At 38.7% G+C, this 243,793-nt stretch overlaps 1 protein-coding gene and 1 long non-coding RNA gene across 3 annotated transcripts; one reads left to right on the top strand and one right to left on the bottom strand.

The window, feature by feature from the left end:
• Positions 1-742: 742 nt before the first annotated feature.
• Positions 743-138,806, bottom strand: MAN1A1 (mannosidase alpha class 1A member 1). Its single transcript, XM_068677591.1, has 12 exons — positions 137,952-138,806; positions 102,846-102,942; positions 92,046-92,161; positions 81,185-81,265; positions 56,318-56,412; positions 28,361-28,484; positions 26,851-26,944; positions 22,580-22,695; positions 11,251-11,470; positions 10,298-10,470; positions 5,420-5,535; positions 743-4,279 (listed from the first exon to the last, which is right to left on the bottom strand). Exons 1-12 carry the CDS (start codon positions 138,537-138,539, stop codon positions 4,153-4,155), a joined length of 1,947 nt encoding a protein of 648 aa, XP_068533692.1. The 5' UTR covers positions 138,540-138,806; the 3' UTR covers positions 743-4,152.
• Positions 138,807-139,011: 205 nt separating this feature from the next.
• LOC137854314 (uncharacterized) lies at positions 139,012-141,147 on the top strand. Of its 2 annotated transcripts, none has more exons than XR_011095089.1 (2): positions 139,012-139,112; positions 139,620-141,147. It is a non-coding gene; the product is annotated as an uncharacterized lncRNA (long non-coding RNA). The 2 variants fall into 2 exon arrangements; XR_011095090.1 differs by having other exon boundaries at positions 139,034-139,112; positions 139,624-141,147.
• The last annotated feature ends 102,646 nt before the right edge of the window (positions 141,148-243,793 follow it).

Here is a 243,793-nt window from a genome sequence, read left to right as displayed (position 1 = left end):
ACCAGACCTAATAGCTACCCTCAAAAATTACTTAAGCAGGTCTAATGAGTGAGTCCTTTGACAGAAATTGATGCTTCTGAGACTGTTCTGTGAAATCAGCAGTTTATTTTACTATCATATTTGGGTAATGCTTTGTACTAGACGGAAAAAACAAATAAGCTTATCTGTGAGGCGTGGCTGGTATTCCAAGGTTTAGATCAGAGATCTTAACGACACAGCCTTCTGACACAAAATGTAGTTACAGTTCCTATGACAACTATTCCTCTCTCCTCTGGAGCATGGGCTAACGATAGTATTTCATTACATGATCTTGTAGCACTGGGCCCTGTGACAGCCTTGTCATCTCATCTCCGGTGTTTGTTCCTAAAGGGCATTTAGCTGAAGCCAGCTTGTGCTGTGCAGAACGTGAATTTGAGTGACTTCATCTTCAATTTGCTTACTGCCTGTCACTTCTGACTTCCAAGCTTCCTGATTTTCCTTAGAAAGCTTCCATTATGCTAAAATACATTTGGGAGAATAAGTTTCTACTAACAACAATTTCTAGGAATTGATTTTTTTGTGATAGCAATTCCGTGCACTAACATTAATTGAGTATTAACAAAAGTATCTTAACAACTACAAAGTACTACTGTGCATCAAACCAATCTCCTGACAAAAAATCATGAGTATAGCAGCCAAAGCAGCAGATTACTGTAGTTACTTCTGTGGCGCACTTAAGAAAAATTATAACAAGTTGAACAGATATATTAAAAGACTTTATTCACAATAGAGAAATTTTTACAAATATAAGTTCTTAAAAATTAAGCATCTTGATCTATTATGTATTCCATAATTTCAGTATTTATATAAAGATGAAAAGACTAAATGGAGTATGTACAAATCAAAAACTATTTAAATGCCTCATAGAAATGGAGAATATGTATGATGAAGTCACCATAGAAACCGTGAGCCATTGGGCATTGCAAAAATCTGTGTACAACCAACACATATGCAATACGTATTTCACAAACTATCAAAACAATTTTTTTTTCCATGAAACAGCATGGGTGCCTTTTAAAATGATTTATTTCTTATGACTTAACATATGCAGATTTAAATGCGTTATTTTGCTACAAAGAAATGGAAAAAGTATAGGCAAGTGTGTTTAGGCAAAGATAATACCCCCCCATAAAGCAATTTCTTTTGCTCTTATGAATGACTGGGAACATGAAATGACCATCGGTAGCCACTCCATACAGCTGGTTAAGTGAATGGGAAATAAAATGAATGTTATCTTAGTAATCTAACAACCGCTGGTAAGTACTGGCTGTTTCAAAATGATTGCTCTAGCTTTGGTGTTTTGGGGTTATTTAAAAAAAAAAAAAATCAATATATTCTCAGTTTATGAAAAGTTTTTTCTTACATTTGGCAGATCTACACATTGTACAATCTTCTCGTCTACTTACATTTGTTTACAATAAGTACAGTATAGTGCAGTTTGTACATACAACCTGAATACCAATACCAGTCACATCAAATTTGTGCTCTTTCAAATCATCCTAACTCCCAAACAACAAAAAAAATAAAATTCATACTGAATGTCTGTATTACAAGTGAACAGTCATGATGCACATATTTAAGTACATAGGACCCAGTGCATACAAGAGGTTTGTATGCCTGCTTTTTGAAACAAGGAGAAGAGCTATTTGGTTCCCCATTGTTTCCCTTAAGCTCGTTAAATAAACATAAGATCACTAGACACATCTGGGGGAAGCATACTGTGGTTAAGAAAAACATGTAAAAAGAGGCTTACAAAACACATTTCTCAAAGACTTTTGTCTGAGCTATTGCAGTTATTTTACTGATATGAGGCCTATAGTAGCACATGCATAACCATGTGGTGGGCAGCAGCAGGTGACCTAATAAAGATAACTAAGACAAAAATAATTACTATTAGTTGTTAAAGAGGGAAGGACATTTTTTTTTCTTGATAGTTATAATTTTCCTGTGGTAACTGGAGGAAGAAAAAAAAAGTCCATTATAAATATAATTTCTGAAGAAATACAATGAAATACTGTAGTACTTCAAAGATACAAATTCTGGATTATCACAGTAAATGGGAATTCTGTGTTTCAGCATAGGAGAGCCACAGATTCATCCTCACTTGTTCTGAAGCTGTTACTGTGACATGAGAGAATCCATGCTTAAAAAAAAAAAAAAAAAGAAAAAAAAATGCACTAAAACAAAAAGTCTCAAGCCAAGTTGCTGATTCCATCTAAGCAGGCTTCATATTAGGCAGATGTTATTTGTGTCCATTCTCCCTGCTCTGGGATGCACAGGCTTAGCAGGGTCCTTCTATTAACTTTCATGTATGACTGCAGAGCTCTGCCAGACCTTTGATGGAAGGCTGAGCATTGCTGGATCCTTGCCCCCCACAGAAAGGTTTTTGGCAGCTCACGTGGCAGACGCTGTCTTCTGTCTGTGGTGGAACCAGATAGGCAGTGCTGTCTTTACACACTCCAGAGGGTAAAGTTTATAGGTCAGCCTCCAGCTTCTATATATATAAAAAGGTTATCAGGTATCTTTGCTCTTGGCTTCCACGTAAGTAAAGCCAACACTGCAGACCTCTATCAGTGTAGAAAAAGGTAGTGAAATGTACTCTGTAATGCCTCAGCAGATGTGCTTCCTCAGCTCCGATCAGCTATGCTGGACATGTGAGATAGCTTACTACGTTTAAAGATGACGACTGTTCAGAACCATATTTGTTTTGCTGCAGTCGATAATGTGCTTTCTCAGAATGGGAAGCCAGGTGTTATACCCTACTCAAAACGTACAAAAGTCATCCTGTCACCGAATGAGAACACTTGTGGACTTAAAAATGATGTAAACCACTCCAAGCTACATTTAAGTAGAAAAAGGAATTAATTGTGCCTGATTTTTTTTCCCTTTGGTGATACCACAAAGTAAAACATTTTTGGCAAAGCTGTTACTTTTCTTAGTAAACTAGGTTTCTAATCTAAGGAATATTTTTCAATACATTGCATTTCTGCCACTTAGGGAAGAGAAACTAGGTGCTTTCAGAAAGTTTTAGTTCTATGCTGGATAATTTCCTCACTGAAGGAGACAAGTTTTCTTCAAGGCATCTGAACGTCTGACTTTCTTCATGCAGGTACGTTAAATTGCTTTGTGACAATAAACTACCAAGGCTGGTGTCAGGTCTGAACCAATCTGAGTATTTGAGAAAGTCAAAGAAAACCAAACAAATTGCCTCTTGTATAATTCTCAGCTCAGCTTCAAGGAGAAATTCACTGAGCAGTTTTATTTTGTCTCTTTACTATCCAACCAAACGAAAGCTACTGGACTAAATATATAAAGATGGTAGGACTCCCTTTCTTAATAAGTAATTATCTTATTTTGCTCCAAATTAGCCTGACTAAAGACATGAGAATAATTCTACTTTGAAAAGGGAAGGAACAATTTATTCTTTCACAATATTCTAAATCAGAAGCTGAAAAACTAAGGTCTGATAACTAATGTGCTAAACCCATAAAAACTAGTTTAGACTAACTTCAACATATATTGCAGTTTCAGAGTTGTGTCTGCATGAGATGAAAATATTCCTATGTAGACTTCATTGACAATGAAATACATCAGATACTTTACCAACTAATGATAGACCCGCATAAGAAGAGGCTGTCACAGTCACAAGATTTGTCTTGGATGACACACAAAACAAATTAACATAGAACAAAATAATAGGAAAAAAAAAAAAGCTCTTCATACTTAATTCAATATGGCTTTTTGCAACATGGCAAAATATTACAGCTTAAAGCAGACATCTCCTCATAGAGGAGAAAAGAATTTTGCAGTCAAATTAAAAGCATAACAGGAAACAAGTAACATGCAGACCCTCTGCTCTTTTTGGCCAAGATGACACGGCAGCTTAACAAAGTCTGGAGAGATGTTGTATTTCTCTTCTAAGAAGTGGTTCAGCTGGATAAGAGGACTGACGTTTTAAGAGTTTGGATCCATTCATAAATATTTACTGTTAAAGAAAACAGACTGCAAAACACTTGATTTAAAAATCTAACTCAAGAACTTTAAATCAAATCACGTGCCCAAGTCCTGGAAAAAAACATTGAGGAATGAAACAAAGTAAAACTTTATCTTGATCTACTTCTGTTTTTCTTCTTTACTTCCATCCTCTTTATGAAGAATAGGGAGGGGATGAGCCTCTGTGTTGAAGACCCAGTGTTCGAATGGAAGAATATCGTCGTCAGAAAATAACAAATATAAGTACCTGGCAAGATTAAAAAAAGCAGGAAATGTGACTACATTGAAAACGATTGTAGTTTCATTTCCCCAGTCAAACAAATACCTGATTTCTGTAGGTGAATCTATTAACAGAAACAGCTGACCAAAACCAAAAACATTATGTCCTAACATAATAATGGTTAGCACAAAGCCACGGGGCTACTCATTTCAAGTTGGACTCATAGGCAATATCAACTGGAGACCAGTGGAACAACAACTCTATCCTGATAGGAGACAAATAAGTTTAGGTTACCAAGGTTAAGTATCAGTTCGTCTTCCACTTCATCCTTGGTAATTTTATTACATACTGTTTTGATCATTTTTCCTCCTGAATGTCAACATATATCAAGGTGTAGGAATGAAAATACTTTAGTCCAATCCTGTTTTACTTCTGAGAGCAACATCTGGCTGTCAGTATTTTTAAAGAATAAAACTATTGCGTCTATTAAACTCAACAGTAAAAAATTAAAAAATTCATCATTTTATTTAGTGTCACTGTACATGGTATTAGCTACTGTAGCGTGATTACTGAAGACAGCTTAGGGAGGAAAGTCTACTTAGCAAATGAAAGTTTATTCTCAATCACCGTCCTTCCCAACTTCCCTTTGCAACTTACTCTTGTACAGAAAAAAAAGTGAAGAGACCAGGACAGCACTTCCTTTATTTAATTAAAACCTTAGGAGATGGTGCTAGAGAATGAAGGCTTTTGTTTTTTCCTCTTAACATGCTGTGTGAGCTTACCATTCACTTCTTTTTTCTTGGTCTGTAGTTTTAAAATTAAAAGCATGCAATACAAGCCTGAGAAGTCTGCTGCCTACATTTTATTTGTTTCCCTAGTGTTGGCATATATAATTAGATCCTATCAAAACTAGGAGATGTAATATCTCACCAAAGACTATCAAGTAACTTTAACAGAAGTAAAGATAATTTCCAAAAGTTGGAGAATTTACTTTATTGATATAGGAAAAAAAAAAGCACTTTAGCTTCCTGTCACCTAGGAAAAGCTGTACTATTTCAGTCAGATTTTTGTTACGTGAATGTCAAGGGTACTACTGATAAATACTTATCTGTAAAGATGATACATAGTACTACTTCATATTAATGCAAATTAACTTTCTTTACTTACTTGAGTGTCTCTGAAAGGAAGAAACTTTGCTGCACGTCATCATGGCTTTCATGATTATTGTAAACATCTCTAATGCCAGAATAGCCACCATCTACTCTGCAGTGTTTTTCCAGTGCCTAAAGAGGGGTGAGGAAGGAAAAAAAAGAAGACTGAGATTAACAAAAGTAATCCTGTCAGGTTTTTCTTTGTTTGATAATAACACTGTAGCTACAACAGATTTCTTACTTTTTTTTTTTTTTCTTTTTTTCAGATAGTTGAAACTGAGATAGAAGTCTCTTTAAAAACATAAGCACACACAATCTAGTTTCACATTTAGGAAGGGAATGAAAATGACAAATTAATAAAAGAGGTGAACACAAAACAGTTTTCAGAAGGAAAGATAAAGGGATGTAAGGATGTAAAGATAAAGACTTTAACTTATTTTCTTTTTCCTGTTTTTGATATGGTACCCTCTCTATCACAGGCTTATACAGGCTTCAGAGATCCTGTCACATACACCTTCCTTGGCCATATCTCTGTGCTTAAAAGTTATTGTGATTGAATTGGATGCTATGATTAAGATCAGTCTTTTCCTTCTGTCTGGAGTTTCAAAAAAGGGAAGCCATTTTCTGTGTAAGTGACTGAGTTTTTCTTTGCAACCATTTAAATTTTAGTTGGAAAACCTCTGATACTGGGCTGTGACTGGATTTCTTTTCTTCAGTAGGTCTTTTTTTTGATACCTTTCTGAAAAATCTTTGCTACACAGACGTAGACAGAAAGCTAGTACCTGGCTCGATTTAGTGCTGTGTTTTTGAAGAATGTGTTTTCCTTTAAACTAGTTTCCAAACTGTGTATTCAGCTAAAAGGTGTAAAACAATGACCGATTCCTATTTTACAATAACAAAGAGCACACAGATCATTTAAACATCTTTCTCTCTCTATTTTTTTTTCCTACCAACATAAATGTTCTATATGACCAGCTAATTTTGAAAGAGGAAAAAGATCAGTGGAAGAGTGTGTACAGAAGGGCAAAGCCACATATACTTGGTGATGGAAGCATAGAAAGGTATCCTGTTTAACAAACTTTGCTGCTTTTCTTTATTTTCAACAGGTGTTTGCATTAGAAAGGTCACGGCTATACCTATATAGGAGCTGTAAATTTTTAAGTAGACAGCTATATAATACTTTATTTGAATATTAGTTTTCTTATCACTGCTCTTTTTTTAAAAATAGTAATTTCTTTTTATTTCTAATTGACCTGTTAAACGAGGTCAAAATATTTTTAGCCTCTTCATTTTTCTTACACTGTGCATCTCTGGTATGATGCAGTAAAATAAAGGAGTGAAGAAAATCTTGAAGGAACCTATGATGATTTTATTTAAAACACAACTCATTATTCAAAAATAAATCCAGAAAATTGTCTGTAGCCCTAAATAACGTCTCACAAGGCAAATGACAGTAAGCACAATGGATTACTATGCATTCTCACACTATTATAAAATGGTGCTCACTCTGGAAATAGGTATTGGAGCAACAACCTTCAGGCAGAAATACCTGAAGCTTTATCAAACCCCTGATGGGAAGATGAAAGGTTCTAACTCCATCCGACAGCTAGTTCCTCTATTTCTGAAGTTATTACAAATATCACTGAAGTGACTACCAGACATATAGATTTTCTGTAGAGAAAGATGCTGCATTTCAAATGGCGTGTGGCAGAAACCTATGAAAAGGCAGAAGATATGTCCAAAAACAAGCAAACAGGCAGAATAAGTGTTTTCTGATGAAAGATGGGACTAAAAGTCACTAATGATTACAGAGGTATCTATCACCTCCACCTGCTCTAAACGCTGTTAAAGATCTGTGTCTTGCTGTGAGTAGATATCCTCTATTTCCTTGTTTTTGTTGGAGTCCTGGTTAGCTATCTGCATATATTTAGCTTGCATGTCAGGTTCTCCATAGCTTTCACTGGAGAGTAAGCTGCCTATTGTATATTTAAAACAAATTTTTCTCCAGAAGAGATCCTTTAAAAATATAACAGGCCTATTTGTCTTTTCTTGTGTGTGTTTAGGTTCTTTAATTTTCCTGGACAGTTTTACTAAGTGACAAATATACTTAAGTTTAAACAAGTAATTTCCCCTGGCTGGTAGTCCTTTTCTCTCATCTATCTGAATCTGCAATGAATTCAAAATGCTGAATCTGTGTCTGGATTTTCAATGTCAAACACAAGATTATGTTTTCCGAGGCACAACAGAAGGAGAACTTGAATTTGAAGGATAAAGCTATTATTCAAGGAAACATCTGCATTCTAACCAGGACGAGGTAAAATAAAGCAAATTATTTTTTTTTCTTTCTCTAATGTAGTTAAGAGCTTTCTTCATGAAGATCAACAGAGTTAGTTGTAAGGAGATACCATACGGGCACTGCTGTGATGTAAGCTAAGAGGTTAACTTGCACCATGTTAGCTCTCTGGTGGTATCTACTTGGTGAAGTATCTTGCCCCTCAAAACTACTTTGCACTAAACTAAAGGAACAGAACATTGACATCTCTCATTAGCACTATAAAAAGTCTATTGGTTGTAACCACCCGTTATCTGGCAGTCCTGTCCTTTTGTGCCCACACCTTCACCTTCAGAATACAGCAACATTCACACTTACTGTGGAGTAGCAATGGGTGGGGAGATACAACGAAACACATTTTAAATTAGTAGTCCTTGGAAAATGAGGGTGGCTAAGATCATTTATGCTAGTAATGGAAAACATCAAGTGAAGTGAACACTGGCTGTCAGTCTCGGAGTATCATAAAGGAAAAAAACAAAGGAAGTGCTGTGAATTCAAAATATGTGCCACATTTATAATGCAGAAGGGGAGACTTTCATGAGCTAAGCTGATAAAATCGTTCTGACTCAGTAACGGTGGATGTTGCTGTTTGTCATAATTGCATTTTCTCCAGATGCTGAAGTACGTACAGAATGATATTGGACTCAAACTGCGGCAGTAAAGCAAACTCCAGAGCAGAAATGGACAGAATAGAGATACAAAAAATATAGCATCAGGTGGAGCTGTAGGGGCTATAAATATCAAGGAAGAAGAGAGAAAAAACAAGAAAATATTTGAAACCTGCAACCGACTGTATGACTTCTGTGAAGTTGCAAGATTTGTTTTTGAGAAACACTCAGCTGCACATTAGGACAGTGGAGGGATGGGTCTGTACCGAACAGGGCCAGCTGCATCTGCCACGGATGGGCTCTAACCCATTACGTTAGAGCCAAACAAGAGCAACCACAAGAATGTTAAACAAGGAACACATGGAGAGCACTGAGAAGGTAAATGAGCATACAAACTTGAAATAAACACAAGCAAACCGTACCAACAGGGCAAAGAGCAATAACAAGGAAAGCATTTCAATTGTTTATAACAATGTTATCAGTGTGGGCAGCAACAGTGAGTCAGGAAAATCATCTCCTAGAGAAGGAACATCCTACACTTGGCACTGCGGAAGCCTGGTGGGATGACTTCCATAAAGAGTCATTTTAAACATTCCTACTGTAATCTGCCTGGGAAGAGTCCAGTAGCAAAATGTGTGCTTATGGGTGATGTTAGCAAAGAAGGAAGTAAGGGAGCAGCACTCTAAATTAGAGTTTTTTATAAAGAAATTTCATTTGAATCAGTAACTCAAACATATTATTTGAAGACATATACAGCCAACACCTGAGGAAGGCAAATAAATTCTCCTAAATAACCACAGTCTACCAAGCTGAATGCGGTGTTAATGCAGATATGGAATTGCACAGCAAATGCAAACAATGAGGAGTTGGAGAGCAGAAGTACAGTTAGTGCTACTGCATATTCTTTTATGGAAAGCAGATTTTATCATAAATTTATTTCTTCAAGAATATCTAATTACCAAACCATTTGCACAATATTTGAGATACATTCAGTATCTCAGAGGGTGAATACGGAGTACAATTATAGATTTTTGTTGCTGTAGAGGGATCCAGGTAGCTGGATATAGAGCAACAAAAATAATGTTCTTCAGCCTCCTCTATTTTTCTTGTAAGGGCTCAGTCTGCTTAGAAATCCCCAAGGAAGGCTGAAAGGCAGATAATTTAACAAGTGCAACATCACTGTGAGGAGAAAATAAGTGAACTCTAGAAGCATAATATGAACCCATGCCTGGAGGACAAAACAAGGTAAATCCAATGGCATTCATATCTAACAGTAAGAGTGATTAAAGACTGCAAGAAGGGAAATGATGGATTTGGCAAGACAATTCTTGCAGTATAGACTAGTTGCCCAATTGGAAGGTTCATGTTAGACAAATACAAATAGATTCAGCATAACTGGTTGAAGCTCAAAGGTTGTGGGACACAGAAATTTAAACCTTGATGAAATTGTTATCATTAATGGAGCTCAATCCAGATTACCTATGCTTTTTGGAAATGAAGCAATTTTAAAATGCTTGGTACTATCTAGACACTTATACTTAACCTTAATCACCCTAATTAAAGTCACCTAAGTACATTTACTATAGAAAATACATTTCATAGAATTTATTTTCATGTCCTATGCTAAAATCTGACACATTTGCACTTTCTATTCAGGTGGAGCAATACTCAGCATCTTGAACAGTACATCCAAATGTGATGCTGATCTGAGAAGTATTTAGAAAAGAGAAATCCCAAGGTATTTTTCTGATATACAATACCAACAGGATTTGGTTTAGTCAAAACTGTCTTATTTAACTTATTCAGTAAATGAATCTCTGGAAATTTGGGTTGGTATTACTGATTTAAAGTGCATATTTACCCTCCAACTCCTAAACAAAATCCAGATATTGTGCAATAGCTCACTTAACAAGGTACTAGGATTTAATAAGAAAAAACTACCGTAGAACATTACCTCTACAGCTTCCCATGCCCACTGCCTGTACTTTGGGTCGTGGGTGAGCCGCCACATGTACATGTAGGTCTCTATGACTTCAGGTCGCAGGATGTAGTATTTTTCATTTTGTCTTGTAGCAATGGCCTCAACACCACCATCAAATCTGAAGGCTTCTGGTCCCAGTTTCATGCCTAGCCAGTATAAAAGTAGATACATTAAAAAAGGTTTCAAGTCACATAACCTGCCAAATCAACTATTCTTTGATATAACACAAGGCATACCCAAAAGGTATATAACTTCTGAAAGATACTAAATATTAACAGGAGGTGCTGCAATAAATAATTCATAATACTGAAGAACTATTCTTCATCAATACCTTAAACAGCAGTTCCAGTCTGAAGAGTGATGCTAACATTTGCATTCGGGAAGGCTTCATGTAACTAACAACATAACAGATTTTGCTTAAAAGATGAGGGTACTTACTTTTCTATGTCAAACTTGAAATTAGACTCTGTGACCTGACATGCTGCCAGGGTTATTTTTGTAAGAAGATGAAGGAACCCAGAGAAAATTCCTGCACAAAAATCCACTTTCTTTGTGCAATTCTTTGTTTGCAGCATTGTACCAACAGCATTGAAAATAAAATATTTTTTGGAGCATAAAGCATAATTAATAGCTATATTGATGCATAGATGATCACCGAAATTGACAAAGTGGAAAAGAAAAAAAAAGCTGTCATTTTAATCACTACAGCGAGCACAGTGAGTAGGCTATGATTCAGATGCACAGCAATTATTTATAAAACAGAGCAGCCATTCTTGGAGTTACTCATGGAGTAAACCAGCATTTAGTCAGAAAAGATTAAGAGTTTTCACCACGACTCAACTTTCATTCACCACTATGCATATAATACCGATGTCTGTCTTCACAAAGCCAAACTGTGAAAATGAACTCTGTGATACCGTACTTACTTGTACGATCATAGGATTCGTGGCAAGTCCTAGCAATTTCAGCACCAAGCTCTATGTGATGGCCTGTCTTGTCACTAGGTGCTCCATCTGCTCCTAGAGCAAACATGCCTCCAGCAAAACAAGTGAGATGTCCCATCTTGTGTTCCAGCAGTCCACCCTTCCACTCAGCGATGTATGTCAGTCCCCCGCTTGATTTTCGTATGAGGTGGGTCTCTATGGCCTGCAGGAAGACATTATTTTATTTTTTTTTAACCAAAAGTTAGCAAATTGCATATTGTGAAGGGCAAAGACAAAAACAGAGCCCCCTGAAAAGTGTCTTGTATGTCAGTTGGCTTTTCTCAGTGTTGCCTTTGCTTATAGAGTAAAATCAATAATACGAGCTAGTATAACCTAAAAGTATAGCCAACCAACACAGATCAGCATACACCAGTAATGATGATTAATTCTGCTACAACTTTCAGCAATTTACACAGCACACTTTACAAAAATATTGGAAAAAAAAGAAATTCCATTTTAAAAATCTTTTATTTCTTTCCTCTCCTACTTTGAATGATTTCAGATAATTTCAATTTAATGGTGATTAGCCACCACTTCAGTTCCATACTTCCCATTTGAACTCTGACAAATAATTTGGTTATTTGTATAAACTCATGTTTACATCAATATAAACAGTTGCAGGCAGAATTCATGTTCACAACATCTGACTCAGTGTACTGAATGATGCTAGGCTTTTGGGTCTGTATAGCACACCCAAGACTGACGAGTTTATCCCCAGGGATGAATTCCTCTGTAGTCATCAATCAAGAATGGAGTCTCTTAGAGACTTCCGGAAAAAAATGAGCAGAATAAAAATAGACAAATCTGCTAGAGAGAATTAGAAGTGTGTGCCGTTAGCAATGTGTGGTCACTGATTACAGAATCCAGTAAAACAGCCATCCATTATCAGAGGAAGAGAATTAAAACAATGGACCTGATGCACATTAATTAGAAACACATACAGAAAGTAAGTTATTACTCTTTAAAGGGTTGCGGAGACTGAATGCTATCATATATTGAATTAACCACCAGTGTTCAGGTTTATTCTATTGAAATCATACAATCCAGAAACACTACTGACCTTGCCTTGTACAAGAGAAAAAAAATAATGAAATATCAATACAAAGAAATATTAACAAAAAAGCCAGGATTAAAAAAAATATATATATATTGTTTTATAAGAGAAAGTATTGATGGTAGTTATTTGTTTCCATTTAGACATCTTTAAAGGGTGTTTTTATAAGCAAGAAAAACTCTTCTGTAAACTAGGAACATCAGCAGAATAATTCTATAAGGTTTACTTACCAAGTAGGTTTTTGTGCCAAGAATGTCACATTGAAAAATACATTTTATTTTCCACTAATATTAGTGCAAAGCACTTAGTGAGCATGTTTTCTGCCCACCTCCAGGCCCATTATTGGCTCAGAAAGCTCTTCAATCCTTTTGTTTCGTCCTCAATTATATATTTTTAGCAGCAGGTACCAACTGAAAAACTTACCTAAATCTTAAATCAGCAGTAAAAAATGAAGGCTTCTTTATTTTAAACAAATACTGCATAATTTAACCTATAAAAAGGGAATTACATATGAAGGGCAAAAGGGTGGGGAAAAAAAAGGTTCCTTAAGCAGCCAAACCACAGACCCTGCTGTGGAAGAGGAAAGCATTACAGAAGCTGAGTTGGTGTTGAGCTCATTTGGTCATGTATTCCAAGCCCATTATCAAAAAGCTTGTCTGTCAGGTTGGGAAGCTGATAGTGGAATACCTAGGTACTGCTTTTGAAAATAATGTTCTTTAAGTAGGTCTCTAAATATTTTTTCAGCTAGCTAATTTGGGTATAAAATATTTTAATTTATAATTAATGAGTTGACAGAACAGGGTTCATAGAACCTGCTACAAAATGTATTGCTGCATAGACAGGTGAAATTTATGAGAAAATAGAAATAATTGGAAAACTTCCAGACTCTTTCATCATTGTTTGCATTTTTATTAAGCAGTTCATATACTGTAATGAGATACCTTATTATTAAAAACACACAGTAATTTTGTGGAAAATACCTTTCAGACTACTTAGGCATTCTTCTCAGAAATGAACTACCTAAAACCAAGTTCAGAAATTAAAAACTTTGGTACTAGAGTACCAAAGGCCTCTATTATCCACCTATTGGATATTGACAAAACTTCAACTCAAATTTTTATTATTTTTGCTGGTTATCCTATAATAGTATGCACTTAGTAGCAGCACAAGAAAATACTTTTCAGTGAGAATTTCACAAAGGTTTTAAGTGCCATCAGGCTGGACTGAACTTTTTTTTTTTTTAATAAGCTTGTGGTCCAGAACAAGATAAAATTCACTAGCTGGAATATATAGACAACTATTTTAAGTGTAAAAATACTTCAACACAAAGTTAAGAAAGTTGTAGGATGAGGAAGAAATACTATCATTTTAAACAAAAATACAGTAACTGTCTGAACTTGAGGAGTAGGATGAAAAGTTAGTTTCACAATCCCACAGTGAAATGCTAATTGCTATCTGCAGTGCTGTGGGGGAAGCTTTGGCAGTGAAATCAAGTTACTAAAACAAATTATTATAAAAGAAGATTGGGTAGCATGGTGATAAAGATCCACGAAGTGAAAAGTTCTGTTTGGCAGAATTAATTCTGAATTTAATACTTAGAATCAATTTACTTTTATTTTGACATAATAATTATCTACACACTTTAAAAAGGCACCCATTTACTTTAATTGCTACTCTAGTATAACCTGTTCCCTACCTACAAATAATTCCTTCTGAGTCCTTGCAGATCAGGTGGTGTCGTATTTATCACTATAGGGAATATTATTTAATTTTACTGTAATGAATATGCTCGCTGTAAACCAACATACAACATCTGCAAGGAATCCAAAACGCTAGAAGAATGTGGTCTTTGATTAACTGAAAATACATTATTGATGGATAATTGTTTGGAGCTGGTACAGTTTTCCTTTTAAGTAAATGGAAATTTCATTTTTACCATTTTACAGAATGCATTTCTGCAATTCAATTAGTGACTTTTTTTCTATCAAGGTAATGCAGAGAGAATGTGCAACATAAAAGATTGCAAAGAAGTGGCTGCAAATGGATCCCAAAGGGAGCAATAGCAGATGCTTCTACCTGTCAGTACTAAAAAAAAAGTTTAGACAACAGACTTTCGTTGACAAAAAAGGAGAGGAAGGAAGGGAGACTGAAGACAAATAAACAACATTTGCCAGATATTCAAGCAAATAAATTTACTGCATGTAAAAGCAGAACAATACATGGTTTGGAGTGTACCTGTAAGCTTGTTTAGCCAGCCTAACTTTTATGGCTGATACACTGCCTGGAAATAGTTTTTGTGTGTGTACATGCTGTTATGTAAGGCTCTGCTTACAGTCCTCACTTCAATAAAGCTTTTAGCTACATTACTTTTTTTTTTTTTTTTTTTTTTTTTAAATCTTGTGGGAAATTATCCTTTCTATACCACTGTAAAAATGCCTGAGCACTCAATTAGAAACACTAACAGTCCCTTTTACTTTTTGAATTGTGACGCAAGTGTACCTTGCATTATTTGCAGCATCTTTCTCAAGAGTTCACCTTAATATTATGCCCTTGCCTATCTGTAACATTGGCAGAGTTGTTGTGAATGAAAAACTAGAATTGTTTTTTTTGGTTATAGGATTCCAAATTGCTCCCTATTAACTCACAGCACAGAAGAGAAACTAACTGTTTTTTCCCAAGCTGATTTCTTTCCCCTCCTGCACTTTTTAAGGGGATATGTTTTGTGTTCTCCACTTATCATGTTTCTTGGGCTTGACATTATATTGTAAAATTAAACAGAACTGGTTCCTCCTAACGAACATCCATTTTTCTCCATTCAGTTATTCACTCAGTTGGTATCAGCCCAGGGATCTCCAGCAGAATATGTGTTTCAGGGAGATAGGACCCTCTTAAGCTAGTCAGCTTTTCCTAACCTCCAGGGACTGCAGAGGACAAAGTGAAGCTTAAATACACCTCTCTCTTTCCTCAGCCCCTGACTTGATCCTGTGATTGCAACTTATCCTTTGAGTTATTTAGGACAACCAAGTTGAGGAAACAGAACTCAAATCATCTCAGTGTTGAAATGAATTCAGACAAACAAACAAGCAAACAATCAAGAAGCTTATTTTTAGTAGAGGGCATTCTCTTGGTGGATTATGCCACCAAAGAATAAAAATATTAACAAAGGTGCTTACAGAGAACAGATGTAGGCTTCTCAGTAAAAGTTCTGCACCTCAGAAAGTTGATCTATTCAAAATAAATGTATGCCATGAAAAAGTTAATTCTGCTAAAGGACTGGGGATAACCAACTACAAAGCTCAAAATACAATGAAAACCGCAGCTCTACATCCTCTGGCATGTATGCATTTTAACTCTCCTTTTACAATAACTGTTTAATTACAATTGATTAATTTCAATGACTTCTTCTGTCTTAAGAATAAAAAGCAGGCATTTCCTTTCCTACCTCAAGGTGTCACTGTAGCTGGAGATAAAACTTTCTTGCAAACCAGTTACACGCTTCCCTACTGTAATAAATTTGGAACTTCAAAAATATGATCTTAGTTCTAAATTTTCAGGGTTTGTAATGGTTGTTTTGGGGATAATTACAACTCTGCATGCTTCTTTACAATAAAGTACAATAAATGATCTCAGTCCACACCACACTTAATGTGTGTTGCTTCCCCTATGGATCGTCTTCATAAACAGTATTTTGACAATTTGAAGCAACGAACGTGAAAGAGTTCTGCTATGTGATATTTCCAATAATTCAAAAATGTCAGTTGCTTACTTTTTTATTTTAATATTTATGGCTTGCACCAATTCAGTTTATTGCTTTGAATCATCACAAAGCAGGCAGTTCAGGATTACTGTGGTTTTGCATACTTTGAGTTTGTAAACCAATTGCCTGTTCTGTTGACTTTGAACTCCTTTCCTCATCTTTCTCTATTACGTTGATCTAATGTAGTAGGTACTTTTCTTCAGCACTCTTCACAATTCATCAAATTTATCCTTTGTCCAAAATTCCAGTGTGTTTATTATGGAAAGTTTAAAATTTGCATTTTTCCATTGTTGCAGCTATTTCGGAGATTGCAGAAAAAAACATTGCACAAGTTTTTCCCTAACCTTATATGAATTTATACTTGTAAGCTAATTCTGTTTTTTAAACATCCTTAGGTGTTTAAACCATAGTGGTTTTAAATACATATTACAAGACATGAAATCCTGTGAAAGCATTGTATCTGAGAAGCTAGGATGAAACAGGAAGTTCAAGCCTTTGCCACAATTTATTCAAATACTTCTGCTGAGGAGAGGTGGTATCATCTCCCCTTGAAACTGTAACTCCTTATCAAACTCCGCTTTTCAAAGATCAGAACTGGAACACAAACTTTAATTTCTTTAAACACAATATATAAGAAACATTTTGATATAATAAACATTGTAAGGCACTTACTGCTTTTGGACTTACCAGCTTGTTATAAAGACAAGCTTACGTGTGTAATGAAACATAAACGCTTGTAATGGAGATGGCTAAGATTTTAAAATGGAAATATTGGCAAGCATTTAACTACTATGATACCTATCCATCTGATCACTAAAAGATGATTAAGTTCCAAAGGAAAGCTGATAATTTACTTTTGCCTGAAAATCTACTTATGTATTTTTGTCTGTATAGACCTATTAGTGTCTCTAAGAGCACCAATGCTCTTACACTAAATGTAGTTAAGGCTGTCTGCTACCAGAAGGTTAGATTTATTCATATTCTTAGTAGAGTATTAATGGAATAGTATGAATCAAAGCAAGCCTATTAGAAAGTTACATTATGTATTTTCTGAATGTTCTAGAATAAATATAGACCCCTTCTGCAAGCTGTTTGCTGTATTAGTAGGGATATGGCTGCTCAGACAAGATATTTCTGACGACAAGAGCAAAGCCCCACACTGAATGGTGACAATTTCTCTTACAAGATTTTTCTTGTTTAAATCCTTCATAAAGCATTCAAACAACTTCACAGCTTGCTGGTTCTCATGACAGTCCATAAACAAGCAAACATTTTATTGAGTCCTTTGTATAGTCCAAAACATTGAGATTGCATACTTGTAAGTAAACCATTAACTTAAGAATCTGCAAAAGCCTTTCTTTAGTCTTGATGCTTTCTCTTGGAGAGAGCCTCAAAACTCCTCTCTTACTTCTGACAACAGAGGAAACCTAGCCAGAAGAAAAAGGAGCAGCAAGTCCTCTGGGTGTTCTTGTCTCTTAAGCATAATGAATCTTGTGTTTCTACATAATACAGCTATACTATCAGGATGTGCAGAACACTAGTGCAGCAGTGTGATAAATATTTTAAACACAACAGCTGACAAACGATGTAAATAAACCACATGTTTATTCATTATTATATGTTTAAGTCATAGACAATACCCAAAATGTATTCAGTGCGAATGCTGAGTCCGCTGCACCAACTGCTTCACTGGGAAGGCCAGCTCCTATCACACCGCACTGCCTGCCATGCAGGCTCACCCAGTTCCTTGAATGTCAAGAAGTAAAGTTAAAGTAGTGAGCGTCCAATTCATTAACATACTTTTGGCTTTACACAGCATGACAAACTATTCTAATTGAGTTGTTGCCGTTCTGTCATTATTCACATCAGTTACTTAGTTTCTAGGATCACTATAATCACAAAGCAAATCACTTTAAGCAACTTAGTGGAAACTGCAGGCAATCCAGACCCACCACCAGCCTGTCACCACAGTTAAATATACCCTCACGAAACCTTGAAGATGGCCAATAACCTGTTTTCATTTTCCTAACACTTTGCTCTCCCCCTCATTTCAATGAGAAAGGAGTCTGCGTGGATCTGTTTTATTTATCTGAAAGGCTGAAACCTTGACAGCTCTGAAAAATGTTCACTACTTAATGCTGACACTTTAATATACCAAAAAATGCCCCAAAACAAAGAATGTCCCACATAGCTTCCCTCAGCCAAGTACAAAGCAAGCATATCAAGGCTACTCTCAACTGTTAGCAATGCGACAAAACAAAGCACCAGCACCACCAAGAGATCCAATGTATTTTGTCTGAATACTCAGAATTCTGAGGCAAAAAGTGACATTTTTGCCGTTTAATACCCAGAAAGGTTTACCACATTCCTTAATGATGCAACCCAGCCTAGCAGTAGGCTGAGTTTCAGCAGTGCTGTTGAAATCTGACAGAGAATGGCTGTGATGTTGCACACCACCTAGTTTTTTTGCTATTTCCATCATTTCTACTTCCACATACTAAGTTGTCTGGAGATTACTAGCCCCTATGTTACAATCTTCCAAGCAGTTGTTTCCCAGTGAGAAAAATTAGCAAATCTAAATGTCTAAAAGTAAACTACCACTTCTGCAGAACGCAGCAGCTTTACCACTCTGATATCACTGTTGGATGAAGCGAACCAAACCACTTGGGAACTGCTGGTGAGGGATTCCCCCTTTTCCTGTAAAGTTCTGCTGGGATGAGGTACTTCCCTCTTTAGATACCTCAGATACTCCATTTCTCTAGAAATACATTCGGGGGGGGGGTGGTGGTGGATGGAAGCAGTGTCAGAGAGAAGGGATATTTAAGATGTAGAAAGTTGGCAGCAATGGCCATGTATGAATGTAATGTGAAAATTAGGAAAAGATATGGGAATGACCTATTAACAGAAGTAGTGGGAAAACTGCCTTTCAACTTTTAAGATGAGGGCTGACACATTCAAGAGGGGAGGATTCAGTGCAATTGCTTGTGACACTGCTGTTGCCAGACTGAAGTAAACCCATAAGGTCCATTTTTGCTCTGAATTACCATATTCTTTTACTAAACCTGTTCAGTTGTCCCTCAGAGATTAACTGAAAAGAGCGCAATACTTCCTGTACTGGAAGCTGGCAAAGACTGATGGTTTATTCTATAGCCAGTTAAATCCTCCAGATCGGTAACATGACTGAAAGCTCAATACGCATTTGTTCTGTAACTAAATGTTTCATGATATCCATTTAAACTAGTTTAGAAGATTTTTTTACTTCCTGAATTATGCGAAGCAGGACATGATATAAAATACTGCATTGCTTTTCAGAAGAAAAAAATAACTTACATTAAAAATACATTCACTTGTCTTTGCGCAAATTCTAGAATTTATGGATCCCTCTGATGGCCTTATTAAGATTATGCTCTGGTATTCAAAACAAGAATATCTCTGTCCCTTTTCCCATTAGAAATAAACTCTTCTCTAAAATAGCATCAGCCAAATATACATCTCATTCATGGTAAACAAAAAGTTTTTAAATATAGTTTGGCATCTTTGTTATTGCTTTTCACTTGAGCCATAAAACAAACTATAGATGCTACAAAAATTCTAATACAAAGAACTTTTTGTTTTTAATATAAGTTACTGAGCAGTGTAAGAAATGACCCTGAAGCTTTACCTAAACAAATTTCAGCTTTACAGAGTGAAGTATAACTCACCATATATTTTCATTTGTGGTTTCTGGATAGTGAAAGACATTGAATTAGGCATCAAACCTTCATGTTGTACTTTCAGAATTTGGTGGGCATATGCAGGACTGAACGGCTAGGAATAATTGCACCGTTCCCTTTGGAGTAGTCTTAAAGAGAGTCTGAAAGCACTGAGGGAAATTTATCTAAGAAAATATGAAGCAGACTCAGAATGCCCAAAACGTGTTGGCTTAGTCATAAAGAAAGACTGCAGCTTGTGCAGACACTTAAATTAGCTTTAATTTAGATAAGTAAGGGATCAATAGCAATAAAGTCAATAACAGGATGGATTTCAAAACAGGCTTGTCACTTGGGTGAAGAACCTAGCATGTCAGCGGGCCCCAAACAGTCTGCAATTTCTGTGATACTGCAACTTCCCTGCTGCTGTTATCTGAACAAGCTACGTTACAACATCAAGCTATGCTGTGTGTATGCTTTCAGTTTGATACAGATGAACCGCAGGACAGAAAATGGAGAATAGGAACATTGCTCAGAAAATAGTAGAAAACATTCAACCATCAGCATAGCTAAATCTAGCACATATTTTGGGATCATTTGACCCTCTCATACACTGATATTTTGGACTAATTTGATGGTTGGACTGCCTAAGAGCTGTTATTACTGCAAAATATTAAGATAATGAGTACTTTAAATCTAGCCATACAGCAGAGCCCAAACCCTGTCAGTGATACTGTTGTGTTCAGTGACTGCTGCCGATACTAAACCCTGGCCAGGAAGTTTGCTTCTGCTGAATGATGCCAATGATGGCTTCTGCTCCCTGCTGAGACCTCAGGACACCTGCAGACATGGTGGCTACAACTTTTGTACACAAGGAGTTTGTTATCGCAGTGTGGGTTTCAGCTGGATGTACACTCCTGCCCCTTTCCCTCGTTGGCCAGGTAAGAGCACACAGCCCCTGCCCCAGCCATACCGCCTTGCTCAGGAGTGACCCAGGCACACATCCGTGGTGCAGCTGAGTCCTTACCACCTGCCCAAAAGCTGTGCTGGAGTCAGGAGAAGGCAGACCTTCAGCCTTTGGAGAACCATCCAAGACCATCGAGGTGCTTGGCTAACTCTAGTGGTCCCTGGCAGGATGGGGCGCGACACCCTCACGGTCCTGCCAAGGGCCATGACTGCACCACGTTAGGGATGCTCAGCCTGCAGCGGTTTCCAGAAGAGATGTATGAGCAAACCACGTTTTTTACTGCACATGTCTACACACTAGCACTTTCCCTGTGTGAGAATGTATTTAATAGAAAGAAATGGCATTATTAAACCAGTGAAAGTTGAAGACTAGAAGCAGCTTTGAGGTGGTTCAAAATGCCTTCCATGATAAGATGAATTGATATCGTATTACCAGATGCTTTGTTCTGTCTTTTTGGCTGCCAACCTAGCGGCTGAACTATTACAATATCACTGTTCTTATGTTATATCCTCAAATTTACTCAAACCTAATTTAAAATCCACCTTTTGCTCTGAAGCTGAAACCATGTTATCGGTGCAAATGGGGCTGACCACATCCAAATCTGCACTTACAAAATTAAAGGCAGGATTTTCTTAGCAGAGGATGCTTGGTTGTCAAATGTACAACCAGCAGAGATCACACCCTCCCTCAAATCCTCACATATGACTTTTCTCTCTAATGCAAAAAGAAAATTTCCAGTGAGTCAGGGTTGCATTTTCTAATGCCAGAACTTTTGGCTGTGTGGGAAGTAAAAAGAGACTTATATTTCTTCTCTAAGGACCATGCATTTCCAAATGTATGAAAGAATAAGGAGATATTGCTTAGCATCTCGAAGCCTTGTCTACAGAGGCACTGAACATACATACAGTTAATAAGAGATAAAAGTCCCAGCCCTAGAGAGCTTACAGTCAAAATAGATGAAAGGATGGAAAAAAGTAGCCGTATTATCCTCTTTTATATATATATATGAAAGCAAAGAACAGAGGAAATAGGTCATTTGCCCAGACTGCAAGGAAAGCCTGTAAATACGAATTTAAACTTAGTACTTCACAAGTCTCAATCCAGTGTCACAAAGCCATTAGTTCTCCCCAAACTGTACATTAAGGAAACACCACCAATAACAAAGAAAATTGCGAACCAGAAGGATCATAAATAAAACAAAACATAAAAATATAAATTGGAACAATTCTGATTTTTGAAAACTTACTCTTGTGTCTAATTTGAATAATTGGCTGTTTCAGAGTCTGACAAATGTATGCCTCTTGTAACAAAGAGTCCCTGTGTAACAAATAATTTTTTGGGGGGTAAATTATCTGCCATAATGTATTGATTCCTGTTTTGACCACAGTCAAAACACTGCAATGGATGAAATACTAGGTTGAAATACAAGAGAGTAACTGCCTTCTGATTATAAGAAAGAAGGCAAAAAGAGTTGATATAGAGAAAACTGAGGGCAAAATTGAGCTTTCATATGAGAGCTACTTGTAAATGCATTTTTGTGCATATTTTATGCACTTTCCCTCCAGTATTAGAGAAGATTGACTGTATTTCAGTTGAAAAAAATTAACTGTAATTCAAGACTCTCCCCCTTCTCACAGTATCTGTATTCATTTAGCATTTATATTTGATGAAGGCTTTTAAAAATACAACTAATTCTTTAAAAACAAAAAAGCACTCTGTGGTGGCAAACACATAAATCCCTCATATTGTTAGAATTATTAGAGATTAGATTATTATGGCAAGGAAGATTTAAATATCTCATTTACCTGAACAGCATCATAATACATTTTCTTGCCTTCTTCATCTGTCTTGTCCGACATCAGCCATGCCTTGAGCAAATATTCATAAAAGCTATCCCCAAGCCCTCCAATGGAGACGTGATCTAAAAAAGGAATAAAGAAGTTCAACAGCAATTTCATCTCCAGCATGGACAATAAAATACAATTACAGTATGACACAGTGGTAGATTTAATACATTTAAACATCTCTCCCTGTAGCAGTCTTGTAATAAGTGTAAGCCTGCAACCTCAAAAACACTCCAGCTGGTATATAAAGAAAATTATTTCTTTAATTGCTGGCTTTTTCATCAGGCTAATACACCATACTTATTTAACATCCACACAGTGTCTCAGGAGTTCACAGAAAAGAAACAAGAACTTGTATGTTTAATATCTAATTCATGTTTATAGTCAATGTCATACAAAAACACATTAACCTAAGTTATTTTTTATCTTAAAAACAAGAAAAAAGTAGAAAGTACTCTGTAATTAGATAAATGCTTTCCCCTTTTAATATGCAGGTATCGTTTTTATTTGTTCTTTATTCACTAGTGCTCCATTTAAGTAAACTCATAGAAAAATCAAAATGTTTTAAGCTCACTACTACAAAGATGAATTTACTTTATTGTTAATTTTATAGTATTTTTTGAACATCCAGCTGGTCTCAGAAGTCAGCAATAGTTCTAGAGGCAAAAAAAAAAAAAAAAAAGACTTTGATAGATCTACAGAAGATTATTTGCTGTTGCATTGATTTATTCTGTCCCGTGCTTACTATATGAAAAAATGTGGTACTACAAATGCTGTGATTATTCAGTTGCACACATCTAGGACTTGGCACTGCAATCAAGTCAATGTCATTGCACCATTCAATGTCATTCAATGTCATTGCACCAGCCATGCAGGAATTACCGATGGTCTTAGCTACCTGCACAAGGTGGCACCAACTTGCTGTCCAGGAGCTGAGAAGATACTTGGCCAAATTCTAATGGGTTATCGTATGATTTCAGCATTTTATCTCCTAAATGTGTAAAACACTACAACCTCTAAGCTCCGTTAAACTAAGAACTCCAGGTTTTCTTCTTGAAGTTGATCCTGCCTGGTAACATTAAGGGACTTGGCATATATTGAGTCTTCAGTGAAAGGATTTCAAAATGCTTTACCAGGCCTATTCATTTATATCTGTCAATTTTACAGCATGGAAGGGGTTTGACAATACCATCCAAGACATCCAGGATGGAGATGTGCATACATATATTGCGCAGCAAGATGTTGAGTCATACCACAAAGTTCTGGGCATGAGAAAAGCAGAACTCATTTGGGGTAATCCAGGCTTACAAAGCAAGCAGCAGGAAGGTTAGTGGTGCCAACCTCAAGTTTCTCATCAACTCACTGATCTTAACTTCAGTTATGCCTCTGTTGGTGGAATTCAGAACACAGAGAATCTATTTATTTTTAAACTCCTTAGTATCTTCTCTTCATGGAATGCTTCCTTTTGCCTACTGAATCGGAAAGCCATGCATCTGCAGAAGATAGACCTTTTTCCATTTCAAACTTTATTAACAGTGTTTTTTCCTCCTCGAGCCGGTGACATACAAAAAATAATTTCTTTTTCCAAATGTATCCCATCCTTTTGCCTAACAGATACATTGTGCCATCAAACCTGGATTATCAACAGTTTTTTTCCCCTTATTCTTTTGAATGAGATATATTAAATTTCTGCAAAGAATATACCATTTATTTAATTAAATGTTCATGATCCAAAAGGAAAAGAGGCTTCTTAAAAAAATGAGAACATTTTCTATGATGGAGGGCTGATCTTTGAACAGCAGCATTTAAATGACCTTTACGGTTTCCTAAATAAATTACCATAGAAACCTCTGACATTTGCAAACTAAATAGCAGAAGCACAGTTTCATCAATAATAAGCCCTGTTATTATATACATTATTGCAGTAGACAAATCCAATTGACGCATGCTGCAGCAAATCACTGTCAGTTTACTGTCAAAATAACAAGGGCTAAATGAATTTACAGGAACAGTGGCAGTGATCCAGCAGTGTCCTTCATAGTTACAGCATTGCTAAAGAAGAAATGTTCAGAAACTACTTCCCCTTCCCCACTTGACGCTTGAATGGGAATACTTCTGTCTTGAACTAGTTATGGGGCTAGGCTTTCTTTTCCTGGTGTAATCAACTGAAAACAGACTAGAAAAGCAATCTTGAATAAAACACCATTCAACTTTTATGTTCTGATCTCCTACTATGGAAAAAAAAAATCAATGTCTTCAAACAGAGACAATTGAATTGGAAGAGATGCAACAAGTAAAGATTAAATTTGCTTTTACTGTTCAGCATGCTAGGGACTGACCCACATCAACAATTGTGTTCATGATTTGCACGTGCAGAAAGCTAATTTCTACATCAATACTACACAGAAAACAAAGGCAGTATACACTGTAATCTTTACTGTTCAAACTAACAGAAACTGGCATTTAGTGTGAAAGATAAGTACATAAGACACAATTACTTTAAAAATACGGAAATGTCAAAGGCCACAAGGAAGCATCAGTATTTGACTGCCTTAAAATAAACAAGGCAGAGCCACTAATGGTGTCAGCTACTAGCAAGATCTACTATCATTCAGCCCACCACAAGAGTAACTGTGTGACTGTGTAACTAAGCTGAATGCCAGGCGCAGGATGTCCCAGTTCAGCCTCACTTATTTGAGCTCTCAGTACTATTGCACTAAAAAAGGGAATTGGATACAAGTTAGGAAAGTTGTTGTCTAGGCTACCACCAAAAAGCTGAGTTTCTGAGGCTGACTGAAGCCAAGGAAGGAAGCCAAGGTAGCTAAAGCTGGCTGAACGCAGGCTCACAAACACTGAGGTGGCCTTCTAACCAAACCTGGTACCTACTGCTTTAGGATCAATGGGAAGCTTTAGTGTTCTACAAAGCCATGCTAAACCAGCATGTGCAACAAGTGGGCACAGACACCAGAGAGTTTGTACAAACGTGCCAGCTGGAGTCAGGCACTTACACACACTGAGCTGCCACAGGCCAGTGGCAGAATGACCTCAAACAAGCCTCACAGAGTAGCAAACTATGAGGCTTTCCAAAACAAAGGGAATATTTCTAATGCACAAAGGGAAATGGCCTTTGTCTTGATGGAACAATACAAATGAGCATCACAACCTTTCTGTACATCTTTTTAGTTCACAGAGTGACACAAAAACATTCAAAAATATATTTTGTTCAATTAAAAAGCTTGTTCTTTGCCTATGCAAAAATTATCTTTATACAGACAGCAGCCAGTCCCATGAAGAATTCAGAACCTCACTTCATCTTAGCTGCATACCAGACAAATTGTTATATTAAAGAATTTCTCCAGTCCTTTCCCTGTCTTCTGTGGTCCCACCACCTCTAATACTGATAATCAAAGAAACCATCTCATCTACCTCTTTCTTGTAAGATTAAGCCAGCTTATCTTGCTTGTTTTCTTAAGAGAACATTGAAACATTGAAAGTGGAAACATGAATGGGATGGTTGTGGACTGCAAGTAAATGGGAAGAGTGGAGAAAGAAGTATGGTCTCCAGACATGTTTTTGCACACTGCTTAGGCTTTGAACCTGGAATAAAAATCAGAGAAGGCAATGTATAACAAGAACAGGCTCGGTCTTGAGCTTGAGCCTGAGTTTCTGAGCTGAGAAGTTCAAATACTTCAAGCATTTTTTTATATACTTTGCCTTCTAATTTTGGTGTCTCCAATAGTGGTTCCAAGAGTATTAATACCATGACAGTTCTGTCTAGTTTGCTTTCTTAGTTGTTAGTATTAAACTTCAACAGAAATCACAGTTGGTATTAACTGGAAAAAGTTTTTTAATCTTCAGTGGAGCTGTACCAGGCTGAAAACATGGAATTTGATTCAGATGAGCTAATAATGTTTCCTTAAGCACCTACTTTTGAGGGCATTTTAGACTTTTCAATAAAAGGCTTTTATAATCTACAAATTCCATTCCAAAGCTACATTGTTTGATGTTTCCCCACTTGCATAAGCCATATTGAAAGACCTGAAAAAAGAACATTTCAAAATAATAACTCTACTTACTGCATTTTAATGTGCATTATTTTTTTTGCATTGTATAAGAACTTGGATATAATATGAGGAATGAATAAAACATGTAACAATGACTGAAAGAAGCTAACAACTGCAAACGGCATACTGATAAGACAGTTCATAGTACCGAAGAAGTGATCTACTTACGTTGGCCCCATTGGCCGCTGCTGGGATTCAAATAGTTGGGGTAAAGGCCTTCTGGTTTATCCAGTCGATTTAGAACTTTTCGAATATTCATTACCTATTGGAAGGATACAAAACACTGAGCACTCATGCATTTTTCCCCCAAAATAAAACAGCATCAGTAGAAGAGTTTCAAAGTGCAAGCGTCCTGATAAAATAAAAAATAGTATTTTTCAGCACATGTACTATGTATCTGAATGCATCTGTGCAATTATGTTATTATTAAAAAGATCCTCTAGACTGACATCATCATGTACATAAGCTACAAAAAGACTGGAGTTTCTGTGACAAGTGTTGGTAATGAAACAACACAATAGAAGCAAGCTCTAAAGTTAAGGTCTTGCCATACAGAATATTTTGTCCCTCCACAGTATTCTGAAATTTGCAGATGCTAATTGCCTTAACTAAACTCACCTACTCCAACATTTTATTTCTCATACACCCAAATCAGTAACTTTATTACCATACTAAACCCATCACCCAGTTGAGAAGCGTAAGTGAATTGTAAGGTTGTTTTGCCTAGAAAGGAGAACACTGCTGGAACCGAGCTTCATACAACCAACTTGCCCAGCAGGAACCAATTCAGCCCTGAGCTTTCCACCAGTGTGATTAAGGAGCTTGCCACAAATGAGAGGCCCAGGGAAACGATTACAGTACAGATGCTCTGCAGATGGGGTCATTCAGTAGCACGATTCACTGCAGAGCACATGAAATAATTTAAACTGAAATTTAATTTTCACAAAAAAGCAAAGGTAGCAACTTGGGAGAATGAAGATCATGACAAACACAGACCAGAAGCAGTAAAAAAAAAAAAAAAAAAGGTACTGACAGCTTTATTTTAAACATCTTGTATGCTTAGAGATCAACTGAACTAGCTGCTGGGACACAAGAGAAATAAGCTTACATCAAGCAGTAAAAGAATTTCTGTTGTGGTACACAAACTGCCTTCTGCATCTTGGTGCTACATTACTAGCAGTTACTGTCTAAATACAGACTGAAAAGAGTCCTACACCTAACTTAATTAATAGTTCTGAGTACCTCCATGCAAAGCTTATTCCAGTTTCTTCTTCTTTATCAAGTGTACCAGACCTTGAACAGCTTGTCTTGGGAGACTGTGGAATCAATGTCTCTAAAGGCTTTTAGGAGCAGCTTACATAAACATATTTCCAGCTCCTTGCAGCTACAGCTTGATTCCACTTCGAAAGAGAAGCATAGGCTAGGATTTTTAACATGTACACGTTCATCTCGCTTTAGTTGTCTCTCAATAGAAGAAATTTTAATCATCAAATTTTCATAAATTTCAAAAGATAATTAATTTGCTCAGTAAGTTTGTTTCTGGATGTTTCCGGCCCATGCCTCCTCCAAAAATCCAATTGGAAAAATACAATTTTGAAAATCCATCTCTCTTTAGAGATATTAGTCTCCTAAAATGTGATTTATCTTTTAGAACATGATTTTAACTGAACAATCTAACCTTTTCAGCAAATACAGGGTTTCCAGACAGGTGGCTCAAGTGTACGAACTCCAGATGCAAAGTTCCAAATTCTGCCAAAATGCTGCTGCCACCAGATGCCCATGGCCAATTTCGACCGATTCCACTAGGCAGGGGTAGGGGAGAGAAAAACAGAAAACATAAGTATCTTATGCAATACTAATAAAATACAATGTTTAATAGATATACTATTATTAAAAGAAGATAATGATTTTAAAATATATTGAATATCTGTGTGAGAAACCATGCTTTCAGCAATCTTCTGACTTTACCACGGGATCTCAAAATACTTCAACCCAGGCTCTGCCTAGGCTTGTCAGGTCACTTCTGGGAGCATGCCAGTCTTTTAGCTCAAGTATAGCTACATTACACGTCACTGCATCATTATTTCACAGTATGATATCACATTTAAATAAATCGTAATGAAAACAATCTCAGACTTCACCTGCTTTCTCTGTATTTAGCACAACAAGTTCCTGTCCTAACTGCTCTCATCCTTCTACAGTGCAAGTGTTTACTGCCTTAAAATACTGCATGTATGAAAGACAAGTTTTAAATTGAAAGTATATGCAGTATATCTTTCTTAATACCCAAAAAATTAACTGGAGAAGGATATTTAGGCATTGTCTGTCAGGGCAGTCTGAGCAGGATGAGTAACTTCATTTTTAATTAAGACCTAAAGACACTTCACAGTAAAATTAATCTTAGGTTTTGTGCTGAGAGTAGATAAAAGCACATTTATTGCTAAATCCCCACTAGAACTAATGCTGGTTGAAATTCAGGAGAAAAAGTTTGTTGAAGTTTCATTATAAAAAAGTTGTTTGTTTTTTTTTTTTTCCTCTTGAAATTTCCAGCAGCAATATTCAGAATGTTAAGAACCCCCCTGATATTAAAAAAAAAAAAAAAAGAAAAAAAAAAGACTAAAGCAGCTTTCCTGAGCATCTGGACGAATAATGACATATAAGAGAAGCACATTATTAGCACAAATGTTAGGTACAAATACACTTAGTAGGTGCTGAGTCTCTTCCTTATTTTCAAGGCTGTAAACAGCATTACAGACACTGACATACACACACATATAATTTAATTTTACTTTTGCACATAAGCAGTCACAAGAATCATGTTAGCTCTTACAGAACAATGAAAACTGGGTATTCCTCCAGAGTTAAATTGTTACTTATATTGCCCCTCCCCAATAAACAAAACTAAGAAATCCTACCCTTAGTTCATTATGATGGAAGCCCTCAGCGATACTCAAATATCTTTTTCAGAAAGTCAAACATCTCTAATGAAAGTTTTACCAATATAAAGAAATGACAACTCCAGTCATTTCCCACTAGCTATATTAACACTGTTTTGAAATTTCTGTCGCACACACACACACAAATGAAAACAAGTCATGAAACTAAAAACAGAATAAAGATGCCAAAAAAAAGAACACGTTTGTGTTCTACTTAAATGCTGTGGCTGTAGACTGTCCAACACCTTTTTGCTGCCTGGCCTTGAGCTGAAGGCACCTTTGAAACTCACTGAGGTCCCACTAAAATGATTCTCTGCATATTACCTCCTGCATTGTCCCTTTTCTGAACTACCCAAGTGTCTGCCAAATATTCCCCTGCAGGTATGCTGCCTATTTTCTTTTTCCCAGAGCACAAAGAGCATCAAAGTGACTAAGCTTACTTGAGCACTGCACTGAGGGAGAACTTGGCTAAACAAAAGGAAAGCAGTCAGGTGGGGCTTCCCTCACTGACCCTAAAGGTACAAGAGGCTGGGACACACGGAAGTCCCCTGACGCAAATGGCTGCCCAAAACTCCAAAGGAGAACAATGCTCCTAATCTGCAGACAAAAGCAATGAGATAATGAAATCAGGGTTCTGCAGACACACACAATCCAACTTTTACACAACAGAAACAGAACACAAGTTTCGTGGGACTTGAATGTCTTGTTTTAGGAGCAATCTTACAATGAATAGAGTGTGTTTTACATTTGATGAAAATAGAAGCAAAGAAAACATAACCCACTGGCTTGGAAGTTGTCTGTGCTTCAATCTGCTGTGGGTCAAAAGTTTTTCAGATGGTGGCATGGAAGTATCAAAATATTACAGAAAATAAGATCAAGGGGAGTACCGCAGACAAACAGTATAGAAACCTTATCTACAGACTGAAGAGCTTACATCTGCAGGCGTATTCACCCAAGAAGCAGGCACCATTTCTGGGCCATGATGGCCCAAATTCTGCCTAACTGATGAGTTCTGGAAGACAATATTTTAGCTTGTTCCCAAATTACTCAGATTAAAAGATATGGCATAACACACTACTGGTACACAAAGTTGACCAGAAAAAAAGGCGAACTATTTCAAGGTCTTGAAAAGTTACCATGTCCTGGTGCAACTTGCAAAAACCCATTTTTTTTTTTTCTATTAAATTCCTCAATAAATCTCGAAGTGGAAATGTTGAGTTGCTCCTGCAGCAATGCATCAACTAAACGTGGCAGAAAATGTATTAAGTTCCTACCTGTGCTCCACAAGAACTTCTGCTGATATCAACACCTTCAGTCAGAACATTTTGATGGACTGTGTTTTGTTAATCAGAAAAAGTTCCAAACACAGCTATTGAGACATTTTATGCATGCAACACTCTGTTCTTAAGCATCACTGCAAGCTTTACTGTGTGTGGAAGATTCTTCTTGCTTAAGATGGTTTGAGAAAGTAAGCTTACATTCTTTATGTTTCATACAAAAGAAGTAGAAAGCTTGATGTTGCACTCATGTCAATTTTAATGTAGCTTTTATTGGTTTCATTTGGGAGAGCTGGTTAGAAAAAAAAGCATTAATATATTTCTGGGAAATCTGTAAAATAATGATATCTGCTTGATCTGTCTCAGATGGGCATTCTAAGTCAAAACTGACAAGTTTTCTTCAAGAATGGTAGAACCCAAGGATTCAAATGCAGTGTTTTCAGCTAATTTTCATGTACCCCTCAGCTGTGGATATCAAATATTCTCTCATATATTTAATCTTTGCAAGGAACAAAGCAGATAAGCGAATAGGTGAACACAGCAGCCACAGTATTGCTTCTGGCTCCATTTAACTTTATCATCACTTTAAAGCGAGATTCCAGCACGCACGGCTCTGCAGATAATGAGCTCCTGAAAAGACATTACTAGAACCTGGGAGATGCTCAACTAAGCTCTCAGCATACAGACTGAGGGACATTTTGTACTCTCTGATCCGAGAAAGTAGATTGTTTTTTGTTTAAGACTCTTGGCTTTAAAAAAGGAAACAGAAGAGGGCGTTTGTTTCTGTTATTTATTTATTTTTTTTAAATTGCTCAGGGATTTTCCTAAATTTTGTATATTTTTAAAACAAAACAGACCTTGAGCAATAGGGAAGCTGTTGAGGAAGGCATATGCTGAAATGAAAAAAGACTTCTGTGTCAAAAATTATACAGAATGAGTACATTTATAAAGGACAGGCAAATGACACAAGGTATCCTGCAGAATAAAATGCAGAAAATATGTGGAATAGCTCAGTAAATCTTTATAACTGGGCATATTAAAGTACTGACTTCTGCCCATGCATGAGACAACAAATCCTGTGCTTCTGCTAAGACATTTTTCAAGGTCTTCACCAATATTGGGGTGACCAAAAAATTCTCCAAAAGTCAAAAAAGTCAAGACTAGGTATCTATTTACTCTTCAGCCATAAAGTCCATGCTGGTTATTTATTTACTCTTCAGTTATGAATGTACAGGCAGTCTTACTGAAGTCATAGGCTGTCTTCCTGAAGTCTTAAGATGTAAGCTTGGAGCTATGGTGAAAGATTTTACTTCCGCTCCAAATTTTAGCAAAAACATGTATAACATCACAAGTACCTACAGTTTTTCTTCCAATGTCACCCATTACTCATGTCAGGAAACTACAGTAGGAAGGAGCCTGAATGATCAGGACATTTGGGGGATTTTCAGACAGCTGCTTAAGGATCTGGGTCTAAGTTACACAAATTTATGTGGAGATCACTGGACTCAACCAAAGCAGTATCTGTTAAAAAGTTATTTTTTTCAGCTTCTTTTCACTCTAGAATGGTTGAATGTCCCAGTATTTTTCATTTTTCTTCTGCTGATATTCACTACAACCTTTACTAAGTATCAGTCATATACTGACATTGGAGACAGAAACAAAATTCCTTCTATACCTCAGGAAGGAAGACGGAGAAGCCACATTGATGAACCTTGTGGTTTAAAGTTTTAGAGCAGTGCTAAAATAGAATCAGTTTGCAGGACACTATTTTAATGTACTTCAATCCATTGTGTCTAGAACCAAATTGTTTATAATACTTAAAACTCATAAAATGCAAATTTATCTTTTTCTTTAAAATATTAAAGACATATTTAAGGACTTATTTCTACATTATTATAACTAGTATTATGCAGTTAAGTGAAATGTAAAGTGAGAATCTGGACCAGAACAGCATATTAAAGTAGGACCATCACTATTTTATGGTATTTCCCATTTAGTTTATGAACTTTGTTACTGAACACTGAGTGCCATAGAATCTAAAACACAGTGTTTGTAATTCTATTGTGATTCCCTCTGTGGAAATACAAGCCTGATTGACCTGGGCTGCTGGTAACTCAACTTGGTATTTTTTCAGTAGACCACTGTTGTTCCTTTTGTATGCAGGAACAGAAAGTATGAGAACAGCAGCTCTTCTAAACATTCAAGTCGTCCAAGGAGAGGGAATCACAGAGGAAATAAAAATATCATGAACTTTTTTTTAATTTATCAAAAGTCAGAGGCACGAGAATATTTACAAGATTTCTTTTAATGTTACATTATATCCCCAATATATAAAAAGCAGCAGCTAATTCTCACCTGAAAGGAGCAGCAAATCCTCAGGGAAACCACACAAAAAATTCAACAGGTCAAAACACATGAAATTCTGGTCATTAGTGAGCACCCCTCTGCAGAAAATTTTTCATCCTCCACCCTTTCCTGAAGGGTGTCAGGACTAGTCCACAAGTTGGAGACACAGTAAGACCTCACAATTTCAATATTTAATGCAGGATTCAAAAGCACAATCTAAGAGTCAACATCCTTTTGCAGAACCGGCCAATAGAAAAGGTGAAAGGCCAGAATAAGAGAAACCCAGCAATGACAATCTGAAGTGTTGAGAATCGCTGTAGTTAAAAGTTCTAATATTAAATACGAAAATAACTCCCTATAGTTCCTTCAGGCTTCTTACTAATGCTGATCTTTTCTTTGCATAAAAGCTATTCAAATTATGATAGTGGGTGAAAGTGCAAAACTCTAGGACAGAGAAATTGGAACATGGCACTAAGGAGACTCGATTTAAATTCCCTAGAGTCATGGGACTTAACATGGAGAAAATGTGTTGTGCCTGGTACCTCCAGAAGTGTAAGAGAATCCACCTGGAGAATACAACTGGAATTGGTTGGACCTAATCTTCTCCTAGAGCTTTTGCATCTCTTTTTTCCTTTTTCCCCTCAGAGTTCCCTTAGGAACTCTGCTTTCATGCTTCTCCTGGAGATTCAACCCGAAGAATACACACCTTAGAAATACTAATGAAGTAAAATTATTGGCTGTTTTGGGAACGAAAAAAATTTCCCCTGCTTTTCCTCCGTGAAGGAAGTTGGAATTGCCATTTGGTCATATAGCCATTAAGTAGAAATTTCTCTGACAATTTTGCATACATAATATGATTGCTTTTCTATGTTTTAGCCTTAAAATTATAATAACATGAGATTCTGCTGTATGGGTCATATCCAAGACGGCGTAATTTAGCTTACTGACATTGTATGTCGACCAAAGAACTGACCGTAACTGAGGACCTGGAAATGGGAGACCAATACAAGCTCAAGGAGGGTATTTGCAGAAATAAATATCTTCAGGGCTCCCCTGATAACCAGTACAGGGAGATAACAGAATTAAATCACTTCACAGAGGAGATTACTCTAAGGATGGAGTCTCTCCGTTTACAGAGTAAGCCCAGAGAGACCAACCTCACCTACAGTTAGCCCTTGCCAGATGCCCACATCTCCCCAGGATTTCAAATACTTTCTCAGGTATCAGAAGAATTTTATAACTCTCTCCACCTTTATATATATAGCAAGAAGTAGGGCTGGAGGTTAAGAGTTGGTAATGTTATATTTTTAATTCTTTAATTCTAAAATAAGATTTTCCTAGCTCACGACTTATTTTTAATGGTCCTTTTTTTGGACAGACCACATTTGCAATGACATTTTAATAAAATATTGCAAGATAATTACTGAGCAGACTAAAATGAAAAAAAAAAAGAAAAAGTTAACCCTTCTGCAGTACTGTGACACGAAAAGGAGATCCCTCAAAGTCCATGAATCTTCTATCCCCAGCTAAAGCCATAGAAATGACGCCACATGTTGTGAATTAGTAAAAAATAAGCAAGTTTACACAATGCATTATGAATATGTCTGACATTTCTATCTTAGATATAATGTATGTCAATTTTATTATATTCTCTCCAGTGAGAAAAATCTTCAAGGGCACATCCTATTTTGCCAAATTATTATTATTTTGATGTAAGGCTCTTTTTTTTTTTTCCCCTGTGCAAATAAATGCCTTCCTTATATAAAAAGTCATTATAGCTACAAAATGTCTCATCATGGTATTGCTAATAAATTGTTTATACATTGTAAAAGCCTTCAGTCAATTTCTTATCTGCCACTACCAGTCCTTCAGAATAATATTTTGATTTAATTAAGTCAACTAAGCCTCCTTGGAACAAATGAAAAGGGGTCAGTAAAGAGTCAGGTTTTCATTTACATGCTCAATATTTATTTCTCATTTTAAACAAAATATATTTAAGAGATTAACTTGAAACAGAGCCAAAGATGGCACAAAATATGTCAAAATGCTAAATAAAACTTAATTGCTTTCAGCATTTACTAGGCAGAGGGATGGCCTCATAACCAAACAATTAATATGTTCTAAATATACTTTGTGACACATGCACCTCAACATAAAAATAAGTTAATATTTTAATAAAAGAAAAAAAATCCTCCCAATTTCCTTCACCCCTCTCCCCAAAGGTATAAAGTATGGCACCTTGGTGTAAGGGCTTGCCTTTACCAGCAGTGAAATTGATTATTTATTTTCTATCACCTTGAAGATATTAAATATATTTCTGTTTTCCCCATACCATGAATCAGCTGCACCTCTATTTTACAGAAGGAAGACAGGAACAACAAAATCCCGGGTTTGCCTAAGCCACTGGTACTGAACTTGCCCACCCCAGCCCAGTGGCCAGAGCTGCCAGGACAGCACCCTGCCTGCAAAGGTGAAGGGAGAGCCCTGTGACAGAGAGAGCTCTCTAGCTGTGCACTGCAATCCCAGAAGCAAGCAGGAAATACCTTCCAGTACAACTTCCAAAAAATTGCAATTAACTTTTTGCACTCCTCTGTGGTCCCTATCTCCCCCCAAGCAACGTAACCCAGGCAGGCAGAATGGCTGGAGCCCTGACTCTTCCACAACAAGAAAGGAAAATTACAATCATCTGGTTAAGCATCTCTCACACACTGTCTCAACAGCTGGAGGTAGCACAAAAAGGATCTTAAATCAGCTAGCTGGGCTATGCAGTAGTTTTTGATGTCTGTTTTATTCCTCGGTGTCAGGAGAATCTTCTAGGCAAGTGCTAACAGCTGGCGAGTTTTTCAGCTGTGACAATGAATGTGTAACCACTGCCCTTGCCTAATCATTGCCCAGCTGGTTGCTTTCTGCTCAGCTGAGCTGCCCTCTCCAAAGACTGACCGATACCAGCAATTACCTGGCGAGGTGATTTCTAGGGATGCTGACTTAGCAGGAGGTGGCAGACAGTGAATTCATACCATCAGCAACTGCAGCGCGTAAACTAACAACAAAAGTGGTTACTCAATTTTACAGTACTACAGGGAATATAAAAATTTCTATGCTGTAATGTCAGACAGAACACAAATGGTTTGTATACTGTAACAAGAGAGATAATGAAGAGTTATAGACCCGAGAGCTATTAGTCTGAGAACATTAATTTTGTCTATTTGCCTAGTCATACGCGGTGTCAGCGTTAACGTACACTGATCTCCTGGCTACTTCGCTGCTGCCAGTACAGGAGATGCATCCATTTATACGGGAGGCACATACACATCATCATCTGGCTGAAGACTGTTCAATACCACCATAAAATCTAATGTCATGACAACAGGACCAGCCCCCTGGTGAAAGCTCATCATTAGGTCAGAGTTGTGATGGCTTCTGGAGAAATGGTGAAGTGAGAGGACACCAAGATTAATGGAAACAACGGCAGCAAGAAAAGCCAAAAGGTAGGTGGAGACCAAAATGCAGAGAGAACCAAGATGAAGAGGAGACAGCCTCATCTGGCTCTGGAGAGCAGCAGAGAATAAGCAGAGGCCAGTGAAATCGCCCATGGGAAGACCATGCTTTACAGTATGCACTGATGTCTGACAGCTGCTGTGAATGAAAAACAGGGCACACCTTCAGACACTTTATTCATGATCTGAAACACAGTTTTTAAACATCTGGACCTAGTGATACTGGGCCTACCGATGTTTAAAATAATCAAAATGAATGGACTGGTGAGACTAAGATACTCTGATTCTTTGTCTGCTCTGTTTATATCAGATTCCTGTAGCATTGCTCCATGGAAATACACTGAATTTCTTCAGGACTTTACTGGCAGGGTTTTTACAACCCTTCTCTCACGGCTGTCTGCCCTGTGGCACTTACATTAATGGTACTCCAAAGGGGAATCAAAGCTTGCGGAACTGGCACTGTGAAGCAGAGCAATGGGGTTTATGAACAGTAAGCTTATGTGTATGCACCCACAACAAGAGGGGTCTGCAAGAGGGAAAGGCAAGTATTAAAATGGCCATGCACAGTTTCGAATATTGATATTAGACATGGCAAGTGTTCAAAGGTAATTTCCAGTGTCACTGTTTAAGACTGTACTTGCTAATGTGATCATTTCTGATAAAAGTTATCTATCCGAACACAGCGCAGACCTACATGTCTCTGACGATACAGCAATGAATAAACTAAACAAATCACGTTTCCTATTACTTTATGCACTAAAGGTTTAATTAATCAATTTCCAGGGGCTACGAAAGCAAGAGGGAACACAGCACAACAGACCAGGGCAAGTGATAAGTACCAGCACAGAGTAGTTTTAATCAAGGCCCCGAAGAAAAGTGAAAATAACAGGAAATGAAAAGTTATGAATAGAAGCCTACGGTTCTGCCATCCGTGCAAAAATAAGGTGTTAGAATAAAATTTCCTACTACGACTTGTATAATTCAGTATTAGTGGCAGTCAACCTGCTCCAAACCCAAACAAACAAAAATCCCCCATCCCTCAAGAAAAACTCCAAAAGCTGGCTCTGAGAAGCCACCTGAAAACACCTTTTCTAGCATCTTCACTGGGGGAGAGGATTTTGGAAGAGTTTAGCACAAACACTTTACTTTTAATAGTAAAAGACAAACTACCCTTGTTCAGATTTAAAGCTTATTTCAGAACTTCACATTTCATATTAAAAATGAGTGCTTCCTGCCTTAAACTGCCATGGCAATCAGGATTCTTGATCTACTTTGCTCAGTACATCTCTTTATAAGGGCTCTGCTCCCAGTTTTATATCACTTTTCCAGCATTCAACATTTAGGCTATTTTTCTTTTCTGCTGCAGATTTGCTATAAATTTCTGTTCCTCCCCTCCCAACTAATTCATTAACTTTTCATTTCTCTTCATTCAGCTTCTAACCCACATCAGAATTCCTTTCCTGAAAGCTGACACTCTAGCTTTGCTGAATTGTTCATGTCTCATCATTTGCATTGTTCAAGTACAAATAAACGTTAATCATTTCTTTTGTCCATAAAATAATTTGTTATGAGGATGACTATTGAGTGTTTTGCATTTGGAAGTGACTAGATAACATAGAAATACTATGGAAAATTGCTGTTAGAAACCCGTCTTCTCTTGCTCTCCCAATTGCTTCACATCTTGCTATGATGGAGAGCCCACAACAGTGGTCACCTCTAGCTCAGCTTGAAAACACTGACAATCCAATCAAGAATAACAATGGCTTTTCTATCAGAAGAACACAAACCATTTCTTCACTGAAAGCCATTAATGATCTTCTGGACAGGACAAAATCTGTGTATTCATATTTTTCAGTTTGATGGGGACTTTTCAGAGAAGGTAAATATACAGAGCATCAGAGCAATGGATGGCAACTGACAGACTACATGAAACTTCCCAGCCATGAATTCCTAATTTCCCATTCCTAACTAAGCTTAATACTCTAGATCATCCTAATCTCAATCTTGATCATTTTAAATATAGATGTCACATATATATATATATCATATATATATATATAAACAACTTTGTTTATCCAGATTACATTCACTGCTCAATACCAGATGGTAGCCTTAGAAAGTGTTTTTAATCTTCTAATTTTCTGAACCTAATTAGCTTTCATTAGCTTCATCTTCCAGAAAATATTTTAAGTGTACTCAGAGCCCTTTCAGTTCCAGTCAGACTTCTGTCTTTCGAGACATTTATTCACATTTATTATTCTTGATTTTGTATGTGGCACCATTAAACGTTGCAACGGAGAATCACAATCACTACGCTAACTGCATGGCCTCATTATTACAAATAATTGGCTGACAAGTTGCTAAGGTCTGTTTTAAGTAGTTTTGTAGCTACTGTTCATGTGAAGGATTCTTTGCCAAAGACAATCTGTCTGACAAGCCAATATTACTCCTTTTAATACAGCTATTGTAGCTACAGCAGTTTCAGATGCCAGACAGCAAAACTTGCAGCTGTGATATTCATATGATAAAACATTAACTTCCAAATGCCATAGATCACACTTGCACATGCACTTACAGATATACATTGGTCTCAGCATGCATAACACAGAGACACCACTGCTGTCGGGGGATAGCTCTCTCTTCAGTGTCTGCTTTCACAGATTCTGTGACAGGGGTATGAAACACTACAGAAATGCCATTCTGGTTCACTGAGAGGGACAGCTTTTCTGGATAAAAAACCTGAAGTAGTCTTTTTCAGACTCCGGTTGCTAAGATGTAATCTGTTTTGACAAATGCTTTAAGAAAAGGATAAATGTCCCTTTCTTCCAGTCCGCTTCAATCTTCTCCTTCCTTCTTACCCACACATTGCCGTGTCACATAAATCTATTTGTTCTGGGATCAGATAAACATTTGTTTCTCCTGATGTCAGTCACTAGGGGCTTGATCCTTACTCACAGCCAACAGAAAAACTCTTGGTGGTTGCAACAGACAACGGTCAAACATTAAAATCCTATAACTGCCGTTAAAATAGGCTGAGAAAACAGGTAACACAAATATACAGGGAATGGAAAGCAGGGGTTGAGAGGGATACAAGAGGATAACAAAATGGATTTCAATAGGAACATTAAACATGGAAATTATTTATCCTATTAGAGAGGTAACCAAGCTAAATACACAGTCCAGACTAAACAGTCTTTAAAAGTAACAAGATGTTTCAGATTGACTGGGCAAAAAAAGCAGTAAATTTTATAGTTAAGTAGGAATAGCAAACAAGTGCAAACGTTACAGTCCTGCACTGTGAGTTCATGCAGTCTGAAACACTGCTATCACTATATAAATCATTTTCACTAACACCATTCAGATTCTAGAAACCAGAATACAAAGCAAAAAACCTGACTGTCCTGGATCCCCTTTCCAGCACTTAGAATCACAGAAAAACAGAATTGTCTAGGTTGGAAGAGACCTCAAGGTCATTGAGTCCCACCTCTGACCTAACACTATCAAGTCCTCCACTAAACCATATCGCCAACTTCAACATCTAAACGTCTTTTAAAGACCTCCAGGGATGGTGACTCCACCACTTCCCTGGGCAGCCCATTCCAATGTGTCACAACCCTCTCAGTAAAGAAGTTCTTCCTAATATGCAACCTAAAACACCCCTGGAGCAACTTTAGCCTGTGAAAGCAGAAAAATGGGAAGTACCAACCATTTCTTCTGAAAGTACTGCTTTAAAATATAATCACAATCCATGCATTAATACTCATGACCACACTTAAAATATTTCCTGGAGGATTTTGTAAATGAGATTATCTGATAATAAAGGGGTTGGCATCAAGTAGTGAAATAAGCTTTGCTTAAGAGTAATGGGATTTTAATCAGTACAATGAAAATAAGATAATACAGGATGAAGTGAAATCAGCATGAAAAGATTACTATTTAAAAGCTTAGAAAACAGATTTCTGGAATCCTGCTAGAGATAGTATGTGTATTTTTTTGTTCTTACACACAATGTCATTACCCATGTTGAAAATGTTGCTATAGCTTTATAAACCATTTAAGAAAATCAGGTTTCAGTCCCATTTCCAGCAAAACATTTGGTAAAAGGTTTTAAATGTTGTTTGTCATCTCTCACTGCTTTTAATAGCTTCAGTGCAAATATCTCTATTTTTAAGGATTTTTGTTTTGCTTTTTTTGCTTTCCATCTTTGAAAGGAAATATTATAGCATGTAGCATCTTGCAACAATTATCTTGCAAGAGGTACTACACTTATTCCTCAAACTGAAATGAAGACCTTAGCAGGAACGGAATATATTTTGCTCAGATATGTCATACTGATGAGTCTTTGTGATGCTGTTGAAAGATAATTTCAGACAAAATAAATATTTTGGAAAAGTGCAATATTGTCTTTTTGGGTAACAGAGAACATTTGAGCTTATAAGCCATCAAAAGCAACTATTTTCCTATGAGTACCTTAAAATACAGCCTTTCTCATCTATCAAAGCAATTTATTTATTGACTTTTATTGCATGACAAATTTGGAAGTATGAGAGCAACATCCTGCCCAAATGATCGAAGTAAACTCAGAAAGAGGAGATGGCTCCCCTTTCTCATCTTTGTCTCTTTCCAAAGGGCATGTTTAAGGGCCAGCAACCAGAGTCTGAATTGTCTTTGATGTGTGGATGAATGCAAGGATGGAATATAAAAGGCCAACCTCTTGTCCCTTCTGGAACAAGTGAGCTCAAAGAAATGACCTCTGCTACAGCTTCTGTCTCTGAGGACAGCAATAGATCTTTGTAATCCTCTGAAGTAGGTAAGGCATGTTTACTCAATATATGACTGATTAATGACAAACCAATTTGCCTCCCCCCCTCAAAAAAAAACCAAAAAAGACATTATACAATTACAAAGGATTGTTAAAGGAGAAGAGGAAAAAGTAAAGTGGTTGTTTACTTCAAAGAGGCTCAAAAGATACTGAAATACAAAGACTCCCATATCAGAAGATCAGATATTGACATGGTGCAGAATAGCACCAACTTTATATTTAAAAGATAGCGACACTTTCTGCTGGTCTTGAGTGAGGGAAACAAACCTCAGTGATGCTGAGCCTATACCAGTGGGCTGAATCATCAGTCGCTCTGTGAAGACAAGAACAACTTGTTTGCTGACTCAAAAAAATGTGTATGAAAAAGAGGTCTGAACAATTCATGAAACTACTGAGGACTTTGCTGCAGAAGCATCCCCAGAAGCTTGGAGTGGCAGGTGTGGAGAAGGAGGTTTTAGAGAAGACTGTTAAGTAGAAACGCAAACAAGACATGTTGTGGGGCAAATGAAGTAGCTTATATATGAACTGAGGAAAGAGGGTTCTGAAGGGCCTGTTTTACTCACCCCAGGAAAGGTCTTTCTTGAACTACATCCAATAGTGGACACCATCCACATTTCAAGAAAGACAGGGACAGATTTTATAAGACAGAGAAGACACAGAAGCACTGGAATAAGCATCCTTGGAAAAGCATGGAATTTCCATGATGGAGATCTTGAAGTAACAGTTAGATAAATATCCAAATGGAAAAACTTGGGTGTAGCTTATGTGTTTGACATCAGAACATAGAAAGTAATTACATGATTCTGCCTTACCTTCTGTGATTATTTCATTCCTGAAACCCCTCAAAAAACATGTAATAAAGAACTAGAAATCTAAACTACAAATTCTCAATGATTTAAATTTGTTTAAAAATGGTAGTAAAAAATGCTTAGAGAACCCCATCCCTGTGCATTGGAAGAGGGAAAGAAGTAAAGCCCATACAGAGTCCTCTTCTAAATTTTAAGGTATGCATTATCAAAGCAGGTGGTGTGTCATTCAGAAGAACTGTTTAGTCTTCATTAAGTGGAGAAAAAGAAGCAATATTGAAGCACTGTCCAAAGTCTCAAAAGCAAGCTTGTAAACTTTTACCACTCATGAAAACCTCGGAGGCTAGCAAACCAGATTTAATCCTTCAAAAGCACGTCAAAAGCTTTCAAAACAATTCTGACTAAAATGCAGTTATGCAAATTCAATTAATTTACAAAATGATTTCTATATAGAAAACAGAGAAAATGGTTTATATACAACCTCAGTAGAATATCATGAAGTGATGTGAAACAACATTGCTGAACAACAACGCATTCTACTCTCTCTTAGAAAATATTAATTTGAAAATAATTAAAACCCAAATGAAACACTTAAAATCTTCTTTGCCCCAACAGATTTCATTATCTATACAGCATGCAGTATGACATGAAATGGACAATCTGAAAGGTCAACCAGAAAGACTGTTGTCAGATTTGCAGCAGCAACTGCAACTTGCTGGGATATATTTAAAACACACAAGCCTCACCGAGGCTAAGTATTGAATCAAGACATTTACATTAATGGGCCTTTGACAGACATACTCATTTTTTTTTATACTACACAGAAACCACACAACACGAGCACCATTACAAGATATATAGCATATGGCTACCATTAAAGCTCGATTATAATGAATACTTGCTCATTTATTTCTCTAAGCACTACTGCAAGGAATGTAGCAGCAGTTTCACAGATGTCAGCTGGAAATAGTAGCCTTTCATTTAATTTGCTGAAAGATTGTTCCCTCCTATTAACTTCCTCGTAAAGATGTGTCAGTGTTGTAACAATAAAAATGTAATTTTAACGTGAAATTTAAACCAATGAAAGCAAATTTCTGGAACAAACTGCTTAGCTGGCTCACTAGCCTCTCTTAATTTCCTTCTCAATAGCTCTCAAACTAATCCACAGTTGTACAAGTCTTATTTTGTCTTTACCCTCTGCTATCTTGATTCTTACAATAGCATTCATGTGTCTTTCACATTTACTGCTAGGATTTTATTACAGTTTGTTGGTGGGCAGTGGATTGTTTAATATAGAGCAAACCAACTATTCTGGTACGTCTTTAAAAATGACATTCAATTATACCATTTCTCCAAGTCAGGTCAACTCAGGTCATGGTCTACAAAAGTGAGGAAGGTCTGGTCATCAAAAAGCAGTAAACACAAAGCTGCTCTATTTTTAATGTGAGATTACAGTGAGAACACAGGAGATACCACATATTTTGGATGTCAGCTAGGTTCAGATACCTAAACCAATGCCTTGATGGTACTCCTCACCAGCCCACTGAAATAAAGAGTAGTCTGGTACTCCTGGGCTGGAGTAAAAAGTAAGACTGTTAGTTATCCGCAACACAAAGAAACAGTTTTGAGTTCCACAAGTCAGCCCATGCTGAGTTACAGGTCAGAGAAGAACATGAGATGGGAAGTCTTGCTTGTTGGACCACTCATTCTTATGGTTGACTAATGCCAGGCATTAGCTCCCTACTACAGTGATTCCAAATTATATGGCAACATTAGAGAAATAAATAGCACAGATTCAGCCTACACAGTACTTGATGATCATCCTAACAGAGGAAGGCTCCTTGCAGCAAGAGGCATGCTCACAAGAGTCTGTCTCACCTACCCACAACACTGATGTGATAATGCCATACGATTAGTATGAATGTGCACAAGATATTTCTAGTAACAACTCAATGTAAAATAGAAGAGAATATCCAGAACAATCTCAGCAGATACAGGTTCTTTAATAATCCTTATTTCTCCTTGCAGAAGAATTCAGCATGTCTTACAGTATCTTTCTCAATATGAGTATCATGATGGTCATCATGTCAGAAACTCAGACATAGAAGAGTATCAACTTTCAAAGTTATTTGTAGGTGAAACTGATCAATAATCAGGAGAAAAAGGAAAAAAGGAAAAAGACAATAAAGGCCAATCTACTGAAATAGAACAGAAAGATTCATGTATCAGGGTTAACACTACATACCTTTATTATGAGGAAAAAAAAAGCACATAGTTACAAAAAGCCTGGAGGCATTTATATAGGACTGAATTTTCTTCTGGAGGATCTCCTGGACTTCACTACTAAAGATAAACATTATTGGCAAGATTACAATATTTTGCTCTGCAGTGTATTTTAGGAGATCAAATCTGATAATGCCAAAACCAGTCAGACTGCTCTTAAGCATTTGCTCTTAACATTTTCTCTTATCAGTTCCACTGCTCGGGTCCTAGTTCTAATTTTTGTTCAGTAGCACTTGATTTCCTAATAGAGAAGAGGCACTGAGCACGGGGTGATTCACGACAACCTTCATACCTCATAAGGAAGGCAAGAAGGGCACAAACACTCCCCCACTCAAGTCACCTTGTCATGCTACTACAATACAGCGAGGTAATTTCTGTTTTCCTTTTGTGTTTTTGAAAAACATGTATGGATAGGTTATGAAAAATGCAAACTAATATAACCATTACAGTAATTGCATCGGTTAGGTTTATTAATTTGTCACAATTAAGTCAATAAGAGTTTCAGTAACATCGTTATATTACTTGATTAGTTTTGAAAGTGATTATCCTAAGAACTCTATTTAATTGGAAGCTTCTCAATTTACAAGGTACATTAAATTCTCGGTAGCTTTTTAAGATTATTCAACATATGCAGGTCAATTACCAGTAATCGCTGTCTCATACAACGACTTCACAAGAAACTTCAGTGCAACACTGGAAATGAATAAAAGAGTGTTCTAAAAAATACTGCTCAACTTCACTTCACATTATTATAGTGAAAAGCCATATCTAACATCTAAATTGTGAAAACCATTCTGAAATGGAAAAAAAAAAATTGAGCAAAGATTAAAAAACAGTTGTCTACCTTAAAACAGATTATGATAATTTGTCAGGACTGCCAAATCACTGAATTCCACTAACTGCACTCATGCCCAGCTGCACATTAATTACCAGATTAGAAAGTTATAATTAATTTTCTTAATATCACTGTACTGCTTTTCTTCCTTGAGTTAATAAAAACAGATTGCAATCAATCTTTGTTAAATCACGCTGCAGAACAGAACTGCTATAGCTATTTCCATATGTGAAAAGCTCCGCTTGCACAGCTTTTGGTGTAGTACCCCAGCTAGAAGCTGTATCTTCTGACATTTTAATGAAGTGTTGTAATAAGGCAAATAAATTATAAATTATAATTTGACTTAATATAGTAAAGTAAAAAAAAACCCTACAGAGCCTTAAAAAATCTTTTAAAGAATTTTCTAATGACAAAATTCAGATGTATTTTCAATTATAAAAGAGGTTTTGTTTGTAGCTGCATTGCTTGAAATAACTCACTGCTGAGACTTTTAATGATTAAAACATAGTTGTAAATAAGACATTTTTTTATCAGTTAACTTTGTCATTAGAAACCATTAAAAGTTCTCCATACCTGTCTGGCCTTCACAGAGCACAAGCTGCAACGTTTATAAGAACTATGTAGCGAAAGCGACTTTATAGAGATATAGACTATAGTTTTGATCAAGAGCGTTCAGTTAAAAATAACACAAAGCTAATTAATGCAGAGTTCAAACAGCAGACATTTTCCTGTGCCTGTATCCATATTAGTATCAAAAGCTGTTTTTACAAAACATAAAGAGAATTCAAGTGTTCTCTTCTGAAAAAAAGGAAGAGTAAAATGGATGTGACTTTTTTCATGTTCCATTTATGCCTTAAAGTTTTTTATTTCTCCAACCTCATTGCTGCTTAAAAAATATTTCTTTTCTCTTCCTTTCTGCTCAACTTTCTAAAAGACAAGAATAGATGCAGCATTACTGGAATTATAACATCATGGCTGCCCAGGAACATTTGAGGGAACGTGGAGATAAGAAAAGACATTTTTAAGCCTACACAAACTTCAGCAGCAAAGCCAAGTACAAACCTTTTTTTTTTTCTTTAAAAAATCTTCTTTCTCCCAAATTTTCATAATATATATACAAATACATGACTATATTATATATATATATTATATAGGATTGGACAACTGCAGAATCACAGTTCAGTAGAAGAAACAGTTGGAGCAGAAAATCACCACTGGTGTGCTTCTCCTCCAAAATAACAAGGGCTTGGATTAGAAGAAAGCAGCAAGCATGGAAGAGGAACAGCAGGGTTAGAGAATCCATAAATTAGAACGGGATTAACAATGGATTGAATTAGTTATTGATTTACTGAAAACATACAACTAAAAGGCATTGGATGATCTCAGAAACTTATAAAAAACTCATGCTACAAACAGCCACTTGCAACTCAGATTCAGGATTCAAAGAAGTTCAGGATGCTAAAGAAGCATTGTAAGTAGCAAACAAGAATGGCACCATTACACTGACGAACACTGAGACAACTGAAAGAAGCACATCATTGCAGTTATCTGTATTTCACAGAATCACAGAATGGCTGAGGTTGGAAGGGACCTCCAGAGATGGACCTCTAGTCAAGGAGGGTCACCTAGAGCATGTTACACGGGATGGCATCCAGGTGGGTTTTGAGTGTCTCCAAAGAAGGGGACTCCACAGCCTGTCTAGGCAACCTGTTCCAGTCACCTGAACTGTAAAAAAGTTCTTCCTCATACACTGATGAAACCTCCTGTGGTTCAATTTATACCCATTACCCTTTGTCCTATCACTGGCCATTACTGAGAAGAGTTTGGCCCCATCCTCTAATTTAAAGCTCATGTTATTATTTAAGAGCTAGGACATGTTCTGTACTCAGCTGGATATATGAAGCTAGTCACAAAACCTGAAGAAATCCAACTAACAAGCACATAGCCGGAATCACTGGAATTGGAAGCAAAGAAGCCAATAATCCTTCAATCATTGTAAGATTCCTGAAAAGAAAGGAAACTCCCTAAACCTCCTCAAATGCTACACCTAAAAAATAACAAATAATAAACTTTAGTTTCTGTAAATAAAATAAAATTCTAAAGCTCTAAAAATTCTAAAATCTGTCTGCATGAACGTTCTCATTACTGATGCAATTGATTGATTTCTAGAAGAAAAGATATCCTACAGTATACTGATTTGTTATTGTAAGTTCACTTTAACGTATTAAATGGAAAACTGAGCTGAAAGAACATCTGATGTATCCATGAAAACAGATATGCCATGAATTTCAGAAGAACAAAAGATATCATAAGCAGTTATGACTAGTCAGCTTAGAAGTAAACATGTTTATAAAAGCGGCATACAAAACACCACATGGGTATAATAAAACTGAAATGATAAAGTCAGCATTGGTATAATAAAACCGAAAAACACAAAATTCAAGTTTTGGAGTGTTAATAGGATTACAAAGTACTAGAAAGAGAAGTTTGAATTTAAGATAAAGATAAGTGAAATAGTTCTGAACTACATCAGTTACATAGACCTGCATCAGTAAAAGGTAGGTTTAAGCCATCCACCTGGGAGGTAATAGCTTGGGAGGAGGTCGAGGAGAGATCCTCTTGTATCAGCAGGACTGAGGAACCATATAATCATGAATAAAGATTTAGCTTTATGTATACATGTGCATGTATGTACATATGTATGCATTAAAGATATTTTAAAGGATAATGTAAGAAGTATTGAAGTGACTAATATCTTTATAATGAGAAAAATAATGTAGCCTTCTGTAAAGAGGGTAGCAGAATCTCTTCTCAGTAATGTTTTCTGAAAAAATGTTGTTAGCAACTCGTCTTCACACTCACCGTTTTAGGACAATTAGAATATTGTAGAGTAACTATAAACATTAGTCACCTATTTAAATTAGTGCTTGTTTTAGCATCTAAAACAGTCCTTGCATTTGATGCTAGGAAAAAATCTTGTTCCTCCAGTCTTGTAGTGCTGAATAGGTATTATACTCTTATGCATAGTATTGCCAACAATTTAGTCAGACTGTCTAAGTATAAGGCTTGGTAACTCTCAGCTCTCATTATCCACCACATCACAAAGATGCTTAAACCAGAGGAGGAAAAAAAAAGAGCACGCCAAACACACAAAAAGAACACACAAAAGAACACACACACAAAAATATATGAACAACAACAAAAAAACACAAGACCTTTTCCATTTTGAAATTAATATTTTTAAGAATGACCTGCTCAATTTGAGAATTTGTCCAGGTAGTCGTATTAAAGCAATTCCGGCTAAAAATACAAAATGTACTTCAGCTGGGTCTTGTACTCTGCATTTTCATGTTCAGCTGCAACTTTCAAATACATCTGGCAACTCAGAACTACCACAGAGACTCGAGGACTCCCTTGTTTCTCCTAGACAGCGCAGAAGTACCTCATGCAGGTGACTTCCAATTATCTCCACAGTATCAAGGAGACAGCAGCAGTTATTCAGCTAAAGCAAAAACACAACTAACACCAACATCTTTGTACTGATTTATAAAACCCTATTTTCAATAAATGCCGTTTCAAAGACTTGCAAGCAGATTTCTTTGGGGAGCAAAAGTGGTTTTAACTATCAGGAAACAAACTGAGGATCTGATAAATCTTTATCATGTTCTGCACCAATACATCCTTAAGCCCTCACATGTTTCAACCAGGGCCTGGTTAATTTACAGCTAGACGAGTAGAAAACTTAATGTACCTGGCTGGTACATGACACGACACCCCCTGGTACATGCCCTAAGTGCTCAGGGTGAACTTCTGACTTCTGATTTCTTCTAAAGCAAAACATAAAACAGTGCAACCTGCTTGTCCTGACTCACATCCCTCTCCCTTTCCAGCACAGAAAACTTCCCTACCCTTTCCACAAATAATAAACAAAAAACCAGTTTCCCACTCCCAAAGCACCATGAAGGTAAAAAATTGTGATAGCTGTGTAAGGTTTCGATACCATGAAGGGAGTGTCTGCTGTGGAGGGGGCAAAAACCATCAAGTGAAGACCAATATCCTCCTGTAATGCGCTGGCTTCTGTGGGACTGTCACAAGCTTAGTTCTGTTTTATAAAAATCAACATTATCTCTTATTATCACCACAGAGATCTCTGAAGTGTTTGCAATCACACATTCAGTGCTGAGGAATCACATTACTAGTACTTGCATAGGGTTTTACACAGATCAGTAGTATGATAATTACAAACCTGTTACTATCCATACTTATTTCACAGTGCCCTAGTAAACTGTAGGGAAAGAGTTAGTGTTTAAACCTAGATTCTGGATGAGACTCTCTTTCCTTTGGCTATAAGAAAGCACTGGAACTGAAAAAGATACTTTGCTGTAGCAACAATAGGTCCCAAATCCTTCCTGTGCTATTGCCAGAGGGCAGCCTCCCACATAAATTCAGCGTTACAATATTGAATTGGAACTGCTGTTTGAATAATACAGCTTAACCTTACAGGATATCACCAAAAAGTGTTTTTCTTGGTTCTTTTTTTCCCCTCACAGCTAAGTTGCTTGAAGTCTCATGAATATTTTTATAACTTCATATTCTTGCGCTGCTCAGTGGCAAATCAGACACCATCACACGTCCAAAATATCTACCCCCAAAACTGTACTGAGATTTATAAATAATGCAAATTTTAATAACACTCGCAGACCAACTTACTTATTTTCATGTATGATTATGAAAGAATTATCATGGAAACTCAAAGGAAAACGGGATTTATTTATTTATTTTTTTCCCCAGTTAATTATGATTTTAGAATAGTTCATTTGATTTTTGCTGAATATAAGGCACAAGTGATTTAATGCAGAACTGGCTACTTATTTCAAATAAGACAAAGACAAGGCAAGCAATTTCCTTACCGTGGTATTCCAAGATGTTCTAAAACAATGAAATTGCTAATGAGATGGCTTGTAACATGGTGATACCAGAACAGCCCAAATGCAAAACTATCTTTCAGGTTTATAATGCATCCAGAACTGACTCAAGAACTCTAAAGTTGTTTATGAATCAGTAGGTTAACCAGCACTTAAAACAGTAGTGCTGAAAAGATGTAGACTTTGCTGAAGTCATCTTTTCAGTGGTTACTTATGAAATAGAACGGATTTTTTTCCCTTAACTCAAAAAATTATTTTTTAATTATTTGTCTGAAGTCTTCTGTAGCCAATGGAGATTTTAGAGATCAGTATCTCTAGGTAAATCATTCAATCCCCAAACATATTTTTAATGCCACACAAATATTTTTACATAGGTGAAGTTCAGCTAGGATTTATCTTTTTACATTCAGTGCTAATACAAATCCACACTGTGATCCAAATGCCTGAAGGAAAAAGCCTGGTTTCAATCGGTGGGTGTTAACACAGTGGAAATCTCAGTGTTTAACCCAATATCCAAATCATATTTATTACTGTTACCACTTTAACTTATGACATCAGTGGAACATTTGCCAAAACCACACACACAAAGTCTTTGTTAAGCATGCAGACTACTACAAGACTACTTTTAGTTTTCTTTTCTAAGACAGCACAGATTCCTTCCTCTAAAATTATGCCCAGGGCAGAAAGAAGAGAGAAAATTAAAGATTCTACCTAAATAGTCCCTCTACATAGCCCGGCAATGACAAACTGTGCAGATAATGTAAACCTTTCCTAATTACAAACCCTTTAAAACACAGATTTATTTTTTGCCAATGATAGTCAAATTTGAAGAATAACCTTCATTTAGCTCTGTAGCCCCCCTTTTTTAATAATTTAGACACTAGACTTAATAGTGCATGGCAGAAAATTTAAATCAGCCATTCTGACTGAATCTCCTCTCCTCTCCCCTCAACAAGCTTGTTGAGTCACTATGACAAGTGAAAGCATGAGTCACTAACTCTGTTAAAGAATATAGTATAATATGGACAACTTGATGTTTAGGAAAATTTTGCAATATCATGCAAGAGTCACATTTTAGGCATTTCTGATAAAGTAAGTGGGGGAATTAAGCTTTCCAAAAAATTTACTGAATTTACATGTTTGGATCCTTTCTTCGTATTTCAAGCTTTCTCAACGCATTAAGATTCCTTTATAAATACAAGGAATCTAACGCTAAGTGCATTGATTATGACATTTTGGAGGTCCCAGAACTCTAAGAGAACCATTCTGTTACACACTAAATCTGCATCTTCTCTTAAGGAAATTTAAGAGTTTTCCTAATGGGACAGGACACTAAAGAGATTTTGAAGGGCAATTTCTATTCCTGAACTGATTTAGTGTATTGGGTTTATGTGGCAAGGTTTTGGTAGCAGGGGGCTGCAAGGGTGGCCTCTAAAACAAGAATCCAGCAGCTGCCCTGTGGATCCAAAGGGACCCGCCACTGCCCACCCAGAACCAAGCCAATAAGTGATGTTGTTTGCACCCTGTGAGAGCAAATTTAAGCATGGGGAAAAAAAACAACAAAAACACAAAACAAAACAAACAACAACAACAACAAAAACTGCTGTGCAACAGCAGCTGGGAATGGGGAGTGAGAAAGTGTGGGAGAACCAGCCCTGCAGATTCCGAGGTCAGTGCAGAAGGAGTTGCTTTAGAAACATAAACTGATACAAAAAACAAAGGGGGTATTTTCTTTTTCTTTAAACAAGGTGGAAGGAAAAACGAGGATCGTTTGTGAAGCTGTGCCATGGGTACATCTTGCTCAGAACCCAGGAGGAGGCTCCCAGGGGTGTCTGTAGCTTTGTGAAACTTTCATTCAGCCATGGAGGCTTGGCCAGGTCTGTGGCTTAACTTAATGTTCTGTACAAAATGTGGTTAAACAAACAAACAAACCTAAAAAAAATCTAGAGCAGCTTGTTTTAAAAACATGAAACATACTGGCCACATCCCAATAGCATAAATACTGTAGTTTTCTCTCTTCCATCCTTGATTACCTGCAACTGAGTTAACTAACTACTTCGTTCGAACAATTTAGCAAGTCCTCTGCTACCTCACTTTGCAAAATATGTAATATTGAATGCAGCTCAGGTCCACTGTTGATGTATAATCAGTGCTAAAGTGTAAAAGGCAAAGAATCCCTGGCTGACATCAGACACAGTAAGCATTTTATGTTTATGTCAAGTACATCTTATCACTTCCTGAGGTTTGACTTCAATACACATTAATGAAATCTGTTTCAAACTCCTCCCTTTTGATTTCCATTAAGCATCCCTGCTCTGTACTACTCTATCCATACCTCATGGTGTTTCCTTCTGGACAGGACTTCTGACAGTCCCTGTACCCATTAGTGCTGAAATCAATCACTGAGTGAGAAGCACAGTATTCCCGCAGCCACAACAACACTTGCAAGCAAGCTGGAGGTCCAAAGATGCAATTCCAGAAGTAATAAATAAATAAGAAATAAAAAAAATAGCCCAGTCAAAAACTTTTTTTTCACAAAGGGAAAGCATATCTATTTTTCAAAGTTTCAGATGCACTGGAAGGTTATATAACAGATTAATTCTACATAAAAAGCAAGTCAACCCAGTGACTAACAGTACTGCTGCATAGTGGCTCATGAGGGACAGACAATTGATAACCTTAAAACAATGATTCAGGTGGTATGCATGGAGAACAAACATTATATGGAAACAATGTTCTTTCATATAAGAATGCTCCTTGGTTGTTTATTATAAAGCAGTAATAGGATCTTATTGGAATTAACAGGGACTGCAAAAAAGATACAGGTTTACTTTCAAAAGGAAAAGAAAAAAGTGATATAGAGAGACAATTTCCATCCAAAAGAGACAAAATATTGTACAGAATCTTATTCTGATAATTTTTTTTTCTTGACTGATCCAATAGTCTAACAATAAACCCAAGTCCCAGTTTCCTTTTTGATAATTTTAGGGGTAAAAATAGGTAGACCTATTAAAAAGGTTACCTAACACCGAGAACATGATGCAAGCTGGGTATTTCTTAAGATTACTTAACTCACTATCTAAGGGAGTTTTAATTCAAGACTTTTATTTCTATAAATCTCAGAGGCATGTGAGAGAAATACCTAAGCAATCTGATTGCTCAGTCATAAATTACTTGAAGCTTAAGAAAAAGAGAAATGAAAATTTTAGCATGAAGAAGCCAGTTTGTCATGGCTCACTGAGAACAAAAATAAAGGACTAAGAAGTAATTGTATTTTAAAAAGCTGTTACAGCTGCTGTTTTAGAAGCTCTGAAGACAAAATAGCTAAATAAATTATTCAGGTGAGGGGAATAAATAAATAAATAAATTTTAAAAACTCTCTTTGCCAGCTTGTCCTCCCAATCCCAAGAAGCACTTATCTATATATTAAGAAAATATAAGAATCCATGTAATAAGAACTGAGATCCCTCCATCAAGCCACCACAGATTTGTATTCATTCTCCCTCTGCAGCCTCTGTTTGTACCAGTGCTCTCAGCTCAGAATCATCAAGTATGATGTAACACTAGTTACTGAAAGTAGCATGTGAGCCAAAAAGGGAACTTTAAATTTAGCAGTATTAGCAGAAGTGAAAATCAGATGCTGAAGATACAGAGCAATATCAAGAACATTAAAAACATGGAAATGCAGCTGAAATATATAGAAAGAAAGAAAAGGAAATCCCACTACAAACTACCAACCTCATTACTTAAAATGTACTTCATAGACAAAAGGAAGTTTTATATAGAAACACACTCAAGAAATTGACTAATAATTTTAGCTGTAGAATAAGTACAATAAACATTTTAATATGTTTGAAAATTCAGGTTCCACAAATAAAAAGCAAATGTCCCATGGCTTTTAAGTCATGAGGAAAGGAGAAGGATGAAGAAAAACAATTGAAAAGAGAAAGATGGTAAGACTTCGGGTAGATGCCTTTAGTATATGCTAGGACACACACGACAAAAACACATATGTATGTTTACACAGAGGCAGTCAAGGAGAGAGCAGGTCTGTCTCTGATACTACAGGATGAGTGGAGAAAATAAACTATTTTGTGAAGAACATTTGCATAGTGAAACAAATAGCCAGCTCATCTGCTAATCCAAAAATAGTCATTTAAAAATAACCACTGACACCCACAATCTATTGTCAGTGTTCTCCAATTTGAAGCATAAATCAAAATAAAATCAAATAAAATACTAATCAGAAATGAGGCATATTAGATCCATAATATATTCATGCTTCAATGGCTTAGCACTTCCTAAGCTTGGATGCCAGCATATTTGTTTACGCGTGGTATTATGGAAGAGTCATCTATTGAAGGTCAAATCGAGACAGATGCTCAGAATTCAGGATTCAGAATGAATAACCAAGAACACAGTACTGAATGTAACACTTGCTGCCATATCACAGGGAAGTTATCTTGGCACACATCCCCTTCCACTTTGGTTACAGATAAGTGAAGAATCCCCCATTATTTTTTAATTTTATTTTTATCACCACCTCACATTGCTTGTGGTCAGCTTTTACAATGTGCCACAGCTTTTGTTGTGAGAAGCTAGGAACAAACCCATAAAGACCCTACAAAATTGGAACTGTTTGAGAAAAAGAAAAAAAAAAAAAAAAGAGAGATATTTAGTAGATAAGGGCTACATTTAAGACAAATTTTTAGCCTGAAAACTTTACTATTTAAATACGCCATGTAGTGTACGGTACTGTTGTGCTGCAGTTAGAAATATATGCAGGATTTTGTACTCAGAATCTTTTGTAACAGCTTAACAAATAAACACAAAACCTCAAGCCATTGTACAATTAACTTCTACAGAACTCATTAAAAGCTTTTGAGAATAAATCATTAACATGCATGTAAGTAACTACTCGAAGCAGAAGGACCATTACCAGGCACCAGTCAATCAGTCCCTTCAGCGATTTGAAAGTCTGCAAGGAACTAACTCCCTACTGCACCCCGCACACACACATGATGTTTGTCCACTGCCTCTCGCCTCATTTCTGTTTGAAGGGAGAGTGGAAGATAAGCCTGTCCAAACTCAGATGCCAGGGACTTCTGTAGGACTGTCTCTCAGCAGCTTAATGGGAATCCTCAAACATGCACAGCCAACCAAGCAAGCATGCCAACACACATCCCAGACTGGGAAAAAGGCATATCCATGAATACGTATTGAGCAGAGAACGGGGGAAGATGCTGATTGTCAAGGTGAGAATAGCACAGCCAACCACCACCAACAAAAAAGATGACTCCCACACATGCAGAGTGAAATTATCCTTGATTCTCCCCGACAAGCAGTACTTCTCATTCTTGTGATGGGTGATACTGGGGTTTATTTGCAGTATTATGAAAGCTGATGTGTCCTTATGAATATGCAAAAACATGAATATGCACTCCTTAGGAGAGGATGCAAACCAATATGTCACTTGTAGCAGATATTACTCTTGCTTCTTGATATCCTGCCGAAGGACACACTGACACTGCATTTGGGTTTAGAGTGGAAGTAGCTGGACACCGTACCCTTTCAGAGTAGTGTGTGTCGTTTTGCAACTACTGTACATATAACAACACTAAAACAAATGGAGGACTTTGAGAAAAGTGATGAGCAACATACATGTACTGACTGACAAGTAAGTAGTTAGTTCTGAGGTGAATAAATGTTATTTCTACATGCATTCTTGTGTGCGCAATATATACCTACTTATATTTCTTCATTTAAGCTATAGAAGAAAGGATTTTACATCAGCTTTTACCTAGTTGGAAAGACTAAAACTGTGAGGAAATTGTAATAGTTCTGTGGCAAAGGACTTTTCACCACAACTATTTTATATGTTGTAGTCACCAAAAATAAGTTGTTTTACCTCTTAATATTAAGCAATGCCCACGGTATCCCAGTGGGAGTGTTGAAAGCAGGTAGCAATTTCTCTCCAAGCTCCACTGCCTTCTTTCGGAAAATCTGGAAGTTAAGAAGAAACAAAGTGTTGGAAAACGCATTGCAATTCCCACTAAATGACATATCAGCACAACAAAGCATTTCTGGTGTTTCTTTAGTGCTGTAAAAAGAAACAAATCAGCACAAGCAGTTTTCCATTGCACAAAGTTACAGTGGGTAGGGGGTGCCACGGACTACTGAAGGAAGATGACACAGTGAAGACGGCCACAGAACCTGCGCCTGGCATGAGCAGGAGACGTAAGTCAGAGACACTGGTGAGGTTGGACCTGCTCTGGTTTGCACAGGAATGCTGTGCGCTGGAGAAGGGCTTCAATAGCCAGATGCGGTGCTGGGTCCATGCTGGGTGACACTTGTTAAGACACTTGCCTGCCCAGGGACACACATCCTCCCCAAGCTGGATGGCCACATACCTGCCATATGGTGGATGTGCACTGCACAGACAATCTGACACAATGCAACACTCCCCCAGAACAAGAGAAATGTCAGCATAGTGGGCATCAATTAACTCAGAAATCAAAATTTATTCCTACAAATGAACGAGAGTTAATTGATCTTTAGCACCTAAAGAGTCTAAACTTCCATCTTTTAAACAAGAAGGAGAAAGACCTTGAATGTTTAACATTTGCCCACAAGAACTACAAACAATTTAACATCAGGAACTTTTATGTTCAGAGTAACTGTTATAACACTACAACAAAGAGGATTTTTTGCTCTCCTTGGACTGCCAGCTCAGCTCAGGTTACACTAGCCTGACTTCTGGAGCACTGAGTGCTTTAGTAAAAGAGTTTCTAATTAGAAGCAAAAGTGTTCCAACTTAAATATAGCAACCTATTTAGTGATCTCAGTATTTGGATGTGCAAGGCCTGCTTGCTTGGAATTATGCTGAAATCCCATGCAAAACTGAAAGGCATTATCCCAGGTGTAATAGCCAGAATAGCAAAGTCACCTTCATCATCCTGACTTTCTAATAATGTCTCCCTTTGGTTCATTTTTCCTCCCTCAAATATATTGATGATGAATTTGTATTTATTTATTTTTAGAAATCAATTTGTACACTTGATGCATCTCACAGTGTAGCCAAGTACAGTACAAAATATTTTCAGAGAAGGAAAACAATGCACAGGAACCCTCTCTATATGATTAAGTGAATGCATAAATAAAGACATTTACTGGTCAAGACAAGGTAACAGAAGAAATTTATTTCTACAAAAATGAAATACAACTTATAAAATCCCACTTTCTAAAAGCTGTTAATGTGTGATCAGGAGAGAATTTAAAGCTCTGTGACAATCACGTTACCAGAAAGAACCTCCAGAATACCCCACGGTCTCTATATGACAGAGGTTTCTGTGAAAGTGGTCTCAGATTTAGAATTACAATGTAGGAAATTTTGAGGGAAGTTACAGAATTTGAAGCTAAACTCAGGCTGTAGTCAGAAAACATTTTTGAGTAAAGTGCATGTGAGTGCTGGAATAAACCTGAAGAGAGGCAACAGGGAAAATAATTTGCTGGGAAATCCCTTCATAATCCATGTTATTTCTGACTTCCCACATCACTGACTGTAGATTCTGCCAAGAATTAATTATGCATTTGGGATCATCAGGCAGCATATAATTCAGTCTCCCCAAGGGTTAAAACCTTGAGGGACATTCAGAAAGAACAGCTGGTGCAGAAGAAATCTACTAATTCCTTAGTGGATTTACTGGAGAGGAGCAAGTGACCCCACAAGGAGCACACAAGTTTTCCCTTCATTACACTACACAGTTGCATTTGTTCACTTGCTCTATTAAAAACTGAATCTATGTTTCGCTCTTTCAGCATGAGAGGCTTCCTGGCATTTTCACAGTATATGAATCACAGAATCACAGAATGGCTGAGGTTGGAAGGGACCTCTGGAGATCATCTGGTCCAACCCCAACCCCACCAATCAGGCCAACCTAGAGCATGCTGCACAGGACAGCATCCAGGTGGGTTTTGAATACCTCCAGAGAAGGAGACTCCACAACCCCTCCAGGCAACTGTGCCAGGGCTCTGTCACCCTCTCAGCAAAGAAGTGCCCCCTCACATTCAGCCAAACTTCCTGTGTTTCAGTTTGTGACCCTTGCCTCTTGTACTATTGTCAGGCACCACTGAAAAGAGTCTGGCCCCATCCTCTTGACACCCTTCCTTCAGATATTTATCTTAGCATCTCTACTCTGAAACACTGAAGCACTCACAGGAGAGTGGTCATGACAAACCTGAGCAATGGGCACACAGCATGCCTGAATGCTTGTAGAAGCATCTGTCTGCTGTGCAACATAAAGCCAGCCCTACATGTAAAGCAGGTAAATATTTTATTTTATGGTATGTGATTGAAGGTGAATATTGTCAATGTGCCATACACGCTCTTTTTGGACTTGTATTTAAAAACAAGAGGAGCTCTCTCTTTCAAAGGCACATACGTATTTAGCCCTAGCAGTGGCCGCAAGGACAGTAGCTGACCAGGGCTCCGTAACTGCTCCATCACAGGTTGCATTAATCCTTCACCATTAAAAAAAATCACACGCAAACAAGAAGTTTGTTATAACAACTTCTTCTGGACAAAAATGTAACATTCTAGTTTCTCAATTAAATATTTGATATATAGCAATAGTGCTTTAATTTCAAATAGTTCTACCAACTTTCACACATTTTTTTCTATTCTATGTTATAAATTAACAACCTGATTTCGTTCAAAAGAAAATTGCCTGCTCCAGATAAATGTCAAAAATAACAGTTATCCAAAAATAAACACATCCGATGTGAAGCAGTAAGGAAATACTGTTCCACATACAGATAAGCAAGGAAAGTCAAAGCCACTCGTGATAAGGACAGAGCACTGAACAAACTGTTAGTGCTTTGAACAGACAGTGAGGTTGGGCATTCCAACTTCTTTCTTTTCCCAAATGTCTGTCTTCCAGTGTAGTAAGCAACCTGAGAAACAGAAACCAAAAAAGAAAAGCAGATAGAGAAACAGACTAAAAAAATGATTTTTAGACCTTCTTACAATTTTGGAACAAGTCCTGAAGTGAAAATACACTTCTTGTTTGTAAGACAATTTCAACAAGTTATTACTGTTGCAGGGTAGTGATTTTCCTTCCGTTTCCAAAGTTAAAATAAGTCAACTGCAGACACTATCCAATTTTATCTCTAGGGCTAATTTAACATGGCTGAACAACTGACTGCCAAATCACTATCTATCAAGTACAACAGTATAGGCAAGAACGACAAGAACACAACACTTTGTGAATGACCGAACACACTATATGGCAACTTCACACAGCAAAATTACACTCTTTCAGTAAGGGTAAGAGGGTGAAGACTAATAAAGGAACCATGTTGTTTTTCAATTTGAGGCTTTAACAGCTGAAAAATAATAGTAGGGAAAACTAGTGTTCGTTTTAATTAATCCAGACCAAAAACTTCTAATATTAGACAAGAAATAGATGTTGTACGGGTCAAGATTTTATTTTTTTTTTCAGTTTATAAAAATGAATAAACAACAGAGAAACCTCTTAACATTTCTGCTGCTGACACGAATTTTAAATTTTTGCCAAGCCCTAAACTCTCCCTATTCCTACTGAGTAAAGTAATTTTTTGGTAAGCAAAAAGTATGATACCCATTACAGGGATGTACAGAAAGGCAGAAATGACAGAGCACAGAAAAAGATAGGACAATTTATATAATAAAGGAAAAGTCTACTGCAAAATTTCCCATCATAGTGGTTATCTTGAGAGGCTCAGGGACTTTTTCTGGCCTCTCCTCATGGATGCTGAGCCAGCAGAAATGAAGGCTTACTTAGACAAAGTAGGCTGTCTAGATCAGACCTGGTGGATGTTGTCACAGTCCTATGCCTGCACCAACCCTTCATCCACACCCTCTTATAAAAAACAAACCAAACCAAAACAAAACAAGAGTAATTCTTATAAAAGTCTACAAATCAATTCCAAGACCAACTTGACTTACTTCACTGCTCTATCATATCTGGAGTGCACACTTTTTGATTAAATGAGACTGTGGTGTTATTTACCTGATGTACCTCTGTCACTTCATCAAGTAATAAAAAGAGTAACCTGCACTGACAAACCCTTTCTTTTAAGTAGAGGAGTGAGAGGAAAGTTCTGTGGCTAACGTTAAAAAGGAACCAAACCACTAAAAATTGTACTTATATTGAAGTTGACTACATTCTATACCCTCGTAAAGAAAATCATTCTTCAAATCAGTGAAGCACTGTGATTTAGGGAAAAATAATAACTGAAAAGGGTCAGAAATAGATGACCAGTATGTAACACTGTTAGGATATTAAATGCTTTCTCAAACATTTCTCTCTAACCTCATTTTTTTTTTTTGTCAGAAGACAGCTATGGGACACAAGATGATCCCTCTTTTTAAACTCAATGTCTTAGTAATATATTTTAAAAGTTCATGTAAGATCTCTGGCATGCTTATATAACACTGATACTCACTGTATGAAGGTCCTGTGTGAGAATATCTCCTCTGTAGAGTGCACAGACTCCTTCACACTCAGCAATCCTACTCAAAATCAGCACTAAAGCAAATTAGATACTTACTGCAGTCATATGATAGATTATACAGAAAATCAAGTTGCTATATTTTCCTGTGAGACCTGTTTATATTATGAATTATTGGTTAAAACAAGCTCAGTGCCCTATAAAGCAGCGTCTCTGTCTTTGAATTACCGATCTCAAGTGCCTTACACAACCCAAACCCACTCCAAACCCTGCCACCATTTCTCCAAGCCAGCATTTATTTTAACAACATTTTAGCATTCAGTAATACACAAAGAAGAAATCCATGTCACTGCTCTGCACGCTCTGCTTTCCTGTTCTTGTCTGCTCATTCTACAGCTAACACACACATCAAGTCATTGAGCCCACTTATCCAGTAAACAAAAGATTTTCTCACTCCATGAATCATTCTTAATTGTTTTTAAATATATATAAATATTTTTGGCCCTCATTAGAGACAAGAAACTAACATGTTTGGAGCTGAAGCCCTTCTCTGAGCACACTACCACTACACAAGCTGCCAGGAGGTATGCTTTTGCACAGCATCATACTTAGGTGTGTCATGATTCCCAGTGCCAAGTCATGCACTTCCTCAGTAGCTCTCATCCACACCTTTCATTTTAGTAGGACTGCTAGCATGATTACTGAAAAATGTAAGGAAAGTAACCACATTTGCATATACAGTACTTACACCAGCAGTTTTCCTACAGCAATTCTTTTTCTAATAACAATTTCCTTATTTCTCTCAAATATGACCTTAATTATGTGAGGCACTCTTGCTTAGAAAAGCAGTTTGGGCATGGGATTGTTTTGTTCTGCTTTCTTTTTGTCACTGATGCAAATACTAAGGTTTTGGGTGTAAATCAGGACATAAACTTTAGATGAAACAAAGTTGTGAATTTAATGAACTACATTTTCCAAGTAACCAGTTAATTTAAATCAGTTATTCACATTCTTTACACAATCTTGTGGCATGCAGATATCAAAAGTATGTTTTCTGAATTTTTTTAAAAGGCTTTAGAGAAAAATGCCTTCTCTTTTAAAAGAAGTCAAACATTCACAGCTGCATTGCTCATGTTAGAAGACCCAATCCCACAATCAATGAGATTTTGCAGATTGTTGTGTCCATTACAAAATCTTATTAGGGAAAACTGTTCCCACAGAGAAATAAGGATCTGCCTGCAAAGGTGCAACTGTAGGACTAAGACCAGAGCTGTCATTCGGTGCAATATTGACTTTCATTATAGTGCAGGAAGGTTATCTTCCCTGGATAAACAAAAACATTTCCTCCAGCTAGAATGACAAACTCCTTTGAAAATGTTAGATTACCTCATCATAGATTTAATTGCAGTTGCTAATCAGGAAGAAAAGAAAACACAGGAAACAAAGCAATATCTCAGAATTGTATGATGCACATGAAATTTAAAAAGAGCATTATAAGTTCCATACCAGTGAAGCCAGAAGTTAATTTTTAACTGCAATCAGAGGAAATGATCCTAATTATTATTTTTCTAATTGACAAAGACATTTTCTCTTCATCTCTAATTCTGTCACGTTAAGCATTTTTCATTTTTGTTTTATATTTACAGATAAAAACTGACAAACCACTAAGTAAGATTTATTGCTTTCTTTCTTGTACCTGACTGCCTCTCCCAGTGGGGTAAGGAATGAATATTTCAGTGCAAAAGCAGCAAACAAGAGCAGAAAAATGAACACGGACAGGCTGCTTTGCTTCTCATCAGAACACTGAATAGAAATCCTTTCAGTCTAACAAATGTTGATTTAGGTTTAAAGTGATCTGCTAACAAAGGAGAGCTCTTTTAGAAGAACTTGCTGTAATACATTGTTCACCGAAAGACAATCCAGGAATTTTGCTATGTTTGTATTTTATTTTTACAATGAAAGATTGGAAATGCTACAAAATTGTTCTGCTCCACCTGAAATACCCCAATAGTATAGATTAATAATATAAGATGTATTATTCTACTATCTTCAAGTGATATGACACTTGTCATATTATGTGAAACAATTTCCTGTAAAATATTTTCAGCGTTTATGACACCTTGATAAGATACCCGGTTGCTTACATTAACTCTGCAGCAATTATCTGTTTTACAGCTGCTGACATCTTGACAGTAACAGGTGGTTTGGGGCTTAATTTCAGTCAGCCCTCACTTACTCCTGAGCCAAGTCAGTTATGAATGATCTGTGCTGCAAGTTAACAACATTTCTGGACCCAAGCGCTGTAATGAGTCACATCGGCGTGGAAACCAGTATTGACAGAAGGAGACCAAGAGACCATCATCTAGGACCTATGCAGTTGCAATTGTATTTATTACGCACCCAGATCTGGAAGTGCTGGAGAGCCTGTCTTGAGTGGTTTCCCCTGTAGCAGCCTGGTTTTGGAAGGCTGCTTGGATGCTGCAGTCTGCTGGCAAATGCACAGGGCCTAGACATGACACCCTCCAGCACTCATGGTACCTGCATCTCCTGCATCACATCTAACGCAGGGGTGCCCGTGGCCTACTGAGCCTGGGCAGGGAAGAGCTGACTTTGTGCTGGAAACCTAAATCACCACCATTTCCTTAAAAGCACAAAGAAAGAAGGAAACAAAGTGTGCCTCAACTTCCTTTCAAATTGTGGCTCGCCACATGCACAAATAAGAACATTGACTGGAGGGAGCAGGGTTTTACTTCAGCAAGAATTTCCACGAGCAAGCTGCCCCCTCCCTGGCCATGAGGCAGGTTTCTCATCCCGCAGGGATGCCGGCAGAGGGAGCACACGTGAAGCACAAGCACAGCACAGCTGAGGGGCTTCTTGGGGACTGGGGACATCAGAAAAAAGCCCAGGAAAGGGCTATACTGAAAAGCCTCAGTTTGGTAAATAGTCTCAGCCGCTCCCTTCTCATTAAAATTCTCAAAGCAGTGCTAGTTTTCATCCAAATCTCTCTCACACATATAAGAACAATATCAGCTGTATAAAGTAGGAGGAATATTATGTTTAAAAATAATTACACTCTGCAGCCATTCCCAGAATCTTGTTAAGCATCTGCTGTCACACAGTGCTGGGCTGTAACATCGCAACAGATAATGTGTATACTGGTTTCCAGATAAGAGAACCTGAAAAATGCAGACCCTGCAGTAAAAGGAGAATTCCTATCTCAATTGAGGGCTGAATCAGCCTCAGGGTAGTGTTTTTAACAAGATCTTCCATACGGAAGTCCAAAGTGTATATTTAACACATATATGAGAGCAACAGCTATTAGAGCACTCAAACCTGAAAGCTTCTGGCACCTGAGGTGACGTGTCAGCTCAGGAAGGGGCACAGCAGCTTCCAGCTTTCATAAATCTCAAAGTATTTAAAGAACCTTCCTAGACCCTGCAGTCGTGGGAGATTCAGACAGCTTGTGGTTTCAGTGAGCCACAACTCCTTCTCACTTGCAGATATCAGAGCAGCACGTGTCTTTTTCACAACTTGTGGAAGTAATGAACCCAGCTATGCTTTTACACTTGTACAGCGTACCCCAGTATGCTGGTCCCCAGCTTGCAGAGACCATACCATACAATAAACAGTACACTGTAATATCCATGAATATTATTTGTCAATGAAGAGCATGAAAAGCATCTGTTATCCTACAAAGAAAGCTAAAACATACACCAAGCTAATATATATATTTTTTTTTTTTCTGAAGGAAATCTATTTAAAAGATGCTTATTACTAAAATTTGATTACAGTTTCGAAAAACAAACAAATCTATCTTTTATTCAATTATTATTATTATTTTGTTATGGCTTTACTGACGGCAAGAAAATTAATTTCCTCTTTGAGCTGATTATTGTACCAAAGAAATCATGTAGCACCATGAAGAATCCCCCCCGTAGAAAAGACTGTAGAGAACTTAATCAAATGGAAGTAACTGGATTAGGGAGAGATTTCCAGATTTAATCCAAATGTACATAGCAACAAGCACAACACAAAACCCTCAAGTTATCAGCAATAGCTACCACACGTAATTACTTCAGGTTTTTTAACTAAAGAATTTCTAAGTAGATACTTTGTGTTCAAAAATCATATTTTAGGAAAGTCAGTAATAAATGGTAAAAAGTAGCAGAAAGAAGGCAAAACACAAAACAAATATTACTGTACAGTAATATATATGTCTGACTGGTACTTTAAAATTTGAATGAAAGAATTGCTAAATAAGCAAAGAATTAAAAAATTATAAAGGAAGAGATTGTTCCAGTTATATTTAGTTATTTCCTTTTGTGCTATTTATGTGTATTTAAGATTGCTTATGCAGCTATAAAGAACAATTTAACAGGAAGAACTCTCAGGCCACAAGTAACTGCTAGTTTATCTACTAATGTCAAGAAACCATTAACTTTTTTAAAGCTTATGCATACTTGCACAATTAAAAGTTAAACTACATCCTATTAGTACCTGTAAAACTCACAAGCTTTCATTAATATTATTTATCTTGTGATAATTCAAGACAAGGTGGCGATGAATAAATTAAAGAAACTTTAACAACTGTCTGCAATAAAATAAATTATTTCTATATGAGAGCCTTTTAGAATTCCTCCCCCCAAATTCAGGGCGGCTTTAACTTTCCAAAAGGTGTGGTATGCAGCATGACAATGAGTAATGAACAGGATGTGCTGCATATGTGCAGATCAACCGCATTGCATGCCGGCAGCTGGCTCCAGAGACTCAAACCACAGGTAGCAAGACTCATGCCTAAAAAAGCTGCTCTGAAAGTTTAAGATTCTGAACTCCCACACAATCCCCAATAAATAAATTATAACATAGCTCAGCGTAGGTAAATCTATGTCAAAGATTTGGGATGCCATCCTTATATCCTGCCAGAAATAGAAATGAATTACTGAAAAGGCTGGAATCCCAGATTCCCCATCAAATGATGAATGAGCTTCTAGCAAGCGCAGACAGCAAGCTAGCAGACATTAAAACTATTAGCAGCCCATGAGTGAGGACTAAGCCCAAACATAAGAGCTAGTTTGAGTTTTTAGCTGATTCCCGGATAACTGGAACAGGGTTGATACCTAGAGACCCACCTCCCCTCAATCCCAACAAAAGAAAACTGCCAGCAACCTGAGAAATCTGATGTTCAAATGCTTGGATGCTGGTGAGAGACACAAGCACCATCAGCCCTAGGAGCAACCAATGGACTAACACAAGGCACGTGTGTTGAGAGGACAAAATATTGTGTGTTTAGTGCTCAGGTCTTCTCCAGTTAAGGAAGATGATATATGTATTTGAAAATACATCGGACATAAGTAAACATGAATGGAACTAGAAATAAGGCACATACAATGGAAACTCATTATATTATGAAGCAATACAGAAAACATCTGGATGCCATCTTTGAGGTTTGTGTTTTTCCTGATTAAGGAAACAGCTGCCTTAGTAAAATTACTCATATCCACCAGTAATGAGGAGTATCTTTTAGCACAATACGTCTGTTAAGCCACAAGCATCTGCTTCCTAATTTTCTTTTTATTTAATCTTGTGTACCCAGCCCAAGTGCTGTAACAACAAATTTAAATAGCTGCCTCATTTTACATCTTGCAAGCCATGGTATCTAAACAAAGAACAGCACTTTGCATACGCAACTCTCCTTTCAAGCAGGTGACCGCTGGGAGGTGATTTGCAGCACCATCTGCGTGAAGGGGGGAGCGGGTGGAGAAGCCTGGTAAACATTGCATGGTGAATCAATAATTACATCCTTAACGTAGCATAAAGCGCTACCAGAAGATTCATTCCTGGCTTTGTTAATGTGACTGTATCTTTTAATTCCAGTACCGATGAGTGATTCAGAGCAATGCCTTTACTGTGCACCTAGACCATGGTGGCAGGCACGTAAGAGGCTAACATCGCTCCGGCTAGGTAAAGGAAGTCTGTTTGCTTTTTAATGTTAACTTAATAGCAAATGGAGAACTGCTTGTTTCAGCCAGTGTTCTGTGATACTTGCAGGCTTGTTGCAGTTGCTAATGGAAAAAGTTTTAAATGATGTTTATTAAATATACTAGTGTTAACAACATGAACAGGATATCAAGTATTCCAAATTTTATTGTTATTCAACTCATTTTATTTTTTTCCTAACTTCATTTAGTTCATTTCAATGTTTTACTCCAGCATCAGCATAATAGCTTAATGAACTGATTCTCAAGTAGCAGACCTGAGCAGTGAGAAAGCAGCAAGAGTGCAATTTCCTTGCGTGCTTCACTAGATCTGATAGTGGGTTACCTACAAAAGAGTCCAAAGCTCAAGGTCCCCTGTATTCTGCCATCCTCCTTGAGCTGGTTTATAGCAAATGGTACTTGCACAGAAAAAATCCATCCAGCCTGCTGAGCCAATGGAAAAAAGAAACTACGCCTCTTTGCTCTTCTGCCTCAGCAAGGGAGAATCTTTCTGAATCACCCCATAGTCTGACACCATTACATGTATTTTGAGTAAGTAAGTAAGGTGTTGGTATCACTCAAAGGCCAGTCCTCAAATGGTTAAAACTTACTCTGACTATCTCTGTATTGTCTTCTTCATCTATTTTCTCATACCACTAATCAGGTAGCACAGACTAGATCTTCACCTATCTCAGGGCTTATTCCCTTGAGAGAGTTATGCTTATTGCTGCAGAGCAATTGTTCTGTTTCTCCAGCTGTAGTTCCATGGTCTCATGGTCTCAAGAAATAAAACTTTTCCTTTTTCTCTCTCCCTCCCCCCCTTTTTTTTTCTCACTCAAAGTGCTCCAGATAGCCAAAGGACTTCCAGGACAAAGGATTTCCAGGAAGTTGTGGGTAAAAGTTATATATAGCTTGCAGCACGGCATAACAGCACGTACAGGACAATGCCACAGGACAGTCCTAAGTGAGTTTTGTTCAAGCTACAGCTTTGCTAGACACAGGAATGAGCTATTTACCAACTGTGTCCAGAGCCTCCTCTCATGTATGGTAAATATAGTAGCTAGCTCTAGAAAGAAACAAGCTGGAAACTAACACACATGCAAAGCTGCTGATAAAAGGATTGGGGCCCAGGAACCAAGCAGGATGAGAGTCCGAACCAACAAGCTTGAATACTGAAGTTTAAAAACAAGTCATGATGTTGGGCACAGAATTATAGGGTTGCAGACTTTTCACAGTCTTCATTAAACAGAACAAAGCTTAAGTACTTTCATTTGCACCAAAGTTTTCTCTAATATCACTTAGACATCCTCTGTTTCTGTTCATGAATTGGCAATTCCACTATTAACTGGATGTGTTTGTGGATGCAAGAATAAATTAAGCAACTCTTTTCGAGTATTTCTTCTACTGTTTAAACATATATTAAGTATAATGAGTATTTAACTTTGTATATTAAGGCTATGCCAAGCTGAAACAATACAGAGGTTCTTTTAATCCTTATACTACGGCTAAAGCTGATCCAGAAATGTCCAGATTTTTTGATCTCAGATACTCGCAACATCATAAAAAAGTGAAATGACTGCAAGTACAAAGTGCCTACTGTTAGTCTGTTAGATTTACATCACAGATGACATAGGAGCAAGCCATTTGACATAAAACTCTCCAATTGACCCTCCTCTGTGACAAACAGCTACAGCCTGTTTCTCTTTCAGTTTTATATGTATGGAAAAGGAATAAAAAGTTTTTATTTGCTCCAGCCGTAATGTTTCAGTAGCTGAGTAAATTCAACCTGTATTTGAAGCTCTGTGCCAACAATTTTGCTTTATTCTGTGACAAGTGAGCTCTGTAACCCTAGCAGTTGCATCGATTATGCATTTCTGAGAATCTGTTTTTCAGGAGAGAGGAACATGTTACAATTTAGCATCCTTAACATCATTCTTAGATCCTTTCTCCACAAGACCTCTGACACACCATCTTGCAGGCTTTTTATATAAGTAATATAACTTGAAAAAATTCTCTTTTATAGTAAGAAAGGAGGATGGTGCTTTCTTAACTCAGTGCTTTCTTATTGTTGAGATTTCTCTGAAAGATAATAGTCTTTGAAGTATCTGATGAATAATGTGCACATCCAAAACAAGCCCAAATAGAGCGCTTGTGTATTTTCCTTAAATATAAGAAATGTGAATTTTCTTGTAGTTCTTTTAATGTAAACCAAAGAAAAGGTTTCAGGAGAGGAGAACTGTAATTTAAGAAGCTGCTTTTATGTTGTAAGTTAAATCATCAAGCAGACTAATTCAATTCCTTTGTGTTTACTGTAAGACTATTTCTCTTACTGGACAAGCTATAAAACTAAACAACTAAAATATAAGAAGGCAAGCAGACATTTCCAATTCGTAATGGTCAGAAACAAATGAAACAAATGCATTTCTGACTGCAAAGCAGTGCTGCCAGCAAGTAGTAAATTTATGAGCAAATCAATCGTTTCTCTGAATTCCCTGCAATTTTTAAGTTTTTTTATTTTTTAACAGTTAAACCTTGAGGTCATTCCTATAATTAAATAGTCAGAAGATGTTCCCTCCAAAGGTAAACATTATATTGTTTTGAATGCAGCGTATATTTGGAGGAAGTGATGCTTAGAAGTATTCATAAAGATTTGAAGTACCCATATTGGTATCACTATGTTGCTTCCCTTCCCTGACTCAACGGAAGGTTAAAAAGAACAAATAAACAAAAGGCATAGCAATCCTGTAAGTTCTTTCTGTTTTTACCAAAACTCATCACATTCCTCTATTGTTTTATTTTACTGTATGACTGAAGACTTCACATGGCAGTTCCTAGACAGAATACTCAGCAGGTTTCACTTATTTATTTTTCTTCCTGATAGCATGCAATTAAAACATTACAGTAACTTAACTGCATTTCAAGTTAGAATTACATATATATATATATATATATATATATATATATACACACACACACACACACAAACACATCTTGAAAATATCATCTGAAAAGAGGCATCTTAGAACCACCTACACTCATTTCTTCTATCACCAACTGTCATAGACTGTTAAGGAAGAACTGGTTGAGCAAGGAGTTCTTCTCACTCCTATCTTTTAGCTTTTACTTCTGGCGTTGGGCCAGTTAATAAGCATATTAACACACAACTTTCAAGCAAATCAGAATGTCTGTTGGCATTTAACAACAGAGTGAGTCCGCCCAGATGTACTGACTACCATCCCCTTCGTCTCCTGTAGCAGTCTGGCAATGTTTGCCTACAGCATCTCAGCAGTTATTGATCTTGCCTGGAATCAAGAAGATTATTTGTTCTTCCCTCTTGAATATAAATGGAAATAAAAGCAACTATGGAGAGAAAAGACTGAGCACAGTCTGACTGATGTTTGTAAGAGATACCCTACAAGCAGCAAAAGCTGATGAGAAGGTTTGAGTTATTCACTAGTTTTGCATGATAAAAGGAAAAAGATTGAAATTGTCTGTATACTATGAATAGTGTTTTTAAGAACAAGTTGGGGAAAATAACATTCTTTAAGAAATGTCATTGTGAGCTGCTGACTTTGTTCTGCAGCTGTTGGTCTGAAGAAAACAAAAAGTTTTTTTTTTTTTTTTTTTGTTTTTTTTTTTTAAGAAAAATGGAAGAGAATGAACTTCACAGCATATCCTTTTTACAAGAAGATCCTGAGGATCTACTGGACTGTAAAATTATCTAGCAATGCTTGCAAAAAAATTAAGGACAACATGCCCCCCAAGGATACAACACAGCTTTAAATCACTAACAGGATTGAACTAGCTTCCAAAAACAACTAGTGTGGTTATTTCGCTTAGCCTGCAAAAGCAGATGACAGCCTAAAGGCTGAAGAAAACAAAGAAACCAGACACATCCAGTTCTTCAGATTAACAGTTAGAGAGCCTTTTTGGTGATTTGATGCATCTGAATTTTAAGAAAAAATGGAACTGGCCCATGATGCCAGAAGGAAGATTGGTTTTTGTTAATTGAAGGTTGACTTTACTCCAGCAACACTACTGCTGAAATGATCTTCCTTGTTTACTTTAGAGTTTTGTCAGTTTACATAGGGTTGGGGTTTTTTTGGTTGTTAAAACAAGCTTTTGAGCCTTCTTGTAAACTGAATGAGAGAATCCCCACATTGTACTGTACCAAGCACTATCAAAAGAGTTATCAAACTCAGGTGGTTTAACAAGCAATCAAAGGTGTTTGGAGATGTACACAAACATAAAAGGCAAGTCCTTCAGAATATCTACCACCCCTTACCCTCTCTTATATCTTATGCATTACTAGAAAATTAAATGGCAAGATAACTGACCAGATAACACCTGTGGAAATACAAAAGTAAAATACTTATTGACAAAAGACTTGCAAGATAAACAGTGAGCTAAGACATTGAATCTGCTGTATAAATATATCCTATGCTATATTTCTTTGAGGAAAGCAAGTTAGATTTACATGAAACTCTGGTACTACATATTACTCCTGTTTTTCATCCTTTAAGTCTTTACAGAAGTTATTTTGTTCACCCTCCTCTCAGTCTTTGGCTTGAGAAAGGTTTCCCCTTTTCTGTGCGTTTTGTCCTATACAAACTGAGCGCTTATTTATTTATTGACTTGAGGAAAAAGAGAGATTTGTCTTTCAAATGCTTCATGACAGCTCTGCTTAGGGGCAATCATCTGCCAAATAACCAAATTCCCCTCTGGCATCAGTTGCGCTGGAAGTGGCTCAGGATGTTTCATGTGAACATCTTTTCTAAATTCCTCCTCAATCATTTGCACATAGGGCACAAATACAGTCTGTGTATGGCAGAGACAAGCTTTTGGCACAGAAGAGACAGGAACTGTACTCACTTATCAACCACAACATTTATCAACATTATTCAACTGTTGCATTTTTACCAGCAAATGGCACACAAATAGCACGCGGATTCCTGCAATTTCCTGAAAGTCTTTGGTAAAAATTGCCCTTCTTATTTTTTTTCAGGTTTCTGTTTGAAAAGTATGGTCCTGCTAATAATAATAATAATAATAATAATAACAACAACAACAACAACAATAAAAACAACAACAACAATAATACAGGCCACATAGCACTGTCCATGCTAAATTAAAGCCAGTGAGCCTTGTTTGTGTCTGTTTCAGATTTGATCTACTGGACAAGATGTATTGCTAAATCCAAAGGAGGCTAAAAGAATATCTGTCTCTTGTGTAGCAAAGATACTATTATCTGTACTTATTGCTGGAGGCATGAAGGGCATGCAAAACCAGCAATGATGTCTGCTTTTGATTTGATACATTCAATTTTCTCAATGATCTTCAGTTAGCTTGTAGCAGCAGGACTTGTATGTGGCACAGAATGTGGTATTTTGTAATGAATCTCTAATCTGTTCCTTCAAACAGCAAATTTGATGAGGTTTAACCTCTTCCTCGAGTTACAGAAAATGAATATCTGTTGCACACCAGCACCTTTTCCTGACATCTCTCAATGATCACCATAACATCCAAGGGAAAGGGTAAGTCTCCTGGTGCAAAAAACTATCTATTTTCTTAAAGCCCAGCAACAATAGGCTGGGCAATAGTATGACAGGAGTTTCTCCCCAAGACACTCTGAAGGATAGTGGTATTTTTTGCTAACACTCCTCATGGGCAATATTGTCAGACAAACGAAGGAAGCATATTCTCTCAGAATATGCTTCTCTCCATATTCTCTCCAATGTATATCTATATCCCATGGTCCAAATCCCATGCTCTCATGTAAAAAGAGTGAGGCCGTAACTGAAACACTATTCCATTAAAAAAAAACCTCCTTAATCTTCATGCAGATTGTCTTCCTGTTTTACATTCACATTAAATTGTTTATTATATTGTTATTATTGATTGCTTTTATTGAGGAGCATTCCCAATTTTATTGTATACTTCTATTCACTTCCATGAAGTAAATTCTATTCCATGAAGTGAATAGAAGTATATTTAAGATACTTAGAATTAATTAATGCTTACATATTCTTTAACAGAAATAATTTAACTTTTCACAAAAAGATACAGAAGTAGAAGGATTTATTGAGAAAGTTAGATTTGGAAATCTGATGGAACACCTAAGTATTTTCCTACAGAATGAAAACCACAGAAATCTTGTGTTTTTATCTTCTTTAAGCTAATAAGGAAAGGAGCCTATCATCTACTTATCTTCCAACTTAATAAAAAATACCCTCTGAATCAGACTCAATCTATGGAGACAAAGCACAGAATGTGATCCTACAAAAATAGTTAAACATTTTAAAAGATTTAGATAAAGAAATTAAGAGTTAATCCATGTCCAGAGTTAACTGCAGGTACAAAGTATTTTTACCTGTACTTTTTAAAGGGAAAAAAAACAGTACAATTATTCAATACAATTTATTACTTTTGAGCCACCTAAGTAAACTTTGTAATACTTCCACAGAGAGAAGAAAATTTTCCAAATATTTCTTATAGCTTAGATTAAAGGAGGGTAAACTAATGTCCCTCTATTCCCCCCATTAGCACCAGTTGATATATTTTGATGTTGCTTTCATTTGCAGAAATAAGTCAGATGTTTGGTTGTAAAATTATATACAGGCATAATTCTTTAGACATTCAAGAGTATATTTGCAGCTATCTCAATGCTGCTTGCAAATGGCTTCACAGAGACAGAAATAGTGTATGTATGTTGTACATTTTCTTATAAATTTGCAGCACAGGACAATCTCACTAACTCTTCATGTAATCTGGTTTTACTTTTCTTTTACTCAGCTTTTGAAAATGTATTTGATGCTGCAAAATGAAAGAACTGAATACTGAGATAAATGAAAGAGACAAATGCCTTGGAGATTGAATTTCTATGCAGATGCATGGTATGTCTGGACAGACTGCTAATAGCATACCATGCAATGAGGTCTTCTTTTGGGACTAGCTAGAACTGCTGCTCAAAAGAAAAGCACCCACACTATTACTACTTACAGATATGGCCCCTCCAACTGTTCTGTAGAACCACAAACAAGTGAAACTGCAGGAGCTGGTTGAGAGCCAAATCCTCAGAACAAACAAACCAGCTCCCTCTCAGCTGCTTGAATTCTACTTAATAATATAGCTCAGGAGTTCATGTCAAACACACCAGCTGTTACAATCACCATCAGTATTACTTAGCTCTCATTATTTAGCTCATCCATTCTCCCTTCTAACAGTTTACCAGCTATAGCATCAAACTATATTAAGTCTAGAGGTGATCAGGAATTTTTGCTTACATCAATGTAATGAGTAATAAAGCATTTGTTTAGTTATTTCTGAAGTCAATGCATGAATGCGAAGACATGTCAAATAAACGTGCCATGGGACTAACCAAGTGTTTTTTTGTTTTGTTTTTGAAAGAATTCCCGAAGAACACCACTTCCTTTTAGTTATGAAGAAGCAAAACCATTAAAAGTGTAGAATGTGGTTATGTACAGGTCAGTTCTAAACTCATATTTTTCAGACCAAGATCAGGGCTGTGGCTCCTGGTTTCTTAGTAGGGTAGTAGACATTCAAATTAATGAAAGCTCAAAGAAAAAATACTCACTGTTGAACTTCAACAGCTTCCAATTCACTGAATTAATGTGCATGGCCACTATTTTCACCTTACATTAGCACAGTAGCCCGAGGGTCTTTAATATGAGGTACAAAAACAGTTGGTGATGGCAGTAGATGTTGTTTGCTGGGTATGTAGGTGGCAAAGCCTCCACAATGTCTTAGGTAATTAGAGCTGGGTAGAAGTTTCCAGTCACGGAATGTGTACGTGGTATCAGTAACTCCAAAGCAGGGAAGGAAGAGAAGAAAGACTGAGTAGCAAAATTTGAATTAAGTATGAGACTGAAAAATGAACACTTCTGTTATCATTCTTTGAAATGTCCTCAGCATTTTGTGTGCAGCCTGCTTGAGAGGCAGCATTTCACAAAGCAGCTGAGCAAGTGGCATTGAGAGAAATGGGGAAGAATTAGTAGGAATGAGGAAGCTTTTAGAGTGTAGGGAACCTATTCAACAGAGATGGGTTTAATCAGTGGTGACGGTTGTTGACTGCACTGCAGGAACTTGAGACAGAAACAGAAAAGTGAGGGGCAGTCTGCTTGCAACAGCAGAAGAGTAGTTTGAGAGGAGAAAAAATCGTAGGAGTCAAGGTTGTCTGCAGAATGTGAATCCACAGGGATTCTGTAGTAGGTTTTGATGCAGCTAGCACAGAAAGGGAACAGCATTAGGTCTATTACTGTAGTGGTGGTGAAGAGATGGAAATGCTAATAGAGATTGTAGACTGACTGTGGGAAACAGTGGAGTTTAGTATAAATCCTAAAACAAAGTCACTGCAGAAAAGCTTAGTTTGCACCAGTGTTCAGCCTTGAAGAGCCAATGCAAAGCTTCCTGTGCAAAGAGATTTTTAAAAGAATAACCATAATGCACTGTTGACATTGAACTAGATGACATTTTGAGATCCCTTCCAAGCTGGATGACTCCAGAATTATATGAAGTATGCAAGTTAAAAATTAAAACAAAACAAAACCATAAATCAATAAAAATAAAACAAATCATCAAGATCATTTCAGAGCTCTAAAGGAATTAAAACATGACACCCTGAAGTACTGATGCATCACTTACACTGGTGGCAGATGGATGGGAGGTGGCAAACATGACCTAAATCTTCAAACAGAGCTGTAGAAAATTACAGACAATAGCTGTCTTCTAGTTTCTACTAAGCAGGGAATTCTACTGCCAGTCTGTGAAGATGCTTAAGGAGGAGTAGTGGCATTCATACAGAAGTGATCTAGCTGATAAAGTATGCTTAAAGTTTCAAACAGCATCAGAAATTACACTTCGGAGACATAAAAGGAAAAGTCCTCTTGTTAATTAGTGTCAAGTTAAGTGAAAGGAAGCAGAAGATAAAATGTGGTCAATTCTCACACTAGTGAGACAAGATCCCCAAAGGATCTATACTGAAACTTACATTCTCTGATTGGCAGAAACAGGCCAATACCTTTGTTCAGGTGGACATTCTCCTACTATCACGATTGCTAAATAATTAATTATATGCTTTTGTATTTATGGAATTTAAACTTTTGTCATGAAGTTATACATCTACATGAGAAGGAGAGCCACATATAAACAGTTACAGTTAATTGTGGAGAGTGACTAAGTACTGTACCAAGTCAGCAATGTCTTGTGGCCAGCCTGGCAAAAGCAGCTCTAAATCATTAGAATCTGTATCACTATTTCATGTCTACCCCTCATTAATAAGAAAGCACTACAGTCACTGATGGATGGTTGTTTTAAGTGGGCAATGATTAGGTCTGAAGTCAGACAGGAGGCCAACATCATCAAGTGAGGTTGAATAGTGGCACTGTAACTCCTATTCTATGCATAAATGTTCCTCAGTTCCATCTACTGCTATACCTATTTAGGAAGTCCAACACTCATCATCACAAAGTATTTTTTTCCCTTCATCCTGATCAGGATAAAATTGTGTTCCTTCAAACAGAATATACTGCCAGAGTAAAAAAAAAAGTCTGTCACATTTCTACTTCATTCCATGAAAAGAAATGACAATATGAACATCAAGTTGATTGTTATCAGCTTTATCTTCCTCCTGTGACAATTGTCTTTTAATCCTAGAAAAGTAAAGGTCATATTATGCAGGAAGAACAGCTGCTGAATCCAAAATATTTTAATTAAAAAATAAAACAAACAATTAGTCGTCCCTTTCAGAAAACACAAAAGCTTTGAAGGAATCTGGGATCTTACCAATGGGATCTAAAACTCACAGGCTTCTTATTCACTTCAATGTATGGTGGATTTAAGTTTTGTACTGCTCATATAACATGGAATTATCATTAAAAGTTACTTTTATTTCTGCCTATGCAGTGCATTCCCTGACTGTAGAACCAACCTTCAAGTAAAATAGTCTCTTTTTTACATAACAAAAGCAATTTTAACAGCATCCATAAGAACCAGCTACCAATCAAGCTAAAGAGCCAGTCAGATCATAGCCAACATAGCTTCACCAAGGGCAAATTGTGCAAAATGACGTTAGTGGCCTTCTACAATGGAGCGACTGCATCAGCAGACAAGGGAAAAGCAACTGATGTTATCTCCCTGGACTTCTGTAAAGCCTTTGGTATGTTTCTCCACAGCACTCTTGTCTCTAAATTGGAGAGAGATGGATTTGATAGATGGACTGTTGGATATAGAATCAGCTGGGTGGCTGCATACAAAGAGTTACAGTCAATGGCTCAATGTCTGTCTCAATGTCAAAATTTCCATTTCCAAATGTAAACCAATAACAAGTGGTGTCCCTCAACAGTCCATACTGGGACCAATACTATTTAATATCTTCATTAAGGACATGGACAGTGGGATTGAGTGCACCCTCAGCAAGTTAGCAGATGACACCAAACATGAGTGGTGCAGTTGACATGTTAGTGGGAAGGGATGCCATCCAGAAGGAGACTAGACTTGGGAGTGGGCCCATGTGAACCTCATGAAGTTCAACAAGGCCTAATGCAAGGCCCTGTACCTGGGCAATCACCAGTATCAGTCCAGAGTAGGCAATGAATTGATACTTGTGGATACTGGTGGATGAAAAATTGGACATGAGCCAGCAATGTGCAGTTGCAGCCCAGAAAGCCAATTGTATCCTGGGCTGCAACTGGGACCAACAAGTCAAGGGAAGCGATTCTCCCCCTCTACTCTGCTCTCATGAAACCTCACCTGCAGCACCACATTCATCTCTGGGGTCTCCACTACAAGAAGGATATGGACCTGTTGGAGCAAGTCCTAAGGACAGCCACAAAAATGATCAGAGGGCTGGAGTATCTCTCCCATGAAGAAAGGCTGAGAGAGCTGAAGTTGTTTACCCTGGATAAGGCTCCAGGAAGACCTTATTACAGAATTCTATACTTAAAGGGGCTTATAAGAAAGATGGAGAGACTTTTACAAGGGTAGTGAGAGGACAAGAGGTAATGGTTTTAACCTGAAACAGTGTAGATTTAGATTAGATATTAGGATGAAATTCTTCACTGTTTGGGTGGTGAGGCACTGGAACACTTTTCCCAGAGAAGCTGTGGATGCCCCATCCCTGGAGGTGTTCAAGGCCAGGCTGAATGGAGCTTTGGGCAACCTGGTCTGGTGGGAGGTGTCCCTGTCCAAGGCAGGGGAGGGTTGGAACTGGATGGTCTTTAAAGCCCCTTCCAACCCAACCCCAATTTTTCTGGTATTTGTAGCTGTTCACAAATGAAGTTTGGTAATTGACTGGAATTCTTTCTAGCTTAACAATCACAAAATACAAAAGCTGTGACTTAAAGCGTATGACAGTTCTAGCACTTTTAGACATGTCAGATTAATTCTAGCAAGGAAGAAATTCTAGAAAGTTTAATATAATGCATCTTACAGCTCTATTCACAAGTGAGCACCACACAGTTATCAAGAGGCAAAGTATTCCATTTGTTCATTTTTAAAATTATCCACATTGGTGCTTTTATCTAAATGAACAATTATGTGAGCAGGATGTTTTTAGGAACTACTCAGTATGATAGAATATTCTTTAATCATGATTAGTTAGGCTTACAAATGATTATGAAACATACAATATGTTTCAGCTTTGGATCATTACCCATGGGAATGTAATTCAGAAGTACAAACAATAACTATTTGTGACTCCTTTTACTGAAACATAGACTTCTTTAATTTGGATATTGATAAGTGAGTTTTAAATAGTTAATCTGACAAAGAACAAAATGAGCTTTTAACCGAGAGTGTTTCATCCTCCAAGCAACCTGTATACAGGTTGTTCCACCTCCTTAGGAATGTCCATTTACATAATACACCAAAGGATGATGTGGGAGCAGCCAGGGTCTGGCAACATCAGTCCTTGCCATACCTGTCAGCAGCACCAGTGGAGGATACACACACGCAACATGGGAAACATCACACTGCTGGACAGCTGCTCTGTCATAGGAATGGATGCATCCAGCTCTTCCCATATGCAGCAGCTAGTTATTGCTTCAGTATCTTAGACTTAGGAGGCAAATCAAGATATTTCCCCACAACTGATGAAGGCAGAGCACTTTTAAGAGATCCACGAGGAAGCATGCTGAGTTAGAGTCTCTAAGACACTGACAACTCTTAGTTTAGGAACATCATCCTACCTCAGACAGGAGATACCTATCAGAGTAATGAAAACCACTGACTAGTTTGGGCAGTGTCTTTCCCAGCCTGCAGGAATTCAGGACTCTCCTTAATCATTCATGTCACCCTTGTATTTAGGAGCCCATTCTACTTTTGTTAATTAGTCCAATCATTTTTAGAATAGACATCATCATCCAGAATCACTTTTCCATCACAAAACATTCCACTTAATAATGCTTTATGTGAAATACCTTCATTTTTAAAAAAATGTTTTCTCATTTCATTTGCACAATAGAGTTTTATTTGAATATCAGTACTACTGTAAATCCAGTCCAAGAGGTGGTGATAAAACTGCCTCTCTAAAGGTGAAGGAATGGTTGAGAAGCAATGACTAGGTGCTATTTGGGAGAAACAATATGCATTGATTGAAGTGAGACTGTGTATTAACAGACACATGATATAAACCATCAACATATAAATGAAATCAACAGCACTGATGATAAATGGCTCAGGCATTCCTTGGCAGACAATTGCTATTTTATTTGACGGTTCACACACAGTCCTCCACCATCTCTTGTTTGCCAAGAAGTATCTTCTGTTTCTGTCACAACCAGTTAATTAAAATATAGGAATAGGTTATGCTGGAAAATCTCAATATATTTTATGAGAGGGAGATCTACAGGGAAAGATACAACTATTTAATCACACAGGGAAGAGTTTTTAATTCTAAAGACACCCTTAGGTATGCTTATTTCTGGTTCCTGAGTTACTGGATGAGGACAAGTGATTTCCTTCAAGAGTCAGAGATGAAACATTAGGTAAAGCATTATTTAGTACAGGTGAAGAAGCCAGCTACTAAACACCCCTCAATTTTTTCATTTATATTGAGTGAATACAAAATGTGTCTAAGTATGTTTTTTGTTTGTTTGTTTCTGTTGTTGTTTGTTTGTTTGTTGTTGTTGTTAGTTGTTTTTTTTTTTCCCCAGAAAATTATAAGAGCTAGAACATGAACAACTGTATATTTTAGAACATCAATGCCTTTTCAATGCCATCTACACTCAGAACAGGATTGTGAGGAACAAGCAAGTCTACTTAACATGTAAAACTGTCAGCAAAACACTTTCTCCTCATAACTGCTTTGTCTTAACGACATAATGCAATAGAACCTGCTTGGACAACTTTACCATATTAAGTTTTAGCAAAAAACAAGATATGCATGATAAAATTTAAGATAATTTAAAGGAAAAGTTTCAAAATAGTTTTAGCTTTCTAATAGTTTAGAAATCTACAGATGAAAGAAAGATTTAAAGAAATCCAAAGATAAATTCAATTGATGGTTAAAGAGTTTTAACTTGTGTTGATCCCACAGTAAAACATAACTATAACCCATAGACAGGAACAAGAATCTAAACTAGTAAGATTAAAGCCTTTTTATGTGCCAAACAAAAAATTTAAAATATCATAGTACCTGTGACTTAGCATAGCCTTCTCTAAATATATTACAGAAATAATTGCGTTTGATAAAGTTCTTACACAAAATCATTTCTTTATTCTTTCCAGAAACCATGACAGGTGTTGTCACAGTACCTTTAAAAGTCATTAAGAAGGCAATAGAGATTAATGAGATATTAATGCTTTAACATGTAAACATACATGTACATAAACATACAGTTGTTCTTTCTTTTTTAACTTTTTTGCCCATGTGAGCTTAAGGTTTAGAAAGGCCCACAGCTTTGTCAGAGGTGTGGTTCATATAAGTTAAAGGATATACTCCTGAATTATTTGTGAAGCAGATACCAAATGTTCCAAATCTACAAATTCCACAGCCCAGTGGCATAGAGGCTCTGCAACTACACACTCCAACGTGAAGCCCAGTAAGAATATCCTGGGTATGGTTTCAACTGAGGAAAAAAGTTCACTGAACACTTACATGAAGTAATAGCTTAAAAACTTTCATACAAATTAACACTAATAGAAGCAATAAGAGCCATTAGACATCTATGCTGTACAGGCCACGTTTTCAAAGCCCTATATAAATTAAATTCTGATAAATAAAATGGGTTGCTAATCTAAATTAACTACTTCTGTAGATGATATTTCAAATAAACCATGTGAAAACATCTTACCTCTTCTCCTGAAAGATAGTAAGCTGAAAGTAGTCCACCAACAAAACGGATGTTCACTTCAAATACTGAAATTTCTGCATTCTGTTGAAATAAAAAACCACAGCGTTATTCTCTGACACTTTTCTGTAAGAAGAATACTCTCTACTGCAATTATAGGTTCTCATTATATTTACATAGAGTGATAATTCCAGCTAATGTAGGAAAACATTGGTTTTATTTTTTAAATACACATCCATGCATTAAACTACAACAGCTGTATGTGGCAAAGCACAAAAGATGTAGGGAAAGCCAACATTAAGTGATCTTAGAAACATTTTACAGTTCTGTTTCTCTTTCTCATTTTAACAAAACATCCCCTTCATTATTCACATACTATTTAACTATTCACCTCTTTCGCTTGGACAGGAAGCACTCTATAAATCCATGTACCTGAACACTTCCCTGCAGGTGATTCAGAGCTCAAATGCACAGGTCATATGCCTCACGCTACCTCACCTCACACCATCTTGACTCAGACACCTTATGAGAAGTTCTAGGTCAGAATGTCATATCAAGAACATTTCTACACCAGTCTAAATGCAGGTTATTCTAAAGTTGGACATGTAGGTAACATGAGCCAACTAAATGTTAATGATAAAGTTGTAATCACGGCATGTATTCACTAGTAAGGAGATGATCTTTCACTATCACAATGACAGACCTTCCCAAGCTGGCCTGTTCTTTACCAATGATGTAGACTGGCTTTGTTGCACTTATCAGTAGAGAGACAGCCACTACCTAACTCAAAGCACATGCTTCACTGCCTTTTTAAATTCAGATCTAAATGAAGAAGCTCATCTTATGATCACTACTTTCCCCTGTTCTGGAGGATCATTTCTGGTTTTATCCCCAAACACAATCCACTGAAAAGGCATTTAGTTGAAAAGCTGGTCTAGTGATGTTTCTTAATTTCAGCTTTTGAATGTAGCACCACTTTTTATATTTTTGCATCTCTGTAGAAAACTGGCACTGAGCAGTCAATCTTCTAAACTTTCGTGTACATAAATAAGGTGTTTGACTTTCATGTGTTCTAAGTTGCTTTTGCTTCTATTGAGTTGTTTTTCCTGCTTTCTATTTCCTGACATACACTACAGCTATATTCAATATAAATCAACACATAGTGGGGCAGAAGGATTTTCTTCCAAAGGGCTTGCAGACTTTTTCTCATTCAGCTAGTTAACGTACTTTTCTCCAGTTTAAAGGTTCAGACATCAATTCACAGAGGAGGGAAGAAGTTGCTCCCTGTTTTCTATGGATTTCAAATTCTAGTAAACTACCTGTGCAGACGAGAATAGCACTTGGTTACTTCATGGTTTCCAGGTTTGCAAGGCACTCTCATTAAAGAAGGGTGTCTCAACACATTGCAGAGGGTTGTTCAGTATTTCATCAGTTGTAAAAGGCAGAGACTTCAAAAAACACTCACAGATTTGCTACAATGCTTGTTCATTTACCCATAAGTGTTTAACTTTTCTCCTTTAAAATCAACTGTGCAGCTCCACCTCTAAAAATTGAGGATATAATTTAATCCACAGAATTGCTCTGGTTAATCTGTAATTCATATACTATATATGTATGCCAATGTAGGTGTTTTTTGTTGTTGTTGTTGTTGTTTATTTGTTTGGTTGGTTGGTTATTTTGGTTTTTTTTTGAATACACAAGCTAAACCTGATAGATCAAAGTCACATACTTACGCCTATAGAAAGCTCATACCTGGTATCAAATGTTAAGAATGTCAAATTAAAAAGCTTTGGTAGTGTGCAGCACTGCTCAGAGCATGTTTTTTTCCTAGTTCATCTGAAGAGTGCTAAAACTCCACTGTATCTCCTTATTTACTCCTTTCCCAATACTTGTCTAGTCTCATTTTTCCTGAAAGAAACTACAGAGGAAATGAAATAAGACTTAATTTCTGGTTCCAAAATTAATCGGATATTTCTGTTTCCAAGCTTCCAGTCCTTATGTCAGTGAATCCAGCAAGATGTAGAATGAAATAACTGGAAACAAATATTCAGTTCAGCTTTAACTAGTGCCTTTTCCATGCATTTATTTTATTTTATCAAGGTACATGGTTAACCTGAGGAGATGGATACAAAAATAGTTCAGATTTCTAGAGGATTTAAATATCTAGCCAGCACAGCTGTTCACCTACTAAGCAAGCTACCTATGTAAAAACACTGAATTAACTAAAGAAGTCTACATTAACTAAATCCAGAGGAGAAAACAGCTTGCAGAGAACTGATCTGACTTAAAGGCTGATCTGAAGAAAGAATGATTAAAGGCATGATTAGGGATGGCTTCTCTTCCCTGGAAGTTGAGCTAGCCAATATATAACCCTTTAAGGAACTCCTATAATTTGGACTTTACCTGAGAACCGTCTTCAGAAGTTAAGATTCTTTCCACTACAATCCTGAGCCTCCTCACAGGCTAAATAACTTTTCTTTGATGTAGGAAAGTTGAAGTTGTGAAGAGGTAGGGATTGACAAGGGAATTAGTTCATCAGATATCTCAGACACTCATGTTTCCTATATGGATTGAATGAAATTACTTTTCGATTTGAATTGTTCAAAGTAAATCGAGTGATATATGAGCCGAATATTTTGTTTTCAGAACCTTACATTCTACCTTTCTGGATTCGATATGGCCATTTAAATCACAACCCTTGCTATCTTTCAAGGAATGTAAAAACCCGTTAAGAAAAGCTCAGTATATATGCACTGACATCTATTTCTAGAATTCATATATAGACAAAAAGAACACTTTGAAGTAATCACAGAATATCCTGACTACCCAAAAATGAGACCATATGTCTGATGGCATTGTCCAAATGCTTCTTGAACTCTGGCAGGCCTGGTGCCAGTGCCTGACTACCCTCTTGGTGAAGAATTTCTTCCTAATATCCAACATGAACCTCCATTGACACAGCATTGTGCATAAAGATTTTACTATTGAACCACAAAGATTAATTGCACTGTAATCTCGAATGTTTTCTGAACTTGTGATCTTTCAGGACATTTCTTGAAGCTAACCATTGTTTTGATGTTATCAGCTTTCCAATACTTCACTTGCACGTGTCTCTGACCCTTTGTTCAAAAGCCTCACTTCTTTCTAAAATTTTTACGCAAGCCACTGAAGCTGACAGTGAATGAAATGGACAGACATTTCATTAATGGTAAATTTGAAAGCTGCATGCTTCATAGCGTAGCTATTCTCAAACTCATCATAACAGGCTAGTAGTATAGTAGTATTCTCAGAAATCACAGGGATTATAGCAATTTGCAAAACAGTTAAAGAGTTTTTATAATTTCATGTCAAAGAAACATTCATCTCTACGTGGAAAGCTCATGTGAAGAAGTAGTCAGAGAAAAAGGAACTTGTCTGAAGAGCAGTAGATTACTACTACATCAACTTTGCCCTTCTTTTTGGTTTGATTTTTGCATTACATATTATAAATGCTTACCTCTTAACCAGTACCCTCTTTTCATATTTTTAATCACCCACATACAATTTGCACAAATAAATCAGTATGTTCCTAATCAGAAGTCAAATCTCAAGCACGGAATGCTCTTTGTATTTTCGTACCAGCTGTATAAAAATGCCTTATGAATTGCTTAACAGAGTACCACAATATATATATGAAAAAAACTTTATCATCATCTCCCAAAGATTTTACTTCTATTCACCAGTTGAACTGGACAAAATTTATTTTGTTTTAATTTCAAATTTAGCCTTCTCTTTCAAACCATTCTTGTATTATAGCATAGCAGGTCTGAGAAATGGTTGAATTAATTCTATTGTTTCAAATAGAACTTCTGTAAGGAGAATTTACGTAGTCAGTTTAAAATGACTATGATGTTTCTTTTGTTAGTTCCCAGGTGTGTAAGATAGCTCTTACCAACCGGATGGATATAATTTGTAATTTCACAGTCTTTCCATTAGAACCCTAATTTAGATTGCATGAGTGTGCATTGTATACAAAAATATCTGAAAGACCTTTGTTAGTACATCTGCTAATCTTTTACTGTTACTATGCAGTATCATCTTGCTCTAACTGTTAATTTTGGGGGCCCCCTTTTATAAAGGATTCTGAAAATATGTAAATTGAGAGTGATATGCATATTGGGAACAACGTATTTGTTTTACTTCCAAGGTTTTTATTTTAATTGAAGTATGTGAATACTTTGGTCTTTCATCTTACATTTGATCAATAATTTATCATTCACTATATTCTCTTCTGATAAGTAAATCATAAATGGGATAGTCCAAGTACTATTTGAAATTGAGAGAAATTGTGACTACTACTCACTGTATTTAGAGAAATATAAAACCAAAAGCAATATATGTATCCATATGTATCCATTAAGAGGTACAAGAGCAAAAAGATGACAACTTTATGGAATTTCATCTGTTTTTCTTCATTAGCTTCTAAAAACAACATTTTTTCTTGACAAAGATGCAACATCTTTTACATTGCTGGCTAAAATGAAAGCTAACATATTTACATATGGTGGAGACTGCTCTCTCAAACTCAGGCTAAGCAAGTAACAAGCCTCCATAGTCAAAGAATGAAAAAGCCAAACATACCATATTTTGTCTTGACAAGGAGAAATGTTGAAGTTTTTTAAGCAAGAGAATAACTGCAGTTCAACGTTCAGAAACACTACAAGAAGCTGCAGAATCCAACAGTTTTAAGTAATAAGCCTATTAGACTATTAAACTAACTCATTTTAAAGAAAGGGAAACTGGCTGCACCCAGGAAGCTTCAGAAAACAACAAAAATTACCAAATGGGGAAAAAAATGCAAAGTGCTACATTAGCTAGTTTGTGTTACTTTGCCTTTGCATTTTATCTGCAAAGCTATGACAGGCCAATCTGATCTCCACTGTACCTCACTACTTCACTTCCATCACTTATGTAAACTGGAAGGTTAAGTCCACAACTGTGAAACTGCTGAAGTTTCAGCCAGCTGTGTTTCAGTTTAATGTTGAAATCACTGTGCATATAAAAAAAGCTACTATCAGCTGTGCTCTCCTGAAGCCCTTCTTCTGTCAAACTTGTCCAACTTCCTAAAAATTAGTATTTTTATCCTCTGGACCATTCCCTTAGCACAGCTCTTTCCTCAAAATCTTTCTCTCCACAAATTCATAAATCAAGACCAAAACAATTTTTGTCTGTTTTCTCATGGGAAATCACCCTCACTTATAAACACAACATTTGAAGCAAGACATAATTTTATTTATCTAATAACTTCCACCCAGCGCTCAGCAGCACTGGTAGTTGCTCTGTCACTCATAATTCCATTGGAGAAAATACCATGTGCTTGTTATGTGGATGAATAAGTATTCACAATAAGCAGGTCAGCTGAATTTATACTTGATAGACTTTACTCTTGTTTTTTGTAAAGATCCAAATGAGGCTTCGGTCCTACCATATAATTTAGTCTTTGTTATTGGGCAGATTCATTTCCAACCTTTTTTCCTTCAGTTCTCCCGTTCCTGTCTCATCAAGAGTGTAATAAAGTCCCAGTCACCTCACCCACATTTCCATCCTATGTACACGGAATGCAGCTACACGTGCACACACGCATACCTCACTGATCCATCACAAACAGCCCGTGTCCTGCAGGCTGTATCCAGCTGTGTGAGGTAACTCCAGGGATCCTACACTGAACAATACTGAATAATGTACATAATTCTAGACTAACAAATGGGCACAAAGAGCCACATTTCAAGTGAAATGAGTTGTACTTGTAATTAACAATAATAACATTCTTGTCTTTAAACACAAAGGTTGGGAACAACAACAAACCTTAGCACTTTCAAGTAGTCCAGAAAGTACGAAAGAGACATGAAGAGTATTACAATAGCTTACTCTAATCTCCTGTAATTAAATAACATTTCAACTACTTGCAACTGTAGAAAAAAAGTTTCATTCACAGTCCACAAATTAAATTTAATGGCAGTTTGTTAAAACACTTAGTTCCCATTGACAAGGGAAACAATTTTAGCAACCTTTGTTGCAAGTATCAAAGCTTGGTTACTGCACAGCATGCTGTTTAAGCTTACTGATGTCCCCATTTAGCAAACTGTAAGACCTTAAACAGGAACAAAAATAATGTCACTAAAGGCATTAACTAATCCCCAGCAGAAAAATTTGCATTTAATAATAAATTTGCCAAGACCTCCTTTTAGCCCATCAAAATAATGTCTTATTCATAATCGAAACAAAATAAGTCACTCTGAAGTCTGGTATTTAGAGTGTACGAATAAGTTATTTGGCAAACTTGTAAACGAGTAGTCCCACAAATTGAACCATTTTCAACTGCTGGCTTTCTTAAGCTTCCTCACAGACCCATTATACTTGAAGTCCATTGACTCTCATTTTTTTATTATTATTATTTTAAATAGGAAAGCTATCTTGTTGCAAATTGTTATATCAGGGAACTTTCCAGTTTTCTCACTTAAACCCTCCCCCATCCCCATGAACAGTTTGGTTTAAGAGTGCTGGAGGACACAAGCCTCAACTTATCCTTGCTGTCTTATGCATCCCCTTCTCTTTTTGCAGTCCCCAACTCATTTTGTACCTATCTTCAGCAGCAAACAATGGAAAGCCTTTCATCCTTTCCCCAAAGCACAGCATCCACTCTTTTCTGAGTAGATGCATCCTGTGCAGCTAACACGGAAAGATATCTGTGATGAGACATAATGCACAATGAGTCAGTGCTCACACGAAATGTTAATTAAAGTCAATTAAATTATATCCACACAGCTAGAACTACCGCACAGGCTGCTACCACTTTCATCTGACTTCGTAATCATAACTTCCTGCCATCCTCCATTTTAGGCCAAAATGGAGAGTGGCGAGGCAAACAAAGCAAAATCTGCTAAAAAAAAAAAATCAGCAGGAAAGTTATTTTAGTCTGAATTCAAATTCAGCTTTGAGAAATCTTCTACTAGATGAAACCGTTTCCCCAGCAAGCTTATTGCTTTCTGCTCCATACCTTGCCTCCCTTCTGGTCCTGCCTGATGACACCTGCATCAGAAGGCTAAGCAGGTCACAGCGTGAATCCAAGCACTGTCCCACATATCCTTTAATTGGCAGCACTTTCTGCTCTGGTTTTGGTCCCTGCTGTTCCAGCCAATGCCCAGGCACACTTTAGGACATAGGTCAAGGACTATGTGCTAAGGGCAAGTTTGTCTTTCTTCAGGGGAAGAAGTTCAGCAGGGCTAGAAAAGAGGCCTTTAAGCATTTAATTTAGGAGAGTAGACTCCCTTCCTCAACTTCCTAGACTAATTCCACCTTCTGCTGCAGCTCTGTTCTTTCTACCCCAAAACAGAAAAGGAACAAAAGCAAGCCTCCAGCTAGCCCCAAGCCTTCCCTACATCACCCCCTGCCCTTTCCTCTGTCTTGCCATAGCCTGCAATTCCTGCTCTGCTCAGGGCAGGGGGACAGATCAACTAGCCTCTCATCCTAAAGAAGTTGGGGTGTCCAGGTATAGAAGTGAAGCACCATCACTTCCAGTACTTAACAACTCCGAGTCCTTCACTGCTGTGCCAAATGGCCCCGCTCCTCCACCACTACTTGCTGACTCCTAACACCTCCATGTGTTTCCTTGAGATCCCTCTTCCAATCTGTCTTCCTGAGGATGAACTCATTTTGGTTCACCCTCTTACACTGCAGTCTGATAGCCTTCCTTCTCTGGCATGAAGAAGAATTTGGGTGGTGGTACAGAAACTCTTTCAGAAAGCTATGAATGCTGTGTGTGTGTGTACATGCCCTAAAGCAAATAAGGAAAAAAATAAAAATAGAGAAGCACACAGTGGTGTGTGGTTATAGGTAGGAAACAGCCAAGTTCCCTAGTGATCCCATAAAATACAGCCTCCTTTTTCCTCAGTTGTAATGCATGCTGAGGTCAGAGCTAATCCTCAGTTATATTAATTGAAGATCAAAGATACACCTCCACGCACATGAAGCTATTTAAAGAAAAACAGAGCAGACACCCATGATGCAAAGACCATGGACTCTGCCACTGCTAAGCATCAACTCTTTCCAGAGCTTGAAGTACATTTAAATTTCTCCAAATATCAGCAGAACAAGAAAATGCAACTTACTTCCTGAAGAATCACTTAGTTTCCTGAAATTTCAGCAGTTAGAAGAGAACAGATACTGAACACCACAATGTGGATATCTCAGCTTCAAAACCAAAGGGCTACCAGGCTCAGTTATAATGAAAGTAGCCAAAGCAAGTTATTCTCCAAAAGAGGAAGCTTTCAAACATGTCCACTCACAAGTTTACCAAGAAGGGTGGCACTTACTTATCTAGAATTTTCTTCCTAAGTCAAAACTTATTTGCCTTTCTGAAGAAAGCAAACTGAAGAACCAGACAATTAATTTGTTGAATGGCAGGACTGAAATTTATCAAGTGAAACAATGATTGCATTTCCCACTCCAGCATCTTTATTCTGTAAATCCTTTTATGTTGATAAACCAGTGGCTACTTTACAAAGTGAAATTTGGAAACTTTTATGATCACATGATGAAAATAATCTGCTGCTAGCATAGAGTACGTTTCACACACTCTATGTGAAACATTATGAGTTTTTAGAGAAGATAACTTGCGTTGTCCAGCTGCATTACAGTAGAAAATAAACAGAAAAGACTGCCACAGATCGCACTGTTATTTTTGTAAAGAACATCTTAAAGAAACTTCCAGATTTAGAAGGCATAGTTCTAAGATTAAATGTATACAAAAAATAATCCTATTTATACAAACGATGGCCAACTGTGTTTCCTCAAAAGCTGATTAAGCAGTCACTGCTCAGGAAATGACCCGAAACATCAACAAGAAACATGCTTTATACTACTTGCAAGAAGGAGCATTTAAGGATATGGCTGTGTATCACTTATTAAAACCTAAATCACTTCCATGGGAAAAGTGTTTCTGAAACATGAGAAGGTAACAACTTACAAAATATTAATTCAGAAAATGTTCCATAATGCTTGATACATGGCTATGTTTTGTGTTTAAGCATTTAAGCATTAAGTCTCAGTTGTACTTTCTGTTAAGTAATTTCCAGCTTTAAACTGTAAGACAGCAGCATTTAAACTTCATTTTTAAAGTGGAAAACTAAACAAGTTGATTATTTTCAAACAATTCACTCATTAAATAGACTGTTTATTTAACCAATATAAAGTTAATAATCATAACAAATTACTAAAGTTGGTGTTGTAGTTATTTGTTTTAATTCCCTCATTCTAGTTTGGGAAAATAAATTTAGTCATTACTGATGCCAATGTAAAGTTCAGCTCTATATTACTATAAAGTATTATAAAAATAGTCATGTGAGGTGTTGAACTCAGGACAGCTATTTCAGATATTGTTTTTTTCATACATTATCTGTAAAGTAGTTTTGGTAAATCTGTTGGATTACTGCACTGAGCAACTAATGTGAAACAAAATTTAAGATATTTTGACAGATGTTTAATGTTTAGATCAACAGGTAGAGCTGAAATTGTAGTCAACACCATCTATTAGCAGAAGTACAGCAAGACTTATGTAACAATAAAGATTTTAACTTTAGCAACGTAAATCACTTAACAGGCTTTAAAAGATTCCTCCAAGTAGAGCTCTGTTCTTTCTTTAAATAAGTTTGCTATTTTCTATGGTATTTTGTTCTTACTTTAAGCTTCCTAATGCTAAGCTAGCAAGACAGGACTTTCATATTACAAACACTTCTCCATAAAAAAATTCTTATGCTCAAGATAAAGTTAGCATGTTGTTCAGACATCCGACACTACTCAGAAGCACAGTTTAATATTCTGTATTTACATTACTAATATAAACATAAATGCACTTTAAATTGCTGCTTATATAAACTATATAATATCCACTCATTAACTCCTCCTTCTTAAAATGATAATTAATTCTCAAGTATGCAAGAGAAGCTAATTAATCCTGACTTTTTGCATAACATATTAGAAAGAGTACTTTGTTTGCAGAAAGTGTTTCTACCGCGACGCACCTAAACTACAAGAGGTTTAAAGTGTTTGGTGTACAGTGCCTACAATGCTTTACTACATTACTGGGACTTCTCTGGTCAACAGAGGTACTACATTAGCTCTCTGTACCCAGCAATTACACTATATATGCTTGACCATTAAAATAAAAAATAAAGACCAAAACCAGGACTTCTCGATTTAACCTAAGTTTTACAGATGTTCGAGCTGTTCAGGGCTGGAACAGTTCTAGAATAAAAGTTTCATAAATTCACTTTGTTCTCAACTGCATATTTATCAGTTAATAGTATGATTTGTACATGCAGGTGTGATGCCTCCTATGACTAAAGCAGATCAGTCTGTGCTGAGCTGAGTTCAGTCTAACACACGGGATTCAACTTCACTGGAATACACAAAGGAACTTAAATGATTACATATGGCATGTGCCTTCTGTAAGTGCAAGTCTGACTTATGGAAGATTTAGAAAGCAAAATTGTGAAGCATTTACAAAACAAAAAATGAATGCTTGCACTGAAGTCCTGATTCTTCCATCCAAAAAGGCTGTAAAGTTTGTTGCTTATTTTATAACGACAAATGTTCTGTTCCTTTCTCTTTGCTTCAGTTCAGGTGGTTGCCTCCTAAAGCTCTCAGACCGAAAAACTGCTCATAAGCAGCACAGTAAGTTCACTACATTTCTGCTTGCTGCCTTGTTTATCCATCAATAATCTCAGTGTTGTAGTCTTGTACCATGCTTGCAATATTAGAATCCAGTCCTCAGTTGAACCCTGGATGCTAAACAGACCATTAAGTGTTAATCATTAACACTACTTACCACATTGAAATCTAAGTTTTTTTCAACCCAGTCCTTGGCTTCCTTGAATTCTTCTTTCATTTCCATGATGTACAGCGTATCAAGGGCATCCACTATTGTTGCTCCTTGAATGTTACCTGAAATAAATGAAGAACCAGTGATTTACTTTCCAACAGAAGGCTTTTCAGTTAATTTAAATTAACTCTATTTTCAAAATCCAGTTTTAATTAATCCAATTAAAAATACAACATATAAGCATTCAAGTGGACAAACAGTATTTCACAGCCTTAATTTTGATTCCCATGCCACAACACAACATCATAATATTTAAGTATTTCTTCCACTAATGCTGTTTTGAAGAGCAGGTCTAATGCACTGCATTTGCAGCCATGGTATTGTATTTTTGAATACTGATGAAACAATTCACTGTAAAATACAATTCACAGAAGACAATAAATCTCATTGAGAAATTACTAATTCTTCCAGTTCGGAGTGAAAAAAAAATAATCAGTTGCTTTTTTGTTTTTACATTCTATATTTAGTAACATATGCAAAGCTTTAAGAAGCTAATAAGCAGGGATCACATTTCAGTTAAAACAGCCCTTTAATGAGTAACCTCTGATAAATATTTTTTTCTGATAGTGCACATCACACCATGTAGCCTGCACAAGATACCATTATGGGGAACAAAGGCAAACTTGCATGCATAGGAATTTCTCAGCCAGAGATATTCACCAGACACTGGTTTTCAAAGCAAGTTCCAGCTGTTTGGAAAAGTGGTGTCCTTCAACATCTTTTAAGGGGATGGATAGGAGTCAGCTTACCAGCATTCAACTGAAATTACAAGATGAAGCATTGCCCATATGTTCACTTTGACATGGATGATGATCCTGCACTAAAAGGCTGTGGAGGGTGGGGGAGAAAAAACAGCCACCCAAGTGATGATCCCATGTTTCCCTGAATTCTACGATGACTTCTCAAAAGAGCATTTTAGTCCAGGAAGAGTTTCTATTTTGTTAAGAGTTTCTGTTTCTGTTCTACTTACTGAGGAGTGTCAAAAATTCAGTTTTAGCCAATTTATTTGATTTTGTATTTATGAACTTGGCTCCAGCAATCTTCATTATTAATGCAAACTACTGTTGAAATATTCTTTAGAGACAACTCTAGATACAGAAGTAACTGTGTAGAATTGCGGAATTATTTAGGTTGCAAGGAACAGAGGAAGTCATTAGATGCAATCCCTCTCTCCCCAGCAGGGCTAATGACTTGGGTAGATAACTGACTACGCATTCAGGAATGGATTTCACTGGGTAAATAGCAAGACAACAGCTACAAACAACTTTACAGAACTTAACTATAATCCTGAGATGCTTCAGAAAAAAGTACGCCTTGTAGACTTTTATCACATATCATAATTAAATTATTCATATTTAATTACGAAATCCATTGCTTCAGTGAACTCAGTGTTCACTGTCATCATGACATTATTCTGCTTCTTTATGAAATGGAGGAGTGATTAGAGACCTCCATATAGCAGGACTGACATCACTTTCTCAAACCTGAGCTTCCAGATAGAAAATATTTTCCCATTTTTATCATCCTAAAAAAACTAACAACTTGAGATTATTATCACCATTACTTCATATATTTATTTGAATCAGACACTTTCTCCTTTTTAGCAACTGCTAATTGCTTATACCATCCTTTTTGGAATGTCCCTTTCCTACTGTAAAGGAGGTCATCTACGTTTTCTCCCAGATATTCCAGTAACAAAACTACAGCATACTTTGGTAACAAGTACATATTGTCTTCCCAGAGCTTACTTAGAGCTTGGCTGCCCTTATGGCATATTGAAGGAAGAGTCTCTCTCTAAACCTGGCCAGGTAATATGTATTTTTCCTGAGCTCACAGGAGAGTGACAATGACCGTAGAAAACTGATAGAGGAACCTTACTCAAGAACCTTACTACAATGGCACTACAAATATTTAGTAACTCTGTACAGAAAAAGCAGCTTGTAGTGAACTTTTCAACTGAGCTCTACTTAAAGAAAAATTATCTATAACCTGATTTGCTTCAGCAGATTTTGATAGGCTCAGTGCAATGACAGTCTTTGTGATAATCCTCTTGTAATACAGCTAACACCACCTCTAAACAGTTGAGCTTTCAATTTTAAGGATTAGTACTTGAGTTGCAACTCACTACTGAGTCAGAAGTAAAAGAGAAGCACTCAGCCTTATTCACAAACCACGCCTGGGCCCTCACACATCCTGTGAACCTTTTTTTCCCTGAATCTTTCCCACACAGAACAGAACATGGCCTGCTTTGAGCATAAACTTCACCCTGCAAGGCAGAGAGAAAAAAATGGGAAAAACTCTAGGGCTTGAGACAATGTTAGCCATTAACTCTGAAGGCTCCAGAAGACAGTTGATGTGAGAATTAAATAGTCAAGCTCGTCTCAAACAGTTAGACTTCAAAATTCTTGACAAAAGATAAAACAAAACAGAGCGTGTTCTTAAAGTGTCAGTCTAGAGGCCAGAGTTATGGCTTGTGACCAACCATAGTTTACAGTAAGTTAGCCAACAGGATAATCCAAAGTTAAGAGCATTAACGAAATCATGCAGCTGAGCAGTTCATCTGCAACCAGTCACACAAACATGGGGAGGTGGAGGGAAAAAAAAAAAAAAAAAAGGAATGTAATGAAGTTAAATGAACATTTCTCATTATGGAATAACAGCAAATATTTCACAAGCATATGCTATGCTTCTCAGAGTACACCAGATAAAGTATGAAATACAGCTATCATTCCTGTTAGCTTCTGTGCAACGTTCTCACGAAGTTACACAGAAATCAAGGTCTGCAACAGGCAAAAATTATTGCTAGGCATTTAAAATACATGCTCATTTTCATATGACAGAACACTTGGGCAGGAGAATTGTTCTGTTATATGCCTAAAAAGCAGCTATAAATATGATTAACATCTTGTTTTACAAAAAAGTGCCAGCAAAGCTGTAATCTCCAAGTCAGAGTTTCACAGTTCTCCTAGGCAGGAGGAAGCTATCACAAGTAATAGCCTGAGCAAATTCATACCCCTGCAGTAGTTACGGATTTATTCCATAACTATATAAATATAAATTATTCCATAAACTATATAAATTTATATAATTATGTAATAAATTCCATAAATTCCATATTTATGGAATATATTATGGAATAAATTCCATAATTATATAAAATTATAAATTGTATACTCAAAGTACAGAAAATGGACCGAAATTCATCAAATTTGAAGTGAATAATTGATAAGTGATAATCAGCTGTGCAAGCCTACCAAATAGAAACATATTAGTTTCTACCAAAACCTCCAAACCAAGTACTCCTATGTGCTCCATATTACTTCCTATGGTAAATCTGCTTCTGTTTTTATCTCTCCTCTTTACTAACAGCATCACTGGCTCCATGTAAGTGACTAACAGAGAACATGTAAAATAGCCTACAGGCTGGTTAACTGAAGAGAAAGCAAAGGAAATCAGTCAACATGAATCTTGACACTGACTATCTAGCAGCAGCTAAAGAACATCCCCTCTCAAGTTTAACAATGTGATATCTTTAACAGTGATCTGGAAGAAAAATAAAAGATTCTACTGCTGACAAGATCTGCGGATGATGAAAAAAGATGACTGATTATCCAGTGTTTCAGAATTGTTTTAGCAGTTTTAGCAGTTTTGTGTAACAGGTTGACTTAACGACATCCTTTTTATTATCTAACAATGCAAAACTATCCACGCAGAAATGGGAAAATTAGATTACATTAGAGAATGTAATGAAAGCCCCTCAGGGTTAGGTGGGCGAAAAGTAATAATAAAAAAACGTGGTCAGAGGATGAGTAACTTTATATGAGTTTCCAGGGTGACAATGCAGGGAGAACTGCTGTCCTTGGATGACAAGCTTATTAGCAAAGCTCTGTGACTGAGCTTATGTGGCCATATGGTTTAAGAACCACAAATGGATCATAGCCAAACTGCTTGCAGGGTGGGCCAAGAATCATTTTTTTTTTTTTAATTTGTCTGTCCCAGGCTTTTAAACATGGCTTATACTTTTGCCAAGAGAGTCTGAAATAGAATACAGTCAGGATGCCAGAATCAATGCATGTTGGTGCATTTAATAGTTTGTTTACAACTTCCCTCCCATCCCTTGTATACCAAGTTTGTGTTTTCGTTTTCCAGAATATCCGCGCTCCTTGCCATCACATATATTTGGATATACACACACATGCACATGTGTACATATATATGAATCAGATAAAGATTTGTGATCTGCAGGCAAATCAAATAGAACACTACTGGGAGAAGTTTCAGAAAACTGTATTAGTGCATTGCCTATAACAGGATGGAGGCCAGGCCTTATTGCTTTCCACTTATCCTTGAAATCAACTGCTTTTCTTTTTCTGACTCAGTGTCATACTCTGAATGGAAGAAAACTGTGGCAAAGTATGCGACAAAATTAGGAAGCATGGAATGAATTATGAAGTGGCCCCAGGTCATGCTCATGGCCCCAGGATCAGCTCTCCCACCTGTAATAATTCAACCAGCAAGCATCATACACCAGGATTTCTTGTTCTTGAATGAACATAAAAGAGGAGTAGAATGTTGCTAGATATTTTAGAAAAACTTATATTTTTGTGTTTCTGAGATGAAGTACGAAAATTAGTATGTGACATTTATATTAGCATTTTTTTAATATGATGGAAATTCAGCATATACTAATAAAGTATATCCCCTAAAAAATGTTCAAGTGTTCAAAATATTTTTTCTCAATTACTGTCAGAAGAACTGCTTTAATGGCTACTTTGTACTTCCACTATTGTGGGAAAAAAAAAATATGCATAGTTGTATTGAAATTGCACTCAGCCCCACCCTGATCTTCCAGACCTTTCATTATCTTCACAGCCACCAAGGCAAACTTCTGTTTTGTTACCTTCCAGTTATTGTAAGTTGAAGAAACTCAGACAAAGCAGATATTTTCAGTGAAAGCTTCCTTCAATTTGTCATAACAGACCCAAAATTCCAGTCAAAAATGCAGAAATATAATGTCACGTTTGTTTGTTAATCTACCCATTAAGAGCTGTTCAGATTTTCTTAACATGAGAAATAACATATATACTTTGTTATATATAGATACTTTTGATATAGATACTGTTGCATAGATACTTTGTAATATTAAATGAGGGGAAAATATAATCAATAAAACATGTTTTTTTTTTTCAGCTGTATACACATACACATTGTACAACAATAACTTTAAACTACATTATTCTCAGTATATTCATAAATAAAAAATACATATAGGTTTGAAAAAATTAACTTTTTGACTACAGCTGTAGGTTTCTTAGAGCACTGTTTCAAAAGCTGACTCAAATTTTTAAACAGTACTTTCTTTTATTTAAAGTTGACTGTAAAGGCTCCTATCCAATATCATTAGCAATTTAAAGTGTCAAGAGTGATTAATTATTAAAATGTACCACGCCAAAACACAAAACTTGCTTAAATACTGGCAATCCCCCAGCAACACTTTCAATTTCAGTCACTGTTACCAGCTGGTAAGAGTGGGGGAAAAACAAAACAAAACTATATACTTTTTTTTTTAAAACAGATCTAGCTTCTCATTTGTGTAACACAAAACACTGCAGTGGTATTTCTAGAATACTCTTCTAATTTTCAGTATTTTGGAGATCTGTGCATTCTAGTGCCCAGCTCTGGTGCCTTTGTATTTAATAGTCCTTGATGAATTTTTCCTCCATTACCTTGTCTACTTGCTTTCCATGGAAATCATTAGCATCCACCATGACTTTGGCACTTGTACAGCTCAGCTACACATTTTGTAATGAACCACCTTCTTTTGCTTGTTTTGAACATGCTTCTTCTATAGATCTGATATTTCAACCCTATCCAGAGGGTATTGTCCCCAACAAGGGACCATAAATCCTTATTCACACGATCTATGCCACTATTTATGGACATCCATATATTACACCAAAAAGTTTTCAATCTTTACTACCTATTTTGAGTTTCACTAGATTCATATCTCCCATGCCACTATGTGCCAGTTTAAATTTAGGTATATTAGAACCCATTTGCTATTTTAAAGTGCAATTATCATCTATCAGGGAAATCCCTCTAGGTTCACAGAATTGCTTGCAGTTTCCTATTGCTTTAACTGCCTTGGGTAACTTGTTATCCTTGCCAAGCTGTCACTCTGTTCATTTGATTTTCCGGCGCTGTGATAAGTAACTTGAGAGCATGGACTCAGCATTACTGGAAGAGTACTGGAAGAGGCCATTATTAATAACCCTGAAAAACGCTTTTGGAAATCTTAAAAGGCAATAAACTTCCTTGCCTTCATATTGACCTGCTTAGTTGAAAAAACAGTAGTTTTGAAGCAGAACCTCCTTCCACAAACACTGTAGTGAGCCATTCATCCACATATCTGCTGATGCTATTCTTCTGACAAGTTTCTATTAATTTATTTGGGAAAGAATTCAGGCTCACTTCCAAAATGAAGACTGCATACTGAAATCCGTAATTCCAGGGACTTAAGCAGCAACAGTGAAAATAAACAAGGGTGGGGATGGAAAATATTGAAACTTTTTAATTTTAATTCATATGTTATTTAAATACATGTAAAATTAATTTTTGTGAACTATGTTAATAAACTACCAGTTTAAAAATCACACATTGGTGATCAATGGAAGACAGTTTTGAGTATGAATATTAGCAGCCTTTAAAACTCTTCACACACCTCAATACTCTATTCAATAAACTTCAAAAATCAGTTCCAAGTGGGAAGAGCAGGATCTTGCTAAACCATAACACTTTAGCCTTGCAGCTTGTGAGTATTAAAAGCCTCCCCTTATCCCTCTGGAAAAGGTCCCTTTTCACTGGCAGAGACTAATTATACTATACCCACAAGTTACATTATTATTAAACTTGCAACGCTGTACATGAAATACAGTTACAGAAAATTACACAAGCCCTTTAGTAACACTTGCTTAAGCGCAGAAATCACTTCTAGAGAAAGCTCTCCACCAGCAGTGCTCATTAGTTTTAAGATCAGTACAGAAGGCTTAGAGAAGAATAGCTCCAGGGCCAGGATGAGGGTGGGGGAGATGAATGGGAGATTAAAAAATAATAATAATAAATTAGAGTTACAAAATTGTGATTTTACCATTCTACCTTTCTTCTATGCCTTTTTTTTTTTTTTTTAAATAAACTTAACACTTACACAGGGGCTATATTCTACCAGGCAGGAACAATTAGGACTTATAAAGAAGAATGAGTACACAGCAAAAGTCGTACCATTATAGACGACACACACAGGTAGGATGAAAAAAAAAAAAAAAGTTTAGCAATTCCGAATTACTAGATTAGGCTAGAAGCAGTTGTACACTTAACCTCGTGGAACTAAAATATTAAGAATACTACCAAGACAACAACTGATGTATTTTAAGTTCTGCCTTTTCAAATAGTTGTTACTGTAACTGAATTACTTGCATTTGTTGTAAACAGTTAAAAAATAAATAAAATAATAATGTTAGTTACCTGCTAAGGTAACATGGTAAAATCTGAAGTGACAAAAGAAAAATCTAAACATTACATGGATATGCTGACAAGACTTAGCAATGGTCACAGCCAAGTATTAGGCTTTGGCTTCATCCTGAAACAAAAATATTTCAGCTCACTATATGTTTAAGCCTTTCCCTAAAAGATCACAGAGTGTGCACACATGAGAGGAAGTAAGTTCTGCAAAAAACAGAGCAGGATGTCTAGTCACATACATCTACAGTCCACCTTTCTAAAGATTTCCTCAAGCTTATCAATACACCTCCCATTGCTCACATATGCTGCTCACAGAATATCTGCAAGACCAAGGTAGGTCCTTGTCTTCAAAAGTCTGCTTTACAGGCTTAAGAAAAATAAAATGGCACTTCAAAGCTCCTCAAGAAGTCCTCATCTCCAGAAGAGCTCTACTACTCTTAATTTGTGTGAGTTGCTAGATCAGGATGCTTTTCCTCCCCAAAGATCAGAACCATCTGGGCTTCTAAGCTGCTTTCTCCTGTCATCATCCTGCTGGCAATATTCCTCTTCCCCCTAGCCTAACAACAGTATCACGTTGCATTAAATGCGTTGTCAAATCCACAATGGTATTGCCGAAGTCACATCAATGTGTAATTGAGCTTGTTAAATGCCTGCGTTATTTTTGTGTCTCAGAGCCTTCAAGACAACAATCATGATAATCTACCTACAAAATGCCTCACCATTCCAGTAAGGAGTGAAGCATTTATACTTCCAAAATTAAGCTTAGAAGCAATATAATTTGAAAACTCTCCTCCTATGCCCGAAGAACTATACTGTCTATAACCCATACAACATTAAGCACCAGTGAGCCACAGTATTGGAACCTGCTAATCCCCACAGTGAGATTCTCAGAGTCTCCAACCAAGCCTTAACAGACATTCCCAATATATTTCAAGTACTGCAGAGGCACCAATTAATTAACAGGAGGGGACGAGTTCAAAATTAACCACCTAGCTAATGAAGTGCGCTATATATTACTGCTGTTAAAACCAGAAACGTTTGAAAAATTTTTTTTTGAAGTTTTTGAAAAATGAGACCTAAAAGCAAGAAGAAAAGACAACCATGGCAAATTAGAGATTGTTACAATGGCTGTCGGCAAACTGAAGGTCTTACTTGACTTCTGAGGGTTGCGAGGAAATTCAAGGCATTGAGAGCTGGAGGTAACCTATTGTCAATAATTTAATTCAGAAAAGAAACCTTGTTTGGCATTCCGTAAGTTAAAAGAAGTTCAACTGTTTTTTTTCTTTTTGGTCAAAAAAGTCAAAACCAGTTCATCCTTTCATTCCTTTACGAAAAAGAAAAAAGCATTTGAGGAATTCAAACATGAAGGTACTGACCAGATCTGGTGATCTGAGGACGCTATCACAGAAACAATGATTTGTTTCTAAAAAACAAGAGGAGATTAAAGATTCAGGAAAGGGTAGTTCATGAGACAGCATGGCTGGTAGATATGCTGCTCTTCAGTATTTTGTAAAGAATTACAGTTGAAGAGAAACAATATTTATTTTGATTTGCCACCAAGATCAACAAGAGTGGAGATGTTTCTAATCTCCTCAGCAATAAGATCATATGCTAGATACCACAATGATGAAATGGTCTGCATTTAAACTGACTCTGGCTCTTATTCTTTGAAATGCAGTTTTATTTTCAAATTCAAGACTTTTCCTGTTGCACACTAAACAGTACCTTCAGTGACTTATTCTTATGCTGTATCTGCAGTGTTTCTACTTAAGAATTTCACAAGTCAATACACCTACTGCTTTTTCTGCAAATCCATGCAGTACCATTAGGAACTCAAATCACTTAAATTTTTATACCACTTCGGATGCCAATGAAACTAGATTAAGCATTTTAATTTTCAAGACATCATGCAACATTTTGTTGTCCTCTAAGAAAACAAAACGGGATTGCATTAAACAGTTACTTATATCTGATATTAAACTGCAAAACTATCAGTAATCTGAAAGATAATAATCAAACAATTTTAGTTTTACACATGAAAACAGAAGCCCAAGTTAACCCTGAAGTTCACCCAAACTGCTTTGGTTTCAAACACCCAATTCATATTTTAAAGTCCAATATCTAACTCTATAATTATCTAGTAAAACCTTTTTTTATGTCACCTTAGCAGTGCTGCAACATCAATGTAGATGTTGTATTTTCACAATTATTTTTGTAATCACAACTGCTGTCTCTTAGCAACTTCCAAATATAGTTGAGAATTTGATAAGTGCTCTATTTAAGCTGTTTTAGGAACTGTTCCCACTTGAAAATCTCTTTTCCACATAGTCAACAAAATAAGTTCCCGTTAAAACCAAAATAATATATTGACTTTTTCCCCAGCTATAGAAATTAGTTAATTTTTTCAGCTTTCTGTTTGGAAAACAGAATTTATTTGAATACAAAGATTGCTGTTAAACTGCTTAATTGATCATTTCTCTGCAAAACTGAAGATGACGACTCAGGACTGCTTTCTCACACTTTGGAATTCTGGTGCCCTTCAGCTGCTGTTTATCTAAGCTCTGTCCCACTTGCACATTAAAAAGTCTTGCCTCATTACACTGGATTTCTGCAGTGTGCCTCTCCTACTGGAGCTTTTCAGCTCCATATTTGTCCTAAACTGATAACAACTTGGGTGTTATTTAAACATCTCCTGTGTAACATTTAGAGGTGCAAATAATGTTTATATTCATGAAAGAAAAAGCCTGTTAAGGGAGCCTGAGTGATAGGGATTAACAAGTTTCTTCAAGGAATGGGCATAAATTGCAGACAGCTTCAGCTGCCTTCATGGCAGTAGAGATTACCAAGTAACGATGCTTGTTTCTTGTACCGGACTTTTCTGGAGCGCCTTCCACCTCCCCCCTTACAGATTTTGTTTCATGCTTACTGAATCTGGTGTCAAAAAGTTCCACTTTATATGAAAAATTTTAAGGTAGGGCAGTGTTTAATGCAACAAAACTATTTCTTTATCATGCAGCAATGACATTTCATTTATTCTCATTCAGAAAGGAATCTATAAGAGTCGTATACAGCATGACCTTCATTAACTGTTATTTTCAATACATAAGTAAGAAACACCACACTGCATCACAAAGTCTAGGAAGAACACGTGTTTATCACCTATAATCTTTTCAGCTGATTTACTGTTTTATGCTAACGTCACTAAGCACAAAAATACACTCTACTCACCAAACAAATTGCTTGAATGTCCTTGCTTAGATATGGGTTTCAGTTCATTTAATCCCCATGCGTAACGCTTATAATTATCCCAGGCATGTTTCATCATCTGCGGGGAAACAAAAGCAGGATTAAAATGTTTATTTTGAAAGAAGCCACAGCAAATACTGTCTTAAGAACACTCTCAATATTAAATATATTTAATACAATGCTTAATTATATTCGTGTTCTGTGCATCAGAACTATGAAATATTTTACACAAGAATAGCAGTAGCACTGTTTTCCGGATGGTAGCAGCATGGTTACCCTAAGAGCTCTACATCTGTCAGATCCACCTCTACTGCTATCTGTACACATGTGATCAACATAGAAACAAAAATGAAATTTATTAAATGACTTTGTCGTGTTATACATTAATTCAAATATTGTTTTCTTTCCCTTAAGAATACACCTCTTAAACTAATGAAAGCAAACTTTTTTTTTTTTAAAAAAAAAAAAAAGTTTTTGTTTATCCTAGAGCAGGAAGTTTTGTAATCACAATTAAGAGCAGCTTACAGGAATTTTCAGTCTGGCAGAGATTTTCTTGCATAAAACTAAGGTGGTTCAAACTCAATACAGCTAATAGAAAAATGAAGTTAGAATGGACAGGCAAGGCATCTAGGAAAGGTTTTGAGTTTGTTATGATATAATCTTGTGTGACTATAAGTGCTACTGCATGCCTCTGTAGCTATTCTGCATATAATTTTGCACAAACAGCAAAGAACTTTTTCAACTAACTAAGCTTGATTATGAAGATGCTTCTTCCATACAGAGATGCACCACAAATAAATACTGCTCTGGCAAACACCCTTGGGGAACCCAGCACAGCAGCTCTGCAATACGAGCAGAGGGCATTCTCGTCAGAAGCAGGCAGCAGACTCACCAAGGACACTTCACACCCTCTCCCTACCACAATCAGCCAAGAGCACCAAAGGGTGCCTTTTGGCAGTGTTTTGGGTGAACCTGTCCCTCCCAGGCATGCAGCTAGGACAACAGCACAGCCCTCTGGGCCTGGTGGAGAACCACTGCCACTCCAGCAGGACCAACATCTCCCTTTTCCAGCAGCATCTTTAACATGAAGAGCCTTCTCCAAGGACCACTACCAGCAGCCTGGCTTTACGTAAGAGGAAGAGAGGCTTTGCCTCCTGTTGTCTCCCCTCCCTCCTTCCACAAAGCAGAGCAGAGCTAGGAATGCCAGAGGTCATCTGTCAGACAAGAAGTGATGGTTTCAGACCTTTTCAAAGACACTGCTTCAGGCTGTCAGGTGACACCACTGCACTGCCCTTGCTTTCAGACCTCTTCTTCAGGCCACGTGTGTCGAGGATAATTCTGTTAAATAGCGGTTATAATCCTACGTTTAAAAGCAACGGCCCTAGGACATGTTGATAACAGTAATCCTAAACTTTCTTCCTTCCTCTCCTTTGCTCAAATTACATAGAGAAATTATGTCAATTAAAAATCTGCATTAAACCAGACTATAATAAACGACAACAGATTTTCTAGAGTACTGCTGTGCCCCTGAGAAAAAATGTTTCTTCTTCATTTATAGAAGCATAAATGCGCATCAATCCTGCAGGAATATTCAGGAATGTTAATTTACTCTACAGTCCTTAGAGGGCCAACTTCACAAGTTTTAAAAAAAAAAAATAATAATAAAAATAAAAGTATTTAAAATACAAGCACTTTCAACCAGGAAGTTAGTTAGCATGGTGTTAGATCTCAGCTGAAAGGCAGCAAGAGGCTGTGTGGAAACATCCTCCAGCCACGGGTGGCACTGATACATTGCCTGGCAGGAGCCAAATCCCTAGCTCAGCTTCACTCAGGGATGGCTTAGGAGCTCTCCAGGGATGGGGGCATCTTGTCCCAGTGCAGACCTGGCAGCAGGCAGCCAAGCAGCAGCCTTTATCTCTATGTGACATTCCCAACCCCTGGCAAGAGGGATCAGGATCATATGAAACTGATCATTTAGCCACAGCATAAGGCTATTTTCTAATTTACCAATTAAGTTCTCCAGTAATTTTGCATATTATACAAGAAAGATTTATTTTGCCCTGCAGTCATGTGCCAGATCTGCAAGCTCAGCTTTAGGTATTAGAATGCAAATTCTCTGAGATTTCAGCAGGCTAAATCCTGACCTGCACTGAACCTGACATTTTCTCTGCTTTATCAAAGCACAGAAAAACATGCTTATTTTCTTATAAAATCACATCAGAATTCTTTTAATTTGTTTAATCTTAATCTAGGAACACCACAAGGAAGGGGTTATTTATTTATTTAAATCAAGGCTGTAATTAAGTGATCTGAATCAAAGTGTCTAAAGAAGCCATATTATAACAAAATTAACTGGTCAAGCCAGTACTGACATGGTTGCAACTGGAACTTTGGTTTTGAGGATCATTTCTGTCCTGTTTCATTCTCCAAAATCAGTTTGCCAGGATTATCAGAGTTACCAAGCAGAAAAGACAGGAACAGCTCCAAAAACAGTTCAGTTCAGCCAAAACAGTCCCAATGTACATGACACTACAAGACATCTCCTCAGTTGCTTTTATTTTTTTCCAGCTGATGTACATTTTGATTGTATTGCATTGTAAATGCAGATGTGTGCTCCTAACAGGAGCCACCCTGATTACCTTTTAATCAGCCAACTCACAGAGAGTAAGGCAGGAAGGTAACCCACACAAAAGACCCTAAAAGACTTCTAACAACAATTATTATTAGACATTAATGAACACCAACTTTTATTTCTCAAAATGTCCTCCTATTTTGCTGGGTATTAACTACTTGGCAAACTAGACAAGTGTAACTACTAGCAACCAAATACAAATGTCAAATGTGTCTATGCAGCAAAGAGTGACTAGGACTCAGTGTTACTCTACTTACTGTGCAAATAACCCATAGATAAGTATCCTTAAAAACACACCAACTTTACCTTGCCAGACAACAGTTCATGGTTTGTGCTTCTAACTTACTAGAAAATCTCAGTTTCTAGAGTTCAGTGCATCTGCAGTGTTCTATATGCTTTTCCCCCTGTAGGGATTTAAGTTTCCTACTAAAAGAATTTCCTACCTGTTAACGGCTTTATTTTTTTACACATGAATGAAAAAGTTCTAAAATAGTGAGTAGCAACCTGAATAGACTCAAGACAAAGATAATTACTCCTTTGCTTAAGCCAAACTCCTAGCACTGGAAGTTCAGCACTGAAATTTAAGAATCGCTTGCAGAAATCCATCTATCCTTACAGTTTTCACCTGTTTGCATGGGACATCTCTTTTAATTCATTAAGCCTTTTGATCACCTCTCTGACCCCTTGCACAAGTATCATTGATCACTTGACATTTCTAAATAAATCTCACTTTCACTGAGAACATCCAGGTAACAACAAGTTCCTAATGATGAAGAATCTGACAGCTTTTGGTCAGATGATTCCAGATACTCTCAAGCTTCTCTACAGTGTAACTAATGAAATGATTTCACCTGAGTGCTTTCAAATAATTCCTTATTATTCCTCCAGGATGTCAGTAGGCAGAAGTACATTTGCAAAGATGCATTCCTCAGTTCTTCTACTTTTGCTAAGATATGTTCATTGAACCTGAAAATCCAGAAGAGCCTGACAGCTCACTGAGAGGCCCTGCACCTACATCAGCCAAGTCCATTTCTGATCAAGCTCTACCACAGGGCATTCAGAATTAAAAGCCACAGCCAAATGCTTGACTATCTAGCACTTTTTCACTAGTAAGCTGGCTGCTTTTACACCTTCAGAAAAGAAACAAAACAATGATTTTGACTTATAAATTCAGAAAATATCAAAATGCCACCCCACCTTTGTTGGGGAATAACTAAGTGTGCTGTTATAATCAGCATCAGCAAAGACTGAAGAAAAAATTGAGGGTCTGATGCTATTCATGGAAGAACCTCTGATTACTTTTTTTTTTTGCTTCCTTTATAGCAAGAGAAAGATAATTTTATCAACCAATTCAATATAATAATAAATAAAAATAATTAAAACCAAAAAGGTTTGTTCTCCAGAAGCAGAAATAAAGACCTTTACTAGAGCTACAATGCTGACCAACCAAAGGATGATGACCACACGTTCCCATTTGTTGGTATTACAGCTACTGCCATCTTCTAAGCACTCTAACACAATGTCTGCAAAGGACACATAAACCACTTGAAATGTGCAAAATACAGTTTTATTCAAACAGGAGTACCCAAGAGTTCAGGCGTGAAACGTTGCCAGAAAACGAGTGATGCTGAATCAGCTCAGTAATGGTATTTAGATGCAAACTACTGCGGTACCAGGTGAAGTGAAAATAAGAACTTAATAAGATCTATTTTCAGCTGTTAAGATGTAAGCTGGGGAGATGTCAGAAAGGATGTCAGGAAAAGAATTCAAGCACCTTTTAGAACTGCGATATTAAAGAAAAAAAATCTCACAGCATGAAATAGTACCATCTTGACCTTCAACAGAGTCTTTTAAACCATGTCAAGATGAGAGGGAAGCAGAAGACTAAAATGGTACTGGACACCCAAGGGAGGAAGACCCTTGAGAAACTCTAACAGGAAAAAAAATAAGAAAACATAACACTTTGCTTGTCTGTTCTATTAAACTCTAATTGCTAGATTAAAGAGATTTTCTCAGTCTATGCTGAGCCTTTTACATGTTTTTCTCACCTTTTAAATTGTTCCTTAACAGAGAGAGCTACATGTTCACTCATCCTAGTCTGCCTGAATCTTTTCTCCTTCCTATTGCTGTAACTAAAGCTTCTCCATTCGTTTAGAGTATCAGTTAAGGGTAATGAAGGAAATCCCTCCTAACATTACTAAGAAATTTCTAAACATGTTCCACTTAAGCTTTCTTCTTGTTCAAATGGATTCGCATGGTTGATACCTCCATTGGGTCAGAATCACAGAATCATCTAGGTTGGAAGAGACCTCAAAGATCACCTAGTCCAACTTTTGACCTAACACTAACATGTCCTCCACTAAACCACATCACTAAGCTCCACATCTGTCTGGTGTTAGCATTCTTCATAGCAGGCTGTGTGGTGCTGTGTTTTGAATTTGTGGCTATAATAGATTGAGAGCACACCAATGTTTTGGCTATTGATGATCAGTGCTTATGTAACATCAAGGCTTTCTCATTTTCTCCCACTCTCGTCCTTCTTCCCTCCCCACCAGACATAGGCTGGGGTGGGTGAGGGATTGGGAGGGGACACAGCTGACCCAGGCTAGCCAAAGGCATGTTCCACACCAGGTAAGATCACACTCATGTCTGCAATACAGGTAGTGGCCTTTGTATCTCTCATCTCTGCCTTACCTCCCTTCCTTCACCTAATAAACCTCCTTGATCTTGACCCATCAGTTTTCTCACTGGGTGAGCAAGCAACTGCGTGGTGCTTGGCTGGTAACAGTGAACCTACCACCAGGCCTCCAGTGAATGACGTTTGTGACCATAACACAACCTGCAGAGCAAAGCTGATTGCTTTGCTCTGCAGGCAGTATTATATTAACCACTAGCAAAAACTCAAGCTTCAGGAAGCCTTACTTTCTTATTTTCCACTCCCATTACTGTTAGGCAACTGCATCTAAATAAGGCAGATGTATTCTCAGCTGTTTTCACTGTCCTCAAGTACTTGCAATACAGCTGAAAAACTTCAGTCATTCTGGAAATTTTATTATTAGTAAGCATAACGGTACCTTTGAAGGTATTACAAGGTCACTAATCAGGATTTCTCTGTGAAAAAAATGGTATGATCTTAAGCTGATTCACCATCAGCTTTCATAAAATGATGCAGCATATATGAGCTCCTTTTCATATGCTTTTACAGAATTTGCTGTTTATCACAGTGAGTAATTTTTGGCAACACATAGCCTGTGTTTTTGGAAGTTACTGGAAGCACTACATCTGTGTTTCACCATCTTCATAATGGTCTTTAGTGTACTATTAAGACTTCTAAAGAAACACAAGTTATTTGCTGAGTTTATTGACCTTGTCTTGAATGATCTACATCTTGGAAACACGAAGTAATAGGATTTTTCTGAAGATCTCAGTACAGAATGCTTTTTTTTTTCTTCCCTAGGATAAGGAAGCACAACTACATTGTGAAATCACTTGGCAGTTACTTTTGTTTCAGAGCATGATCTTTGTTACTTTTGTCATTATTCACTATTATTACTTTGAAATAAAAGGTTTGAATTACTACCAATCTTTTCTTGCAGTTCTGCAGGTAATCGTAACACATTGTCTTTTCCATCTGGAAGTGTTTCAGTTACTAATAACTGTCTTGAATTTCCTCAGGAAAAAAAAATGGATTTTGAAGTATTTTATATCTGTATTTTCAGCTTTTTACCCTGCTCATACTTGCTCCAGAGTGGATACTCTAGAATGTAGGGTGCTCAGCTGTAGTTAATTCTTTGCTAAGTGGTTCATAACCTAATCTCAGAAGACATGTAGGTATGACTAAGAAGTGATATGTTGTTTGTTTTTTTTTTGTTGTTGTTTTTTTTTTTTTTTAAGTTACACTATGTCTACCTTTATGCTAAACTGCTAAGAATGTTACTTAATAAGCAGCTCTTCACAAAACATAATCTCAGAGTTAGCTTCCTGACTGAAGGCCAAGATTCATTAGAAAACTAGACAGAGAAATCAACTAATCAGTTAGTATTCAGATCTTGTTTTCTGTAGGTAGAATCATTTCCAGTTTGATTTGAAATTTAAAAATAGCACTCACAGTCGACAGAATTTTATTCTAAGCTCTTCATTTTCAGTTACTATTTCTTATTCCAGAAACTAAGCTGCAAAAAAAATCTCACATATCCAAAGAAAAGTAATCTCACTGGATATTGTTTACATTTTTCTTTGAATCTGACAAAACAAGACACACATGACAATATACTCCCTTTCTCCACTAGCAACAGGAATTTGTTTTTCTCCTTCAAGACATGTAAAGTAAATCCTGTCTCTATGAAACTTTACATATATATATTTATATATATATCACCACTTCTTATCTGTCAGCAGGAAGATTATTGCAAATCAGGAGCTTGACAGGTTCCTGGTGTTTATAACCTCATTACCTAATGGCATCATCCCAAGTTAAAAGCAAGCTACACACTGTCACCGCGCGTTTAACAGTCCCTGCAAAGTGTGCCTGCTCCTCATTTAGCAGGTGGATGACAAGCATGCTCTGAAGTGCATTCAGGCTGGAGCTCCTACTAGTACTTCGTGACAGGACTCTCACTCCAGCCAAGTAAACCCCAAAGGAGATTTCTCTGTTAGCTAATGGGCCAGTAACAACAATTCCAGGCTCCCGTTTTCCAAAAAGAAGCAGCTAGAGATTTTGGGAACATTTAGGTGAAGGCTGTTTAACTCATGTCTTCATTTGCCTTGTCACAGGAGCGAGGGACTGAGAACTCTGAAGTACTTCTGAAACCACTCAAAGTCTCCAAAGTACTTCTGAAACCACTACCCACAGCACAGGGCATGCAGCACAGTCCCCGGGTGGAAACACCTAGAGCTCTTACAGCGCCAACAGGATAAGGCTAGCCAAACTGATTTACAGGATTCTCTGTTAATATTAAATATGCACATCATATCATGAAATATTTTATAGGCTTCTGTACTTACTGCTCTGCATTAAAAGGATACGTGAGCAAACTGCTGCTATGCCTCAGCATTTCAGGATCTTACAAATAATTCATTTCTTGCCCACACACAAAAAATTTGAAACAAAAATCTAGGTTCTGCATATGAAAGAGAACTAAGAGGGAAAATAAAAACATTAAGGACTATTCTGAGGATTAATTCGTCATTTGTATTGCAAAGCACTTCAAAATCCTCAAATGGAAAGTTTGACAGAAATGCTAAGTATTATTCCCACATGGGTTATGTTAAGTTACAGATAAGCTTCTATCCTTCTACTTTCTACACCTCACAGTAGCTTGTAAGCCTCTTTAGTAGTGTATTAAACTACTCAACTAATATTCATCATATGCTGCTGTGGGCATCATTTGTTAACCAGGGACAGACACCGCACAGTGCTTCATTATGTTACACACTTTAAAAGGAATAAATTATTCTATTAATTCCGTAACAAGAATTCTAATTAAAAGCTAACTAAAGAGAACAGGAAATCTGCAGGTAAGGTTATTTTCTACACTTATTTTTATTACTGCATATTTTATTTAATGCACAAGCATGCAGAAAAACTAGACTATTTTGTACAAGAAATAATTAATAAGAACAGCAGCCCTGATGCTTTGGTGTCTTAATTAAAAAAAAAAAGAAAAAAAAGAGTTCATTTGAAAATTATTGTATGACTTACCACATTACTCAGTGGTAATCATTTTACTCATTTGCCAGGCACATCTTTCCTTACTGAACAGTAAAGCACATCTAAAAGTATGAATTTCCTGAAGAAATGGATGCAATAACAAACCACAGTGCTTTACAGTTAGGTTACAAGTCAGAGCTGGGCTATGTTGCTTTAACTATTGCACAGTTCATTTCAGCAAAAGTCACAGGGTGAGGGTGATAAGGCAGAAAAAGTTGAAGGAAGATGAAAGTTTGCCTCCATACTCCAAATACTAGTATCATTCAGAACAAGCTGATATCTATGGTCTGCTTCTTCCCTAGCCATCCCAACACCAGAGATAAGAAAAAAACAAACTATTTGGTCCAGCACAGAACATAGCTGAGACCCCGTGTTTGACTAAACAAAAACTAGGAAGCCATGAACAATGCACAGCCCTCTCCATGAAGAACTGTCCTTGCATTTTCTGAAGCCTAACATCTGGCTAATTTCAGCCAAATGAAGCTATAAATTTCAGAGAAAGAAAAGAAATGTGGTTCATATAGTTAACCAAGTCTTTTATGACAGCATTCATCCTACCTTGAACCATCCAAAGCTGGTCATGCTCTAGCTCAATTTTAGATAAATTCACTCAACTTCAGCTTTCTCTTGCCTGATACATAGCAAGCAAAATAGATATAAAAAACAAACAAACAAAAACAGAATGGCTTGGGTTGGAAGGGACCTTAAAGATCATCTAACTCCAACCCCCTGCCACAGACAGGGGTGCCACCCACTAGATCAGGTTGGCCAAGGCCCCATCCAGCCTGTCCTTAAAATCACTGTTTCTCTTTAAAACTGAGGGATTTGTATGATATATTTGCTTGTCTCTTCCCCAAGTAAGCTATGACTTGAGTGTGTTCTGTAGGCATTTTAAGAGTTTTTTCTGAAAATATCTGCCTTGACAGCAGATACATGATGAAAGCATCAAGGCAGATGCTGCCAAACTGCTTTGGTGTCCAACACTGAATTACTAGTGGAGGAGCCAATAGCATGTTCTTAGTAACTAAACTAGTGAAGAAAGAAATGCAGATGTAGTATTGAAGTGTAGCATTATGAAACTGAACACAGCTGACATTAATGTTGAAGATGCTCTATTTTCAGATCAATTCATCTTCCATTGACATCTGTGTACATATACAGGACGGAAATCAACATAACAGCATTCTAAGTCATATGGAAACGGATCCCATACAGCCCCTATCTTACAATTCAGCAACTGTTACCAAGATCTGCATTTCAGAACAAAAAAATAAAGCCTAAAGCTTGCCAGTCAAGATGTCTATGTTTCTCCAAAGGTACATCTTCTTCAGACACCTAACAAAGAATTCAGATGGACTCTAGTAGATAGACTGAAAAATTATTTCCTTATTGCTAGCATGAAAAATATATGTTGTTTCTTCAGACAATCTGTGATACTAGGTGATATTAGCAGTTTGGATTTAATCTCCATGAGGGACAAATCAGTGATGCTCCAATGTGTTTTTCTAAGGAGAGTCACTAATTGCTACTTCTTAAAGAAAATAATCACATATGTTTTGTGTTAGTGAAATATCCCTTTAAGACGAAACATGTTACATCACAAGGTAATGTGGAAGAATTCAAGAAAGATGTGGATCTGTTAGAGCAGGTCCAGTGGAGGGCCACGAGGATGATCAGAGGGCTAGAGCACCTCTCCTATGAAGAAAGGCTGAGAGAGCCAGGGATGTTCAGCCTGAGGAAGAAAAAGCACAGGGGTGACCTTATTGTAGCTTTTCAATACTTAAAGGGGACTTATAAAAAAAGATGGAGAGCAACATTTTACTTGGGCAGGTAATGATAGGACAAGGGGTACAGTTTTAAACTAATAGAGGGGAGATTTAGATTAGAGGTTAGGAGGAAATTTATTCAGAGGGCAGTGAGGCACATGAACAGGCTGCCCAGAGAAGCTGTGGATGTCCCATCCCTGGAAGTGTTCAAGGCCAGGTTGGATGGGGCTTTGGGCAACCTGGTCTAGCGGAGGGGTTGGAAATGGAAGGTCTTTAATATCCCTTTCAACCCAAACCGTCCTGTGATTGTTCATTACTGACAATAGCCAGAAAGAAAGGTGAAGTATTTGCACTTAGAAAAGCATTGCAGAGCTGTACCAAAAAATATAATGTATTTCTTTGATCTTATGCAGAATTAGTAGCAGCTTCTGAAGTTCATGCATAATTTGACTAATGTCATAAAAGGGAAAGGAAAAAAAAAAGAAAGCAATTTGTGGAAATACTACTCTTACAAAGAATACTGTTATATAGCAACTCATCCCACTCAGTGTCAATTTTTTTCTTCCTAGTCTACTTATTACTTGTTACAGCTTCCAAGAACTCCTAAGCCAAACAGGGCGAACAACGAGGCTCCTGCAACTGCATGATACAATCACGCTTTTGTTCTCCACTTCTTCCTGCGGTTCTTTAAACAGCTATTTGATAAGGTTTGCTTCTAATTAGATTATAAATTATTCATGGTAAGGACTGTGTCTCCTACATGTTTGTTACGTACCTGGCACTACTTAGTGCTGCTGCCACTGAAGTTCCCAATCTCAGCAGGAGTAATGCAAATAAAGAATAAGCACAGTGCTATGCAGCACAGCACATCCATATGAAGTGATTAATATCAAGGTGACTCAAGTCACTGTTTCAACACGATTTCTTCTCCCTTCTTTAATACAAACAACTTTATGAAGTATATTATTGCATATCAGAAGACACTAAGCTTGCTGGGGCTCCTACACATCTCCAGGCACACATTTGTTTACAAAACCGTCTGTGATGTCTCTTAGCATGTCACTTGAGACCGACCTGTGCAGCTGGCATGCACCATGCTGACACTCCTATCCCAACTAACTGGGGCTGGATTTCTTCCTTGTACCTCTTTACAATCTTCCCTTTACTCAAGGCTGCAAGATTTCAGCCCACTTCTGCCTCTCACACTAGCCATCCATTGGAAGAAGATCTGGAAAACTCAGCTGACACAGGCTGAGATGACAATAGAGATGGCTCTGTGACTGCAACCTGATTTCTCACGTTTCTAGGGCAGGGTCCTCATTAAACTACCTAGAAGAACATGGTACGAGGTACAGCCAGTAAGTACGTCATTTTATTTTTATTTTTTCCCCACATTTTGGACTTGCAATCTCCACTCCAATTCTTTTAAGTTTTATTCTGCAGTTGAAGTCAGTAAGGACCAAACATTTGTCCACACCACCACAAGTGTTGAGGTATTTAGTTCTGACCAAGCAGGCAGACTTATCCAGGATGTTTTTCAACAAGCAAAGAAACAAATCAAACAAACAAAAAATGACAGCAATACAACAGCAGTTTTTCCCCTCTGCAGAATGATTCTACATTCATTCCACAATGCTGCATCCTTACTAGAGCACATTTCAGAAATTAGGAGACAAAGGGGAATATATCCTTACTGGTAAGAAGTTTTAGTTGCAATAGGAATACAGGATGGCACTGAAAAGTGGAATATCAGAAGTATTTTCAAAGTGCATTGCTTGCCTTAATTGCATTTTCTTTTCTTTAACTGCATTCTTTTGAAGCAATTTTTTTTTAATTCCCCTCCCCCGGTATTTTTTTTTTTAAGAAAAAACAAGACAGTGAGGTACGGAGGTACGCAGTATCAGTGGATTTGTGACCATTACTGATCTGGTTAAGTAGGTGGTAACTGAAGCTCGAAACTAGTCACAGCATGCAAAACCACAAAATAAATCAATTATAAAAACTACCGATATCAGTCGATGAGAGACTTAGTAAGCTAGAAGTTGTAACAATTCATGAAGTGCAGGGCACTGAGCTTTCCAAAATACTGGGCACTGCCAATAAATGCCTTTCCCATCCCCTCAAGCCATCAGCTCTTGACAAAAGGTCAGACCAGAGAAGTCCATAACAAATCCTCATCCATGTGCCACTAACTCTCAGCTGTAACCTTCTCCTCTTCCCCTGCCCCAAATTAGACCTTCCCCCCTTTTGTTCCTCTCTTGTCTCTCCAGCATTTAGTTAAATAAACTGCAGTGCTCTCCTGTTTTAGGCTATTATTGTGACTGTGGTGAAACCGCACTACCAGAAGTCAGAGCACCGACTCACTGAAGAGTATTTACATAGATTAATCCAGTACACAGTTGCTGCATGGATCAAGGGCTAAGTCTGCATCATTATCATGACGCACAGAAAAGTATCTGCAGCCTAATAGCCTGAAATTAGAGCAAAAGGATTGGACTGTTTCCCAACAGCTGAAAAACAGTTACATGGAAGTCAAAAGCAGACAATAGTAATTCATTTCAATTTTTTTTTTAAACAAACAAACAAACAAAAAGCCCTTTATCAATAATTTGGAGGATGTGATGCAGTGCAACCTCACCAGGCTTGCAGGTGACACTAAGAGTGTGTGTGTGTGGTGGATGGACATCCCATCTGGGAGTGTCAGGGCTGCCACTCTGAGACCAAGACAGGCTGAAGGAACAGGCCAACAGGAGTTTTGTGACAAGCTGCGGGGACAAATGCAAAGTCCATAACCCCTTGCAACAGTAGCCAGCATGGCCAGGCTGGGGAGCAGCTCATGGGAGCCTGGTGCACAGGGAGCCATGCATGAACCAGCAGCTGGGCTGCAGGAACACAGCCTGGAAGATGGGATTATCTCCCAAAACACAGCACTCATGAGACCATGTCTAGATGCCATGACTTTTTTTGGGCCTCCCAGTATAGCAAAGACATAGATAAACTGGGGCGAGCTCAGTGTGAGCTCAGATCCCCCACCATGATGGGGGATGGAGCAGTTGCCCTGCAAGGAGAGGCTGGAGACTGGGACTGGCCCAGACGGCTCCAGGGGTGACAGCACCCTGGTACCTGTGGGACATGGTGGAGAGGAGGGAGTCAGAGACATGAGGAGGCTCAGCTGTACTAAAGGAGGTTCAGAGTGGATATGGGAGAAACTTTCTCCCCAGGGGCCTTTGGGGCAGTGGGGATAGTTGCCTGGTGAGGCCATGCTGGCCCCATCCTTGGGACTTCCAGCCTCAGACCCACACAGTCTTGCCTGGCCTCAGTGCCCAGCCAGGCCCTGCTGTCCTGGGATGTCATCAACTCCAGTACAGACCTCACATATTTACCTAAATTTTGCAAATTTTACAGAACAGGTACACCAACCTGCTTGTCAGCAATGAGGGTACAACTCTTTATCCAGCCCAAGATTTTGGCTGAGTTTAAAATATTCAAGATGAGAATTACGAGTTGTTACCAGCTTTCAGAAACATTTCTAGTGTGTTTTTTTTTTGTTTTTTTTTTTCTATATTGCATAAACCGTTTCAGCTATGTGAAACAGCGTCAGCTTATTTCAGAGAGTAATTTAAGAGCTATATACTTACTGCCTTAGTACAGAAAGATTCAAGAACAATTAAGATAATCAGACCTTATCAAAACATGATGAATATAATGTCACATATGAATTCATGACTTCTGCCTGTTTCATATTTGTATCTACCTATCTTGGTTAAGACACATGAAACGGTTTACCTACAGCTGCATTTGATATATAGAGAAATATTGTTATAAAGATTTATTTATTTAGCACTCAAACTATCTCTGGGGAACACGGGCTGTATTGTAACAATTTTTCTGAGGTGAAAATTAGTTGTTGTAAATTAGTCATCACTCTCTGTACGACCACTGAAAGAGCCACCACAACAAAAAAATGTATATCACTTGTTCTCAGTATTACCTTAGCACTTGAAATCGATATTGCAAACATAGACATTATCACTTTTAGTGTAGCATTTATTTTCCTCTTGAAACATTCATCTAATTATCTGGCCTGTGGATCCTTACACAAGCAGACCTAGTGAAGTTCCCAAAATACATGACACTCAGACCTTAGGCTTTTTATGTAATTTCACTGCCATGGTACCCACATTACACAACCATCACCAAACTTGTAAATTAACTTAGCGTTCCAGTTCACACATGCTCATCCACAAAAAAAAGTAATAAGGCACTTGCTCCTCATGCACAAAAGATGAAATGTACCTACTGGTACCTGTAATTCCCTTCATTCAAACTGGAGTTAAGAAATAGCTTGAAAATGACATGTTTATACTGAAAGGTATACATGTATATATGCAGTGAAGCCTTTTGTAGAGCACTGCAATTTAAAAACAACCTTAAAATGCATACAGATCTGCACTTAAGTACTATAAGCAAATTTAACCCTTAGGTAGCATCTCTCCCAGTGCTACAACTAGCATATTATTGCTTCACATAACATTTTCCTTATACATCCAAATGTTCCTCTGCGAGAAGCCTTTCCAATGCAGATAACAAATTATGGGACTGTTAATATTTCATCAGATGTACATGGAATAAGAGATAATTTGATAAGACCTGCCACAGTCTTGTGGAGAATGTCTATGCTCATGCTTTCAAGACAAGCAGAAGAAATCAGATGCTCAGTTATGCAAGGAAATGAATAGAAAAACGTAAAACTGATACATAATTAACACCAAACAAGATGAATACCAACATTCTGTTTGAGTCATCTCCTGGAAGCAAAGAATACAGAGAAAATAGAGAAAATCCTATTAAGAGGCATGGAGAGATTTTCCTCAATGGAAAGGCTGAAAAATTAACTGCTTATTTGTAAGTGGATAGAAATGAGAATAAGAACAAAGTAAAGGCATGCAGAAAGCAGAGGCTGCTCCTGAACATCTTCGTACAAAAGGAAACAAGAAAATGAAACGTTAAGTTCATTACTGAAAAGACAAACACTCAGGAATCATTGCTGTAAGACAGAGGAGAATGACAACTTACTGGGATGCTGAAGGAAGGGTATGAGAGCAGACTTCATATTGCAGTTCCTAGGTTCTAAACAAAAAATTACTTCAAATGCTTTTTAGCATTCAAAGCACATATGAATCACAATTCCAGTCTGGACTATCTGTAACACAACTAATACCATGATTATCTGCTGCACAGCTAGTACCGTGACATGTTCTGACACACTCTCATGTTACTATGGGGAAACAGCTTCTACCCCACCTGGTAGAGACTTACTCCCTTAATGGGCAAATGTTAGCTCTGTAATGCTGTCTGAACTGACCAGTTTCTCAGCCTATAAGGTACCTTACACAAATATATAAGGTACCATAGAAAATACAGAAGGCAGGCTACTCCTCCATCATACAAGCCATTCAACCAACCTTCTGAAAGTTCTGCTTCTTGATAAGCAGAAGGGGAAAAGGGGAAACAAGCAGTTAATAGATCCATGATACTGGGAAAAGAGAGGCATGGATAGAATTTGTCTTCCAGTACACATTATTCCTTTCCTCTTAATTCCCTTGCTTTTTTTCAGGCAGGCGTGTAAAACCATGAAAGTTCCCCTGATCAGTTCTGTTGTCTCCATGTTTTATTTCAAGTTGCTCAAAGGAGATCAAAGTATTTATTCTATTTATAAGCACAATACAGAGCAGTCTTTTCCCTTACTCAAACTTTTTTTTGGATAGTTTGGGCCAAGACAAGCCCACTTACATAGCAAAAGTGAAAACAAAGCATCTAAATTGTCATGGTAATTTCCTAAAATGAGCTATGTCAAGTCACTGAGCTACAACATGTCTGGTAGACTAGAATTTGAGAAGTCTACTTCTCAAGCCCAACTGTTCACGCCTAAAAAACAGCTGCCTCTTGACCCTTACCAAAACAAAAACAGCAACAAAAGACCCCCAGATGCATTAATTTCACTTGCTTCTTTTGTGGATGGAAAGCTGAATTTGACAGGTCCCTTCCAGGAAGGCTAAAGGGAGAGGAACAGAGCAGACACAGAGCTGAGCTTCCTTAGCAGCCTGCTTGACAGGCTCTGTCAATTCTAATTTCTGGTTTACTTGCTGCCTGTGAGCAAATTTTGTAAATTCTGGAGATTCTGCTTTGGGTGAAGCAATTTTGGAAAATACTTTTTTGTTTGTTTCACATTTGTTCCCTAAAACTACATCGCCCCCCCCCAGCAAGTCTACCCTGTTCCAGCTACCAAGTCACTTTACCTCCAAAGCAAACATCTGGGGTTATTCTGAAACGAAGACTAAGAACTCTCTAGCAATATTTATAGTTATGTAAACATTGAAGTATACATAAACTATATTATTCTAGAACCTTTTCTGGGGCCGCAACACAAACAGCTATAAACTAAAAGACTTTCTGTATGTTAGGCTGGTGAGCAGGGGGCCCACCCAGGCTCGTGGTGCCTCTAACAAGATAGCAGAAACAAGTGCAAGATGCTACAGATAACACAGGAGGAGTAGCACATACACAGATGGCTCTCCCTGTCCTGTGGCACCGCTAAGAAGATAGCAACACAAGAAAGGGCAGGCACTATAGATAACAGACAGAGAACAGCACTTTAACAGAATTTACCAGGGCAACTCTATCACTGACATCAAATAAAGGTATAAAGTCAACAGAACCAAGGTCAGTTGGGAAAGGGAAACAAGACTGGGCTGTTTATTGGGAAGAGATTAGGACAGTAGATAGAAAGAACTTGGAAAGGGAAAAATAGGAGAAGGAAATACAAGGCAAAGCAAACCATGTGTCTGGGGCTGCTTGGGCTCTCCCCCCTGCCAGCAAGAGAACTTCCTGATGTCCTAACCCTGTATAGGACAGAACAGACCTTACCCCATGTTTACAGCTCAGTATCTGAGCTTTTGGGTAACACTAATGTAATTACACTTATGACAGTTAGCAATTCTCTTTGTGCCATTATGAAATAGTCCCAGCATCTATCTTCAGGGTCTGTTGCCGTTCCTCTCTCAAAAATAGATTTCTCAGAGTAAAAGCCAGGTAACAACTCCTACAGTTCTCAGAACAAATTCCCAGCACAGAAAGATGACTGCTGGATGACTAACCGGCTTATCCACCACATTTTCCTGTCCCTAACAGGAGTTTAGAACAGTAAAAGTTTAATAACAGGACAAGCAAACAGAAATACTTCCTATTAGTAATGTAGAGTTTGAGCCAGATGGGATGTCTGTATGATTAATAAACCCCAGGAGAGTCTTCTTTCATGAAATTACCAACTGTTTTCTAACTCATGTAAATTCTTGACATTCGCACAGCCTGGAGAAAGGGCTCGACAGCTCAACAACATAATGTGTTAAAAACAGGTTTGTTCAGGTTTTGTCGCCTAGTAGTTGTATTTGATGTGCCTGGTATTGGACAGACAGGAATATTTCTCAGTATAGGCTTAAACAACACCACTACATCCAACATAAAAACTGATTTCTTATTATTACCTCCTCTTACCTTCAATTACATTACATATCCTGGAGGATCCTAAATCTATTTAGTCTGAGAATTTTGAAACAAAATGTTTTTGTCTTTTGGTAATGATTTTTGTACTGGAGAACAGGCTGTCAGAGATGTGTGAATTAGGTTCCTTCTGATTATCTATTTATGTATAGGAGCTAGAGTGCTTTAAATCTGCCTCAGCTCCTGCATTCTGAACTCTGCAATGCTTCGTAAGATCCATCATTAAAGGCCCTACATAAAATAGCTGTGTGTTATCATAGCATGCAGTCCCACACCACATGGATGACCAGCACCCCTTTGGTCATACTGACACGCAGGTTAGCTGCCTATGATCTCACCATCCCCATGCACTTACTGATATCAGAATCAAATCATAGAAAGCCAGAGCTTTTAGCTTTTAAGGATACAAATACAACACTTAGCACATTAAACTAATATGCCTCAGAATGACAGTTTAGGACAATAGAGGTTTCAGTCCTTCTAAGGATATTACATTTCTCCACTAAGAGCCTGTTTTGTTTTTTTTTGAACAGACAGAAGGTGAACCTACAAGCTATTTCGACAGCTTCTAATGGACTTCTCAAAACTGCAATATGTTTAATTTCCAGAACTTACTCTTTCATAACTTCTCCCTTCAGAAATGAAAAAGGAAGACGCAGTTATTTTAATACAACATTTTCATTAAAAAGTGAAATGTTCCACTCTGATATCAAAAAATTTTAATGTTTCATTTCTTCCAAATACTCCTTGATGTTGTGCTTGATACTGAAGTAGAAAAGCTACATTGGTTTCTAATTCCATAAACTAAGATTTCCATTTCAAAATGGCCACTTGAAACAAACACGCACACAACTCCTAACACATCCACACATCTATCTTGTCTGCCTATTTTCATGAAATGCTAAAGTATATTTTCCACACGCACAGAAGATGATTGTCTGCACATACAAAGTTCAACTGCACGTGACTTGAATCTGTGATAGTTATTATTTGTTTTTAAAACAGGATGCTTTGGAAGGTCCCGGCATCACTGCTCCTAATTTTGGACAGTGCACTATTGCCTGGACATAAAGACGTGTCCTATTTTAGAGAAGTAGAATGAAGCATTTTTTTTAAAAAGGTGAGGTAGTAATTTTGAACCCAATCAGACTACTATCTGCTATGGACAGACAGTAGAAGACTGTCTGTCAGTCCACTGACTTGTTTTTCTACCTTTTTCATACACTTACCTGATAATTATCTCGTGAAATAGCAAACCTGTATGCATTTGAAATATGAACTGAGGATTAGTACAAAGAAATGTGTGTCAAAAAATCAAATTTAGACTTCTATACACAATTAAGATGCCACTCTGTAAGAGGGAAGTGGAACTTGTTCTAACAAGTAAATTACCTTCCAAAATAGTAATCAAAACACAGGATGTTGCGTGGCCAGGAGATTCAGACTTGATAAGAGTTAGCTTGTCACTTGAATAAAAAGATACTGGTCTGAAGCTACACTTAAATTAAAAGATCAGCTCTCTGAGGTTTATCTTAATGCATCTATCATTAAACACGTGAACTCTTTGTTAAGCTGTACCATAGAACAGGAAGATTTGTTAAACAGCTTTTAACTTTGTTAAACAGCTGCAGAACTCCATAACCCAAACCTCAACACTATGTCCACACCAGTGATTTTGCTGCCACAGTAACAGCTAAGCCCCAAACTACTTATATGTAGTTACAACCAGGCCAGGATAAGCCTATTTACAAACTTTTAGGTGACAAGGTTAACTGGAAGTTAAAAATTTACCTTCAGTAGATAAGGAAGGTAATGACCTGCTGATCTAGATATGTACAGCAAACTCTTACTGTCTCACCTATCTGTTATAAAAACAAACAAGCCAACTCTGCCACTGCCCTACCCTGCTGAGCAAAACGGACTCATTTCTGTGTATTCTGCCTGTACCCATCCACAGAATATATTCTTTTAAGACCGTCATCCCATTGAAGAGAAATCTGCTTTTAGTCTAGTCCTTTTACATGACCTAGCACAGCAGATTTGACTAAAGGTGCTAGGCAGCGTGTTCACCTGCTTCTGACTTTGAAACAGGTCACTAATGATTGCCCCAGCTACACTGAAGTGCATTTCTCTAGAAGCATCGCATTAGTCAGAGCCCACAGCTGAAGTGCTAAAGCCTGGAGCTGTTCTCATCCCACCCAAGGGCAGGGAGACGCAACAGGGAAGACTTTGGGTGGTGCAGTACAGGAGGACAGATGTCCTCTGGTGCTTAGTGCTTCTGCAGCCTGTCTCCCTCATATTAGGCCAATGACTGAAAGCCAGAAACACATCAGTTCAATTAAAACATACAGCAGATTAGGCTTTGAATTCCTCTGACTCCATGCCTACCTTATCTATGATGCTACTGCTACTTCCTAAGTAGTACTTAATAATAGGCAATAATTAGAATCCACAGCATGAATCTATCAAAGTTAAAACACTGAGCAAGTACATTCTACACCTTCAAAGGAAGTTTCAAAGTCAACATCAAATATACACAGTGACTACTAAAAGTCAATACAGGCTGCTAGTGCAAGGCAGTGCTGAAATGGGACTGTGAACTGAACTCAAGGGGTGTCAAGCGGAATAGACAAAGAATGGCCTGCAAATGGCGACCCACCAGAAATACATCTGCATCTTTAGTTTCCTGACAGCACTAACTAAACTCAAGTTCAAGAATTACAGTCATTCAAAACACACACACTGAAAAACTTCAATATTTGCAGTCTGGTGTTTTTTTCATTGATTTTAACTGACAGTGCTTACTGCTTTCCTCTTCTAGAAAAAAAATGGCAGTCCCCAGGGAGTATCATTTGCCTTGTTTGAAACTGACAGATACGACCATAAAGAAAAGAAGCACTCATCCATTGCAATGCCCAAATTTTCATCTCTTTCCATTCTCAGTATGGAGAAAGGGATATCGGAATGCTTTAAGAAAACAAGTGAAAAGCCAGTTATTCTATCAGCAACACGTATTTTCAAAAGAAAGGCATTGGAAAATTTAATCCCCTGCCTCAGTTGGAAGGATCTACTGGTGATCCCACACGTGCACACCAGTATTCTAGGGAGCAGACTACTGCAATCAATTTGCTCTACAAAGCACCATTTTTACACATCACTCAAAGTGCACCACTGTTTAGTCAGCCTGGATTTTGTTCAAGTTATAAAGCAAATAAATGAACATACGTACAGCACATGACCAAAGCTTCATGAAAAAGTACAGGTATTCCACAACTTGCACTTCTTTCCAGTTACACTGCCACATGCAGTCTAAAAGGCTCAGCACCAAATGCACATCTCTTCAATGATCAACGGTACCACATGCACTCTGGCTACAGCACAGACAAAATTTTCACTTTGCTAAATAAAACTTCATTGTTGTTGTTGTTGGTTAATTTGTCTTCTGCTTTTATCTGGCAGAACTCAAACTAGTTAGATTTAAAATTGTACTGCTGAAGCCCAAAGGAAGAAAAAGGAATATGGGTCTGTGCTGATCTGGGGAAAGTGGCTAACAGAAAAGGTCTTAGAAGTTTATGAAGATTTAAAATTTATGTTTTTCCTCATGGTATGTATTTTCAGTGTTTGTCAGTAAAAAATCAATCAAGTACATTTAGGGATAGATGCTAAAAGACACACAAAAAAGCTTTACTAGAAAGCACAATTATTTCTAAATTAAGCCAGAGGTATTACTGAGATCATAGCTACTTCAAAAACACCAATGATATCACAAAAGCTGAAGAGCATGAATCAAACTGAGTGAAGTCCCCAAATGGGAGGGATTAACTATGTGGATTAACTGTACAAATTAATTGTTATCAAATTCCCTCTATGAAAAGCTGATTGAGAACTGCTGATTAGGATTTTCATCAAACGATCAAATACTGAATAAAATATAGACATTTTAAATCTTCCTCTACTTCACTCCAAACAGTCTTTTATATGCTGGTTCTTTGGTAAAACTGGGTACATCTGCAACATTCCCAGTCATTAGCTTTCAAACGAAGGACTACAAAGTTTTCCTTCACATACTTCTGCTGTTCCGTGCCCCATCACAAAACCCGCTACGTTTCTGTCCTCCTCCTATATGACATCTTTGGAGTATTGAGATAATTTATACAATTTTTGACTATTTTAAGGAAGTTGAAATTTGGATGTTGTAATTTTTTTGTTGTTTTTGAGGGAGGTTAGGGTTAGTGGTAGAAAAGGCAACTTAAATTTCCAGTTGTTTTGATTACAACATTTCCAATGCCTCCCAGGACATGTCCTATAAGCAGTATATTTGAAACTGTACAGCAATAATAGTCAAGAGAAATTATGACTTTTTCCCCAATTATTGCACATTCACAGCTTATTTTACTGCCTGCAGAAGCTCCCCACATAGCACAGGACTAATAGCAACACAAAGTTTTAAGTACAAGAGAATCATTGTTGGTGTGGCTGCAGCAAAACCAGCCACCAAGTTATTAGGAAAATTTCTGCCTGTGTGCAGAGGAGGTGTGGCCAGTCAAACAGACACTAGGTATGTTTGACTTCAAGGTAACAGATCACATCCCCATTTATTTGCACTGAGCGTTCATGCAAACACATGGACTTTTCATCTCTTTTTGAGATGTGTCCTTGGCATCAGCTGCTGGGCTTGTTCCTTCCTTCCTCAGGAAAAAAAAAAAAAAAAAAAGAAAGGTATATATAAAAGGTATATATGCATTTTTCAAACTGCATGAAATGGAAAAGGTTCCCTGTAGCAAACAAAGAATAAAATAGGCATCACAAAAATACAGTCTTCAAGCAAAATGGAATAAAAAGCTCTACAGAATGCTCACACCACATAATGTGGTAATAGGTAATTAGCACATGAAGAAGATATTATAAAGTCACTTTGAAATGAACACGTGCCATCTTACAGTGCACTCCTAAGCGTTTAAAACAACTTAGTAATATCTGTGCCCCTCTAAGTTCCCATGATCAAGACTACATCAAGACTACAGCTAACAAAAAGTCTTTTTTTTTTTTTGAATGCCCAGAACGTACAGATCAGAAGACTGTACATCTAAAGTTTCTTTTCACATGCAAGAAACCCAAGTGATATGACTTCATTAGCTTATCCCAGAGGACCTGATTTGCATAGGAAAATCAAATGCTGAACTTTTACTTCAAACCACAGACAAAAAATAGAGAAGTGGAGACACAGCCACTGGTCAAGCTTTGGATTGCTAAAAAGATTCAAAGTAATTTTATTGATGAAATGAAACCTTCATACACAGACATTGTAGAAAAATTCACCAAAAAATGCCTGATCAAAGATAAAAACAAGCTCAACTGCTTTCCAAAACTCAGAGGCCTTTTCCTTAAACTTAATTAGTTCCTACCATAAGTACTTGTGCGGGTTTTACAAATGCTTTTTCACACTTTTAAGTAGCAGATAAAAAATATGGGCAAACATTGTTCTCCTAACAAAGGATCACAACGTTAGGGCACAAGTGAGGTTACATAGTCCCTGCTATAGCTGGAAAGAACTTTGCTTCCCATACCACTAAATCATAACATTCGCGTCAAATTGAAGGGATGCTCATGCACCACTATGATGCTGGCAGCCTACACCTTTAGAAATGACCAGTGAATTTGGACACTGAACTCAACAAAGTATAAAGGAAGACTTCATTTTCAAAACCAAGCTTCTGGAAAGCAAGACCACTTCATGATGTCAAAAGTGACAGGGCATTTAATGCTATATGGTTGGACTTGCATGAATTGGTAGTGTAGTGCAATAGTTGACCCTACTGTAAAAAATAAGCACAATGTCTGCTGTAAACCACACAGTAAGTCATGTGAAATAGATTAAAATGTAATTAAAATCAAGTTTGTAAGCTAGTGATAAGTATTTGCTAATTCTAAGTGCTTACAAAGAAATCAAAACAGAACTGTGCTTTACATCTAATTCAATGGTATCGACTTCAGTCACAATACAAACTTCAAACTTATCAACTTTGAACTTATGTTATATTAGCTTTCACATCCCTAGTTTCATAGGTGTAATGTACAAACATCAGATGACTTATATTTTAATCACAGGTACCCAGAGAAAAGAAGCTTCAGAACACCACCCAGTTCTTTGATGGAGTTTCTCCCAGGCTATGTCAGTATGCTAGTAACCCATTCACACCCACACAAGTGCCCAGAGCTGCAACTAAGAGTTTTGTTTTCTATCCACAGCTCTTATTTCAAAAATTCAAATTGGAATTCCCTGTTAACCATATTTGTTTGGCCAGTAAACATTTCCTCATTTTTAAGATTTCAAAATACCAACGAAGCCAACACACAGCACCTACGCTTACCTAACAAAACCGAGAAAGGCAGCACAAATGAAAATTAGTTGGAAAAGGCCACGTCATTTCCCTACAGCGCCCCACCTCTCCTAATAACAGCTCACTTCAAAACAATTTATGCATGAAAGAGAAGTGTCTAAACCATAAGCCAATGTAAATGCTATAAAGGAGAATTTAAGATCATGAAGGAACTGAGGAAGACAAATAAAACAGAGTCCAGAGTTCAGGGAAACAAGCTCGTTGTTCACAGACCTGACCAGCAGGATCCCATGGGAGAGATCCCTGTAGGCTGGAGGTGCCCAGGAGACCTCGCCAACCTCCAAGCACAAGAATGGCCCACGCAGGAGATCACCAGAGTTGAACATGGAGTGCCTGGCTGAGACCAAACCCCCAGGGATGCCCATGGAGGGGGATCGCACAGGGGTTGCCCCACAGCAGTGCAAAAGGCCAAAGCTCAGTTGGAAAACTGCCATGGTTTTCATGGCATGGCAGGCAGAAGGTGCCTCTACAAGTACATCGTCAGCAAAAGAAGGACCAAGGAAAACAGGGACATGCTACTAAACAGGCTGGGAAAAATAGTGATAAAGGACATGGAAAGGCTCAAGCAATTCATGCCCTTTTGGCTCTGTCTTATTGGCAACACGTACTCCTGGGGCTTAGTGGCAAGAGCTTATCAGGGAGAGACGTTAGTTAAATGAAGATGAAATTAGGGACAGAACACTTAAGCAAAATGGACACTCTAAGTGGGTATGATAAAAAGGGTCTTCAGACACCGGAATACATTTGTCCATGGTAGCTGCAGAATCTCCCTCCTCAGAGATTTTCCAAATTTGGCTGCAACAAGACTGAGTAATCTGATTTAATTTTGAAGACAGCCCTGAAGATTGACCACATGCTTCCAGCGGTGCAGTGGCAAGTCTGAATCTCTCTCTCTCTCTCTTTCTGAATGAGAAAATTATATGGTAAGCAGAAGGCTTGGAAAAGTAACAAAAACTAAAGCACACATAAATGCAGATCAGCCACGCCTCCAGGACACTTTCAGATGACCAGACTGCATAAAATAACAGTTTCCAATAAGTTTGAAAATTTTCTCACCATGTATCTACTGTCTGCAAGGTTTAGATTTACACAATGACTTGTCCAAAGCTGGTTACTGAAATTCAGGAAATTCTTTGCTCCATTCCAATGTTCTGGATTTGCTTGGACCATGTGTAGAATTATTTTTTCAATGTAGCTATTTGTAAAAAATCTGTCTTGTGCTTTATTAAAGGTGTTTATTCAAATCAGAGCTTGCCCCTAACAAACTGCATCCTCAGTTACAAATGAGAATTTATCATTTACCAACTGCCCAGAGTATTTGGCTGTACTGTAAAACGTACGTATGGAGATAGATCCGAATATATCTTTGTCTCTCTCTAAATATGAATACAGTGATTTTTTAGAGTAACTGCATGAAGAGGCTTAAGGGCTTTTCTTCAAAAAGGTCATTTTTTGAAATGCCCTTTTTGATCTGTGATGTCACTTTAGCCCTTGACAGGATCGCACACACTTCTACGAAGAGTCGGTTCAGGTTCAGTGCCACACATACCCTAGAGCTTTACAGAATAAGACATAAAAATATCAGTCAGCTTGCAGTTTATCGTTACATAGCACAGTTGTTTTTTTTTTTCCTGTGGCAGTTCCTCAGACAATCTCACCAGAACAAAAAAAGCAACACACAGCTTTGAAGTAGCACGATTTTTTAAATGCATAACAAGTCCAACTCTCCCACTCTCTAAATGGCGATTAGGTTTTCCGTTGCATGATTGGGTGGGAGATGAGGGGGGTGACTCCACCACTGAAAGTTATTAACATCTTTTTCTCTTCTTTAAGCTTCAGTTTAAAAAATTTACTATTACTGTCTAGGTCCAACACAAAATTTGAAGTGCAATTCTCAGAATCACAGATGGGTGGAGAACTATAACCACAGTAACAAGCAGCACATTTCCCTGCAGACAGCAGTATGGGCAAAGCTTTATCATTAGTATCGCCATTCAGTGCAACAACAGATGTCAGTGCTCAAAGGCAGTGAGAAAACTGACAGTGAAGTTAAAGACTGGGTCTGCATCTGTGTGTGTCTATCAGGGAATAGTAAAATTACTACCTCCTTGAGTGCTACACTTTGAAAGCAAAATGTTTTGTTGTTTTTTTTAAGCTTGGGATTCTTTTACACGAGCTACTTTCTATTTCCTTGGAAGAAAGCAGTCCCTGAACAAAAGAAATTTCAAAAGGCACAAAGATGTTTATTATGCAGTGAACCAAGCGAAAAAATATGCAGATACTTTTTAAAAAAAAATAGCCTCGCAGTGGTTGGAATACTAATTAAAGAAGCAATCCACACTGATCGAATGCAATTTTATTGCAATGTTTTAAAAGCACAGACTGGCTTTGAATAAATAATGGAAAAAAGAGCTTTTATGTTGCCAAGCAATAAGATTACCTCTACACAAGTCAGATGATGCAAAATCCTGGAAGAAAGTATCAGATGTTCTTTCCTTCCAACTTTATTCTTATAGATGATACACAGAACTGCCTCTAACCTAAGTGGAAGCAATATATACCTTAACACGAGAACTGCAAAGCTGCATGCTTTTACACTGAAATTGTAGCTCCTGTTTCTGCCCAGCATCAGAGAAAAGAGTTGATTCTTCTGAAAGAATTTTTGAAGAGCACACAGGAAGTCTTGTAACAGCCAGATGCTCCACAGCTACTAGCTCTTTCCTCGCACTGCATCATTTTGGTCCTTTGCTCAAAACTGCCTACTGTCTCTTTCCATCTTCATGTTTTTTCTTACCTTACTAGATATCTGCATTAAAAAGGGTCCAAGTTTCTTAGAAGTCAGACTTACGATCCACTTTATTTCTAAGCCAAGGTACATATAGGTTCCAAGAGAGAGCAGGAGGACAAATGAAATTAGATTTTACACTTGCAGTTACCTTTGTGTAAGAAACTACACACCTCAGTGTTTCTACAAAGGCTTGCAATGTTTACCAGTTTTAAGAATGTAACAGCAGGTTATATGCTCATCCAATCTGTTTGAAAAGCCTTTAAAATTAGAGGCATCAGAATGAGCAATACCTCTATGTTCATAAACACCAGCTACAAAATCCAATCAGCTTACTGCGTGAAGTTACAGCCAATCGTCACGGTATTTCATGCAAGCATTTCTAGGTTACTACAGAGTTCAAACTGACGATTTCAAGATGCAAGAGAGGCAAACCTGGAGTTTTACAGCCCTACCTGCCTTCCGTTAAAAAAAAAAAAAAAAGGACCCCTCCCACCCCTGCAGAGCAAGCTCCTCTCTCACAGTGGTGGAGGCTCCTGGACTCTGGCGGCGAGGCTGCCAAGCCTTCTGTTGCAAGAGGGATTAACCACAGTTCTGAAAAAGGTTTCACTTAATCTGTTTTGGGCAAGCATGCGCTTTATTACTTGCCAATTATGTTTTCATGACAGGCTTGATTATAGAAAGTGATGGAAAATAGGAAGATGCTTCTTATGAGTCTGCACACATTCTTTTATCACATGCTTAAAAAAAAAAGAAATTTCTTGGATAAAGGAGGTTTTCACACAAAAGAAAGAACAGTACATTGACTATCTGGTACACTGCCCATATTGCTTAATTCCTAGGCCCATCTAAACAATTATTTTCTCCATTTTATAAGCTTAGTTTTAGAAATAAATTAAAAATAGACTACTAAATTCTTCAAACCTCAGTGTCTAAAGCATACTTTATATATAGATGCTTCTGAAAAGAGGAGTTTGTTACCAGAAAAGCACACAAACAGAATGTTTTAGCATCACTGTACCATTTCAGACTGCAGTTTATTGCCAGAGAAGTGCTGTACTCTTAGATAGCAGCAAACACTGAATCCTTTCCTGAAGTAGTAGACCCTTATTCTGCCAAATAAGTTAGGAAGACAAATTTATTGTTTAATGGGTAAATAAAGGAACTACTTGTTAAGGCATTCTATTTGAGAATAAAACCACAGGACTTCACACCTACTCTGGCTCCCTAAACTAGGAAAAAAAAAAAATAAAACAGAAAAAGTGACCACACTAAAGAATTGTTACAGCAGTACATTTCAGACAGCTTTAACAAAAAGGTGTCTGTCCAACAGTCATACAAGTGCCTACAAAATGCAGTTAATTGCAAGAAGTGCTGTCTTCTGTCTGTCCATGATTCTCTTTTCATAGATCTGTGCTTTAATTAACATCCAAGGAAGCTATCAAAGCCTGACTGTCTACTACCCTTAGAATTTTTTTTCTGCTTGAATGAGATAGACATTTTTCAGCCTTAATAGTCGATTTTAATAAACAGGTGGAGTTTTTCTGCTTCATTTTGCCCACAGCACAGAATTACAGCCTTAAGCAATTGTACTCACCAACATTATGATTTACTTCATTTCTCTATGCTAAATGGCTGCCATAGGTTTTCTGTACTAATGTAAAATACGAAATTATCACCAGGAGAATATAACTTCTGCCAAAATGCAGGAGACATTCCATTTTAAGCTTTACCTCACCCCTTTTCATCACCTTATTTAGCTTTCATAAAAGGAGTCCTGTGCATCTGGAATTCAGGTTTTGCCTTTGCATAAAACGTGCACATGGTTTTCAGTTAAAGAATTAATCATGTGGTTGATTTTTTTTTTGAAAGCCAGATGTTTTCCACTGCATGTTTAAAGCCTTTTCATTTTCCCAGAATTCTAAGAATCCACTCTAAGGATACATGGAACAACCAGTGAGCTTTGTTAAATTTACCTGCTGAGAACGTAGACCAAGGCTGAACAGGAAAGCTTAATATTCCTCTTGGTTAGTTGACATAAAGCATGTATGGGTAAGGCTGAAAAACATGAACTGCCCATGGAGACACACCCTACCCTGGACAAGTGTGCACACTGTCATGCACCAGAATACCCCTCTATCTCATAACTGATAAAAAAAGCAGCCAAAAACGACTCACCTGAAACAACATCCCCTAAAAAGACCTTAAGGGCTCCCAACAGAAAGGATGTTAATTTGGCAAAGGCATACCTTATTTCACGTCTTGTAAACAAAAAGATGCCTCTACAGCCTCCACTTTGTTCCCCACCTCTTCCCAGTTTCAAACTCATTGCCTTAGCAGTGGTCCACTGCTTCTCTCCTCCATGCTCAGACCACTGATAGGCCATTTCAGTTCCCTATCCCCTCTAGCAACAAACTCAACAAATGCGTGGGTAGATTTCTGCCTGGTTGGCAGGTCCAACTAGCTCTGCACAGGGTGTGAAGAAATTGCTGAAGAGTCACTGAATCATGCCCTCAGTGATTCAGATGAAGCTTCTTCTTTGTCTACAGTGAGTCCAAAGAAGGGACCCAAAGATGATAATCAAGGAGCTGGAGCACCTCTCTTATGAAGAGGGGCTGAGGGAGTTGGGGTTGTTCAGCCTGGAGAAGATACAGCTCCAGGGAGCCCTTACAACAGCCTTACAGTGCCTAAAGGAAAGCTGGGGAGGGACTCATTTTCAGGGAGTGTAGCATTAGAAGGAGTAGTGGTTTTAAACTAAGATAGAGGAGATTTAGATTAGATATAAGGAAAAAAATCATTACTGTGATGGTGGTGAGGCACTGGTTGCTCAGAAAAGCTGTGGATGCCCCATCCCTGGAGGTGTTCAAGGCCAGGCTAGATGGGGCTTTGGGAAGCCTGGTCTGGTGGGAGGTGTCCCTGCCTATGACAGGGGTTGGGACTGGGTGGTCTTTAAGGTCCCTTCCAACCCAAGCCATTCTGTGATCTTGTAGTGTCATTACATCCCTAAGTAAGCTGCTTAGCTTACCATTTTGTGATGTTATATGCCCTAAAATAATCCCTGCCCCTTCACAAGAGCATAGATCTCCCAACAAACCGAGGGAGAATACCCTTAACTTAGGGAGTAAGACGCCTACACACCATATTGGACTCCCTGCATTTAGGTAGTTAACTCACCTCCTCAGTGTCTTTTATAAAACCATTACAAAAAAAACAAAAAGCAATATTTGTTAGTAAGGAAGGCACTGTAAAACATGGAAAAAGAACTAACAGATATAAAACTACTGAAATATTAAAGGTAAGTAAATAAATTAATTTTAAACTCCTTTGAGAAACTGAATGACAGCTGCAAGATGTCAGCATTGAGGTCAAAATTTAAGAAAGCTTCTTTAGAAATACATTGCATCATCGGCATGTTGCCAGAAATCACCACTTTGCTTACTCACTATATGCCAAGGCCCCTTGCTCATACTGCATCTTATTCTTAAGAAACTGTACCATCAGGAAATGTGGCTTTTTGTGTTTGAAACCCAAACCATTCCATACTCAAACAGCACCAGTTTACTTCTTCCCCACCCACGCCCTAGGAAGGCCCCCACAACCTTCTTTTCCTAGTACAAGCACCTGGAATTTCAGCCTGCAGGAGTTAGAGGGCTCAGTAATTACTGCTCTTGTATTTCTTTTCCTTTTTTCTGTTCTGAGAAAAGAGGTCGAGAGGCAACACCCTACTGAAGTGCAGCACTTCCGCCTGCTACAGGAGGTTGAACCTCTGCTCTGCAAATGTCATGTTACAGATTCACATTTAACGGAGAAGCCAGTCCCTTAAGACAACTGAAAGGAGAAGTTTCATACCTCCTTCATCCACCTAGCACTGTTCCCTTACCACAGTCCAAGCTACCATTGAGTGGACCCCTCCCTGATTGCCTTCAACTCAGCAACTTGGCATAAAACTTATCCAACTTTTTTTCCTCTGTCACTTTTCTGCCAGCTTAGTGAGCTGAAGCTGTTTTCAGAGGGCTCCAGAGGAGTCAGGCATGAATAAGCAGCAAGAAGGGATTTCCCCTCTTCTTTTGACAGCCAGAAGTATTAGTGAACTCTCCTTACCTCACAGAAGTCAGTAAAAAGTAAAAACCTCTCAAGACATTCACCAGCCCCCCAGAGCAGCAGCAGAACAGCAGCCAGCAAGAAAGCTGCAAGTGTGCAGGAGGGAGCACGGGGCTGAGCACCCCTCATCAGCAACAAGATACTCCCTGGCATTTCACCACCAGTCCTCCTTGTTACTGGAGAGTTACGAGTTACAATTATACCCAAGTGCTGCTATGACAAGTGCATATTAGACCTCTGATTATTTCCATGCTCACAAGTATCCTTTCCTCCAGATATTTCTGAACTTCCTTGCAATGCCACTGAGACTTCTTGCCTAATATGATGAAGCTACCACAAAATTAATATTTACGACTTAGGAAGCTCCAGAATCACACTGTCAACACAACTTTAAAGGAGTTCTTTCTATAAAAACAGCATGAAGTAATCTCCAGCTGCCGAGTCTGTTTTGCTGCCTTGTGACAACATCTAGCACAAAGGACTGATGCTCAGGAATGACCATAGGCCCAGTGAATAAAACTCCCCTCTTCAGCACTTCTACTCAATGACTGCAACAGCTGAGAGCTGTGCAAGCATTGGGAATACTGTGAGGAACAGATAACATGACCATGGATTACAGACATCAGGTCCCAGTTTTCCAAGAAGGCTTTTACCCTGAAGACATGTCTGAACAGCACCATACAATAATGTGTGCAGGCTCCAAGCTAGCTGCCTTGTGCAGGAACAGCACAGCTGCATTAGTATGGTGCGCTACCAACACCAATAGCTTGCTGCTCAGCAGGATTAATTAGCTCTAATATGATTATATTGCTTCTAGTACCTGAGCAAGCTCACTCATTGTTTTCTATTCCTATTCTCTGAAATAAAAGAGTTCAGTTTGTTATTATCCTAATGCCTAAATAATTCAATTGTCTTTTTTCTTTTGATAAGCGAGGAATAAGACTTAAAAAAGATTCAAAGTCAGATTTCCCCAATTGAAACAGTGCATCTCCTGCCTTCATAGCCTGTCTCCACTACTTGTCCTCTGCTAAACACTGCTTTTGTTCACATCAAGCGGATGCTTTCCCAAACTGATGTTGCACCTGCAAGTCTTTGATGTTATTCTCCCTGTTATTTCTGATCTCCAGGCACAACCAACAGGACAATAGCACAGATTGCAAAAATTTCTGCTTGTTTGAATGGAAGTCATCACCACCTTCCACTCCCCTTTCCTTACAGATGGGGAACAGGTATCACAGGAAGGACTTGCTCAAAGGAGGGGCCACCTCTCAGATCGGAAGTGGAGAAGCAAGAACAAACCACAACCTCCTCATTTGCAGCCCAGGGCTCCTATCGTGACACCAAAAGAGAAACCAGAGTGGGGCGTAACGTGTACCCAGACCCTGCTCTGAGTCATGGAGACACCACAGCATCAGTGAAACTGTGTGAAGAACGCAAGTGCCAACAAAACACAACTTCACTGGTAGCCTCAAAAGCAGCCGGGCCTCCATGCTCAAGCCTTCCCAAACCACAGCCTGACAAAGATGCGCAGCGCAGGCAACGTCAGTCAGCCAGCAGAAGACGCAGCAGTCACAAGTGACTGACAGAGGTTTTACAACAGGAAGTATTGGGCAAACCCTGCTGCAGGCAGCACCGCCAGACCCTCTTCCAATGTCTGCCTGCAGTTCATCATCAGAAGGGGAACATGAGGGGCATCGCAGCACACAGCAGGGTCTCAGGCCCAGGCCCCGTGCCATAGGGGCAGGCCTGCAGGCAGGCAGGCCTCGCAGGTGCAGCTCCACGGGGTGGCTGCCACATGCGGACACTGAGGACAGCAGGGTTGTTCTCTCTGAGCAGAAGGCAGCAACAAAACAAGATCTCTACTTCTGCTTTGTTTTTCCTTAACGAGACCTTTGCTCACTCGATAAGCTAGTAGAAACTTTTGTGTTTTTCTAGCTCTCCGTCATACCGCGCTTGTTTCAATACTAAATAAAGCTCACGAATCTTTATATTCCCACCTCTTTCAAGTTTCACTTTTTGTTTTTTAAATGTGCCACAGAAAAAGAAAAAAAAAGGTTGAAGTTTCTATAACAAAACTTTGTTAAGAAATGCTACACACTCCCTTTCAGCTCTCTCCGCCCTCACCTTTACATCGCCCTGTTGACAATGCAGAGCTCTTTGAGGACAGAAACATGGGGAAGCACAGCCTTACTCGTTCACATTCATTTCTTACAAAGTAGCCTGCTTCCTTCTGCCAGAAGCATCCTCATAACTAGTTTCAAGTTTTGAGTCCTAACCCTATGACATACATCATGCAATGGCAGGCGTAATTTCCAGGCTCGAAAGGGTGTGAAGGCAGAAAGATTTGTCCAGTTTACACCTCCAGCATGCAACAACCAGGCACAAGGAGAGGAGCTTTAACGGGTAGGTTCCACCCTTTCCGTGCACGTGCAGTGCAGTAGGTAGCGCACCCTTCTGAAAGTTACAATTTAAAACAATTTCTAAGAAGCCTGCCGATCAAAATTCCAGCTTAACAGTAAAGCACGTCCACAAAAAGGTGAACAAGACAGGGAAAAGAGCAACCTTAAGTCCAACATATGAAACAAGTTAACAGAAAAAAGGAAACGCTGTTCTAATGCCAGGAAAAAAAAAAAAAGTATTCTTCAAAGAAAGAAAAATCAGATAGGTCAAAGTACTGCAGAAATGCAAAAGCAATTGAGTAAACAACGCGATAAGTTCACACACTGCATCGGGAGGAAAGAAAACTCCCAGAAACAACACACAATGTTGAGGAATGATACTGAGATAAAAAGGAAAAATAAAGATCTGGAAACTAAATGTGGTCTCTCTGTCATCATTTCCTACGCTTACAATTGCCAAACATCTGGTCCGGGGGGTTATTGTACTGTCGGTGGTTCCCGGGTAGAAGCTGGGGAGAAAGAAGAGCGAGAGGATGGAAAGGGAGGAAGAAAAGGAAGAGGTCCTGGGGCACATATGTATGTGTGCACACTTACATCTAACATGCACAAGGGTGCAAGTGTGTGCACACTTACACACTTGCGTACAAATAGAATAGAAGATCGCTAGGCTAGTTGGCATGGTGCTAGACCAGCAAAATGAGAAGTATACTCAAGTTTTATCTTCCTCCTCCAGCTTATTTACTTGTTGCACTCCTCTGTACTACAGACTGTCATACATCAGGTCTGAAGCCTCCTTATGCTACTCTCAAATACTCATACATGGCAATTCAAGATAACCAGAAACATAGTTTGTTGGTATTTCTAATTGTTCTGTATGCCTCAGGGAGGCTGAGAGGCTGCAAGCAGCGAGAACACCGTCTCTGCACACTTCAAGATGTGATCTGTACTGTGCATTCGTGAGAGCTTCCCTCTTCTGAACACCTTTGCGTCGGCATCTACTGCTTATGACTGGTGCACAGTTTGCTGAAACAGTTAAACTGATGCTAGGACTTCAGAGCACGGCACACAATTTGAGATTTGTGAGAGCTTATTATTTGGTGCTCCGCGTGATGCCAATGCCGATTTTTCAGCCCGCTCTGTGCAAACATGCAATAAAAATAAATCAGCCTAAACAGGGCTAACGATGTTTCACGGAAACGCTCCGTGCTTGGGAGGCTCGTTCCCATCCCCGCAGAAGGGGCAACACACGCTACTTAGTAATTTGCGAACTGATCCCCGCGGGCAGCAGGGATTGTCAACTCGATAAATACGGGCTGCCGGCAACGGCAGGAAGTTGAACGGCACGAAGAATTAAGAAAGAAAGAAAGAAACGAGCCTCCTTGTGCCGCGGGGGACCCCAGCGAGCCCTGCTCACGGCAGGCACGGCCGGGAGAGCCCCGCCACTGCCCCGGGAGGCACGGGCAAAGCCCGGCGAGCCCCGCGGAGCCGTGCGAAGGCGTCGCGGGGCCGGGAGCTGCCAGCTCCTGCCGGGGGGCCCCGGCGGCTGCGAGGAGGAGGAGGAGGAGAAGGAGGAAGGGAGGAGGAGGATGCGGAGCCGGCACGCAGCTCCGGCCGGGGCATCCCGCAGCGGGGCGAGGCGGGGGCACTCCCCGGGCTCCCCCCCGCCGCCGGCGACCTGTTGCCGTGCTCGGGGCCGCCCCGGGCCGGTCCCCGGGAGCGGCGGCCGCCACCCACCTCTTTGATCTTGGCCCTCCGCTGGCGCACGGCGGGGTCGGCGGGCTCCTGCCCCGCGGCGCCCACGGGCGGGCGGAAAGGGCGCTGGGGCAGCCCGGAGGCGGCCGGCTCCTTCCTGCCGCGGGCGTCCTGCGCGACTTTCTCCTTGTCCCGGCGGATGTCCCCGCGGATCTCCTCGGGCAGCTTCTGCAGCGTCTCCTTGGCCTCCCGCAGAGCCCGCTCGTGGTCGGCGCGGATCCGCGCCAGGCTGCCCCTGCCGCCCGCCGCCGGGCCCCCCCCGGGCTGCGGCGGGGCTCGGGGCTGCCCGCCGGGCGGCGGCGGCTGCAGGGCGGCCGAGTGGAAGAAGACGCCGCTGAGCAGCTTGGAGGAGTCGGGCAGGAAGAAGATGGCCCCGAAGCAGAGGGTGATGAAGGCGCTGAACACCAGCAGCAGCACGAACTTCTCCGTCAGCCGGAACGCGCCGGGGCCCGCCGCCTTCCGGACCCCGCCGCCCGCTCCGCCGCCGCCGCCGCCGCCTCCCGCGGGGCCGCCCAGCGCCCCCGGCCCCGCCGCGCTACCGAACAGCGGCAGCAGGCTGGCGGCGGGCATGGCCCCCGCGCCGCCTCAGCGCGCCCCGCTCCGCTCCTCTCCGCTCCTCTCCCCACCGCTCCGCTCCGCCGGCGGAAAGTTTCCCCGGGCGGCCGCGGCGCGAACTTCCCGCCCCGCTCTGCCTCTTCCCCAGCCCCAGCCCCTGCCTCTCGCTCCCTCCCCGGGCCCGCCGGCGGCGCTCGGCGTCTGCGGGGCGGGCGCCGTCCGTCAGCCCCGGCCCATGCTGCCGGGACGGCGCCGCCGCGGGTGCCGCTCCCCGCTCCGCCCGCGCCCGACTGCCGGGCGGCGGGGGGCGGGGCCAGGCGGGGCGGGGCCGCCGCCCGGCCAATGGCGGCGGGGGCGGGGCGCGGAGGGGCGGGGCGGGGCGGTGGGGGGCGGGGCTTGGCGGCCACCGCCCCGCGGCTGGCGGTGGGGCGCGGGGGCGCGCCGGGGGGACGCGCGGGGGCGCGCTCGGGGGTGGCCGGGAGGGGGGCAGCGTTTGGCAGCGCGGGGCGATTTGGGGCCCTGCCCGGGCGGTGCAGCCGCGGAGGTGCGGTGGTGCTGCCTCCGGACAGGCAGGGCACGGGGGCGGAGGTGTGCTGCGCCCTGAAGGGGGTTTGGGAAAAGGGCGAATAACGCGCAGCGGCAGGGGCAAGGCTGGGCTTTGACCCAGGGCAGGGAGAGGGCATCGCACGGGCTGCAAAGCACGGCTGGAAAAGGGCTGGGCGCGGGCCTTGCTGCGCTCCCAGCTGAGTTTAAGGGGAGGTTCACCGCCGGCTTAACGGGAATAAAGGCAGGCTGCGTCCCAAAACCCCGCTCTTTAGAAGTTAGAGCCTGAGATAGATTAATTGGAAACAGGCTTAGCAGAGCCAGTTACATGCAAACGTTGGACCGAGTCCTGCAAAACTCCTTCCAGTCTACGAGCAAACGCTTCTGTTAAACTTCAGGATTACAGCTGAAACTGAAGGATCAGCAGCCCACAATTTGCATACACCAAAATCAATCGTTTCCTTTATTTTTTTTTCCTTTAGTTTTTGCTCTGATTTTCCTCTAAATCCATTTTTTTTTTTTTTTTTTCTCCTGGGTTGCGTTTCCCCACAGCTAGATATGAAGCTCTTGCTCAAACCGCCCGACTAGCGCTGTGATTTTGACATGCCTTTCCCAGAAATGTGTAACGCTGCCTGGAGAGCTGTGCCAAGATCAAACTGCTTCGGATGGAAGAGTTCAGCCTGCTTGGAAAAGGGGATAAGAATCTGTGCCTTTTTTTTTGTTGCTGTGTTGCTTTAAAGGAACATTTCAGGTGGCAAACGTGGAGTTTAGCTACTGAAAGGCAGTTGACTAATGAAAAAGCTTCCTAAATGGTGAAATACCACTCAGCTCCAGCGAGCATATTCTGTTTCAATCGCTGCATATGTGGGCGTACAATATTTTTCACAGATTGCCCGCAAAACTCATCACTACTTATATGATAATATTTGGGGGCTGAATTTACTGCTGGCTGGAATAAGTGCCTTTCTTCAGCCCTCTGAAGTAATTCCTTAGGTTGCCATGTTGCCACAGCAATGCAGGAGCTGATACAGGAGTTGAAAATCCCATCACCCAGGTTCTGCTCCTGTGTCTCAGCTGCCTAAAGGGAAGCCCTCGGAACTCACCAGCCTGCTGCGTTTTTGGTGCCTGAGGTAAATGCCAGGGGTTAAGTGTAAATGAATGCCAGGAGGTTCATTGCCACCCTCATTGTTCTCTTTGGGACATCCTCCTGTTTTCCTGAGTGCGTGGGAAGCAACAAGCATTTTCAATGCAAAGGCAGAACCCGTTAACTGCTCCAGCCTCTGCGATGAGATGATCTTTCCAAGGACAACAATAACCTCCTCCTCAGAACAGAAGCCGAAATTCTGTGTGCAGTGCTTTCCTGTTGTGAACACCTGATGTTACAAACAGTTACGAGCAGAGTCATGTGGGAGCCATTCAGTGGGACCGGTCATGCATGGAAAGCTACTGGCACACAAAGCTGTTCACAAGATGAGGGCAATGGAGGCTACGAGAAAAAAAAAAAAAAGCCTCAGCCCAACAGTGCCATACAAGTCCCTTTTCTTAAGTCAATAATTTACTTTAGGCCCAAGACAGAACCATATAAGATATTGCAAAGAACATGAACATACAGGGAGTATTTGAGGAAAAAAAAAAATCAAATATGAGTAGAAGAATCAAGACTTGTACATGCTCAGTTTTGTCTGTCTCTATCTGACAGAAAATGCAGCTGTAAAGTTAAGCACCATTGATAGGTCACCACATTAAATAGTGTCAAATAATCCAAGTGAAGCATGAACAAATGAATCCTAGTGTTTGCGATAATCTCCTGAGGATGGCAGTGGAAAGCCTGCCCGCTTGCACCAGGACTTGCAGTGGAGGAGCTTCTTGCAACATAGCTCTGTCAGCACATCCACCTAGAGGGAACTCCAAGCTCAGCTGGCTGACACCTCTCACCCCCTCCTTTTTTATTTTTTTCTCCTAAATGAGCTGCATTACTTCCTGGATGACATCAGCTGAATGGGGAGAAAAAAAAAAAAAACAAGTCTTCAGGCAGTTGTTTTGCTATGCTGAGTAAGGTTGGGTCCTATCCAGTGGTTATGCCAACAAAATGCTGGTCTGCAGAGTAAAATGCCTCTGCTCTAGGTTCAGCTGCAGGATTAGGAATCATTTCCCAGCTATCATGCACAAATCAGGCACGAATAGAAAGGTAGAACTGATACATGAGAAGCAGTGAGAGAGAGGTTTGCGTAAGCAAGGGACAAGGCACTTTTCTATAATAAATGTTCTGAATGGGCAAATTTGGTGCATATTAACTGAAAGACATGGAAAAAATGTGTCAACTGTTTCTTTTCCTATATATATACATATATTAACCAGCTGCACTTATTTCACCCTGGTTGTAGCCTTACATCTTGCCTAGTGACAGAGAATTAGCCTGCATGTTCTAACAGATACGTGGGACAGATAACGGGGCCATTAGCAGCTGGTTCATCTTGCATCACATTCAGCTGAGACTGATTCAGCCCTTTACACCGCGAGTTTGTGCCAGTGCTCCTGCCTTACAAGGGCTTCAGAGTACGATGTTCTGGTGCTGACCACTTTTATTCATTACTTGACAGCTTCCTTTTGAAACACAATACTTTCATCCAGATCTTCAGAGACACATTTAACAAGCTTGCCTTTGGGAATTCAATTCATAAACCCAAGTTAGATGTTCTTTCTAGAGTAAGTAGCATGACGAAGTCATAGAGTTCCCAGAGCTCACAAGCAGGCTCCGTAACACCCAGAGTGCTGCTTGGAAAGAGGCTTTGGCCATTTGAAGACCACATGAGTATGAAATACTCTCTGTCTCTCCGACTTTGGCACTTGGCTGCAGTTCTGAGTTCAGTATGTGAGGAAAGTGTGACTCACAGCTGCAAAAACTTTGCTTGGTCTTCAGTGCTTTAAGGGACTGTCTTATGCTTTACTTTCAGAGCTCAGAAGGAAATAATGACCATTTATTTAGGAGCCCTGTGGTTAGAGCATTTGCTCAGGAAGTTGTAGAGCTGTGTACAACACACTTTTGTAGTCTCAGGTGATTCAAATTCACCTCTTCTGTCTTGCTGTAGTGTGTCCTAGAGAAGGTACACTTTCCCTACTCTTTCTTTTGAAGTTGTGCTGCAACTCAGAGAGGAGTGCAGGACTCCGATGGCAAAGAGGAGAGGAGTTTTCCTTAAGGAGTATTGCTCAACAGCCCTGAAGTGAGAGCGCTTGACTCCCAGAGAAGCCTACAGCCAGGGTACTGGCACTAATCTGGGAGGTGGGAGGCGCCAGCTTTTTGCCTTCACGATGAGCTTAGTGTTGAAGACTGGTCTCCTATTTGAGGATGCAAAGTAGAAGAAAGGAAGAGAGATTGTGTGACAGCCTTTCTCAAACATTTTCTCTAAACACATGATATGAATGTGGCTAATACCCCACACTTTATCCAAGCTTTGGCTAATATCCAATTTATTTTTATATATATTTTTTTAATATAAATACTATATGTAGAAATGTATCAGGAGTATATCAGGAATGTGAAGCTCTAAGCTTGCAGAATTCATTGCTCCACTCCTTCTACCCTTTTCTGCCATGGCTGATGAATGGTATGTTAGGTCTCTTTCCTACCAGTATCTTTGGAATTACCCTTTATAGCTCCTTCCATCTTCACCTGAGGGAGGGGATCATTCATTTCTCATAATGAAGGCTCTCTAATGCACACAGCTGGCAGTGCTTATTCAGAGGGTTCACTAAAAGTGTCCAGCTAACACACAGCTAAGGGCAGAAAGGCTCTGCCCTTTCTCTCTTCCCCATGATTTCAAATGGCACAGAAAATGACCTGCAAGAAATGCTGCCAGAAGAAAGTATTTGACTCTCGTTCAGTAAAAATATGAAATTTTAAAAGCGTTTTCTTTGACATCACAGGAAGTCTGAGTCTAGAATTTGATCTCTGACCCCTTGCGGGATCGTGTCCAGTACTGGCATGAAGCTGTCATACTCAACTTTAGATGGCATCTTTGAGACCATCACACTTAAGGTATTCCTTGCTTTTCATCATTTATTTTTTTTTTAATTGCTTCTGTTAAAGACTCTCTGCAGTCCCTCAGAACAAGCAAATGAGGTCATGGAATTACATGCACAAGAGAGAGGCAGGAAAATAAAAGAAAGGAAAAGTGCTACAATATTTTACCATTTCTGACATCCTTTAATCAAATTTTAGCTATGAAGCTAAGAATTGGAAGTTAGCTTTTATGGTATTTCACCATTCAGATAGGCATCTCATAATTATTCTCGTAGCAATTAAGGCTGAAGATGTTTTGAGAGGTCCCATGAAATTCCATCTGTATCTTAGATTTTTGAGATGTTATTAAAAGTTGTGACAGGCCCCTCTGTCCTCTTCCCTGGCCCCTCAGAATCGAAGAGGCTCATATTATGTGAGGTTGATATGCTCTTTTACTTCCATTCTTGCATTTCTGTACCCAGAATCTCCTGCAAAGGTAAACCCCACTAGATATGGCATATTTAAGGGGCAAAGCTCATTGGATTGCAAGTGACTGAAAACAATTTACTACTGTACTTTAGTCTTAATTACCTCTAATAGCACCAAAGCATCTTATGCCAGCATTATGACTGTAACCATTATGTTCTCCCAGCAGCACTTTCTTGGCTATCATCAAATTTGTATATTACATTTAAAGGTATGAAATTAGAATTTATTCTGACAAGATGAAATCACAACAGGGAATGAGGCAAAATTTCCTTTCCAAGGTGGCATCATTTTCCCGAACCAGAGGAGAGAAGTGTTGGCAGAGAACAAGACATGACCATTGGAGATGGATTTTGCAGTCATTCAATGGCTGTGTTTAGCAACCAAATGATGGGAATATCTGGACATCTTGGTTGCAAACTAGAGCTTGCTGTTTGAATATATAAACCTAAGGGAAAGTGATTGGAGTGTAGGTTACTAACCTGATGACTCTGTCAAGGAAGAAAACTACACAGTAACATGATTGAAAGTATTACCAATAGATCTTGAAAACAAAAGACATTGCAGATTTATTTAATTTATTATATATATATATATATATATATATATATATATATAATTTATATTTTATTTAATATTTATTCATTTATTATATTTATTTATATTAGGAGTGTTTGGTCAGCATAAGATTTTAAGTCTGTGGGCAAGGGTTCCTTGGCTATTTCATTAAAAAAAAAAAAAAAAAGCAAAGCTGAAAATATTCCCCAGCTCTTCTTATCATCCCAACCACGTGTGATGCCATGTGGGCTGTGTAAATTGCCCTCATGTAATAGTTGAAGTAGTGTCCTTGTGCTTCTTTCTTCCCAGTAGCTCTTTCCCTAACTGGATGAGCTAATGTTGCTCAACAGCACATTTTAATAGTACGCGTACAGATATGGCTTACTGACTATACCCTGATTGAGACATTGCTGCAGATTTATTTTTGAGACTATTTTAAAAGTCACTCTCTCTTCTGAAGGTCTTAACAGCTTTGGAGTTACAAGGAACAGAGCTTATGTATTTAGTTATTTTCTTAATTAGTCTTATTGAAAATACTTTGCTATTTACTGGTTCTGTCCTCTGGGGAAAAAAAAAAAAGTGATGCATCTTTTTTTTTTCTTTTTTTTTTTTTTTTTTTCCAGTGGATCTCTTGAGGCCCACTACATGTTTCTTCTTCACAGACTTTTGTTAAAAATTATTGTGGCCAGTTCCATCAGTCCTCAGCAGATTCTCTTACCCCAAACCCATTTGGTGACTGGGAATTTCTTTTATATATCTATATCTATATCTATATCTATATTTTTTTTTTCTTATCTGTGCCATTCATGATCTGACTCACCTTGGCACATAATGATAAGGAGTCAGATGTGTCCCACTACTACCTGACTGGCTGATTTTTATTTATTTTTTTTCTTGTCAGATCACTCAGAGTAGTGGCTCTTAGCTGCAGAATGCCAGCTGGCTTGAGCATACGTGGTGCACACGTGTCTGCTCAGATCTTCCACAGTTGTGAATTATTTGTCTTCTTTAAATGAAATCCAGGATTTTCAGCCTCAGTTCAAATCTGATATTTTATCCTATTGAAACTCCCTTGTTTGATTTACAGCTTGGGCTACATGATGCAGAAAAAATCACAGCTAATCTGACCTTTGCTCTTGCTGTTTGGCTAAACTAGGATCTTATTGAAAACCTAGACAAGAGAAATGGTGTTACCATTTTATATATTTTTTTTGTCCGTATGACGGTGAGCCTTATTTTTCTCAGCTAAAAAAAAAAAAAAAAAAGCTGACCTATTTCACAGTAAGACATAATGTATGGAGTGTGCTTTAAAATCCTTAAATGAAATGGTGTTTTGGGGTGCAAATTTTTTCTTTGTTTTCCTTAGAAATTAAATTCTTCTCTTAGTTTCCAGTGCTCAGTTACTAGACCAAGGACTTGTAGTACACCACTAACAATCTGTCCTAGACCAGTTCTGGTTCATTTCATTTATTTGGCTGTCTTCCTGAAACACAGGTCTCCTTTATTCTCTGCATATGTCCAGTTGTCCCTGAGCTTTCTGCTTTATTGATAGATGTATTGCCTCAATGTCATCTGATGCTCTGGTCCATTGTTGCAACCCTGATCTAGCAGCATCTAATGCTTTCCTGAGTTCAAGGCATCTCTGAATGCTTTATGTACTCCAAACACACCAGGCAGTATGTAATCCTAGGCAGACTTGAGGATGGCAACAATGAATTAGCAGCAAGCAGCATTCAGAGAGGCAGATTTCTGTTTAAGATGAGATGCATGAAAATATCCAGGGCTGAAAAGGGAAGATAATTGATTCAGAAGCAAATGTTTCTTAGGGAAACTTTCAGGACTCAAAGAAGCTGGCAAAGACCATAGAACTTTTTTCCTTTCAGCTTGGTACTTTCGGCATGAAGGTCTTAGTGTAAGTGGGGTATCTATAGTATAAAGAGGAAATAAACATGAGTATCGTCTTGAGAAAAGGGTAAATATTTGCATGCAAATCAAGTCTCCAAGTTGAGGTACAAGTGGGGAAAGGTTCCCTAAACATTTCATAGTTTCATGTCTCTTTCTATGCTTCTGTAGTTCTCTTTCATACAGTCTGTTTAATTTAACATCCCTGTCAACAGGATAGGAATATGCCTTTGTCCTGAATAAACCTACAAGGTAATTACAAATGTGGAAAGTGAATAGTTGTTTTTTGTAATGGTGGTTGAACATCAATATATTTATATAATAAATCTACTGTAAGAGATAATATCTAATATTTTCTCAGGTTAACCAGTAACTGACTAGTTTTGCAAAATATTCATCTGTTCCTTATTATCAAAACTTGGTTGTTTTTTTTTGATTCATCATTGGCACCAGCTATTTTGCTCAAATGAAAGCAACTTGGCATGTCTTTCTCCTTATGTATTTGAGTCAACAGATGAGAGACAGCAAAATAAGTTAATTGTTAACTTATGTATGTGAACACAGAGGACAAATTCCAAACAGAGCAGAATGAGACATCTGGGTAAGGTCATCATGCTCCTAGAATCACCCATTAAATTAAGTTTTTATCTTGTTGTTCCACTTTTTTCTCCATAAGGTTAGCACAGAGATAGTTTCTTTCAGTGCGCACACAGCTTAGTATTCAATCTATATTAGGAAAATATTGATTTGCAAATTGACCTTTAACAGATCTTTAAAATTAGGATTTATTTATTTATTTATTTATTTATTTTTTAAATGAGTATTTCCTGATAGACAAAAAAAAATTACGACACAGCATTCAAGAAGCTGCACGTAATTTGTTTCTCTCTACTTGGAGTGGAACAAACAATAAATCCCTCCTACCAGGCATGCAGGGAAAAGTCATGTTACTGTAAAGGTTTGGGCTGGCATGACTTATGCCATGCTTTCTGTGAAAGCTGGAACACACCGCTTTGGAAAAAAAAAAACCACAAGGTGTTGTCTTTAAAGATCTTTATCAGAAACAGCTTGGTATCATGCTGCCTTTTCCTACAACCTCACCATATCTCTTCAAATAAAGATTTTTTTGTCTTCTGTAGCCTCATGCTTACTCCTCTGTTTCAGTTTTTAATGACAATTGATAGTTCAGAACTCAGGTGGTCAGAAAATTTAATATGAGGCAAATGTTTGCGTCAGAATTTTAATGGAATTTTTATACAACACTACTAAAAAGTAACTCCCTATTTGCCAAGGTTGTATCAGAACATTTGTGTAATTGCAAAGGGCTCTGAATATAGTGGAGGAAAGCTAAGTGACTTTGTTACCAAGGCTGTGCTGCTTTGGTGTCTCAAAAGGGCTGTTGTGTGGGAGAAGCCTTGTGCATGTGCTACTTGTCATCACCAGCCCTGTCCTGTTCACAGCCCTGCTGTGGCTCTGGAGAGGCCTCCACCAGTCTACTTGGGAACTACACCTTTAACTACAAAGGCCCTTTTGCATGTCTGGCTATTCACTCCATCACTGATGTGTTTGTGCCACATGTAGCTATCCCCCTGTCATCTGGAAAGACAATAACTTCATTTAAGCCATTGCCCATCAGCACCTCATAGCAAAAGTGGGAGATCAGGAACATGGACTGGAGGCAGGCTTTCAGGCTACAGACTTAAGTGTGCCCCCATAGAATCATAGAATTGTTAGGGTTGGAAAAGATCTCCAAGATCATCTGGTCCAGCCATCACCCTACTACCAGTATCACCCATTAAACCATGTCCCTAAGCTCCATGTCCAACCTTTCCTTAAACACCTTCAGAGACGGTGACTCCACCACCTCCATGGGCAACACATTCCAATGCCTGACTACTCTTTCTGAGAAGAAATGTCTCCTAATTTCCAACCAAAACTTCCCAGCCTTTTATAGCCTGCACAGGTGATGTAGACTTTGCCCCCAGCCTGGAACTAGCCTTGCTGGAACATCCTGGATGTAGACTTTGCCCCCAGCCTGGAACTAGCCTTGCTGGAACAGTTGGTCATCGGTCCAACTGCTCAATTCCATGAGGGGAAAGCACAGGCCTGACCCAGAATGGTTCAAGACTGACAACACAAGTATGGATTGCTTGTCCATGGAGGATGGACCATATGGCATATAGTCTGCTGGAAGGATGAAATTAGAGAGCAGTTCTTAGGGCAATATTTTTGTGGAAGAAAAAGTAGGGAGAAGAAAGCAGACACTTGTGAACTATAGTCTGTCTCTGAGGCACTGTCAGGAAACCAGACATCACCACTGGATATTACTTATTGCCAGCTTGATTCCCAACTTGGGAATCCCAGCTTGTTGGCCATGATGAGATATCTTTTGCACTATCCAGAGGCAAGAAGGAGGCCTTAAAACATCACCTCCTCTACACACTGGCATTTCTTTGTTTTACTGACCCAGGACCATCTAGATGCTGACCAGGATGGTGCCCAGTGACCAGAGAAAGTACAGAAAAGCAGACAGGTCACTTCATCTGGGCAACTTTCTTCCTGTTCTTGCGGGAGTGAAGCAGTCTTCTCTTCCTTCTTTTGCTGTGGTTGGAAGTGTAACACCTATTGACAATCCTCCCTGAAGAAAACCGGTGTCTATGTGTGTAGAGCAGGAAGTGGGATTAGGAACCCTTCTCCCTGAGCTGGTGCTGCTGGATGGCCAGTTTATAAAGACAAGGTAGACATGAGGTGCCTTGATGACTTTCTACTGATGTTCTGATGCCCTTCAAGGCTAAGACAGAGCAAGTGGTCTGTCTTAGTTACTATTTAATTCAGTTAGGTTACTTAATGTGATGTGGAACTAAACTGTGTAATGGAGAGTCAGACATGTGCTCTGCAGCCTTGACCAACATTTTCTGCACACAAGCAGTGTTGTTCCCTGCAGCTGAATCTTTTTGTAAGCATGACTTGGAGGTTAAACCACCAACCGGGGCAGCAGCATTGCTAACAATCTTGTCTGTGAAGTGGCTCATGAATAGTTAATGCAGTGAACTAAATACTGAGATGAATGTCTAAATGCATAAGTCAAACAGACATATATAATATTATGAAATAGGAAGTCTGAATGAGTTGTTTTGGTTTAAAACATTAACCAAAAATGAGTTATTTCACTGTCCTTCCCAAAACAGGATGGGTGGATATGGAAAGTGGATCCATAAATAGAAATTGCAGAGTTACGTCCTGTGTCAGGCCTGTCTAATACTCCTTATCCTTTGCTTTTCTTCAATCTTTAACGGAGGAGATATAATCTGAGCTGCCTATCATTGAGATGGAGAACTAAATGGATACTAAAAAAAGTCCAAGCATTTGGGAATACAGAAAGTAACCAGCTTTAAAATAAGAAAATACAAGCCAGAGATTATTGTAATAGTAATGAAATAATATATAAATACTCTTATAACGTGCAAAGATAAATTTCACTTGAAGGGCTACTAATAACCCATTCATACGATACTTCCAATGTTTAAAACTCCACTGCCAGTGTTTTTCATTGACTGGGTTAGATTGATAGTATTGAAAGACTTATGTGGTGGCAACTGGCCAGTACTAAAATTTCTCTCTCATACTATCTGTACAAGCCTGACAGAGACAATATGTCCTACCTAAGCATTTCCCACAGGAACAAAACAAAAGTATCAGGAAAGAACACAGTTCCCTGAATGAACTATTTGCTCAGCAAAGAATCACTAAAGTGATTTGAATGGCTTTTGGTTCACTTTAAGCTTTTTCTTAAAGCAGGTTTGTAGGATTAAATAAGCAAGCCTAGCATGACTGTACGTACTGCCTTGTCTCCAAGAATGGGATGGGCCTCTCATAAGATGTCCTTTCTACTCACTTTTCTACTTTCTCCCTCTACTTGTTCAACAAATTATTTTTTCATAAAACAATATACTGAAAAAATCAATTTTAATTTGTGTATTTTTTAATGAAAAAAATGAATAAAGTAAGCTATACTATACTATACTGAAATTATTAATTGTAACGTGTCACCAAAAACTCTGCTGTTGACATTATTCAAAGGCATAAAACTGTAATGAATGGACAAGCAAATATGCTTGTATGTTTGTTTTTCTTAAAGTGCAGAACTCAGATATTTTCGAACATAAATCTAATCCTGCAATCAATTATGCCCCGGTTGATTGTAGTCATCAAATAGGATCATGAGGTCAGGCTGTAGTGTTCTGTAGGCTGACAAAATGTGTCTCAGTTTCTCTTAGTCTCAAGAACTGAGTCAGAGGGGTCTGAATGTGTCTGGGCCTTGATGAAGATTGATGTGGTGCAATACAGAGTTGAAAAATTGCTGATAAGTGAAGGCACATATCAAGATGAGGAAAATTTATGCTTGATCCTTTTTTAAGTGTTTTTTTTTTTTTTTTTGAAATTCTGATCTGTGATCCCACTAAATCTCCAGCTTCTTCTTTGTGACCAGGTAGTGGTAGCCAGAACACTGCTCACCCTTTATTTTTACCCTTTTATACTAAAAATTATTACCCTTTTTATACTAAAATACACTAAAATTCCACTGAGAAACTTCAGCTAATGTGGGATGCAAAGAAATCTAGGTATCAGAAAGTATTCTATAGTGTTCCATGATCTAAATTAGCTTCTAGCTATTCTTAGATGAAATGTAAGCTATGAATATAGATCCTTGATTTCCTAAATGACCTGAATCATAGCACCTTAGGAAAATCTGTCCCCTAAGGTGATACTACCAGTTTTTAATATGCATATTAAAATCAATGTATGCTTCTTTTTTTTTTTTTTAATCTGCTCTTTTGAGGCTATAGTTTAGGAGTTCAAGACATTAAATAGTCCAGCAAATGTATGTAAAAAAAAATAAAAATCTAACCTTGTCAAGATAAGTTGTTATTTAACATTACCAAAAAGGCCTGCAAAGCAAGATAAACTGTAGATAGACAAGTTTTCTCTTTCCCTTTTTTTTTTTTTTTTTTTTTTTTTCATAATTAAAGGAATGGAAAAAGATACACTCTGGGGAAAAGAAGAGGAGTATCCTGCAAGCCTAACATTAGTTTAGTAGTAGCCATTTCTATGCAATTCTTTGTAGACGCTGGAGAAAGATAAGCTCCTTCAGATGTGATAAAGAACATCTGTCTTGGGCTTTTGTTCTGAATCACTTCTGGAAGAAATGATCACTCTCCATCTGCAGCAAAGATGTATCAGCCTCTCTCGAGCCTGAAGTGGCCAATACCCCCTGAGCTTGCAGAGTAGTGCCTGCGATGATCACACAGCAGCAGCAGACAAGCACCAGTGGCTTCTTCCAGAGGTGTAAGAAAGCACTGGAGATTTTATTTTCTGAATCAGATGGGGAAACAGGCAAGTGAATGAGCTGATATATAATACCAAGAGAAAGACTATTCTTGCCTGACAGCAGTGACTGTTCTAGTAGCTCTGCATCCTTGTTCACAAAGCGTGAACTATGAGAGAAAACAGGCTTCCTTCTCTCACAGTCCTCTCACAAGCACTGAGTAAAGCATTTGGTCTTGTATGCAGTTTCCAGTCACTGCATTAATGAAAAGTAGCTGAATTGCTCTCTGACAGGTTCCCATCACAGAGCTGTTTCAAAAGCTCTGGTGAGATGCACGGTTCATTACCAATGTTTTTGAATGTAATGCTAATGGGTGACCTATTTTTCCCCCAAAGAATGTACACCTGTCCCTTACTGGGGATGAATCCAATAGTCCTGACCATCCTTTGATTTTCACCTTTGCAAGGACTTTTTACTCTGCGATAAGGTAATAGAAAATCCATCATCTGATCTGGTAGTGCTCATGTGCTCTGAAACGATTACACTAGGTACTGGACACCTGCAGGTTTCTTTTTTTTTTTTTTTTTTTTTTTAAACTGATGTAGAAAATAATAGAGTCAAAACCCCTGCTACCTTTGATTTTTCCTTTCCCCTCAAGCCACTGCTTGTTATATTACCTTGGCAAAATAATTTCCCTCTTGTAAAAGCCATCTCCATGAAAGCCACTCCTGTGCAGTGACTCAGTCACACAGAAGCATTGTATGCGGGGAAGCTCCCTCCACGTGGATCGTTGCAAAGAACTGAGACAATTTAACACAATCAAAGAGAAAAACTTCCCAACTTAGTCAGTTGTGATATTGTTATAGCTTTCCCATTGGTGTGGGGCAAAATATTGATGTGTTGTGACTGATGTTAACACAAGTGTCTTTTCTTTCAAATTACTGGATTTGCAATCAAAGGACTCCCTCTGTCCTTGGGCTTTCTGTAAGGCTACCTTTAAACACACTCTTTTTGCTTGTTCAGGAAGCTGTCATTAAACAGCAATAACCTTTTATTATTGAATTTAGCTGTTTTTGAATGAGTGACCTAGAGATTAAAATTTCAGACTCTGTTACTAATTAACAGAGTCATTTGAACCCTGATGGATGTATTATTTAGTACCTGGACTTAGATATTTTCTCGTTTCATTTTACAAAGGTGAATTTCACATCTTTTGTGATTTGAAAGCTAACGTTTATGGCAGAGTACATTTAGAATGCTTATTCATCACTTCACAGTGATGAGCACTTGTCTTCTTGGCCCTGATTCATCAAAACTTTCAGTCATGCTCTTCTTGTTAAGCACAGTGTTGAGTGTGTTCCTAAAGGCTTTGCTGAGGTAGGGGAAGCCTTTTTCCTTTGAGAAGTGCTATATGGTCTATTTGCATTGGATATGGAAAGGTAAAGTATATATTAGTAAAATATGTCTTTGCTTATTTGTAATTATAATGGCTTTATATGAATCACAAAGCATAGAATTTCAGTGGAAGAAGTTATTTTTATAATACATGGGATATTCAAAAAAAAAAAAAAAAACATAAGAAACTGTTAATTGATAAAATATCTGACACTATTTCACTGGAAACCAGTGAACAACTAAGCAGTTTTGAGAAGAAAACTGGAATTAAGACCAAATAACCTGCACTATAGACCTATACTATAACCAGGAAGCTTAGGCATCCAAATTAAGTTAAGGCCTAAGTTATTAGAGAATGCTGTTTGAAGGTAAAAAGTTGATTACTAGAGCTATGCAATTCTTTCTTCTGTTTATCAACGGTGACTGAAAGAACCTGAGAGCTAAATCTCTGAGGACTGAATTGTAATCGCATGTAAACATTTAATTCACAAAGTTCAGCACAATTACACTTCTTAAAAGTATCTTTATTTTACAGAGTAATACTTAGTTGATTATTGTTATTATTAGACATGCAATGCTTGTGAAAAAATGTGTTTAAAAACACAATTTAAAAATAAGACTTAAATTCAGAAAATCTTTAGAAATAAGCATTGGGCCTTTTGTGAAGTTCCTTGTCATTGTATTAATGAAAAGTAGCTCTTCATTTCATCCTGAAAGGTACTTATCAGAAGGCAACTTCGCAGTGCTGGTTCAGAAGCTGGGGTAATGCACCAGGAATAAAACTTAAGGGCAGTATCAGCATCAGTTTTTAAATTTGTGACTAATTGGCCAGGCTGTTTTTCTCTTCTATTATAGGTTTGTGGGAAGAAAATATAAGGTTTTTGAAAGGCTTTCAATGAATGTTTTAGTTTGAGTTGAACAGCTCGGTCTTTGGTTTAATTTGTGGTTCATTACATTATCACCCTGAATGAATTCTAAGGAAGCTTTTTGTTATCCAAGTATTGTACTAAGTGTTAGGTCACAGCTAAAGAAAGCAGTTTAAGTTAGATCTTCTGCTGTTAAGACATCTACGATTACAGGGAACAAATATTTCACTGTCAGGTTAAATGTAGGCTGAACAATACTGCAGTCTCACACAGGTTAAAAAACTCCTTTGCTTAAGGAATTGTTTATTTTTCCTTGCTATCCTAAATAACTGTGAAACAAGTGGGAAGAGCAAGCTCTGTGCCACCCAGGAGCTCTTCCCAACTAAGTGGTTCAGGTGAATGCTGCAGGGACAAGAGACTCACGCTGTACCCTTATTGACTGTACTGTAGTTTCCAAGCAAATTGCTCAAACATGTCCGCATTGTTAAGGAAATGGGACTGGAGCATGTACCAAAGAACCCTGCCATACTATGTAGGTAGAGCCAAGACATACCTTGGTATCTTTAAGGTAGTCGGTTACATCACCAAATTAAGATCTGGGAGAAAATGAACTGTCACAGACAGAAGCAGGAGATCTGAACACCTTTTATAGCACTGGGGATTGCATGGCCCAAGTGAATAGGATTTGTCGTTACAGTATTTGGGATTAAGCACAGGAATGAAGAAGGTGTTGGTGTTTATTATCTTTTTTCCCTTTATTTTTTTTTTCCTACGATATTGTTTTCTTGTCTTTCTGCTTTTCAGGAAGGAGTACACAGGCACCTGTGTCTGATGCCATATCTACCAAGAGGCAGCACCACTAGCAGAGCTATTATCTGTCTTTGACTACGTATCTGTCAGCATGTAGAGAGATATAGTTTTAAATACAGCCTTTCAGAAAGCAGAACTCCTGTTTGAGTCAAGTCATTTTTTTAAAAATTTGGAGTGGGCTCCTGAGAGTTCTTCAGCTGTTGTGTGACAATGTAATTAAGAGTAGAGCATTGTTTAGGGCACACAAGACTGTCTTCATGAATAACTTATACTCATACTCTATAACAACCGACTTTGTGTCAGCATATACATGTATAGAATAGCCAGAAAATACAGTGATGGATGCCTCATTAGCACAGTTTAAAATCAGTGGGCACTTATTTTTTTCACACAGGTTCCTTAATTGGAAAAAAAAGATACTTGGCCAGATGGCTAAAAAAGAGATACTTCAAAGAAGCAGAACACCAGGGAAACAAAATGGCATGAGGAGAGTTGGAACAAGATAGCACTTCCTGATCAAGAAACAGTAGCATGGAATTGTCTTCTGCATTTCATACACATGAAGTATAGGCCTGCTTGGGTATATTTCTAGGAGAGGAATAAGACAAAGTGATTCACTGAATATCTCATGAGATTTAATCTTTTTATTAGTCAACATCTTTTATCTGAGACCACAGTTCTAGTCCCAACAATGGATATATATAGATGCATTTTTTATTTTTTTATGTAAGTGAAATCTGCTGCCAGATTAATTTCTCAGTCTTTCCAATTTGCTGTAAAAAAAATCCTAGAGAACAATGGAAGATGGTGGAATGACTTTCTAACCCCTTTTTTGGAAGGAGACAGAAATTGGAATATATAGCATTAATTAAACCTACCTGAGTAAGACTATACAATGTTCTCTGGACTTTTTATCTACATTTTAACTGAAACTTTGGAACAATTTAAGAGAGATTTTCATTCAAAGCAGCTTTTCTTCTTGTTACTTTGACATGCATTGACAACAATGCATGATGGGGCACTATCTGGAGAGTCTTGCAAGTGCTACGCTTACATCCAGTATGGGCATGTTCCATAAAAGCACAGCCATGTTCCTTATTCCTGAGTCACAAGGTCTGGATATAAGAAGGTCTTAATAATTGAGACTACCAAGTTATTTTATTTTATTTTATTTTATTTTATTTTATTTTATTTTATTTTATTTTATTTTATTTTTTTATTTTTTTATTTTTTTTGCAGGTTGAAGAGACGTTTTCTTGCATTGAAAAAGAAAAAAAAAATACAAAACAAACAAGCAAACAAAACATTTGCTTTTAGCTATATACCCTAAATCTACTTTCCAATAGATGCTTTATTTCCAGCAGCAGCAGTGGGAAGAACAGAATCCCCTTTCCTAAATTAAGTTAGGATGTTGTTGTGTTTGTTTGTTTGTTTGTTTGTTTGTTTGTTTGTTTTTTCTTATAGACACAGATCAGAAAACAAGGCAGAAAGCCATTCCTTTTTTGCTGTCAGCCCACAAGCCAGCAGCAGCACCTGAAGTGAATGCTCTTGTCTGTGTGCTACAGCAAAACTACCCTGTGGTTAGCCTGTGTGCTTGCGTGCTGGTGGAAGAAAGGGGAAGGTGCGATGGGAGGAGATCCCCTTCACACGAGTTCTCAGGGTACCTGGCACAGCACTATGCCCTCTGCTCCTATCTTTGTGGCCTCCTCCTTGAAAGGCTGGTGCAGAAGCTTGCTGTGGAAAACCTGATGTCCTCTGCCAGGATGGTATTCCCCCTCTGCTCTCACCCCAGCAGGACCCAGGCTGAGAAGAAAAGCTCTTTCCTGTCTGTGTAAAGGGAATTTTTCTGTTTCTTTAGCTCATAGCTGGGTTAGTGACAGGGTAAAAGCGACAAATTAAATAGATAGTACGGGGAGACTAATCTTAACAAGAAACTTCAGAGATCACCTATAATTTTAACTGAGCAAAACACATGCTATTTTATCACTTTCCAGTAATGGCTCAAACTAATCTCAGTTTCTCCCTGGGAGAAGGAGACTTAGATGAAATGATATTTGGGTGGCAGTGCATTTAATAATGTTTAATAGTATATTATTTTTTACAACAAGCATAAAGCTTGTTATTTTTGCTCCTCTACCGTAACAAAAATGGCACTCTGATCATTGGAAGTCTACAGTTGTGGCACAGTGTTTTTGCCTCTGTCTGCATCTGCAAAACAGTAGTGAGGTGAGGGAAGCAGCCAACTTGAAGTGAAATGACAGTGTACCATTTCACCACTGAGGAAGTCACAGCTAAAATTAGAGGGCAATTCCAAATCTTCCATAATAATACTATGCCCTGCTGATGTGCTTCATTGTCCCTTTGTTCCCCCCATGTGGATCACCTATACCCTGCTGTATTCTGAGTCAGTCCAAGGAGAAATGTTGGTGATTCAGGACTACAGGTCCCTCTAGGATGGGTGTCGTCCCTTTCTGGATTGAAAACAGGATGCAGGATGTCTGCTTGCACACATGTTCCTGACACCTGGGGTCTGTGTGCATATTCCTGACCATGGTCACCTTGGCTTGCAGTGCTCAGCATAAGCTAGCTCAGGTCTGCCTTGTACTGCCTCAAGTTATGGCTGGATCACAGTTTGGCACAGACATAGATGTATGAAAACAGGATGGGATGTGGGAAAAACCTGCAGCTGAAGGGAGATAAGCATACAGAGAGGAGAAAGCCAAAATATCTATGTGTTCCCATTGATCTTTGAAGTTGTCCCCAGACATTTTTAGGTTAAAGAACTGACAATTACTTGGCAGATAACCCATGGAGACACCAAACTTGACAGAATTAAGAATTGTTTGTTCCAAGGGTGACATGTCCTTGAACAAGTTTCGGGAAACAGTACATACACAAGTGCCATCCGTAAGCATCATTCATGCATGCCTGCTTGCTCGACTGTCAGAGCACTAAGACAAATATGTTGCTGTGGTCAACACAGGAGAGCACTGACACTCAATTTACAGCTGAGTTCTTCCATACCATTTTTAAAGCAGAGCGTACTGTTGAATGAGTGTAGTGGTGTGTTGCATAAATGTGTTTTTTTTTTTTCTTCAGATTTCTCCCTCGAGGGTCAAGTAACAGAAGCAACAAGTAGTTTACTGAACCCCTCACCATTCTCTCCAGCTTTTAAACACTGAAAACTTGTTGCAGACAGCATTGTTTAAATAAAGCTGGGATTCTATGGTTTAACAGAGCAAGTTTCCATATCTCTGTCACACTCAGTTTATTCTGTCAGGAAAATGTTTATGCTAACTCTAAATAAGCCACTTGTCAGAAATGTAATTTTTAAGTTATTTAGAGAGACAATTATTTAGGGAGACTTTCTTGAATTATGGGCTTGCCCACACAAGAAAATACACATGAAACAATTTAGGCTGCACCTGTTGTAATGTAATAGCCATTTTGCCTAAACAGCCTGTGTGGACCCAGAGGGGATCTTATCAATATGCATAAATACCTGAAGGGAGGGTGCAAAGAAGACAGAGCCAGGCTGTCTTTCGGTGTTGTCCTGTTACAGAACAAGAGACAGTGGGCACATACAGGAACGCAGATTCCGTCTGACCATCAAGAAACACTTACTGCGCAGGTGATGAAGCACTAGAATAGGTTGCCCAGAGAGGTAGTGGAGTTTCCCACATCGGAGATCCTGAAAAGCTTTCTGGACAACCTGATTTAGGTGTCTCTGCTTGAGCAGGGGGGTTGGAGCAGATGACCTCCAGAGGTCCCTTCCAACCTCAGCCATTCTGTGATTATTCTGTGACATGCAGCACTATTTTTAGGAAGGAGAAAAAGAAAGTTGGAGTAGGCCACTAGGTATCTGCTGTAGGATATCTTCATTCTCTAAAAGGATGGAAAATTCTTAGTAACATGTGGCAAGGTTATAGACAGACATTTTGGTGGGGCTCAGTAAGAAGCAGGTAAGAAAGAAAAAGGCTGCGGACCTTCATCTGCATTGGGAATCTCAGAGGAAATTCCTATACCAGGTGTGGATCTCTGGGATTTCCAACAGAGAGTTTGTTTGTCTTTTAATGTTTCCTTTACTTTTTAGGACATTTCATACTAGTTTATAAATATAGTGCAACTTTATGAAGAAATATTAACAGAAACATCACAGGAAGTCCATTTTTTGGGTACGTTCCAGTTCTGTATTTTTAGTCATTCTGGATGATTCTGGGGGCCCAATTCACAAAGTCCTTATGCTGGTGTCCACTGGTGGGTGAATGCTGGTAGCAGTTTGCTCATTGTTAGGTGAGGCACAGCCCAGCACAAGTACTCTGCATGCCATGGTAGATTGGCCAGCAGAGCCCTAAAATTGGGAGGTGCTGAGCCAAGCCTTCCAGTCACAGTGATTTAATGTATCTATCATCAGCAAACATAAGTTTAAACCAACCTGTTGTAAAAAAAAAATCCTTGACCAAGGAATTTATGCCAACTTTTTTATTTTTCTGGTCTCCCTTAGGCACACCAACCTGTAGTAGGCATTAAGATTTTTCAGTTTCCACCTCTCATGCCAGTGTGTGTGAATTACAGCACTGTAATTTAAAATAACAATAATATGAAGCTTAAAATAATGAGAAATCTAAAACAACTGTACAGCGAGATAGTTTTACAGTCCAGCATTTAAAAGAAGATATAACGCTCTTCAATCTTGAATTAAAAAGACAGTGATCCTCTGAAATTGTCCAGCCATTGGGCATTCTCATTACCAACAATGAATTTTGGATCTTTGCCAAAGAATTAATATCCTTCTTCAGAAGGGATAAAATTAAATCAACACAGAAATCTTAGGTGTTTTGAAGAGAACTATTTCCATAGAACCATACAGCAGAATTCATGCTAAGAAAGTGACTAGATCTCATTTGTGAAAACTGAAAATATTTTTGACTGTATCATGTAAAATTTTGCTGTAGCCAGACCTTTGTTCCCTAGAATAATTGTAGTATGGTGTGTAGCATATGATTAGTTCCAAGAGTTCATTTTTTCTTTATAATTTCAGAAGAGTGACCAGCCAGCAGTATTTCTCCTGTCCTTAACAGGATACCAGGAACTGGGAAACAAGAAGCACTTAGAAATCAGAAATCATCCTTAGCATTCCTAATAAGCCTTAACCTTTCCAATGATGCAGAGGGCAATTATTGAACTTTTTACTCTCCGAGGAGTGCAGGTAAGTCATAGCACTAAAGAACTTGTATATTTTTCTGCATTTTATTCTTCCAGGTCTGAGCTCTTGGTTCACAATATCACCACCATCAGGCCTTTGGCTGGAGACTGAGGAAAAATGGTGATTAAAACATACCTTTCCTAGGACAGATTGCCTGGCTTGCGTAACTGATTATTTGTCAAAATTTGGTTCCTGTTATGTTTTTGTGATAATAGCAAGGTAGTGAGAAAAGTGTGGTCTCTGTGTTATGGTACTGAATGCTGGCTGGGGAGATGTGGGTTTGTTTCTCAGTTCTGTTCCAGATTTTCCTCTGACCTAGTAGTGCTTTACTGCTTTGTCTGAGAAACCTGGAGGGTAAGCAGCCCCTAGCTCATAACTCAGCCAGAAAAATTCCTGGCAGTTCTGGATACTCTGAAAGCTGAGGCCAAACAGAAAATGATGGAGCCGAAGGGACAAACTAAGCTCCTTTAATTCCGTTGATCTGGAAAGCAGAAAAAGGTGAATGGTAGAGGAAGAAGGAGGTAATTGGATGTATTTTTTAAATGATAGAAATAGTTTTACACCTTCAGTATACTTGCTTTCCTTTTCTGTAGTCACATATAGCCCACCTTTTCTCAAATGACTGTCTTGCTTTTTAATTGGCCATTACAAATTGTCCAGCTCTTTTAGACATTGATCTAAAGAAAACTCTGAGAAGAAATCAACCTATTTGGTCTGACCTCTTCGTATTTGTAGTGCTATCTATCCATTCCTCCTAATGTATTTCTCATGCTGAATATGTTTTCTTTTCCTTTTACCTTGAAAACTAAATTTAAAAATCTCCATTGACGGGAAATACAGGTTTATTTGCCAGTATGCACAGCAATCAAGGAATATAACTTCTCTTCCAGTAACAATTTGCTCTATTGCCCAAATGTAGCACATTCCTACCAGCCTTGGCACTGTGTGGACCCTTGGTGAGGTAGGTCATTACAACATCGTGAGGGGCACTGTGGTGATAAATTGCTGAATTCCTTTCATAGATCTTAATCATGCCAAGAAAAATAGAAGCACTTTTTCCTAAATACACTTTCTCTCAGGATTTCCCTCCTACTGGATATGTTCCTACGGCCTTATGGCCTGATCTGTAGTCTGCTGGGAGTTAGACTCAATGGGAGTTTTTCCATTGATTTCATTATTTACTTTGTTTCACTTGGCATTATTGATTCATATTCACTTTAGCTCAGACCCTTAGGCTAAACACTTCTAAAATGTGAAAATCCTTCTGTCAGGAGCATCTCATTTTCAAAAAGAGATAAGATTTCTAAGACCAGAAATATTAATGTGAACCTGAATCAAGGAGAAAAATCTATACATTTCTGCATATTCTGCACATTTTATACCTTCCAGAAACATATGAACACAGACTTTCATTTTTATTTAACTATCGCTTAATTGAATCCCTCCATCCTTCAATAAGTGAAGCACAAAATCTTTCCTCATTTTTTTTTTTTTCCCTCCTTGAGCCTTCCATCTCCTGTTTTTCCTCAATCTCTGCAGCAAGCTAATAAACACAGGCATCTGCTGCTCCAGGAAATATTTTGTGGTTTCCTACTATCTGCAGGTGGCTGCACTTGGCTGCATCTCCCAGCTCTATTACTTCCATGTTTCTCTGATGGAAAGATACAGCACCAACAGTATGTAGAAGTAGCATGGTTTGTCAAAAGAAATACCTGTTTGGGAATTCGCACTTCCTTTGAATATAGTTCCCTGGATCTTTTCCCTCCCATTAAATATTTTATGATTTCTTTTTTTTTATTTCCTTGTTTATATGGAGAGGAAAACAGGAGCTTTTCAGTGTTAATTTTGCTGATTTATTCATTTCTAGTGAAGGCAGTAGCAGTGAGTAGTAGCTGAGTATCTGGGACATTCATACTACATACAGAAAGAATCTGCTTTAGCACAGGGCCAACACCCCATCCTTCCCACACCTGAGTACAGAACCACTTGGCTACTCTGGAGTACAGCTCTCTTCTAGAAAACAAGCAAAGAAACAAACAAAGAAACTGCAATAATTAAAAAAAAAAAAAAATCAACTCCCCCCTGCTCTGTGCCTACACTGGAAGAACTTTCTTGATAAGTTACTACCACAATTATGCTGTTTTAATTAGTTGAGGTTTTATGCTTTATTTTCTACCCCAATTAGGTCTATGCCTGAGTTTGGTTTCTGACTCCAACACTGGTTTGTTGCGTTCCTTCAGGCTGTTATTTGACACACTTCTGTCTCTGCTGCCCAGCTGCCTATAAAACAAGGATGAGACATCCTTGGTTTCCTTGGGATGTTTTCCAATGATTGTAACAACTGAATTTTGATGCTAACATGTAAATAGATGGAAGAATGCTAAATATTACTCAAATGAAGAGTAATATTCATATAGCTACACCAAGAGGTTCTGGGCTGAACAGAACTCCATTTAAATAAGCATGTATTACTACTTTTCATTGCTTTGCTTTCTATAGTGCAATAAAAATGGTTTTGCAGCTCTTGTGACAGTGAATGCAAAGAACAATGTCACATATGTTAAAATACATCATATATCATATAGCTACAGTTAGATATATTCATATATGTGTTTGTATGTATGTTAAACTTACTTGCTATGCAAGCTTGCATACCATGATTGTTTGCAAGGTTTGTTTCAGCAGCTGCATTTTCACAAAAAAAAAATGCAATGAGTTATTTCAGACTATGAAAAAATAATCATTTACTGTCATTTGGGCTTATTTCCCAGATGGCATAATGTGAAGCTGTTACCAGGTAAAGTCTTAATATTCTTGCAGCAGTTTATAATTCTTATGTATTAAGATTTTTTTTTTCACATTTTGTTTACAATGCACCTTATAGATATTCATAGTATTTATTAATAGTTATGAATCTACTTGTGACTTTACAATGTAATTCTAAGATAGGATTGTACAAAAAGTAAAATAGAACAATCTGTGTAAATTACAATGTACCTGTATAAAACGATACGAACATTAGATATTCCTCTGTTCAGGGGGTTTTGTTGCATTTGGAGATTTTACACTGTACATTGCTCTACAAGCAGAGAGAAAGCTAAGGAAGTTCCTGGCTGCTGTGTGGAGCTTTTACAGATGTACCATTAATACATTCTTTTTGCAGTTCAGGTTCGTGAGAGAGAAAATGATTTTGTTTCATGAGTCTGCGCATCACCTGTTGCATTACACCTAACAAGGGTGGCCAGATCCCCAGATGACATTGTGAACACCTTCCTTCTGATACTGCACCATTAGAGCTGGTGGTTTTGCCTTTGGTAAAGTATAGGCATGGAGATCAAGGTAAATGCTGACTGTGCTCTGCTGATCTGCTGGCCAGTTTGGGCACACTGGTGCATACTGTGTCTTCAACAAGTTGCTGTAGTGGGGTTGATCCTGGAGGTACCATGAGTTACAGTGTTTGGTTCTGCTTGGCAAGACAAAGGTGGCCAAGGGTTTGGATTACAAATTCCATAAAAATTCCATAATCAAATAAGCTAAACTTTTGGTTTTCTTCTTAACACCTGACAGTCTGTTTGCCCTTTTCATACTGTACTTTTTTTTTTTTTTTCTTTTCTGACACACTCCTAACCTCCTTTCAACACCCACTTTGGCTTCTCAAATACTTATGGAAGAAGAAGGTAATAAATACAACAAGGCTCTTTAGTATTAGAAAGTGTACGATTCTCATGGAGAATCATACACTGTAATTCATTAAAAAATCCTGTGGTTAGTTCAGGTAGTTAGGAGTTTACATTGTTCCCATTAAAAGTCAAAAGCACGTCTTTAACACCTCCAATGATTTTAATGGAGGCAGCTTCAAGACTTAATAAAATACTGTATCATTTCAAAATGTAAGAGTATCTGGTTCTGATTATGAAAGGTTAATAACATTTTAAATTGGAACTACAACATATTAATCATGCTTCCTTCTTAAGTCAAATGCATGTTATGTCTGTTTCTATGGTGATGATAATTAATGCACACGGAACAGTAAAAAACTCAAATGGACTGGATCCTGCAGTGTGCAGATCTACTCCTGGAATTGAGGGTCCACTGCTCCCAGCAGTGAGGAGAGTGATAGAGAGGAGCATGTCAAGAGAAAAACACTGTATTTGGCACAAGCAGGTCCTGTAACTTTTGCCAATTAGGAGCAGAGTCTTTCATACTGCACCACATAATCTTATTGAAGGCAACCAGATGTGACTCCAGAAAGTGGCTGCACCAAACATAAAACATCAGTCCTGTGAGGTTCAACAGAATCTTGTTTCCTACTGAAGTTTGCATGGGTAGTTCTTGTCAGCTTAGATGTTCACCTGTAAGGCACCAAAATTGCTATTCAAAGCACTACTAAATGATTCCCACAAAATAATTCCAGCTCCTGTGGCAGGGAAGTGAAAAATGAACAGTACAGGAAATATGGCTAATGTGCCATTTGGGAAGTCAAGGAGGAGAATTTGATTTTATTTCCATTTTCAAACAACTGCTAAGTGAAGTGAAGATCACAAATTCGTTCCCTATGCCATTCCCTCCCTTCTCCTCCCTCTACTTCCAATCATCTCTAGAACTTGTTTTCAATCAAGTATAGACAAAATTAAGTTTTAAAAGATCAAATGGGAAACAATATTTCCTAATAGTATAATTTGTATTTGTCATATTTTTGAGAAATCATTGTTATATATGTCTTTCAGTCATAAATGGACCAAAGGTCAAATTTAATGAAAATTGAACTGTGATTTATTTAAGAAAATGCTGCATAGATAAATATTCATCCTAGATTTCAATCTTTCTGTGACTGAAGGGTTCCTCTGATTTGACATGAGAGAAGCCTTACACCCCCCCGTACTCCACACTTGTATGAATGTGAGTTAGGGTTTTTAAGGTCAAAGATGAGACATCTTACATGAATCCATTGATGGGATAGATTTGAATCTGTAGCATAAGGTGCAGTTTTGGAAAAGCCACATTTCTCTCCTGTGCCTCTGCTACAGGGTGAAAGCAGCGGGAAGTGTCACTGCTATTCACAAGGGTAGGTTAAGCCTCAGTCACCAAAACTTGTGAAAATCATTGGACATATTGAGATAGCATATTTCTTATCAAAAAGAAAAAGTCTCAGCTTTATTTGCTGTTTTAAAAGCTGGCATAAAAATACATATGTAAAGAAGTGTGAAGGTTGGACAGGCTTTTTTTTTTTTTTTTTTTTTTTTCTTAAGCAGGCATTTACCATTTTAGGAGAAAGCAGGAGTGGCATTTAAAAGCCTTAAAGCAGAGTATTTATCACAGGCAGTGAAACAAAAGCCTGCTGAATTCTAAATTACAAACCTGGTCAGAAATCGACTATCTGACTGTGCCTTTTAACTCTCCTTAAAGACATACAGTATGCCTTTGTGACTATCAGTGTCTTAGAGAAAAAGAAATGGCATAGACAACTCTGCAAGATTCTTGGATATGAGAGACAAATACGCAGTTAAAACCTTTTAAATGTGGGAACTTCTTTGCTAGCTGGGAACCTGTGTCACCTCTACTACCCAGTTGTGCAGAACTACTCAGCTTTGTTTTTGTAATTGTTTAAACCTACTGTTTCCTAATGGAAAGATGGAAAGATTCAGAAAGCGAGCCTGTACTTCCACATTTTGTTTGGAGACAAGGCTTGTGCACCAGCGGTGCTCGCAGTAATTGAGCTATGGCATTATTCTGCCAAGTGACAGGTAAGGGAGACAGCAGCATACCAATTTGCCTGGTTTTTACAAGCCTCTAAACTCCACATGTAATTAAAGAGACTTTTCATATTTAATAGTATTTATCTTGTGTGTCAGATAACACTTGTTAAAAGTCATCAGCTTTTCATTACCAAGATCATTAATACCATTGGTGATACCGTGACTTGAATAGCTCTTCACTTGTTTGTCACAGCTGCAAATTGACTTTCTAATGACTGATTCAGTTGTAAATTTGCCTTTTCAAGAACAAACCTAGAAGTATCAGACCTGTTGCTTACCTCAAATTCTTTTACTGACATTTACTTTCAATGTAAAGTGATGCCAAGGTAGTGATTTTAGCGGGAAGCACTCCTCTGGAAGGTCATCTTTGCAAATAGGGAACATGCTGCTGATGGAGCAGTGGTTTTGTGCATCCAAATTTTGCTGATTTTGCCATCTGTTCCCCCTGCTGTGGTAGGACACCTGACAAAAAGAGCAGATCCTGTTTGTTTTCCTGCATGTGCACACTTTGGCCTGTTAACCTTTGCGTTGCTACTGCTGTGCATCACAGAAAAGACAAAATTGTGCTAGGCCGGCAGGCAGGAAACCCGTTTGCTCTGTGCTTTCACTTTGTTTTGCAGACTGTGCCAATAAGTTAGTGGGAGGCATCAAAGTGCATTGCACTGCTTTTTCAGAGCACAAGGGCAGCTTAAGGAGGTTGCCTTTTTTATTTTATTTATTTATTTATTAACATCTTTGTACAAGAAAAGCCTTCCATATGAATTTGCTTTTATGCAAGATTTTAGATGGACATGCAGTCTTAGATCTTAAGGCCAACAGTAAGCCAGTAGGTCATTTAGTCTTGCTTCTAATGAAAATAACTTCCAGGAGACATCCAGGAATGAAGAACACAGTGCTTTCATTTTTGGTTTATTGCAATTACTCAGTGTCTTACTGCTGTTTATTTATTTATTTATTTTCTGGCATAAATACTGCTGTACAGTTACTTGGCTTGAGACACTACCTGTGCATTGAGAGACTGATGCTGTCACCATGCTTATGTGTGCAAAGTAAGTGTAATATGGCTCAAAGAAATACTTCGACTTGCAGGCTGGCTTCATCAGAATTCTTATATTGCTTCTACTTTCTTAAACTGCAAATTTCTTGTGATTGGCCTGTCTAGGCTTCATTTGACAAATCAAAGTAAACAGGAAATTAAGAACCCACATTATAATACAAGATGTTAAAGATGTTTTTTGCAGTGAGTGCCCAGGTTGGGCAGTGCAGACAGAAGAATTGCTACCTGAGTCTTGACATGAAGAATTAAGTATTATGAGGAGCCTCCGGCTGATATGGATAAGCCATTATGTTGTAGTCACAAATAGTGCACCATCAGATTAGGCTACGCTAAATGGCAATTTAATGACAGTACCAACCCAGCTCTAATTGTTTGTTGTGTTGTTAGTAGGCACAAGGTTATATACTAGCAGAAAACTACATTTGAGGTTGGAGGGTCAAATCAGAAAAAGCAGAACTGTAGCAGTACTGTAGTCAGAAAGCAATTGTTAGAGGCAAAATAATTCAGCATGGTTGCTCAGCTGATTTCCTTGGTGAGAGTGTGAACTGGAGCTGAAACTTCCTGGAGCTGTCCTTGCTCAAGGTGAGACAACCCAGAGAGATTAGCCAGGCTTGCAGCTGAATCCAGTGCAGTACAAAACATGACAGTCCTGACCCAATAAAACTGTCAGGCCAGACTTAATTTTATGGACCTCAGTAGTCCTCTGCTTGAGTGGCAGGGGCTGTGAGCTTTGGCTTCCTCAGTGTTTGCTTTTGTGGTTGCTCCCATCACTTTCATCTTGCACAGGGCTTCTAGGAAGGGAGGGGAGGGGACCGAGGGAACCTTGCCCCTAGCATACCAAGGGAAAGTCAGTTTGGTGGAAAGCCCTTGGGGAACAAAGTCTGTTACTTAGTTTGCTCACCAAGAGGGCTGGAAGTTTGGATTATGCAGTTTCAATCTTAGTAGTAACAGAGAAATTCCTTCTCTCTTTGTTGCCAAGACTTAAACTAACTCATTCAAGAGACCTTTTCCATTCAAAGAACTTTGCAAAGTCAGACAAGCATTTGGACATCGATTGCATTGGATGATCGGGTAAACTTTGATCTTCCATTGTTGCTTAATTGTCTTATTTGTTTTTGTTTGTGTTTAAACCAGTCTCTGTAGTGAACTCAGGTAGACTTCATGTATCTCTGCATGCACTGCTTGATGATAAAATTAGATATGAAGGGAGTTCCACGAAGATCTGCATGTAGCTAAGGTTTTATTTATATAGTTAGATGAAACTACAGGCATCCCTGGAGGGTATAAAAGCTTGAGAGTAAGGTGTGAGTAGGAATAAGGACTGCTGTGGTTTAACTCGGCTGGCAGCCAAGCACCACACAGCTGTTTGCTCACCTTCCCCGCTCCCTCTCTGGGATGGGGGAGAGAATCAGGAAAATGAAGCCTGTGGGTTAAGATAAAGAGTTTATTAGGACAGAAAAGAAAGGAAAATAATAATAATAATGATAACAGTACTACTAATAATAATGGTTACAAAACAAGTGATGCACAATGCAATTGCTCACCACCCACTGACTGATGCCCAGCCTACCCCTGAGCAGCTGGTCCCCTCACCCCGGCCAGCCACCCCATATTGATTGCTCAGCATGTCGTCAGATGGTATGAGATATCCCTTTGGCCAGTTGGGGTCAGCTGTCCAGGTCCTGTCCCCTCCCAGCTCCTGCTGCACCCCCAGCCTGCCTGCTGGTTGGACAGAGCGAGAAGCTGAAAAGTCCTTGGCTTGGTGTAAGCACTGCTCTGCAACAATTAAAACATCAGTGTGGCATCAACTTTATCCTCATCCTAAATCCAAGACACAGCATCCTACCAGTGACTAGAAGGAAAATTAACTCTATCCTAGCTAAAACCAGGACAGCTGTGCAATCCAGAGTGCTCTGACAGACCTCTCCTGTGGGAGGACTGAGTGTTCAGTGTAGGGAAATGGAGGTGCATTGGTAGGTTTTCAGTCAAGGAACATCTTGTGTGGGAAGGTTATCTGCTTTGTCACATTGAGTTACTAGTCACTGAGGTAATTGCCCCTCAGAAAATGATAAATCAATATGGAAACCATGGTCTGTGCAGTGGGAGCAGCAAATGTTCCCTTTTACAGGCAGCAATTACTCTATATTTGGAAAGAGAGTGCAATGTTTTCCCTTAACAATACAAAATAAGATGTGAAAAAGTTACATGACCCTGGTAATTTTCTCTTGTAAAACCACAAATGATCTCCTTAGTATCAAATAGTAAACATGTAAATAGTTCTGTAATCAGAAAAGTGCTTTAATAATAAGTCATTTTGGATACTGTGAAATAAAATACATCTGACAGTGATAAATCAACCTGTTACAACCTTGCTTCTGGTGGTGCCAGTGTTTGTGTTTGTTTGTTTGTTTTTGTGAGAGAGAGAGCAACAGACATCCATGACAAGGATAGAACAGCACAGAGAGAACTGAAGAGAAAAAGCTGTAATGCCATAGCTTTATGTATCTACATAGCAAATGTATCTACTCCTATCACTTGCTGTTATGGTTTAAAATAAAAGAAACACTTGTGCAAGCTCAATTTGTACAGGAAACAGAACTGATACCCTCTAGGGTGCCTAGGTACTTACACATAATCAACATGTGCCCTATACACACTTGTGTACAATTGCCTTCTCTTAGAAAAGAATTGCTGACATTTGCCATATATACTGTTGAAATATTAACATGTCCTATGTAATGCCACTGGTGAGAGTTCAGGGTGGTATTCAGCTCTAACTGAAGGTATTTACTTTTGAACTTGGTCAGTAAATACCTACTTCTTAGTGTCATAACCTGAACATGTCCTACCACTACAGCTCTGGAACAAGGCAATCAAAGCTTAACCCTCAGTGTTAGTAAGAAGCTCCAAGAAGCAGTGGTGATATTGCAGAAAGCAGCTATTGTTGCATGGTTCTTTGTTACTAAACTGATGAAAATTGTGAAGGATGATGATGGGGCAGCTTCAAAACATGGCAACTAATAAAAAAAAAATAAAAATTAACAGTAATAAAATGGAGCTTTTGTCGCTAACTCATTTACTAGCATGAAAAAAGTGTTATGTTGATGATGGGGAGAATTTGCTCTGTATTATAGTCTTAACTAATAAAATGCTACAATAATGCTGTGAAATTGAAGATTTTAGCTCCTGTTTTATGAGTCTGAGCTTTCAAAGTAATGAGTGTACATTAACATCTACATTGCTTGGGGCTGGATGGAAGTTTAGATAAGTGACCTTCATATCTCATACTTCAATACTTACTGCAGCATCTGTAAGAAGATGTAAAGCTCTTTTTGTCTATATCCCTGCTTTTTGTTGGTTTTGAGGCAACTCATTTTCCTCTTTGACTTGTTACCTTTGTGTTCTTCATAGGCAGGGTAGGTCTAGTTTCTTTCTGTGTTTCAGTATTCTTGTTTTCATTATGTTATCCTAGATGCCAATGTCTCCTTCTTTTATAAATCACCTATGACTGCCTCATTCTTCTCTGCTTTCCACCTTGCATACTAATTTACCTTTGTGTGACCAGAGTAAGAAAAACAGCAGGAAAAAATAAGGATGAGATGGAAGGGCATTTCCAGTGGAACAGCTCATGCCTAACACTGTGATGAAAGTAAGACACCCTCTCTTGATGGAGTATGAAAAATCAATAAATCCTTTGGTATTTGTAGGGTGGCCTTACTTCCCCTATTGGAAGGAAGGAAACTCCCCCTGAGCTGCCTCCAAGAGCTCTCTGAGGGTAGTATATCTTTGTTCTTTATTGGAGGGATGAGCCTCAGGGCTTGTGGCAGAAAGCCTATGGGGATCCTGCTGCCGGTTCCTATCTGTGCATGTGCACAGTCCCCAGCCTCGGCCACACTCACAGCTACCCACTTGCCCCTCCTGGGAACAAGGCATCACCCCTATGAGTGGCAGGGTCTTGCTGCTCCTGATGAGTTTCTGAGCCAGGGTTTTTCATGCATGCTGGTGTTAGTGACTGTGCAAAGAGCACTGCACTAGTGTGGTGCTTCCACAAATCACAGCCACGTCCAACAAAAGCCTTTTGATCATGCTGTCTTCTCTGGAGGATGTTGCAGTCTTCCTTTTTCCATATTTTTTCATATTACAGCGTACATAGAATGGTATATCCCTTTGCACATATGAACGATGCTCATGATCTCCCCTGCATGATCAGATAGATGATCTTTTTAAAAAGTTCACTTATTAAATGTTAAAATTATTCTTTTTTCCTTGAAAAACTCTCAGTTTCACAGATCCATACTCTCTTCCTCTTGTGCTCTTTTCTTCTTTCCCCTATTTTTTTTTTCTGTTGGTAAGGGACTGTCAACACGTATAAAATGACCAGCATGCATGAATAATAAAACAAGTTATTCAGAAAACTTCCTGCATGAATGGTCTTTCAGAGTGCTACAGAGTAATTGTCCTTTTTCCAAAGCTACAAGCTATTTTCTCAAATCCCGAAGAAAATTCTTGGGCTGGGTTCTCCTCTATATGTCTCTAGCTTAATGACAGGGAAACCCAGAATATCTCTGCTGGATGACAAGCATTGCTTATCCTGATGTAAAGCTGGTGCAACACTATAGAGAATTAATTCCCTGTTTCTCTCTGTAAAAACGATCATCCTAGTTATTTCAGATTTTATCTACTCCTGGTCTGAAAATATTGATTCTTATCTCTTCTCGCTATCATTTAATTTTGCCATTAAAAACATAATAACCTCCATAAATTTGGAGGTGTTTAATCTCTCATAAAAATAGCTGTATCATAACTGCTACAACTCCATGAAAACAATAACATTTTTTATACTATCACTACTGCGTCCTTAAATGATCATAAATTGACTTGGAATTAGCATAATAATTCAATAAAACAAATAAGAATTTATAAAATGAATGTGAAAAGGGATTAAGTTTAGCATAAAGCAGGAAATAGATCCTAGAGCAGAAATAGAAAGTGTTTGATGGTGTGATAAACAGTAGAAGATAGAGTACTGACTAGAAAATCCAAGATGTGTTAATATAGGGAATGACTGCTGCTTGAAATCTTAATACTATGTGAAGGATTAATGGAAGCTGTCCTATCACACCAAGAACATATTAAACACACTATTTTCTTTAGAATTATTGGGATGCTTTTGAAAGAAACAGTTGGTTAAGGAGTATGTATCAAAAGTCACACAGAGTCCCTTTTAGAAGCCATCGCGCTTTTCCTTCTTGGTGCTAATTCCTGTGTGATCCATGCTGCCTTGCTGGGCTCTCTCTGTGGAGCTCCTTTGGTACCGTCCCTAAGGGAATGTGTGTGGAGACACTGAAAAGGAGAACACACGTCTCTAGTAACTGCGAATGTGCTCTGTTTTTGTGGCCCACCACTGTATCTCCGCTAGCTCAGACACCAGATTTACAGCCACGTGAAGCAGTGTTTTGCTTTCACATCTGTGAATATCAGTAGTTGAGGCCTTCTCTGGGGTCACTGCCCACCCTTTCAGTGAAACTGCAAGCTGGCGGGGGAAGAGGAGTAGTAAGATAGGAACAGAAAAGAGGGAAGGAAAAGCAAGAGACAAAGGAGCATAGAAATAGGGGTTCCTCGCTGACCTCCATTTTCCTGCCAAAGTGAAGGGTACGGACTGTGTCCTGAAGAGATTCCTCATCTTCCATCAGCTCCCTTCCACATGACTCTTCCTTCCTTGCCCCTTTCCTAAACGTAGTTTAATTTTTGACTTATAAAATCTCATTCTCCTCACCACTGTTATCATTATCTGCAATACCTTTTTTTGACTAAGCTGGCACTTAGTTCATGGGCAGAGGTCTCCTATGGTAAAAGTTGTCTGACACCTCTGACATCTGTCTGAGGTAGAAAGACAGCTGAGGAGGAGGGCAGGAGAGGGAGAATTCAGAAGAGGGTAGGGAAAGCAGAAAGAGGACCATAAGGATATGAAAACACCAGGCATCTTTTCCTTTTTTGCCACACTAACTCAGGTCTCCGAGCCTGACCCTTTCAGAAAGTTCTCCTGAGATTGCTGTGGCTGCAGGGCAAGCTACCAGGTGGCCAATCAGAAATTACCCTCGTGTGCAGGCAACACATGGATGGTCCTGCAGGTGACCCCAGCAGCCCCCCTGGGACATCAGTCCTATAGGCAAAGCATACCCCTCCTGGGGCAGTAGGGACAGTTCTCCTTCCAGGGCTGTTGTTTACTGGTTTGCCTACTGAGCCTGCTGGCAAAGACATTGATTCCAAGGAAAAGATCTGGGTTTTCATTTTATGAAAAAAAAAAAATAATTAGAAAATAAATTAAGACTCTCTGTTTTCAGGCCAATTGCTGGTGTTGCATTGCACTGCTCTGAAAAAAACAGCAGGTGCACTGCTTGCTGTAAGCACATCTGGAAACAGGGGCTGCAGAAAATTCCCTAAAGGAAACTCAAAGATTAAAGTATTCTTATTTTTGTTTTCTTTTAGTATTATTTTGCTTAAAACAGCTGCTGTTTCAAGGCAAATGATTTTGTAGCTTATATTTGAGTGCACACTGTGCTAAAGTTTGTTGCCAGTGACACTAGATTTAATCTAAGCATCATCTGGAATGTTCTAAAGCAGCCAGCTTTATGATACAGTTAAATATGCTTTGTTTCAAGAGTTGTGAGAGTTGTCAAATACAGGAACATTTTACAAATAAGTATGGGTAGGAAAGGAGATGTAGTTATTGCACTGTTCTCTTTGTAATTAAAATGGAAATTACAGCCATGGTGCTTCTGACATACTTTTTGGACTCTATTGTTATTTTGACAAGCAAAGATTGGAATACAACTTTTCCCTGTATGGAGATAAACATATACACTAATCACAGCCCATTGAGATGAAGACAAAGGCTGCATTTGGGATCAGAAAACTAAATTTTTTAGTTGGCTGTGCTTTCTTTTATACCAGAGAATATTGATTTTGCTTTCCAAAACTTGATTTTTCAAAATTGTGCCTTAGTTTTAGCAAATCTAGTCTTGTAAGGAATGCTTCAGCAGTTCATGTCAATAGAGGGCTTGAAGGGTAAACCTTGAGTCTCTGATATCTGGGGGGGGCTGTTCAGAATAACTGCTAACTATTGTGACTATCGCATGGGACACTATGCAAGTCTCTGATATCTGGCCAAGAGACTAAGGAGAAGGGGAAAGCTGAAGGATGACTAAAAGACAAAGTTTGCATGGGATGCTGTGTAAGTCTCTGATATCCAGCCAAGATGGACAAAGGAGAAGGACAAGGAAAAAGCCTGGGAGAAAGACTACGAGCCTTCAGCACGAGAGACCCCCAGAGGGACCACCGGAGACTGATTATGCATGCACCAGTGGGAGGGTTCGGATTCTGGGAACTAATTATAATAACCCTGCCTTTTCTAGAAGTAGTAATGAATATGTGTTAGCCTAGGAGCATAAAAACCATCTGCCTGATGTAACGTGTGTGTGTGCTGGAGGAGCCCAGACTCCCCGCGCACCCAGTGCAGTTTACTTGACTTTTATTGACCCCATAAATAAATCTTATAAAGCTAAATTGACTCAGAATTTATAACAGTCTTAAATTTTGTAGGAAAAAAAAAAAACAAAAAACAAAAAACAAAAAACAAAAAACAAAAAACAAAAAACACAGATCCAGCAGAGGTGACAATGTTTCTGATACTTGACTTGATGCCTGCAGAACTGATACAGCTTTACAAAAGGGAAAGCCACAGTAGCTCCTGGCTCCATGTGTCTTTTTTGGAGCTTCTTACCCCTCCTGTTGGATGGCTCAGCTGTGTGTTTGGCTCCCAGAGCTTGTAGGCCGCAGCATGAAATGTCTCTCCTCACCCATACAGTGAGAGGATGGAGGTGGAGCAGCCAGATGGAGGTGGGAACCACAGTCAGTGTCCCAAGGCAGACAGTCCTCTTTTCTCGATCCCTGAATCCTTAGTAGCTGTCATAGCAGTGGATCATCAGTGCTGGATGATAGGGACATGCTGATTGCTATCATAATGAGGACAGATCAGCTACATGATGTATATGAAAGGAAAGCACTTCAGTACCTGGGGAGGAAGAATCTCAGTGGCAGAAAGCAGGTTATGCTTCCCCTGACAAGTGCCCCTGCTAGCATTCAGCAAGCCATTTAAGTAGAGAGCAAACTGGAAAGAGGTGCTTGGTACCTGCGGCTATGTACTCTTCTCACCATCCATGGGGCTGCTCCTCCCAGAATTTCACTGCGCTCACAGTGTGGGTTTGCACTCCCTAGGCATGATTTAACGTGGGTACAGAACTGAGTCAGATTTAATTTGAGAGTTTGCTGCCAAACCTGAACCAATTTTTAAGCCAGCTGTACACCACTGATTTAACAAGAAATGGAAACCATTCAAAGCTCTGTGAGTTTGGCAGAAATTAACAATTTTGGCTGAGTATCACTGTGGGGTTTGGACTAATTCAAACCTAAAGCTCGCAGTGAAATTCAAGATACTTGAATCCATGCCAAGGGAAAGGTTTGCATTGATCTCTGCAAATTGGAAGTGTCAAGGTTTCAACAGCTCAGCTTGATAAGTGAGTAAGGAGAGATTTCCTTCTGAAGACTTCATCCCTTCTGGAATCCAGGATGAGTGTGTCATGGCCACATACCACACCTGATAACGTGTATTTGTTAAGCAGCCCCATCTGAATGGTAATGACATAAACAATAGCAATTATCAGTACTGATATTATATTGACAGGCTGTGAAAAGGTTTGGTGATTCGTTCTCCTAAATTATCTATTTTCTGCTATCCAGTGTGAATACTGCTATTGCTGATAGCAAACCAAAAATAGCTTAAGGAACAAAAGGAAAAACTATCTTGGGAAACTATATTTGGGCAAAAAAGTGTGTGGATTGGAGCTGGGTATTGTACTCCTTGGAAATACGTTACGGTAAAAACTGTCTTTTTTTTTGTATAAGATTTGCACATTCTGTGAAAGTACTCGTTACTTATAAATAGTTGCCAAACTGGTCGAATATTTGTTATGGTTGTTTACAGCTTTTCACAATGAATATTTACAATGTGCAAAAATTTCTATCGTATGGTACTGTATTTGGCCTTTAATTGGGTAACTGAAACACTGTAAGTAGAGAGGAAAATAAACAACAAAAAACAGATCACAAAATTATGAGACATACAACACAAATATTATTCACATACTGATAGTCATGCATACAGACAGCCATGAGTTTGTGTGTAAAGCACTAACTTTCCAAACATTTAGGTCTAACATGAATTACTTTTTTTTTTTTTTCCTGCACCCAACCCCCCTTTTTTTTTTCCCTGTGAAAATTGTGCAGTAGGTAACATGAGTCACTTATAAAAACTGTTCAAAACACAAGGAGATTAAGACAAATGTAAAATCTGAGTTATCCAGGCTGTGCTTGCACTGAAGAATTAAAGTTTTGGGTTTTCACGCTAATACTGAAAGGTCAACATTTTAAAAAATGAGATTCCAGAACCTAACTGTAGATTCTCTTTTTTTTTTTTTAATTAAGATTTCCACTTCATCTGCAAAGAACTCTATTCTGCAGCTACTAATGTCTACCACTGGAAAAATGCTTAGCCATGGAAGAGAGGATATAAGAAGGAGAAGAATTTATCTTCAGTGAGATTAATGGTGTACAGCTCAGTACCATTTTAGTATTCTGTAACCCTGGGCTTTAACACCTGGCCTGTGCAACAGTCACAAATGGCTGGTTGTCTTAACTTAAATCAGAGTAATTTGTGATGTTGTTTTAATGTTGAACTCAGTCATGTAATCCTTGTTACCAGGGCCCCATCTTTTCCTTTGTTATTGCAACATGCAGTGCCTCAGAGCAGGCACTGTCAGCCTGTGGTGGTACCTTGTCAGAGCACAGGTAAGTGCCATGTGCTCTCTTTGTGATCCAGGCCTCACATGTGCACATTCGTCTTGGTTACACTTCAGAGACATTAATAATCACAATTTAAATAGCTTAAAAGAGAGTAATGAGCTCACCTGAACATCTCTGTAAGAATATTTATCAATCATTAGAGAAAGACTCAAAAAAGTGAAAAATTAGCATACCAGAAGCTGTGTAATAAAACCTGTAACACTAGATATTAGAAAGATTAAGCTGGTTGTTTTTTTTTTTCACTACAGCAATATATATCCATAATGAGATGCAGTTACTTCTTACAAATGCACTGCAGATTAATTAGTTTCAGATTACTGCAGCTTGGTCACACCACCTTAAAGGCTCTTGCAAAAAATCATCCATGACAGGGGAAACAAAGTGACTGTACAGGAGGGACACTGTCAAAAGCGAATAATCTTGGTTCTTCCCATTGTCATATTCTGATAGAATATTACAGATGTGACCTTCACCTGAAAATTTTGAACTTGAATAAATAAGTTAAGGTGAAACTAGTTGGCTGAATAGGCAGTTAAAAAAAAAAAAAAGAAGGAAAAAAAGAAGCATACAGTGTTTGAGGACCCTTGAGTAAATACTGCTTTCAGTTCTCCCCCTCCTGTTTTAGGTATATATTTTTAAAGTGTTTCCCATGTTTTAAACCAGATGTGCTGGGCCAGAATTATTCAACTGTTGCACAATTTAAGTTAATGGGAACATGTGCTGTGTGTGCTCACATAATTAAGTGATGTGCTGTGCCAACACTTTCTCTTTTCTCTTCGTGTATTTTCTTCCATCTATCTCCATCAGAAAACAGAAGTGCATGGGACTGTGTGTAAAACATATGACAAAAAAAAAAATCATGCACAATGCATTATGTAATGGGAAGACATGGTGGTGTGATATAAAGAATTTATCAACATGAGTATGAGATGCCTGCATTACTTAAGAGAAGCAAAAGTCAAAGCTAAATTATGTAGGTCTTCCCAACAAACACCACAAAAACCTTATGCAGAGACCATCCCCTTCTGCTATGCAGAAATCGTTTATATTCATTATTTAAACTTTTTGTTTCTACTTCTACTTAAAGGTTGATATTTTATTTATAATAAGGTTTGTCTCTAGATGCAACCTGTCAGTGTTTATAAATCCACCTAAGCAATTACATAGATCTAAACAAACCATATACCATGACATGGGAGAACCAGCCTTTTGGTTCTGACAAACCAGTCTTCTGACAAAGCAGTCAGAAGAATTCACTGGGGGTCAGGTGGAAAGATGATACCTAGCAGAACCACTAGACTTCTGAATCAGTAGATTAGAAGTCTAGTGGTTCTGAATCATTAAATATCTGTATATCTCAGAAACTTGTAACTGATCCAGAACTGAGTAATTCTGTCCTGGGAGACACCCATTCTTCAACAGAAGAAGATGGATGTTTTTCACCATCAGATCATTTTTAAAAATTATTATTTCATATATATGTATATATTTAAATATAGCTGTTTTAACGTATTCAGAGCTTTTGTTTTGAAACAATTAGCAAAAAGGTTGTGGGTGGTATATCACAGGCACAAAGTGAAATTATTGCCTGACAATAATTTATAAATAACTTCTATACATGCTTACATTATTGCTCAAATTCTTATGTTCTACAAACAATCCTGAATAACTACAAGCTTGTTTTCCTTTTCCTTCAACCATGATATTTATCAACCTATAAATTACTCCTATTTTATTTTTCTCTAGTTATGCTGTTGTGACATCACTTTTGGTTACAATAATCTCATTAATATCTGACAGTAATGTGTACCAGAGACAAAAGTAACTACTTACATCAGGAGTGATGACATATTAATTTATGGAAAAAATCATTGGGTAATTCCATACTCTTTTCCTCGTAATGCTTTCTCAGTACTTTGTTGGGATGGGTTGAGATGTGGATTACTTGTTCCACCCTTGCAAAAGAGTTTCACAAAGAGACATACTGATGGCTGTGGGGATCTAGTGGCTGCTCCAGATTCTAAACAGGGAGATATCCCTTTAACTGTTATGCACACAGATACACATAACCAGGGAAACAAGCAGGAGGATCATGAGCACAGTGTGCAGTCACAAAACTATGTCACTGGAATATCTGGGACGTGGTAGGACAATTAACACAACTGAAAGCTAGTGGTTAATAGACTGTACTCTGCTTGGAGCCTGGTAGCAAGATGGATACTGCAAGAGTCTATCCTGGGACCTGTCCTTTGTAATAATTTTGTCAGTGATCTGGAGATGAGGGACTGCTCTCTCATCAGGTCTGTGAGTGACTGCAAAGCTGGGGAGAAGTTGATGGGCTTTAGGGCAGGGCTGCCATTCACAGAGGCCAAGATGGACTGGAGAAACAGGCCTACAGGAACTTAATGGATCTGATCAGAGACAAATGCATAGTCAATAGCCCCTGGCAATGGGTCACCCAGGAAGGAGAGGCTGAGGGACCTCCTGAGTTTCTGTCCCCTCTGCATTATCCCATGACAATTTACTGAGCAGAGAGGCTGTGGTGTTTCCCACCTTGGAAATACTCTAAAGCTATCTGGTTGTGTTCCTGGACAACCAGCTGTAGGTGGCTCTGCTTGGGCTGGGTGTTGGACTAGATCTCCAGAGGTCCCTGCCAACCTCAGCGTGGTGGTTTTACCTTGGTGGGCAGCTGAGCTCCACCATATCCACAGCTCACCTTCCCCCTCCCCAAAGGGAAAGGGGGAGAAAATACAATGCAAATGGCTCAAGGGTTGAGATAAGGACAGGGAGATCATTCAACAATTATCGTCATGGGCAAAACAGACTCAGCACTGGGAGACTAATAGAATTTATTACGTATTGGTAACAAGCTAGAGCAGTGAGAAACTAAAAACAAACCAACCAACCAAACAAAAAACACCTTCCCTCTATCCACATTCTTCTACCTCTTTCAACCAAGTGGTGCAGGGAAATGGGGAATGGGGGCTGCAGTCAGCCCCTAACGCTTCATCTCCGCCACTCTTTCACAGTCACTCTCTGCCCCTGCTCCACACGGGGTCCCTCCCACAGGATGGTGTCCTTCCCAGACTGAGCCTGTGGGGGCTGTCCACAGGCAGCAGCTCTTCAAGAGCTGCTCCCACATGGCTCTATCCCATGGGGTCCATCCCCCAGGAGCAAACTGCTCCAGCACAGGTCTCCCATGGGCAGCAGCTCTCCCCAGACCCCCTGCTCCTGCGTGGGCTTCTCTCCACGGGCTGCAGCTCCAGCTCGGGGCCTGATCCTGTGGGGGCTCTCTGTGGGCCGCAGCTTCCTCCAGGCCACATCCACCTGCTCCACCAGGGGCTCCTCCATGGGCTGCAGCATGGAGATCTGCTCCAATGGGGGACCCATGGGCTGCAGGGGGACAGCCTGCTCCACCAGGGGCCTCTCCACAGGCCGCAGGGGAACTGCTGTGGCGTGCCCGGAGCACCTCCTGCCCTCCTGCTGCACTGACCTGGGGGTCTGCAGGGCTGTCTCTCCCAGCTGCTGTAGCACAGCAGTTTTTTTTCCCACCCTTTCTTAAATTTGCTCTCCCAGAGGTGTAAACAACATTGCTTATTGGCTGGGCTCTGGGCAGAGGTGGATCCCTTTGGAGGCATCTGAAACTGGCCCTTATCTAAAATGGGGCAACTTCTGGATTCTTGTTAGAGAGGTAAGTCCTGCAACCCTCTGCTACCAAAACCTTGCTAAGTAAACCCAATACACTCAGCCATTCTGTGATTCTGTTGTCCTATGATCATATCTTGGATGTTGCTTTAGGAAAAAAATGTAGTATAGAGGCTTTTATTCTGTCTGTCCTAGATCCTCTAACATATCCAATATATCCTCTCCCCAAAACTTCATTTTTTTTTTTTTTTTTTTCCTAATAATTACAGTGGAAGACTAAAACTTGTGTTTTTCACCTCTTATTTTATGAATGATGCAATTACAGTCTTATCAGCTCTTGCTTTCTTGCAAGTAACACATTGCTGACTGCACTCTTGTTGGATGAACTGAGTAAGATTTCAGCTCTGTTCTGCCTGACACTATGTGTACTTTCAGGTTTAGACCCAGGTCTAAACAGTGAAGACAGGGCCATGGCTCAGCTGTATCCTTAATATTTTGAGGCTTGTAACCTGGCATTGCTGAAGAACCCACTCCTGGGTTTCTGCTAGTTAGATAGCTTCTCAGTTAACCAAGAAACCTATTGTGTCTATGTGTATGCATGTATACGTATCACATAATTAATGAGTGGTGATGTTATTTTATAAGCACATTAACAATCTACTTACATGTATGTCTGATGTTAGAACATATTAGATTCAGGTGACAGATCTTCCAATTGATTTGAGCTATCAAATCTGAAGTCATGGCTAAAACTCTTGTTTAGGTTTGAAATTCTCAGATGTTTACTCTTGAGTGTTCTTCCCTATTGATATTTCTGTGTTTTAGTGAATGCTCTTGTCATAAACTGGTAGCTCAGTAAAACATAATGCTCCATAAGAATGCAGATTATATGAAAGAAAACTTTATTCCATAAGCCCAAGGGGATAATTTGCTTTTCATCTCTTTCGTCTGTGTCACAATACAGAGCCACCAAAATGGTATGTAAAGGAGACCAGAGCAAGTAGAACAGTAAAAGTTTGCAATTTATTAGCTCAAGCATGAAAGTACAGAAAATAGGCAGGAGCTCAAGTTAGTTGGGAAAGAAGTCTGAACCTATCGCATTGAAACATGGTTTGTACTAGTCTAATGAGTTTTCTACCAAATGAGGCATGAAACATACTGCCAGAATATAAAGTCAGTAAAATATCCAAATTACTGTATAATGCCATTATATGTTTTATCTTATTGGGGAGCTGGTGCAGAATACATTATCTTTAAATTTACACAACCTGCAAAAACAGTAGAAAAATACTTTTAAAATGCCTTTTTTTTTTTTTTTAATGTGCCATTCTGATAAGTTGCGAATAAAAGGAGACCAAAAGTTACTGAAATCCATAAGAAAAATACACATCTACAATGTTCACAGGAACTGAAGGAAAGGAATTGTTCAATAAAGATGTCAGTTCAGTGTTCTATTTACAGTCCTTAATTATTCAGACATATAGAAATACACAAACAAAAGCGGGAAGCATAGCATTGCACAGAAAATACTTTTCACTGAAATAGTTCCAAATAATTAAGAACTGCAATATAATGGATTTAATGTTAGCATGTATCAAAAATATGGTAAGATTTGCTTCAAATCTTGAGTATTTTAGAATACTATGTTTTGTAAACAAGGACTACTTTCTCTAGTAAGGAATTGTAAGCTGCAAGAGGAATTTTTTCATGACTGAAGGAGTTATTTTATAAAATAATATAATAAAAATTAAAAAAAAAAAAAAAAACAACAAAAAAAACGATCTCAAGTTGTTTGTTCAAAGTGTTATTTCTATTTCTGTCCCTACGGGACCTTTTTGCAACTATAAGACAATCGGATGCTTTCAAAATTAATGCAATTTCTATTACATCTCATGAGGCTGGAATTTGTCTACTTCAATCTCCTCAGATACAAGAGCAGAATGTCTGCTCAGGCATTCTCCCTTTGACTACTTCTGAATTCCATTTTTAGTGGTTTCATTACAAACTACACCCAGAAGCTTCCTAGAATTGACTACAAGTCAGTGTATTGCATCAATTACTGCAGCATGATGAATTAAATCTTCACTAATCCTAAATGCCAATAGGTAGTTCTGAATCTCCTGCATGGCCAAACATTGTTTTAAGCACAGGCAGAGTTGTGCCGGTGTTGCCTAGTCTGGTTCACTCTTTTACATCCTTTTGCTGTTATCTGCTATTAAAACAGTTGCATGTGTTTCTTCCCAGTGTGCTGTTTAACAGACAACTGCCCATCCACCTCCTTAACATCCCTTTATCTGCTCAATGATACACTGACACTGACAGACTCTACTTTCATTTTTAACATGTCCCAGGTGTTTTCCTTCTAGATAAATACCTTTGGAAACAGAGTGCTGTTGAACTCTGTGGCTAGCTATAACATTCATTAAAAATTCATTTCCTACTTGCCTGGTATGCTCCTGATTTATGTGCTTCTGAAGGCATTTTGATGACTTCTTGTGTATAGGTAGATTTCCAGCTTCACATCAGTATGTTAACATGAAATTAGTACAGAGCACTAGCAGTTTGGCCTTCCCTGTGTGGAGAAAAAATCCTGTCACTTGGAGAGTATGTAACCTGATTTCTTCTTTTACATAGGTTTGTCTTAATGGAGAATTTTATCTTGCAAGAAGATGCCAGACTAGAAGAGCTGGGCAAGGATGAGGACCTCTCTTCCATGTGACTGGACCCCAGAAAGCAAGGGCAAGCTGCTCTCTTCCAGGCTAGGAGGAAGGAGGACGTTTATTTAGGTTAAACAACTAGGACTACAGCAAACTTTCTGTTCAGGAAGAGGAGAGTGGAAAATGTGTCCTTCTGAATCTTTGTGGACTTTTAAAATTAAATTATATTATATCATAGCTTTAATCTTACTGGTTTTGGTTGTAGCTTGCAAATCAGTTCCTCTGTTGCGGGGAAGAGTAATGTTGCTATTTAAAATCTGGTACTTATAATGTATGGTTAAGATAGGCACTGTCAGTGCTGTATCTGCCTGCAGTATGTCTATGCTTGTTCTAACAGTGCAGGTAGTGCCATCAGCAAACAGGAACACACCCTCATTTGACACCATTTTAAAAAATGTTTTCCAGCATTTGCTTTGACTACACAAACACAACCTTGGTGTAAAACCCTGATGATGGCAATTGTTTTTATTGGCATGCTTACCCTTTTACTTTAAGGTGGTCCAGAGTCAATCACAGCATAGGTTGCCAAATATTTCTTAAAATCTTTGACATTTGTGTCATGGGGTTTTTGTGATTGGACATTCTCTTCCGTATTTATTTTTAGAGCAAAAATGTGACTGACATTTACTCATTTGGGTCTGAAATCAGTCTGCTCATCCCCTTGACCTTCCTCAGCTACTTCCTTTGTTCTGTTCATGAGCTAACTGTAGAAGGCTTTGTTTATCACTGAAAAGAGAGTAATACCTCATTGGACTTAGGCATCTCTTAACTCATGTTTCTTTGGCCTTCCTTTTCCATCTTCCCTCACATAAATTGCTCTCTCCTCTATGTCAAAGATGACACATGTCCGTACAATGCACAAAAGATCAGTGTGGATCTGGGCAAAACAACAATGGAAACAGTAAGCAACTTCTTTGACACCTTGGTGCGTCTGCAAGGATGAACCAGTGCTCTCTGAACATGCTGATTTCCATGCCCCATCTGTTTTGATCCCAGACTTTCCATAAAATACCCTCACTACTGAGTATATGGTGAAGAATATTGTCAGTAACAGTTTACCACAATCTTTCAGTTTTGATGATGCTGTCATAACTGACTGCTGATATTTAATACCGTAGACTCATCTGAGCAACTGATTGTTTCCCAGTATGAATAATGTCTTTGCTTTGGAAATCCAAATATCATGTCATAGCATCTCAGTTCCTTGGATACAGGCTATTTTTATCTGTGATCTGTTGACATTTTTCACCGAACCTAAAGAATTCTGAATTTTGATCCACTTGGTTCTTCCATCACCTGTACAGCAGCCATTGTTTCCAAGACACAGAAAGCTCTTTCTATTTTTTTTTTTTCATTTTATTTTTTAAATTTAAACTTCCGTAGACCTTTGGTTTCCTCAGAGCCTTCTCCAGCTTTTATTATTCCTATTAGGTCAAAGTTTATTGATTTTACATGTGGTATGCAAGGATGGGGAATTTGCTCTTTCTTTTATGGAATTCTTATGATGCTGAGCTCTCAACCTACAACCCTGTCTATGTAACTGCAGACTCCTTCAGACAGGAATATATGCTGGAAAAGAAGCTGGGATCAGTGGACCAGTGTGCATGTAGGAAAAATAGCTCAGAAAGCTGCTCCTGTTGGGTAATTGAGACTAAATCTCCTGTCCTGCAGCCCTCTTCTGTACTCTCCCCAGGGAGATTTTTTTTTTTTTAAAAAAAAAAAAAGGTTAAGCAACTGTTTACCAGAAGTTAATTTCCTTGGTTACAAAGTGTTGGGCTAGTGAAAGAAGGCATCCCCTCATTTTGCCAAGTAGGGGGTAAGGTGGTTCAGTGAAAGTTAAAGAACATTACACTGCATGAAGCTTCTTCATTTCTATTTGCTGGAGCAGGACTTCCTTCTCTACTAGCCAAAATCCTACGGGGACTACTCCAATTAGGCCCTTCTACAGCTTTTTGTTCCCTCAGAAGGAGCTCAGCAGCAGTTTAGGAGGGAGTTGATTCATTTGTCTTTTGAATCCTTACAGCTATTAAAATATGGCAAGCAAGATGAAAACTCTATTAACAGCGTCCTTTGTCCACCCACTAAAAAAATGAAGTTCAAAGTGTGGGAAGATTGTTTTTGGAAATTAGCTTCTTTAGCATAGGAAATCCATTTAGTTTTGTATACAGGTGTCTTAGAAGGTAGATAAGGCTGCTGCGCTTTTCTTTCAAAATTGTTCAAGATTAGTTAAGTTGGACCTAATGCAGGTTAGTAGACTTCAAATATGAAGTTGCAAATCCATATAGCCTTCGGGCTTTTTATACACTGTGGTTTAGAATCAAACTCTTTTTTTTTTTTTTCCCAAAGGCTTAATTTTAAAAGATTTTTATATTTATTTATTTATTTATTTTGCTATTCAGCAAAATGTAAATTGCATTAGGTAATAACAATAATTGTCTGTGAAAAAATGCTTCTTCATTTGGCACTGTTTAGCCCATTCTAATGAATGTGGTAATAAAGGCATCTTTCTTGTGCTTTATAGTATATGAAATTAATGCCTTGAAGGGGTAATACAGAGAGATACAAAGCTGGTTGTAAGCAGTATCTTCTGTAAACATTTTTAAGGTAATTATGTGGTAAACCATAATGAGTACCAATCAGAAAGACAGATACTGTTTCTCCTCTTAGGTAAGACTAAGACATGTTTAGGTTCTAAATAACCATAAATATTTTAAAGGAAATATTTTTTATTGGTAGAAGGTTAAAGCTGAACAACTAATGGTACTGAGCTTTTCCCCTCTAAAGGATTAAACTTAATCATAAGTCAAATCTTGTAGTTAACAGCTAATAGGAACACGGTACAAATTACAAATACATTGGTTGTAATATTTTTTGCTCCCCTGCTGTATATTGTAGTGGGAAATGGTAATTGGTGGGGAGCAGCACACATGACCTAGAAATCAACATTTGTCTCTGCAGGATGAAAGGGCATAAAAAGCATAATGGGAGAGGAGAAGCAAATGGATGGGGGCAGGATCTCACTCTGTATTTCTATACTATTATTTTATCAGCAGACAGTTTTCCATTGGGTACTGAAAGATATCTAGAGACAAAACCGTGGGAGTATGAAAGTTATTTGCTTATAAATTTAAGTACATTGTGCAGTTAACAAATTACTGCATGTATTCTGAGTGTCTTGAGGTTGTTTACAGTAATTTTAACAATGTAAGGACTTTAACGAATTTATAATCTCAAGAGTATGCTCAATAGATATGTATGTTCATAATACGTTGTTGATAGGATATTGTTCAGTGGACAAAATAGAATAACATCATTCTTTTCCAAATGATAAAACAGAAATTACGAAATTGCCTTAGGGGATCAGACTATCAGTCCAGAATTTTGTTTATGAGATGTCAGTAGTTGCTGATTAAATGCCTAATCATCTCTCAGCCAACAGCAATGCAACAAAACCTCAAAAAAAAAAAAAAAACAACCAACCAACAACAGCTTTACTATATATATATATAATATATATATATATGCATAAATACTATTATGTAGAAATTGCTTTGATGTACAAGTAAAATTGAAAAATTGGCATTATATACACGACCCTGTCATGAAATCCTGTAGAGATGTTAAGAGAAGATCTTTTGGAGACCCAGTGGTGAAGCAGAAGCAAGGAGTTGAGCAGCTGTGGATAGTGGAACTGCCTGCATCTGTGGGATGGGTTGTTTGGCCTCTCTTCAGGAGGAGAGGTAGGATCAATTAGTGTGAGACAAAAGCCTGCATTAACCCCAGGTTGCTCCTGTATCATGCTTGATTTGTTTTGTTCCGATTTACCTGGAAGCTGTTCTGAGAAATAATGCATGCATAATAACCACTGATTCATTATTTCTCATTCAACAGTGGGCTTTAAACCAATGAAGACCTAGGAAAATGTGAACTATTTTGAATTAGAACGTGAAATCTACACTACAGTGATATTACTCATCTTTACAGAAGTTTCTAGCAACCCTGAAGTATATTCCTATACATTAAGAAGGTAGCAAAGAAGTAGAACTAAATAAACATCACACTTCCCTGGATTTGAACTTTTTTTTTCTTTTATTTTCTCAAGGTCATTTCCATTACTGACATTTTAGTTTAATACAAAATTGACTGTGTCCCACCAAAAATTCTATATTTTATAATTAAATAACCAGCAGGCACAATGGTGGTTGGATGTATTTGGCAAGGGATATTGATGTGGATTTCTTACTGTAACAACATGCATGTGTATAAAGTTCAGCAACACGAGTTCTTTGTCTCTGAACATTGTACAATCAATATTCTATTACTGCAGTGTGAGCTCTGCTGCACTGTAGCTAAATTAGTGTGTAAGATTCAGGAATGCAACAATGGAAGGAATTTTGATTTCTCTATATATTAAGCATGTAAACTGTTTATTTTAGCTGCAGCAACTCTGTTCTGGTACCTGTTGCTTCAGGTAGTATTTATGTAATTTCATTAAACAGCAGTTTGGGAAGTTTTAATTTATTTTCATTGGCATTTTCTTCAGTAACAATTTCAAAGCATTGCCATTTTCTTCTTGATGACTTTGTCCAGATTCTTTGTGTTTGCTTTGCTTTGTATGATGAAGATATCTACAGCATCGGGAGGTCCATTATGCGAGCTTTGCTACAGACAGAAACTGTTTTCTAGTTAAAAAAAAAAACAACAAGCCAGGCCAAACCAAAATGGCCATTTTGGGAAATGACATCTCTCTGAGAGTGGGATGAGATGCTCCTTGAGAGCAAAGGCAAGGGTGCAAAGCTATTACAACACAAATTATTTAGGCAGCAGGCACTGTTGTGAGTTGCCTCCAGGGATGAGCAAGGACAGGCTGTCTATAAATGCATCGTAGACAGCTGCTTGCAGGAGCATAGTGCTGGAGGTAGCATCTTCTTTCCTCATTTCTTTTCTTTACCTATAGAGACCTCTGCTGCTGCCATTGCTGCTGCTGGTAGTAGAGGCCTGTGGAGAGCAGGGGTTGTCCTGCACCCCACTCGCTTCCTTGCCTCACATTTCCAGCAAGGGCAATGGCAGACCCCTCCCAGCCCTGGGGCAGGAGCAGACTGCATCGCAGCCTCCAACCCTTCCTCTACCCCCAGAGAGCTGAGAGGGGATCCATTTCAAAAGCTGGGGCTGGAGCAGCAGGGGTGCTCCTGGGGGAGGAGGGTAATGGCAAGTTAATTGTTTGGGGGATGACTGCATGTTGGAGGGTGTCTGAAGTGTAGGTAGCACCGGGATTCAGCCTCTTCTGAGGGAAGGAAGAGAGGGGTCAGCTGGGGTGGGGTCAGCTAGGGGAGGTGAAGACAGAAAGAGAAAAAACTTTTACTCACTGCCCCCTTGGACATCCTACAACTCCCATGACCTCTTTTGTCCAGGGTTCCTAAAATCTCTTATCGACCCCACTCACTCTGCCACATTCATTGAATTGAATTTTGAATTTATTTTGTTTCCTTTGGGGGATGAAAGTGAAGTTTGTCCACACAGCCTACAAGTCCTGATTTGACTCTTGCTTTAACTACTTCATTTGTGCAATATTTCATTGGTGCCTCGGAATTGAAAGCATGTTGCTCTGCTTTGCTCCCTCTTCCCTCCCAAATCCTGAGAGAGAACACAGGAGAAGAATGTTTTTAGGGAAATCAGTGTATATAGTCCTCTCTCTCAGTTTCAGTGTCAAAGCACCACACCACATGTTCAATATTTGAGTGGAGTTTCCTTCTAGGACCAGAGCCTGCGAAGAGAGGGAAGAAAAGATCACTGCATCATGTGTGCAGCTTGGAGGACAGCACTGAGTTCTTAGTGCTACCCTCCTAACTCCAGGAAAGCACTGGTGAGATCAGAGCTATGCTGTAATATGATGTTGTACTGGAGGGTTTCATTCATCACAGAACTCATAGGCAGCAACATGGAGGGGACCTTGAAAGGCCATTGCCTCCCCGAAGGCAGGATCAGCCAGAGGTATACAGCACCCTACAGGTGCTTCCCTGATTGCTCTTGGAGCCTCCAATGGGAGGATTTGTCAAGGCCCTCACTCATGCTGCTTTACTGTCCTACTATGGCTTAACAGAAGAATTCCTTTATGCTGATGGCTAATGCTCATATTTACAGAAACTATTTGCCTTTAGATTGTACATGCTATTTGCCTTTTTTGCAACTTCATGACATTGTTGACTCAAGTTCAGATGGTAATTCATAATGCCAAATCCTCTTCTCCATGGTGATTGCTGAAGTGGTTCACTCTGTATTTATGTAGTGGATTTTTCCTACTTAAGCACAGACCTTTATTTATTTGTCTTGACTGCAGTGCCTCTTTTTCCTCCCTGACTATTTTTCATATTTGGTAAGAGGTTTTAGAATCCTAATCCTGTCCTCTGGTGTGTTTGCAACCCTTCTTGCTGCACATCTAGCAAATGTCCCTTCATCCAAACGATCAGTGCAAGCATTAAGTTGTGCAAGCATAAGACCCAGGGCAGACCCCTAGGGAATCCATTAGATGCACCATCTAATCCATGCTTACTTAGGAGAGCCATGTGAGGCAGTGTCAAAAGCCTTGCTGAAATCAAGGTATTTCAAAGGTAGTGCTTCTCCCCTGCTTATGAGAACCATTACTGTGTCATAGGAAGAGAGCAGATTAGCCTGACTTGATTTGTTCTTGACTGCTATTTATCTCGGTGTTATTTTCTAGGGGCTTGCACACTGATTATTTCCTTCTTTTTTTTTTTTTTTTTTTTTTTCCTAAGAAAAAGCTGTTTCTTCTCTTCTGCCTTCTTTCTTTCCCTCCCTCTTTGACTGTCAGCACCACATTTGCCTTATTTTCTGGAATCTCTCTCCATCCTCCATGAGCTCTCAGTGACAACTGCTAACGCTTCTGAGGTTGTTCAGATAATTCTTTTTCACACAAGAGTAGAATTCATTAGGCCCAACTGATGTGAAAACAGATAATTTATCAAAGTGTTGTCTAGTCTGTTCTTCCTCTGCTGCATTTGATGTCTTATTCCTTTCTCTAGATGCTAGTTATATTAACTGCCTGACATGAGAATGCCATTTTTCCTTTCTTGGCAACACTGGACCATGAGTGCCTACTTTCAGCAAGGCAGGAAACCTTTCTCTGGGTTTCCATTTCAATCTGCCTGTTTTGTCTTGCTAGTGATATCACATTTTTAGACCCTGGTCTTTGAAGTTTTTCTTTTATCTGTGTATGTTCTTTTTTAAAAACTCATTTGTGTCTTTTCTGCCTGATTTACAATTTCTATGTGATTTGATGTTAAGATCACTGAAGGACTGATCACTTAGCCACCTACCCTTGTTCAGTTCATTCTATCCACCACACCGAGGTTGTTTCCTCTTCTTTAAGGAGCTTTAGATTTATTGGATCTTAGTCATTAGTTCTTAGGATTTTTTAAATTTTGCCTTCTTCAGATCTGTTGTCCTTAACTGCCTGGACAGTTCTGCTTGTTTGTTATTTCATATATGCTGTCACCCAACTTGCATTTCACATGCCAGGTAACATATGTTGTTCGTTTTTCCCCGTGTACCTCTCCTTTAAAAATGGTACTTGTCCATGCTCATTTTCTAGCCAAATGAACTTACTCACCAGGTCTTGTGCAGTAATTAAATCTGAAGTGCAATCATTTTATGTCTTCCTTGTCCTGGTTATTCATTACATTCCTTGTGTTACTGTATGGACATCAAAACTCACTCCTCATAACTTCATTATCAGTAAATATGCTCCCTAAATTATGAGCCCTTCCCAGGATAACTTATGAGGTATCTTTTCTTAAACTTTGTTGCACCTATGAAGTCTTTTCCTTTTGCTTACTCTTCTTTGGAAAGGAGCGTGGTACATTATTTCTATGCTCTTTACAAACATAAATCCTAGAGCCTTATTCCTAATGCAAGTTGAGGCTTCCATGCAAGGACATGGCCAAGGCTCTAAGAAACCTGATACCCTCGTGAGAACTGCATTGAACTCATGGATTTCACAGCTTCAGCGGCCTTCTAAGGCTGCAATGAAAGTACCTAGGTTTACAAGTATAGAAAATTGAGAAATAGATTGTCAAGGGATACTGAAAACCATGAATGTATTTTTAAAATACTGAGATTTTCTTGTATGCCAGAACATAATCTGGCATAATATTTAAAGAGGTAGGAGAGGTATTAAAAGATTTGTTAGACTTGTTTGAGGTGATCTAAATAAGCTTATTTCACCCCTTCCATACTTATGCTACAGATAATGCCTCTCAGCCACATCATTTATTTATTTTTATTGACTCACTCACTTCACAGAATTACTGGGTGAGAGAAAAACACCTATTTGCAATCTAATCAAGCAAACAATTATAATTATATCTATCTGGTGTTTTCTTACTTGCAGCTGTCTTATCTATCTTTGCCTTGATTGTTTTCTTGTTTGTTAATCACAAGTTCAGGAAAGTGAACTTTAGTTGGGCCCCACTTCCCCAGCAACATTTATTAGACTAAATGCTTGAAACAAAGAGATTATAACAACAAGATCAAGACCAAAAAACACCATTTTTGGATGGAGACCATCTTCATATTATATGTCTGCAATGTCACAAGGCACAGGCACTGACTAATTTGGCAGGGCCACCATAGTGAAGTTATTTATATAGGTTTCAAACAGTTTCCACTTAGCAGACTGGCAGTTAAATTATATATAAATATACATATGGCCACTTCTGAACACTTTAATAAAATAACCCAATGACTGTTTTATGTCCCTCATGGTGTGGTTCCTTTCTCCATATCTAACCTCACTTCATCTCCAGAATGGGTTAGTCATGTTCGAAGTACCTGTGTGGACTAGTTCCAAGTAGTTCTGTATATTAACCATGAGACTAATAGCAGGCATGGAGCAAAATGATGCTGGGACATTCAAACAGTTAAAACAAACAAACAAACAAACAAGCAGACATTCATTGAAAAGGAAACAAATTCCACCCTCACTGTTTTTTGTTTGTTTGCTTGTTTGTTTTCAACTACATATCCAAGAAAATATCTCAAAGTTGCTGTTAGCTATGCAGTGATATCTTGGGAAAGCTGTTTTACTTGTTACAAATTAAACTTTTCAGTCTCAGGTTTTCCAAATGTTTTACCAAACACATAATTGGAAGACAGTGATTTTCCTACCAGAGTGAAAAAAATTAATGACAAGTTGCTATTTTTCAGTAAAATTCAACAGCAACAACTGTGGATTTCATCACAGCACACACATAAGTGTTCAAAGAACAATGTCAACAACTGAATGTCAGGAGAAAACTGAAAGTTCTCTCAGCTTCTCCCTAGGCTGTGTTTTAAATTAAAATGGACAAAAATATATGTTGTGCTGTTTATGCAGGGCAGTGAAAAAAATAACCTTTAGATTTTGCATTTCTATCTCTTTAATATGAATAATTCTACCCTGAGAGTTTGGATTAAAAAAAGCCTATGTGTAGAATTAAATGAACAGACCAAATATTTTTATTGATCATTTAAACAAAAGCATTTCATATTTTCAGCTTCAACAAATTTATGTTTTTGTCATGTTACCATTGAGAATGACAAATTTTTGTGGCAAAGGAGCTTGGGAGATACAGACCAGAGCTACACGTTGCCTGGTGCAGCCTGCCGTTCTCAGCAGTTGTTTTGATTCTTTGGTACTCGTCTAAAGCTTAACAATATTGGTGGAAAAAAGGGTAAGCCTATAATGAAGCACGGCAATTAGCACAACTTCTTCCCCGGCCTTGACTTTTTCTTTTATGGTATATCAAGCCAACCTATTTGCATAGATCAAGAAAATCTGCCCAGTTTGGTCCTGCTCGGCTCTTTCCTCTTGTCAATATGATGTGGAGACCTGTCCTGTTCTGCTACTGTTGTCAGCCTTGGTCATCTGCTCTCCTGCATCTCCCTGCGTGTGAATACCTGGGTAGGTTGTGCTGTAATGTCCCTGAACTAAAAGAACAAACCTCTGATTGTGACTTTATTTATCCCATGCCATATTCTCTTTTGCCCATGACTGAGTATCTCATTTTTGCCACCTGTTCGTGCCTAGGTGTGTTATGAATTATGACGGTTGCTAAGAGTAAAGCTATGAGACAGGGCTTGAACCAGTCTAGAGGTTTAGTGATGCCTCCAGAGCAGTTCCACTCCCTCACTCTGCCCCATTTTTCTCCTTTTTCCCTACTGCTCCTGGCATTGCAATCCTGACCTCTCTGTTGAGCTGGCTCTGTGCTTTCTCTGATCTTGCTCCAAGCCAATGTGAACTTGCTCAACTATTAGAAAATCAATATAGTAAAACAGAAAAAAAACATTTATTTTTTCTTTTGTGTTAGTGAGTTGGTTACTGTTTGTACTCTAGAGGTAGCATAGTAGGGACAGGAAAGATGACTTAGGCAGGAAAATGTATGTCTATGTGGGGACTTGGCCTTCCTTTCTGACCACAGCAAATATTAAATGGCCTCATCTGTATGATGTAACCCCATACTTGGAGCTGATTCAGACACACAGACACTTTACTCAAGTGTAAGGCATTACAGTGGATCAGCTGAGTGGCAGTAAGATACAATAAACTCAGCCATGGATGAGACCTTTGTACTGGCTCCAGTTATTTGAATAATAACTCTCTGGCAAGTTCAACACTTGAACTTTGATCAGATTTCCTTCATTCAAGAGGTTATTTGGATTTGTAGCCTTTGGTTAGCAGAAAAATCAATGGATAAATTCCAGTCTATGTAATTCAGTTAACAACCTTGTGCTTTAACTTAGATGCCCCTAATGCTTAAGCAGATAAAATTTGTCACTGGAGACATTAGCCTCTTTCCTATTGATTAGAGAAGGAACTTTGACCTTTACATCTGGAGGACTGAAGGAAGTGCAAATTGGGTGCCTAAGGCTGGGTGATTGGATTCTACTCATCGAGCATTCAAATAAAGGTAGTTCACAAGAGGAAAAAAAAAAAAAAAAGAAAAAAAAATCGAGTTTGGAAGGTTCCTCTGGAGGTCACTTAGTCCAAAATTGCTGCTCAGGGCAGGGTCACCTAGAGAAGGTCATGACTCTGCTAAGTCGGGTTTTCAATATCCCCAAAGATGATGACTCTACAACTTCTCTGTGTAACCTGTTCCATTGTTCAATCACCTTTACAAAGTTTTTTTTTTTTTTTTTGCTTAAGTTTAAATAAACTTTATTGCACTTCAGTGTGTGAAGTACAAGAAATCTCTCTTCTGTGTTAGGAAGTTATCACTGAAGAACCCCAGAAACCATCTGGATTGCCCTCCTGTAATCTGCCTCCATCAGATGTTGGTGTGATTCAAGTCCCTCATGAGGACAAGGACCTGTGAGTGTGTGACCCAGATTTCTGAAGAAGGTCTCATCTAATTCTTCATCCTGTTCTGGTGGTCTGAACCACATCAATAACTTTGTTTAGATAATAATTTAGATAATAACTTAGACAATCATTTTAAAATACTTAATGATATTGTAGTACGGAAACATTTTACATGTTTTCAGACAGAATCATTATTTTCCTATTCATCGAGAAATTTATAAAAGAAAAGTTTAAGAATGAAATATGAGTGGCACAACTAGGCAAGAGACACCTAAGAAACCTTCAGATTTGAGTGCAGGTTTTTTACTATATGCCATTATAATATATCCTTAGTATATCCTAACTACATTGTCAATTAATAATTTAAAAGAAAACTTTCCAGGTCAAGGGATACATCTTCCTTTGTGTCTCATATGGGAAGTAAATTGTTACTGTGAAGTATTAATAACTGCTTAGTTGCCTCAGCAAAAATGACTGAATCTGTATATCTGTAACTGAGTATATGTGTCCTTGAATATTTTTCTCATTTAAATGTTCTATGTATGCAAGATACTCTACAGAGGACAATGCAAATACATTCACAGTGCATAAACAGTGTGACATAATAGAAGCTAAAGGCAAGGAACTAGGATAAAAACTGTAAAATCTGATGGAGAAAGGTAAACAATGTAGCATCGGACAATAGAATTAGGATGATGAAATACTGTACTGGGAAAGTAAAATGATTTGATAGGTTTCTACCTATCAAATCATTTAACCTGTGGTTAATGAGGCAAAGCTTTATAATTGTAAAGCTAAAATATTAGGACAGGGCAATGGGTAGGAAGGAAGTAGAACAGTAGTGATTGAGAAGTCTTAGCAGGAAGGCTTTTAAATCTTCACTGTGGCACTGATAAGCCTGGACAGATGTTACATTGAGATGAGATTCATGCAGATGTGAAAACTTTAGCTGTAGTTTATTGGTTTGTGTGGCTTTCTTTCATATTACTCTTCAAAACAGTGGTACTCTGTCAAACAGAGCTCAAGCTGGCACTGGCAGGCCAGGCTCAGCTGCAGCCAGCAGGGCAGGCTCAGGGCTTCTGTGTGCCTGGCCGCGGGCAGGGGCATAGTGAGGAGGAGCAGGCAGTGCAGAGGAAGGAGTACCCGAGTGGTTTCCAGTGCCACTGGCTTCCTCAGAGCATGTGATTCTGTGTCCCCAATAGAAATGAACTGGGTTAGCACAAGGACAGCATGTGCTGGTGAATCTTTTGTCTAAAACTAACAGATTCAAAACTAGCCTCCCTGAGTGCAGCAGATCATGAAAAGGGTTGTCATTGAAAATGAAATTGCATGGGTGACATCCTGGTGCTGCAAAAAGTAATGATAAATGACCATCTCCTTATCTATAACATCAAAGAGGAGCATATGCTAGCATTTGGTTAAAAACTTGGTTCTGAAAACCTGCGGGTAAAAGTTCCTAAGTACCTGAGTTCTCCATATAGTTAAAGAAAACTGGTTTTCTTAGATATATAAAAGTTTGTGGGATTGAAGTCCAACAGTTAATCATATAGGGCAGATGTTAGATGGGTATATGGGTAGAACAGGACATTTAGTTTTACACTTGCATCAATATCCATTACAGATGTGTAGGAGGACTGTGTGTTTCTAAAGACAAAAGCTGGTGTGAATACCACAATACGAGATAATGATGAAATAAGCTGCATGTGAGTTGATTAGGGATCAGTTAAATGCAAAGGGTAATTTTTGGTAAAGTTTTTGAGTATCGAAAACATTGAAAGTTCAGTTTGGAAAAACACCTACAGAATAAGAATATATTTTCCAACCACCTAAGATGACTGCAAACCCTAATTATTGGGACTGCCTGTTTCCAAAAACACTGAGCATACCATTCAGACAGACTTACTTTATTTTGGCTCTGATCTTGGGTATTTTTCCAACACCAGAAAACACCGGAAATCAAATGGAAATTTAAAGTTGAAGGTGGGATCTTTGTGGAGAATAAAACCCAAAACAACAGCTGACTTAGTTTTGGGTGATGAATTAAGTTTGGCATTTTTCAGGCTCCTTTTCTAGCTCTCTTTCCTATTCTATCACACTGTATTGCTATAATTACAAAATTAGGGAAGACTTACAAGGAAGTGGTTTGTGGGTTTTGGGGCTAGGAGACATTTTCTCACACGAGGAGAAAAATGGAGAAGAACTGAAGAAGTGGATCATGAAAAGAAACACTGCTTCTGCTAGCAATTAGAAAGAGATATTAGTGGACATGGGGAAATTCGCTAGGAACGAAATGATTAAAAAAACAATTTATGGTAATGATTTGCATAATAATTATATGCTTATTTGGAAATAAATGGTAGTAATTATGCAAATCATTTACATGTATTTCTGTTTTGAATTATCAATTTTGAATTATTTGAATTTCAGTGAGAGTATGGGGAATGACATGATTTATGAAAATAAGCACCTAGTTTTGATTTAGGCATCCTTCCATGCCTTGCTCAGGAAATGTCAGTCAATCAAGGTCTTGGTAGCATAAGGACATTCCTGTTTGCAATTTTGTGACATTGATATTGTTGTACCTACAGCCTCATGTCCACAGCAGATGGGCACCAACGTGGCCAGCTCATTTGTCTTGGCTTTGCTGGCCAGTTCATAAGTTGTAGCCATGCTTTTGTCCATCACAGACTAGGGACACCTATACAATTATCAGATTCTATCTCACTATAAACCTACAGAGCAGCAGATAAAATTCCGAGCTGCACAGCCTGGCCCTTGGTGTCTGCCTGAGCACTGGACTGTCCTTGAATTTAGAGACTGGGGCAAAAAGGCAGAGGGTGTGTGCTAACATACATAAATAATGATTGCATATATAGTTTGTCTAAGGGTTGAACATTTTTTAAATGAAAGGAATCGACATAAGTGTTGTATCTGTCCTTTCTTTGGCAAATAAATAAGGATTTCTCTTTCCTCTGATTTCTAAACTAGGTCTTACTCAATGCTTGGAAAGGTTTGTTGTTGTAACTATACTGGCAAAATGTTCAAATGTAGGCACAGCTTTATCAGCAAAGAGAGATTGCTTATACTGCTTTTACGAATTCCCTGAAGAAAATAACACTGGCAACCTATCCTCTATCCATGTTTTTGTTACTATAATTAAGCTTGTGCTTGGAATATTTATTTTTTTATTTTTTTATTTTTTATTTTTTGGCATAGAAATGAGCACAAAATAACACAGCTTTAACTGATAATCTATACTGACATTTAAGTTTTGCCTTGGAGGAAAGTACCTCCTTGCCTTCCCACCTTGACTTCTTATTCTGAATTTCATGCAAATGCAGAGAGCTTCCACTGTTTTCTTGACACTTGTTTTTTTTCTTTTTTTTTTTTTTTTGTTTGTTTGTTTTTTGTTTTTTGTTTTTTTTTTTTTCATTTTAGTGATGGGTGTTGACTTTTCTTATTTTAACTTTCAGCAAATGTGAAGAGAACAGAAGTTAGCTCTGTAGGAGCAAGAGCAGAAAGAAGGCATCATGTTGCCTTATTCCTCTGTATTACCAGTCCAAACATTCTCTCTCTCTCTCTCTCTCTTTTTTTTTTTTTTCTTTTTTTCCTGTTGCTTATATCAGTTATGATCAGGAGCAGGAACAAAATTACTTTAATGTCTGAGAGACAAGAGCAGAGGAGGCATATTTAGAGGTAGAAATATTTCAGAATAAAGATAAAGAAACATAACAGTTACTTGCTTTAACCTCACTAACTTTTATTAGAGTAAATAACTGTTCAGCCTTTTGTTACCAAGTTTATATTTAGCCCAGGGTACAGCTAATGCTTTGAAACATACTGTTCATTTATCTTTCAAATAATGTTTATTATGCTGCTTCTAGGATTTCACAATAAGGACACCTAGAGAAAGTAGGACTCTATCTAGTAAAACCAGGACAACATGTACGCCTGTCCTTTAAGATCAAACAGATTAGTCTCCTGCATTTGCTTCTACCCTCTATGTAAATATGTAAAAACAGACTGGATTATTAGGTTTACCTTGTGCAGTCACTCTGGTGACACTGATCCACATGTCAGCCTCCTAGAGTTCTGTAAAAGATAAGATTAGTAAGGAAATAAAGTTCAAGGGTCAGAGCTTTGGTAAACACCCAAAGTTGAAGGAAGCCCATAGAGGTGCAATTGATTAATACAGACATGCCAAGTAGCCATTTAAATTTCAGATCTTGGATTTGCAGTGCAAATAGTCACAGAGGAAGAAACAAGCAAGGCAATGTGCCCCTAATTCAGATATCACAGCGATTGAGAAGAACTTTTGTCAGACTTCTCTCAAGCTTTCCAGCCACTGTGCTCTTGAGAGCTTGGTCTGTTCTGATAGTGTTCTGCATCTGGGCTTTTTATCACACAGACACTACTTTTACCTCACACAGTGCTGGCTTGGGATGCATCACACAGATGCTGCAGGGATGATGCCCATGATTGCAACAGCTGCAGGAGCAATATGAGCTGTAGCTGCATCTCTGGAACTAAAGGGAGTCACAGGGCTTGGGAGAGGCAAAAGCATATCCGGCATCCTGACTAGGACTTTGTTTAGCAGCTGTTATGCTTCACTGTTCAACTCACTCCCGGTTACTTACCTTTTGTGAGTTAGTTTTTTTTTGAGTAGCTGAGAAAAGTACTTTGCCTGTTGAGTAGGTTTAACTTTAAGAACATGTTGAATATATAGATTTCTAAGGAGTTTATAGAATTTGAACTTTGAGCTTTCTTTTTGAAGATTGGGAACACAGGCAGAATCAGCTCTTGTTGCTGCCAAGAGTCTTCTGCAATTCCTACTGATATAAAATGACTGGGGGATCACAGGATGCAAAGAGGAGAGAAATCCGGTTTTCCTTTCAGAGCTATACATCTCTAATTCCCTTTGATCATTTGTTCAGCATTTGATTAAATGTTTGGATGTAGACTGGACTACCTAATCAGAGACAGTTTGCAATAACTCTGTATTGGTGCTATGTGTTATATGTTTAGTCTACCCCTGTAATCTTGCAAACCAGGATACAAGTACTCAATCGTGTAATCATCCATAAGCAGTAGGCTGTATAAGATCAGTTTCATGCTTCTTTTAAGATTTTCAGAGGCAGTTCTTAAGGTACAATAAATTCTGTATCAGTTCATTGTACCAAAACAACACTGTAAAAATAATGTTTTAGCATTAATATTTACAGTTGTGATTACAGGGAGAGTACCTTATACTCATTAGCCAAGACTGATGCCAGCAGAGTGTTTCAGTTAGAAATGTACTTCAGTACAGCCTCAGACCCAGATAACCTTGATCTGAACAGCTCTCAAATGTCAGGATTTTTAATCCTGCTGTGACTTTCACAATGTTTCTCTTTTGCATAATGAGTCAGACACTCACTCTAAAGATACTCCTCTATATAATGGTCCCAGATCTACCTCCCTGCCTTGCTGCTGCTTCTTCAGATTTAAAATCTAGCTCTGATAACTGAGATTTAGGCAGCACCTATGCTGCAGAATTAAGCAATGGCAAAACATTTCCAGGCATTTGCTGGAATAGTCTTTGGCACTCTTTTCATCCAGAATAGCTAGTATTTTCTGAAACAGTGTCCAGGCACAATGAGAGGCTTAGCACAAGCCAGGAACCATACTCGCTGTGGCAGTTTGGATGACCTTGTTTTGGAAGCTAAGGGAACTCAGTAGGGACATGGCCATGTTGTGCCAGCTGGTCTCAGAGACAGAAAACAGGTCCTGGCATGTTTCCTTTGCTAGCATAGATATAGCCTTCAGGTTTTTTGTCTTTGGCTTTGTGATTCGTTAGGAAACATTTCCTTCAAATGACAAAAAAGATGAATCATTCTATTTGTTCATTTATAACTTGGAACTAGGTAGATGCTAAAGATCTCATGATCCTTTTCAATAGAAAAACCAGGAACAGCCCATGTGTCCCATGTTATGCTTTCTGGTGTGGTTGGTAGTATTTGGAATGTGAACTATTTTTCTTTAATCATAGTGCCATTATTATTTGGTTCTTTCTATACATTTCAGGGTGATTTGTCCCATTAGAAGAATGGAAGGCCAATGAATAAAAATCTACTTGATTCTCTTTTGTTCAATTTTGTGCCAGCTATTTGGTGTTTTAATAGGAAATTTACCTCCAAAATGAATATAACATTTTTTACGAATGATATCACAAAAGAACTCATCTTAATGCCCAATACCCTCTTATGTTAATCTAGAGATGAAGATTATTTCTTTCTCATAAAGAGATATTGGTGAGTTACTGGAAGTGATATCTGTATTTGAACCTTGAAGGAATCACAGGGCCAAGTAGAAATTTGTAGTATGTATGCTGCTGAAGTGGGGATGGCCAACTGAAATTCATCTGTGATATTTAACTTCAGATTGGGACTATTTTATGTAACGGTGTGTGGATATTTGGAGAGTTACATCAGTCTCACTGGTCTGTGGGGAGTACAGGGCCTGGAGGCGCTGGAGGGATTTGTCCCTACTACTTGAAGTTGGTGAAGGATATGCCAGGGGGTTGATGCTTCAGCGTAGCTCATTCTGCCTAGAGGTGACCAGGGTGCCCTAGGGAGCCCAAGGTGCAACTCCTGTCTGGGGAAATCTCATCTGATTATATTGCAGGGCCTTCTTATTCTCAGTTGCAACAGAGTCAATGTGAAATTTTAGGACATATGTACTAGAGTTTGGAGTAGAAAAAATGGCCCATAGCAAACAGAAAAATCTTCGTGTCGTGTAGCCCATTGTTCTGCCAATGCAAGATTATAACTCTGTAAACAGATTAACTGGTTTAAGTAATAGGGCTTCTATCCCTCCCCTTTGGAGGATTTTCCATTGTTGGAAGAATTTTTCTGGTAACTTTTTTTTTCTTTAATATTAACTTTTTTTATTTTAAACTTATTTAACCTCCTGTTATCCTCCATAACTGTTTGTGCTCCACACCCTCTAAAAGAGAGACAATGGATCCCAAACTAGTCACAATACAAAAATCTGATTTCACATGTTAGTTTGAAATGCTGGGATGCACTTGCATTCTAATTATGTAATCACATAGCTTGACAACAGATAGTTATCTCTTTCTCATCTTCATAATCTCTTTCAGTTCTCTGTTATGCACAAGAAGGTAGAACACATGGGATGTTAGACCTGCTCAAGCAAGTTTAGTGGTATTTTAATTCACCTTTGTTTGTAGGGGAAGTAAATATACTGGTTTAAATAATGAGATTAATGGGAATATATATACAAATTTTCAAATTTGGACTGCACACATTCTCCTTTTCTCTGGTGTGCTACGTTTTCTTTCTTCTTTGTAATGCCTAATTCTGAATAGCAAAGATAATAATAGATAAATCCATCCTCATCTGGCCAGGTAAGCAGGATATCATCAGGGAAATGATCATTTTAATCTAATATGCAAGGATATAGTGAGAAGAGAGAGGTCTGTACTGCAGGTTAGCCAGTCATCCACTTTGGTATCAAGGCAGCCTTGTACTGAGCACCACCATTACCACTGCAGAGCTCAAAGCTTCAGTTTTCAACTGTGCTATGATGACAGAGGATGGGGCTGGAATAGTCAAAGCTCTTAACACTTCTTTTATGAGAAAAAGCCATTCTCTCTAAGTGTCATGCCTAATTTGTTCAGTCTGTATTATGGTATTTGCAGTCTCCCAGTGCAAGTTCTTAACTATTAATTATGCAGTAGCAAGCCATGACTGCCCCACGTTGAGCTGCGTATTGATGAAAGTATGCAATGAGCTAAGGGTATTTTTTATTTTTATTTATTTTTATTTTTTATATCTAACAGGTGTTGTGAAGCAATCTTGTATTAAATGTTACATTCACATTTAAATATAAAAAAGACAGTGGTTACAGTGGGCACCAAGTCTCTAGAATTTGGCATATGTGGCTCTCACTGCCTGTCATATGTTTATGTGTACCAAGAGATGACTGATTTACCACTGTTCTCATTGCTGTGAATGATCTCTTAGACATGGTTGTGATTTCAGTGTTAGTTATACCTCTTTTGTCCTTTTATGGGCTTGTCTGACAGCTGAAAAGGTGTTTGCTTGTGTTTTTTTTAGCCTGCAGGGAATAATGCACTCAAGTTACGTTAAGGTAAAAATCCAATCCAAACCAGAATTTGCTTTCTTCTCTAGGGAAAGCATGTGAGGTTAATGCTGTACCTTGGTTAGCTCCTCACACCCTTCCTCCCCAACCAGGCTTCAGTCACTTTCATCACTTCTGGAAACTTGTGATTTTTGACCCACATCCTCTTTCGTACAAAGCCAATGTGATCTAACAATAGGGAAAAGAAGTACAGAAAGGGTCTTTGAAATAATCATGTTAATATTTTGTCTAATCTAATCTCATGCTTCACAGTGAGTGAAGCTAGTTGAGCTTCCCTCAAAGCATCAGAGCAGCACCAGCTGAGGGTGTCTGCCATAGGTGCCATTGCCTGATGGACCCTCCTGGGCTTCTTTGAAAGGCTCCCTGTCCCTTCATATTTTGTCTTCCCACTATTTCTAGATATTGTCTTGCTCAGTTTACCTATGTGCTGGCTGCCTGGTGACACTAACGCCATAATGAACTGTACAAAAGGGGCGCCCTCTTTTTGCAGTAGGCTCTCATGCCCAAGTAACGCCTCTGCACAGCTCAGGTGTCTGATGTTGTGAGACTGACAGCTCTGAAAACTATATGGCTAGTGATTAACTTCTCAAAACATTAGTTCTTCATCTCTGATTGAGCTGTCTCCCAATGCTGAAGCTTTTGGGTGTCTATGGAGTGGGTCTAGATATTTAGGAAAGTGTCAAAAGTGAGGCACAAAACATTGGTTTCAGTCTTGTGCAAGATATATGTATAGTTTTCAAAAAGCTTCTCAAAGCACTTGGTAAGCCATACTTTGCCAGGGCAGGTGGCTCTGGACTTCACTAACCTTATGATGTGAAGCCAGATGCTGACAGTCTCTCCTAGGTCATGCCACTGGGTGAAAAGAGAAAGCAATTTGTTCTTCCTTTCATCTGTCTTCTTTTGTTTGTTTGCTTTGCTTCCTATTCTCTTCAGTGACAAAAATTGATGGTCTCTGGCAGAAAGGTAATAGCATCAGGTAGTAGTAGTATCATTTGATGCTCCCAAAGCCTTTGATTATCTGGCAGCAGCTTAAAGTGCAGCTCTACACTGAAAAATGATCCTAAAAATGACATGGTGGGGTTCCATGCTTTTCCTCCCTAAATCATCTCCATATCAAGTGCCTCCAGTGTGCAGTGAAAAAGGTGCTTAATTTCTTTCCTGCATGTCATCCCCTATGAACTCAACCTAGACTTGAAGTTCACACCAGATTTCTGTCTTCTCCCATGTAATTGTTAGGAATGGAGCACACCAAAGGCCAAATTAAGCCTTCAGTTACACCACGGCAAGTCTACTGTCTTTGGACTGGACCTGCACTGCCACCTGTAAAGCCCTGTATTTTCTGCAGTTTTGCTCAGGTGACTGGAACCTATTAAATGGTTCTGTTGATGCATGACAATAGGAAATATAAATCAGCTCCATCTTTGCTGCTTTTGGTATATGAACAGGGGTGGAAAGCAGATATTTTATTTATTATTATTATTATTATTTTTTAATCTCTAAAGAAGAATGCATGTGCTAAATGTCTTTGTGGAGAAATGTCATATATATATATATATTTTTTTTTTACATTGTATTTTTCAGATCAAAATTATACTCTAAAGAAAAAGCCTACTTCCCATATGACACAGTCTTAACTAATTTGCTTTGCTTTCTTTCATGTTTTGCGTATGTCATTCTTGCCCAGCAGGAGCTAGTCAGTCTTGTTATTCTTGTTCTCTTGTATTTTTTTTTTGTACTCTTTTGTAGTTTCCTTTAATCTTGCCACATAACATACATCCCACTTGATGACTACACCCTCCTATCTCTCTGCCAGTTGAAGAGCATTTGCTGTTCAAACTATCCTACACTTCAGTTCATACAATCATAGAACCTTAGAACATAGATCAAATCATGTTTTGTACATAGAGCAGCATATGTTATGTGTTGTGCACGTGTTGCAACACCTCTTTGAAGACAGTTGTTTTCACAGACCAAAGTCTCAATATTCAGCAAGAGCAAAATTGGCAGCAGATCCTAGCAGTACAACTTTTAAGGCACAAGGGACATTGAAGCGTTAGAAATCACAAAAGTGCCCATTAATGGTCACGCAGGATTTAGGGCATCTGTTATAGACTGCCTAACCAGGCCAAAGAGGCAGATAAAATATTCTACAATCAGCTGGGAAAAGACACAATTGCTAGCCCTTGTTCTTGTAGGGGCTTTCAACTTAGTAGATGTCTACTATATCAGGGGAGGTCCTAGTAAACTGGTGGCTAGCAAATGTGATGCCCATCTACAAGAAGGGCCAGAAGGAGGAGCAGTGCCAGGGAAACTCACTGAGCATTATCTTTTGTGCCTTCATGGAGCACTTACAGGACAACCAGATGATAAGGCCCAGTAAGCATGGGTTTATCAAATGCAGGTTCTGCTTGATGAACCTGATCTCCTTCTACAATAAGGTGACATACTCAATGGACAAAGGAAAGGCTGTGGATGTGGTCTACCTAGACTTCAGGCTTTTGACACCATTTCCCACATCATTCTTCTGAAGATGGAGGTCAAGGCTTGAACAGGCTCCGGTGGGTTAAAAACTGTCTGGATGTCCAGGCACAAAAAATCATGGTAAGTGAGTTAAATCCAACTGGAGGCCGGTCACTAGTGGTGTTTCCAAGGGCTCATTACTGGGGCCAGTTCTCTTCAATATCTTTCTTGATGGTCTGGATGAGGGGATCAAGTGCACCCTCAGTAAGTTTGCAGACGACACCAAGTTAGGTGCATGTGTTGATCTGCTTGAGGGTAGGAAGGCTCTGCAGGAGGATCTGTATAGGCTGGACTGATGGGCTGAGGCCAGCTGTATGAAGTTCAACAAGGCTAAATGCTGGGTCCTGCACTTGGGGCACAACAACCTCATACAATGCTACAGGCTGGGGAAAAAGTGTCTGGAAAGCTGCCCAGCAGAAAGTTACCTGGGGGTACTGGTCAATTTATGTCTGAATATGAGCCATCAGTGTGCTTAGGTGGCCAAGAAGGCCAAGAGCATCCTGGTTTATATCAGAAATAAAGTGGTCAGCATGACTAGGCTGGATATTAGGATACATTTCTTTACAGAAAGTATTGTGTGGCATTGGAATAGGCTGCCCAGGGAAATGGTTGAGTCACTATCCATGGAGGTCTTCAGGAAACATGTAGATGTAAAACTTAGTAGCATGACTTAGTGGTGGAATTGTTAATATAAGGTTCATGATGATTCAACAGTCGAAGAGAGTGATAGGGCAGGAATTGTACGCAATTCATAACAGTCTTTCTATATTGGCCAACAGTTTGACCGGTTTGTAGGAAAGAGAAAATAAAAAACTCTTAAAAATGAAATGAGCCCTCACCCTGCCCCCTCCCCCCCCCCCCCCCCTCCCCACTCCCCATTTCTTTTTTTTTAATAAAAGGCTTCAGTAGACCTTGTCTGGCTGCTGACTTACAAAATGGTCACCTAGATAAATATGATGACTAGTTCTCTGTCAAATTGTGCGTATGGAAGAATGAATGGAAGAAACAGCAAAATACACCCTGAATTGTAGCCCCAGAGAAACCCACTTGTATGATTGCATACAAAGCTAACACAACATACAAGCATAAAAGACAAAATGAAACATTTCCATAAAGTCATGCTTGCTTTAAATTCTAATGGTTTACTTTAGCTTGATTCAAATAATCAACTGCAGCCCCTCCATGGTGGCCTCCAGTCTGGCTAGCTTCCCAAGCTGTTCTTTGAAGGTGGGTCCAGACTCCCTTTGAACATGTGAGATTAATTCCTGGGTATATTTAGTAACACTCCTTTCAAGTAGTTCTCTGAGGAAGTGCCTGTTGGATAACATTGCCCAGTGTAAGATGGAGAAGGGGATAGAGATTAATTGGCCACTGTTAATGTCACTGGATAGCTATGGGATCCAAATTTGTAGAGGGGCAATTTTATCGTAAAGATTGTGCTATATACTGCCTGCTAACTTGATATACAGAAAATCCACAAAGCACAGAGCTTGTCAAAAGGAATGCAGAGGGATGGTTTAGACTTCATTTTGCAATGTGCTGTGTGCCACTGTTATTTTCCATACTTCTCCTGAGCACATGTCCATCACATCTGTGGTGATGGCAATTGCACAGGCACCTGTAAGTCCAGTTTCAACTGTAGAAATGGAATTGACAGAACTTCATCGTGTAAACAGCTGCCGAAAGGCACTGTTGTTGGAAATTAGTTCTGCCATTCCTCATACAACATGGCTCCTAATCACTGCTCTTCCAACAGGGACAGAAAGAAAAACAAACAAACAAACAAACAAAAACATTAAAAGGGAAACTGACTAGGTCAATCCCCAATTGTTAGATGGTGTGTAATGCTATAAAAATGTTTATGTTCTGTGCCACTTCTCTGGCAAAGACTTGCATAACTCACTTGTGGCTTCACCACTCGTGAGCAAAGCACTCATCCCAAATGCATAGATATAAAAACTTTATAGTACACCATAGTTTGCAAGGCACTATAAAGACTTTATGATCATGCATTTGGGACGGACACATTACATCATCACATATTTTCCCCATAAAGATTTTGGCTTACTGCTGCTGTAAGCCAACTAACCTTTATAGACAGTTCCTGGAATAGTTAAAGGGTCCCTTTTTTTTTTTTTTTTTTTTTTTTTTTTTCTTTTTGTCAGCACAAGTTTAATGTACTCCTTTTGTTTCATTAAGTCCCAGAGTTAGGCTGCAGGGGAAGTGGAATAGTGCAGTCAATACACGACTGGATTTGCTTTCAAGTTATATCAATCACATTGTCTCACTCCATTATTAAACATTTATGCTGTGGTAATGTTTGCACAGTACGGCTGATATACAAGCCCAGACACAGCGGTAATGTGCATGGAGTGTGTATCATGGGATCTCGTTTGTGTGCTCTCACCCCGTGGGGAATCTATATCTATAAGAGATTTCATTGTGCTAAGCATCAATATATACTAAAAAAGACAATTCCTGTCTCAATCTTTGTTTATGCTCAGTTCTTTTTTTTTGGTAGTTTTCAGCCAGATGAGTTAGCTATTCTGTCCTGCTGTGACTCTGTGAGCTCTCACACATGAGGAATATGCAGCCTGGAGTAAAGAAGAAATGAAGGAGCCCTCTATTCATGAGTATCATGAATTTACTTTTTGTTATAACACTGCACACTCTGACCATGTTTCACCATCCATCGAAGAGGAATATTACTGATGAGTCATTGGAAATATTGAGTCAAGACGAGTAGCAAAAGGGCTTTTTAGTATGTTGAATGCAGGAGTGCATATACAATTTTAAGACCAACCATGGCTTTTGGACAACAAGACAGTGTAAAATATGAAGAAAGGTTAAGGATTATGCAAAGAAGTGTGCCTAATTGGATAAGCATGGTATACTTGAAAGTTTTCAGAGTGTCTGAAGCACTTTGAAGAATATGAACTTGGTGTGCTGAACACGACAAATTTTAAATCGGTAGCTTGAGTTAAAATATGATACTTTGAAATATTAGCACTTTTAAAAAATATCACTGTGTTTAAGCTTAAAATGATTTGAAAAGTAAACTAGGTTCAATATTTTTTAAAGTAAATGATACATTTCTCAAATAAGAATAGCTACAATGATAAAATAAAGAGGACAGCCCAGAATTAGAACAAAACTGATGAAAAACCTGTTTCCAGATTCAAGGTAGGCTATATCAGGGGACAATAAAATCTCTGTATGAAAAATATTTGGGCCAGTCACCTGAAATAATAAGCATTCCTCAGTTTTTACCTATAGTTTCATGAGATATATTGGTTAGGTTATCAGTGATGACTGAGTTGATGGGGCTCTTTAGTGCCAATATGCATTATTTAGACAAGGTAGAATGAAGTTATAATCCAGAGTTTTATTATTATTATTATTAATCTTTGTTTATAGCACATTTTCTTGTTTATTTATCCTCAGTTTTAGTCCCCTTTCATTATCAAATTGGGTCCACCAGTTGGGTATTCCTTGTCTCTTGAAATCTCATTTAAAGCTAAATTCAGCAGATTTTACAAGCCCCTGTGGAGTTTTACTCTGTTGGGCAGCTGAACTCCATCACAACCACTCTTTCACTCCCCCTCCTCAAATGGAAAGAGGAAGAAAATATTATGAAAAGGGCTCAAGGGTTGAGATAAGGAGATCACTTAACAATTATCATCATGGGCAAAACAGATCCAGAGTAGGAAGATCAATAAAATTTATTGCCTATTACTTACAAGTTAGAGAAGTGAGAAACAAAGGAAAGAAACAAAAAACACCTTCCCTCCATCTACCCTCTTCCTCCTCCAACCCCTGAGTGGCGCAGAGGAATGGGGAATGGGGGCTCCAGTCTGTCCCTAACACTTCGTCTCCACAGCTCCTTCACGGTCACTCTGCCCCTGCTCCATGTGGGGTCCCTCCCACGGGATGCCGTCCTTCCCCAACTGAGGCTGCGGGGGCTGCCCACAGGCAGCAGCTCTTCAAGAGCTGCTCCCACATTGCTCTGTACCACGGGGTCCATCCCCCAGGAGCAAACTTTTTCAGCATGGGTCCCCTATGGGCAGCAGCCTCCTCCAGGCCACATCCACCTGCTCCACCAGGGGCTCCTCCACAGGCTGCAGCGTGGAGATCTGCTCCATGTGGGACCCATGGGCTGCAGGGGGACAGCTTGCTCCACCAGGGGCTCCTCCACAGGTCACAGGGGAACTGCTGCTGCATGCCTGGAGCACCTCCTTCCCTCCTTCTGCACTGACTTGGGGGTCTGCAGAGCTGCTTGTCACTTTTCCCTCCCCAGGATGCTGTTGAACAGCTGGCTTTTTTTCCCTTTCTTAAATCTGTTCTCACAGGGACACAAACAACATTGCTTATTGGCTTGTCTCTGGGCAGCAGTAGGTCCCTTTGGAGCCTGCTGAAATTGGCTCTTACCTAACATGGGGCAGCTTCTGGATTCTTCTTACAAAAGCCACCCCTATAGCCCGCTGCTACCAAAACCTTGCCACATTAACCCACTACAGTGCCAGATTAACCAAAAGTTGTGATTTTATGCTTGATAATCATCAGTATGCAAAGAATGGAAAATAACGTCACTCACTGTCACCCGTTCATTTGTTGTGATCTGTTTCTGACAGCAGGCAGAATCTAAATTTCTGCCATATGTTTTCAGCAGCTGAATGAATGGAAAAACTTTGACACTGCAGTGCTAAGTTAGATATGGAAATGGTGTCAGTCTAGTCCACCAGGCAGAATGCAGAGTGCAATGTATTTCTGCATGAGATAGTAAATGAACATTACTTTCTTAGGAAGACTACATCTAGTCACCAAGTAAGTAACATTTGGTTGAACAAATTATAGAGGGAAAAAAATGAGACTTAACTGATTGCAGACAGGAGATTTGCAAACTTCCACAAAATTAATAAAATGGATGAGAAAGTCATTATTTGCTCTACATCTAGTGATGTCTGGTGCTGAGGACTTTCTCTATTTGACTTTGGGTCTTAATGAGTAGCCCCTCTGTATGGTTTATTTATGCTTTCAAGCTACTGGTTATACGTCTAGTAATGGTGAAAAATGTCTTCCAGGTGCAGCATAATGTAAATGTGAAAGGCAAAGCTCTGAGGGACAGAACTGAGTTTTGCAGCTGACAGCTGCACATGTGATGTCTCCTGCTGGAGTAGTTTAATACAGCCCACAATCAATTAATTACATTTATAGTTTGTAGAGAGCACCGCAAAAGCTGTCAGGTACAGTAAAGAAAGTAGTTTTGGAAAGACATAGATGGAAATGTGTATATTCCCTTCTTGAAATAGCTGCTACCTATATCTGCAGCATCTTTGATTATGAAAATGAAAATAAATTTACATGACCTGTGCTATTTTACATCTTCCTTCCCTTGGCATTTATATTGGTCCAAACTGAAAATAATTTGAGTGCAGTTCTTCTCTGAACAATGGATATAAAGAGCATTTTAAAAGTTTACTGCTTGTGTCAGTGAATTTCAGATCAAATCTGATCCATTTTACACAGAAAATTTAAAGACCACGTAATCTGATGTAGGTTTATATTATTTATTTTGAGATGGACATATCGTTATGTATCACTGTGAGTGAAAGACTCTGAATCCTGAGCCAGGAAAGGAAACATTCCTATATGGAGTAATACACTTCCTTTCCACACTATCTTATTTTTTTTTTTTTTTTCTTATCCAACAACATCTTTTAATAATGGATTTTACAGACAAAATGACTTGATTATTCTACTGTTTTTTTCTTTGCTAACCATGCTGGTCCTGCTGAAAGGAAGAAGACAATAGAGTACTAGTTCTAATGTATTAAAAGACGTTTAAATCAGTGTAAACAATGCCCATTTTGCAGGTTTTGCAAGAATCCAGCTGAACAACTAAATCCCCGAACACTTACACCTCATTTTAAAACAATTTCCAGATATACAGCTCAGTCTAACAGTGAAAGTTCTCTCTCAAATCATTCAAATGTCAACCTATATGTAACAATTATGGATCTGAGATTCACTCTAGGACTTACCTATACACCAAAACCAACCCCAGGATGCTACATTTCCAGTATTGGATGATTTGCGTGCTGGGAGTACAGGGATGCAGCGATTCCTCATTGCAGAGGGATCTGGGATTTCTCCATTTGAACTCCAGCAAGGCAGAAAACAGGGTATGCCAGGGGCTGGCTCAAGCAGCTGATTTGGGTATTGGTTGCTTTGTCAACAGTTGTTTTGGCCAAACTGTCTCCAGAAGAGATCTGGCCTTGAACAGCTATTGTGGAATTGCTTTTTTCAATTAGCTCTCCAAAGGGATGCTTCATCTCACACTGAGAGCCCATTTGTATGGTTTTAGAGCAGTCAAAACTGTCACTCCCCCAAAGCTCACAGTGTAAGAAAAGCCCAGAAGTAGCCTAGAGAAGCTGATGTGCCTATAATTCAAACCCAAACTTATTTCACACTAACTTTGAACCTTGACAGTCTTTCAGCTTAATCAGACAGAAGACAGGACAAGGTAAATCCACTGTTGAAGTGTTTATGCAGTTCTTATTGATTTAGAAGGCTCCATATGAAATACAGTTTAAATCAGTACCAAAACAATAAATACATAAATAAATTAATAAATCTCCACATCTGCAGACTCATCTGAATCTCTGGTTTGTACTAACCTGTGGTCAGTCTTCAGGCTTCTTGTGGGCTACAGGGTCTAAGTCCTCCTGGTTTAAATCAGTCTAGCACTTTCCTGCAATTTCCCCATTCACAATCTTTCCCGTACCATAGATTCTACTTCTGTATTTTAAGGTATTATCCTTGTTGCTCAGCTATAGTCAGTGAAATATCAACATTTTTCATCCACCCTGAGCTATGGCAAACAGGAATGAAAAAAATGCCCACTAGCAGCCAGCTGTAATTTCCCATTCACTGTGCACTGCAATGCTGCATTTCTGCCACTGTGCAGCATTATGGTGAGACTCTAAATTAAACTAATTAATGTGATTTAGGGTGATGTCTGCTTAGCAAGCAGCAGTCACAGTTTGCTTCTCTCATCAATCTCCAGAAGTCTTTCTTCCAGGTAAGAGTCTCTGCTGCACTGCACTGGAGAACTGAGGGCTCTTCCCTTTGGTCTTTGTAGCTGTGATTTGGCAAGAGGAAGGCAGTTCATTGTTTTTAGTATGTCTGAACTAAACCTGCCTTAAGAATCTGGGAGGCCCTGGGCACAAAAGCAGTATGTGAACAAAGACCCACTCTTAGTTGTTTCTGGTTGCCAGGTCCCCATAAAAGCTAGTTTCTTGGGAATAATGGTCCAATAAATTAGATGGGTAAATTCACTTTCTTGAGAGCTATTGAACTGAGAGGGCTCCAGGTACACATTTTATTTGCACTTGTTTAGCTGTGTACCCCGCCACCCTCAGTACCCAACCCCCGAAGTATTTTGGAAGAACTAGGAGCTAAAAGTTCCTGTTCATTTTTTCCTCTTCCCCACAAATGAAAGTTGTTTCCACTAACAGTTGTTTCCTTGACCCAACTCTTTTTATAACAATTGTTTCTTCTGATTCTTCCTTGAAAATCTTTGTTAACTTTCTTGGGGTGCTTTAGAGAGCCTTGGAGACTCTTTTTATTTAACCTTTTCACATCCTCACCAATTTTGTTATTCTTTAGTTAGCTTCCATAAGAGTTCATTTCATTTATATCTGCAGTTAGGGTTATACAACAAAAATGTTCTGGGAAGTCACAAGGCACTAGGCACTAGGTTTTTCTGCTTTGTGTAACCTGTCTTCCTTGTCTATGTCCTGTTTTGAAGATCTGCAGGATGAAGAACTAGTCTGTCTACAAAGTGCTGTGTTCACCAGTGCTTCCCAATAAACACTACCAGCCTGATTAATCCATTTGGTTTTGTGAAGTTCTTGCATTAAGCAGAAATTTGTTATACTTGAATAACTGAGCAAATGAATCTTTCCATTGGAAACTACTCTGAGCTTACTACACAGGTGGCAAACCAAGAAACTTTCTGTAACCATTTAAGAATGAAAATGAATACAAGAACAGCCTTAGTTTGAGCATCAAGCCAAAAAAAAAAATAAGTGTATAAGAACGAAGAGCAATCACAAAGTGATAATTCCCTAGATTACAGTCTAACAGGTTCCAGAACACAAACTTCTTGAGCTATTTTTTGTCTTTGGTATTCTCTTCTTTGTCTAATCTTTCTTTGAACCAGCGCGAATTTTTGCTTTTGTGCATTCTCCTGCGAAGTGTTTCCAGCTTTCCTCCTCTTTCATGGGGAGTATGTCTGACATGCTCACTTTTAACCTGCCTCTGGCTAGTTTCAGCTGGTGACCTCTAAACATTTAGTCCTTGTTCACTTTTTCACAGTTTCGTAGCTCTCTGTTGCAATCCTTCCTCAACTGGACTCTGGAAATAAGACCAGTAATTTCACTTGTTCTTTATAATAGGAGCCATTGTGAAACTGTCTTTGGGCAACTTCTGTAATTGGCTTCATCACTATTTCCCTTCTCTGGTATAATTTCCCAACTCCTCTTTGTTTTGGGAGGGAAGAAAGACCAGCAGTTTTCCATAAGACATGTAACAGTGATGTAACAGTGTTTTGCTTTGGTTGTTTATTACTTTTCTCATAATTCTTCCTAACCACCCTTTCCATGAATAAACTCTTCCTAATATTCTAATAGAATGTGAGATTAAGGCAGGAGAATATGTGGAAGAGTAGAATATAGGTACAAGAGTCAGTACAGGAGAAGTGTGATGCTATGAATATGGATGTCCCATAGGAGGATGGAGAATATGGCAGTGCAATACTCCGGAGATTTGGATGGCTTCTACTTTACTAGAAGAAAATGTAACACTGGCTTTGTGTTGTTTTTCTGTCTTATTAAATCCTGTCTGTTCATACTCCTTCGCTCTGTGACTCAATGTAAGACACAAGGGTGTCTCGGTGCCAGTAGATGGGAACTACTGCCATGTAATGTTGAGGTTCTGCAACTAGCACATGTGAATGCATTCAGGCACATTTTTAGGCTCTGGTATTTAAGTCTAATGAAGAACTGTGTGCACCTAGGGGGTTAATGGCCTCCCACTTTGTTGGGCAATAGCTCCTATTAAACTAAACTAAACTAAGCTAATCTTAAAGCTGTGGCTGTGTGGTTTAGCTTTCCAGTATGCCTGAGAATATCTCTGATCATAGCAGAGTGGCATTTGGCCCTGGAAACATGCACAATAAATCGAAGTTTGTGTTACTGACATGGTAACAGCTTGACACTATACAGACTGACATGATTTGTTGGTAAGTTCTCAGAAGGAGCTGCTACAGACATTGTGCTCAGACCTTCTTATTAACCTGTGTCTCTTGGTGACATGATACACAGTAAGCAGTTACAGCATCTCTTCTTGGCGCCTCTGATACCAAGCTGTCTTTCCATCTCAGTCCACAGTGCTGTGGTTTGGGAGTGCATGCAGATGAAATGAAATCTGTAGTGCTGTGGTAGTTCTTCAAGCACAACAGTATACATTTAGAGCAGTGAGTCTGAACAAAAGGGAGAATATGGTGATGGGACATGTGTCTGGCTTGTGTGCAGTGCTGCAGACATGCCTGCTTTCACATAACTATACAGATAAAAACGTTAAAGCATTTGGTCTTAAAATGCCTTAGACTGCCTTAAACTGTCAGAGGAAGAAACAGTTACAGCTACCAAGAGAGTCTAATATTCTCATGTCTAGCCCACTAGTGACTAGTGGCAAAAGAAAAATAATAAAATTATGATTATATATTAAAAAGAATAAAACTCGCCACCTGTGGGTGCCATCTGGTGGTGAATACTCTGATCCTGATCCAACATTGCTTTTGCATGTGTGCTTATCCCGAAAGCATGAACATCCCTCTGAAGTGTGTAAGTGCATTGCTATATCACGCATGACCTGGTAGGCGTGTTGGAAGAATGAATCCTACTGCAGGTTCTCCCATGGTAATTCTCTGAATATTTGCTCTTTAAATGAACTAAGGCTTGTAATAACCCTGAGGAGGATAAAGAACTCTTTGCTCATGGAAAACAGGTGAACGAGGCAAGGAGCCCTACTGTAAACTCCCAGGACACACAGAAAGGCATGGAAATGTTGGGAATATGTCTCAACTGTTTTCATTCTGGTACTTTTGCCACAGATGTGTCTCTCTGTTCTTGTGGAAACTAAAAAGAAAAAAAAAAAAAAGATTTGAATGTGTTTGGATTGTAATTACACAGATGTTTGCAGAGGGACTATGCTCTGAGTTACATTAGCACCGCTCTGTGCCTGAGCTCCTGTATCCTTCTGCAGCCCCTGAGCTCAGGCACTCCTAGTTTCAGTCATTGGTAGTGGAACTCTGGGCTCTCTGCACCTGCCTGTGGAGATCTGAAAGTCTAAACAAATACCTAAATGCCTACAGCTGGTCCTCTCTCAGTTGTGCTCAGTTCCTAAAGGACAGAGTGGGTGGGGGATGCTGCTCATGGAAAGGACAAGACACTTTTATTAGCTGCCTAAGATAACTTGCTGACTTTGCCTGCTGTTCCCATACCATCCCTTCTGATGTGATATATTAGGGACAGCAGCTTCTGGCAGAGGGATGGGCACCCAGAGGCTGGGGGAGGAGGGAAGGGCAGGGACCATGTCCCCAGTGCCACCACAGAGGCTTTACAGCAAGGCATGAATATAGTCACCATGCATAAACCAGGCAGAAAATGATGCGATCACATTAAAGCTGAGGAAAAGGCTCAGAATCTCCTTTTTTTTTTTTTTTTTTTTTTTTTTTGTCCAACAATAAAATAAAGTTTTATCTTAATTTCAGTCCTACATATATGAGTTTAATATTCAAGTGAACGGTTCTGCTGAACTATATTATCTTGGTGCTGTTCAAAATCCTGTAAACCAGAAAGTACTAGATATCGTTCTCCCACAGAAAGCACAGTGGGGAATAAGCAAATAAAGTCTGAAACAGATAAAGATCCAAGTATTGATCTCTGCTTGTGTTGCCTAATAGAGCGTAACACTAAAGAATATTGTAGTCACTGATGGAGAAGAAATCGAAATAATCTGGCTATCACTTTATGTGTCTCAGTATCAGAAAGGTCATGTAGGCTAAAGAGTGCCAAGGATTTACCCAAAGTAACAACAGATTTTCATGAGACATATAGATTTGCTACAGCCCCCAGGAACAAGTTGTGAGAAGCACTTCAGTCTTCTTGGCAGAGACTTCAAAGGAGTGAGCGTGGCTGTGGTTTTGTGGTGAACTCTAGGCAGCTCCCTGTGCCTCTCTGCACACCTGAGGTGCGTTGTGTCTCAGCTGCATATCCACCCACTGAATGACTGCACTGAAGGTAACACCAGGATTTTGCCCCAGTTTTGCCTGAGATTTTCTGCCCAGAGAAACTGTGGATGCCCCATCCCTGGGAGTGTTCAAGGCCAGGCTGGATGGGGCATTAGGCAACCTGGGCTGGTGGGAGGTGCCCCTGCCTGTGGCAGGTGGTTGGGACTGGATGGTGTTTAAGGTCCTAATCTAAAACATTCTATGATCCTATGATTTTTATGTTTATTCATAGTGTGACACTAGTACAAGAGAGCACAAGTAATAGGCAGCATTTTTCTAATGTGTTCATTTCACTGTCTTTTAAAAAGTTTATTTGAAATTGCTCAGGAAGACCACTTTCATTATGCAATTAATTCATGGTAGTCCCTGAAGTTGTAGCTGCATTTGAGAAATAAGAGTGGAAATGACACTTTCTGACTCAGCAGTGATGGTTATCCCTCTAACAGATAAAGGGGTTTTATTACAGCTTTACTTCTGCTCAAATCACAGAACCTGTAGTTATAGGAAGGCAAAATGGATTCCATCTGGCTCATACATTATCAACAATTGTTAACGGAGCTTCAGTTACAAGGACAAATTGCCAAGGCAGAAATGAAGACCTTGAGGACAAATGCAGTTTCACACCTGTAATTTAGAGTGCAGTTTGGCTCACAAAATCTTTGCAATGTGCAATAAAAGGGAGCCTTGCCTGACTTTCAGACCAACTTTCAGTTGAAGTTTTCAGAGCTAGCACCTAGGAGAAAAATCATTTTGTGCTTGTAAACTGAGAAAATTCTTATCTGAAAGCCCTCTGGACACTTTGACTACACAGAAACACTATGCAGTTACTTTTCAGTGGGCACAAACATCACCCTCATGGTTTGCATTATTCATGCAAACAAGATGCTGTAAATGCTGACTCCTCCAGAGCCTCTTAAAGAGGAGGCTTCAGTTGTGCCTTGGAAACCCTGCAGGCTCTCCTCTTGGGTTTGATTTGCAAGGAAATACTAAGCGGCTGCCTCAGCGTTTTGATGAGTGAAGACATGTTCCTACAGGCACTGGTAGGAGCCTTGCTGAAGGCTAAGGAAATCTGCGTGGGCATGAAGTACTACTACCTAATTGTACTAGAATAGCTTTTCAGGACCTAAAAATATGTTTAACCTTATGGCCACAGAAGCTGCCTGCAGAATAGTCATGAGTGCCTTCCTAGCTTGAGAGGCTTGTGAGAAAAGCTTATGGATTTTATAAACTAAAATCTTTAACAAATGCAGCAGGTTGAAGATGTGTGTGGTCAGTATGCTACAAACTGACCATACTGAATTTCTGTAACTTTATTAATTTGCATTCACTTAGAGCACTGGAGAGACATGCCCATTCTGAAACCCATATTTTCTGAGTTGTCTGTGGTGACATGGCAGGTGGGGAAGGAACTGGATCAAACAGTCGAAGGGTGATCAAGTCAGAATGTGGGAATAAATTCCAAAAACAAATCTCAGGCAAAGGTCCTTATTGGGAAAATCCTTCTTTCTTGTCCTTTCACTTCTTATTTATTCATTTATCTATGCCAATAGCGTCAATACTATAACCCTGTCACTTCCTGCAGACCTTAGTAGTCCTATTACCCCTGAAACAACTTCATATCAAGAACTGTGCTTGTAGTACCTCCCTTTTAGTGTTCTGGATAGGAGAAAGTACAGAGCCTTAAAGATGAAGTGATTACTGAAAAATGATTAGTGATACTGCCTTACCAGGGCCCACAGGAAACACTTTACTGAAAACTTAACTACGATTTCTGCTCATACCCCATTGTTTTACCATGTTTTAAGTAGGACTATATTAATATTTCCTTGGTTCTAGCCCTATAGGGGCCTATTGCTCCAGTGGTCTTCTCTTTTCTCCCAGATGACATGGAGTGCAAAAAAAATGAAGTTTATTTTTTTCCTAACCGATATTGAAACATAGTTTATGGAATAACCAACTTTTAAATTGTATTTCATACACCATTGACTAGGAATTCTCATGGCTTCATTGCAATCCAGATCTCTTTTATTAAAAGGCATTCTTTCAGTCCCAGTGTGATATCCTTCTGTATTGTGAGTTATTATACACTAAATATGTGTGCTAATCCAAATGAAACTAACTTCCCTTGAGTATTTTTATAGCCTACAGTCAGCTGAATCTGGGCAGAAGCTACAGAACCATGGAGCAATGTACCACTCTGTTTTGACTGACATAAATAATTTACTTATTCTGCTTCAAAACAGAAATATTTAAATGTAAAGAAGGGCTGGAAAGGATCGCTTTCAATGAAGCTGCTTTTTTTTTTTTTTCGTTTTCAAGTTGCTAATTAACAAAATAATGATTGAATTTTGTGCACATTCACTTACATTCTGTGAAGTTATGGTATACTTTGTCCCTTACACAGTGCAGCAATACGTGGGTACCTAATCTAAACCTCTAAAATGTTATGGGAACTAAATTTGTGTTAATGAGGTGTTCATGAATGCAAGGAAGAACAATAGCCTGTCACTTCTTCATGAACTGATTTGACAATTTTGCTGTGCTTGGGGTATGAAACAAAAAGGCTTTAGAGATGTTGTCATTAGTAAGATTTATAGCAGCAAAGGCTATGTTGACATAGACCTGTTAGGATTACAATTAGATGTAAAAGATCATCTGAAAGAGTACAATTGCAGGCAATTTATCTAATTAAATATTTGGGGGTGACATTTTCAGAGATACACTGGGGAAAAGAAATCCTGTCCTCCTGTGGTATCATTTACATATGGTGCTAGTGGTCTTGATGTTGCTTCCATAAATATACATAAATATATATATCCTTTTTTTTTTTTTTCTTCTTTTTTTCCTCAGTGACATATAACTTCTCCATCATGTTTTTTTCTTGTTTAGCCTGCAAATAAAATGACTGCGTATGTGTTAAGTGTGTGAGATTTAGTTTATGCTGTTACTCACATTTCAAGATGTTTTAGTATCATGCTTGACTAGAGTCCTTGACAAAATAAGAGGGTTCTTATTCAAAAAAGTATTTTTAGAGTAGTTCTGCAGAGTGTTTCTTATCTTGCTTTTGTTCATAAAGGATGTTCTATGACCAAAATGATATATTATAGCATGCTGAGTGACAGTTCACTTCCCTGAGAGCTTTTCAGAAAGGAAACACATTTTACATCCAAAATGTAGCCCCGTCTGGGGGTCTAATCTAATTGTTGCTGAATATCAAATATTGAAACAGTTATTGTAATCCTAGAAGATTACTTGCTTCTGTGAGTAAACAACTAAAACAACTAAGTTAATATTAGAATTTTTTTGTTTGTTTGTTTGTTTTGTTTTTTTCTTTGCAGGTGTTGTGGTTTAATACAAACCAAGGACATGGTCTGAACTTTTGGGTAGACCTGTGCGGTGTCAAGAGTTGGACTTGATGATCCTTAAGGGTCCCTTCCAACTCAGGATATTCTATGATTCTATGATTCTATGACAGAAAACCCAGCACAGCAGTGCATGGACTAATCACTTGTGGGAAAAAAATATAAGCCATATCGATTCATAATTAGTCTTACTTTGGGTAGTTTATTTTTTTTTTCCTTGGAGACAGTAATGATCAATGCTGGAAACAACAGTTCAGTTCTTGTGTGTTTATGTTTTTATATGCACCCTATTTAAGAGGACACATTTCTATCATGATGATGTTGCATGAAGGCAGTCTTTGTGTTCTCATGGTTAGGGAATGCATATTCTTCACTGCATATGAAAGCCATGGATTTACAAATATTGTTTTTGACATTTGCCTTTCTAATAATAAATATTTGCCTTTCTAATAAATAGTTATAAGGATTTATGTTTATTTTAGATTAAAATAGGAAAAGATTAAAAAAAAATGGCATTTTCTACCAAAACCCAAATACTGTGTAGTAAATGACTGGAAATAATACTGAACCATAATCTAATTCAGTTTTTACTGTAGTGATTATTTTTTTATATATATTTTTTACTGTTATATTGCCATTACCTTCTGTGGTAGAGAACGGATAAGCAGGTAATGAAGATATTTCTAAGTGAAGTACTGCAGCCTGTGTTAAACAGGACACCAGACTCCATTTCCATTTATAAAGTATGAGAGTGTCAAAATTTAATTTAAATTCCACTCAGAACTTGGAAAATGAAGACATGCAGGTCTTTTTTCTCACCTAGCAATAAAACTTTGGAGGCATCATCTATATCCTTTAGTCAAAGTGCTGCATAAGAGTGTGTAAAAGACTGCCTCCCTTGAGGGAATAGATTACCTATAATGAAGAAGTCTCTTGAGGCATCTACCAGGAGTTTTAGTTTTTGAAAGCTTAACGTTATCTTAGAAAATGAATGCAAATATGATAAACTGTCATTTATCTCCTCTAAGTTGCTCTGTAATTCCTCCAATCTTTTCTTCAGACTTTTTTTTTTTTCCTTTTTTCCTTTTTATTTCCCCCCCCCAAAAAGTAATGCCAATAGCTTTTGATTCCTCGATGCTCATGCTTTTTTATAAGATTATTCTCTCTCTCTCTCTGTTTCATTTAAACCACTTTCCAAGTTGTATAATTTGTGAATAAAATAAATTGGTTCTATTTTGAAAAACAGTCTATAAGATGTCACACTGCTATAACTGCTTGGCTCAAATTCACCTCTTAGTTCTGGTTTATGAACAAGCTTGCCAAAATAAGAAAAATATTGGAAACTTTGGCTGCTGGGAAATCTTTAAATCATATACCATCATATTTCAGAATTAAACTTATACCTGTAACTCTGTGGATGCCACCGACAATGAGGGTATGTTTTTGTTTTTTTTTTTCTCCTCTGTCGTCATTAGCCAATTAAATGTTGGCGCAGAATGACACTTCTTAAATATTCATTGTGCAGAGGTTGGGTGTGTCTTCTTTAAGGTTGTCTTGGGCTTTTCTTTGTAGGCGGTGGAGAAAGACTGGCACTTCTAAAGGGATATTTATCCCACTTATTTTCTGATAAATTGAATCACCCTTGGGAACAGACCACCTCAATCCTTTCCAAATTGTAAAGGGACTATTAATGTCAACCAGAAACCCACATTTTAGATTGCAAAAGCTAGCTGAGGGGAATCTCATCCACATAGTCTATGTACTTCCTAAGGCATTCAGTAGGCGTGCTGACTAGGAAGACTTATTTTGCCCAGGGTTAAGACTGCTTCAAGGCAGCAATTTTAAACCAGAGTTTTCGATTGACAAAAAGCAAAGTGAAAGCAGTTAAAATCATTCTTTTTAGGTATAACCTGTTTTCAGTGGAAATATATGGGGTGTTGCGATAGATGGTTACAGGCTCTTCAGGAGGGACAGGCAGGGTAGGCGAGGTGGTGGGGTGGCGATGTATGTGAAGCAGGGGCTGGACTGTGTGGAACTTCAGGTCGGCGATGGCAAAGTTGAGAGCCTCTGGGTAAGGATCAAGGGACGAACGAATAAAGGGGATGTCGTTGTGGGAGTCTATTACAGACCGCCTGGCCAGGACGATAGCGCCGATAACTTATTCTTTACAGAACTAAGAGAGGCCTCGAGATTAACTCCCCTTGTCCTTATGGGGGACTTCAACTTGCCAGACGTTAACTGGGAGTGCCACACGGCTGACACGAGCAAGTCCAGGAGGTTCATGAAGCACCTAGATGATAACTTCTTGGTGCAGGTGCTAACGGAGCCAACTAGGAAAGGTGCCCTCCTAGACCTGTTGCTAGAAAACAGAGAGGGTCTGGTGGGAGATGTGGTGATTGGTGGCCGCCTCGGTCATAGCGACCATGAAGTGGTTGAGTTCAAAATTTACGGTGACAGAAGGAAAAGTGCCACCAAAACCTCATCCCTAGATATGGGGAAGGCGGACTTCAGGCTGCTCGGGGAACTAGTCAGCAAGGTCCCCTGGGAAGCTGCTCTTGAAGGCCTTGATGTCCACCAGTGCTGGTCACTCTTTAAGCGATGCCTCCTAGAAGCACAAGAACAGGCAATTCCTAAATATCGCAAGTCAGGCAGGCGGGGCAGGAGGCCGTCGTGGCTGACCAGGAACATTCTTATGGAGATTAGGCGGAAACAGAGAGTGTTTCGCTACTGGAAGGAGGGCCAGGTGACATGGAAAGAATACAGGGATGCTGCTCGTGTCTGTAGGAAGAAAATTCGTGTGGCTAAAGCACACCTAGAGTTGAAGCTGGCTGTGTCTGTGAGAGAAAATAAAAAGGGTTTTTTTAGATATGTGAATGGAAAAAGGAGAACTAAAGAATACATAGGGCCGCTCCTTGACAGGGAAGGTCTTCTCACAGACGATGACATAGGCAAAGCAGAGACGCTTAACGCCTTCTTTACCTCTGTCTTCAATGCCGATGATGGGCTTCGGGACCCAGGGTGCCCTGAGCTGGAGGACCGGGACGGTGGGGATGACAAACTCCCAACCGACCCTGAACGTGTGCGGGATCTGCTACTCCACCTGGATCCCTACAAGTCCATGGGTCCAGATGGGATTCATCCCCGGGTGCTGAAGGAGCTGGCGGACGTCATCGCGGAACCTCTCTCAATTATTTTTCAACGATCCTGGGAGTCTGGAGAGGTCCCGGTAGACTGGAAGCTGGCAAATGTTGTGCCGATTTTCAAGAAGGGTCAGAAAGAAGACCCTAGCAATTACAGGCCTGTCAGTCTCACATCAGTGCCTGGTAAAATCATGGAGAAGATGGTTCTCGAACGTATTGAGGCGCACCTGGGGGACAAAGCAGTCATTGGTCCCAGCCAGCATGGGTTTGTGAAGGGTAGGTCCTGCCTAACTAACCTGATTTCCTTTTATGATAAGATCACCCGTATGGTAGACCAAGGGAAACCAGCTGATGTGATTTTTTTGGACTTCAGCAAGGCTTTTGACACGGTTTCCCATAGGATCCTACTGGACAAAATGTCCAGCATACAGCTAAATAAAAACATCATACGATGGGTGAGCAATTGGCTAACGGGCAGGGCCCAAAGGGTTATGGTGAATGGGGCTGCGTCAGGCTGGCGGGCGGTCACCAGTGGGGTCCCTCAAGGCTCCATTTTAGGGCCGGTACTTTTCAATATTTTTATAAACGATCTGGATGTAGGAATAGAAGGCATTTTGAGCAAGTTTGCTGATGACACCAAACTTGGAGGAGTTGTGGACTCTGTTGAGGGTGGAAAGGCCTTGCAGAGGGATCTGGATAGGTTGGAGAGCTGGGCGATCGCCAACCGCATGAAGTTCAATAAGAGCAAGTGCCGGGTCCTGCACCTGGGACGGGGAAACCCTGGCTGCACGTACAGACTGGGCGACGAGACGCTGGAGAGCAGCCTAGAAGAGAGGGATCTGGGGGTCATGGTAGACAACAAGTTGAATATGAGCCGGCAGTGTGCCCTGGCAGCCAGGAGGGCCAACCGTGTCCTGGGGTGCATCAAGCACGGCATTGCTAGTAGGTCAAGGGAGGTGATTGTCCCGCTCTACTCTGTGCTGGTGCGGCCTCACCTCGAGTACTGTGTGCAGTTCTGGGCACCACAGTATAAAAAGGACATGAAACTGTTGGAGAGTGTCCAGAGGAGGGCTACGAAGATGGTGAAAGGCCTGGAGGGGAAGACGTACGAGGAACGGCTGAGGGCACTGGGCCTGTTCAGCCTGGAGAAGAGGAGGCTGAGGGGAGACCTCATCGCAGTCTACAACTTCCTCGTAAGGGGGTGTCGAGAGGCAGGAGACCTTTTCTCCATTAACACCAGCGACAGGACCCGCGGGAATGGAGTTAAGCTGAGGCAGGGGAAGTTTAGGCTGGACATCAGGAAGGGGTTCTTCACAGAGAGAGTGGTTGCACACTGGAACAGGCTCCCCAGGGAAGTGGTCACTGCACCGAGCCTGACTGAATTTAAGAAGAGATTGGACTGTGCACTTAGTCACATGGTCTGAACTTGGGTAGACCTGTGCGGTGTCAAGAGTTGGACTTGATGATCCTTAAGGGTCCCTTCCAACTCAGGATATTCTATGATTCTATGATTCTATGATATGAGAATTATAGGCAACATAAATTAATTCAAATCCCAGTGTTTCATCTCAACATCTGACTTGAACATCTTGCTTTTATGACTTGTGCAGTAATATATTCTTGAAAAATCTTTATATTGTGTGCAAGTACCTTTTTTTGAAAGTGATTGTAGAGAGTGACCACCAACCAAAAAATCTTTCTTTTGCCTACACTATTTTATTCTTCACGTTGCTACATATAATATGTAACACTTCTGCCATGACATGAGGGGAAGGATCCTTCATTGCTTCATGGCATCCCCTCTCTTTTTTTTTTTTTTTTTGTTCTTACGTCCATATTTCGATTGCCTACATCATGCCTGTTATGGTTATTTATATCACAAATCTCTGGTGAGCTCCCTGAAGGCCTAAGGGTTTCCTTTGCAAAGATCTGTTTACAAGATAGGAAGTTTAGGGTTCAGACTGATGGGTTTTGTTTGATTTAGAGGGTAATACCTGAAACCACTGTTATTAAATGTGACAAGGCCTGACAGAGCCTTAATCAGTTTCCTCCCATTGTCTTTTTCTACAGTGATCAGTGAAAGAGAAAAAAAATTAATTGAAAACTGTGGTCATAGGACTCAAGGAAAGTGGTGAAATGAAATATGACTATGTGTAGTACATTACATTTATTTTAATTCCTGTTTTTATGAGTAGGAATGATCAAACTTTAGGTCAATGGTGGTTCATTCACATTATTTCCACTGCACAGGTAAAAAATGTTATTAAAATGATGGCCTTTTCATATAATAATAATAATTCAATAAATAATATATTCACATTAAAATGTTGTGCTTTGTAATGCAGTGCTTCATCTGCCCAAGTAATTTATTCAAGTTATTTAGCTTATAAAACAAAGTGTTTGAATGTGGCAATAAATATATTCTGTAAGACAGTTATCAACATTTTCCAGCCTGACTACAGTGATTAGGCATATGTGAGAGCTATAACCAGTAGGTAGATTTTTATTTATTTATTTTTTTACTTATATATGCAAGGGACAAAGGCTGTGTATCTGCAAAGTGCCTTGGCTTTTGACCAATTGATGAAGCAACATCTTATGTAGAGCTTGTATGAGAGTCAGTATGGGACAGTTTTCTTACTTTAGGTGGCCATGCAAGGTCAGGGTTGCTTCCTGATAGAGTAACTCACAGACTGGTACACTTTGCTTCTAGGGGGGCACTCAGCAATCCTTAACTGTCTGTAGGAGGAGGAAACTTATAGCTCTCATAAAAGCTTTCTGGCTTTCCCTAATTGCCTTTTGTGCATGAATTTGTTCCAGACATGGGCACAGGTTGTTCTTTTCCTATCTAGAGTATCCTAATTTATGTTCTTATTTTCATTATTGGTTACAGTTCCTTCTGGGACTGCTCAAATTGTAGACAAAGTATGGCCTTCAGAAATGACCTTATTGTCTCAACGGAATTCTGTTGTACCTACAATATATAAATAGGATAGTAATATTTGTATGTTAAACCTTAATTCTCATACTGTATCTGACATGTGCTTGTCTGGCTGCAAATGCTTTTCTGACAGATTTATTTACATTTTTCTCAGACAGCCTTCAGCACCCATCATGGGACAAGACCAATAAAAATGCTCTGGGATCTTTGTTTCTGAGTTGGCAATCCTGCACTGGAAGAATGAACTGAACTGCAAGAAAACTGCTTAAAATGGGCAGTAACACATGTCACCAGAAGGGATGATTTTAAGAGTGACATAAATTCATTTTTTCCAAGTTCTCGAAACTTATCTGGGTCAGAATATTGTTAGGTAGGTGAGATTCCCAAAGGGGTTACTTCCAGAACTTAATGGTGTTTTGTTTGAGTTAGGTTTTGTTTTAGAGGCTTCTGAGTCTCTGTTTGACCTGTTGCACTAAGAAAATGCAGCAATACAGGTGGAGAGATGCAAAAAGTATTGGTGTCTTGGGGCAGGGTTGTCTAATTGACACAAGGGTGACCTGTAAAGTTTTCTTGAAATTTTGTCACTTGTGAGTAATGTAAACCATTTTGAAACCAAGCCTAACAATTCTTTTAAATGCAGCATGGGTCTTTATTTTTTATGATTATCTTCCCTCATCTCAATGAGCAATTAACCTCTTCTTCTCCTAGAATGATTTTGATGCTGCTCATTGAACAACCATTTATAAGAGAAATGAAAGTAAGTATTTATAATAAAAAATGGGTCTTAGTTGTCTGTGCTCATTCTAAGTTGACAAAATTTTATGAAAAACAAAATATCAAAATCTATTTTTTTTTTTTTTTTAAGTATAGAAAGTATAACCTATTTCTGTAGCTGGAGTATTTGAATCTCTTTCCCAAGTATAACTCAGATATTTACTGTCCTTTGAATGTTTCTATCAGGTTGTCTTAGCAGCAGCATCTCATCTCACTTCAAATTAGAAAGGCTTCTTGGTGGAAACGTGAAATGGCTGAAAGGCTGGTACATAAAATAAAGAACACAGAACAATCTTTTGGTGGTCACAGTAATCATCAGTGCCATGTGAATGAGAGCAGCATTACTAACACCAGCAGTGAGGGCTGGCTGGAAGGACCAGTATATGGTAGTCAGGTGAGCAACTCTGTGGATGGGTAATGCAAGGTTTGGCACACTTGTTGAGTGCCTCTTTTTCTCCTCCTCCCTGTTCTTTTATTATTTTATTTTATTTTATTTTATTTTGTTTTGTTTTGTTTTGTTTTATTTTTATTTTATTTTTTTCCATAACATGGATACTGTTTTCCATAGCTTTCCTGAGAATAATTTGGTTGAACTGAAATGCCTGAGGCGAAAAGGAGATCCAGTAAAGCATATATACTGCAAAGGTGAAATTAATTTATCTTTTATGCAACAATAAAAGTCAAGTAATTAGTCAGCAAACAGGAGAAGAAACTTTACTGGTAAATATGGTTATTTTTCCCAGTTTTAATTCTGGAGAGGGGGTTGGCTGATGTTTACGAGTTAGCAATTGAAACGTTCCTGTGTGTACCAACAACAGCTACTAACTATAACACAAGCAGCAGGCTGGTGCCCCTCTGCCTGCAGTACTTCAGCAAACTTGCTCATCTGTAGCTGAGTTATAATATAAAGCATTAGTGTCAGCTCTCAAAAAGAGGATGTCTCTCATCTCCTTTGGAAAGTCTTTTGTTTTCATTGTTTGAAGAAGATGATCACGGAGTTGCGTGTCAGCATTTTGGCTTTTGTGTAAAGCCCAGCTGTGCAAAACTAAGATTTGACAGGTACAGCCTCAGTGACAGAAGAAGATGATGATGTTCTTGGTTACTCTTTATAAATATTAGCCTTAAAAGATTTAGCAATAATAATGTCCCCATCTAACCTCAAAAACAAAACCCATGTCTGTATATTTTCAAATGACAGAGTAAAATGACTAAACTATTTAAGCAATTGCATAAAGAAAAACAAAGATAAAGTCTGAAATGGTCCTTTTTTATGACTCATACTTTATTAACTTACATTTATTTATTTATTTATTTATATTATTAATCAGATAATACTTAATAAAGTGGTAAAAGGAGAATGAAAATCCACTAGAAATTGGAGAGTGGTAAAACACATGCATGTGATTAAAACAACCTCTGCCACAACAGCCTGATATGTAAGTATTTCAGGATTCAGGAACATGGTGAATGTATGGTCTGTACTGCTCAGATGTCCTTGATAAGGCAGGAGTCCTCAAAATTTGTTATCAGCTTACCTTGTGGACCTGGTTTCTGGGCAGATGTACCCTGAGCCCTTGGGGGTACATTCCTCCAGTGCCAGGACATGACAAGCTCAGCAGGGACATGAGCAAGGTGAACTGTCACAGCAGCCAGAAGGATGTTGGTGATGAGATGCATCCTGAGCATCAGTCTGCCAACTGATTTTTGATACTTTGAGTTTTTGAACCTCATTGTGGTGAGGATAATATTTTATTAAGGCAACTGTCTCTTGGTCTACATATTCTTCTCTGCCCAACCACATAGATCATACCCCTTTTGTATTTACATAATATTTTTGTGATAGTTATGCTAATTGCTTAAAAGGAAAACAAACATTAGGAGGAAAAGAGTGATGATTCATGCTATCTATACTCACATACTTGTGTGCCTATAAAAGAAAGAATAAGAAACAGTCCAGGATTTAGAATTCTAGTCCTTAAATTTAATGAGCATAGCTTTTAAGAATACAGCTAATAATACCACGTATGCAAGCAATGTGAACATTGTTTTGGCTGATCATATTTGTCACATTAGGTAATGAAATTTCCTGTTCTTCTAAAAAACTTATTATCTGCATCAACATTAAGCATGTGTAACATTATTACTTAATGCTTGTAATGTTTGTTGCCCAGGGGCCCCACTAAAGATTGGGACCCCCACTGTGCTAAGTGCTGTATTAACATGCACAGTTTAAGGAAAGATGTGACCTGAAAAGAGAGACAAAGGAGAGATGCAACAAAATAAATCTATTTTGAAATCATACACATTTGCTCTATTTAACTGTTGTCAGAAGTTGGTAGATGGCCTCATTTATGCCTCAAGGCATCATTAATTATCTGCCTCTTCTTATTACAGGCAAAACAGCAAAGATGGATTTTGAGTAGTGATTTGGATTAAAAAAGGATATAAGGGTTTGTCTTGATTAGGGAATTCAATGTTGAGGCAGGTTCTGGATGGGAATTTCAAAGTCTTCTGGAGCATCTGGGAGCATGGTGTGCCACTTCTGGCAGAGTAGGAAAGCAAGGGAGAAACATGGCAAGACATGGCAAGGCATCCAGTGGAAAATACTGATTTTAATGTAATGAAACTGGGAGTCAGTGGAATATTTCAGGGATAAATTCCAATTTGTTGGAATTGGGACTGTGAGTTGCAAAAATGACTTTGAAAGATGGTATTTTCTCTTGGTCAGAGAGCAAAACACATACAGATACTTTCCAGAGGAATGGATAAGAGAGAAATGCTCAAGTCTTCTATCAGCTGTGTTACCCAGTGTGTATCTGTATAGAGTGAAGATGCAGTGATGTGGTCAGTAGAAGCAGTAGTGAGAGTGGCAGGGATTGTTGCTTTGAATTTGTAGCAGTGCTGGGTAATGCACTGAGGTTTCTGCACTGACTGGAGTGAATGTTGAGTCATCCAAAGGAAATTATAGAGTAGGTAGGTAGATGCAAAATGGCAGGGAATGGAGATGGGCAGAAACACAGCCATGCCAGTACTGAACAGCTGGTATTGTTGAAAAGAATAACAAAAGTTGCTGACAGCTGAACTACAGACAAAAACACAAGATTATTGATATCATTTAAGAAGAATTCTGTTTCTCTTTCTAATACTCAAAGTGTAGGCAACCTCATTAAATTTACAAGTTTATTATGTTCCTTGACTTCAAAACTTTTAAATGTTTATTTGGTGAGATTCTGGGTATGAAAGTATTTGCAGGCTCATATCAACTGAGAGAGGGGCTAAACATTTGAGTACAGAATTTGGAAAAAAATTGCAAGACTGTCTGTCACTGCTGTAACTGTACTATCAGAAAAAGACAGTGGATGTTTTGTCAGGGTGACTTGATTTTCAGTGCTAACACACCCCACAATTTAATTTCTCTGTTTTTCTCCAGCAATAGAGGCTACTTAATTTTTTATTTTATCCTGTCTTTCCTTTTGGCTACAAATGGATCTTAGAAGGACTGCCAAAGTTTAAATGATCATGGTGTTGATCAGTGATACCTTACTTATGGATGTTTTTTCTCTTCCATTTGTCTATTCATTTAATTTAACAAATTTGTTTTTGTGACTCATTTGTTCATTTGTCTCAGAGACAGGAACATAAATTAGGGGAGAAAACAAAACTCAGCTCTTTGAAACAAATCTATGGATTGCCTTTCTGGAAATGGGGGGGGGGGGTGGGAGGTGGGGGTGGTGGAGGCCAAGATACAAAGACAGAGATCTGTCAGTCTCTATTACCTGTTAAGAACTAACTACTACCACAACTAAAGAAATACAGCTGTCAGAACTTGTAAGAGAAGACACTCTTCCATGCATTTTAACAGTTAATAAGGGTGCATAAGACTGAGAAGAATATTTTTTTCCCCTGTAAAATGCATAATATTGCTGAAAAATGAGACTGGAATGAGACTGGATATGGAATGGAGATGCAGAGAGTCACAGGTGATACAAGAGTTCTGCTATGATTAAACTACTAATTCTTCCTTTATCTGATCTGTGGCACCTGGCAGAGTAGATAATTGGTGTTCTGCACAGAAATAATAACTTTTCCTAGAAAATACTAGGAATGTCATCTGCTGTTATTTTAGATGAGGAAATAAAGAACATTTCTCTCAGAGTGACAATGTGTGAAGAGACAACAGTATGCTTGAAATATTAATAATGAAAAAGGTACAAGTGTAGTACTGTAGTACAGTGTCAGTTCTGATATGAGACACTTTCTGGAATTCCATGTTTGGGAATGGTCTGGAAAATACAATGATTTTTGATATTTTTAAGACATTATTTGAAGTATTATCTGAATTTTTCTCATGAAAATTAGACCTGTAAAGAATTGCCTTCACTTTTTAAAATGTTGATAAGATTTAACTCCTCCTGAGCCCTGGAGATTAGTATAAAGGACTTATCTGGACTTTCAAAGGCCTTTGACACAGTCTGTCATAAAGTTATTAAAAAACTACTCACTTGAAGTGCCATCATGGACTGCAAATTAAAGACAAAAAAGGATTAAAAGATTGATTTTCAACATGACAAAATGTTTTCACTTGTTGCCTTGGGTGTCTCAGAGGACAAAAGAGAAGTGGCCAAACAAACAAACAAAACAAACATAATTTTGTGAAAGGAATAATCCAGAGAATACAAATGATGCTGAAGTGTTATCTTTCATAGCTGCCAATACTGTGTGTGGCTATGGTAGCCTCATTTTTATAGAAAAATAGGAATGTGAGTAGGTAAGGAGATCTAGTGGTAGGTGAAAAGTTTTATGAGAGGATAAGATTGTATTTTCTTCTTATAAGTAAGACATCTAAAACGAGTAAGAGATGTTCTTCTCTTCTTTTAGTTTAGAAAGAAAACAAATAGTGTGGTAGAAATAGCATGGTGGAAGTGTATCCAGTAATTGATGCTACAGGGAAGATAACCTTGTAGCTCAAAATGAAAATCTGGGTGGGATTCACTGCTGTAAATCAGCACCAAACAAAATGAACAAAAGCCTTCTCTTCCAGGATATGACTGGAAGCCTTTTTCTTTTATTTCCTCCACAAGGAAGGAGCTCTTTCCAATCCCCGATGTTGTTGAAATATATCTCAGGCTAAGGTCAGATTTTGGACCTTGTTTCCAACAGAGCCATTTCATCTTTTATCTGTAGGTTTTGTCCATCTGATTAGAGCAAATTCTGGCATATTTATCCATACAGGGTGTCTTGTTTCTCTGAAGCATCTGGTATTGGCCACAGTTGGAGGTAAGATCAATGTTTCTCAGACTTGGCTGTGGTGCTTTTGAGCTCAAAGGAGTGCTGAAGAGGAGAACTTGCGGTACCTTAGATGTCAATAGTCAGCAAGAAGTCAGCTGTCCCTCGCTTGGCAGTAGTTTGGCTCCTCCAGGATACAGGACCAGCTGCAGTGACTGACTGCATGTGTGCACAGCACCCAGCAACTGCAAAATATATGACAAGCACTTGTGGACATGAACCACAGGGCTGACCTATTTTCATAGAGGGACAAAATGCAGGGATTCAAGCAGAGAGCTGAAGAAAAGCATGTTGAGGAGGTAGGGTCAGAGAAAAAGGAGTGGATGGAGTAAGATGTAGGGGAACAAGTTGTGCAGAAAGTATAAAAAGAACCAGAGAACAGAGGGATAAGCAGTCATGAGGGAAGCAGCGCAGGAGAGGAGGACAAGCAAGCAGAACGTCAGCCACTCTCGTAGTGTCAATTCACTTTCAATGAACCCCTTGTTCGCCCAAACTCTCTGATTTCCTGGGACTCCGACTGAGTGCTTTAAACATATGTTTATGTAAGGTAAGGAGATGAAACATGACCTAAGCTTCTGTTCAGTTATATTTTAAAAATGTTTAAAGCACTCAGTCAGCTGGGTCTTAATTGATTGATCAATAGCTTGTGGTTCATGCTTAGTTCAGTAACAATGTCTAAATTTCAAATGGACTGTTCCTGAGATGAGTTCATGAACTGTTGTGTGGTATTTTGTCTATTACTCAATAGTCCCAGTTTTTCTGAAGAGTCCTCAGGGTCATATGCCTGTTATGAAATGATGTAGAAATGCCTTATTTGCTCACATGCATGGTGGGATTTCAGACATTTGTTTATCTTGTAGGTGTGATTGAATCAAGTGAATAGCTGAACTGGTATATACTGTCTCTGAGAAGTGCATCTTGCAATATTATTCGTTTCGCAGGGCTGGCAATTGACCTTCAGATTGCTGCATCATACACAACTTCTCAGTTGGCAAGGAAGATAACAGCAGCAGTATTTAATACATATGGATGGCATAGGGAGCAATTAGACTGTAATGCTCATTCTGTTTCTCATATTGACAAGTCAGTCATAATTTTGAGAGAATGCTTCCTGACTAGCTTGGTGCCTGCAAGCACTTAAGATATAGTTGTTGACATATATTTCAGCCTTGGTTTGTAGGCATATTTGCATAGGAAAATCCATAGCCAAGCGGAAGTAGTAGGACAAAGAACAGACTTTCTAAAAATCTGAAGTGAAGTAATGATGGGTGAATAGCTGCTCAGTGTCTTCTTTCCACTTATTCAGCATAATGCCTTACGTTCCTGTAAGCAAAATGTAGGACAAGAACCCACTAGGACATCATCACAAAATAATAGTTTACACTTGCAGAAACATAGGAGGGCATTAAATTTGGGAGAGACTGAAAACTTTTTCCATTTACATTAAACTTTGTAATCCTCAATTACCTGAGCAAGGTTTTCATTTCTTTGATTGGGCCTTTGTTTTACAAAAACAAATAAACAAACAAACAAACAAAAAAAACATACAGAAAAGTGATTGCAATGGTATAAAACCCACAAAAATGCAAGCAACACTTTAAGGTACATATGCTGACTCTTGCAGTTGGAATGGGATGATAGCACAAGCTGGTTTCCCTACGTGAGAAGGAATAGAAAAGGATATAAACTGTCTGCCTCATTAAGTGCAGCATGTCCCTTGCGGCATCTACAGCTCACAAACAGTTCGTTCATTGCCCTCTCAGTGCTAGCTCAATTTTAAAGCTAGTGTGGATTATGTGTTGTAATCATAGTTCTGATTGTAGGGTAGACCATCTAGTTTACTGAGAAGACATCTAAATCACATAATTGCTCTTGAAAATCATTCCTTTCACATTGATGTCCTTCCAAATGATCAACCTCATTTTGTAGTTTTTTTTTTTTTTTTTTTTTTTTTTTTTTTGTGGCTTAATGAACTAATTCAAATATTTTCCTCATAAACTCTACATTGTATATTGATACTTATCTTTTGATATATTAAAATGTACCCTTTTCACTGTACCCTTTTTACTTAAAAAGAATAGCTTTGCATTATTTTATGTTATAATAAAGGGTGTGAATGTTTAGGGATTTTTCAGTATTTCTGGAAAGTTAGCCAAAAGAATGTCTAGAAAATGTTTTCATCAACAAACTCTGACAAAGTGCAGTCTGCTCATGTGTCCTCATCAGTTCTGAGTGTTTGAGTAAACCAACAGTTTACTCATGGGGAATTTTGTGTTTTCACCTGTGTGAGCTTTGTACCTGAAAGAATGTTTTCTGTTGACTATTGAGTAGTATTCATTAAGTTATTGTTTCTCCTGGCAGCAGAAATGATATGAAATATAGGGCACCAATCACAGCTTTAAACAAACTGTAGGCTACAGTGAATAGTTTTCTCACTTGTCATTAGGTTGAAATCCGTATTTGAATTTGTCAAAAGACTCACTAACAGATCTACAGAATTCATGACCAATTTGCAAATGGTTTGTGAGCAAAAACTGAACTTACTTCATCAGATACGTTAGTCATAGCAAATAAGCCAATGAGTTCTAATATCGTGAGGCAACTTATACTGATTCTTGTAGTGTGTAAGAAGTTCTCACTGGTTTGAATGACTTTTCGCCTGTTGAAATCTGTGTGAGAGAATACTGTGTATGTAACTAAGTTAGATTCATGCTTTTCAAGAACAGCTTAAAAGAGTAGAGTGAGAAGCTTAAACAGGCTAAAAGTAGGCAAAAGAAAACCAAAGATGAATGTTTAAGTAGTTCTTAAATTCTTAAAGTTCTTAAGTAGTTCAAAATTTACGGTTACAGAAGGAAAAGTGCCACCAAAACCTCATCCCTAGATATGGGGAAGGTGGACTTCAGGCTGCTCGGGGAACTAGTCAGCAAGGTCCCCTGGGAAGCTGCTCTTGAAGACCTCGATGTCCACCAGTGCTGGTCATTCTTTAAGCGATGCCTCCTAGAAGCACAAGAACAGGCAGTTCCTAAATATCGCAAGTCAGGCAGGCGCGGCAGGAGGCCGTCGTGGCTGACCAGGAACATTCTTATGGAGATTAGGCGGAAACAGAGAGTGTTTCACTACTGGAAGGAGGGCCAGGTGACATGGAAAGAATACAGGGATGCTGTTCGTGTTTGTAGGAAGAAAATTCGTGTGGCTAAAGCACACCTAGAGTTGAAGCTGGCTGTGTCTGTGAGAGAAAATAAAAAGGTTTTTTTTAGATATGTGAATGGAAAAAGGAGAACTAAAGAATACATAGGGCCGCTCCTTGATAGGGAAGGTCTCCTCACAGACGATGACATAGGCAAAGCAGAGACGCTTAACGCCTTCTTTGCCTCTGTCTTCATTGCCGATGATGGGCTTCGGGACCCAGGGTGCCCTGAGCTGGAGGACCAGGACGGTGGGGATGACAAACTCCCAACCGACCCTGAACGTGTGTGGGATTTGCTACTCCACCTGGATCCCTACAAGTCCATGGGTCCGGATGGGATTCATCCCCGGGTGCTGAAAGAGCTGGCGGACGTCATCGCGGAACCTCTCTCAATTATTTTTCAACGATCCTGGGAGTCTGGAGAGGTCCCGGTAGACTGGAAGCTGGCAAATGTTGTGCCGATTTTCAAGAAGGGACAGAAAGAAGACCCTAGCAATTACAGGCCTGTCAGTCTCACGTCAGTGCCTGGTAAAATCATGGAGAAGATGGTTCTCGAACTTATTGAGGCGCACCTGGGGGACAAAGCAGTCATTGGTCCCAGCCAGCATGGGTTTGTGAAGGGTAGGTCCTGCCTAACTAACCTGATTTCCTTTTATGATAAGATCACCCGTATGGTGGACCAAGGGAAACCAGCTGATGTGATTTTTTTGGACTTCAGCAAGGCTTTTGACACGGTTTCCCATAGGATCCTACTGGACAAAATGTCCAGCATACAGCTAAATAAAAACATCATACGATGGGTGAGCAATTGGCTAACGGGCAGGGCCCAAAGGGTTATGGTGAATGGGGCTGCGTCAGGCTGGCGGGCGGTCACCAGTGGGGTCCCTCAAGGCTCCACTTTAGGGCCGGTACTTTTCAATATTTTTATAAACGATCTGGATGTAGGAATAGAAGGTATTTTGAGCAAGTTTGCTGATGACACCAAACTTGGAGGAGTTGTGGACTCTGTTGAGGGTGGAAAGGCCTTGCAGAGGGATCTGGATAGGTTGGAGAGCTGGGCGATCACCAACCGCATGAAGTTCAATAAGAGCAAGTGCCGGGTCCCGCACCTGGGACGGGGAAACCCTGGCTGCACGTACAGACTGGGCGATGAGACGCTGGAGAGCAGCCTAGAAGAGAGGGATCTGGGGGTCATGGTAGACAACAAGTTGAATATGAGCCGGCAGTGTGCCCTGGCAGCCAGGAGGGCCAACCGTGTCCTGGGGTGCATCAAGCACGGCATCGCTAGTAGGTCGAGGGAGGTGATTGTCCCGCTCTACTCTGTGCTGGTGCGGCCTCACCTCGAGTACTGTGTGCAGTTCTGGGCACCACAGTATAAAAAGGACATGAAACTGTTGGAGAGTGTCCAGAGGAGGGCTACGAAGATGGTGAAAGGCCTGGAGGGGAAGACGTACGAGGAACGGCTGAGGGCACTGGGCCTGTTCAGCCTGGAGAAGAGGAGGCTGAGGGGAGACCTCATCGCAGTCTACAACTTCCTCGTAAGGGGGTGTCGAGAGGCAGGAGACCTTTTCTCCATTAACACCAGCGACAGGACCCGCGGGAATGGAGTTAAGCTGAGGCAGGGGAAGTTTAGGCTGGACATCAGGAAGGGGTTCTTCACAGAGAGAGTGGTTGCACACTGGAACAGGCTCCCCAGGGAAGTGGTCACTGCACCGAGCCTGACTGAATTTAAGAAGAGATTGGACTGTGCACTTAGTCACATGGTCTGAACTTTTGGGTAGACCTGTGCGGTGTCAAGAGTTGGACTTGATGATCCTTAAGGGTCCCTTCCAACTCAGGATATTCTATGATTCTATGATTCTATGATTCTTAACAGTAATTTTTGAATAGATAGCACCAGGAGAAGCAGCAGTAGCAGCTCTACCTATGACTTGAATTAGACTGAACAAGTAATTCTTGAAAAGCAAAACTGTACTATGAGAAGAATAGGCAAGACAGACCATTCTCATCTTTATTTTGGGCAATCTTAACCATAAATTGCTGGACCAAACATCAAATGCATTTTCTGGTTTTGAAGAAACTTTTCTATTATTGGCATTGTTTTCTTCATTGTGTAAATTAATAAAAGGTAAAAGTTAGAAATGCTATATATTGTAAGAAGGCAAAATCAAGTATCTAGATGCTAGAACAGTTCAAAAAGGTTATCTGTTATTATGATGTTGTATAGGAATAGTTCTTCAAATTTTTATTTCTTAGAAGTAGGTGATAATTTGTGCATTTTATTACTAATTGTTTGCTGTCATAGCACTTAGGTGAAATGCCACTCTTTGAACTAATGAGTTACCACAGGAAGTGGTAAAATCATTTTAAAGAATATTAGACCCCTTAACAAGAAAAGTGTTTGGAATATTTTTATGGGTCATTACTAGAATTTTTCATGCAAAAGGCAATGTGACTGCTTTTGAAAAGAAAGTGTTTCTTCAAAAGTTAAAACTGTATTGACTGCTTCTATGATTCAATATGATTTTTTTTTTTTTTTTCTTAAGATAGGGCCTGTGTCATTTCAGATATTGCATGATTTCTTCTGGATAAATGAATGTCAGAAAATAGAAAAGACTCAATTTCTAAATCTGAGTGGCAATTTTATTATTATGTTATATGGATAAAGTACTTGCCATTCTGAGTTGTACTGGTTCTTAGGAAGCAAAATTTGGTCCAAGATTAATAAAATCAACCAAAATAATATTTTTTTTCTTGGACATTCTATTGACATTCCTAAATGGCCTGTCAGATCTCTTTCCTAAGATTACTAGCTTGCTGATATAGTTAGATCTCTCATTTGAAGAGTCCAACCTTCAGAGGTACTCTCCTGCTAGCAGCATCTGTCAGCACTCTCTGAAGAATGAGAGCCTTTGCACAGGGGCCTCTCTGTAGCACTCCCTTCTAATGATGAACAGATGAACAGCCCCAGACACATTAAAACATTTTGGGAGAAGTCAGCAAACTGCATTCGTAGCTCTAGGAGTTGTAGTAGATCTGAAGACTTGGCTGCTCAGGTTGGGGCTCTAAACCAGGGAGAAGTTAAAGGAGTGAGAGAAATTAGTCCATTTTGTCAGCAGGATGCTGAATGCAGACATGACCCAGGAAAGAGGACTAGCCCCACTGCACCGGCCAGATACATTGAATAACAGGAACTGTATTCAGGAACTGTATTCAGAATGCATCAGTGTCGACTGTGTGACTGAAAAACAGTAAAGCTAAGAGGAATTAATATTTTAAAGTAAAGAGTGAGTTGCCCTAATTGTTGGCTCTGCAGGGACCTGAGAAATGCTGTGGTTTGCCTAGTTTAAATAATGAGAAATAGCTGAGATGAAATCAACTCAGACTGCCCGGATTTCATTGTATAGCTTCAATCTGCCTGTGAAAGTAACACTGATGTTTTTAGAATAGAATAGTTCAGTTGGAAGGGGCCTTCAAAGACCATGCAGTCCAACAGCCTGACCACTTCACAGCTAACCAAAAGTTACAGCATACTATTAAGGGCATTGTCCAAACCCATCTTGAACACTGACAGGCATGGGGCATCAACCACCTCTCCAAGAAGCCTATTGCAGTGTTTGACTACCCTCATGGTACAGAGCTTCTCCCTAATGCCCAGTCTGACCCTCCTCCGGTGCAGCTTTGTGCCATTCCCTCATTATGTACATGTATTTATCTACAAGGGCGTGCATTGTGCATGATGCATCCAGGACAAAGTAATGAGACATACGGACTGTAAACCCAGTATTATATGAATTCTTGCTTGTATTGTCAAGAAAGTTTCTGAGGTCAAGACAGGGCTGGGAATGGAAGTAAACTGCACACTGAAAAACTAAAGTGTGTGTGACTGTAATTTGAAATAAGAACTCTTAAGATGAAATTAACCCTTTGACTTTGTTATTTAACACCTTTACAACATGTATTTTTAAAAAGGTATATCATACTTGTCTTACTGTAGTTCCCCTGTAGTGTTATGGCATAATGAGATATGGATTTTTTAGTGTCTGTATCTAAGCAGACTGTGATCCAGTATAGCCAGGCATCTTCAGATGGAAAAGCAGATATGCTGGTATAACAATCATAGAATCACAGAATAATCTAGGTTGGAAGAGACCTCCAAGGTCATGGAGTCCAATCTCTGACCTAACACTAATAAGCCCTCCACCAAACCACGTGACTAATAGAAAACGAGGCACAGTATAAAAAAGGTGAATCCAGTCATTTCTACTTTTTCATTAAACCCTAATAGAGAACTTTAATTTTTGTCACTTTTTTGTTCACATTTCTGTGTTGAGAGACACAGGAAACTGTGCATCTCCTTGTGTTGGCACTAGCCTAAAGGCTTCTGTGATAGACTAGTACAGGCAAAGTGCAGGTTCTATCACAGTGCAGATTGTTAGAAAAGTTTTTTTTTATTTATTTATTTAAACAAAAATACTTTTCAGATATCCAAACGCAAGCTTACAAGCATATACAAGCATCTTTCCTTCTCTGTGCTTTTATTCTTTGCACTTTTTGGATCCTCTGAATTTTTTGATAGGTACTGAAATTTCTCCAGAGTCTGGCTAGCCTTCCAGCAGCAGATGTAAGTCCAGTAGCTGCTATAGTATCAAAACTAAGGACATAATTCCATAATTCTACAAATAAAATGCATAAGATCAGACAAGTAACATCTTAATTCCCAAAGAAGATTTTTTTTTTTTTTTTTTTCCTCCCAGCAACTCAGAGGAACACAAAAGTTTAAGCCTCTTTCAAGTGCTGCAAAAAAGGCATCTAGGGGAAGAGGAACAAAGGGAAGAGACTATATGGATGTTTGGGATACTTGTTTTCTCCTAATAAGTTGCATTTGCAGGTGAAGCCTAGGCATTTGTATTAAAAAATGTTGATATCTTAGCAGGAGGAGAAAGCTCATCTATCTTTGTGTCACATTACTGTGTCTATGCCAGCCACACATGACACAGTTCCAAAGGGGGAATAAGTGCATTTGTGGCAGATATACATGATTGTTTCATGAGAAGTAAATTGGAAACTAGAGACCGCCAGGTTGTATGGTATTTCTTTACAGAAGGCAGCTGAGTGGCAGGCAAACCAAACTTTAAGCCTGTTTGAAACCACAAAGCTGTATGTCCACACAGCTCCCCAGTGACGTGATGACCCTCTGTAATATGATGCAGAGCTTGCCTTGTTACAGATGAGTTTAGTAAATAAAGAGTTGCGGTCTCACTTTTTTTGCTAGGCTTCCTGGTGACCTTCCAGGCATCCCCTCCTGCTTTAATTTTTTTTTTTTTTTTATAAAGCTTTTTTGTTGTACCAATAACTGGAATGTATTTGGGCAACCTGGCTGTAGTGCAAATAATACAACAATCAAAACCAAGCTTGTCCAGTAAGAGCTGATGCTTGGTAAATAGTTAACTATGGCCCACGTAAGTCCTCCTACTGTCAGGTCTTATGAGGTGTTTGCTGTGCCTTAGGAAGGTAAGAGGAGTGGTACTGGGTATAATCAAGCATCCTCCTAGTCTGGTAGCCTGACTCCAGCACTGTCTGGAAGAAGATCTGTGGGGAAGTGTATGAGCACAGAGTAAAATTATTTCCTCTAGTATTCTTCTCATTTTATTGAGCCAGAGATTGTATCTTTGTGTATAACAACCAGTAGTGGATCTTCCATGACTTTTTCTAATTACCTTAAATACGCTTTATGAATAAAGTAGATAAGTATCCCATTATTTCTGAATTTTTGAGGTATATTTTATTTCCATCAAATCAAAGCTTTAAATTTCAGAGCATTAAAAAATAAATAAGAGAAAAAATAAAATAAAAAAGGAAAAAAAATATAAATAAAAAGAGAGACCTTCATTCCCCATTTTTAAAATTTTGGCTAAAAGTCTCTAACCTAGATATGATATGTAAATAATATGGTTAGACTGCCTTTTTAAAATTATTATTTTACATATATTTCTGATCTCAATAATATATATATATGCCTTCTAGAAAGCTATTTCTTGTAGCTTTCTCTAGTTCTCAGTGCCCTGAGAACTAGGCATAACATCAGTCTTTTGATTTATCTGGGTTCCTGTGCTGCCTCTGCAGCAGTTTCCTGCACTACCCATTACTATTGCTTCATGGTGACTAGAGAGTAGTTACCTTGTGGAAAAGCAAAATGATAGAGATAAAAATATGTGCTTTGAAACTTTCTCTTCTTACAATGTCTCTAGGATGGGTCCTAGTTTCTCTGAAGAGTGAGAGCCTTCCAATATACTTCAAAAGGTATGAAACCATTTTGTGGAGCAAATGAATACAAAAATGAACGGTTAGCCAAGAAAAGCAGTGAGAAAAAGTGAAAAAGTAAAAACAATGAGTAACTTCTGACTTCATTGTCATCTGGTATTTTCATTGGAAGAAATAATTATTCTCTTTCCCAATTCATTTGCTGAAATACAGGAGGGACAGGGACAGACTCAAGCATGGCTGATGCATTTCCTGAGGGCAACCTGGTGCTCCTCCTGGTGCTGACAACTTGTCCAGCTCTTGCACTACTAATTTTTGGCCTTTACCCTTTTTTCTTGCTTTTCCTTTCTCCCTACATAGGTGTCCATCTTCCCTTTGGCACCTTAATTTATCCTCCCCAATAGGCTTGTGCATCTTACTTGAATTTACGCCTCCGCCCTCAGCCAGAATTGCAAAGATGGTTTGGAGTGTGGCAGGAGATGATGTGTACCAAAGCACTAGGCAATCTGGTGGGAGGAGAGCTTCTGGCTCTGTATTCATCACTGCACGTGTACCATGCCATCTCCTACCTGTCCTATCCCCCCTTTGGCATTACTTTTGTCACTGTGTACTGTTATCAATAATTTAAATTGTTGTTTTATTCAACCCAGTCTTTGACTAATGAAGAGTATGGAGGAAAATTAAGATGCATTACATTTTTTTGAAGTGTTCAGGTGTTAATATGGTGAATGTCACTGAAGAGCCTCAGATGAGTATTTGATGTTCAGTTAAACAAAAAACAGTCTGTATTACTCCACACTGGAGAATTTCTCAAGAATTTCTCATCTGGCTGCAAACCCCAGGCATGTTAATTTTTATTAAGATGAGGGTGTTTGTCTAACATGCTTCCTCTCTATATTCCTCCTTTTCCTTATCTTCTCTCCTTTTTTGCTTTGTCGCTTCACATGCAGAAAACTCAGTGTGTGCCCTTGATGGGAGCTCTTGTATGCTCAAGGCAGTCGTCAGCCATAGCGACTGGGAAAACAGAGTTGTTGGATGTGCCAGACTTCAAAAGAAGTGTCTGGATGCATGAAAAAGCAACTTGCTATAAAGCCCACCAAGGTTAATGCATTTTCTTCCAGCAATTGCAAATTCATTTTGTTCTCCTCTTCCACCTCCTCCCAAACTGTGTCATTTTAATCAAGTTTCTGTAAAATACCATTCTAAATAGTTATATGCCGCAAGACTGATTACTGGTTACATGTAGAACGTGAGACAGGAGAAGGGAAGCTGATTTTTGCTATTGCCACAGGAGACTGTATCCACTTTGTCTTAATACTCAGCACATAAGGTCACCAAGCAGAGCATTATCTTTTGATAAGCAAAGTAGGTACAATATTACCTTTGAAATAGCTAAGTGATTTGGAAGCTAAAGCACAGTCATCTCATAACTGGACTGGCCCCAAAGATGCGGTGTTTAAGGGGAGGGGTCAAGCCCTGTTTTGAACTGGTCTGGACATAAATTTTGTTATTACTTAAAATGTGCCATTTTGAATGCCAAAATGTCTTGCTGAGTACATTCATTAAAGCTGTGTTGCTGCCTCAGTCAGCCTCTAAATATCCTCATACATTCTAGCAATCATACCACTGCCTCTTCTTGCTGATGTGCTAATATATGAGTTTAGCTGTCATTTTGGTGTTTTAATGTTAGTCACTACACAGTTCACAAATATTTAGAAAATGAAAATCCTTAATGTCAAACCTTCCTCCCACATAACAAAGATAATTTAATATTTCTGATTATGTATTTGTTGTTCACTGCTTTAGGTCTCTATAAATCTTTATCCTGATTGTAAAATCATCTGTAGAATCATCATTTACAACACATTTCTATTGATCTCACTTTTGAGTAATTTCTTTTACAATTGCATATAAATCATATTTATTTTGGCACATGCATTCCGTATTTACCCTCCCTGCTGTGTAAACACAGAGAGAGCTGGTATTAGGAAGATCCCATTTTGCCTGTGTATATGCCTGAAAAATATCAGGTTGTAACCAGTTAAAACACCATTAACCGTGTTTACTGAAGTAATTGACAGGGGCCGAAATTGTCCCTGCAGGGTGTGAGCATTCAAGTCTGGTACAACACACGTACAAAATGAGAGAAAACACCAGCAGCTTGCCTCCCAGGTTTTCTTGCCCCTGGGCAGAGAAAGGTTGTGAAAAACTGTGACCCACAACCTGGTAGCGCACACAGCCCCTCCAAACTCCTTAATGAGCAGATCGCATGACCAAAGGTCTCTCCTCTTTAGCCCATGAGGGTTTGGCATGGGGCTGCCTGATGACCCTGTACATCAGACACTTTGGTCCTCTTGAATCTTAATTAAGAGAGCTCAAGCCTCAAGTGAGATGTTTAGGAGACTGGACTTGCTAAGGCAGCAAAGCTCAGGAGGTTTTAATTTACACAGTTTGGTAGGGAAATACATGTATTGATGGCATGACAGTCTAGGTTTTTAAGAACTGGGCATGGAGCCAAAGAAGTACTGTCTGTGCATTCAGTCTCTGGCACTTTCTCTGCAGATAGAGACAGCCCACTTCACCTTTTCTATGTTAGGCACCCACCTTACTTGCAGCATGGGGATAATACCTGGTTGGTATTGCTATGGGGTGACTCAGTGAGTTAACACTGAAGTTAAAGAAAAAACAAATAACAGGAACTTGATTCCTTCTCTATCAAGCTGAGATTT

This window comes from Anas acuta, chromosome 3 (assembly GCF_963932015.1).
Source record: "Anas acuta chromosome 3, bAnaAcu1.1, whole genome shotgun sequence".
NCBI lineage: Eukaryota > Metazoa > Chordata > Aves > Anseriformes > Anatidae > Anas > Anas acuta.
The sequence above is the reverse complement of the archived record's forward strand: the minus strand, read 5'-3'. Positions and strand labels throughout refer to the sequence as shown.

Excerpts from the sequence above, each read along its gene's own strand:
- MAN1A1 (XM_068677591.1), bottom strand. The coding sequence starts at position 138,539 with ATGCCCGCCGCCAGCCTGCTGCCGCTGTTCGGTAGCGCGGCGGGGCCG. Across the intron at positions 56,413-81,184 it reads ACTATCTTTCAGGAGAAGAG|ATTTTCCGAAAGAAGGCAGT; the intron begins GTAAGATGTTTT and ends CTTAACTTCCAG. Across the intron at positions 4,280-5,419 it reads TTCCTTTCAGAGACACTCAA|GTACTTATATTTGTTATTTT; the intron begins GTAAGTAAAGAA and ends TAATCTTGCCAG.